We start from the raw sequence: 261,601 nt of genomic DNA, 5'->3' as shown, positions 1-261,601 counted from the left end.
TGCTCTAATGTTTTTGGGCCAGACCGTGTGGAAAGCACCTAAACATTTTAAGGGTGTAATCGAAATCAAGTCATCCTCTTACAGAAAGCCTCTAACATACACTATATATACAAAAGTTTGTGGACACCCCTTCAATTGAGTGGATTTGGCTATTTCTGCCACACCCGTTGCTGAAAGGTGTATAATATCGAGCACACAGTCATGCAATCTCCATAGGAAAACATTGGCAGTAGAATGGCCTTACTGAAAGCTCAGTGACTTTCACTGTGGCACCGTCATAGGATGCCACCTTTACAACAAGTCAGTTTGCCAAATTTCTGCACTGCTAGAGCTACCCGGTCAACTGTAAGTGCAGTTATTGTGAAGTGGAAACGTCTAGGAGCAACAACGGCTCAGCCGCGAAGTGGTAGGCCACACAAGCTCACAGAACGTAACTGCCGAGTGCTGAAGCACGTAGCGAGTAAATATTGTCTGTCCTCGGTTGCAACATTCACTACCGAGTTCCAAAGCGCCTTTCGAAGCAACGTCAGCACAATAACTGTTTGTCGGGAGCTTCATGAAATGGGTTTCCATGGCCGAGCAGCCGCACACAAGTCTAAGATCACCATGCGCAATGCCAATGCGTCGGCTGGAGTGGTCTAAAGCTCGCCGCCATTGAACTCTGAAGCAGTGGAAATGCGTTCTCTGGAGTGATGAATCACGCTTCACCATTTGGCAGTCCGACAGAATAATCTGGGTTTGGGTGATGCCAGGAGAACGCTACCTGTCCAATTGCATAGTGCCAACTGTAAAGTTTGGTGGAGGAGGAATAATGGTCTGGGGCTGTTTTTCATGGTTCGGGCTAGGCCCCTTAGTTCCAGTGAAGGGAAATCTTAACTCTACAGCATACAATGACATTCTAGACGATTCTGTGCTTCCAACTTTGTTGCAACAGTTTGGGGAAGGCCCTTTCCTGTTTCAGTATGATATCCATACAGAAATGGTTTGTCGAGATCTGTGTCGAAGAACTTGACTGGCCTCTTTGGGATGAATTGGAACGCCGACTGTGAGCCAGGCCTAATCGCCCAACATCAGTGCCTGAAGAGTGGAGCCTGTTATAGCAGCAAAGTGGGGGACCAACTCCATATTTATGCCCATGATTCTGGAATGAGATGTTCGCCGAGCAGGTGTCCACATACTTTTGGTCATGTAGTGTAAGTATGAGAAACAACCTCTTCCCTTTTCCTCAGACAGTGAAAGAACCAGAGAGAACAAGTGTGTGTGTGTGTGTGTGTGTGTGTGTGTGTGTGTGTGTGTGAAAGAGCTCTTCTCGTCTCATGACTACTTGTACAAATGACAGAGAGGCCCCAGAACGAAGGGATAGGAGGCAGTGGACTCTAAACTATATCCGCTCTGACACTTCATCTGACAAGGGCTCTATTATAACAGTCAACGCTTACAAGCCTCCTGCTAGGATTTCTAAATAAAGAGAGAAAGGGAGAGTGTGGTTGTGTGTGCGTGCCTGTGTGTGTGTGTGAGTTTTGTGTTAGTCTGTGTCCATCAAATCAAATCAAATTGTATTTGTCACATGAGCCGAATACAACAGATGTAGACTTTACCGTGAAATGCTTACTTATGAACCCTTTCCCAACAATGCAGAGTTAAAAAGTTATAACAAGTTTACTAAATAAAAAAGGAAATAGTAACACAATAAAAGAACATTAACGAGGTCATCCACCACACAGTTACGTTTGTTAGGAAACGACACGTGCGATGGGGGTTGGTTATCTCTAGAAACCACATTTAATTTGGGTGCTTTAGTTTACAGGAGGATCTCTGCAGCACACTACTGACCCCTGTCACACTGATGATGAGGCCTCACTGTAACGACCTCTCCAGAGACGCAGAGTCTAACCCATAGAAATACTAGAATGGACATTCCTATTTAAGAAGGGGTTTGAGGGCCTTTTTCCTGTTCTACTAATTATATTTATATCGCCTAACCTTGCCTTCCTCCACACAAGGCTCAGGGGCCTCTCTCTCTCTCTTCTCTCCTTCCAGAGTGGCCTTGATGTGGGATTGTGTGCTGCCTGCGTCTGGGCCTTGAGCTGAGTTGTTGCAGCTGGAGCTGGAGGCCAAGACTATCGGTCAGTCTGTCTCTGTAGCTCAGTTGGTAGAGCATGCCGCTTGCAACGCTAGGATAGCGGGATTGATTCCCGGGACCAGCCATATGTAAAATGTATGCATGCATGACTGTAAGTCACTTTGGATAAAAGTGTCTGCTAAAAGACATAATTTATTATAGTATGTATGTATAGTGCCTTCAGAAAGTATTCATACCCCTTGACTTATTCCACATTCTGTTGTGTTACAGCCTGAATTCAAAATAGATTGCTGATTTTTTCTCTCTCATCCATCTACACACAATACCCCATAATGACAAAGTGAACACATGTTTTTAGAAATGTTTGCAAATGTATTGAAAATGAAATACAGAAATATCTAATTTACATAAGTATTCACACCACTGAGTCAATACATGTTAGAATCACCTTTGGAAGCGATTACAGCTGTGAGTCTTTCTGGGTAAGTCTCTAAGAGCTTTGCACACCTGGATTGTGCAATATTTGCACATTATTCTTTAAAAAATTCTTTAAGCTCGGTCAAGTTGGATGTTGATCACTGCTATACAGTTCAAGTCTTGCCATAGATTTTCAAGCCGATTTAAGTCAAAATTGTAACTAGGCCACTTAGGAACATTCAATGTTGTCTTGGTAAGCATCTACAGTGTATATTTGGCCCTGTGTTTGAGGTTATTGTCCTGCTTAAAGGTGAATTTGTCTCCCAATGTCTATTGGAAAGCAGTCTGAACCAGGTATTTCTCTAGGATTTTGCCTGTGCTTAGATCTATTCCATTTCTTTTTATCCCCCAAAACTCTGTAGTCTTTGCCGATGACAAACATACCCATAACATGATGCAGCCACCACCATGCTTGAAAATATGAAGAGTGGTACTCAGTAATGTGTTTTTTTTTTTACCCATCTACCAATAGGTGCCCTTCTTTGCGAGGCATTGGAAAACCTCCCTGGTCTTTGTGGTTAAATCTGTGTTTGAAATTCACTGCTTGACTGAGGGACCTTACAGATAATTGCATGTGTGGGGTACAGAGATCAAAAATCATGTTAAACACTCAGAGTGAGTCCATGTGTCACGCCCTGGCTCTGGGGACTATGTTATGTTGAGCCAGGGTATGTAAGTCTATGTTTGTATATCTATGTGGGCCTGAGTGACTCCCAATCAGAGGCAACGAGTGTCAGCTGGTTGTCTCTGATTGGGAGCCATATTTAACTATCGGTCTTTTCACTTTGTGTTGTGGTTTCTTGTTCCGTTAAGGTTTGTTCGTGTTGTAACCTTAGACGTCACGCATCGTTGGTTATTGTTTTGATCGTGTGATCAGTTAATAAATATATATTATGTTCACCTTCAACGCTGCGCATTGGTCCTCTCTCGTAGACGATCGTGACAGAAGAAACCACCAGAACTGGACCAAGCAGCCTAGTGAGGAGCAGAGTAGGTGGACTTGGCAACAGTGGAGGCAGAGCTTCGACTGGGTCAAGCCGAATGAGGAGCTGAATGACGGAGATTGGAAGCAGAGGAGCGAGAGGTGGGCGAGAATTATCGAGGCCTGGCCCACGGGGAAGAGAGACTCCCAGAAATTTTTTTTAGGGGGGGCTCACGACGTCGGACCAGCAGGAGGCCGCGATAGAGCGGTCCAGTGGGTTGCCAGAGGAGGCCGCCAGGTTACGGGGGCCACTGGTCGAAGAGGGGATGGAGGATGTAGAGGCACGGCGAGAGGTACTGGCGTGTGTTGCCAGTCCGGTCCGGCCCGTTCCAGATCCCGGTGTAGGGCCAGTGGTGTGTGTCCCCAGTACGGTCCGGTCTATTCCTGCTCCCCGCACCAAGTCAGGGGTGCGCATCGTCAGCCCGGTTCGGCCCGTTCCTACTCCACGCACAAAGCCTACGGTGTGCGTCGACAGCTCAGCCCGGCCCGTTCCTGCTCCCCGCACCAAGTCAGTGGTGTGCTTCGTCAGCCCAGTCCGGCCCATCCAAGCTCCCCGCACCAAGCCAGTGGTGTGCGTCGTCAGTCCGGCACGGCCCGTGCCTGCTCTCCGCACCAAGTCTGTGGTGCGTTTCGTCAGCCCTGTCCGGCCCGTTCCTGCTCTCCGCACCAAGTCTGTGGTGCGCGTTGCCAGCCCAGTTCGGCCCATCCAAGCTCCCCGCACCAAGTCAGGGGTGCGCTTCGTCAGCCCGGTCCAGCCCGTTCCTGCTCCCCGCACCAAGTCAGTGGTGTGCTTCGTCAGCCCAGTCCGGCCTGTCCCTGCTCCACGCACCAAGCCTACGGTGTGCGTCGTCAGCCTGGTAAGGCCCGTTCCTCCTCCACGCACCAAGCCAGGGGTGCGCGTCGTCAGTCCAGCACAACCCGTGCCTGGGTCATGTCCGGGCCGGATCCGCCGCCGAGGCGGAGTGCCCACCCGGTCCCTCCCCTGTTGTGGTTGTTTGGCGCGGTCGGAGTCCGCGCCTTTGGGGGGTACTGTCGCGCCCTGGCTCTGGGGACTATGTTATGTTGAGCCAGGGTATGTAAGTCTATGTTTGTATATCTATGTGGGCCTGAGTGACTCCCAATCAGAGGCAACGAGTGTCAGCTGGTTGTCTCTGATTGGGAGCCATATTTAACTATCGGTCTTTTCACTTTGTGTTGTGGTTTCTTGTTCCGTTAAGGTTTGTTCGTGTTGTAACCTTAGACGTCACGCATCGTTGGTTATTGTTTTGATCGTGTGATCAGTTAATAAATATATATTATGTTCACCTTCAACGCTGCGCATTGGTCCTCTCTCGTAGACGATCGTGACACCATGCAACTTATTATGTGACTTGCACATTTTTACTCCTGAACTTATTTAGGCTTGCAATAACAAAGAGATTGAATACTTATTGACTCAAGATATTTCAGCTTTTCATTGTTAATTAATTTGTAAAAATGTCTAAAAACATAATTCCACTTTGACATTATGGGGTATTGTGTGTAGGCCAGTGACACAAAAACTAAATGTAATACATTTTAAATTCAGGCTGTAACAAAACAAAATGTGTGTGTGTGTGTGTGTGTGTGTGTGTAGTCAGGCTAAGTGTGGAAGAGTGTGGCAGGCAGCAGAAACACAGGGAGGCTGGGGGTGGGAGGCTGGGGGTGGGAGCCTGGGGCTGGAAGGCTGGGGGTGGGAGCCTGGGGCTGGGAGGCTGTGGGTGGGAGCCTGGAGCTGGGAGGCTGGGGGTGGGAGCCTGGATGCTGGGAGGCTGGGGGTGGGAGCCTTGGGCTGGGAGGCTGGGACGAGAGGCTGGGGCTGGGAGGCTGGGGGTGGGAGCCTGGAGCTGGGAGGCTGGGACGGGAGGCTGAGGGTGGGAGACTGGGACGGGAGGCTGGGGCTAGGAGGCTGGGGGTGGAAAAGTGACATGTTTCGGTACAGGGAGAGCATGGAGAGGGCCCCCATCAGTAGAAATGTGTGTGTGTGTATGAGTGCATGCATGCGTGTGTGTGTGTGTGTGTGTGTACTTGGAGGGCACCATTAGCACCGGGGGCATCTCGGCACTTCCTACCAACTGTCTCAGCTCCAGCCCTCAGGCTTAGCTTGGCTTCCTGTGGTGAGACAGACCTAACCAGACTAGATACCCCACAATGAAACACTGCTGATGAAACAGCCGGTTTTTCAAATGGCACCCTATTCCCTATATAGTGCACTACTTTTAACCAGGGTCCATAGGGCTTTGATCAAAAGAAATGCACTATGTATGGAATAGTGTGCCATTTGGGACCCATCTGTACAGTAAAGACTGGCATACTAAGGTCCAGAGTATGATCATAACCCAACTGTTGGGTAAAACCCTTCGCACCCAACTGCTGGGTAAAAACCCTCACAGTAGAAGTTTAGGCCGGTTTTCATAAAGCGGCTCAGAGAAGGAGTGCGAGGGTTTTTAGCATCAGTTTTGTCTTTTAGATCATAATGAATAATATTACATGGACAAGGGGGGAAGGGGGGGGGGGGACTGATCCTAGATCAGTACTCCTACTCTGAGACGTTTGATACATCCAGCCCCTGGATCTCTTTAGGATGTCCAAACAGTCATCCCCATACATTATCCACTCAGGTCTGATGGAAAAGGCAAAGAATGTATCAACATAAACAACATACAGTTTCTTCTATATGAATACAAAACTTTATTTGCTTCTGTAAGCACAGTGTCAGTCCTCAAGGACTTTAGCTGGAGAATAACGATACAAGGTCTCCATCTAGAGGGTCATACAACACTTGCAGGCGCACTGGGGAAAGAGGCTTTTATTTTGTAGAGGAAGGAGAACGCTATTACAGCATTCCTAGAATAGGCCAATCAGCCCAACACATTTTCATATTTGTTATTTTTATATTTACTGACGATTTTGAGCAACAAAGTGGGACAACTAGCATTTACACTGGGATGGTCTCTATGTATCTGTGGCTTCCAATTTGGGTCTTACTTAATTAGCTTCTATGAATGTAAAGAGATAGTATAGCTAATAAAATGAATGATTTGTTTGTTTGTCTTTCTGTTGCTCAACATTTTTCTGAATGGGTCACAAATCACAATGCTGTCATAGAACATTTCACTACATTCACTTCAATACATTCAGTTGTCACAATGGCGCCATCACTCAGCGACTCCACGGTGTGACACATTGACACTGTCTGTCTGTAAACAATATCCTTTTTCGGGACATCGTCATGTGGTCATCTGGAGATCCGCAATAAAACCTTTTAGAATGACCACACAGAAAATAATCACATGTAAGAGTAACGAGAAACTTATAGCACAGTTCAAAAATTTATTTTTCTCTCTCTCTCTCTCTCTCTCTCTCTCTCTCTCTCTCTCTCTCTCTCTCTCTCTCTCTCTCTCTCTCTCTCTCTCTCTCTCTCTCTCTCTCTGTCTCTCTGTCTCTCTCTCTCTCTCTGTCTCTCTCTCTCTCTCTGTCTCTCTCTCTCTCTCTCTCTCTCTCTCTCTCTCTCTCTCTCTCTCTCTCTCTCTCTCTCTCTTTGTCTCTCTCTCTCTCTCTCTCTCTCTCTTTGTCTCTCTCTCTCTGTCTCTCTCTCTCTCTCTGTCTCTCTCTCTCTCTCTCTCTCTCTCTCTCTCTCTCTCTCTCTCTCTCTCTCTCTCTCTCTCTCTCTCTCTCTCTCTCTCTCTCTCTCTCTCTCTCTCTCTGTCTCTCTCTCTCTCTCTCTCTCTCTCTCTCTCTCTCTCTCTCTCTCTCTCTCTCTCTCTCTCTGTCTCTCTCTCTCTCTCTCTCTCTCTCTCTCTCTCTCTCTCTCTCTCTCTCTCTCTCTCTCTCTCTCTCTCTCTCTCTCTCTCTCTCTCTCTCTCTCTCTCTCTCTCTCTCTCTCTCTTTCTCTCTCTCTCTCTCTCTCTCTCTCTCTCTCTCTCTCTCTCTCTCTCCCTGTGTGTGTGTGTGTATCATTCCTTTGATATTTCAGAGTGTATAAATGTGACTGACTAAGAGTCTGCCTGTGACAGTCTGTGCCTGTTGGCTATAAATACTTATTTTGATCATCCTCCTGCATTGTCCTCTCCTGTCTACATGACATGTCTTCACAACCTAAATGACATTTTCGACCTTTACCACTGTAGCTCTCTCTCTCTCTCTGTGTTTCTAAGCCTGTATCTAAGCTAACAGCCACGTTTGTATTTTAGTAGCACTGATTTCGCAGATAGCCGGTTTTACTTGCAATGACTATGATATGTGGTTTTCTTACTTACTTTATTTTAAGTCGAGCTGGATAAGTGTCTGCTAAATGACCAAAATGTAATGTAATGTATCCCTGTGCCTGTATTTCACTGAGCCTGAGGGCCACAGTGGAGGTTGGCGGCCATGCTGTTCCTGTGCCTGCCAGGTGTAGGCTACCTCTCCCACTCGAGTCACATGGGAGGGGCCTGTGCTGCTGGCTGGCTCCTCTTATTTCCCTGGCAAATGTTGTCACCACCAGTTCAGTTCCCCTCCCTCCCTTCCTCCCTCATACCTCCCTCCCTGACTGTCACAGTCTCAAGCCAGACCAGACAACTAACTCCTCAAAGGATATAGGATGCAGTAATGGAGGCCCCTGGAAGAAGGACCTTTATCACTCTGTGCCTCTACACTGCACTACTTACTCTCTCAGGTAAGAGGAAGAAGAAATATACTGTTGATGTCTAGTGTTACTGTCACTATAGTCACCTTGTTGGGGATACCAGTGCGGTGGAAAGTTGAAGAGTTGGGATCTTTAGTGGTGTGTCTGAGTATTGGAAATATCGGATGAAACAGTTATGGTTAATGTTGTTATCTGGGCATACCTGGTGATTGGTCTATTGCTGTCATTTCAGCAATGTTAATTGAATGTCATTTCAGGAGAAATTCATTAAATGTTTTGAAAGTGTAACTAAAAGTATGGGCCTACATCAACATTGCCAATTATCTTGTCATTAGACTGTATTTTATTTGATCAGTTATTAGACGCATAATAGAATGGTACTTTCTAGTCATAGTGTATAGGACAGGAATACCCTTATGCATGTGTGTTGATGCATGGCGTTGATGTCAGTGTTGGCCCATGTTGAGTCTATGGTACAGTCTATGGTACAGACGTCTACGTAAACATATCTGACCAAATTACACGTGATTTCAGTTCTGGGTTAACCGAGATTAATTCTATGGTGGTTGACGAAGTTGTTGTTACATTGTTATGTCACAGTGCAGTAGCTACCGATATTTATGATCTGATTCCCATGTTTCATATACTTTATGCTGGCTTTTATGGTCAAAATACGTTTTTTTTAGCATTTCTATGTATGGTTCTGTAGCGGGTGATGATGGACGGAGTCAGACGCAGGAGAGGAAATCATGGAATAAATGGTTTAATCAATAAACAGAGGTACGCAGCGATGCGTAATACACACCAGTGCGGACAAACGGCACAATGGGGAAAATAAGGCACACGGGTGAATAACCCAGCGATACACAAATAGGAACGAGCTCCACCGAGCTATAATCTCCTCTACAATAAACAATCACACACAAAGACAAGGGGGCAGAGGGAACACTTATACAGGTACTGATGAGGGGATATGAACCAGGTGTGTGTAATAAACAAGACAAAACAAATGGAATGATGAGATGAGGAGCGGCAGTCGCTAGTAGGCCGGTGACGACGAACGCCGAAGCCTGCCCGAACAAGGAGAGGAGGCAGCTTCGGAGGAAGTCGTGACAGGTTTAGACAGTCAGACTTTAGACAGTCAGAAGATGGAGGAAGGACACACTGGAAAGAGTTCATCAACCAGGCCTCTGGTGACTCAGCTTGGGACGAGCTTGGACCAGACATAGGGTCGGCATTTCTATCACACTGGCCCATTTCTTTCCTGAAGTCTCCCACACGGCACATTTTTTTCACTATAGGCCCCCATTATTTGCCAAATAAATTATAATGGGTCAGTCCATCTGGCATTTGCCAGTATTGCCCTATGGCCAGTCCTTCCCTGCTGATGATAATAGATGTCCAACCAATCTCACATGACCTTCTAAGCTCACTTCTAAGAATGTGTTTGTATTTGCTCCTGTAAGTCGCTCTGGATAAGAGCGTCTGCTAAATGACTAAAATGTAAAATGTAATGTAAATGTATTGGAGCTCACTTCTAAGAATGTGTTCATATTGGAGCTCACTTCTAAGAATGCGTTCATATTGGAGCTCACTTCTAAGAATGTGTTTGTATTCACTTGAGAGATCTTGTTTATGTAATCAAGGAAGGAGGAGGGGGACACTTGATGGTGGTGCATCAGTAGCATTCAGCTGGCCAATTTGTGTATATAAGTGTGTGTGTGTGTGTGTGTGTGTGTGACAGTGAAGACATCCCCTCACCTTCTCAGAGCCCATTGCCTCCACTGTCACTGTCTCTTATCACCACAACAATCCCAGGCTTGTTTAGTAACAACAGTGGCAGCAGCGGGTTCAGCACACTGTCCTGCTTATTTGACAGACCTTCCCCAGCCTGTCACACTTTTAGCCCCCTGCCACACACACACATTGATGGCCTAGCTTGCAGGCCACTCGGAGTGTGACATGGATGGGGGAAGGCTGTGTGTATTATTTAAGACATAACACCAGGCACACAGTTCATCTATTGTGATGAACAACAGTGGCAGTCAGCAGGGCCTGGACGTCCCCCGGGAGAACTGTACTGAATGGAAAGGAGGGAGAGAGAGAGAGAGAGAGAGAGAGAGAGAGAGAGAGAGAGAGAGAGAGGGAAGGAGGGAGGTGGAAGAGGAGGGAGAGAGTGGGAGGGGAGAGGAAGGATTGGAGGAGCGGGATAGAGGATGGAAGAGGGAGGGAGGGAGGGAGGGAGGGAGGGAGGGAGGGAGGGAGGGAGGGAGGAAGGAAGGAAGGGAGGGAGGGAGGGAGGGAGGGAGGGAGGGAGGGAGGGAGGGAGGGAGGGAGGGAGGGAGGGAGGGAGGGAGGGAGGGAGGGAGAGGTAGGAGGAGGAAGGGAGGGAGGGAGGGAGGGAGGGAGGGAGGGAGGGAGGGAGGGAGGGAGAGGTAGGAGGAGGAAGGGAGGGAGGGAGATAGAAAATAGAGGGCATAGAAACAGAGAGAAAGTGATAGGGGAGTGGGGAGAGCGAGAGAGAAGGAGATGGAGGGGGGAAGGGGGGTTAACCTGTGTACAGCCTACCTGCCTGATGCTGTTTAATCTGAGATGGCAACACAACACACACATAACCCACTCCCTTCCTATTCCTAGAAACGTAACCCTGCTATTGCCAAAATAGCTGCAAAACTTCACATTAGTTATTTTGAAAAAGAAAGACAATGTGGAAGAGCAAAAACCAAATGAACACAGTTCTTTCTCTATTATACAGTATGTCGTACCACAAAGGTGATTTTTTTTCTGTCAGTTATCAGTGTGCAAAATCCTTATGGCAACTGCAGTCTACGCTAACGTAGACAGAGCACAGTGCACGATGTTCAATGGCTAAATCATACAGCTTAAATATGTTTGCTTTAATACCTGTTAGTAGCAATATGATAGGCTTGTCAATGTCTCGCAATCACTTATGAATTGGGTTAATATTTGCTTACCTCAGTTTCAGGACAGAGTTCTGGATAAAGTAAATGGAATGAATAAATAGCATGACACAGGTGTGTTAATCATGTAAACATAGGAGGATATCTCAGTCTAACTTACTCTTTCTGCTTTACAAAGCTCAGCATCAAGAGGAGTCTGCACATGCTGTAAAATAGACTGCTATGGCTTTCATTTTCATGTTCATGAAAAGCTCACTGGTTTGTACGTGTGATCAGGGCCCGTATTCATAAAGCATCTCGGAGTGCTGTAGGAGTGCTGATCTAGGATCAGGTCCTCCTGTTCATATAATCGTATCTCTTACACTTAGATGCTTTATGAATACGGGCCCAGATTGAATTCATGTGCGACGTGTTTACACAACTCTCACAACCAGAAATATACAGGGACTACTGTAGGTACATCTATAATGGAACGCTAATCAGTCAGGCCAAACATTGCAGTTTTTAAAAATTTTACTGACTTTATTGTCCCCATGGGGAAATGTTGTTGCAGTATCATGTACAGTTGAAGTCGGAAGTTTACATACACTTAGGTTGGAGTCATTGAAACTCATTTTTCAACCACTCCACAAATTCTTTACAGACAGATTATTTCACTTATAATTCACTGTATCACAATTCCAGTGGGTCAGAAATTTACATACACTAAGTTGACTGTGCCTTTAAACTGCTTGGAAAATTCCAGAAAATGATGTCATGGCTTTAGAAGCTTCTGATAGGGTAATTTACATAATTTGAGTCAATTGGAGGTGTACCTGTGGATGTATTTCAAGGCCTACCTTCAAACTCAGTGCCTCTTTGCTTGACATCATGGGAAAATCAAATGAAATCAGCCAAGACCTCAGAAAAGAAATTGTACACCTCCACAAGTCTGGTTCATCTTTGGGAGCAATTTCCAAATGCCTGAAGGTACCACGTTCATCTGTACAAACAATAGTACGCAAGTATCGCCACCATGGGACCACGCAGCCGTCATAACGCTCAGGAAGGAGACGAATTCTGTCTCTTAGAGATTAACGTACTTTGGTGCGAAAAGTGCAAATCAATCCCAGAACAACAGCAAAGGACCTTGTGAAGATGCTGGAGGAAACAGGTACAAAAGTATCTATATCCACAGTAAAACGAGTCCTATATCGACATAACCTGAAAGGCCGCTCAGCAAGTAAGAAGCCACTGCTCCAAAACCGTCATAAAAAAGCCATACTACGGTTCGCAACTGCACATGGGGACAAAGATCGTACTTTTTGGAGAAATGTCCTCTGGTCTGATGAAACAAAAATAGAACTGTTTGGCCATAATGACCATCGTTATGTTTGGAGGAAAAAGGGGGAACTTGCAAGCCGAAGAACACCATCCCAACCGTGAAGCACGGGGGTGGAAGCATCATGCTGTGGAGGTGCTTTGCTGCAGGAGGGACAGGTGCACTTCACAAAATAGATGGCATCATGAGGAAGGAAAATTATGTGGATATGTTGAAGCAACATCTCAAGACATCACTCAGGAAGTGAAAGCTTGGGTCTTCCAAATGGAAAATGACCCCAAGCATACTTCCAAAGTTGTGGCAAAATGGCTTAAGGACAACAAAGTCAAGCTATTGGAGTGGCCATCACAAAGCCCTGACCTCAATCCTATAGAAAAAGTGTGGGCAAAACTGAAAAAGCCTGTGCGAGCAAGGAGGCCTACAAACCTGACTCAGTTACACCAGCTCTGTCAAGAGGAATGGGCCAAAATTCACCCAACTTATTGTGGGAAGCTTGTGGAAAGCTACCTGAAATGTTTGACCCAAGTTAAACAATTTAAAGGCAATGCTACCAAATACTAATTGAGTTTATGTAAACTTCTGACCCACTGGGAATGTGATGAAAGAAAGAAAAGCTGAAATAAATCACTCTCTCTAATATTATTCTGACATTTCACATTCTTAAAATAAAGTGGTGATCCTAACTGACCTAAAACAGGGAATGTTTTACTAGGATTAAATGTCAGGAATTGTGAAAAACTGAGTTTAAATGTATTTGGCTAAGGTGTATGTAAACTTCCGACTTCAACTGTACATGTTTAAAGTGGCGTTTAAATACAGTAGCCAACAAATTGAAAATACTAAATTCACTACAGTTACATACAGTATATACCAATGAAAGAGACTAGTCTGCTGGCCTTACAGGGTGGATAGGAATATTAGCCCAAGCTGTTTAGGAGGGATATCACACCTGGTACAAATCACTGTCTAGTGGTGTTTTTCCTGCCAGGGGGTGCCCTATACCTTCACCCAGAGGAGAGTAGTTCAAAGTCTGGGTACAGGGGGTGGTTTGGGTCTAAAATGTTTTTGTGAGCCTGCTGAGGGCCCTCAGGGCCTGACCTTAAAGATCTCATCCAAGCCTGTCTGTTTGACTCCAAGTACCTTGCTTGCTGTGGTGATAATCCCTCTCAGCATTTTCTGGCTGACAATGGCATTACCAAAACCAACAAACAATACAAAAGTTAAAATACTCTCAATGAAAGATTTGTAGAACAGAGTCAGTATAGTCCAGTCAACATTAAAAGATCCCAGCTTTCTGAGAAAGTACAGTCTCGGCTGACGCTTTGTGTAGATCAGGTCTGTATATTTACTCCACTGAAGCTTATTGTCCAAGAGGACACCCAGATATTTGTAGTCCTCTACAATCTCTATGTTCTGAACTCTGATAGATGTTGCAGAGGTGGGTGTTGTTCGCTTCCTGAAGTCTATGCACGTCTCTTTGGTCTTGTTCGTATTGAGGACCAAGTGTGATTCATCACACCACTCTACAAAGTCATTTAGGACTGGGCCATGGTGTTCCTTGTCATCATGCAACAGGCTGATCAAGGCAGTGTAATCAGCAAACTTGACAAGGTGTCTGTCAGGATGGGAACTAGTACAACTATTTGTTTACAAGATGTACAGGAGTGGGGACAAAACACATCCCTGTGGGGTGTTGGTGGTGCGTATGTCCGACACGTGAGGACCCACCTTGACCCGCTGTGACCTCGGCTCAGGAAGTCTAACAGTCACAAAACCAGCCCCCCATCTAAGGAGAGGTCCCTTATGAGTCTCTGTGCCAGAATGTAAGGCTGGATTGTGTTGAAGGCAGAAGAAAAGTCAATAAACAGAACCCTGACATGGGATTTAGCGCCCTCTAGATGTCTATAGACCATGTTGAGGAGAGGAAGAATGGCATCATCAACTCCTCTGCTGGGCTGATAGGCAAACTGAAACGGGTCGAGGAACTTCTGGGTGGCGCTGAGGATACGACTTTATGGGTAGGAAACAAAGTGGCCCAACACATGAACAGGTCCACCCCACCCTCTGAGATTATTTGTTAAAATGTTCTCTCTTTCTCTCTCTCTCTCTCTCTCTCTCTCTCTCTCTCTCTCTCTCTCTCTCTCTCTCTCTCTCTCTCTCTCTCTCTCTCTCTCTCTCTCTCACCCCTTCCTTCCCTCTATAATGCTCTCTCTCTCTCTCTCTCTCTCTCTCTCTCTCTCTCTCTCACCCCTTCCTTCCCTCTATAATGCTCTCTCTCTCACCCCATCCTTCCCTCCATCCTCAGAAGTAAACTCAGAGATCGTCCATGTTCCGTCCGTGCTCCATGGTGTCAAAGGGAAGTCCCTCCTCCTCTCAGTTGAGACTTACTTCCGATTGGAGGACGTTGAGATCCAGGGCAGCTGGTACCAGACCCGGCCGGGGGGCCCCAAAACCCTCCTGGTGACATTCCACAACCACACAGCCATCATGGTGGCCTCGATGAGACACAGGAACCGCTACGGCTTCCAGCCCCCCAACGCCTCTCTCCTGATCCCCAGGCTGGACGAGGCGGCGGAGGGGGACTATCACCTGGACCTGGACATTCAGCTCCCCCAGAGACAGGAGCTCGTCAGGGCCGAGAGGACTGTCCACGTCACCGTAGATGGTGAGTTAGTGGACACCAGATAATCTTATCTATCAGACTGTATAGTCCTTTATAGATTTATTAAAGCAATATAAAAGACGTATTAAGAGGGTAAGAAATATGTTTATTTTTGCCTTGATCAAATCAAATCAAATTGTAATTGTCACATGCGCCGAATACAACAGGTGTAGACCTTACAGTGAAATGCTTACTTACAAGCCCATAACCAACAATGCAGTTACTAAATAAACTAAAGTAAAAAATAAAATAAAAAGCAACACAATCAAATAACGAGGTTAATTCAGTAACTAGGTTCATTCAGTAACTAGGATCCTTAAGTAACTAGGTTCATTCAGTAACTAGGATCCTTCAGTAACTAGGTTCATTCAGTAACTAGGATCCTTCAGTAACTAGGTTCATTCAGTAACTAGGTTCATTCAGTAACTAGGTTCATTCAGTATCTAGAATCCTTTAGTAACTAGGTTCATTCAGTAACTAGGATCCTTCAGTAACTAGGTTAATTCAGTAACTAGGTTCATTCAGTAACTAGGATCCTTCAGTAACTAGGTTCCTTCAGTAACTAGGTTTATTAAGTAACTAGGTTCCTTCAGTAACTATGATCCTTCAGTAACTAGGATCGTTCTGTAACTAGGTTCCTTCAGTAACTAGGATCCTTCAGTAACTAGGTTCCTTCAGTAACTAGGTTCCTTCAGTAACTAGGATCGTTCTGTAACTAGGTTCCTTCAGTAACTAGGTTCCTTCAGTAACTAGGTTTATTAAGTAACTAGGTTCCTTCAGTAACTAGGATCCTTCAGTAACTAGGTTCCTTCAGTAACTAGGTTCATTCAGTAATTAGGTTCATTCAGTAACTAGGTTCATTCAGTAACTAGGATCCTTCAGTAACTAGGTTCCTTCAATAACTAGGTTTATTAAGTAACTAGGTTCCTTCAGTAACTAGGATCCTTCAGTAACTAGGTTCCTTCAGTAACTAGGATCCTTCAGTAACTAGGATCCTTCAGTAACTAGGATCCTTCAGTAACTAGGTTCCTTCAGTAACTAGGTTTATTAAGTAACTAGAAAGATTTGTACTTTTGTGGCTTATTTGGCTGCACTTAATATGTGCCTATCATCATCCTACTGTTTCATCTCTCCCCTTCTCCAGTACCTGTGTCCACCCCAGTTATCCAGAAGGCACCATCTTCTACAGTTGTTGAGGACAAGGAGAACGTGACGTGGACCTGTAGGGTGGAGAACGGAACCAGGGTCCAGTACCAGTGGCTGAGGAACAACATGCCCCTAGATGTTAGTGATCGCCATCAGTTCTCCCAGGACAACTCTACTCTGGTGATAAGCCCTGTGAAGAAGAAGGACATTGGACAGTATCGCTGCCTGGCCAGGAACCACATCAGCCAGAGACAGAGCCACACCCTGGACCTCAGTGTCTTCTGTAAGTACTGTAGGTCTGTCTATAACAGTACATTAATGTAGGTCTGTCTATAACAGCACATTACTGTAGGTCTGTCTATAACTGAACATTACTGTAGGTCTGTCTATAACTGAACATTACTGTAGGTCTGTCTATAACTGAACATTACTGTAGGTCTGTCTATAACTGAACATTACTGTAGTTATGTCTATAACAGTACATTACTGTAGGTCTGTCTATAACAGCACTTGTAGGTCTGTCTTCGTTTGTGGTCTGTCTATAACAGCACATTACTGTAGGTCTGTCTATAACTGCATTATGTAGGTTAAAAGCCATTACTGTAGGTCTGTCTTAACAGTACATTACTGTAGGTCTGTCTATAACTGAACATTACTGTAGTTATGTCTATAACAGCACATTACTGTAGTCTGTCTATAACAGCACATTACTGTAGGTCTGTCTATAACTGAACATTACTGAGGTCTGTCTATAAGACTTACTGTAGGTCTGTCTATAACAGCACATTACTGTAGGTCTGTCTATAACATTACTGTAGTTCTACAACTACGTCTCATACAACTACGTCTCATACAACATGGGTCACAATAGAACATAATGTTTGCTATTCATGAGCTAGTCAATGCAGAATACATGTAAACATTTGTAAATAAGAGCCTGGGGAAGGAACTTAATGACACAATTTCCTGCACTGTATTTTCCACATTTTACAGAAGTGTAAAGACTTCCATCCTCTTGGTATTCTATGAGTAATACCAGTATGTAAATTCAAAACATAAGAGAGCTCAGTGAGGTCGGAAAACAGAAGTGGCTGAAATTTGCATGGGAGTCTATGTCTGACAGAGGTCCACTGTTCTATGGCGATACTATCATGTCAGTACTGCAGTATCTCTACCGTGACTCTGTTAGGTTAAGGAAACCAGGCTGGTTGTGGCAGGTTTGGAGGTTAGCCTATATGGGAGGATACTTTTGACATAAGTCCCATACATGTATGGCGTTTCTTCAGGCTAACACTCTGATAATACAAATAAATCAAAATACAGTAATTGCCACCTGTTTGGCTAAAGGAAGTGAGAAGACCTGGACCAACACAGTCGTGGCTAAATCTACCACTAGTCCCTGTAGCAGTGAAACCACTATATGTCTTGTAACCTGATTTGTAGTGGCGAAGAGCCAAAAGCAGCCTCACAATAGGACGACATGTTTGGTCAGTTAATGACATTCTGAATTATTGATAATAAAACAATTTATCCTAGCTGCCAAAGGATCCTAGATTTCCACAGTACCAATAGAGTTTGAAGTCGATCATAAAACTATGTTCCCAGAGTGCCGGTTTGTGACAATATGAACCACTCTGATATCTCCCAGATGGCCCCTACAACCTGGCTGTGAAGTCTGACCATGGTCTGCGGACTGGGGAGGTCTTCACAGTGAACCCTGGTGAGCTGGTGTTCTTCGACTGTCAGGCCGACTCCAACCCTCCCAACAGCTGTATGTGGATCTCCAAGACCAACAACGCCACTGAGGTCATCACTGTGGGACTGCGCCTGGAGGTCACCTCCTACAAGCTAGCCCAGGCTGAGGAGTTCCTGTGTAGGGCCTTTAACAACGTGACCCAGAAGCAGGACGAGACCCAGTTCACCCTGGTGGTGGCCAGCCTGGTGACAGGTGGGTAAAGTTGGGCTGGGCTACTAGCCTGGGGTGCTGGAGGGAGCGTAGGAGGGACTGGGAACACACACACACACAGCCCTGGGGTGCTGGCATAGCATAGGTGGAACTGGGAATCAGGTCTGGATACACACTGTACACCTTATCATGCCATGAGGTACCAAGGTGAAGACCACAAAGAAGAGAAGATGAGGCATAATGTCAAAGGGACAAATGTAACCTACATTTGAAACCTAAATAGTTTGTAAAGTATGACTTGTCTAAATATGAGCAGTAACCTTGCTTGCATAGAGTCCAAATGAAAGGTACCTTTAGAACAGAGCCAGTTAATCCATCCACACAAGGTGAATCATAAATATTGTATTTCTCCTTAGTTGCCAAGTGCCGGTCACTCAGGCCTGTGTAAAAGTCCACCGGCTCTATGGGAGAGTAAACAGAGAAAAATAACAGCTGGTCTCATTGTTGACAATGTTTTACTGCATGTATGGAGTTTCTATGCGTAGGTGGTTTCAGTCTCCAAATTGAAAAAGATACACATAATCTTGGCTACTGTATAGCAAATGACGCTGTAAATATATATATCCTATTGACGATTATCTAAAAAGTCAATGAACAAACTAAACACACTAACTGTCCACCAAGTCTGGGTTGACAGGTTTACTCTCACCTTGGACTCTCTTCTCAAATGAGTAGAATGTAATCACTAAACCTTCAGGGCCTGTTTCCCAGTCACAGATTATGTCTAGTCCTGGACTAACAAGCATTCTCAATAGATATTCTCCATTGAAAGAGCTTCTTAGTCCAGGACTAGGCTTAATCTGTGTCTGGGAAACCGGCCCTGTTTAAAGTTTTGAAATGTGACTCTGAATGAAATAATAATAACTTTATTTATAGAATGCTTTTCGATAACAGTTTAACAAAGTGCTTCTCATCAAGTGCATAATAAAAAATAAATAAAAGTACTACAGAAGATACAGAGACAGAACAATGGAGAAGGAAAACAAAATAGCTATATTAAATCATACATTAGAAGTTTGTTTTATAAAAGTGGGTTTTCAGGAGGGGTTTTAATAGAGGCACTGATTCTGCAAGAGGTTATGGTTATTCTCTTTTATTTGTAGGAAAGGAGAGATATGTCCAGGAGAGCAGATCATTCTCTCCTCTGGCTGGCATCACTCTGTCCTGTCTGTTCATCATTAGCTGTATGTTACTGATCTACTTCAGAAGGAGCTGTCATCATCCCAGGAGAGGTAAATGTTATGGTTATCTTCATAATGACTTAGGGTGATAGCAGCAACTGTAACCACAGTAGACACTAGACACTACTGTAGACACTAGACACTACTGTAGACACTAGACACTACTGTAGACACTAGACACTACTGTAGACACTACTGTAGACACTAGATTCTTCACTCCTGGTCTGGAGAGGCGAAACACTTCTGTTTTTATTTCTACCTGGTAGTTAATTGCACTCACCTGGAATTAGACACTAGACCCTGACTTGTAGACCCTGCACTAGACACTACTGTAGACTCTACTGTAGACACTAGACACTACTGTAGACACTAGACACTACTGTAGACACTAGACACTACTGTAGACACTAGACACTACTGTGACACTACTGTAGACACTAGACACTACTGTAGACACTAGACACTACTGTAGACACTACTGTAGACACTAGACACTACTGTAGACACTAGACACTACTGTAGACACTACTGTAGACACTAGACACTACTGTAGACACTAGGCACTACTGTAGACACTAGACACTACTGTAGACACTAGACACTACAGTAGACACTAGACACTACTGTAGACACTAGACACTACTGTAGACACTACTGTAGACACTAGACACTACTGTAGACACTAGACACTACTGTAGACACTAGACACTACAGTAGACACTAGACACTACTGTAGACACTACTGTTGTCACGATCGTCTGAAGGAGCGGACCAATACGCAGCGCGTGGAGTGAACATGATGACTTTATTTATAAAGCAACCACGAAAAACAACAAATGACGATAATGAAGTCCTCAGTGACACGACTGAACACGGAACAATAACCCACAAAACACAGGAGAAAACACACAGAATATATATGGCTCCCAATCAGAGATAACGAGCCGACAGCTGACACTCGTTACCTCCGATTGGGAGTCATTAACCAATCACCAAAAACACAAACAAATGAAACTCACCCAACCCAACACCACCAAATGAAATACACCCTGGCTCTAACACACAGTCCTTGGAGCCAGAGTGTGACAGTACCCCCCCCTAAAGGTGCGCACTCCGGGCGCACCAGCATACAGTCTAGGGGAGGGTCTGGGTGGGCGTCTGTCCCCGGTGGCGGCTCTGGCCCCGGTCGTGATCCCCACCCCACCGCAGTCACAACCTGCTTCGGTAGCCTCCTCCCAATGACCACCCTCCAACTAACCCCACCTGGACTAAGGGGCAACACCGGACTAAGGGGCAGCATCGGACTAAGGGGCAGTACCGGACTACGGGGCAGTACCGGACTACGGGGCAGTACCGGACTAAGGGGCAGTACCAGGCTAAGGGACAGCACCAGGATAAGGGACAGCACCAGGATAAGGGACAGCACCAGGATAAGGAGCAACACCGAAGCTAAGGGGGCAGCACCTGACTAAATGGCGGATCCTGGCTGGCTGGCTCATGGCTGGCTGACGGATCTGGCTGCTCATGGCTGGCTGACGGATCTGGCTGCTCATGGCTGGCTGACGGATCTGGCTGCTCATGGCCGACCGGACGGATCTGGCTGATCCTGTCTGGCAGAAGGCTCTGGCTGATCCTGTCTGGCAGAAGGCTCTGGCTGATCCTGTCTGGCAGAAGGCTCTGGCTGATCCTGTCTGGCAGAAGGCTCTGGCTGATCCTGTCTGGCGGAAGGCTCTGGCTGATCCTGTCTGGCGGAAGGCTCTGGCTGATCCTGTCTGGCGGAAGGCTCTGACGGCGTTGGGCAGACGGGCAGTTCAGACGGCGTTGGGCAGACGGACAGTTCAGGCCCCGTTGGGCAGACGGCAGACTCTGGCCGTCTGAGGCGCATCGTAGGCCTGGTGCGTGGTGCCGGAACAGGAGGTACCGGGCTGAGGACACGCATCTCAGGGCTAGTGCGGGGAGAAGCAACAGGGCATGCTGGACCCTGGGGACGCACCGTAGGCCTGATGCGTGGTGCCGGAACTGGAGGTACCGGGCTGAGGACACGCATCTCAGGGCTAGTGCGGGGAGTCGGAACAGGGCATGCTGGACCCTGGGGACTCCCATAACGCCTAGTGCGGGGAGCCGGAACAGGGCATGCTGGACCCTGGGGACTCACCTCACGCCTAGTGCGGAGAGCAGGAACAGGCCGTACCGTACGGGGAACACACACTACTGGCTGCACCACGGGACTAGGAACGGGCCGGACCGAACTGGTTACACACCCCAGTACCTCACGCCGTGCCTCAACACTTTCCTTCCCTGCTTTACCCAGTTGCCCCCTTGACCTGGTAGCCCACTGAATCCGTCCCTTCTCTGCCTCCGTCAGCCCCCTTAACCTGGCAGCCCTCTGACTCTGCCTTGTGGCAGCCTCCTGCTGCTCCGTCGCCCAAGCCATGTGCCCCCCAAAAAATTTCTTGGGGTTGCCTCTCGTCCTTCCGACGATGATGGCCCTGCTGATGCCGTTGCTCCTCTCGCCGTCGCCTCTCCACCGTCTCGTTCCATGGTCGGCGATCCATACCATCTAGGATCTCCTCCCAAGTCCAGGACCCTTTACCTTCCACCAGTTCCTTCCATGTCCAGACCCTTTGTTCCTGGACACGCTGCTTGGTTCCTTTATGGTGGGTTATTCTGTCACGATCGTCTGAAGGAGCGGACCAATACGCAGCGCGTGGAGTGAACATGATGACTTTATTTATAAAGCAACCACGAAAAACAACAAATGACAATAATGAAGTCCTCAGTGACACGACTGAACACGGAACAATAACCCACAAAACACAGGAGAAAACACACAGAATATATATGGCTCCCAATCAGAGATAACGAGCCGACAGCTGACACTCGTTACCTCCGATTGGGAGTCATTAACCAATCACCAAAAACACAAACAAATGAAACTCACCCAACCCAACACCACCAAATGAAATACACCCCTGGCTCTAACACACAGTCCTTGGAGCCAGAGTGTAGACACTACTGTAGACACTAGACACTACTGTAGACACTAGACACTACTGTAGACACTAGGCACTAATGTAGACACTAGACACTACTGTAGACACTAGACACTAGACACTAGACACTACAGTAGACACTAGACACTACTGTAGACACTAGATTTTGAAGTTTGTTAACTATACAGTACATGCCAATCATCTGCCAATGTTACAGTATGTCAAACTCAAACAGCATCTGTGGCAAAATTACATGTTTATCTGAGGAAAAGGCATTCAACTTAACAAAGGCCGAACACTTGCCTGTAGGGTAAAATAGAAATAGTTGTTGTTATTAAAGAGTGACAGATGTAATATTAAAACATCTACTGTTTATTTTACAGTTCTCATGAACATCTATAACAGGTAAGACCATTACTGATCAGTGCTTACACATGAATAAAGATAACCTCTGTCTAGGTAGCCTAACTACAGTAAATGGGTTAAATTAGAATTGCTTTGCCTCTCCCACGCAGACCTTTGACAGAACAGAAGCGCCCACACCGTTCAGGTAAGCTCCCTCTCTGTACCTGCAATGTTCACCTTATACCCTTACATTCCTGCCTGTTGTTAGGCAGTGTCGTGTACATAGCCCTAGCCAAACAATACTCCTCATAAACCCTTCACTAACATAGAACAATTACAGTAATTATACTTGTTTGTCTTGTGCAGGCATATTAGCCCAGAAGCTCGGTTGCTAATCTCTTCAAGTTTCAGTTGGATCTGTCTGTGCTTTAGTGAACTGAGTTGAATACATTTAACTATGGTGGGGCAGTATTCAGTTTTCCCCAAACCAAAAGTGACACATGTCCTAAATCAAATAACCTACTAGGAAGGAACAAGAAACAGGAAGTAAATAGAGAGGACACTACATTGACACCAAAAAGAATATCAGGTGAAGATGCTAACCATCAACTACATTGTACTTACAGGTCATGAGGATGCAACGGAAGACTTTGGCATCTATGAGTTTGTCTCTATACCTGGGAAAATTGAATCTACACAGGTATGTTGTATGCCTTGCAACAATACAGCTTCGTACAATAGGCCTAGTTTTCTGTAGGAACACCTCTTTGATATTGTAATGACCCTCGTTAATGAGTCCACATTAGGCTACCTAGCGGGCGGCAGGTAGCCTAGCAGTTAAGAGCGTTGGGCCAGTAACCGAAAGCTCGCTGGTTCGAAACCACGTGCCGACTAGGCAAGGCACTTAACCCTAATTGCTCCTGTAAATCTCTATGGATAAGAGCGCCTGCTAAATGACTCAAATGTAAATGTACAACCCCCCCCCACCAGGGGGTTAACTCTATTGGAGGAATGCTTAATGTATTTTCCTTTTACACATGTGACCTGGGTTCTATTCCCACTCCCTCCATTTGCTATAACATGTAGTGTCCCTGAATGTGTTGTTTGTTTTAATTTCCCAGGCATCTAGCAGATCTCTGGCACACCTAGAGTCTGTCCAGGATTTACATACCACCATCTATGATGTAATCAGGCACATCCCTGAAACTCCCACGCTGGCTACCCGGAGTCTGCTGGGAAAGCAGTGTGAAGGTTAACCAGAGACCAGAGTATTAAAGACCCTCTCATTCATATTTTTTCTCTCTTCAAATTGTATATATATTCAATGTGCTATTTCAAGCTGCTTCTGGAAGTGGGCAAGATTATTTGGATGAATGAATTATCACATTGCATGTCTGATGGAGGTGTTGTCTAACATAGTTTTTCAACATGTAAATACAATATCTACTCTACACTGCACTTGCTTTATTGTTTTGTTTTGAAATAAATTAAATTTTATTTTACTGAATATGTTATAAGTCCTATCCTCCTGTCCTTTTCTGAATGTAGCAATTTTGTTGACCTTGACATTGTCAAGTACACTCCACCGGAGTGTTAAATGGCAGATGTGTTGTTGCCTGTCTGCAGAGTATTGTACAGTTTCCATGTACAGATATGCACTTTTTGTATTTGAATAAAGATTTATAACAATTTGATTAGCTTCATTCCATAATTAACTATATGATAAATGTTTTCTGCCTCCCATAACGTCTTAAATGAATAACTTTAGTGATGTGAGATGTGTTGGGAACTGTTGTGAAAGGTTGCCCTTTATTCTGGTGGTGAATGCAGCACTATTCAGTTGTGTCACTGGTCTGATCAGGCTTAGTCTGTTCTGGTCTAGTCTGTTCTGGTCTGGTGAGAGAGAGGGAGCGACAGAAGGAGGGTTCAGCGTGTGGTACTGCGCCTTCCACCTGCTCCTGCTGACTCCTAGTCACGAATAGTCTGTGTATGTGTGTATGGGAGGGAGGTTGAGTGGAGAGTGAGTGAGTGAATCTTAATTTAGATGCATGACTCTGGCAAAAGCAGACCCAACTGCAAGAATACCATCAGCTGTGTCAAATGTGTTAGTTTATCCCAAAAAAGTACTGGAGAGTTTGTCATAGATATAACTGATACTACTTTCCTTATTGTAGAAACACTGTGAGGATTTCGATTTTGAGCCTGATCGTGGGCATAATATTGACTAAATGCATTCAACATTCAGAGTGTATTTTATGATGTCGGCTCCTGGTAGGGAGACCATCTGTCTCTCTATATGTTTTACGGGAGGATCTACTCAATACAACTGCATGACAAACAACACTGGTGCCTGGAGGCAGCACCTCTCCTTGCCTTCATTTGACAGGGAAATAGCCAGTGGTGTCATTAAGCAGGAGCAGGAACTAGACTAGGATACTCCCTGTGTTGTTTTAAACCAGACTGTACTCCATCAGGTAGTAGGCCCAGTGTTTGGTGCTTGAGATGACACCATCCTTAGTTCATGAAACAAAACTGTTTGGGATTAAGTTAATTAAATAGCTATGTATGATGTGTTATAATGCCCTCCTCAATTAACCCCATGATTTTTTCAAACATTAGGGGTCCTCGCTATGCACATAGCAATTAAATTACTATTCTATTTCATTAATTGTAGGAAGATAGGCTACATGATCAACAATATGCTGCATTATGTGATAGGCCACACACACAAGCACACCTATTTTTTGCCTGATGACAAGTGTCTCTTTCCAAACGACGGGACCACGTCACTTACAGTAGAGTATCCCACTACTGCCATCTATTGTTTTCAGGTGAAGTTGCAGGAGACACCTTGAACTAAAACCTATACACCTGCTTTACAATTTTGGAAAATAAAACCACAGGAATGGAGACATGATAGTATAAGTGGCTTGCATAAATTTAAATGGCCTGATTTTCAATAAAGGGTTTATTACAAGTATATATATTTTTATAAATCTGTGGGTAGCATTAACTTTTACAATAAACACCACAATAAAATGTTTTGGGGACAAACATTTCATTAGTAAAGGAGAAGTGGAGAATTGTCAAAAATAGAAAATATATATTATATTTAACTGTTTTTGACAACATGAGGTAAAAACAGGAACATGTAGTTTTACATCGCCACACGTCACGCTTTGTGGAGTTTCCACTAGCTACCACAGCAACAAAGTTAAAATGGGGTATATTGTAAAAATTCATGAAAACTAACATTTGCTTTTTGGTCTTAATTTAAGGTTAGGGTTAAGGTTAGGGTGAGGTTAAAAATCACATTTTAAGAAGATACATTTTAGAAATAGGCGGGATTTATGACTTTGTGGCTGTGGTAACTAGTGGCGATCGCTTTGTAGTACCCATTGAACTACACTTCCCATATCTAGCAAATAATCACGTGATAGATAAATAACATGGCCTCTCTCTCAGCGAGCCGGAGCTGAATCGTTGACAGTAACTGTATCATCTAAAATTAACCCATTATCTTTTGGACAAACCTTTCTTTCACGATGCAGAAGATAAAGTCACTTATGGCCCGGCAGGTAAGTCCCCGAAGTTTCACCTGTCGATCGCATCGCACTGGCTGTAGGCAGCATGCTAGCCAGGTAGTTAGCTACTAGTAGCTAGCAGCTGACAGTTGACATCTGATCCGATAACAATGTGCTTTATAATGATGATCTTGGTCCATTTAAATCACAGAACAAGATCTCAGTTTAGATACAGATTGCTGTCTCATCGAAAGAGGAAACATGATAGCTGGCTCGCTAGCAATGTGCACTTGTGCTGTGAGTGACAGAAGTTTCACATTAGCCAGCAGCTATGAGAGGGCAAAACAAAGGATAGGGAAGTGTGTAGATATGAAAGTTCTCACCTTGCTGCAAGGTAATGTGTTGTTAGCTTGCTAGTACGCAGCATAACGTTACATGGCCTATCAGTTACAGACATTCTTGAGATCTGTATCTTGTTACGTAATAGCTAGCTACAGTGCATTCGGAAAGTATTCAGACTCCTTGACTTTTTCCACATTTTGTTACGTTACAGCCTTATTCTAAAATGGATTAAATAAATAAAAATCCTCATCAATCTACACACAATACCCAATAATGACAAAGCAAAAAACTGGTTTTTAGACATTTTAGCAAAACAAATACCATATTTACATAAGTTGTTCTTTAAAAGTGCTTTCCTCTCCATCTTAAATAAGCATGCCCCATTCAAAAAATTCCGAACTAAGAACAGATATAGCCCCTGGTTCACCCCAGACTTGACTGCCCTTGACCAGCACAAAAACATCCTGTGGCGTACTGCATTAGCATCGTACAGCCCCTGCGATATGCAACTTTTCAGGGAAGTCAGGAACCAATATACACAATCAGTTAGGAAAGCAAAGGCTAGCTTTTTCAAACAGAAATGTGTATCCTGTAGCACTAACTCCAAAAAGTTTTGGGACACTGCGACACTCCCCATCCAACCTGACAGAGCTTGAGAGGAACTGCAGAGAAGAATGGGAGAAACTCCTCAAATACAGGTGTGCCAAGCTTGTAGCGTCATACCCAAGAAGACTCAAGGCTGTAATCGCTGCCAAAGGTACTTCAACAAAGTACTGAGTAAAGGGTCTGAATACTTATGTACAGTTGAAGTCGGAAGTTTACATAGACCTTAGCCAAATACATTTAAACTCAGTTTTTCACAATTCCTGACATTTAATCCTAGTACAAATTCCCTGTCTTAGGTCAGTTAGGATCACCACTTTATTTTAAGAATGTGAAATGTCAGAATAATAGTAGAGAGAATGATTTATTTAAGCTTTTATTTATTTCATCATATTCCCAGTGGGTCAGAAGTTTACATACACTCAATTCGTATTTGGTAGCATTGCCTTTAAATTGTTTAACTTGGGTCAGACGTTTCAGGTAGCCTTCCACAAGCTTCCCACAATAAGTTGGGTGAATTTTGGCCCATTCCTCCTGACAGAGCTGGTGTAACTGAGTCAGGTTTGTAGGCCTCCTCGCTCGCACACGCTTTTTCAGTTCTGCCCACAAATGTTCTATAGGATTTAGGTCAGGGCTTTGTGATGGCCACTCCAATACCTTGATGTTGTTGTCCTTAAGCCATTTTGCCACAACTTTGGAAGTATGCTTGGGGTCATTGTCCATTTGGAAGACCCATTTGCGACCAAGCTTCAACTTCCTGACTGATGTCTTGAGATGTTGCTTCAATATATCCACATCATTTTCCTTCCTCATGATGCAATCTATTTTGTGAAGTGCACCAGTCCCTCCTGCAGCAAAGCACCCCCACAGCATGATGCTGCTACCCCCGTGCTTCACGGTTGGGATGGTGTTCTTCGGCTTGCAAGTTCCCCCTTTTTCCTCCAAACATAACGATGGTCATTATGGCCAAACAGTTCTATTTTTGTTTCATCAGACCAGAGGACATTTTTCCAAAAAGTACGATCTTTGTCCCCATGTGCAGTTGCAAACCGTAGTCAGTTTTTTTTATGGCGGTTTTGGAGCAGTGGCTTCTTCCTTGCTGAGCGGCCTTTCAGGTTATGTCGACATAGGACTCGTTTTACTGTGGATATAGATACTTTTGTACCTGTTTCCTCCAGCATCTTCACAAGGTCCTTTGCTATTGTTCTGGGATTGATTTGCACTTTTCGCACCAAAGTACGTTCATCTCTAGGAGACAGAAAACTGTTTTTGCTTTGTCATTATGGGGTATTGTGTGTAGATTGATGAGGAAAAAAAAAAATAATAATTGTTTTTGTCCTGTAGCAACTCACCACTGTGACTTCAGCCGAGGGTCGTTTTGGCCATTGATTGCTGCATGTAGTATACAGTTAGCTAAACCTGTCTGTTATAAAATACAAACTTCATCCTTATTGTTATTGACAGGGCCTGAAAAGCCCACAGGAGAGCATGGCAGACCTCAGCCCAGTGGAGAACTTCAGGATCCCAAGCAAGGTAAGCTCTCTTCAGAGATGTAGTATAATTCAATTTCTATGAAGTTCGATTTAGTGGAGGTCTCTGATGCTATTTCATTTCACTGCATTCAGACAGTTGTTTGCATTATTTTTAACCAATGACTACTGAACCAGAGTTCTCCAACCCTGTTCCTGGAGAGCTACCGTCCTTTAGGTTTTCACTCCAACCCTAATCTAGCGCACCTAATAAATAGTTGGTTGATAAACTGAAACAGGTTAGTTGCAACTGGGGTCGGAGCGAAAACCTACAGGAGGGTAGCTCTCCAGGAACAGGGTTGGAGAGCCCTACGCTAAACTGTACAATTGTGTAGAATATACAGTTTCAGATACTGACTAAACCAAATAGCTCACCCCCAGTATGTTAATGAGGCCTATTTCCAATAGACTGTTTAATAATATAATAATAATAATATGCCATTTAGCAGACGCTTTTATCCAAAGCGACTTACAGTCATGTGTGCATACATTTTTACGTATGGGTGGTCCCGGGGATCGAACCCACTACCCTGGCGTTACAAGCGCTATGCTCTACCAATTAAGCTAAGTTCCTGTACATTTCTACATGAAATCATAATTAGTTAGCCTACCTGTAATTATTAGCATTTTTATTTGTCTGTGTAGCCTAGCCCTGTCTCTTGTTGATAGCCCAGGACTGAATGACAATATGAGTGTTGATCTGTGTCATAGCACATCCTTTTGAATGAACAGCTCAGGTTTTGAGACAACTGAAAAGAGGTAGGCTATTACATTTCGGTCTTAGATTTAGCCAGGGTCTCCTCCTGACTAAAGGCAATTTGGTGAGGTAAGAAACACTTCAGGAGTCACGTTCTTTATGTAACCACTGTATTTCAGGCCAAAGTTACATTCCCATTGAGCTAGCTGCCTTATCTAGTCTCTCTAGTCTTTCAGGGGCTGTTGTATCATTATTCTACATCACACTACAGAGAAGCCAATTGTTGGAAAGATCGAAGTTGGTCATTCACCAAACGACACTCCTCACGTCAAGGACAACAATCCGGATAATGTATAGCCCAGCTGTCCTGCTGAGGCAGTATTTCAGCATTTTGGACGGGAGAGTGAGCCATTTGTTAGAAAATGCAATCAGTCACAGTTAGCTATGAGGGGCTGCATTTGTTTGTGCGAATTCAATTTGTCAAGCGCGTTCAAAGCGAAAAACAAAATGCCCTGTTTATAATGTTAAAGTCACTGTTTGGGAGCCGCACAAGCCACACTCCTTGACGTTTCTGTGTATTTTTTTACCTTCTATAAGCTTCAGCTGAATAGAACTTGGAATGGGACCAACCCCATTATCCACCATGCAGGGTGACGCTGAGCCAGGTTGATTTAACAAGACGTTTAATTTCCTCTGTTCTAAGCCTGTTATTGACAGCCGCAGCTTATTTTCTCCTGCCTTTGTGGTGACGTCCGACCGCTAAAAGGTACAGATCCATTTTGGCTGTCAAGGTTTAGGCCTACGTGGAAAATGTCACATTGAACACACAGGCAGGGATAGGGTGTGTCCAAAATGGCACCCTATTCCCTTTATAGTGCACTACTTTAGACCAGGGCCCATATGGCCTACTTCCATTTTTAATCAAATCAAATAACATTTTATTTGTCACGTGCTTCGTAGACAACAGGTGTAGACTAACAGTGAAATGCTTACTTACGGGTCCTTTTCCAACAATGCAGAGTTAAAGATGATGAGATAAAGTAAATAAATAATTTAAATAATGACACAAGGAAAAAATACACAGTGAATAACGAATAAAAATAACATGGCTATATATAGGGAGTAGAAAATAACATGGCTATATATAGGGAGTAGAAAATAACATGGCTATATACAGGGAGTACCAGTACCGAGTCTATTTGCAGGGGTACGAGGTAATTGAGGTACAGTAGCTATGTACTGTACATATAGGTAGGGATAAAGTGACTAGACAACACGATAGATAATAGACAGTAGCAGCAGCATACTGTAGGTAGGGGTAAAGTGACTAGGCAACAGGATAGATAATAGACAGTAGCAGCAGCGTACTGTAGGTAAGGGTAAAGTGACTAGACAACAGGATAGATAATAGACAGTAGCAGCAGTATACTGTAGGTAGGGGTAAAGTGACTAGGCAACAGGATAGATAATAGACAGTAGCAGCAGTATACTGTAGGTAAGGGTAAAGTGACTAGGCAACAGGATAGATAATAGACAGTAGCAGCAGCATACTGTAGGTAAGGGTAAAGTGACTAGGCAACAGGATAGATAATAGACAGTAGCAGCAGCATACTGTAGGTAAGGGTAAAGTGACTAGGCAACAGGATAGATAATAGACAGTAGCAGCAGCGTACTGTAGGTAGGGGTAAAGTGACTAGGCAACAGGATAGATAATAGACAGTAGCAGCAGCGTACTGTAGGTAGGGGTAAAGTGACTAGGCAACAGGATAGATAATAGACAGTAGCAGCAGCATACTGTAGGTAGGGGTAAAGTGACTAGGCAACAGGATAGATAATAGACAGTAGCAGCAGCGTACTGTAGGTAGGGGTAAAGTGACTAGGCAACAGGATAGATAATAGACAGTAGCAGCAGCATACTGTAGGTAGGGGTAAAGTGACTAGGCAACAGGATAGATAATAGACAGTAGCAGCAGCGTACTGTAGGTAGGGGTAAAGTGACTAGGCAACAGGATAGATAATAGACAGTAGCAGCAGCATACTGTAGGTAGGGGTAAAGTGACTAGGCAACAGGATAGATAATAGACAGTAGCAGCAGCATAGGTGGTGTGTGTGGCGTTGGTGTGTGTGTGTGTGTGTGTGTGTGTGTGTGTGTGTGTGTGTGTGTGTGTGTGTGTGTAAAGCTGTAGATGGAGTGGAGGTTTTATTTTCTACACCTCCCTTCATCCTAAACACACTTGCTCGTGATTCGATTGCATGAAAGAAAACTACACCAAATCACCTGCTTGAAGAAAGTGTTTTTCTCATCTTGTCGTTGAGTTTTGTTGAAGGGTAGAGGATGACAGCGCTGAAGTGATTAGAGCTGGGACGATACTCCTTACAAACAAAACACAAAGTGGATACATTTTGGAAACAAAATTGCGATACCGGTATTGTCACAGCCCTAAAAGAGATGCTTCAAACCATCGGCTCTCTCCCTAAGGATCCGCGCCGTTCCTTCAAAACGATTAGCAATGGAGGGAAAATATCAATTAATTATGAGGATTCTAGTCGGTCTAAACACACACAGACACAGACAACACTTAGGATAACTTAATTCACAAGCAATGAAGTTTTACTTTCATTTTTATTTGTGTATATTTATTTTTAAATATGTTTTTTCAAAATGTGGACGTAGAGCCTAGTCTACAAGCCAAATAGTGAAAAATGCTGTTGACTCTAGACGGCTTCTTACAGGAACTGATTTCAACACTTTTAAGTTATGTCACATTAAGATAAGAACACGCATTTGTATGCAGCGTAACCAGTCAGAGAAAGAACGCCGGGGAAAAGCAAACATGGGATTTTTCTGCTATTGAAATCCTTAGGTGGGTCGCCTAAGTGTCCAAACAGTGTAAAAAAAAAAAAAACATTGCCAAACATCGGCCATTGTCACGCCCCCTGACATGCCCACCACCTAAGCCCCTTCTTGATCCAGAAAAAATCCTTAGAACTGCTTCTGGAACAGTCACGGCTCCTTCCAAGCATGTTGGGTGATTGATAGGCTTGCCCCTCTCTCTTTCCTCAGTTCCCAATGGAATTACGTACACACTACACCTGTAAGCTACCCACTGGGCGCAGACGTCAATTCAATGTCTATTCCACGTTGGTTCAACGTACAGTAATTTCATTGAAATTACATGGAAACAACGTTGATTCAACCAGTGTGTGCCCAGTGGGTATGTCCTTACGGTATGCCTGAATACTTTTTGTTTTCTATGATTCTCATGCTGTCTAGCTTGACCTTTTAATGTGAGTTTGGACAGATGTGATACAAGGAGCAGAGAGAGAGAAAATATTTTTCCTTTCCACCCGCTATCCACACACCTGTTCCAGGGACTACTGTATGATTTGGCATTGCTGCTTGGAGAAAATAATCCATCTAGGCCTATATAAGGCTGTGGTTCAAACCATACTATTCACATAGCTCAAACTGGTTTGGCTGCGGTTCAAACCATACTATTCACATAGCTCAAACTGGTTTGGCTGTGGTTCAAACCATACTATTCACATAGCTCAAACTGGTTTGGCTGTGGTTCAAACCATTCTTCCTCTAGATATCTTTTCTAGGTGCATCTGGCTGACTGTAGGTAAGAGGAGTTCTGCTGGGTTTGATTGACGCATGCTGACATCCAATGAAGACCCAGATAAGTCAGAGAATGGTCGATGGGCGGGTCTAAATTAATTTATCCAGTACCTGCTAGGTGCTGCGGGTCAGAAGACTGCCATCATAGGATTCATGTGACCTGGGTGCTAAGCTGTTTCTGTTGTCTTGACAACTCATTTGAAATGCAGACGTATACTCATTCCTTGAAAGGAGGCCAGCTCTTTCTCCCTAACAGATAAGTGTTGTTATGGTTGTGGGCGCCTCTCTTTGTAGCCCTGAGAGACTTTTATCTCTCTTGCCTCTTTTGGGGCCCTTTATTTGTACAAACCACATTTAATTTACTTCTCTGACTAAGCAGCAGATCACATATGGTAGAAATCCTTTGATATTTTTTTTCCACTCAATCTTTTCTTCCCCGGTACATTTTAAGAGAGGTTTTTGTGGGCACTGAACTATTCACTGACATTTAATGTAGTCTTTGCTGTCCCTTGAAGTGACAGACGTTGCAATCCATTACAATTCACTTCGTTCAAGCCCACTGTGTGCGTCCTAATAATCTCTCCTTCCTCCTGAAGCGTACACTCGTTCACTACTCCCTCTAAATATAAAAGCATTGAATTGGGGATGGCATATTACCATATACCAGTAATTTCCTTTCAAATTCATGAAGGAAGTGAGCAAGTGCACACTTCAGGAGTAAGGAGAGATAAATAGGATGTAGGTAGGTAGGATGCAGGTAGCTTAGTGGTTAAGAGCGTTGTACCAGTAACCGAAAGGTCGCTGGTTCTAATCCCCAAGCCGACTAGGTGAAAAATCTGTCGATGTGTCCTTGAGCAAGGCACTTAACCCTAATTGCTCCTGTAAGTCGCTCTGGATAAGAGCGTCTGCTAAATGACCAATTTATTATTTATATTATTTATTTTACCCGCTAGTGGTGCGTGGGTCAGCTGTTTGTTCACATGCACCCGCCCGCAATTGCTAATAACCCATTCGCAATCGGTGGATTATACGCTGAGCGTACAAAACATTAGGAAAACCTTCCTAATATTGGCCTCAATTCGTTGGGGCATGGTCTCTACAAGGTGTTGAAAGTGTTCCACAGGGATGCTGGCTGACGTTGACTCCAATGCTTCCCATAGTTGTGTCAAGTTGGCTGGATGTCCTTTGGGTGATGGACCATTATTGATACACACGGGAAACTGTTGACTGTGAAAAACCCAGCAGCGTTGCAGTTCTTGACACAAACTGGTGCACCTGGCACTTACTACCATACCCCGTTCAAAGGCATTAAAATAATTTTTCTTGCCCATTCACCCTCTGAATGGCACACACATAATCCATGTCACAATTGTCTCAAGGCTTAAAAATCCTTCTTTAACCTCTCTTCCCCTTCAGCTACACTGATTGAAGTGAATTTCACAGGTGACATCAATAAATGATCATAGCTTTCACCTGGATTCACCTGGTCAGTCTGTCATAATGTTTTGTACACTCAGTGTTTTTAATATGCTTATGTCAGATATTCACTATATATACAAAAGTATGTGGACACCCCTTTAAATTGGTGGATTTGTCTATTTCAGCCACATCTGTATAAAAATTGAGCGCACAGCCGTGCAATCTCCATATATAAACATTGGCAGTAGAATGGCCTTACTGAAGAGCTAAGTGACTTTCATCGTGGCACCGCCATAGGATGCCACCTTTCCAACAAGTCAGTTCGTCAAATTTCTGCTCTGCTAGAGCTGCCCCGGTCAACTGTAATTGCAGTTATTGTGAAGTGGAAACGTCTAGGAGCAACAACGGCTCAGCCGCGAAGTGGTAGGCCACACAAGCTCACAGAAAAGGACCGCCGAGTGCTGAAGCGCGTAGCGTGTAAAAATCGTCTGTCCTCGGTTTCAACACTCACTACGAGTTCCAAACTTCCTCTGGAAGCAACGTCAGCACAAGAGCTGTTCGTCGGGAGCTTCCTGAAATGGGTTTCCATGGCCGAGCAGCTGTACACAAGCCTAAGATCACCATGCACAACGCCAAGCATCAGCTGGAGTGGTCTAAAGCTCGCCGCCATTGAACTCTGGAACAGTGGAAACGCGTTCTCTGGAGTGATGAATCACGCTTCACCACCTGGCAGTCCAACGGACGAATCTCGATATGGCGGATGCCAGGAGAACGCTACCTGCCCCAATGCATAGTGCCAACTGTAAAGTTTGGTGGAGGAGGAATAATGGTCTGGGGCTGTTTTTCACGGTTCGGGCTAGGCCCTTTAGTTCCAGTGAAGGGTAATCTTAATGCTGCAGCATACAATGACATTCTAGACGATTCTGTGCTTCCAACTTTGTGGCAACAGTTTATGGAAGGCCCTTTCCTGTTTCAGCATGACAATGCCCCTGTGCACAAAGCGAGGTCCATACAGAAATGGTTTGTCGAGATTGGTGTGGAAGAACTTGACTTGAATTGGAACATGGACTGCGAGCCAGGCCTAATCACCCAACATCAGTGCCCGACCTCACTAATGCTCTTGTAGCTGAATGGAAGCAAGTCCCCGCAGCAATGTTCCTACATTTAGTGGAAAGCCTTCCCAGAGGAGTGGAGGCTGTTATAGCAGCAAAGGGGGGGACCAACTCTATTAATGACCGTGATTTTGGAATGAGATGTTTGGTGAGCAGGTGTCCACAGTCTTTTGGTAATGTAGTGTACATAAATATATATAATGTCAGATATACAGTATCTGCCTCCTTGGGATATATTGCAGAGGCTTATGGAGTTGTCTTGTTGACATTTGGAAAAGAGATGGGGGAACTGATCTTTTTTTGCCTGATTTAGATAGGTTTCTGCTTATAACTTCTGACAATTTGGTAGGCTTTTTTTTGTCAACTTGTCTATAATTAAATACATTCAGCTTCTCTTCTGTCATCATGTTGCCCCAGAAGACTAAATAAACCCTTGCTCACCAGAATAACGTCATAAATCGATAGAATGTATCTAGTTGACATCTGTAAAGTTTTCTCTGTCATCTCTGCTTCTTTTGCGGAGCAAAGATGTTTAGAGGCTGGGAGAAAATGCAATAACTCGAAATAAGTTTTTATTTGCAAGATCTCCAAATGAAATCAGTTAGACCGGTTGTAAGGAAATATAACGCTGTTTCAACGACCCAACATGTTTCTGATAAGATTTCAGTTTGGCTTGGATGCATATTTTATGTGGTTGAAATACTATAAACTTATATGATGCTGATAAAGATTGCACCTCTACAGATGGTATCTAACTGTGCATTCGCATTCTCTCAAGATGCTGAAAGAAATAAATCATATTTCTCCACTCCTGTTCCCATGTAAAAATTTAGCCTACATTTGTTGTAAATTTTACTGCAAGAAATGCTTCATTCTGCAGGAGTTAATATTAAGGCTACCTGAGAGGTTATAGACCTACAGTCAGTGTCTAGATTTCAGTTTCCATTAAACCCATCTGAACAGTAGGCTACAGTTCCCTTGATGTGCCATAGGCCAATTTGAAGTCCCTGTCTTGTGACTGTCAAATTTGTATAGCGCCTCACAATTATCACACATAACATAGCCGGCACTGCTATCATCCTCTTATCACATCACCAAATCTTTCCCAAACATGACTTTTCTGGCTCTCCCTTCTCTTTATTTTCAACTCTCCATTTTGCAGCTTTTCTGTTATTGAATTAAACTCCGACATTGTATTTTTAGCCTCCATGGATCAACATAAACTTTTTCTACCGGTTCCAAAAGCATTTGGCGATTGGCATGTAGTCTGTTTGGCTTGTGTACAGTTATAGGCCCTAAAGCTTACACACTAATGCCAGAACAACCTAAATGTAGCCTGTAGATATAAATTGCACAATAATTATACATTTATGGATTTTTTATGGTATTGTTTTCTCTTTATTCAACCTGCCCGCCACCCACCTGCCCTTCATCCACACTATTTAATGACCCTAAACCCACACGCCCCGCGGATATAACTGCGTGGACAGTGAGTTATGAGTCAACCCTGCGCATCTATAGTACTGACTGTTCCATGTAGGTTAGTTCTCTGATCCACCACTAGGTGTCCCTCTGGCATCGTGTACCGCAGAGCTGAACGTCTTCACCATTTTACCTCACCATCAAACTGACCAGGTGTCCCTCTGACATCATGTGTACACCTGGCTACTGACACTCACCAAGGAGGAACCCCTTTGTCTTCTGCTTGATTGTCTCTCTGCATTCAATAACCACTTCAGCCGAACAGCCTTTGATTCTTTGATAAGGCTCATTAAACAGCCTACTTTTAGGTGCAAATGGCTTTTACATTTTTGATTCTGCCCATATTGAGAAGGAGGAACTGCACGATGATGAGACTTTTTAATTTGGACTGAGGATGATCATTGTTTAATTTTAATCCATCAAAGTGAACATGATCGAAGCTTGTTGGTGGTTGTTAGATGGCTCTGCAGGGTTCAGGGATAGCCTAATGTTTGGCTTGTGTTTGTGCCTGTGAAGCAGAGTGGAGGGAAGAGATGGTTGGAGCCCCGAAATGAGTCATTCACTTAGGCTGATTTTGTTGTCTTGAATATATTTTCAAAGTCATGGTGAGAAAGAGAGGGACAAACAAAAGGAGGAAAAGGGAGAGAGTTCAGAGAAGGGCACTGTCAGCTTAGGGTACCTGAGAGACGCATCACTTCCAGCCTTTTTCTTTTCGCTTCTTTTCTCTTTCTTTACCAGCGTCCCTCCGTCCATCATTTTCCTCCCACCCCCACACTAGGGATGCTGAGCTCCTACGCTCCGCTCACCCACACACTCCATGTTGGCTCCCGCTGTGTTCTCCCTACCCAGCCTCAAATGTGTCAGAGCTGCACAGCACGCCTTCAACACACACACACACACACACACACACACCAGGACGGGACGATACCACTATCACAATATTTTTCCTCTCCGATTTGCCTTTGATTCCTCTCTGATTCCTCTCTAATTCACCTCTGATTCCTCTCCAATTTACCTTTGATTCCTCTCTGATTCCTCTCTAATTCACCTCTGATTCCTCTCCAATTTACCTTTGATTCCTTTCTGATTCCTTTCTGATTCCTCTCTGAATCCTCTCTGATTCCTCTCTAATTCACCTCTGATTCCTCTGCAATTTTCCTCGGATCCCTCTCTGATTCCTCTGTAATTCGCCTCTGGTTCCTCTCCAATTTGCCTTTGTTTCCTCTCTGATTCGCCTTTGATTCCTCACTGATTCCTCTAATTCTCTCTGATTCGCCTCTGATTCCTCTCTAATTCACCTCGGATTCCTCTCCAATTTGCCTTTGATTCCTCTCTGATTCCTCTGTAATTCGCCTCTGATTCCTCTAATTCACCTCTGATTCACCTCTCATTCCTCTCTGATTCGCCTCTCATTCCTCTCTAATTCACCTCTGATTCGCCTCTCATTCCTCTCTAATTCACCTCTGATTCCTCTCTAATTTGCCTCTGATTCCTCTCCAATTTGCCTCTGATAATCGCCTCTGATTCCTCTCTGATTCGCCTCTGATCCCTCTCTGATCCCTCTGTAATTCGCCTCTGATTCCTCTCGGATTCCTCTGTAATTCGCCTCCGATTCCTCTCTGATTTGCCTCTCATTCCTCTCTAAGTCGCCTCTGATTCCTCTCTAATTCGCCTCTGATTCCTCTCTAATTTGCCTCTGATTCCTCTAATTCGCCTCTGATTCGCCTCTGATTCCTCTCTGATTCGCCTCCTTGTCGCCTCTTATTTGCCTCTGATTTCTGTCACTTTTACTTGAAAAATAAGGTTTTGAAGCCATTTTCTCAACTAGGCAGGTGTGTTTTGATATTCAGTGCCTGAGATATAGACCTAGCTGTCACACACTATCTCTCTGGCGTGGTCAAATGGATGTTGTGAAGGTTAATGGAGAATATCCTAGCATCTTTCTTCCTCTAACAGTCTTTTTGCCTGCCATTGGGATGATTTTCCTCCATTCCTCCTGGATACGTTTCAGCCTATTTCATAGCTGAATTGCTTTACTATAATGCATTATCCGTGTGTTGCACAGGCTTTGCCCACTCAAATTGGCCAGCGTATCAATCTTCAAAGCGAGGATTGACTGAGAGCGGTATCTATTGATAAGTGCCTATATTCAGGCTCATTAGGGGCCTATGTAGAGTTCTCTCCAGGGACACAGCCAGAAAAGGCTTAAATAAGAAGCTAATCTGTGAACTTCAGGAGCTATAAGCCCAATGGACAGGCTCTGAAAAATCAGTACACTTCCCGCTGGTTCCCAGAGATATTCTGGAGAGTTGTTTTCTCTCACAGAGCCTCCATTTCCTCCCTTCCCACGAGGGTGTCCCAGGAACCGGATGCTCTTCAGTGTTACTGACTTTACTGATGCATCAATTTCTCTTCTCTCTCACGTCTCTCTGGTATCTCAGGAGGAGTTGAGGGAGATGAGGGAGCAGCCCATCGACCCCCAGGCGGAGCAGGAGATCATTAACAGCATCCAGGAGGTCTACTATTCCAACGACTCCTTCGACATGGTGCAGCACGAGCTGGAGGTGAGTCAGATAGTTAGTTTAGTTAGTTAGGCCCACGGTCACTACAGACCCAGAGGACACAACAAGCCAAGGGAATCGTTGACCAATCTCTTATACTGCAGCACCTTCCACATTGTAGCACAAGTTGGAGGGCAGTTAATGATGGCTACGTCCCAAATGGCACCCTTTTCCCTATACTGTATAGGGCTCTGGTTAAAAGTAATGAGTGTACTATGTAGGGAATAGGGTGCCATTTGGGATGGAGTCTAGGTACTGTGTTCAGAACACAACAAGATGGAGGTGAGTTAGTTAGTTTGTTAGGCCTAGTGTACAGTGTATGCTGCAGCCCAAATAGAAACAGCAACAAGGGAATTGCTACCCACTCTCCCCTTTGTTGCTGTTATTGCCACTGAGACAATATTTGAAGAACCTTCTTCCCACACTCTTAAAAAGCCATAATCTATTCTGTGTCTTTTACTATCTTATTATTGTACATCATGTTCCATTTCATTCCAAATCAAAGCTTGCATCTGGACCTATATATGTCCATGCCGTCCAATAGATCCTAGTTCGTTTTGATGACTACCACCATGCATCACCACTTAGCCCAGATACCAAGACACCCCACCACCATACAAACGCCTTACTCACCACAGGAAGAGTGAGGCATATGCCATGTAACAGGCTTGGACCGCCCATAACAGTCTGTTCATCATGTACACTATACATTGTAAAGTATAGTACCAAACTGTGCAATCAGTGGGTCTACACTGACTAGTTACAGTGACTTGGGGTCTACATTGACTAGTTACAGTGACTTGGGGTCTACACTGACTAGTTACAGTGACTTGGGGTCTACACTGACTAGTTACAGTGACTTGGGGTCTACACTGACTAGTTACAGTGACTTGGGGTCTACATTGACTAGTTACAGTGACTTGGGGTCTACATTGACTAGTTACAGTGACTTGGGGTCTACATTGACTAGTTACAGTGACTTGGGGTCTACATTGACTAGTTACAGTGACTTGGGATCTACATTGACTAGTTACAGTGACTTGGGGTCTACATTGACTAGTTACAGTGACTTGGGGTCTACATTGACTAGTTACAGTGACTTGGGGTCTACATTGACTAGTTACAGTGACTTGGGATCTACATTGACTAGTTACAGTGACTTGGGGTCTACATTGACTAGTTACAGCGACTTGGGGCCTTCCTGCCTACACCTCCCTCCAACTGGTTCCCAAACATGTTATGCGGGACACCTCTCCCCCTTAGATGGGGGTGTATCTACTGTAGCGTCACTGTGGCGTCTTCTCCTCACACGCTGATGACTTCCAGATTGATGGATTAAACACTCGCAGAGGAAGGGTGTGAAATCTCATTAGATTTAGCAGAGTGTCGCAAGAACAACAACCTTCCAGATTACAAAATTAGACTTTCAGCCAAGGGGAAAGCAATTACCCATCATCCTCAGAGCTCCCCTTGTTTGTTCTTTATCAATTAAGTAGTGCTCCCCCATTTTAATGTAATGTATTATACGTCTAAGCATGTGTGCTATACAATTCTGCCACTTCTTTTTAAACTATGAAGTTAGTTGGTTGGATGTTGATGGAAGACCGTGGAGGCTCTTTGAAAAATGGTACTTAAGCAAACTATAGAGACGACGCTGAAGAAACTCCAAAGAATTATGATTAGCCTCTAAGAGAAACACATCTATCAAAATCACGCCCGGCTCTAAGCTGCCGGCATTTGGATTTCAGTTCGGTTTCCATGATAAGTCAACTTTTGATTTGTTTTCTGGCAGGTGGTTCACTCCACACACCAAAGCATTCCACAGAATGGCTTTATCTTCTAAGAAGTAATTGGTATGGGCCTTGTGTTCTCCTATTGTAACAATGTTTTTATTGTGTGTTTATGATAGAAACTCCCACCTGAGCTGAACCTGCTGGAGCTGGAGGAGTACAGAGACAAGCTGAAGAGACAACAAGCAGCGGTAAGTGAAGGAAATGAAATGAGCAGCACTGGGTCACTCAGCCCCACAGATACTTCTGCCTGATTGATAATAGTTATGCCATTCTACTGTATCAGTGCACTTCGAAGGCCAACACAACATTGTACGACAACATCTTCAGTGTTCAAAACAAGGACTTCAATAATTGAGTACAGTATGTTGCTATGTAACACCTGAAAAGACCTAACATAGAACTGCATATAGAATCACCAATTTATATAATTTCTGTTAACTCTAAGCTTATTGCCTCAGCCTGGGCATGTAAATGTACGTACAGTCGACTCCTGTTAATTGCACATTGGAGAAGTGCAGTCCCAAGTGGATATTGACATGTTATATTCAGCGAGACTGCTTTACACCACTACAGATATACTGTGATTAATAGTTAGTCACTGGTAGTGTTTCTGCTGCAGGCCCAATGTGTTATTAGTTCAAAGAGCATCATCACTATCGTAGAGGTTCTCTGCAGGTCACCCAGGCCTGGAAGACAGAGAGCTAGCCAGCAGAGGAACTATATCAGAATTATTTTAGAAAGCTACGACTCATATTCTCCCTCGATCCTCCTTTCCTCCCTGCCTCCTCCTTTCCTCCCTGCCTCCTCTCTCCCTGAATGTGCTCCAATTCTCTACTCTACTCAAGTGTGCACTTGCAAACTCCCTCTAGCCAATGCTTACACCAATCCAATGCTTTTAAATCCATGATGTGGAGTGTGCAGCTGTACACTTTGGGAGAAGGGTAGAAAATCGGGATCATGCCCCTCTCTTGTGCCCTGTCTCCCTTCTTTCTCATCCTTCACTGTGACCCCCTCCCTCCCTCCTTCTCCTCTGCATGGTGTCTCACACAGCAGAGCTGTCTATTCAGGGAGCGAGGCAGGGCCAGAGCCATGATCCCTGGCGGTGGTAGGATGAAAGAGGGAGGCCCCTGTGTACAGAGCACTGACAGTCTGACAGAGCTTTTTAACAGAGCAGACAGCTGTCTGCCAGCCTGAGGCCCCTAGGGGTCAATACCAGGACCAGAGGACCAGGGGCCTTATCAAGTCTTCTGCCCTACTCAGACTGTGAGTGACTAACCCAGCCCCAGATTGCCTCGTCACCACCCCCTAGGATGGAGCTCATTGTATGCTGAATTCCAAGTCATTCCCTAGCTAGCAAACTACCCCTAGTCACTTCCTGTCGGTATGTACGGTAATAGCTCTATCTTGTCCTCTGATTGGTCAGGTGGAATTTTACAGGTGGAATTTTACAGGTGGAATTTTACACTGTATTGCGTACACACCTATCCAATCTGACCTACACAAGACAAGTGCGTAGGAGAAGGATGGTTTCCTCTCAATCACATTCATAGCTTTGGATATAGACTTACACCGTGGTACATTGTCTACATGCATAACGAAATTCCCTATAGGATCGGAACTATCTCTCTGATTGATAACTACCTATTGAGAGGGCCTCTCCATCCCTATGCGTTGATGTGAAATTGAACATTTCCATCGCTGAGGCAGAGGAGTAGATACTGTACTGTAGATACGAATGGTGCATTGAGACGCTCTCTATAGAACCTCTCCCTTAAATTAGTTCCATCCCAAAGAAATTGTGATCCCTCCCCCCCTCCCGTTTGGCAGAAGCTGTTGTTGTAGAGAATGGCTGCTGTCATAGGGAGGTGGTGGAGGCCCTATTCACCCACAGCGTAATTGGCAGCTTTGACACATCGTTGGCCGAGGCTCATCTCTCAGTTAATTACTTGTCTGCAGTATGATTTTCATCCACATTAGAGATGCCAGGGGCTCTGCTCTGCTCTGACTGTAAGATAGGGAAGTCTCTCTATAACTTCTAGGATTCCTGTGGATTCCTAGTATTTCCATTACAGTTGTGATGTCATCTCACCACTTTTCATATAGGCTATGGAATGTACATTTGGTGGAATCTTTTCTACAGATGATATAGCTTTACAGATTGTAAATTGATTACTGTACTCCAGTATTGTACTGTATTGTTCAAGTGATTAACTGATTAATGATAAGTAGGCTACATGCACACACACAATACAGCTCTTTCACACACACACACACACGCAGGCACACGCATACGCACACGTACACATGCACACACGCAATAGACAATAGACAAACATCCCAAAGTGAGTATGAATTGATCCAGGTCTATTAGAAGGAGGAAGGGGTCGGCAGTATGAATTGATCCAGGTCTATTAGAAGGAGGAAGGGGTCGGCAGTATGAATTGATCCAGGTCTATTAGAAGGAGGAAGGGGTCGGCAGTATGAATTGATCCAGGTCTATTAGAACGAGGAAGGGGCTGGCAGTATGAATTGATCCAGGTCTGTTAGAACGAGGAAGGGTCCGGCAGTATGGATTGATCCTGGTCTATCAGAAGAGGAGGGCCAGCCAGCAGTGTGCTCATTGATATTGACCAGGACTCTTCCTGGGTTCTCTTTCAAGTATTTGTTTTGGTATTTCACTTATGGGATACGCCGCCAGCGTATTTGTCAGAAGCCTTTATTACACTACGCCAGCCATGATTGGCTGGACGTCGAGACGTGTGCGTCGGGGAAGGATGTCCCTCCTACCCTGTAAAAGGTCCAACGCAGCCTCTTCTCGCTTTTCATCAGAAAGCTTACCTCGACATGACTGCATTTTCCAGAAATAGCTAAACTGTCCACAGACGTGAGCTTACAACTTGCTCGCCGGGCGCTATTCTCGGAATTGTGTGGTGGTGACAATTTTCCTTTCCCTTCACCATAGCTAGAGGAAAATTATTAGCTGGAGGAACGGGTGCAGCTGTGACACGGCTAACTCGTTCATGACCAAGTTAGCTGTATCCAAACAGTGACTAGTCGTCGGCAAGCTAGCCACCACGCTAGCTATCTTACTTTTTATTTATTTTTTACTTCGGTTTACTAGCTACACCAAGCTATCTTTTCTAATCTGTCCTTTCGGAAACGGTATCCGGCCATCACACCGAGTGCCACCATCGGAGATAACTCACTAATCACTAGCTACCCCAAACGAGGAGAAGCTCTCGGCACGAAGTCCCCCTCAGGAGACTGAAAAGATTTGGCATGGGTCCTCAGATCCTCAAAAGGTTCTACAGCTGCACCATCGAGAGCATCCTGACTGGTTGCATCACCGCCTGGTATGGCAACTGCTCGGCCTCCGACTGCAAGGCACTACAGAGGGTAGTGCGTACGGCCCAGTACATCACTGGGGCCAAGCTTCCTGCCATCCAGGACCTCTATACCAGGCGGTGTCAGAGGAAGGCCTTCAAAATTGTCAGACTCCAGCCACCCTAGTCATAGACTGTTCTCTCTGCTACCGCACGGCAAGCGGTAACGGAGCGCCAAGTCTAGGTCCAAAAGGCTTCTCAACAGCTTCTACCCTCAAGCAATAAGACTCCTGAACAGCTAATCATGGCTACCCGGACTATTTGCACTGCCCCCCCACCCCCACCCTATCTTTTTACGCTGCTGCTACTCTGTTAATAATTTATGCATAGTCACTTTAACTCTACCCACATGTACATATTACCTCAACTAGCCGGTGCCCCCGCACATTGACTCTGCACCGGTACCCCCCTGTATATAGCCTCCCTACTGTTATTTTATTTTACTTCTGCTCTTTTTTTCTCAACACTTTTTTGTTGTTGTTTTATTTTACTTTTTTATTAAAAAATAAACGCATTGTTGGTTAAGGGCTGTAAGTAAGCATGTCTACACCTGTTGTATTCAGCGCATGTGGCAAATAAAATTTGATTTGATTTGAATCTGCTCTTGTGGAAACAAGATATCGGCCAAGGACACCCACTCGGTGTGCTCCGCTTGCCTTGGGCTGCAAATGCCCAGGAAGCATTAGCCTCCCCTGGCTCCTGTCCACACAGTGCCTTCTTCACTGTGAAGAACCTCCGTCGCAGGCTAGCACGCCAAGCTAGCCTGAGTCAACAGGACCCTAACATGGGGGCTGGCATCTCCGATGGAGCACCTGAGGTGATGGAAATCCCCACAGGAGATTGTGGAGTGACGGCTAGCGTTAGCTGGGGCGACTAGCTCGACGCCATTGCCCCGCTGTTGGAAGACTCCAACAACAACCTCGCGACCCTCCTGTTGGGGTTCCTGATTGGAGATGACAACGACTCCACAGGTTGTTCCGACAGCCAGGCAATTGCAGCAAGTCTTCCCAGAATGCCTGGAGGAGGTTACCCGTACCTGGAGTACACCTTTCTCCTCCAAGAACTCTGTCCAAGGTGGGTCGGTGTTGGACTGCGTTGACATGACGGGGATTGGGCTTGCCCTCATGTCCCCATCGAACCCCTGTTGGCTTCCCATCTACACCCCAGCCAGAAGTCCTCCATGACCTCGACTGGCCCCACTTTACCAACCAAGTACGAGCACTTCCATTCCTCTGCGACAGAGAAGGTCTACAGGTCGGTCGCCACAGCGGTGAGGGCTCTCGGCACCGCCCCCATGCTCTCAACATACCAAGCTGAGCTACAGGAGGAGCTAGCAGTCACCAGAGCCGGGTTCGAGCCTCTGCTCAAAGCCAGTGTCCAGGCGTCAGGGAGAGTGATGGGGCTCATGATATCCCAGGAGAGGGCTCGATGGATCAACCTATCCACGGTGTCTGATAGTGAGAAGCTGAAGATCCTGGATGCTCCAGTAGACCCTAAAGGCCTGTACTGTCCCACCGTTGAGATGATGCAGAAATGGTGCGAGGAGAAAAAGAGGGAGGGTGAAGCCCTGTCTGCCCAGGAAGACACAGCCCAGTGCCTCCCCTGTGCCTCACCGCACCTTCGCCCACGCTGCAGCGGGTCGACCCCCCTCTACCTTTAAGATCCCCAGGCGCCCAACTCCCCAGGCTGCGAGCCCAGGGCAGCAGAGAACCTTGGACCCTAAGGGCCCCTGGTCTAAGAAGCCCCCCTTCCCACCCATGGCACCAAAGGGCCAGCCTGCCCCTAACCCCACCAAGGGGGTGAGGAGGAAGAAGCGAATGGCCTAGCGATGTCCCCATCGCCAGAGAGGCGAGAACAGTCTCCCCCAAGCACTGTTCTATCCCCTCCTCCAATCCTGAGCCTGTTCCAGGGTGCAAGTTCCCAGGCACCTCAGTGTTCTTTCCGGCGTACCGGGCCCAAGTTGGTGGTCACAGAGAACAGCCCAAAGAGGAGAAGAGACAATGTTCAGATGGATGCCCCTACAAGGCACCCCTCTTGTCTCACAAACACTCCCCAATGTCAGTTCACATAAAAAATGTTAACACTAGCGCAACCAGGCTACAGGCCAAGGGCGCAGTCAGACATGTTGTTTCTCAAAAAATCAAAACAAACAGGGTGCCTCCCTATAACGCCACTAGATGGAGCTACCGCTCCTTCTGTGGTGACAGTCCACACATGCGCTCTCCCGCTACGAAGCCGGACATGCACAGTGCGTCACGAACTGTCATACACCCTCCCCTCAACAGAGGGTGCTGTTGCACCGCCTATGGGGGAAAGCCTGGTCAGCCCTCCCTCGGAATGGAGAGAGAACTGGCGGACATGCGCAGTGTCAAATTGGGTACAGGGCATGATAGATAGGGGATACAGATTTCAATTCGCAGTCACCCCGCCTCGATTCATGGGAATCATTTACACTCATGCTCAGGGGGAATCAACGCGTGTACTCCAGTAGGAAATCACATCGCAATAAGAATTGTTCCTCCCGAGCAAAGCCACTGCGGTTTTTACTCGATATTTCCTGGTTCCAAAAAAGGGGGACGGCATACGCCCGATCTTTAGATCTACGTGCTCTAAACAGGCACATGAGAAAGTACACGTTCAGAATGTTGACACACACTGCTCTGCTACGTTCTGTGCGCCCAGGCGATTGGTCTGTATCCGTCGACCTGAAGGATGCTTACTTTCACATCTCAATATACTCCCCTCACAGGACATTTCTCAGATTCGCTTTTCAAGGCGTAATCTACGAATTTCAAGTGCTCCCTTTCGACCTCTCTCTGTCACCTCGTGTTTTTACGAAGTGTACCGAGGCAGCCATAGCCCCACTTAGACGTACATAGACGATTGGCTGCTGTGTTCGCAATCGAGACAAGTGCTCTTAGAACACAGTCAGCTATTATTGGAACACCCGACATTTCTAGGTTTCAGAATGAACACAGTAAAGAGCGTTCTGATTCCCACGCAGACAATCTCTTTCCTAGGTTTAATCCTGGATTCGGTATCTTTCAAAGCTTGCCTTTCGGTGGAACGTATAAGAACATTCCAAGATTGCCTAGCACTGTTTCGCAGAGGGAACCTGGTCTCTTTCAAAACATGCCTGAACCTACTAGGGTTGATGCATCGGCTTTAGTAGTCATCCCATTAGGATGTTTGAATATGAGAGGGTTTCAACGCTGGGTCTCTTCTCTGGGTCTGTGCCCAATACGTCACAAACATCACCGTGTACAGATCTCCATAGACTGCATGGTAGCGCTGCGCCCCTGGAGGCACCGGACGTTTCTGTCACAGGGTGCCCAGATGGGCACTGTTTTATCCAGAACAGTAGTCATGACGGACGCATCTCTCTCGGGTTGGGGTGCGACCCACAAGGGCAGAGCAGTCAACGGGGTGTGGGGACCCCATCTCCGTTCTACTCACATAAACTGCCTGGAACTCCTTGCAGTGTTCCTAGCAATAAAGTAGTTCCTCTCATTTCTGGAGGGTCGTCATGTTCTAGTCAGAACAGACAATACCACTGTTGTGGCTTACATAAACAGACAAGGGGGACTGAGATCCCCTCACTTACACACACTGGCACACAGATTGATTATGTGGAGTAGTGTGCATCTCCAGTCACTGAGAGCTACTCATGTACCGGGAGTACTGAATCTGGGGGCAGATTTACTTTCCAGGGGGAACCCTCTATACGGAGAGTGGAAGCTTCACCCGGAAGTAGCCAATCAGGTTTGGATGCACTTTGGCATTCCAGTAGTGGATCTTTATGCATTGATGGGAAATACTTAGTGTCCACTGTTCTTTTCCCTGAGGGATCGTGATGCACCAATGGGAGTGGACGCATTGGCGCACGAGTGGCCACACGTCCTCCTGTATGCATTCCCCCCACTGGCCCTGATTTCCCCCACCCTAGCCAGGGTGTGGGAGAAGGATCTATCTCTCATACTAATAGCGCTACATTGGCCAGGGTCACTTAACTGCTAAGCGGCCATCCGTGGCCCCTTCCCTTGCGTCGGGACCTACTGTGCCAGGCGTGAGGGGAGATTTGTACTCTGGGCTTGGTACTCTGGGCCTGGCCCGTGAATGGTTCAACTTGAACACTGCCGTGCTTCCTCAAAATGTAATTTTGACTATTCAGAGTGCTAGAGCCTCATCCACCAGGTCCCTTTATAATTGTAAATGGCGAGTGTTTGAGGAATGGTGCACTGTATCACAGGCAGTGCCATTCCAGTGCTCTGTCCCGGTAATCCTGTCGTTTCTACAGGAATTATTAGAAAAAGGAAAGTATTTTTCTACTATTTAAGGTATATCTAGCAGTTATTTTGGCTTGTCATGTGGTTTTGGGAGCACGACAGTGGGACAACACCCCCTTGTCGCCCGTTTTATGAAGGGTGCACGTCGCTTGCGTCCGGTGTCCAAACAGCTTGCCCCGTCATGGGATTTATCCATTGTTTTGGATGCTCTATGCCAACAGCCTTTTGGGCCCCTGGATCAGGTGGAGCTGAAGATGCTTTCATTTAAGACCGCGTTATTACTAGCATTGGCCTCCGCCAAGCGTGTAAGTGACATTCACGCACTCTCGGTGCACTCGTCATGTGCACAATTTGCACCTGGTAACAATAGGGTATTGCTGCAGTCTAACCCCGCCTTTATCCCTAAGATTGTTAACCCATCTTTGATGTGTCTTCCTCTGGAGCTAGTAGCTTTTTATCCTCCACCATTTTCCTCTCCGGAACATCAACGGTTGCATATGTTGTGTCTAGTACACGCTCTGCGCATCTACATGGACAGGACTAAGGGATTTAGGAAATGTGATCAGTTGTTAGTTTCCTGGGCGAAACCTCACGCAGGTAAAGTGCTCACTAAACAACGCCTATCCCACTGGATAGTGGGGGCTATTGCTTTGGCCTACACAAGTAAGGGTCTTCAGTCTCCTGCTGGCCTACGGCTCATTCCACTAGAGGAATGGCTACGTCCTGGGATTTATTTAAGGGCATATCTATATATTTGCTCAGCAGCAAGTTGAGTTTTATAGGCTCGATGTCACTGCACCGACCCTGGCGCATACTGTTTTAGGTGTAGGATCTTCTGAAGGGCAAAGCCCATTTGTGTGATATATTGCACATGGCAGTCGGTCGTCAGGAAAGCTTGTCTGGCAATACGGGAGTCAGTATATCCCATAAGTGAAATACCGAAACGAATACTTGAAAGAGAACTTTAGGTTAAGACTGTAACCCCGGTTCTCTGATAGCATGAGTGAGGTATTTCACCAGACCACCCTCCTTGCATGAGCGAGGAAGAGGTGTGGCTTATTTTTGAATGACTCAGAGAAGCTGCGTCTGACCTTTTATAGGTTAGGAGGGACATCCTTCCCCGACGCACACGTCTCGACGTCCAGCCAGTCATGTCTGGCGTAGTGTAATAAAGGCTTCTGACGAATACGCTGTGGGCGTATCCCATAAATGAAATACCTCACTCATACTATCAGAGAACCGGGGTTACAGTCATAACCTAAATTACACCCTATTCCCTACACAGTACACTACTTTTGGGGAATAGGGTGCTATTATATTATCCACCATATAGGCCAGGGGTATTCAACTCTTACCTACGAGGTCCGGAGCCTGCTGGTTTTCTGTTCTACCTCATAATTGCACACACCTGGTGTCCCAGGTCTAAATCCCCGATTAGAGGGGAACAATGAAACAATGTAGTGGAACTGGCTTCGAAGTCCAGAGTTGAGTTTGAGGGATTTAGGCGATAGGATGCTATTTGAGACGTAGACAGTCTTTTTAAATAGCCACCATGTTTACTTAGCTGCTTGATATACATCACCACTGTCTGTCTCCCCTTAACGAGCTATAGAAACCTCATTTGGTGCAATACTGGTAAAGTAGGCTGGCTATGACATCACTAGGTCTGGTGTTGGGCCATTTAGGTAATGAGAAAAATAAGAATCATCCACTTCACTCCCTGTCTCTCTGACACACTTATGAACCGGACAGTGTTGCCATGGCGTCATAGATGGAACTCTCAAATCCTCAAAGAATGGAATTACTACATGAGAGAAATCAACATTTGTTTTATTCAGACAATAAGGAAATTAGATGGGGAGACAGGCAAGTAGGAGAAATAATGGAAAGGGTGGACATTGAACCCCGGGCTCCTGTGAAGAGTTGTATATGTGACAAGTACCGGTGAGTGTTACCACGACACCACCACGGCTCTGCACGAAATCAACAGTTTCCCTTTTCACTTTTTAGTGTGTAAAATGTGTTGACATAGAAACGTCTCACTCAGTGTATGATTGAGATAAATGTTAGGACGCTGCAGTGGTATAGGCTAACTGGTATAGGCTAACTGGTATAGGCTAACTGGTATAGGCTAATAGGCTAACTGGTATAGGCTAATTGGCTAACTGGAATAGGCTAACTGGTATAGGCTAATAGGCTAACTGGAATAGGCTTACTGGTATAGGCTAATAGGCTAACTGGAATAGGCTTACTGGTATAGGTGAATAGGCTAACTGGTATAGGCTTGCTGGTATAGGCTTGCTGGTATAGGCTAACTAGTATAGACTAACTTAACGCCCACTGTTTCTCTCCATCTTCGCTGTTTCTCCCTTTGGGCTACAAACCAAGGGCGATGATTAGTTGATTGTTGTTCTGAATTTGATGAGATTGGCTGTTGGCTTTTAGACCCATAACTGCAGCCGGTGAAGAACACTTACAGTAGGCTGTGTCCGAAATGGCACCCTATGCCTTATATAGTGCACTACTTTTGACCAGGACCCATAGGGCTCTGGTCAAAAGTAGTGCACACTATATAGGGAATAGGGTGCCATTTCTGACTGCTACTGCTACCGAGTGAGTAGTCTTGGCTGATTGACAGCTCTTAGCTAAAAAGCATGGGCTATTAACTCTCAGTCAATTACATGTGAATTATACCTTGCCGTTTGGCTCTGTCAGATCACATGTGATTAGCGGGCTAACCTCTATGTTGGTGTGGGCTCCTGCAGGTGGTTGGGTCTTTTCTACACTGCTGCTTTTTGATGATATTGATGTTTTTTTGAATTAATTGTGTTTGAGTGAGCAGGAGAATGGTCTCTGTAACAGGGATGAGCCTTCTTTCTGGATCCCGAATGGGTGGTGCAATGGGATTGGTGTTGTGTTGTAAGTGAAGTGACCCCTCACACTGAACTACTGCTATGCGCCTAAATATTTTGCTGTGAGACCTGGAATTTTAATTTAGGAGCACCAGTGAGCCTGGAAAAATTAAGGATTCTAGCTTTATTACCTCAAATATTTTTCATTGTGATCGTACATATCTTTGTGTGCGCCTACATGTTTCCAACTTAGGCACATGTGCTCCTTGTAAAAAAGGTCAGCGTAGAGCCCTGGCACAGAACTTGTTTCCCAGGCCTGCACACCAGCGCACGTACACACGCATGTGTGCATCTTACAAACACACAGTCATCTTAATCAGAAAGACCCATTTTGCTTTCTATAACCTCATAGAGGTAATAGTAGGGTTTCTACTTTTTTAAATAAAAAAATGGTTGATTTCAGAGGCTATCCCCTCTCTCTCTCCATCTCACATTCATTCTTTCATTCACTCACCCTCTCTCTCGCTCTCTCTCTCTCTCACGCACACACACACACATACTCATACACACAGTTGAGCGAGTGTAGCAGCTGAACAGAGTCCTACCATCTGTTCTGTTCAGGGCCCCCCCACACACACACCTCTTCCATACAGCTAGATATCATCGCCCCCTCAGTGTGGAGCTGTGTACTGAGCATGGACATGGCTCTGGAACATCATTTTCCCAGCTGTGTGTACCCACTACAGCCTAGCAGCCTTGCCCTAAATGTGTTGTAAGTACAGTGGGGAAAAAAAGTATTTAGTCAGCCACCAATTGTGCAAGTTCTCCCACTTAAAAAGATGAGAGGGGCCTGTAATTTTCATCATAGGTACACGTCAACTATGACAGACAAAATTAGATTTTTTTTCTCCAGAAAATCACATTGTAGGATTTTTAATGAATTTATTTGCAAATTATGGTGGAAAATAAGTATTTGGTCAATAACAAAAGTTTCTCAATACTTTGTTATATACCCTTTGTTGGCAATGACACAGGTCAAACGTTTTCTGTAAGTCTTCACAAGGTTTTCACACACTGTTGCTGGTATTTTGGCCCATTCCTCCATGCAGATCTCCTTTAGAGCAGTGATGTTTTGGGGCTGTCACTGGGCAACACGGACTTTCAACTCCCTCCAAAGATTTTCTATGGGGTTGAGATCTGGAGACTGGCTAGGCCACTCCAGGACCTTGAAATGCTTCTTACGAAGCCACTCCTTCGTTGCCCGGGCGGTGTGTTTGGGATCATTGTCATGCTGAAAGACCCAGCCACGTTTCATCTTCAATGCCCTTGCTGATGGAAGGAGGTTTTCACTCAAAATCTCACGATACATGGCCCCATTCATTCTTTCCTTTACACGGATCAGTCAGTCCTGGTCCCTTTGCAGAAAAACAGCCCCAAAGCATGATGTTTCCACCCCCATGCTTCACAGTAGGTATGGTGTTCTTTGGATGCAACTCAGCATTCTTTGTCCTCCAAACACGACGAGTTGAGTTTTTACCAAAAAGTTCTATTTTGGTTTCATCTGACCATATGACATTCTCCCAATCCTCTTCTGGATCATCCAAATGCACTCTAGCAAACTTCAGACGGGCCTGGACATGTACTGGCTTAAGCAGGGGGGACACGTCTGGCACTGCAGGATTTGAGTCCCTGGCGGCGTAGTGTGTTACTGATGGTAGGCTTTGTTACTTTGGTCCCAGCTCTCTGCAGGTCATTCACTAGGTCCCCGTGTGGTTCTGGGATTTTTGCTCACCGTTCTTGTGATGATTTTGACCTCACGGGGTGAGATCTTGCGTGGAGCCCCAGATCGAGGGAGATTATCAGTGGTCTTGTATGTCTTCCATTTCCTAATAATTGCTCCCACAGTTGATTTCTTCAAACCAAGCTGCTTACCTATTGCAGATTCAGTCTTCCCAGCCTGGTGCAGGTCTACAATTTTGTTTCTGGTGTCCTTTGACAGCTCTTTGATCTTGGCCATAGTGGAGTTTGGAGTGTGACTGTTTGAGGTTGTGGACAAGTGTCTTTTATACTGATAACAAGTTCAAACAGGTGCCATTAATACAGGTAACGAGTGGAGGACAGAGGAGCCTCTTAAAGAAGAAGTTACGGGTCTGTGAGAGCCAGAAATCTTGCTTGTTTGTAGGTGACCAAATACTTATTTTCCACCATAATTTCCAAATAAATTCATAAAAAATCCTACAATGTTATTTTCTGGATTTTTTTTCTCAATTTGTCTGTCATAGTTGACGTGTACCGGTACCTATGATGAAAATTACAGGCCTCTCTCATCTTTTTAAGTGGGAGAACTTGCACAATTGGTGGCTGACTAAATACTTGTTTTCCCCACTGTAGGATGCTATCCACAACATACTAGGCTATATGTAGCTAGGTGGCAAGTCAGTCCCTTCTGTATTTATTGTGAGTATGTCATTTTGTGTTGGTGCACAAACATGGTTTCTTCTACTGAATAAATACAGTATGCTGTGTGAGTGTTGGTATGATTTAGTCCAAGGTTAACTTAACCCTACCTGGCGATGGGAACATTACAAGACGTATTGTCCTGCTGTTATTTCTACAGATGATGTTACATTTCTTTTTCTATTTCGTCAATGCAACATTGACCTTCTCTGTCCTTTAGGCCTTGCTTCTCAGAAAACACCAATGAAGACTGATACATACAATCATTGAATAATGCCAATGTTACATACAGCACATACTGTACAACACACAATAGGCTATTCTTAAGTAGCTAGTAGTAAAGTATAGGGCTAATTCAGTCTCGGTTTGATCAACAATACAGATACTTCACATTGTGACAATCCTCTTAGTTAAAGACTTATGTTATAGATACAGACATCATAGCTAGCTATTCTTTCTCCATGCTCTACCATAGTACGATAACCGTGTGTCTCAGGTGGGATGGCATTTACAAGCGTCTGACTGGGTTTATTCTTGTCCTCCTCTCTCTGTAGGTTTCCAAAAAGGTCGCCGATCTTATCCTGGAAAAACAGCCGTCCTACGTCAAGGTATGCTTTCTTAATTGTTTTCCTTCCTCTCTTGCTCCTTTCCTGCCACTGTATACATCTAAAGTCTCACCCATACTTTCTTCTCTTTAACAGCATGTCACATTCTGGAATGTTTGCCTTTGACTCAGCTCACGTCGATCAATTTAGGCTTATTTAGGTTTGCCATTTATTTCAGACCACTGACTGCACACATTATCATACTGTATAATGATTTATTCACGCTGCTTGATATCAACTGTCAATCAGTCATGCCATAGGAGGTAATGTGGAATATACCGGCATTACCATGGTAACGAGATATACGACAGACTGCGTTCGCCCTATAGACAGGTTTGTTGTTTAGCAACAAAACTGACGTGTGCGCAACTATGGGGCAAAACAGACATTTGGCTTAGACTGTTGATAACATGTAAACTATATTTAGTCTCCAATGTTTATTGAAAACATAAATAAAGTTGCATAATGAGCACAGTTGTTGGTTAGCTAGCGAATTTGAATCATATTAGCATCGATGTGACATCAGTCAAAATAAGACATGGTATCAAGAACAAGATAAAACTAACTGAAACGAGCCACCTACGATTCCCAACAAGCCATCGTTTTCGTGACGTTCTCAGCCAACCCGTCTATAAGTAAAACATCACTCAACATAAATGATGCCTGTCTGTCTTCAGTACCAGTCATTATCTCAAGCTATAAATCTAATCAGGGCCGGTTAGCTGACGTTGTCCGTCGTGACTTGTGGATGTGCGAGTGAGTGAGCGTGTATCCCCTTGCTAAAGCAATCAGTTATTCTGTGTTTGAATCAAAGCCTCATCCAAGGAGAGGAGCGAGGGAGGGAGAAGACTGAAAAAGAGAGAGAGTGTGTAGTTGGGCGTCTGTATCCCCATGCTCCTGCTCCTCTTAATGGGAGCTCTTTGAGACGTGTCCGAGGTGTTCACGGTCGGACAGGAAACAGCTTTGATCAGGCCCACTGGGGATTCAGACCTGTCAGGCCGTGCACCACAGCTGAATGGTTTAGTTAGTATTAGGGCTGACCCCATTTAGTCGACTGGTCAATTGTTTGGTTGATAGGCTGTTGGTCGACCGATATTTCTTTAGTCGAGCACTAGCAAAAACAAATATATAATTTTTTTAAATTCATGGTGTACTAGACACCTGTCTGATTGGCGGCTGTCTGAGTGGACTGATCCATTGTGGAGGACATGGGGATGGCACAGTCCATCACTCTAAGATGTGCTACTGAAATTGTATGTGGTTATATTACATAGGAATAATGGTGCAACACAATAAAAATAATATTATTTTATAACAGATGCTCTTTCTCCCTTTTCCGAAAGTGGTTGCTCTCCGCTGTTCTGAAACAGATCAGTGCGCTGTTGAATTGATGCCTTTTCCTAGACCATGTTGCTATGTGCATAATAGCAAAGTTAACCAGCTTATTGGTGTTGAGAACAATGTGGCGGAGGCAGCAGCAGAATGAGGAGATGAGAAAATAGCCCTTGCCTTATTGGCTAACAAAAGTGAGGAGAGAGGAGACCTCAACTTAATTAGGTCTATAATCAATAGCCTAACTGTTAAACGTGCCGGGCTTTATAAATCATCCGTATACATCTACAGAAATAAGACCGATCCTGCTTCTGTTGCCTGTTTGAGTGTTTGTTTAATAGCCTACTGATTCCGGGAGCACCAAGCTTAATGCAACAATTTCACAAATTTGGCTGTTTTAATTCTTTGCTATGCTGCAATAAAGGCTTTACACCTTTTTTCGTTAGACCAGCCTCTCTGGTATTATTTCTAATTGATTTATTGTTTACACTGTTCCAAATTGTCAGAAATTATATTTATAATAATAATAACCCTCCTTTTTCCTTGATCTTCTTATTGTTATTATTACTATTATTATGATCATCTTTATAATAATAAGTCATGTCATTATAATTAGTAGCCTTAGTATAGCAGCCTTGTATAACCACCATCGAGCTGTAGGCCTACGAGCACATCCTGTTTAGTCTTAATACCGTAACATACTTAGGCCTATATTTCAATATTTATATAGGCTACTGTATCAATCAATCATTTATTCGTTCATGTCATCACACAGCATACGATTCATTCATGATGTGAAATGCAATCAAGCATTTTAGATTTAAAATAAAATAACAAAGCGACCATTGAATAATTAGCGTTAACAATAAATGGGCCTAAACCATTCCATTTCAGAAATTGCTTTCACATATGAATGCGACAGTTTTTAGTCTGTATAAAGGCTTTTAAAAAAAAACTTACAACAGACTCTCTGGTATGCTTATAATTTATTTAGTGTTGTTTGTTCCAAACGGTCAGAAAAACTATATTGTAATCTAACAGCACGTGTTTGGCACACATAGGCCTAATATGCATGCAGTGCTTGCTCCTTATTTTTCTTAATCTCCAGTATTTTCCACAACTAGTCACATTTATTCCACACATCTGACTTCCCCTTTACCTCCTGAGCAACCAGTAAACATTCCCTCGTTTCAAGTTTATTTGTCACATCCTCTGCATCCATTTTGCTATCACATGTGTTACAGTATTCAGAGTTTGTTATAATCCATTTATTGATTGATTATGATAGGCTATAGGTCAGGCCCTATTGGTCACGTGCATGCGAAGCATACATGTGTCACGTAAAGAGAGCAACGCGGAGTGCCTGGATACAGCCCTTAGCCGTGGTATATTGTCCATATACCATAAACCCCCGAGGTGCCTTATTGCTATTATAATCTGGTTACCAACATAATTAGAACAGAAAAAAGTATTTTCTTTGTCATACGGTCTGATATACCACAGCTTTCAGCCAATCAGCATTCAGGGCTCGAACCACCCACTTTATAATATTATATAATATTCTCAAATGACTGCCTCGCCTGGTTCACCAACTACTTCTCAGATAGAGTTCAATGTGTCAAATCGGAGGGCCTGTTGTCTGGACCTCTGGCCGTCTCTATGGGGGTGCCACAGGGTTCAATTCTCGGGCCGACTCTATTCTTTGTGTATATCAATGATGTCGCTCTTGCTGCTGGTGACTCTCAGATCCACCTCTATGCAGATGACACCATTTTGTATACATCTGGCCCTTCATTGGACACTGTGTTAACAAAACTCCAAACGAGCTTCAATGCCATACAACACTCCTTCCGTGGCCTCCAACTGCTCTTAAACGCTAGTAAAACTCAATGCATGCTCTTCAATCGAACGCTGCTTGCATCCACCCGCCCGACTAGAATCACTACTCTTGGCGGGTCTGACATAGAATATGTGGACAACTACAAATACCTAGGTGTCTGGTTAGACCGTAAATTCTCCTTCCAGACTCACATTAAGCATCTCCAATCCAAAGGTAAATCTAGAATCGGCTTCCTATTTCGCAACAAGCCTCCTTCACTCATGCTGCTAAACATGCCCTCGTAAAACGGACTATCCTACCGATCCTTGACTTCGGCGATGTCATTTACAAAACAGCTTCCAAAACTCTACTCAGCAAATTGGATGTAGTCTATCACAGTGCCATCCGTTTTGTCACCAAAGCCCCATATACTATCCACCATTGTGACCTGTACGCTCTCGTTGGCTGGCCCTCACTACATATTCGTCGCCAAACCCACTGGCTCCAGGTCATCTATAAATCTCTTCTAGGCAAATCCCCGCCTTATCTTAGCTCATTGGTCACCATAGCAACACCCACCCGTAGTATGCGTTCCAGCAGGTATATCTCACTGGTCATCCCCAAAGCCAACACCTCCTTTGGCCGCCATTCCTTCCAGTTCTCTGCTGCAAATGACTGGAACAATCTGCAAAAATCTCTGAAGCTGGAGACACTTATCTCCCTCACTATCTTTAAGCATCAGTTGTCAGAGCAGCTTACCGATCACTGCACCTGTGCACATCCCATCTGTAATTAGCCCACCCAACTATCTCATCCCCATATTGTTATTTACATTGTTATTTATTTTGCTCATTTGCACCCCAGTATCTCTGTTTGCACATCATCTTCTGCACATCTATCACTCCAGTGTTAGTACTAAATTGTAATTATTTTGCACTATGGCCTATTTATTGCCTTACCTCCATAACTTACTTCATTTGCACACACTGTATAGATTTTCTATTGTGTTATTGACTGTATGTTTTGTTTATTCCATATGTAACTCAGTGTTTGTTGTTTTTATCGCACTGCTTTGCTTTATCTTGGCCAGGTCGCAGTTGTAAATGAGAACTTGTTCTCAACTGGCTTATCTGGTTAAATAAAGGTTAAATAAATAAAAAAATATATAGTTATTATATTATATAGTTTGCATGTGTCACGACTTCCTCCGAAGCTGCCTCCTCTCCTTGTTCGGGCAGGCTTCGGCGTTCGTCGTCACCGGCCTTCTAGCCACTGCCGCTCCTCATCTCATCATTCCATTTGTTTTGTCTTGTTTATTACAAACACCTGGTTTCAATTCCCCTCATCAGTACCTGTATAAGTGTTCCCTCTGCCCCCTTGTCTTTCTGTGTGATTGTTTATTGTGGAGGTTATATGATCTTAGTGGAGCTCCTTATACTTTGAATCGACATATAAAGGAATAAACCTTTATTCTGTGAATTACCCTCCTGCTCCTGACTCCGTCCAAATCACACGCCACAGTATGGCTATATATAGCCTAGCTATGCTATAATATTATACAGTTATTATATTATACTGAACAAAAATATAAATGCAATAATTTCTGTGATTTTACTGAGTTATAGTTCATATAAGGAAATCAGTCAATTGAAATAAATTCATTAGGCCGAATCTATGGATTTCACATGACTGGGCAGGGGCGCAGCCATGGGTGGGCCTGGTAGGGCATAGGCACACCCACTTGGGAGCCAGGCCCATCCACTGGAGTGCCAGGCCCAGCCAATCAGAATGAGTTTTCCCCCACAAAATGGCTTTATTACAGACAGAAATAGTCCTCCGTTTCATCAGCTGTCCGGGGGGCTGGTCTCAGACGATCCCACAGGTAAAGAAGTTGGATGTGGAAGTCCTGGGCTGGTGTGATTACACCTGGTCTGCGGTTGTGAGGCCGGTTGGACGTACTGCCAAATTCTCTAAAACAACATTGGAGGCGGCTTATGGTAGAGAAATGAATTTTCAACAGTTTTGGTGGACATTCCTGCAGTTGGCATCGCACACCGCCCTCAACTTGAGATATCTGTGGCATTGTGTTGTGTGACAAAACTGCACATTTTAGAGTGGCCTTTTATTGTCCCCAGCACAAGGTGCACCTGTGTAATGATCATGCTGTTTAATCAGCTTCTTGATATGCCACACCTGTAAGGTGGATGGATTATCTTGGCAAAGGAGAAATGCTCACTAACAGGGATGTAAACAAATTTGTGCACAAAAGTTTAGAGAAATAAGCTTGTTGTGTGTATGGAACATTTCTGGGATCTTTTATTTCAGCTCATGAAACATGGGACCAACACTTTACATGTTGTGTTTATATTTTTGCTCAGAAAGTATTCATACCCCTTGACTAATTAAAAAAATATATATTACAGCCCGAAAAAAGAAAAATTACATTCTCACCCATCTACACACTATAATGACAAAGTGAAAACATGTTTTTAGACATTTTTGCAAATTTATTGAAAATTCAATACAGAAAATATTTAATTTGCAGAAGTATTCTCACCCCTCTGTATGACACTCCAAATTGAGCTAAGGTGCATCAAATGTTCTTTGATCATCATTGAGATGTCACTACAACTTGATTGGAGTCCACCTGGGGCCAATTCAGTTGTCTGTGTACATGATTTAGAAAGAAACACACCTGTCTATATAATGTCCCACAGTTGACAGGGCATGTCAGAGCAGAAACTATACCATGAAGTCCAAGGAACTGTCCGTAGATCGCTGAGATAGAACTGTGATGAGGCATATATCTGGGGAAGGGTATAACACAATTTCTAGAGTGTTGAAAGTTTCCAAGAGCACAGTGGTCTCCATCATTGGGAAATTAAAAAATATGGAACTACCCAGACTAGAGCTGGCCGTCTGACCAAACTGAGCAACCGGCCAAGAAGGACCTTGGTCAGGGAGTTGACCAAGAACCCAATGACCACTCTGACAGCACTACAGAGTTCCTTGGCTGAGATGGGAGAACCTGCCAGAAGGACAACAGTCTCTACAGCACTTCATCAATCTCGGCTTCATGGGAGAGTAGCCAGATGGAACCCACTCCTGAGAAAAAGGCACATGACAGCATGCCGGGAGTTTGCAAAAATGCACGTGAAAGACTGAGAGCATAAGATAAAAAAAGATAATGTGGTCTGATGAGACAAATTATATTATTTGGCCTGAATGCAAAGCGCTATGTCTAGGAGAACACCATCCCTACCGTGAAGCGTGGTGGTGGCAGCATCATGCTACGGGGATGCTTTTCAGCGGCATGGACTTGGAAACTGGTAAGGATAGAGGGAACAATGAATGGAGCCAAATACAGTCAAATCCTTGATGAGAACCTGCTTCATAGTGCAAACAACCTAAGACTGGGGCGAAGATTTACATTCCAACATGACACTGACCCCAAGCATACAGCCAAAGCATCGCTGGAATGGCTTCAGAACGAATGGGAAAGTCCTTGAGTGATATACCACATCTGTCAGCCAATCTGGCTCGACCCACCCAGTTTATAATATTATATAGTTTGTATGGCTATATACGTATAAACTAGCTATGATACAATATTATATTGTGATTATATTATATAGTTTGAATGGCTATATATAGCCTAGCTATGCTATAATATTAGATAGTTACAGTGGGGAGAACAAGTATTTGATACACTGCCGATTTTGCAGGTTTTACTACTTACAAATCATGTAGAGGTCTGTCATTTTTATCATAGGTACACTTCAACTGTGAGAGACGGAATCTAAAACAAAAATCCAGAAAATCACATTGTATGATTTTTAAGTAATTAATTTGCATTTTATTGCATGACATAAGTATTTGATCACCTACCAACCAGTAAGAATTCCTTGCTCTCACAGACCTGTTAGTTTTTCTTTAAGAAGCCCTCCTGTTCTCCACTCATCACCTGTATTAACTGCAACTGTTTTAACTCGTTACCTGTATAAAAGACACCTGTCCACACACTCAATCAAACAGACTCCAACCTCTCCACAATGGCCAAGACCAGAGAGCTGTGTAAGGACATCAGGGATAAAATTGTAGACCTGCACAAGGCTGGGATGGGCTACAGGACAATAGGCAAGCAGCTTGGTGAGAAGGCAACAACTGTTGGCGCAATTATTAGAAAATGGAAGAAGTTCAAGATGATGGTCAATCACCCTCGGTCTGGGGCTCCATGCAAGGTCTCACCTCTTGGGGCATCAATGATCATGAGGAAGGTGAGGGATCAGCCCAGAACTACACGGCAGGACCTGGTCAATGACCTGAAGAGAGCTGGGACCACAGTCTCAAAGAAAACCATTAGTAACACACTACGCCGTCATGGATTAAAATCCTGCAGCGCACGCAAGGTCCCCTGCTCAAGCCAGCGCATGTCCAGGCCCGTCTGAAGTTTGCCAATGACCATCTGGATGATCCAGAGGAGGAATGGGAGAAGGTCATGTGGTCTGATGAGACAAAAATAGAGCTTTTGGTCTAAACTCCACTCGCCGTGTTTGAAGGAAGAAGAAGGATGAGTACAACCCCAAGAACACCATCCCAACCGTGAAGCATGGAGGTGGAAACATCATTCTTTGGGGATGCTTTTCTGCAAAGGGGACAGGACGACTGCACCGTATTGAGGGGAGGATGGATGGGGCCATGTATCACGAGATCTTGGCCAACAGCCTCCTTCCCTCAGTAAGAGCATTGAAGATGGGTCGTGGCTGGGTCTTCCAGCATGACAACGACCCGAAACACACAGCCAGGAAAACTAAGGAGTGGCTCCGTAAGAAGCATCTCAAGGTCCTGGAGTGGCCTAGCCAGTCTCCAGAGCTGAACCCAATAGAAAATCTTCGGAGGGAGCTGAAAGTCCATATTGCCCAGCGACAGCCCCGAAACCTGAAGGATCTGGAGAAGGTCTGTATGGAGGAGTGGGCTAAAATCCCTGCTGCAGGTGTGTGCAAACCTGGTCAAGACCTACAGGAAACGTATGATCTCTGTAATTGCAAACAAAGGTTTCTGTGCCAAATATTAAGTTCTGCTTTTCTGGTGTATCAAATACTTATGTCATGCAATAAAATGCAAATTAATTACTTAAAAATCATACAATGTGATTTTCTGGATTTTTGTTTTAGATTCCGTCTCTCACAGTTGAAGTGTACCTATGATAAAAATTACAGACCTCTACATGCTTTGTAAGTAGGAAAACCTGCAAAATCGGGCAGTGTATCAAATACTTGTTCTCCCCACTGTATATAGTTTGTATGGCTATATATAGGCTAGCTGTAATAGTATATAGATATTATATCATTTGGATGGCGATATATAACCTAGCTATGCTATAATATTATATAGGTATTATATTGTTTATATGGCGATATGTAGCCTAGCTATGCGTGATAGTAAGTAATGAGATATAGGCTAGATGTCGATAAATGGCATGCTGACTGTAGGGGTGGTGATGGCATGAGGTGAGAGCAGTTTGACCCCCACTGTCCTGCTGCTGTAGCTTGTCCTGAGTGAGCTCTGCTCTTCCCCCTGTGGGGATAGCCAGACGCAAAGGTCAGGGTCATGGTTAGGCCGTCACCCCCGGACACCTGCAGTCACACTGAAACAGCAGGAGACACATGTATCATGACAGGAACCGCTAGCCCATTCACCCGTGATGTGTCCTGTGTGTTTCATCCTCTCCAGTCAATACTGAATCAACAGTGTGATGTTATCGGATTCTGTGTAACTGTCAGTTTAAGTCTCAGGCTAAGGTGAGATTGGTTGATGTGTCATTTCTCCCCCCTAGTCGCCCTTTGAGAGTGGCTAGGTGGTCTGTTAAAGCCTGGAGGTGTTGGCTGAAAACATCCTGAGCTCCAGATGTGATACAGCTTGATATATAGTTGAAAGACCGGGGTTGGTGATTTAAAATGGGAGCTGCCCTACCGCGATGGTTATCGGCCAACTTAAAACAGAAGCCCTGTAATTGAGTGGCCAAACTAGCCAATGTCTGAGAGAGCGGGAGATTGTCAGGGAGAAAGAGATTGGTACCAGAGTCTGCATCCTAATGAGTTACCCCCTGATACGTTGTCAGGTAAAACAATGCTGACAAAGCAATGAAATGGACTTGGACGGTTGTTTTCATTATTTTTTGGTGCAAGCTCTTACCCGCCATGGGAGTTGCTATTAGTGCTTTGTCTCCCCTGTTGGTGCTGTGGCCCTCATCAACATGCTGTCGGGCTCATGGGGATTAATAGACTTTGCATTGAGCCGACCACTGCACCTTTCCATCAATGACCTGTAATACTAATAACTGCATTATACTGCATTAGCACTATGTACACCTCTGAACAACACTGTATGTACTCGATTCCTTCCTCTGCATATATAGATACAGGTAACTGCCAAAATAATGGAAATGGTTGAGTAAATGAGGGATACAATGTGTATTGAAAGCAAGTGCTTCCACATGTGTGGTTCCTGAGTTAATTAAGCAATTAACAACCCTAATCAACCATAATGCTTAGGGTCATATATAAAAAGAAATGTGTTTTATGTTTACTGTGTTTATATTGTGTATATTCTGTGTGTTGACCTTGTGTCTGTATTCTGTTTCTAGATTGTCTATTGCTGACAGCACCTTCTCACTAAGTCAAATTCCGGGGATGTGTAAATGTACTTCAATCAAATGTATTTATAAAGCCCTTTTTACATCAGCAGATTTCACAAAGTGCTATACTTGGTCATTAAAGTGATTCTGATTCTGATTTTGGTGCCATTGGAGCAGTTTGGTAAATTGAGTGTCTAGCTACTTGGAACTGTGAATTAAATGTTCTCTCTCGCCGTTCTTGGACGGTAGATTGGAGAACGGAATGTGTATATGTGTATCTTGTGCGTGTGTGTGCAGTTTTTTTGACTGCAGACAAATTTTTCTGAGCAGTCAGACATTTCCCCCCCAAACACATACATTATTTGAATGGGACAGGATCCAGTGCAAGGCGTAGTGTGTTGGGGGCAGTGGCATACATGAGTATAGAAGAGTAACTGTGTGAAAACGGTCTCCAGTGACCAAACATCTCAGAGGATGACCTTCACGTCTCCTGATACAACGGCTGTGTCCCAAATGTCACCGTAGTCCCTATTTAGTGCACAACTTTTGACCAGCGCCCATAGGTTTTTGGTCAAAAATAGCACACTATATAGGGAATAGGGTGTCATTTGGGATGCATCAGTGGTGCCTGGAGAAGGGGGTATACTCAAATTTTGCCAAAGAAGTCCCAAACGGCCCACCCAGCATAGGAAAGGTGCCCTGGGTGAAAAATTCTATGAGAAACAGTGACATACACTCTGAAGGACTTAAAATGATAAATCCCATATTGGTCTTTCACAGTCAGACCAACCCAAGCTGTACTGTGCAGGTAGGATAATAGTAGCCCTACTATAGAAACAGATAAATGAGGCTGTCAAGTGAGTCAGAAATTCACAGGTTTCTGAAGTGTTTATTTTTTATCAGGTTTTCTCTCTCAATGTCACACTTTTAATAGAACATCCAATTTAGTTGTTTTTCTAAGTCCATAACAATTCTTAAACCACATCAGCAGACCATTTTTGAGGTCTGGGAAAAATCTAAGAAATTCATTTGAGTGTAGTTACACTTTAATTCAAGTGTGCAGGCACCTAGCACTGTTGTTTGGTTAGCTGTTTCTGTCACATGAGATGGAGTTTGCAAAATAAATGACCACTGGATTGATGCAAGTAATCATGATATCATTCTGCCTGGTAGGCATAGGCTACTTTGTAGCTAGTTAACATTTAATTGAGGTTTTTGGGAAAGCATTTCCATCTACCAGAAGACGGTTAGGTCATTAGCATTGCTATATTTTTGTTGTTTGAAACCTGGATGTTTTACTTCATATTATGAGGCATGTCTTACCTTGCTTCAAAGTAGCCTATAGCTTAAATCCCCCCATAGAAACGTAGGCCTACTGCCGTGTGCACATTGCTGCGCCTAAAATGTGAAGAAATAATCATCAACATTTTAAGCTAAACATTCTGATCTGTTCCATCAGCCTTATTCATTGAATCAGCGTATACTTCCACTACACTACTTTGATACATATCAGTGGGGTTAAGAAGTGAGTATACGCAATGCCCACTGAAAAATAAGTGGGTATGAGACATATACCTGCGTATACCCTCCACTACACCACTGGGATGCAGTCCACCATTTTTTAAGTACAGCCGAATGGTGAACAGCCCGTCGAAAGTCAACAAATCTCAAGATCTTCGATTTCCGCCCAGGTCCTGGGTCAATTAAGAAACGCAAGTTGCCCGTTTTAACCTTGTGGATGACTTCTACCTATATCGTAGTATAGGGGGTTGAATTGGCCTTTTTGCACCACAGTGTTTTGAGAAGCTACATAGAGAGAAGCTACATAGAGAGAAGCTACATAGAGTATCTATGCTGCTGTGGTTGTCAGCTCGCTAACGGACAGGTTTACTCCTGGGAGGCTGGGAGATAGGGCAGAGGTAATGTCTCATTTCCCCAGGCTTCTGTCTGTGTGGGTGTCTCTGTAGCCCGATGGGGATGTTCTATCAGATCTGCTGTAGAGACCCCTGGCCGACCTGTGTGTCTCAGCCATTCTAGCACAATGGGCTGTGATGGGACCGGGTGTTGGGCTACAGCTTCTATTTGCTCAGTCAGGAAATACAGTATAGGTGTGTGTGTGATACATTTCTGGTGTTTTTCTGTATTTAGCTTGCATTCCACATACACTGCTTTTTTCACAGGCTCAAATTCTACCACTGAAAACCTAATTGTCATGCTAGGGAGTTTTCTGATGATTCACTGGACTTGAGGCATAAACCTTGGCTGACATTGAGGTACAGGCGAAACCCGAGAGCTGTAGCTAGCTTCAGGTTTTACAATGGGATTTAGGGCCACTGGCTTGGGTGTTAGCAAGACACTTGGCTTACTGGTCGCTTTCACTAATGATGTGACTGTGCCGCTGTGAGACTGTGAGTCACTAGTTTTGGGCACTGTTCTTAATTCTCAGTGACTCAGCAGGGCCGCCACTAGACCACTACGCCTTCAGCATTACTAATGCATGTTGTTTAACTTGCTCTGAAAATACTGCATTCATACTGTTCAACTACAGGCAAGGATATGTCGGACCTTGCAACTCTATTAATCATGTAAGGCCTACTATACTTAATATAGTAAGGGTTATTTGATATTGTACACATTTGCAGCTAAAAGCTGAATTGCAGTATAAAAAATTAATAAAAATAGATTTAGCTGGGTTGAAAATGAAGTCTCTAGTCCGCCTCAAAGAGACTGATTCTGCTGGCAACACGGATCTGCATTATGTTTGATGGTGTATGGTCATTCAGTTGGTCTGGGAGAGGTTAGTTTGGGTACCAGCCTGAGTCGTGTCCACTTGCATGTAGTAGTAGGCCTAGTATGTCCCTCACTCCATGAGGTTAACAGCATCCATACCCTTAAACAAGGAGTTGTTTGTGACTTGTTTGATGTCAACTGATCAAGCCAGTCAGGAGGCCATTCTCTATCCAGTTTGAATGGGATTGTTTGTTTAGACGTCTGTTCTGACGTCGCTCTCTGTTTGTCTCTTTATCTACCGTGCTGAATCAATTTTCCACCTCGTATTCCCTCACCAAATAGTTGTTTTTAACATTACAGTGTTGTGTGATATCTTTCTCTGAATGCTGCCTCTGTATTGGGGCCGGTTGACGACTCAATGTTCGCCTAAGATAAGGTCAGTTAGCGTGTGTTCACACCTCAAGGCGATGACAGCTGGCTCTTCAAAAAATAAGTCTGAATATCACTCAGTTAGTTCAGTGACTCCACCAGTAGCTGAGGGCATGTTCGTTCACTGAGAGGTCGCTGTTGGGTTGGCCTTTTCCACGTAAAACCAAACCACTCATTTCCTCATTCCGTTACAAAACTCTTCCATTTGTCTCTTTCATTCCCCTCGGAATGTTTGTGGGTTTTATATTATGACACACTCATGCACACACACTGTGGGTTTGATATGATGAAGCCTTTGGCAGTGAGGCACTCTGGTACTGAACAGAGAATGGATGGAGGAGAATGTGGTGTTTTCTCATGGGTCACAGTGGGTTACGCTAGAGGAACAGAATAACATTTCGTACCCTGTGTGGGGGAATCATTCTCCCTGATTCACCCCATTAGTGATAGATGAGGCTCACAGGAAACTGGAGCGGATGAGAGACAATTCAACTGACATTAAAAGTTACAGTAACCCTTTATTATACACAGTCCTATTCCAGCTAGCATTCAACTCAATTGTTATTTTCTGTACTGTACCGTAACATTTTACCATGTGAAGAGTGGACTATTAAATAAAGAGTAACTTTGGTTGCTGTGTGAAATGTGATTGGTCACTCAATGTGAATTGTGATTGATCACTCAATGTGAATGAATCTCTTGTTTTCTGCAGGAGCTGGAGCGGGTGACGTCCTTACAAACCAATCTACAGCTGGCTGCAGTGATCTGCACCAACGCTAGGAGGTAAGTACTCAGATGTGGCCCACCCTCCCTCTCAAAGCTTGTTCTCTTCCATTGGGGATGCTTGGGGTTGAATATTCCTCTCAGCATTGAGCCTGCTAATCAATATCATTCCCACTGTGTACATGTACAACAAGTTTACCTGTACTTCAATTCAGTCAGAGTTGGGAAGCATTTTGAGACCACTCTAACAGAACTGTGCCAGGATGGTAAATGTCTCATGATGTCACTTCCTGGTTCCAGGCAGCTGAGTATTTCAAAGGAGGACTTCACAGAGGCCAGCCTGGGGCTCCTAGCCAATCAGAGGAGGAGACAGCTGCTCACAGGGCTGCTGAAGTCACTGAGGACCATCAAGACCCTGGTAACTGTCCAAGTCACCATGTTGCTTTAAATCTAAATCCTGATACAGACATATGGATATCTACATGCATCATACAATTCAGTTGTGGGATGTTACATTTATTTCGTAATTGAGTGTTAACATTTATGTTGTGGTTCTTGATAAAGATGGTCATTCTTAAAGGGATTTTCGCAATGATGCCCTTTATCTACTTCCTCAGAGTTGGATGAACTCGTGGATACCATTTTTATGTCTGTGTCCAGTATGAAGGAAGTTGGTGAGCCAATGCTAACTAACGTTAGCGTAATCTTAACAAGACTTCCAGTCATTGCACTAATGCTAGTTAGCAATTGCGCTAGAGCTAGTTAACAACTTCCTTCAAACTGCACGCAGAGACATAAAAATGGTATCCACGAGTTCATCTGACTCTGGGGAGGTAGATAAAGGGCCTTATTGCCAAAATCCTGAAGTATCTCATTAACTGTTCTCCTTGTTGTTTTACAGCAAAGGACTGATGTTAGACTCAGTGAGATGCTGGAGGTAAGAGGCACGCACGGGTGCTCTAGGAGGCTGAGTTCAAATGAAGCTCTGTGATTAAATCCAGATCATTATGAATCCCTGAATCCCATTTGTCATGGCAGACCATCCTGGACTCATTCCTGCTGCTGTCAGCATAGCCATAGATTTGAGTAGATTGAGTAGTTGTAGCCCATAGGATAGAAAAGAGCTGACGCTCTGAGCTATCCCACCAAGACCAAGCTACATACTAGATGTAGCCCATGTTTAGAGTAATGGGTTTAGAGTAGTGGTTACTAAACCTTTGTCACTCTGGCTCACTTTAACACAATATGTTTATATATTCTTGTATACACCAAAATATGTACTAAACAGGAAGTTAGCCCTAGTATTGACCCACCAAATTATGTTTGACAGAGTCTGTTTAATGTCTGATATTCCCGTTCTTGGCTTGTTTCCCTCTGTCTGTCCTGTAGGAGGAGGACTATCCAGGTGCCATCCAGTTGTGTCTGGAATGTCAGAAGGCTGCCAGCACATTCAAACACTACAGCTGCATAAGGTATGTTAACATACCAACTACTACAGTATGTTAAGATTACAACTACTACAGCACATTCAAACACAATGTATGCTAAGAAACCCTAGCCTCATCTCTTCAGATCTAAGGATTGGCCCAGTTCACATTTTAGAATCAAACATATTTTTGCAAAATGTCAATACATTTTGCCTTGTCATAAGTAAATGCTACTGGCTTTGTCAGTTGAAAGACTCAGACAGTGTAGATAGTTCATGTGAAGTAGGGTGAAGTTGCCCCTAGATGCTGATCTTGTTTTTTTATGTGCTAGAACACTAATGGTTAAGGTTAGGATTTGGGGAACGGAAGCTGATCCGAGATCTATACCTAGGGGAAACTTTACCCCGGACCTAGTTCATGTACATGAAGCTGCATGTGGTGAGTGAGTTCATTCAATGCTTTGTGTTTTTGAACGACGTAAGAGCAGGCTGAATACTTTGTGAGGGGGAATTGATAGGACTGTGACGGTCTTGGAATTTGAGGTTATGGTAATTGACCAAGCCAATGTACAAGGCCACCGACATAATCGTCCAGGGGGGGCTGTTGGCGAGGTCAAAAAATGGGAGGTCACAATTCTATTTGTACACTTGTTTACATGGATATGCTTCTTAGTAAAACCTATTTGAAACAAGCCATTACATTTCATTATTATTATGCAGGTTATTACTTATAAATGTATTAATTAACAAATTAAGAAATGCCAGGTTGGAGAGGATCTGTCACATTTTCGTATTGACAACATTAATGGAGTCAGAATAAAAATATATTTCTTCCTTGTCTGTTGGCTTTTCTGCGTATAAAATAAATACATACAGATTTTCTCCCACTTTCCCGATATATTCGCATAACGTCACAAACCCTGCTCCTGCGGTCATTCGATTGCAGTGGAATTGGCATATGTTTTTCAGTGCGAGGATGCCATAATGAGATAAATAATGTAGCATAAGCTACTGAAAACAGGCCTTTTACGAGATTAAATCAGAGCATGAGTGTTTGATTCTTATTAAAGAGATGGAGTCCAGACAGGCTACTTAGGAAACTTTCTGAATGGACATATAGGCCAATAGATAACCAAGATGGCGTAGCAGTGCAGTCGTGTACTCTTGTGTGTCCGTGTAAATAGCCTGTTTTTGTATTTTTTTTGTCTTTTGTTGTATATATTCCCCTATTACACTTTTCATCCTTCTACTAAATATACTTTCCTGCAACCCGCCTCACTCAATGTGGAATGGATTCTATTATTTACTTACCTTTTATCTAGAATCTCCAGTTGAAACTAGCTAGCCAGCTAACTAGCTACTTGCTATTAGCCACCGTTAGCGTTTTTTCACCCAGAACATCGGATTTTCTGCCGGAATAACTGAATCACTGGACCTTAACACCGGATCGCAACCAGCTAGCCGCAACCGAATGGATGTTGCTGTTGGCTAATCACCACTGCCCCAGAAGCAAGCACCAGTTAGCCTTGAGCTAGCCTCGAGCCAGGCCCATATCCCGACTATCTACCTCCTCTGTTTACTGGACGGGAATAGCCAGCTAACTAGCTACTTGCTATTAGCCACCGTTAGCAGGTTTTTTTCACCATTGTCCGTGGCCTGCACTACCTACCAGCCAGCTCTAGCCTGGACTATTATCGGCCAGTCTGCACAGCGCGTTAATCGACCCAGAACATATCGGAATTTCTGCCGGAATCACTGAATCACTGGACCTTTAACACCGGATCACCACAACTAGCTTGCTGCAACCGAATGGATGTTGTGGTTGGCTAATCAGCCTTGAGCTAGCCTCGAGTCAGGCCCATCTCCCGGCTATCTACCTCTCTGTCAACCGGACGGGACCTCCTAGTGTCGACACGGAGCCCTGCCGATCCATCACGACTGGTCTGCCGACGTAATCGTCTGTGGTTTCAACAGGCTTCCCGTTGCGACGACCACGAAGATCCATCTGCTAGCCCCGGCCCACTAGCACACGCAATTCAACAGCCGTGCTTCCTGATCGCCTGTGCTGTAGCACCAATTCGAACTGCTCTCGGACTCACATTGCTGTTCACTGGACCTTATGATCACTCAGCTGCACAGCTGAGCCTGCTGGACTGTTCCTTTACACGGTACCCTGTCCTGTTTTATCTGTTTAGCCTCAGCCCAAACCTTCATCACCATTACCAGTTGTTGTCTTAGCTCTCTCGAATAACACCTGTGAATGCTTTATGCCTCTCTCCCATGTCAATATGCCTTGCCTATTGCTGTTCCAGTTAGTTATTATTATACAATTTCACTGTAGACCCCCAAGTCCCTCTCAAACTGCCTTAAATAGCTCCTTTGTTCCACCCCCCATACATTCGGAGACCGGCTCAATCGGTGCCTCCAGTGATGCTATCTCTTTCATTGTTACCCAATGCTTAGGTTTACCTCCACTGTACTCATATCCTTCCATATCCTTGTCTGTACATTATGCCCTGAATCTATTCTACAACGCCCGGAGAACTGCCCCCTTTATTCTTTGTACCCAACACACTAGAAGACCAGTTCTTAAAGCCTTTAGCCGTTTCCTTATTCTAGTCCTCCCCTGTTCCTCTGGTGATGTAGAGGTTAACCCAGGCCCTGCAGCCCCCAGTATCACTCCTACTCCCCAGGCGCTATCATTTGTTGACTTCTGTAACAGTAAAAGCCTTGGCTTTTTGCATTTTTACATCAGAAGCCTCCTTCCTAAGTTTGAGTTATTCACTGCATTAGCACACTCCGCCAACCCTGATGTTCTAGCAGTGTCTGAATCCTGGCTTAGGAAGGCCACCAAAAATTCAGAAATTTCCATCCCCAACTACAACATTTTCCGTCTAAATAGAACTGCCAAAGGGGGTGGAGTTGCAATCTACTGTAGAGATAGCCTGCAGAGCTCTATCATACTATCCAGGTCTGTGCCCAAACAGTTTGAGCTCCTACTTCTAAAAATCCACCTTTCCAGAAATAAGTCTCTCACTGTTGCCGCTTGCTACAGCCCCCCCTCAGCCCCCAGCTGTGCCCTGGACACCATATGTGAATTGATTGCCCCCCATCTATCCTCAGAGTTCGTACTGCTTGGTGACCTAAACTGGGATATGCTTAACACCCCGGCCATCCTACAATCCAAACTAGATGCCCTCAATCTCACGCAAATTATCAAGGAACCTACCAGGTACAACCCTAAATCCGTAAACATGGGCACCCTCATAGATATCATCCTGACTAACTTACCCTCTAAATACACCTCTGCTGCCTTCAACCAGGATCTCCGCGATCACTGCCTTATTGCCTGCGTCCGTAACGGGTCCGCGGTCAAACGACCACCCCTCATCACTGTCAAACGCTCCCTAAAACACTTTAGCGAGCAGGCCTTCCTAATTGACCTGGCCCAGGTATCCTGGATGGATATCGATCTCATTCTGTCAGTAGAGGATGTAGAGGATGCCTGGTTGTTCTTTAAAAGTGCTTTCCTCTCTATCTTAAATAAGCATGCCCCATTCAAAAAAATTCAGAACTAAGAACAGATATAGCCCCTGGTTCTCCTCAGACTTGACTGCCCTTGACCAGCACAAAAACATCCTGTGGCGTACTGCATTAGCATCGAACAGCCCCCGCGATATGCAACTTTTCAGGGAAGTTAGGAACCAAGCAGTTAGGAAAGCAAAGGCTAGCTTTTTCAAACAGAAATTTGCATCCTGTAGCACTAACTCAAAAAAGTTTTGGGACACTGTAAAGTCCATGGAGAATAAGAGCACCTCCTCCCAGCTGCCCACTGCACTGAGGCTAGGAAACACTATCACCACCGATAAATCTACAATAATCGAGAATTTCAACAAGCATTTTGCTACGGCTGGCTTCCACCTGGCTACCACTACCCCGGCCACCAGCTCTGCACCCTCCGCTGCAACTTAGATCCACCTCTACGCAGACGACACCATTTTGTATACATCTGGCCCTTCATTGGACACTGTGTTAACAAACCTCCAAACGAGCTTCAATGCCATATAACACTCGCCTCCAACTGCTCTTAAACACTAGTAAAACTAAATGCATGCTCTTCAATCGAACGCTGCTGGCACCCGCCCACCCGACTAGAATCACTACTCTCGGCGGGTCTGACCTAGAGTATGTGGACAACTACAAATACCTAGGTGTCTGGTTAGACTGTAAACTATCCTTCCAGACTCACATTAAGCATCTCCAATCCAAAGTTAAATCTAGAATCGGCTTCCTATTTCGCAACAAAGCCTCCTTCACTCATGCTGCCAAACATGCCCTCATTAAACTGACTATCCTACCGATCCTTGACTTTGGCGATGTAATTTACAAAATAGCCTCCAACACTCTACTCAGCAAATTGGATATAGTCTATCACAGTGCCATCCGTTTTGTCACCAAAGCCCCATATACTACCCACCACTGTGACCTGTACGCTCTTGTTGGCTGGTCTTCACTACATATTCGTCCCCAAACCCACTGGCTCCAGGTCATCTATAAATCACTGCTAGTCAAATCCCCGCCTTATCTTAGCTCATTGGTCACCATAGCAACACCCACCCGTATTATGTGCTCCAGCAGGTATATCTCACTGGTCATCCCCAAAGCCAAAACCTCCTTTGGCCGCCATTCCTTCCAGTTCTCTGCTGCCAATGACTGGAACGAACTGCAAAAATCTCTGAAGCTGGAGATTCTTATCTACCTCACTAACTTTAAGCATCAGTTGTCAGAGCAGCTTACCGATCACTGCACCTGTACACAGCCCATCTGAAATTAGCCCACCCAACTACCTCATCCCCATATTGTTATTTATTTTGCTCATTTGCACCCCAGTATCTCTATTTGCACATCATCTCTTGCACATCTATCATTCCAGTGTTAATACTAAATTGTAATTATTTTGCACTATGGCCTATTTATTGCCTTACCTCCATAACTTGCTACATTTGCACACACTGTATATATGTTTTCTGTTGTATTTTTGACTTTATGTTTTGTTTACCCCATATGTAACTCTGTGTTGTGGTTTTTTATCGCACTATTTTGCTTTATCTTGGCCAGGTCGCAGTTGTAAATGAGAACTTGTTCTCAACTGGCTTACATGGTTAAATAAAGGTGAAATAAATAAATATAAATAAATAGAGAGAATCAGCGAACTCACACATGCACACCACCGTAAAATCCACCAGCGTATGTCGGACACAAGCAAATATTTATCCTTTCCTTAAAACGCATGAAAAAACCTAGGCCTACCTTAGGCTTTTCGATAATAGGATATAAGATAATGAATTGACAAGGAAAGTATGAAGGGGACAGCTATGATATAGTATGAAGATGACATTGACAATTATTAAAATAGAAACAAATACACTCAACATGTCCGTAGCCTATTTACCAACACCCTCTCCCTTGATAATCATTTTTCAAATACTGTGAGGAACTATTATAAAAAAAATTTTTTACGGACTTTGTTGACTTACTGTGTGAGGTGAAGAAAAAATGACTAAGAAGCCCAGGCACTTTACTGCATTTGACATTTCTCGAGAAGCAGGCCGGGTACTTCTATGCGTGCTCAGACGCGTGCTCCGTCAACATTAGCAGGACAGAGAAGCCAGACACATGCTCATTGCTCACATGGAGCGCGAAAATTATGGTATGAAATAAACCTAAACTTCTTTCTCACAAGTGTAGCAGGTTGTGAACTCTGCTAACAACGTTTCCACTCCGAGAATGAGAACGATAAATTACTGTAATTAGTACATGCATTAACAGAAATGTAATGTAACCAAATGACAGGGATTAAGAGTAAATTGGCTGTTTTACAAACGGTAGGATACCACACGGGCATTCATAAAAGTGCATTGCGGCTGACACTGTATAGCCTAGCCTATTGTACTTTGCGGGGATAGGAGAGCAAAAAAAAAAAGTGGTCTTGCCTAGGGCGGCATATCGGCCAGGACCGGGCCTGATCAGCATTGATTAGTCTATAAATTAAGAAAATATTCTGTTTGAAATAATACCATGCCATGTTGGAGAGGATTGGTCACAACATTAGTGCATTATAGGCCTCAGAGCCAGGACCACCTTGTTGAATAATTAATGAATAGTCAGACATGTCCAACTTTTTTATTTTATTTTATGAAAACCATTACTATTTATTTACTAGCAAGCAATGAAAACCTGCATTGTATATAAAAAAGTTTTTTTTACTGAAGTGCCATAGCCTATAGTGCTCACTGATGCTTTAAGAAGTTGTGGCTGCTACTCAGAGAAAGTGCTCGAATTAAAATAGCTTCCAACAGAATTTAACTACAGGCTTTTTACCTGTGGATGATAAATTCCACCCCTTTTTCCATCCCAAAACCTTTGTGTTTTACGGACAGTAAATGGACATTTCCTAATGGGTTCAAACCTTCTCATATGGTGGGTTTCAAAACCATTAGTGTGATAATGTATGTTTTGAAATGTACTGAAGACAGCGAGACAGACAGACAGACAGAAGGACAAAGAGACAGACAGGGTTCGTGTTCAGACAAAAGTTTTACCAGGGCGAGACTCATCTCCCCCTCTCTAGCGTGCGTTGGCGTGCCCCCAAAAAATGCAGAGTGGTATTTGAATTAGCGACAGACTGCTGTGTGTGTGATCAGCAAGGTTGCACGGTAGCAGATGAAACTGCTAGTACTACCCTCGATCGATAAGCCACAGACTTATATAATGGCCTGTCATTATATAATTAGGAGGGGGGGGGGGTTGTTTGTTTCTCTCTCTCTCTCTCTCTTTTATTCCCTCTCCATTTTTTCATCTCTCTCTCTCTCTGTGTGCTGATGCTTGCCTCTATGCCAGTCTCTCAGCTTATCAGCCTTCAACTAGCCATATCTGTTCAGCCAGATATCTGCTCCTCTGTGTGAGGGATTCACTCTCTGCCAGCTCATGGAAGCCACCTTCCCTAGTCTGTTTATCATGCCCTCTCTCCCTCCTCCTCTCCTCCTCATTAATTATCCTCCATGGTGGAGTTTTGTGTGCCAGTGTTTCCGCTAGGAAGATTTGGCGCCAGACAAGTGACCGGGAAGATTGTAATTTATCTGACATTTGACCGGTCATCCATATGCATTGGGTGCATAACCCATTAGGGCGTCCACACACTCAGCCAGCGCCATCAATAAACGAGGGATAATGAGCCACATTTACATGTCCTTAAAAACAGCCTATAAGAAATTACAAAACACTATTCGATGAATTGCATATGCAAAACTTTATAGCCTATTGTTTTTATTGGTTTTTACTTTCCTAAAACAATATTTGTCCACTTCACAGTTAAGCTGTCGGAGATTTAAGCACTAAATGCATCAGGGCATTGCATGCATAGGCCTATAGGCTTAGGCATCCACTGTATGATATTTATTTTAAAAAATATTATAAAGGAAGAGAAGCTAAGGCCTAACCCCAGAGAGAGAGAGAGAGAGAGAGAGAGAGAGAAGAGAGGGAGGGAGATGGAGATGCCGGTGGCATGCTACTGACATTGACATTATTTTCTTTACCCTTGTCAGATAGGCTACTGTGTCTGCTATATAGGTGTACAGGTGGGTAAATCGTTTCCCCCCCCACCACCTTTAAAAAAAAAATAAAGATGAGCAATAAATTGTTAGCTTATATGGAGCACACAATTAAAAAGACAGATTGAACTTAATTTTGCATATTTAAAGAACTGGTTTGGATTAATAAATAGGCCTACAATAATAACATTTTACATTTACATTTTTAGTCATTTAGCAGACGCTCTTATCCAGAGCGACTTACAGGAGCAATTAGGGTTAAGTGCCTTGCTCAAGGGCACATCGACAGATTTTTCACCTAGTCGGCTCGGGGATTAGAACCAGCTCAGAAATAGAAAATGGTATATCGTACACTACAGTTGAGGAACAATGGGAAAGTAATTCTGCTTTGAAAGTTGATAAACTTGTAAACCCACCCATCTCTTTAAGGATTCACATGTGAGGCCATGTGCTAAACAGAGTGAGTACGGTAGTGTACAAAGCAACCAAAGATTTCAAGACTAAAGGCTGGTTTATACTACGTCTATCAACATGTCTGTAGACAGTTGTCGCAGTGACATCATGAACATTCTGTTGTCGTCCGACATCAAACTGGTTGTCGTTATGAAAAAGTATAAACACAAAAACGACTGGCTGCGTGACATCAGCAGCCTGGTGGTCCAAAATAGCATAACTTTTGTATTTTATCACCAATTAACCCATCCGTCTAAAAATTAATTTAGTATATGTCAATCTAGCAAACCAGGCAACTAAAAGCAACTTTCTAAACAATGTTTTGTTTAGTTTCTAGCCAGTTCAAATAATGATCATATCATATAGCTGACAATGTCTTAACTTTAGCTAATTTGTATTCATTATTACAGGAAAATAAACTCACAACAAGATCATTATTTACAAGTTAACGGTGAGCTAATTACAGAAAATAGCTTACGGTTGTTAGTGTGACGAAAAATATAAGCAGGGCATTCTAGAACTTGGACACTGTCTGGTTGGCCTAACGTTATATCCTAATTTGACTTTGGTGCAGGCCATGTTGTTCACATTACCGTCTCTGGTAAACACATACTATATCAAATAAAATCAAATTTTAGTTGTCACATGCAAAGGATACAGGAGGTATAAACGGTACAGTGAAATGGTTACTTGCAAAGTGGAGTCTTGTTTAGACATGTAGCTAGCTAGCTAAACAATTAACCATAATTCCAACTCATAATGTTTCTACCCTGCATTAATCTGCAGGTAGCTAAAGCTAACCAACGAGGTTCAATGTTAGCTAGCTAGCTAACATTAAGCTATAACTAGCAATGCAAATGGCTCTGAGATACGAATTATATTACTACACAGATCATACACGTAACATTAGCTAGCGAGCCAGCCAGCTAACGTTAGCTAGCAGTACGCTTGAACTTGCAATGAAAACGACTTTATGACTATTTTAAATGTATAATATCTGAAAATGTAACTAGCTAGACTCTCTTACCTGTATACATGGATGAACGCTTCTCTGTCACTGATGCCATGGTTGCCCTTAGTTTGAAGATGTAATCCGGAGACAGGTGTTTTATACAACTGTCTTCTGTGTGTTCTCTTTTCGACACTCTCTGCATATTTGCAATCAAACGCCTGAATTTTCTCCATCTCCTTAGCTATCATACTCTGCTTCCACCGGGCATTCCACTGATTTCAAAACTCGGTCCTCCAGAAAGTGGTGAGCATTAGCAACACTTTTGCAGTCTTCATGATATCTTAAAAAAAATATGCGCTAGAAATTATTACCTACACATACTGAGCAGCTCATGTTATAGACAGAAGCGTGCTACATGGCAGACCAATCCGAACTCATCTCTCGGCATGTCCAGTCCATCCATTATCTCAATCATGGCTAGCGGGAAGGTTCCTGTCTTTTTCCGTGGCTAAACCAACTAGGTTCGTAAATGGCATACAAGTTTGTTATTAAGGCACATGAAACTTCACATGTTCCAGAAGGCATTTCTGCCAAAAAACACATTTTGATTAAAAAAACAAATATTTATGTTGAAATGCCTCTCCTATGACGCACGACCTACGCCTAGTTTCCTGAAACAAGTCACATTTGGCCACGCCAACGTTGTTCTCATCTTTGTCCACTACAATATTAAAACTTGTCCATTGGCAGGACATTCCTGTTGTAGGCTTTTCACTATAGGCATACTCTCTAACTTTCATTTTACTTCAATGAAAAAGGCCTCCATCTTTGCAATCAACAGTAGCCCAAGGCTTCTCTCTCTCTCTCTCTCCTCAGCAGCATTCACATAAGGCAGCGTACAAGGAGTGAGAGAATGGTGCTGAAGCACGAAATTGGGACGTATGAAATGCAGCCCCGGACAATTTGTCTACTTTTAATTTATTTTATCGGCCAAAAGCCGATAACAGAAACCCTAGTGTGTGTGTGTGTGTGTGTGTGTGTTCGGGAGGTACTTATTTGAAATGCAGAGCCCCTTCAGTTCACACAGTCATCCTGTTTGGTGGGCAAGCTCAGACTGGAGAGTTGTCTCTCCTCCTCTTAAGTAGTTAAGAGCAATTTCCTCCCTCCTTTCCCCTCCCTCCATTTCTCCCTCTCCCCTCAGTGGAGGGATATGTTTGAGAGGAGCCCCTGGATTTGTGAGCAGGCTTTATCCAGGCTAGAGCTGAGGGGATTTGAGAGGCAGAAAGTCAGGGGTCGGGGAACCAACCTTTCTCTTCCCTCTCTGACTCCTTCTAAGACCGTCCACAAGAAGAGTCTTCAACTCACTGACCGACCCCCACTGCCAATCTTCAAACACAACGGATATCCTGAAGGACAACAGAAAGAGAGCAAGAGGTTCAGACATCTATCTGTTTCTGAGGGAGTGGTGGGGTCACTGCTGTCACTGCATGTAATTCTAAGATGCTATAGTTAGGTCCTACAACATGGTGTCTAAAAGAGTTCCTCATACTACCTTCTACTCTTAATGACGGGGAATGACGATGCAACTATGTAATTGGATGTTGGAGGACTGAGAACAAGTTGAAAGAGGATGGTGTGTGTGTTTGTGTGTGCTTGTGTGTCTGTGTCCACATGCAGGAGAAGAAGCTGAGAAAAGTTTCTGAGAGCCAATTATCCCACTTCCTTTGATATCCTAGGTATTTTTACTCTAACACATTGACGGGGGTGGGAGAGAGATTTAGCAGTACTCTAACATGTTGTAGGGGGTGAGTGAGATAGCAGTACTCTAACCAGTTGTAGGGGGTGAGAGAGAGTTAGCAGTACTCTAACCAGTTGTAGGGGGTGAGAGAGAGTTAGCAGTACTCTAACCAGTTGTAGGGGGTGAGAGAGAGTTAGCAGTACTCTAACATGTTGTAGGGGGTGAGAGAGAGTTAGCAGTACTCTAACACGTTGTAGGGGGTGAGAGAGTTAGTAGTACTCTAACCAGTTGTAGGGGGTGAGAGAGAGTTAGCAGTACTCTAACATGTTGTAGGGGTGAGAGCGTTAGCAGTACTCTAACCAGTTGTATGGGGTGAGCGAGTTAGCAGTACTCTAACGTGATAGCGAGTTAGCAGTACGTTAACCAGTTTTAGGGGGTGACTGAGTGTTAGCAGTACTCTAACACGTCGTAGGGGTGAGCAAGTTAAAGTACTCTAACATGTTGTAGGGGGTGAGAGAGAGTTAGCAGTACTCTAACACGTTGTAGTGGGTGAGAGAGTTAGCAGTACTCTAACACGTTGTAGGGGGTGAGAGAGTTAGCAGTACTCTAACATGTTCTAGTGGGTGAGAGAGTTAGTAGTACTCTAACATGTTGTAGGGGGTGAGCGAGTGTTAGTAGTACTCTAACATGTTGTAGCAGCTGAGAGAGAGTTAGCAGTACTCTGACATGTTGTAGGGGGTGAGAGAGTTAGTAGTACTCTGACATGTTGTAGGGAGTGAGAGAGTTAGCAGTACTCTAACATGTTGTAGGGGGTGAGAGAGTTGTTGTAGGGTGTGAGAGAGTTAGTAGTACTCTGACATGTTGTAGGAGGTGGGAGAGTTAGTAGTACTCTGACATGTTGTAGGGAGTGAGAGAGTTAGCAGTACTCTAACATGTTGTAGTGGGTGAGAGAGAGTTAGCAGTACTCTGACACGTTGTAGTGGGTGAGAGAGTTAGCAGTATTCTAACACGTTGTAGGGGGTGAGAGAGTTAGTAGTACTCTGACATGTTGTAGGGGGTGAGAGAGTTAGTAGTACTCTGACATGTTGTAGTGGTTGAGAGAGAGTTAGCAGTACTCTATCATGTTGTAGAGAGTTAGCAGTACTCTAACCAGTTGTTGGGGGTGAGAGAGAGTTAGCAGTACTCTAACATGTTGTAGGGGGTGAGCGAGTTAGCAGTTATCTAACCAGTTGTAGGGGGTGAGAGAGATTTGACAGTACTCTAACACGTTGTAGGGGTGAGCGAGTTAGCAGTACTCTAACCAGTTGTAGGGGGTGAGAGCGTTAGCAGTACTCTAACATGTTCTAGAGGTGAGCGAGTTAACAGTACTCGAACACGTTGTAAGGGTGAGAGAGTTAGCAGTACTCTAACCAGTTGTATGGGGTGAGCGAGTTAGCAGTACTCTAACCAGTTGTAGGGAGAGAGAGAGAGTTAGCAGTACTCTAACATGTTGTAGGGGGTGAGAGAGTTGTTGTAGGGTGTGAGAGAGTTAGTAGTACTCTGACATGTTGTAGGAGGTGAGAGAGTTAGTAGTACTCTGACATGTTGTAGGGAGTGAGAGAGTTAGCAGTACTCAAACATGTTGTAGGGGGTGAGCGAGTCAGCAGTACTCTAACATGTTGTAGGGGGGTGAGAGTTAGTAGTACTCTAACATGTTGTAGGGGTGAGAGAGTTAGTTACCTACACGTTGTAGGTGAGAGAGTTAGCAGTACTCTGACATGTTGTAGGGGGGTGAGAGAGTTAGCAGTACTCTGACATGTTGTAGGGGGGTGAGAGAGTTAGCAGTACTCTAACACGTTGTAGTGGGTGAGAGAGTTAGAAGTACTCTAACACATTGTAGGGGGTGAGAGAGTTAGCAGTACTCTAACATGTTGTAGGGGTGAGAGAGTTGTTGTAGGGTGTTAGAGAGTTAGTAGTACTCTGACATGTTGTAGGAGGTGAGAGAGTTAGTAGTACTCTGACATGTTGTAGGGAGTGAGAGAGTTAGCAGTACTCTAACCAGTTGTTGGGGGTGAGAGAGAGTTAGCAGTACTCTAACATGTTGTAGGGGGTGAGCGAGTTAGCAGTTCTCTAACCAGTTGTAGGGTGTGAGAGAGATTTGACAGTACTCTAACACGTTGTAGGGGTGAGCGAGTTAGCAGTACTCTAACACGTTGTAGGGGGTGAGAGAGTTAGCAGTACTCTAACATGTTGTAGGGGGTAAGAGAGTTAGTAGTACTCTAACATGTTGTAGGGGGTGAGAGAGTTAGCAGTACTCTGACATGTTGTAGGGGGTGAGAGAGTTAGCAGTACTCTAACACGTTGTAGGGGGTGAGAGAGTTAGCAGTACTCTAACACGTTGTAGTGGGTGAGAGAGTTAGCAGTACTCTAACATGTTGTAGGGGGTGAGAGAGAGTTAGCAGTACTCTAACATGTTGTAGGGGGTGAGAGAGTTAGCAGTACTCTAACATGTTGTAGGGGGTGAGAGAGTTAGTAGTACTCTAACATGTTGTAGGGGGTGAGAGAGTTAGCAGTACTCTGACACGTTGTAGGGGTGAGAGAGGTAGCAGTACTCTGACATGTTGTAGGGGGTGAGAGAGTTAGCAGTACTCTAACACGTTGTAGTGGGTGAGAGAGTTAGCAGTACTCTAACATGTTGTAGGGGGTGAGAGAGTTAGCAGTACTCTAACATGTTGTAGGATGTGAGAGAGTTGTTGTAGGGTGTGAGAGAGTTAGTAGTACTCTGACATGTTGTAGGAGGTGAGAGAGTTAGTAGTACTCTGACATGTTGTAGGGAGTGAGAGAGTTAGCAGTACTCTAACATGTTGTAGGGGGTGAGCGAGTCAGCAGTACTCTAACATGTTGTAGGGGGTGAGAGAGTTAGTAGTACTCTAACATGTTGTAGGGGGTGAGAGAGTTAGCAGTACTCTGACATGTTGTAGGGGGTGAGAGAGTTAGTAGTCCTCTGACATGTTGTAGGGGGTGAGAGAGTTAGCAGTACTCTAACACGTTGTAGTGGGTGAGAGAGTTAGCAGTACTCTAACACGTTGTAGGGGGTGAGAGAGTTAGCAGTACTCTAACATGTTGTAGGGGTTGAGCGTGTCAGCAGTACTCTAACATGTTGTAGGGGATGAGAGAGTTAGTAGTACTCTAACATGTTGTAGCAGCTGAGAGAGTTAGCAGTACTCTGACATGTTGTAGGGGGTGAGAGAGTTGTTGTTGGGTGTGAGAGAGTTAGTAGTACTCTGACATCTTGTAGGGGGTGAGAGAGAATTAGCAGTACTCTAACACGTTGTAGGGGTGAGAGAGAGTTAGCAGTACTCTAACACGTTGTAGGGGGTGAGAGAGTTAGCAGTACTCTAACACGTTGTAGTGGGTGAGAGAGTTAGCAGTACTCTAACACGTTGTGGGGGTGAGAGAGAGTTAGCAGTACTCTAACCAGTTGTAGGGGGTGAGCGAGAGTTAGCAGTACTCTAACACGTTGTAGGGGGTGAGCGAGTTAGCAAGACTCTAACATGTTGTAGGGGGTGAGCGAGTTACCAGTACTCTAACATGTTCTAGTCGGTGAGCGAGTTAGCAGTACTCTAACATGTTGTAGGGGGTGAGAGAGTTAGTAGTACTCTAACATGTTGTAGGGGGTAAGAGAGTTAGTAGTACTCTAACATGTTGTAGGGGGTGAGAGAGTTAGCAGTACTCTGACATGTTGTAGGGGGTGAGAGAGTTAGCAGTACTCTGACATGTTGTAGGGGGTGAGAGAGTTAGCAGTACTCTAACACGTTGTAGTGGGTGAGAGAGTTAGAAGTACTCTAACACATTGTAGGGGGTGAGAGAGTTAGCAGTACTCTAACATGTTGTAGGGGGTGATAGAGTTGTTGTAGGGAGTGAGAGAGTTAGCAGTACTCTAACATGTTGTAGGGGGTGAGAGAGAGTTAGCAGTACTCTAAAATGTTGTAGGGGATGAGAGAGTTAGCAGTACTCTGACACGTTGTAGTGGGTGAGAGAGTTAGCAGTACTCTAACACGTTGTAGGGGGTGAGAGAGTTAGTAGTACTCTGACATGTTCTAGGGGGTGAGAGAGTTAGTAGTACTCTGACATGTTGTAGTGAGTTGAGAGAGAGTTAGCAGTACTCTATCATGTTGTAGAGAGTTAGCAGTACTCTAACCAGTTGTTGGGGGTGAGAGAGAGTTAGCAGTACTCGAACACGTTGTAAGGGTGTGAGAGAGTTAGCAGTACTCTAACCAGTTGTAGGAGAGAGAGAGAGAGTTAGCAGTACTCTAACACGTTGTAGGGGGTGAGAGAGTTAGCAGTACTCTAACATGTTGTAGGGGGTGAGAGAGTTGTTGTAGGGTGTGAGAGAGTTAGTAGTACTCTGACATGTTGTAGGAGGTGAGAGAGTTAGTAGTACTCTGACATGTTGTAGGGAGTGAGAGAGTTAGCAGTACTCTGACATGTTGTAGGGGGTGAGAGAGTTAGCAGTACTCTGACATGTTGTAGGGGGTGAGAGAGTTAGCAGTACTCTAACACGTTGTAGTGGGTGAGAGAGTTAGAAGTACTCTAACACATTGTAGGGGGGTGAGAGAGTTAGCAGTACTCTAACATGTTGTAGGGGGTGAGAGAGTTGTTGTAGGGAGTGAGAGAGTTAGCAGTACTCTAACATGTTGTAGGGGGTGAGAGAGAGTTAGCAGTACTCTAAAATGTTGTAGGGGATGAGAGAGTTCGCAGTACTCTGACACGTTGTAGTGGGTGGGAGAGTTAGCAGTACTCTAACACGTTGTAGGGGGGTGAGAGAGTTAGTAGTACTCTGACATGTTGTAGGGGGTGAGAGAGTTAGTAGTACTCTGACATGTTGTAGTGGTTGAGAGAGAGTTAGCAGTACTCTATCATGTTGTAGAGAGTTAGCAGTACTCTAACCAGTTGTTGGGGGTGAGAGAGAGTTAGCAGTACTCGAACACGTTGTAAGGGTGAGAGAGTTAGCAGTACTCTAACCAGTTGTAGGAGAGAGAGAGAGTTAAGCAGTACTCTAACACGTTGTAGTGGGTGAGAGAGTTAGCAGTACTCTAACATGTTGTAGGGGGTGAGAGAGTTGTTGTAGGGTGTGAGAGAGTTAGTAGTACTCTGACATGTTGTAGGAGTGAGAGAGTTAGTAGTACTCTGACATGTTGTAGGGAGTGAGAGAGTTAGTAGTACTCTAACATGTTGTGGGGGTGAGAGAGTTAGCAGTACTCTGACTTGTTGTAGGGGGTGAGAGAGTTAGTAGTACTCTAACATGTTGTAGGGGGTGAGAGAGTTAGCAGTACTCTGACATGTTGTAGGGGTGAGAGAGTTAGCAGTACTCTGACATGTTGTAGGGGGTGAGAGAGTTAGCAGTACTCTAACACGTTGTAGTGGGTGAGAGAGTTAGAAGTACTCTAACACATTGTAGGGGGTGAGAGAGTTAGCAGTACCTCTAACATGTTGTAGGGGGTGAGAGAGTTGTTGTAGGGTGTGAGAGAGTTAGTAGTACTCTGACATGTTGTAGGAGGTGAGAGAGTTAGTAGTACTCTGACATGTTGTAGGGAGTGAGAGAGTTAGCAGTACTCTAACACGTTGTAGTGGGTGAGAGAGTTAGCAGTACTCTAACATGTTGTGGGGGTGAGAGAGCGTTAGCAGTACTCTAACCAGTTGTAGGGGGTGAGCGAGAGTTAGCAGTACTCTAACACGTTGTAGGGGGTGAGCGAGTTAGCAAGACTCTAACATGTTGTAGGGGGTGAGCGAGTTACCAGTACTCTAACATGTTCTAGTCGGTGAGCGAGTTAGCAGTACTCTAACATGTTATAGGGGGTGAGAGAGAGTTAGCAGTACTCTATCATGTTGTAGAGAGTTAGCAGTACTCTAACCAGTTGTTGGGGTGAGAGAGAGTTAGCAGTACTCTAACATATTGTAGGGGAGAGTATTGTTAGGCAGTACCTCTAACACGTTGTAGGGGTGAGCGAGTTAGCAGTACTCTAACATGTTGTAGGGGGTGAGAGAGTTGTTGTAGGGAGTGAGAGAGTTAGCAGTACTCTAACATGTTGTAGGGGGTGAGAGAGAGTTAGCAGTACTCTAAAATGTTGTAGGGGATGAGAGAGTTAGCAGTACTCTGACACGTTGTAGTGGGTGGGAGAGTTAGCAGTACTCTAACACGTTGTAGGGGGTGAGAGAGTTAGTAGTACTCTGACATGTTCTAGGGGGTGAGAGAGTTAGTAGTACTCTGACATGTTGTAGTGGTTGAGAGAGAGTTAGCAGTACTCTATCATGTTGTAGAGAGTTAGCAGTACTCTAACCAGTTGTTGGGGGTGAGAGAGAGTTAGCAGTACTCGAACACGTTGTAAGGGTGAGAGAGTTAGCAGTACTCTAACCAGTTGTAGGGAGAGAGAGAGAGTTAGCAGTACTCTAACACGTTGTAGTGGGTGAGAGAGTTAGCAGTACTCTAACATGTTGTAGGGGGTGAGAGAGTTGTTGTAGGGTGTGAGAGAGTTAGTAGTACTCTGACATGTTGTAGGAGGTGAGAGAGTTAGTAGTACTCTGACATGTTGTAGGGAGTGAGAGAGTTAGTAGTACTCTAACATGTTGTAGGGGGTGAGAGAGTTAGCAGTACTCTGACTTGTTGTAGGGGGTGAGAGAGTTAGTAGTACTCTAACATGTTGTAGGGGGTGAGAGAGTTAGCAGTACTCTGACATGTTGTAGGGGGTGAGAGAGTTAGCAGTACTCTGACATGTTGTAGGGGGTGAGAGAGTTAGCAGTACTCTAACACGTTGTAGTGGGTGAGAGAGTTAGAAGTACTCTAACACATTGTAGGGGGTGAGAGAGTTAGCAGTACTCTAACATGTTGTAGGGGGTGAGAGAGTTGTTGTAGGGTGTGAGAGAGTTAGTAGTACTCTGACATGTTGTAGGAGGTGAGAGAGTTAGTAGTACTCTGACATGTTGTAGGGAGTGAGAGAGTTAGCAGTACTCTAACACGTTGTAGTGGGTGAGAGAGTTAGCAGTACTCTAACATGTTGTGGGGGTGAGAGAGAGTTAGCAGTACTCTAACCAGTTGTAGGGGGTGAGCGAGAGTTAGCAGTACTCTAACACGTTGTAGGGGGTGAGGGAGTTAGCAGGACTCTAACATGTTGTAGGGGGTGAGCGAGTTACCAGTACTCTAACATGTTCTAGTCGGTGAGCGAGTTAGCAGTACTCTAACATGTTATAGGGGGTGAGAGAGAGTTAGCAGTACTCTATCATGTTGTAGAGAGTTAGCAGTACTCTAACCAGTTGTTGGGGGTGAGAGAGAGTTAGCAGTACTCTAACATATTGTAGGGGAGAGATTGTTAGCAGTACTCTAACACGTTGTAGGGGGTGAGCGAGTTAGCAGTACTCTAACATGTTCTAGGGGGTGAGCGAGTTAGCAGTACTCGAACACGTTGTAGGGGTGAGCGAGTTAGCAGTACTCTAACATGTTGTAGGGAGAGAGAGAATTAGCAGTACTCTAACTAGTTGTAGGGGTTGAGCGAAGTTAGCAGTACTCTAACCAGTTGTAGGGGGTGAGAGAGTTAGCAGTACTCTAACATGGGCTCCCTGCCTGTGCCATTAAACCCCTACAACTCATCCAGAATGCCGCAGCCCGTCTGGTGTTCAACCTTCCCAAGTTCTCTCACGTCACCCCGCTCCTCCGCACACTCCACTGGCTTCCAGTTGAAGCTCGCATCTGTTACAAGACCATGGTGCTTGCCTATGGAGCTGTGAGGGGATCGGCACCTCTGTACCTTCAGGCTCGTATCAGTCCCTACACCCAAACGAGGGCATTGCGTTCATCCACCTCTGGCCTGCTGGCTCCCCTTCCTCTGCGGAAGCATAGTTCCCGCTCAGCCCAGTCAAAACTGTTCGCTGCTCTGGCACCCCAATGGTGGAACAAGCTCCCTCACGACGCCAGGACAGCGGAGTCACTCACCACCTTCCGGAGACATTTGAAACCCCACCTCTTTAAGGAATACCTGGGATAGGATAAAGTAATCATTCTACCCCCACTTCCCCCAAAAAAAAAATAAAATAAAAAAAAATAATAATAATAAAATTAATAAACAAAAAAATAAATAAAATAAATAAAAAATAAACACATATTGTTAGGTGGTTATCCCACTGGCTATAGGGTGAATGCACCAATTTGTAAGTCTGCTAAATGACGTAAATGTAATGTAAATGTTGTAGTGGGTGAGAGAGAGTTAGCAGTACTCTAACATGTTCTAGTGGGTGAGAGAGTTAGTAGTACTCTAACATGTTGTAGGGGGTGAGAGAGAGTTAGTAGTACTCTAACACGTTGTAGCAGCTGAGATTGAGTTAGCAGTACTCTAACATGTTGTAGGGTGTGAGAGAGTTAGCAGTACTCTAACACGTTGTAGTGGGTGAGAGAGTTAGCAGTACTCTAACACGTTGTAGGGGGTGAGAGAGTTAGCAGTACTCTAACATGTTGTAGGGGGTGAGAGAGTTAGTAGTTCTCTAACATGTTGTAGGGGGTGAGAGAGTGTTAGTAGTACTCTAACATGTTGTAGCAGCTGAGAGAGAGTTAGCAGTACTCTGACATGTTGTAGGGGGTGAGAGAGTTAGCAGTACTCTAACATGTTGTAGGGGGTGAGAGAGTTGTTGTAGGGTGTGAGAGAGTTAGTAGTACTCTGACATGTTGTAGGGGGTGAGAGAGTTAGCAGTACTCTAACATGTTGTAGGGGGTGAGCGAGTCAGCAGTACTCTAACATGTTGTAGCGGTGAGATAGTTAGCAGTACTCTGACATGTTGTAGGGGGTGAGAGAGATAGCAGTACTCTGACATGTTGTAGGGGGTGAGAGAGTTAGTAGTACTCTGACATGTTGTAGGGGGTGAGAGAGAGTTAGCAGTACTCTAACACGTCGTAGGGGTGAGCAAGTTAATAGTACTCTAACATGTTGTAGAGCGTGAGAGAAAGTTAGCAGTATTATAACACGTTGTAGGGGGGTGAGAGAGAGTTAGCAGTACTCTAACCAGTTGTAGGCGGTGAGAGTTAGTAGTCCTCTGACATGTTGTAGGGGGTGAGAGAGTTAGTAGTACTCTGACATGTTGTAGTGGGTGAGAGAGAGTTAGCAGTACTCTAACCAGTTGTAGGAGGTGAGAGAGAGTTAGCAGTACTCTGACATGTTGTAGCGAGTTAGCAGTACTCTAACCAGTTGTTGAGGGTGAGAGAGTTAGCAGTACTCGAACACGTTGTAGTGGGTGAGAGAGTTAGCAGTACTCTAAAACGTTGTAGGGGGTGAGAGAGTTAGCAGTACTCTAACATGTTGTAGGGGGTGAGAGAGTTGTTGTAGGGGTGTGAGAGAGTTAGTAGTACTCTGACATGTTGTAGGAGGTGAGAGAGTTAGTAGTACTCTGACATGTTGTAGGGAGTGAGAGAGTTAGTAGTACTCTAACATGTTGTAGGGGGTGAGAGAGTTAGTAGTACTCTAACATGTTGTAGGGGGTGAGAGAGTTAGCAGTACTCTGACATGTTGTAGGGGGTGAGAGAGTTAGTAGTACTCTAACATGTTGTAGGGGGTGAGAGAGTTAGCAGTACTCTGACATGTTGTAGGGGTGAGAGAGTTAGCAGTACTCTGACATGTTGTAGGGGGTGAGAGAGTTAGCAGTACTCTAACACGTTGTAGTGGGTGAGAGAGTTAGAAGTACTCTAACACATTGTAGGGGGTGAGAGAGTTAGCAGTACTCTAACATGTTGTAGGGGGTGAGAGAGTTGTTGTAGGGTGTGAGAGAGTTAGTAGTACTCTGACATGTTGTAGGAGGTGAGAGAGTTAGTAGTACTCTGACATGTTGTAGGGAGTGAGAGAGTTAGCAGTACTCTAACATGTTGTAGGGGGGTGAGAGAGAGTACTATTCTGACATAATGTAGGGGGTGAGAGAGAGTTTGCAGTACTCTAACACGTTGTAGGGGGTGAGCGAGTTAGCAGGACTCTAACCAGTTGTAGGGGGTGAGAGCGTTAGCAGTACTCTAACCAGTTGTAGGCGGTGAGAGTTAGTAGTCCTCTGACATGTTGTAGGGGGTGAGAGAGTTAGTAGTACTCTAACATGTTGTAGGGGGTGAGCGAGTCAGCAGTACTCTAACATGTTGTAGGGGTGAGATAGTTAGCAGTACTCTGACATGTTGTAGGGGGTGAGAGAGATAGCAGTACTCTGACATGTTGTAGGGGGTGAGAGAGTTAGTAGTACTCTGACACGTCGTAGGGGTGAGCAAGTTAATAGTACTCTAACATGTTGTAGAGCGTGAGAGAAAGTTAGCAGTACTCTAACCAGTTGTAGGAGGTGAGAGAGAGTTAGCAGTACTCTGACATGTTGTAGCGAGTTAGCAGTACTCTAACCAGTTGTTGAGGGTGAGAGAGTTAGCAGTACTCGAACACGTTGTAGTGGGTGAGAGAGTTAGCAGTACTCTAACATGTTCTAGGGGGTGAGAGAGTTAGTAATACTCTAACATGTTGTAGCAGCTGAGAGAGAGTTATTAGTGCTCTGACATGTTGTAGGGGGTGAGAGAGTTAGCAGTACTCTAACATGTTGTAGGGGGTGAGAGAGAGAGTACTATTCTGACATAATGTAGGGGGTGAGAGAGAGTTTGCAGTACTCTAACACGTTGTAGGGGGTGAGAGCGTTAGCAGTACTCTAACCAGTTGTAGGCGGTGAGAGTTAGTAGTCCTCTGACATGTTGTAGGGGGTGAGAGAGTTAGTAGTACTCTAACATGTTGTAGGGGGTGAGCGAGTCAGCAGTACTCTGACATGTTGTAGGGGGTGAGAGTGTCATGTGAATTTTTATCTCTAATTCACCCTAAGCTTGAATCATTACCAGAGGTTGTAAGGCTCTGGTTTTAATCATCAATGATTCAAGGTCCACAACTCACAAGTCTTATCTGTATTTTTATTCATGGCGAGAGCTCTGCTCAAAAACACAAATCTCCTGTTTTTATACCCCTTGACAAACAAAGACACTATGCTCCTCCCACCTTTCTTAAACAGTTCCCGCCTTCCCCCCTTGAATGGTTAGTAACGCCCTTCTGTTAGTGGGTTGACACTACATGATAATTCTAACATTTATACTGTGTTTGGGGTGAAATTCTTTAGTCATTATTCTTAAAATCCAAATTAATCTAACAATCCACCCCTTTGACTAAATATTCCCACATTCAGGATAAATGTATTTTACAAGCATGATTAATCTCAGAGATCACATCAGAACTAATAAACATTTCATCCAATTGCGGTCTTTCAGGGTCCAAATCCTCGTCATCCACCAAGCCTGGAGGATTGTTTTTCACATTCCCCTGGTCAGAGTCCGGAGTCAGTCCATCTCTCATCATTGTTTAGATACTGCATTTCACCAACGCCTGACTCACCAATCCTCGGACACAGGGAACAAGACAACAACCACATAATACAAGAATACCCATACAAACACTGATCGCTCCTAAGATGGTGGCTGCTAGGGTTTTCCATTTACCAAATATTTCATCAAACCACCCTATCCACAATGTACTAACTTCTGAGTTCAGTTCATCCTTCACTCAGTGCAGTTAATTCTGTAAGAGCTCTGGTGACTGTCCCATCCAGTGTGGTGTTGTTAGGGATAAATATGCAACAATGGCTTATCTTTCTATAGACACCGGCCCTTTCTGCCTGATCTAGAACCAACCTCTACTAAGTTATGAGCGGGATGGCGGATAATCGCTCAGAGATCCCCTTACTGCATCTCTAGTCTTGTCAATAAATCGCTGTTGGTTGTAATAGATATAATTTATCCAATCCATATTTTTGTTTGTCCCCCACCAGAAAAATGTTGTAGTAAAACTCTCCCATATTTGATTTATAGCTTTGTATTCGTCTAGAACACCCCTGGGGATGCCTATACCATCTATCCAAATTGGGCTATTTCCTTCCTGACTTATTTATTTTTCTCCTAATTATTCTTCCTGTCACTGGTCTTTGATGACCAATTCTTACAGGTTGGACCAGCAATACTGGTACACAAGTACCCACCCATCCCTCTGGTAATGTCTGCCGAATGCTCCCTGTTTAGTGCATGCCCACCACACATCAGTCAAAGGGATGGTTAGGTTCCCTAATTTTTTTCCCCTTCCTTCCTTATCTAAATCAGTCACATTCATTATCTCCTTACAGCCATCAAAATCACCCAAGTTACGGGTGCCATTTCTATGTCTGTAACACTGGTATTCGCCAGGAGTTAAAGTGAATCTAGGTGGGCTGGCCGAGTATGTCAATTTTGCCAGCCCAATCCCTGTGCAATTTGGCTCTTTTTGATTGGACCCCAGGTCTAATACACAGGGAAACATTGCCTTTGGCATTGGGGCGGTCAACATTGCTGGTCACCCAATGGAGCATGCATAACAATTTGTCTCCCCCAAGGCCCTAGCGGTGTATTTCATCCACTTTAACCAGAGATTCTCATCAGGGACCCCCTCCACTTCCCCATTGTTCCATTCCTGGAGGAGAAAATCTTTCATAGTGGACGGGTTAGTCAAATTGACTCCGTCATCCCTTGACTGATTTACTCGGTCTATTGTCATTAATGGATTAATGCCAGTACCTGCTCCCTCTATATCTTTTGACTCCATCAAATATAATCTTAGACAAGTATCCCGTCCGTATACGTCCGCGCAAGCCCAGTAAGTTCTTTTCATGTCCTCTTTAGTGACTTTTACTATTGTTACTACCATCTCCGTGGGGATGTCGTTATACCTTCTTATCCTCCATCTGGACGTCCAGCCCCCCCCGTCTCATATCTCCTTCCCCCAGTATGTCTAAATACCTGAGCCCAGGAACAATCCGCTGAGGGGGCTGAACATAAATACAACGGGATCTTATAATCCCATGTTGCTTGCTTATCCGCTCTGATAAGATCCCTAATCATAATTTTGAATCTTACTCCCCACCCTTCTCTGACTCCTATTTTGTAGATCACTCGCCCTTGATGGTCAGTATGTCGGGTCGCTTTCCCTTTATTTCTTAATAATGGTAAGGCCATAGCGTAATTGGTGCGAGGTGGTGGTGGATTTTGACCTACCACGACTATTGCCGAGACTATGATGCAGTTCAGGGTCACCCATATTCCACAAAAAAAAAAAAAACAACCCTCTCCTGTCTTGAGTCCTTCTGCTCGGTACCACCCCATACTCACACCCTAGGAACACACTACAGTGATGATAGGTCTGGGTAGGAGATCTTCGTTGACAGAGGTGACCCCCGCACCCTGTGGCGCAGTTCCGCTCGTCAACTCTGCGTGTGCTAAGCGGTTCTTGTATGTGGTCTTACCTTCTTGCAGTGGGTAACATGGACCCAGGTTCCTCTCTCTGCTATTCGAATGGCCAAGGTGGTTACCAACATAACCTGATAGGGCCCCTTCCCAACAGGCCTGCTTCCAGTTTTCCTTCTAGTGACTGGATGCTCACCAGTCACCTGGTTAGATAGTGGGTCACCTTCTCCTTTAGTTCACCTGTGGGGCACAAAACCTCTGACATACGGGTGTGGTTAATAAACTATCTTCACACATGTTCAGATTAATGTAACAATTTCTGACTGCATTCTCTTTTTAGACTATCTAAAAAATGTTTTTTTTTAAAAAGTATTTTGTCCTCTCCTTCGTATATTATCTAATACAATTAGCCTCTTCCCCCCTCTTGACACATAGTTCTGCTTATGTGTCAATTTTTTCCACCTTCCTAAACATTCCCTTAGGTTATTTATCAACCAATTGCCATGCCTTTCATTTTTGAGATTCTTTTTTGCTTCTTTATTGCTTATCTACCTGACCCTATTGCTAAATCAATGATCTAGGCAATAGTTGTCTCGCCTTAGATTGTACATTCTTCTGATTACTGCAGCTTATTCCATGAATTTAGTTTCAAATATCACCCAATAAACCGTTCCATCCCACAGCATAGTAAACACCACCTATGAACTGTTGAAAATTCCCTAAATTCAACATAACAACCCTTTATAAACATCATGCTGGGTGTGTTTTTATTTTATTTGAAAAACCCAATTGAAAAATAACAATCAAAGATAGTTAGGCTCAACTTAATTTGGTAGCTCCTCTTATGACCTAAATATGCCTAACTTCATAAAATCCCTCAAAATTCCTCGAGTATACAATGATTATTTAATTGATTACTCTAAATCTGCTACATGTGATCTCATTCAAATGATCCATTATCAATTATTTGATCCACCCCCTAGTAAATCTCTCTCCTCTTCTATCCTGGAGTTTTACCGATCCCAGCTATTTCCCCTAGTGGCCATTAAATACTCTGCTCTCGTCTGTTCCTTTTCTTACTCTGTTAGTCTCTGCTTTTCAAGCTCCAGAAACTGTTATCTCTGTCTCTCAGCCTTTTATTCTCTCCCTCTCTAACTTCCTCTGTCTCTCTAAGTCTGTCTCTGCCTCTCCTTTTTCCCGCCAACCAGAGCCACAAATCATTCTCCTTGTCCTCAACTCTCAACCCTCTCAGCTCTATCGCTACTTCCCTCCTATCATTACTGAATAAATGATAACACATTTACATTCTAGTCACCCAGCAGACGCTCCTATCCAGAGCAACCTAGTGAATACATTTGTATTATTTTTATCTTTATTTTTTTTACTGGCCTCCCCCCGTGGGAATCGAACCCATAACCCTGGCGTTGCAAACACCATGCTCTATCAACCGAGCTCCATCCCTGCCGGCCATTTTCCCCCCCCTACCCTGGACGACACTGGGCCAATTGTGCGCCGCCCATGAGTCTCCCGGTCGCTGTCGGCTGCGACAGAGCCTGGATCCGAACCAGGATCTCTAGTGGCACAGTTAGCCCTGCGATGCAGTGCCTTAGACCACTGCGCCACTCAGGATAATAATAACTGCAATAACTATCAATAATAATTATAATAACTATTACGAATTATATTGTCCTTTTTCTGATGTTCAAATTGTAGTCTATTCATTTTAGTTTAAAATATAAAGTTATTTATAACAAATCCAGAACCCACCACAGGCTGGCGCTATTCCCCCAGCACAACAGCCAATGCCACTTGCTTCCTAACCAAAATAAATTATCGTTTTAAAATCGTCCAATTATTCTGTATTTTATGCCTTTCATTTTCAGTTCGCTATTCAATATCTTTAACAGTTTTCTCTGATTCGGCCCCAATCAATAAAACAAACGCTTGATATTATTTATCAGCATACACTTAATGACATCCCTACCATTTGAACGATGTCCTGTCTCTCACTCCCCCCCTCTCCTGCTCATTCCTACATTATGGGGGAGGCGCGGGAAACTTCCCTACAATTTTCCTTCTTAGGAAATAATGTCATTAGTACTTATAACATATTTTCATAGCTTTAGTAATATTCTAGATATGTCTATCTAATGCAACTTTTAATACACGTAAAAAACTCTCTCTCCACCCATTCCTTTTTGAATAAGTGCGTCTTCCTAGTTCCCCCATAACCACGCCTCAAATCTTTTATTTAGCATTTAACCAACCAAATACTAAGTAGTATCCGGTTATCATTTATACCCGCCGTTGAATTTCCTCATACACACATATTTCACCTTCTGCCATTCAAATGCCCAACACGACAGAATAGTTCCATGCAAACCTCTATTGGCTCTTCAAATCGCTCCGGATTAGAGCGTCTGCCAACTGACCAAAAACGCAAATATTCTCTCATAACGTACGTCTACGTTTGAGTGCGAAAGCTCATACACACGCATAATAATATGTCATTTAGCAGACGCTTCCATCCAAAGCGACTTACAGTCATGCGTGCATACATTTTTAAAAATTATTTTTTATTTTTTTATTAGTGGTCCCGGGGATCGAACCCCCTACCTTGGCGTTACAAGCGCCGTGCTCTACCAGCTGAGCTACAGAGGACCACATCGTTGGATTTTATAGGTACCTCTCAAATAATCGCTTTGTGGTGTTTTTAGCCAATTCTTAATTGACACAAATCATTTTGTCAAACATTTGTTCGAACCAAAAATATTGACTGTTATTCTCCTTTTTATCCCCCTGCAGTCACGATAGTTAAATATTCCTTTGTCCCCGTTAAAGCATTTTCGCGCTTAAAAAAACACACTCCCTGTCTTCAGCCCCTCCTTTCGCTTTTTTTCCATCTAATTTTATATGCATCTGCCTACTAACTTTTTTACTTCGAGATGCCCAATAAATTCATACCTCTTCTCCCAAATGGACCCATAAAACATATTTCTCCGATCCCTCCCTAACATATATATTTCATCTCCCGTTAATTCTCGGACTTGTTTAGAAGATGTCTTTCCCATCGTGGAACAATAAGAAATCCCTCCCCCCCTTTTTGTTTTTTAAATAATTCCCTCCCGAATTATTTTCGTAGGAGCTAATCTCTTAGTGCCCCTCTTGCTTTTGTAATTAACCCTTTAAAATTATTTAACCCCTAACCCAGAGTTTCTATTTAAAACTCCGGTTTCAGGAAAAGAGTAAGTTACCCAATTTTTTCTCACACGACTTATTTTTTTCCCTCCACCCCTGAAATAATGATCACGTCTCCGAGGGATTAAGTCTCACACACATACGACCTTATCATCCGTCAAACTTGTTTGCACAGTTCTAGCAAATGCCCAGTCGCATATATGAACTCCCGACACATCCCTATCATACGATGATAATTATTTCCCTGTTTATACTGAACATTGCAATTCGTACAATGACAATATTAACTTAGTTTACATTTGTGATTGCAATTCACTACCATGTCATTTCGGACTAGTTTTTTTTTGTAATAGCTATTTACCTCTAGGATCAATTGCGGACCCTCCCTGTCGTAATAATTATTACCTTCTTTGGTAACTAAGTTCAACTCATTTTACCAAAATCCATGAATAAAAATTACTGACCTTTTCCTTGCAGTCTGGATTAAAATGCTTTTTCAAACTTGTTAACGTCTTTATCGTTCATAAAGAGTAATCACCGGCCTGTTTATTAACCTTAACGTGGAAGGCCAGGACTATTTTTCACGGATGTGATCACCCGGCCGTGCACGGATTTCGGTGTCTCTAGAACGATAAAGATGTATTAAGCTCCGCTTCGAAGGACCAATCTGTCATGTGAATTTTTATCTCTAATTCACCCTAAGCTTGAATCATTACCAGAGGTTGTAAGGCTCTGGTTTTAATCATCAATGATTCAAGGTCCACAACTCACAAGTCTTATCTGTATTTTTATTCATGGCGAGAGCTCTGCTCAAAAACACAAATCTCCTGTTTTTATACCCCTTGACAAACAAAGACACTATGCTCCTCCCACCTTTCTTAAACAGTTCCCGCCTTCCCCCTTGAATGGTTAGTAACGCCCCTTCTGTTAGTGGGTTGACACTACATGATAATTCTAACATTTATACTGTGTTTGGGGTGAAATTCTTTAGTCATTATTCTTAAAATCCAAATTAATCTAACAGAGAGAGATAGCAGTACTCTGACATGTTGTAGGGGGTGAGAGAGTTAGCAGTACTCTAACACGTCGTAGGGGTGAGCAAGTTAATAGTACTCTAACATGTTGTAGAGCGTGAGAGAAAGTTAGCAGTATTATAACACGTTGTAGGGGGTGAGAGAGAGTTAGCAGTACTCTAACCAGTTGTAGGCAGTGAGAGTTAGTAGTACTCTGACATGTTGTAGGGGGTGAGAGAGTTAGTAGTACTCTGACATGTTGTAGTGGGTGAGAGAGAGTTAGCAGTACTCTAACCAGTTGTTGAGGGTGAGAGAGTTAGCAGTACTCTGACATGTTGTAGCGGGTGAGAGAGAGTTAGCAGTACTCTAACCAGTTGTTGAGGGTGAGAGAGTTAGCAGTACTCGAACACGTTGTAGGGGGTGAGAGAGTTAGCAGTACTCTAACATGTTCTAGGGGGTGAGAGAGTTAGTAATAGTCTAACATGTTGTAGCAGCTGAGAGAGAGTTATCAGTGCTCTGACATGTTGTAGGGGGTGAGAGAGTTAGCAGTACTCTAACATGTTGTAGGGGGTGAGAGAGAGAGTACTATTCTGACATAATGTAGGGGGTGAGAGAGAGTTTGCAGTACTCTAACACGTTGTAGGGGTGAGCGAGTTAGCAGGACTCTAACCAGTTGTAGGGGGTGAGAGTGTTAGCAGTACTCTAACCAGTTGTAGGGGGTGAGAGAGTTAGCAGTACTCTAACCAGTTGTAGGCGGTGAGAGTTAGTAGTCCTCTGACATGTTGTAGTGGGTGAGAGAGAGTTAGCAGTACTCTAACCAGTTGTAGGAGGTGAGAGAGAGTTAGCAGTACTCTGACATGTTGTAGCGAGTTAGCAGTACTCTAACCAGTTGTTGGGGGTGAGAGAGAGTTAGCAGTACTCTAACATGTTGTAGGGGGTGATCGAGTTAGCAGTACTCTAACACGTTGTAGGGGGTGAGTCAGTTAGAAGTACTCTAACCAGTTGTAGGGGGTGAGAGAGAGTTAGCAGTACTCTAACACGTTGTAGGGGGTGAGAGCGTTAGTAGCACTCTAAGATGTTGTAGCAGCTGAGAGAGAGTTAGCAGTACTCTAACATGTTGTAGCAGCTGAGAGAGTGTTAGCAGTACTCTAACATGTTGTAGGGGGTGAGAGAGAGTTAGCAGTACTCTGACATGTTGTAGGGGGTGAGAGAGTTAGCAGTACTCTAACATGTTGTAGGGGGTGAGAGAGAGTACTATTCTGACATAATGTAGGGGGTGAGAGAGAGTTTGCAGTACTCTAACACGTTGTAGAGGGTGAGAGTGAGTTAGCAGTAGTCTAACACGTTGTAGGGGGTGAGCGAGTTAGCAGGACTCTAACCAGTTGTAGGGGGTGAGAGCGTTAGCAGTACTCTAACATGTTGTAGGGGGTGAGCGAGTTAGAAGTACTCTAAACAGTTGTAGGGGGTGACAGCGTTAGCAGTATTCTAACATGTTGTAGAGCGTGAGAGAGAGAGTTAGCAGTACTAAAACACGTTGTAGGGGTGAGAGAGTTAGTAGTACTCTAACCAGTTGTAGGAGGTGAGAGAGAGTTAGCAGTACTCTAATATGTTCTAGGGGGTGAGCGAGTTAGCAGTACTCTAACATGTTGTAGGGGGTGAGAGAGTTAGCAGTACTCGAACACGTTGTAGTGGGTGAGAGAGTTAGCAGTACTCTAAAATGTTGTAGGGGGTGAGAGAGAGTTAGCAGTACTCTAACCAGTTGTCTGGGGTGAGAGAGAGTTAGCAGTACTCTAACATGTTGTAGGGGGTGAGCGAGTTAGCAGTACTCTAACCAGTTGTAGGGGGTGAGAGATAGTTAGCAGTACTCTAACACGTTGTAGGGGTGAGTGAGTTAGCAGTACTTTAACCAGTTGTAGGGGGTGAGAGCGTTAGCAGTACTCTAACATGTTGTAGGGGGTGAGCGAGTCAGCAGTACTCTAACATGTTGTAGGGGGTGAGAGAGTTAGTAGTACTCTAACATGTTGTAGGGGGTGAGAGAGTTAGTAGTACTCTAACATGTTGTAGGGGGTGAGAGAGTTAGCAGTACTCTGACATGTTGTAGGGGGTGAGAGAGTTAGCAGTACTCTGACATGTTGTAGGGGGTGAGAGAGTTAGCAGTACTCTAACACGTTGTAGTGGGTGAGAGAGTTAGCAGTACTCTAACACGTTGTAGGATGTGAGAGAGTTAGCAGTACTCTAACATGTTGTAGGATGTGAGAGAGTTGTTGTAGGGTGTGAGAGAGTTAGTAGTACTCTGACATGTTGTAGGAGGTGAGAGAGTTAGTAGTACTCTGACATGTTGTAGGGGGTGAGCGAGTCAGCAGTACTCTAACATGTTGTAGAGGGTGAGAGAGTTAGTAGTACTCTAACATGTTGTAGGGGGTGAGCGAGTCAGCAGTACTCTAACATGTTGTAGAGGGTGAGAGAGTTAGTAGTACTCTAACATGTTGTAGGGGGTGAGAGAGTTAGCAGTACTCTGACATGTTGTAGGGGGTGAGCGAGTCAGCAGTACTCTAACATGTTGTAGAGGGTGAGAGAGTTAGTAGTACTCTAACATATTGTAGGGGGTGAGAGAGTTAGCAGTACTCTGACATGTTGTAGGGGGTGAGAGAGTTAGCAGTACTCTGACATGTTGTAGGGGGTGAGAGAGTTAGCAGTACTCTAACACGTTGTAGTGGGTGAGAGAGTTAGCAGTACTCTAACACGTTGTAGGGGGTGAGAGAGTTAGCAGTACTCTAACATGTTGTAGGGGTTGAGCGAGTCAGCAGTACTCTAACATGTTGTAGGGGATGAGAGAGTTAGTAGTACTCTAACATGTTGTAGCAGCTGAGAGAGTTAGCAGTACTCTGACATGTTGTAGAGTACTGCTAACTTCCTGGCTGCGCCGCCGCCTAATGAGCGCAAACGTCTCCGGGTTTGGGTAGCTGCCAGCTCAAAACGCCATTGCAGGCTCGCTGCAGATTCTCCCTCCACAGCTCTCTTGAGAGACTCTAAGAGTTCCCATTTAAATGAGCTTCTGAAAATTGAATTACCATTGAAACTGTTAATGAAAGTCTAATTTGACCTTTTTCCTGAGTACCTCCAAGGCTGGTAGCAACTGATTTAAAATGTTTAATTTTCCAGAGTTGAGGGCGAGGCATTGGGGCGATGGATATTGATGAGCTGGCAATCTGCAGTGTCAACCACCTTACCCCTGTCCCCCTGCCCCGTTCGTTCAGTCCGTTCTACTGTAGAATCAATGTACACTACCAGTCAAAAGTTTGGACACTCCTACTCATTCAAGGGTTTTTCTTTATTTTTACTATTTTCTACATTGTAGAATAATAGTGAAGACATCAAAACTATCAAATAACACATAAGGAATCATGTAGTAACCAAAAATGTTACCAAAATACGCTATCTTCTGTATACCCCCCTACTTTTTTTTTTTTGTCATTTAGCAGACGCTCTTATCCAGAGCGACTTACATGAGCAATTAGGGTTAAGTGCCTTGCTTAAGGGCACATCGACAGATTTTTCACCTAGTCGGCCTATGTATGCACGCACGACTGTAAGTCGCTTTGGATAAAAGCGTCTGCTAAATGCATATTATTATTTATTATCCTTGTCACAACACAACTGATTGGCTCAAACACATTAAGTAGGAAAGAAATTCCACAAATTAACTTTTAAGAAGGCACACCTGTTAATTAAAATGCATTCCTGGTGACTACCTCATGAAGCTGGTTGAGAGAATGCCAAGAGTGTGCAAAGCTGTCATCAAGGCTAAGGGTGGCTATTTGAAGAATCTGAAATTAGTTTAACACTGTTTTGGTTACTACATGATTCCATATGTGTTATTTCAAAGTTTTGATGTCTTCACTATTATTCTACAATGTAGAAAATAGTAAAAATAAAGAAAAACCCTTGAATGAGTAGGTGTGTCCAAACTGTTGACTGGTACAGTAATTAAAACAGGACATCCCAGGGCTTTGAGGTCACAGGGCCAGACTGTCTGACCTTTGATCCCTGAGGGCTTTCCTGAACCAACCCTGACCTCTCCTACTACACTATATATACAAAAGTATGTGGACACCCCTTCAAATTAGTAGGTTCGGCTATTTCAGCCACACCCGTTGCTGACAGGTGTATAAAATTGAGCACAAACCCATGCAATCTCCATAGTTAAACATTGGCAGTAGAATGGCCCATACTGAAGAGCTCAGTGACTTTCAATGTGGCACCGTCATAGGATACCACCTTTCCAACAAGTCAGTTCGTCAGATTTCTGCCCTGCTAGAGCTACCCCGGTCAACTGTAAGTGCAGTTATTGTTATTGTCTAGGAGCAACAACGGCTCAGCCGCGAAGTGGTAGGCCACACAAGCTCACTGAACGGGACCGCCGAGTGCTGAAGCGCGTAGCACGTAAAAATGGTCTGTCCTCGGTTGCGACACTCACTACCGAGTACAAACTGCCTCTGGAAGCAACGTCAGCACAAGAACTGTTAGTCGGGAGCTTCATGAAATGGGTTTCCATGGCCGAGCAGCCGCACACAATTCTAAGATCAGCATGCGCAATGCCAAGCGTCGGCTGGAGTGGTGTAAAGCTTGCCGCAATTGGAATCTGAAGCAGTGGAAACACATTATTTTGGAGTGATGAATCACGCTTCACCATCTGGAAGTCCGACGGACGCTAGCAAAGGTGTCTCAGGCAGTATTTGAAGTATCTAAATATAGTGTAACCTACCAATCAATGTATATCAAGTGCCGTGGAGGGCACAATCTCATAATGTTCCAGTCCAGAAATGAGAGCTTTTGCATCTATGCAAAAGCCTGGTCCTCTGATGTAGACTGTAGAACTGTCATCGACGCATGCCCCGTGTAGCTCAGTTGGTAGAGCATGGCGCTTGCAACGCCAGGGTTGTGGGTTCATTTTCCACGGGGTGCCAGTATGAAAAATGTATGCACTCACTAACTGTAAGTCGCTCTGGATAAGAGCGTCTGCTAAATGACTAAAATGTAAAAATGTAATGCTTCAGTATTCCCCCTTCTCTCTAGGAGCATTTGTTTTTCCCAGGCCCCATAGGAATATCGAAAGGATCCCACCCTGGTCACAAATGTAGGTGACCGATGTAGAGAGAGACAAGGGCCTTAGCGAAATGCAATATAAAGCTTGTGTGGTGCAGAGACGACAACTCTACCATCTATGGCAAAAGCCTGGGCTGCTGACGGGGACAATAGAATTCTCCCCACTGCATATTACTATAGTTAAACTGATTCTACACTGTGTAAGACAAAGCCTACAAAGGAAAGACAACAGGCAAATGCACATGTGGTCTCAATGTCTAAATAGTGACGGCAGGGCTAGTTCAAATTGCAGTAGGATGGTTCTCCTCACCGGTGAGAGAACTCCGAGCATGCGCTGACCATTTTGCAAGTGTCTTCACTGACATTTTTAACTGAGTCTAATACCAACATGTTTCAAGCAGACCACCAAAGTCCCTGTGCTCAAGAACACTAAGGTAACCTGCCTAAATGACTACAGACCAGTAGCACTCACGTCTGTAGCCATGAAGTGCTTTGAAAGGCTGGTCATGGCTCACATCAACACCATTATCCCAGAAACCCTAGACCCACTCCAATTTGCATACCGCCCCAACAGATCCACAGATGATGCAATCTCTATTGCACTCCACACTGCCCTTTCCACCTGGACAAAAGGAAGACCTACGTGAGAATGCTATTCATTGACCACAGCTCAGCGTTCAACACCATAGTACCCTCAAAGTTCATCACTAAGCTAAGGACCCTGGGACTAAACACCTCTCTGCAACTGGATCCTGGACTTCCTGACGGGCCGCCCCCAGGTGGTAAGGGTAGGTAACAACACATCTGCCACGCTGATCCTCAACACGGGGGCCCCTCAGGGGTGTGTGCTCAGTCCCCTCCTGTACTCCCTGTTCACCCATGACTGCATGGCCAGGCACGACTCCAACACCATCATTAAGTTTGCCGACGACACGGCCTGATCACTGACAACGATGATACAGCCTATAGGGAGGAGGTCAGAGACCTGGCTGTGTGGTGCCAGGATAACAACCTCTCCCTCAACGTGATCAAGACAAAGGAGATGATTGTGGACTACAGGAAAGAGAAGAGGACCGAGCACGCCCCCATTCTCATCGACAGGGCTGTAGTGTAGCAGGTTGAGAGCTTCAAGTTCTTTGGTGTCCACATCACCAACAAACTATCATGGTCCAAACACACCAAGACAGTCGTGAAGAGGGCACAACAAAGGCTATTCCCCCTCAGGAGACTGAAAAGATTTGGCATGGGTCCTCAGACACTCAAAAACGTATACAGCTGCATCATCGAGAGTATCCTGACTGGTTTCACCACTGCCTGGTATGGCAACTGCTCGGCCTCCGACCGCAAGGCACTACAGAGGGTAGTGCTTACGGCCTAGTACATCACGGGGGCCAAGGTTCCTGCCATCCAGGACCTCTATACCAGGCGGTGTCAGAGGAAGGCCCTAAAAACTGTTAGACTCCAGCCACCCTAGTCATAGACTGTTCTCTCTGCTACCGCACGGCAAGCGGTACCGGTGCGCCAAGTCTAGGTCCAAAAGGCTTCTTAACAGCTTCTACCCCAAGCCATAAGACTCCTGAACAGGTAATCAAATGGCTACCTGGACTATTTGCATTGCATGTACCCCCTGTATATAGCCTCACTACTGTTATTTTTACTGCTTTTATTTTTGTACTTATCTATTGTTTACTTAACACTTATTTCTTTTAAAACTGCATTGTTGGTTAGGTCTTGTACGTAAGCATTTGTATTCGGCACGTGACATAACATTTTATTTTATTTGTTAATGTGGCATTTCTTATTTTGTCAGTATGATTGAAATTAGTGGGTCCTGCCTTGATGACTGTATTAGATGTTCACTACTTGTCTTATAGATTTTTGTGGTCTTAAATTATTACTTGGAATAAACTGATAGCGACAGTAAAACGCTCCTTGTCCCGGAATGACATGCTAGCTAGTGATAAAGCTATCTTCTCCTGCTAACTAGCAACATATCTACTTGTTGTAACTAGTTAGCTAACTAGCAAGCTAGCTACATTACTAAGGTTGCTATGTTCAAAGTTGGGAGTCATTTTTGCAGCTTGCATTGATGGTATCACATTTCTATAACTAAATAGCAGTACTAACTAAATAGTTAGATTACAAATAAATAAATACTTTACCCTATAGCAGTTTGTCAGACGGAGATCTTTCTCGAGATGTCATCAGCTGTTTACTACCTTAAATACGGATAACGTGATTGGCAGACGGGATCAGCAGAGAGAGTACCATGGATAGTACACATGTTTTGATTGGGTTACAGTTTAGTACTCGGTGGCGTTTGCCTGTCCAGCTAGCGAACATAAAATTAAGTATTTTGAAAGAAATTGCAAGAATTGACATTGCCAAAATGTGTTCAAAATAAATAAATATACACAATATGTAAAAACCAGCTCCTCCCTCGACAGAGATCGCTCATCTTGAAAACTAAAACAGATATCTTTCTACGGCCCACCACCTACAGTGGGGAAAAAAAGTATTTAGTCAGCCACCAATTGTGCAAGTTCTCCCACTTAAAAAGATGAGAGAGGCCTGTAATTTTCATCATAGGTACACGTCAACTATGACAGACAAAATGAGGAAAAAAAATCCAGAAAATAACATTGTAGGATTTTTTATGAATTTATTTGCAAATTATGGTGGAAAATAAGTATTTGGTCACCTACAAACAAGCAAGATTTCTGGCTCTCACAGACCTGTAACTTCTTCTTTAAGAGGCTCCTCTGTCCTCCACTCGTTAACTGTATTAATGGCACCTGTTTGAACTTGTTATCAGTATAAAAGACACCTGTCCACAACCTCAAACAGTCACACTCCAAACTCCACTATGGCCAAGACCAAAGAGCTGTCAAAGGACACCAGAAACAAAATTGTAGACCTGCACCAGGCTGGGAAGACTGAATCTGCAATAGGTAAGCAGCTTGGTTTGAAGAAATCAACTGTGGGAGCAATTATTAGGAAATGGAAGACATACAAGACCACTGATAATATCCCTTGATATAGGGCTCCACGCAAGATCTCACCCCGTGGGGTCAAAATGATCACAAGAACGGTGAGCAAAAATCCCAGAGCCACACGGGGGGACCTAGTGAATGACCTGCAGAGAGCTGGGACCAAAGTAACAAAGCCTACCATCAGTAACACACTACGCCGCCAGGGACTCAAATCCTGCAGTGCAATACGTGTCCCCCTGCTTAAGCCAGTACATGTCCAGGCCCGTCTGAAGTTTGCTAGAGTGCATTTGGATGATCCAGAAGAGGCTTGGGGGAATGTCATATGGTCAGATGAAACCAAAATATAACTTTTTGGTAAAAACTCAACTCGTCGTGTTTGGAGGACAAAGAATGCTGAGTTGCATCCAAAGAACACCATACCTACTGTGAAGCATGGGGGTGGAAACATCATGCTTTGGGGCTGTTTTTCTGCAAAGGGACCAGGACGACTGATCCGTGTAAAGGAAAGAATGAATGGGGCCATGTATCGTGAGATTTTGAGTGAAAACCTCCTTCCATCAGCAAGGGCATTGAAGATGAAACGTGGCTGGGTCTTTCAGCATGACAATGATCCCAAACACACCGCCCGGGCAACGAAGGAGTGGCTTCGTAAGAAGCATTTCAAGGTCCTGGAGTGGCCTAGCCAGTCTCCAGATCTCAACCCCATAGAAAATCTTTGGAGGGGAGTTGAAAGTCTGTGTTGCCCAGCGACAGCCCCAAAACATCACTGCTCTAGAGGAGATCTGCATGGAGGAATGGGCCAAAATACCAGCAACAGTGTGTGAAAACCTTGTGAAGACTTACAGAAAACGTTTGACCTGTGTCATTGCCAACAAAGGGTATATAACAAAGTATTGAGAAACTTTTGTTATTGACCAAATACTTATTTTCCACCATAATTTGCAAATAAATTCATTAAAAATCCTACAATGTGATTTTCTGGAATTTTTTTTCTCATTTTGTCTGTCATAGTTGACGTGTACCCATGATGAAAATTACAGGCCTCTCTCATCTTTTTAAGTGGGAGAACTTGCACAATTGGTGGCTGACTAAATACTTTTTTTCCCCACTGTACTTGGCGTGCACATCACTGAGGACCTGAAATGATCCCACCACACTGACACTGTGGTGATTCTGATTTGATGTCTGGCCTTTAGATGGTTTGTTACACTGCCGACTAGCAGATCACCTGACTAGAAAGCCCCATGTTGGAGTCACATCACAGCGCTGAATCATACACTACATGACCAAAAGTATGTGGACACCTGCTTGTCGAACGTCTCATTCCAAAATCATGGGCATTAATATGGAGTTGGTCCCCCTTCTTCTGGAAAGGCTTTCCACTAGATGTTGGAACACTGCTGTGGGGACTTGCTTCCATTCAGCCACAAGAGCATTAGTGAGGTCGTGCACTGATGTTTGGCAATTAGGCCTGGCTCGTACTCTGCGTTTCAATTCATCCCAAAGGTGTTCGATGGGGTTGAGGTCAGGGCTCTGCGCAGGCCAGTCAAGTTCTTCCACACTGATCTCGTCAAACCATTTCTGTATGGACCACGCTTTGTGCACAGGGGCATTGTCATGCTTAAACAGGAAAGCTCCTTTCCCAAACTGTTGCCACAAAGTTGGAAGCACAGAATCATCTAGAATGTAATTGTATGATGTAGCGTTTATTTTCCTTCACTGGAACTAAGGGGCCTAGCCCGAACCATGAAAAACAACCCCAGACCATTGGCACTATGCATTCGGGCAGGTAGCGTTCTCCTGGCGTCCGCCAAACCCAGATTCATCTGTCGGACTGCCAGATGGTGAAGTGTGATTCATCACTCCAGAGAACGTGTTTCCACTGCTCCAGAGTACAATGGCGTTGAGCTTTACACCACTCCAGCCGACGCTTTGCATTGCGCGTGGTGATCTTAGGCTTATATGCGGCTGCTCGGCCATGGAAACCCATTTCATGAAGCTCCCGACGAACAGTTCTTGTGCTGACGTTGCTTCCAGAGGCAGTTTGGAATTTGGTAGTGAGTGTTGCAACCGAAGACAGACGATTCTTACGCGCTTCATCACTCGGCTGTCCCGTTCTGTGAGCTTGTGTGGCCTACCACTTTGCGGCTAGACGTTTTTTGATTTGTTGACTGGGGCAGTTCTAGTGGGGCAGAAATTTTATGAACTGACTTGTTGGAAAGGTGGCATCCTATGACAGTGGCATGCTGAAAGTCACTGAGCTCTTCAGTACGTGCCATTCTGCTGCCAATGTTTGTCTATGGAGATTGCATGGCTGTGTGCTCGATTTTATACACCTGTCAGCAACGGGTGTGGCTGAAGTAGCCCAATCCACTAATTTGAAGGGGTATACAGTGGGGAGAACAAGTATTTGATACACTGCCGATTTTGCAGGTTTTCCTACTTACAAAGCATATAGAGGTCTGTAATTTTTATCATAGGTACACTTCAACTGTGAGAGACGGAATCTAAAACAAAAATCCAGAAAATCACATTGTATGATTTTTAAGTAATTAATTTGCATTTTATTGCATGACATAAGTATTTGATACATCAGAAAAGCAGAACTTAATATTTGGTAAAGAAACCTTTGTTTGCAATTACAGAGATCATACGTTTCCTGTAGGTCTTGACCAGGTTTGCACACACTGCAGCAGGGATTTTGGCCCACTCCTCCATACAGACCTTCTCCAGATCCTTCAGGTTTCGGGGGCTGTCGCTGGGCAATACGGACTTTCAGCTCCCTCCAAAGATTTTCTATTGGGTTCAGGTCTGGAGACTGGCTAGGCCACTCCAGGACCTTGAGATGCTTCTTACGGAGCCACTCCTTAGTTGCCCTGGCTGTGTGTTTCGGGTCGTTGTCATGCTGGAAGACCCAGCCACGACCCATCTTCAATGCTCTTACTGAGGGAAGGAGGTTGTTGGCCAAGATCTCGCGATACATGGCCCCATCCATCCTCCCCTCAATACGGTGCAGTCGTCCTGTCCCCTTTGCAGAAAAGCATCCCCAAAGAATGATGTTTCCACCTCCATGCTTCACGGTTGGGATGGTGTTCTTGGGGTTGTACTCATCCTTCTTCTTCCTCCAAACACGGCGAGTGGAGTTTAGACCAAAAAGCTCTATTTTTGTCTCATCAGACCACATGACCTTCTCCAATTCCTCCTCTGGATCATCCAGATGGTCATTGGCAAACTTCAGACGGGCCTGGACATGCGCTGGCTTGAGAAGGGGGACCTTGCGTGCGCTGCAGGATTTTAATCCATGACGGCGTAGTGTGTTACTAATGGTTTTCTTTGAGACTGTGGTCCCAGCTCTCTTCAGGTCATTGACCAGGTCCTGCCGTGTAGTTCTGGGCTGATCCCTCACCTTCCTCATGATCATTGATGCCCCACGAGGTGAGATCTTGCATGGAGCCCCAGACCAAGGGTGATTGACCGTCATCTTGAACTTCTTCCATTTTCTAATAATTGCGCCAACAGTTGTTGCCTTCTCACCAAGCTGCTTGCCTATTGTCCTGTAGCCCATCCCAGCCTTGTGCAGGTCTACAATTTTATCCCTGATGTCCTTACACAGCTCTCTGGTCTTGGCCATTGTGGAGAGGTTGGAGTCTGTTTGATTGAGTGTTCAAACAGGTGCAGTTAATACAGGTAATGAGTGGAGAACAGGAGGGCTTCTTAAAGAAAAACTAACAGGTCTGTGAGAGCCGGAATTCTTACTGGTTGGTAGGTGATCAAATACTTATGTCATGCAATAAAATGCAAATTAATTACTTAAAAATCATACAATGTGATTTTCTGGATTTTTGTTTTAGATTCAGTCTCTCACAGTTGAAGTGTACCTATGATAAAAAATTACAGACCTCTACATGCTTTGTAAGTAGGAAAACCTGCAAAATCGGCAGTGTAACAAATACAAATACTTGTTCTCCCCACTGTATATAGTGTAGCTAGCTAATGAAACACAAATTGACATTTACAGTAGCTGGCTAGGCTAGTCTGTAACATTGGCTATCTTTCAATCAGTTTGCTAAATGGTCAATGGAGGTACCTCTTCATACGATCAAGACAATTTGTAATGCATGCTGCATATAAGTGCACTGGAAATCAGATATTTATCTTATTTCAGTCTTTGGGAGCTAGCTACTGTATATCTGTTCCTCTTCATCAGACAGAAGCTCGCGTTTTCATAATAGGCTGTGTTTACATCGTAGATAGAAGCAGGCCATTGGCTGCCTTCGTCACGAGGGTTATGTACGGGAGTTCTGATTGGTTACAAGTAGTTTTTTTGTTTTTTTTGCAGTTCGGCAAATTTGCCTGAGCAGACAGTGTTGAAATATACTTTTTATGAGAAAATGTGCACGAATTGAAGGTGCCAACACGTTTTATAGTCATCATAAGAATGTTTTAATGTCATCTACTAAAAATCAGCTCCTTCCTTGACGGGGATCGATCAATTTCCCTCTTTTTGGCTTCGGCCCATCACCTAGAGGAACGTTAAGCTTTTGACCCTCACTACTGTGGCCCAGTCGATGTGGATGGGGGCGTGCTCCTTCTTCTGTCTCCTGTAGTCCACGATCAGCTCCTTCAGTTTTTTGGACGTTGAGGGAGAGGTTATTTTCCTGGCACCACGCCGCCAGAGCTCTAACCTCCTCCCTGTAGGCTGTCTTGTCATTGTGGCTAATCAGGCCTACCACTGTCGTGTCGTCAGCAAACTTGATTATTGAGTTGACACAGCTTTGACACATGACGTGTCAAAGCTGTTCCACACACACACATCACAATGACCTTGTCAGGTAATGGAACATGACTGTCTGCTGTAGATGTGACCTGTTATCTGTGTTCTGGCATTTGCAGCCGTGACATAGACATTTCCATTTGTCAGATTCAACTGAAACTCTCCATTCCAGAGCTAGAACATATGCTTTAGTTCCCTCAAACTCAACTCTGGACCTTGAAGCCAGTTCCACTACATTGTTTCATTGTTCCCTTCTAATCAGGGACTGATTTCGACCTCGGACACCAGGTGTGTGCATTTAATTATCAGGTAGAACAGAAAACCAGCAGGCTCCGGACCTCGTAGGGTAAGAGTTGAATAACCCTGCTTTAGTTCATACCCTAAACAGCCTTCCACGGATGTTGACTAGAAGGTGCCAGAACACAGACAACATACGACATTGTCTAGATTTGTCTGCTTCTTATCCAGCCCATAGTATAGCTGTCTGAACTACCATGCTTTTCCCATGTCGAAAAGTCCCTTCTTCCGAAAAAGATTGATCTGAGAAAGGTCAACGAATATAGAACCTATCCAGATATTTATTTCTGGGTAATTGCTTTCTCGTCTCTGGTTAGCCTATCCTTCATCTTTTAATCTGACGGGAAGAAGCCCTCCAATCCCATGCTTAAGATCTGGAGAGATTGGACCACTTAGGGGCTGGAGACCCTAGTTTGGGAGGAGAAAAAAAAAGACCAAAGTGACAGGTTTAAGGTCTAGTTACATTCTAGTGGCTTAAGCCTGAGTGTCTCACTCTGCTCTCCAATTAGCGGTGTTGTAGTGTTATTTGGGAAGCAAGAGTTATGTGGTTAATGTGTTAGTGGCATTGGGGAACAAAGCCTCTCATCTTATCAATGAGTTCATTATGCATATGAGGAGAAGAGAATAAAACAACCCTGAGCCAAATGAGTCTCTCTCCCTCTCTCTCGCTCTCGCTGTCTCGCTCTCCCCCTCCCTCCCTCCCTGCCTGCCTCCCTCCCTTTTGCTTTGCTATAGAGCGCTCCATATTAGGATACTCTTCAACTTCATTATTCCCACTGACATCCTTGCCTTCTGTGTGTCCTTCCAACCCACCATAGGCATCCACAGCCTGCCTGTGCCCGTCTGTTACACTATTCCCACAGCTCCTCTCCAACATATTACCAGTGTTAATTGAAAAAGGGCCCCTCTCCTCCTTTTCATGCCCACAGCGCCTGACGAGGTAGAGGCATTTAGTTAAGTTTCTTTCTTCATCTTCTCCTTACTAATGCATTCCCTCTGATCATGAAAGTGGGGCAGCACACAGGGGGGAGGGGAGGGGGTTGGGTGCGTTCCTCCCTGGTCCCTACCCCACTGTCAGAAGAGGTTTGCTCAGAAAAAGAAGCAGTACACCTCCTGTTAATTAGCCCTCAGTGAGAGAGATGAAATGTGAGAGACTGGATGAAACCATAGAAACAGAATTACTAGAATGGACTAAACATTGACTTAAATTGGAATGTCCATTCTAGTCATTTCTAATTCTATGATTATAACAGCTGTATAGGGTCTCCTCTGCCTGCCATGTCTCTGCCATACCATGGCTGAAGTCTCTGCCTGCCCTGTCTCTGCCACTACCATGGCTGAAGTCTCTGCCTGCCCTGTCTCTGCCACTACCATGGCTGAAGTCTCTGCCTGCCCTGTCTCTGCCACTACCATGGCTGAAGTCTCTGCCTGCCCTGTCTCTGCCACTACCATGGCTGAAGTCTCGGCCTGCCCTGTCTCTGCCACTACCATGGCTGAAGTCTCGGCCTGCCCTGTCTCTGCCACTACCATGGCTGAAGTCTCGGCCTGCCCTGTCTCTGCCACTACCATGGCTGAAGTCTCTGCCTGCCCTGTCTCTGCCACAACCATGGCTGAACACTCCCTATGGACACTGTGTCCTCGTTGGAATCATCATATGGTAATTTAGAAGCAGCTTTGAGTTTTATCTAATGTGACTTGTAGTTAAGACATACACTACCGGTCAAAAGTTTTAGAACACCTACTCATTCAAGGGTTTTTCTTTATTTTTAAAATGTTCTATATTGTAGAATAATCCAAACAATGAAATAAGACATATGGAATCATGTAGTAAACAAAAAAGTGTTAAAACACACATTTATTTTTGAGATTCTTCAAATAGCCACCCTTTGCCTTGATGACAGCTTTGCACACTCTTGGCATTCTCTCAACCAGCTTCACCTGGAATGCTTTTCCAACGGTCTTGAAGGAGTTCCCACATATGCTGAGCACTTGTTGGCTGCTTTTCCTTCACACTGCGGTCCGACTCATCCCAAACCATCTCAATTGGGTTGAGGTCGGGGGATTGTGGAGGCCAGCTCATCTGATGCAGCACTCCATCACTCTCCTTTAAAAAAAAAAAGATCAGCTTTAATATTGCAGATAGATTGTAACTTCCATCAATGTAATTGTCTGCATCACTTCCAATCCCCCATATGTTCTTTTTTTCTCGCATATATATATATATATATATATATATATATATATATATATATATAACACACTGCTCAAAAAAATTAAGTGAAAACTTAAACAACACATCCTAGATCTGAATGAATGAAATAATCTTATTAAATACTTTTTTCTTTACATAGTTGAATGTGCTGACAACAAAATCACACACAAATTATCAATGGAAATCAAATTTATCAACCCATGGCGGTCTGAATTTGGAGTCACCCTCAAAATTAAAGTGGAAAACCACACTACAGGCTGATCCAACTTTGATGTAATGTCCTTAAAACAAGTCAAAATGAGGCTCAGTAGTGTGTGTGGCCTCCACGTGCCTGTATGACCTCCCTACAACGCCTGGGCATGCTCCTGATTAGGTGGCGGATGGTCTCCTGAGGAATCTCCTCCCAGACCTGGACTAAAGCATCCACCAACTCCTGGACAGTCTGTGGTGCAACGTGGCGTTGGTGGATGGAGCGAGACATGATGTCCCAGATGTTCTCAATTGGATTCAGGTCTGGGGAACGGGCGGGCCAGTCCATAGCATCAATGCCTTCCTCTTGCAGGAACTGTTGACACACTCCAGCCACATGAGGTCTAGCATTGTCTTGCATTAGGAGGAACTCAGGGCCAACCGCACCAGCATATGGTCTCACAAGGGGTCTGAGGATCTCATCTCGGTACCTAATGGCAGTCAGGCTACCTCTGGCGAGCACATGGAGGGCTGTGCGGCCCCCCAAAGAAATGCCACCCCACACCATGACTGACCCACCGCCAAACCGGTCATGCTGGAGGATGTCTCCAGACTCTGTCACGTCTGTCACGTGCTCAGTGTGAACCTGCTTTAATCTGTGAAAAACACAGGGCGCCAGTGGCAAATTTGCCAATCTTGGTGTTCTCTGGCAAATGCCAAACGTCCTGCACGGTGTTGGGCTGTAAGCACAACCCCCACCTGTGGACGTCGGGCCCTCATACCACCCTCATGGAGTCTGTTTCTGACCGTTTGAGCAGACACATGCACATTTGTGGCCTGCTGGATGTCATTTTGCAGGGCTCTGGCAGTGCTCCTCCTGCTCCTCCTTGCACAAAGGCGGAGGTAGCGGTCCTGCTGCTGGTTTGTTGCCCTCCTACGGCCTCCTCCACGTCTCCTGATGTACTGGCCTGTCTCCTGGTAGCGCCTCCATGCTCTGGACACTACGCTGACAGACACAGCAAACCTTCTTGCCACAGCTCGCATTGATGTGCCATCCTGGGTGAGCTGCACTACCTGAGCCACTTGTGTGGGTTGTAGACTCCGTCTCATGCTACCACTAGAGTGAAAGCACCGCCAGCATTCAAAAGTGACTCCGTAGATTCCGTCTCTCACAGTTTAAGTGTACCTATGATAAAAAATTACAGACCTCTACATGCTTTGTAAGTAGGAAAACCTGCAAAATCGGCAGTGTATCAAATACTTGTTTTCCCCACTGTATATACTTATTATGGACACAGCATGTCTTACACTAGTTATCTTGTAGTTATTCGTTTTTGTTATTAGTCCCATCCTTCAGCTCCATTCAACACCTCCCATATATCTCTTAACACCATCCATATTGGAATTCTATTTGCCATATATTTTTCAACTGTACTGTGATGTTTTACAAAGGTTCTGAACCTTTCTATTCTCATTGTTTCTACAGTTCGTGAATTGAAAATAAACATTTTGCTAAAAGTATTATTATATTATTGATCGATAGACTATGACTTTTCAGATCACCCAGTAGTGCTATCTGCAGGGTCAGCTCCATGCAAATATTGCAATCCTTCAGCCATTCCTGGACCTGTGTCCAGAAACAAGCTACAAATGGACAGTACCAAAACAAATGATCTAATGATTCTGTCTCTTCACAGCCAAATCTGCAGAGCTTGGAAGATTGTATCCCCCATACAAATAACATTCTATTGGTAGCAAGAATTGTATATAATCATTTAAATTGAAAAATTCTAAGTTTTGAATCTGGCGTCGTTTTGCGTATCAGTTCATAAACACTATGCCATGGAATCGGTACGCCAAAAATCTCTTCCCAACTATTTTGCAATCTATATGGGACGGCTGTTAATCTGTTGGTCCTTAAAACAGCGCAAAGTTGCAAGGAGAAATAGAGTGCATAGACTCAATCTGTTGTGGAACAGAACACTGTCATGTCTATGCATTCTATTTCTATGTCAATGCAATGTTGTCTAGAAAGTTAACCTCTTTTACGCCAAGCCTGTAGTCTCAACCTGTCCATCATTGCTTTATCATCATACTCACAGAATTTGACATGTTTGTGCTTTTGGGTATAAAGTATGGAGAAAAAATATGTATGCACTCACTAACTGTAAGTCGCTCTGGATAAGAGCGTCTGCTAAATGACTAAAATTTAAATTTAAATGAAACTGGTAAACTTTTTTATTTATCACAATTTTCTTTAATGCAAGGCCGACAGACAAGTTCCTTACTTTTTCCTCCTTCCACTTTCCTCTTCCATTTTTGCGGTAATGCTGCAATTATTTGGTTGTAATTTTGGGTAGAGCAGACATTTCCATATGTTTTTGTTAGCTGCATGTGCGACATAACTCCACCATTCCTACCAATAATATAATTTACGAAGATTATAAATTTTTTCAACATTTTCTCAAAATATAACGTTTTTTTAAATCAAATAGTATATTTGAGTTTAACCACAATATTTGTTGCAATATTTGTTCTGTCATTTCTGGAGGATTAAATTGAAATTGCAACCAACATTCTATGGCTTGTTTTAGAAATAGTGATATTTGGGAGATGATTTCCTTTTCAAATACCTGAAAGTGAGGGGTTGTAATCTGAATAAAGGGAAAAGGTTCCTTCTTGAACATTGGGTGAGACAATTTTACTAGTTTGCTAGAGAACCAGTTCGGATTTAAGTATAATTTTTGTATGACTGAAGCTTTTAATGATAGGTCTAATGCTTTAATATTTAATAATTTCTGTCCTCCTAATTCATATTCATTATATAAATAGGCCCGTTTAATTTTGTCTGGCTTGCCGTTCCAAATAAAATTGAATATTTTTTTCTCATATAATTTAAAAAACTGTTCACTAGGCGTAGGCAAGACCATAAGCAAATAGGTAAACTGGGATAATACTAAAGAGTTAATCAGGGTGGTTTTTCCACAAATTGACAGGTATTTACCTTAACATGGTAGCAAGATCTTATCTATTTTTGCTAACTTTCTATTACATTTTTTTGGAGTGAGATCATTTATTTCATTTGGGATATGTATTCCGAGTATATCCACATCACCATCAGACCATTTTATTGGTAAACTACATGGTAATGTTAAAATTATATATTTTTGTGATCCAATATGTAATATAGTACATTTATCATAATTTGGTTGTAATCCAGAGAGGTTAGAAAATGTATCTAGATCCTCTATGAGGCTGTGGAGTGATTCAAGTTGTGGATTTAAAATAAAACATGAATCATCAGCGTACAATGACACCTTTGTTTTTAAGCCCTGGATTTTTAATCCCTTGATATTATTGTTGGATCTGATTTTAATAGCTAACATCTCGATGGCAATAATAAACAGATATGCCGATAGTGGACAACCATGTTTCACTCCTCTTGACAGTTTAAAACTTTCTGAGAAATAGCCATTATTTACTATTTTACAACTAGGGTTACTATACATGATTTTAACCCAATTCATAAGAGATTGTCCAAAATTGAAATGCTCCAGGCATTTATATATAAACCCCAGTGGTACTTTATCAAATGCCTTTTCGAAGTCTGCTATGAATAGTAGGCCTGGCTTCCCATATTTTTCATAGTGTTCTATTGTTTCCAGTACTTGCCTTATATTATCTCCAATGTACCGCCCATGTAAAAAACCTGTCCGATTAGAAGGAATAATGTCCGACAATGCCTTTATAATTCTATGCGCTATACATTTTGCTAGAATTTTTGCATAACAACACTGAAGTGTAAGGGGCCGCCAATTTTTTAAATGGACTGGATCTTTATATTTTCCACTTGTATCCTGTTTCAGTAATAATGAAATCAGACCTTCTTCTTGAGTGCCTGATAGTCTACCATTTCCATAGGAGTGGTTAAAACATGCTAATAATGGTCCTCTGAATATATCAAAAAAGGTTTGGTATACCTCGACTGGTATGCCATCCAACCCTGGAGTTTTCCCGGACTTAGTAAATTGCATCCATAAGTTCCTCCTCTGTAATTTCACCTTCACATGAGTCTTTCTGTATGGCTGTTAATTTTACATTATCAATAGAAAAAAATCTCTACAATTTGCTTCAGTTAGAGGAGATGGAGGCGACTGAAACGAAAACATATGCTTAAAGTACTTTGTTTCCTCCTTCAAAATATCATTTGGTGAATTATGGGTGACTCCGTCATTTGTAACCAGTTTCAATAAATTATTTTTGGTAGCATTCCTATGTTGAAGATTAAAAAAGAATTTGGAGCATTTTTCCCCATGTTCCATCCAGTTTGCTTTATTTTTATAATATATTACACTTGATCTTTCTTGAATAAGTTTCTCAATTTCTTTTAGTTTTTCCTCTAATTTATTCTGAGCCTCTATGTTACAGTTTTTATTGCTATCATTCTGTTCTGTTAGACCTTCTATTTCCTTTGTTAGTGTGGACTCTTTTGACCTAAATTGCTTTTGTTTTCGAGATGAGTACTGAATTGCATGGCCTCTAAAGGCACATTTAAAGGTGTCCCATACAATAAGGGGATTTGCTATACCTATGTTATGTCTGAAAAAATCAGTTATAAATTCCTCTGTCCTAGTTAAAAACAAGTTATCATCTAATAGGCTTTGATTACATTTCCAATATCCTCGCCCACGTGGAAATTCAGTAAGAGTAATGTATATGCCATTTATATGATGGTCCGACCGCATTCTGTCCCCTATCAACACTTTTAAAAACTTTTGGTGCCAACAAGAATGACATAAGAAAGTCAAGACGACTAGCTTGATTGAGTCTCCGCCATGTATATCTCACTAGATCAGGATATTTAAGCCTCCATATATCTACTAGTTCTAAGGTATCCATGACATTCACGATTTCCTTAAGAGCGTGAGGGTGATTTTTTGTAGTGTGATTTCCTTTACGGTCCATTGAGATATTTAAAACGGTATTATAATCTCCCACCATAATAATAGAGTCTTGTATTGCTTGCAAGGTCGATAATTTATTATATATATTTTCAAAGAAGTGTGGATCATCATTATTTGGTCCGTAAAGATTAATGAGCCATATTTGTTTATGGTCCAATAACATATTTAAAATAATCCATCTACCTTACGTATCTGTTTGGACAATTTGCACATTCGGATCGAAATTACTGTTAATTAATATCATCACCCCTTTTGAGTTTCTTAGCCCATGGGAGAAGTATATTTCGCCCCCCATTCTTTTTTCCACGCAACTTCATCTAGAAATGTTGAATGGGTTTCCTGTAAACAATAGATACAGCGAGGGGAAAAAAGTATTTGATCCCCTGCTGATTTTGTACGTTTGCCCACTGACAAAGACATGATCAGTCTATAATTTTAATGGTAGGTTTATTTGAACAGTGAGAGACAGAATAACAACAACAAAATCCAGAAAAACGCATGTAAAAAATGTTATAAATTGATTTGCATTTTAATGAGGGAAATAAGTATTTGACCCCTCTGCAAAACATGACTTAGTACTTGGTGGCAAAACCCTTGTTGGCAATCACAGAGGTCAGACGTTTCTTGTAGTTGGCCACCAGGTTTGCACACATCTCAGGAGGGATTTTGTCCCACTCCTCTTTGCAGATCTTCTCCAAGTCATTAAGGTTTCGAGGCTGACGTTTGGCAACTCGAACCTTCAGCTCCCTCCACAGATTTTCTATGGGATTAAGGTCTGGAGACTGGCTAGGCCACTCCAGGACCTTAATGTGCTTCTTCTTGAGCCACTCCTTTGTTGCATTGGCCGTGTGTTTTGGGTCATTGTCATGCTGGAATGCCCTGGCTGAGGGAAGGAGGTTCTCACCCAAGATTTGACGGTACATGGCCCCGTCCATCGTCCCTTTGATGCGGTGAAGTTGTCCTGTCCCCTTAGCAGAAAAACATCCCCAAAGCATAATGTTTCCACCTCCATGTTTGACGGTGGGGATGGTGTTCTTGGGGTCATAGGCAGCATTCCTCCTCCTCCAAACACGGTGAGTTGAGTTGATGCCAAAGAGCTCGATTTTGGTCTCATCTGACCACAACACTTTCACCCAGTTCTCCTATGAATCATTCAGATGTTCATTGGCAAACTTCAGACGGGCCTATATATGTGCTTTCTTGAGCAGGGGGACCTTGCGGGCGCTGCAGGATTTCAGTCCTTCACGGCGTAGTGTGTTACCAATTGTTTTCTTGGTGACTATGGTCCCAGCTGCCTTGAGATCATTGACAAGATCCTCCCATGTAGTTCTGGACTGATTCCTCACCGTTCTCATGATCATTGCAATCCACGAGGTGAGATGTTGCATGGAGCCCCAGGCCGAGGGAGATTGACAGTTCTTTTGTGTTTCTTCCATTTGCGAATAATCGCACCAACTGTTGTCACCTTCTCACCAAGCTGCTTGGCGATGGTCTTGTAGCCCATTCCAGCCTTGTGTAGTACAATCTTGTCCCTGACATCCTTGGAGAGCTCTTTGGTCTTGGCCATGGAGAGTTTGGAATTTGATTGATTGATTGCTTCTGTGGACAGGCGTCTTTTATACAGGTAACAAGCTGAGATTAGGAGCACTCCCTTTAAGAGTGTGCTCCTGATCTCAGCTAGTTACCTGTATATAAGACACCTGGGAGCCAGAAATCTTTCTGATTGAGAGGGGGTCAAATACTTATTTCCCTCATTAAAATGCAAATCAATTTATAACAGTTTTGACATGCGTTTTTCTGGATTTTCTTTTGTTGTTATTCTGTCTCTCACTGTTCAAATAAACCTGCCATTAAAATTATAGACTGATCATTTCTTTGTCAGTGGGCAAACGTACAAAATCAGCAGGGGATCAAGTATTTTTTCCCCTCACTGTATTATATTCCTTCTCTTTGAGCCATGTAAATATTGTTCTTCTTTTGTTTTTATCTGCTAAGCCATTACAATTATAACTGGCTATACTTTTTTCACCACATACCATAATGTGATACTCTCTTTCTTGGTAAAATAGCCCTTACACAGCCTGGATGTGTGTTGGGTCATTGTCCTGTTGAAAAACAAATGATAGTCCCACTAAGCCCAAACCAGATGGGATGGCATATCACTGCAGAATGCTGTGGTAGCCATGCTGGTTAAGTGTGCCTTGAATTCTAAATATCACAGACAGTGTCACCAGCAAAGCACATGCAGAGATCATCCGTTCACCCACACCGCGTCTTACAAAGATCTCACATTTGGACTCCAGACCAAAGGACACATTTCCACCGGTCTAATGTCCATTTCTCGTGTTTCTTGGCCCAAGCAAGTCTCTTCTTATTGGTGTCCTTTAGTAGTGGTTTCTTTGCAGCAATAGACCATGAAGGCCTGATTCACACAGTCTCCTCTGAACAGTTGATGTTGAGATGTGTCTGTTGCTTGAACTCTGTGAAGCATTTATTTGGGCTGCAATTTCTGAGGCTGGTAACTCTAATGAACTTATCCTCTGCAGCAGAGGTAACTCTGGGTCTTCCATTCCTGTGGTGGTGCTCATAAGAGCCAGTTTCATCATAGCGCTTGATGGTTTTTGCGACTGCACTTGAAGAAACTTTCAAAGTTCTTGAAATGTTCCGTATTGACTGACCTTCATGTCTTAAAGTAATGATGGCCTGTCGTTTCTCTTTGCTAATTTGAGCGGTACTTGGCATAATATGGACTTTGTCTTTTACCAAATAGGGCTATCTTCTGTATACCCCCCCCACCTACCTTGTCACAACACAAATGATTGGCTCAATTTTTGTATGAGTCAAATTGGCTGGATGTTATTTATGTGGTGGACCATTCTTGATACACATGGGAAACTGTTGAGCATGAAAAACCCAGCATTGTTGCAGTTGTTGACACACTCAAACCGGTGCGCCTGGAACCTACTACCATACCCCGTTCAAAGGCACTTAAATATTTTGTCTTGCCCATTCACCATCTGAATGGCACACATACACAATCCATGTCTCAAGGCTTAAAAATCCTTCTTTAACCTGTCTCCTACCCTTCATCTACACGGAGCGCCAAGTCTGGGACTAAAAGGTTCCTGAACAGCTTCTACCCCAAAGCCGTAAGACTGCTGAACAGTTAATTAAATGGCTACCAATACTTTCTGCTTTTCACCCCCTACCTACATGTACAGTTGAGGTCAGAAGTTTACATACACCTTAGCCAAATATATTTAAACTCAGTTTTTCACAATTCCTTGCTGAGCGGCCTTTCAGGTTATGTTGATATAGGATTCGTTTTACTGTGGATATAGATACTTTTGTACCTGTTTCCTCCAGCATCTTCACAAGGTCCTTTGCTATTGTTCTGGGATTGATTTGCACTTTTCACACCGAAGTACGTTCATCTCTAGGAGACAGAATGCGTCTCCTTCCTGAGCGGTATGATGGCTGCGTGGTCCCATGGTGTTTATACTTAAGTACTATTGTTTGTACAGATGAACATGGTACCTTCAGGCGTATGGAAATTGCTCCCAAGGATGAACCAGACTTGTGGAGGTCTACACATTTTTTTCTGAGGTCTTGGCTGATTTCTTTTGATTTTCCCATGATGTCAAGCAAAGAGGCACTGATTTGAAGGTAGGCCTTGAAATACATCCACAGGTACACCTCCAATTGACTCAAATTATGTCAATTAGCCTATCAGAAGCTTCTAAAGCCATGACATCATTTTCTGGAATTTTCCAAGCAGTTTAAAGGCACAGTCAACTTAGTGTATGTAAACTTCTGACCCACTGGAATTGTGATACAGTGAATTATAAGTGAAATAATCTGTCTGTAAACAATTGTTGGACAAATTACTTGTGTCATGCACAAAGTAGATGTCCTAACCGACATGCCAAAACGATAGTTTGTTAACAAGAAATTTCTGGGGTTGTTGAAAAATGAGTTTTAATGACTCCAACCTAAGTGTACTTCCGACTTCAACTGTACATAGTACTTTAATCAATCACCCCAACTACCTCGTACCCCAGTACACTGACTCGGCACCGGTAGTATATAGCCTGTATATAGCCTCGTTATTGTTATTTTATTGTGTTACTATTTTATTTGTATGTATTTGTTAATTTTCTTACTTTTTAACTGCATTATTGGAAAAGGGCTCGTAAGTAAGCTTTTCACGGTAAAGTTTACACTTGTTGTATTCGGCTCATGTGACAAATACCATTTTATTTGATTGAAGTGGATTTAACAGGTCGCACCAATAAGGGATCATAGCTTTCACCTGTATTCACCTGGTTAGTCTTTGTCATGGAAAGAGCAGGTGTTTCTAATGTTTTGTACACTTAGTGTCAGGTATATTCAGTTTGTGCTTTGATGTTGCCAGCACCGTCCTCCAATCAACTAAGATTTTGTAACAACAACAACAGCAACAACTGCAAGAAGACAACAACCTATAAAGACTAGGTCAAGCATTCGACGCAATGTTCTTTGTATCAGAAATGGCAGATCGAACTGAGCAAGTCAAGCACTTAGAGTACAACCACACAGTTGTTCAAGGTGTTGCCATTCAATAGTGAAATGTTAATGGGTTAGGAAACACCATTTGTGAAATACCATGTTGCTTTGTACAAAACAGACAATGGCTCTTTTCCAGTCGCTCTCTGTGTGTTAAAGAGTATGGTGGCCACGTACTTCTGCAGGTCAGGAATGAGTGGTACCTTAAGAGTTCTAGGTCACTGATGGAAGCCTTGCCTCGTGTCTATGTGATCAGCAGGGAACTGACCTAACAATGTTCTCTCCTTTCCTTCACAGTGAGTTGAATTCCAAGCTTCAAGACACTCTGGAGCAGATCGAGGTACGTAGGAGTTTTTTCTTTTTCTTTTAAAAAGAGAGGAAATCCACTCTACCTTTTTTGTGTTGTTACGCTTTTATTGAGACTGTTGAGAACCAGATGGGGATATAGAGATATGGAGACACAGGAGCATGGCTAGAGACGGGGATTGAACAATGGTCTCCGGTGCTTATTGCCGGCAGTGTTACCCACACATAGGAGCTTTTCTAACTATTTATATTGGTTGAGTACATTGAGTACAAAGGTTGTTTGATACTAAATATATTAAATATGAACATCACCTTCCTTGGAATTGTTTAAAAGCCTACAGCTAAAAGAGAGGCAAATAGTGTTTTGTGTAGTTTTCTGTTTTGCCTGCTACATATTGACATATTTAAAAGTCCATTCCCACAGCCACACTTGGGAAGGTTAATTACCTGGATGCCATGTGAATGTGTGACACACACACACAACCACACACACACTACCACAGAGAACAGTGTCTTTGTCTCAACACTGATCCGCTGTGTGGCTTTGTTGGTTGAATGGTGGATGGCGGGTGCTGCTGGATGGATGTAATTTGGAGGTGGCCAGTCTTGCGTGAAGCCCCTGTTGCTAGCTTCGTGAATTTATTTATTTTTATTTAACCTTTATTTAACTAGGCAAGAACAAATTCTTATTTACAATGACGGCCTACCCCAGCATGTGCGCCGCTTTATGGGACTCCCAATCAAGGCCGGATTGTGATACAACCTAGAATCGAACCAGGGTCTGTAGTGACGCCTCTAGCACTGAGATGCAGTGCCTTAGACCGCTGCGCCACTCGGGAGCCCTATCTGCAACACGTTTTCTCATCATTAATCCTGCTTTCTCTACCAAAAAGCCTGGGTCTCTATGGAAATGCAATGCAGCAATCTGAATGAAGCTATTTATATGTTCATGCGCATACATATTCATAATTAGAAAGTATTTGGTAGGAAAAAAGAAAATAATCGATGGTATTTTCATAACAAATTCCTAAAATGTGTGGAATGTACTGTATTTTGCTTTCTCAGATAAAACTGCCATAGTGTGATATAACTTCATAACACAATTTCTATACTTTCCATTCTTAGCCAGATCTACAGTATCTCCATCTTCTGCCGGAAACAAAATGTTGTCTTCTTCGACCCAACCTGCCACCCTGTATTTCTCTCACGCAGCAGCTCTGTTTAACGTTGGTGGTGGTGCTCCTTTGACTTTGGGGAGGCTGAGTGTGCATCTCTCTTCCCCTCCAGCAACCTGGCTCTCCCTGACTGACATGTAGCCTGTGTCCCAAATGGCACCCAATGACCAGAGCCCTATATAGTAGTGCACTATATAGTGAATAGTGTGCCATTTGGCACTCAGCCTTAAAGACAGCAGACTCAGCCCTCCATTATGGCAGCTATTGCTAATTATCTTGGCCCTGGGAGCTGATTCATGACCAAATCCCTGGTCTTAACAATTCTAATCCCTCTCTCCTCCATCCCTTCCTCCTCTACCCACCCAACAGGAGCAGCTGGATGTGGCCCTGTCTAAAACCTGCAAGCACTTTGACATCTCCCACTACACCAGAGTTCAGCTGGCGTACACCCTCCTGGAAAAGACGCAGGTGAGAGACCCATCTTCTAGCAACAGATCTCTGCTCTGCTCTGTCGGCTTCCGTGCTGATCCCTTTGTCGTCCATTCCCCCCCTTCTCTCCCCCTCTTCCTTCTGTGTTGTTCTCTCTCGGTCTACCTGTCTGACCTTACTTCTCTCCCTCTGTTGATGTGGGGAGATGATTCATTCCTGTGTTGGTTGACGTGGGGAGATGATTCATTCCTGGGTTGGTTGATGTGGGGAAATGATTCATTCCTGGGTTGGTTGATGTGGGGAGATGATTCATTCCTGGGTTGGTTGATGTGGGGAGATGATTCATTCCTGGGTTGGTTGATGTGGGGAGATGATTCATTCCTGGGTTGGTTGACGTGGGGAGATGATTCATTCCTGGGTTGGTTGATGTGGGGAGATGATTCATTCCTGGGTTGGTTGATTACATTTACATTTAAATTTTTGTCATTTAGCAGACACTCTTATCCAGAGCGACTTACAGTTAGTGAATGCATACATGTTTTTTTTTGTTTTTTGTTTTCATACTGGCCCCCCGTGGGAAACGAACCCATATCCCTGCCGGCCAAACCCTTCCCTACCTTGGACGACGCTGGACCAATTGTGTACCGCCCATGGGTCTCCTGGTCGCGGCCGGGTGCGACAGAGCCTGGACTCGAACCAGGATCTCTAGTGGCACAGCTAGCACTGCGATGCAGTGCCTTAGACCACTGCGCCACTCGGGAGTTGATGTGGGGAGATGATTCATTTCTGGGTTGACACTCGTTTTGTCCTCCTCCTTTCCTCCCTCTTCCGTCTATTGTTCTCCCTGTTTCTCTCCTCTCTCCCCCATCTCCCCGTGTTGATCAGGGGTGATGATTCATACCTGTCTTATGTTTTTTTACACCGTCTTCTCCCCCCCAATACCACCAGCAAATCACAGATCTGTCACTGGTAAAGCTTTCCCCCACACACACGCTGGAGCGTGTGATGAAGGAAGCACACTCGCATAGACATTTTGCGACAAGCTGTCCCCATCACAAAGATTGATTGTATTGCTTTGTTCAGGGGACTGTCAGGAGTAAGACCTGCCACCAGAAAAACAACCCAGGACATGTGGCAGTGTATTGTGGTGTCAAATTATGTCTGGAGGGAGAGCGGGAGAGCGGGAGAGCGGGAGAGAGGGAGAGAGGGAGATCTGTATATCTGTGTTTTTTGTGGATGCTTGTTTTATGTGGTTGTCTGTAGGTGTGTGCATGCTCGTGTGTGTGAACTTTCGTTAAAGAGTGGGTGTGTGGTTGTCGCTGTGTTTTATGTGGGTGTCTGTATTTTTACACGTTTCTGTGTGTGTCAGTGTAACTCAGTACTGCGATGGATGGTGTGTTCGGGTTGAGATGACAGTCAGCTGTTATCTACTGTCAGTGTGACTGCCACCTACCTCAACTGTTATCTACTGTCAGTGTGACTGCCACCTACCTCCTTCCCCCGGGGGTTAGAGAGAGTCAAGAGCTCTGTCTCTCTCTATCTCTCACACACACACCCCACGTCACCGCGAAGATGAGCCAGACATCATCAGAAAAGCTTCCGCCGCTTCCTTCCAGGCAGATTCATCACATTTACTCACTAAGGCAGGAGGCACACAGAGATGTGTGTGAAGACCACCACTGCAAAGTATCCGGTTGGTCGAACAAATCAATATGTCTAGGCAGGTAGCCTAGTGGTTAAGAGTGTTGGGCCAGTAACTTAAAGGTCACTGGTTCGAATCCCGAGCCGCCTAGGTGAATAATCTGTTGATGTGTCCTTTACATTTTACATTTTAGTCATTTAGCAGACGCTCTTATCCAGAGCGACTTACCCTAATTGCTCCTGTAAGTCGCTCTGGATAAGAGCATCTGCTAAATGACTAAAATGTCATGTAAATGACTATTTATCAACTTTTCAGCACAGTGCACTTTGTTAGTGTATTGGTAAATGATAGGTGTTAGAGAAGACATAAGCTGTGTTCGAATACCCATACTAACATACTGTATACTACATACTTAATGAGTATATACTATTAATACATTTTAGTATACTGTAAACGAAACGGTATCCTTTCAGTTGAGTGTACTAGCGCGTCGCCTGTCTACCAGAAGTTGATGCTGTTGCTATGCAACTTCTTGCTAGCTTGTTAGCATAACAAATTACTAGCTAGACATCTTACAACTTCCTTATCAATGTTCCATGAGAACGCAAAACGACTATACAACTTAGCTAAGCTAAGAATGACGTGAATAATCAAGTCAATAAACGTTGGGTAGTTAGTTAGATAAAATATAGCTAGTTAATATACTGGAAAGTTTGATGTATTAGTAGCCAACTAACGTTAGGTAGCTAGCTAACATACCGGTACATACAAGTAACTGCTGTAATGATATGCTATGCGGTTCGTAAGGCTAGCGTAGCTAATCAATTGTCAGCCAACATAACGTGTAACGTAACTTATTTGAAAAGGTATTACTTTTTTATTACATTGCTCAACATGTGCTTAACATTGTCAAAATTAGTTAAAGCAATTAATATTTACTTTTTGTACTAAGATTTGTGTCCGCACTCGTCAGACTTCGGCTGCATATTTTCCGCCATTTTCTTCAAATCTGAAAATGTTGTGAAGCCACGCCCACTTTCTGAAGAATTACTTTATGGGCCCTTAAAGCATGGAATTAGTGTCCACTGCTTGTATACTTCGAATTTTGGCGAATGTAGTATGACATCCGGGAACTTTTGGCATACTAACTATATCCATACTATGACCAATAAGCACTCCATTTACGTCACAAATAGTACGGTTAGTGCGGTTAGTATGACAATTCGAACACAGATATAGAGATTGTCTTGTAACAAGGTGTTTGTTTACCTGGTAGACAAACAGGTAAACAACTCTTATGCCCACACATGACCTGTGTATTTCTCCCATTGATGGAGCTGCTCATGTAAAAAACAAAAACATGCTGACATAATTATGACATCAGCATGACCCATATACATACTTCTCCCATTGATGGAGCTGCTCATGTAGAAAACAAAAACATGCTGACGTGATGATTAGTGTATCTGTGTGATTGACAGCCATCAGCCATGAGGCGAGAGTGGCCCTTGGCTCCAGAGACTGCGTCATCAGCAAATCAGGAGCTTTTTGGAGTAGGCTGTCCACAATCACAATGGTTGTTCTCCACAATGATAAAAGCCAGCAGGGTAGTGTGTAGTGAGTCTAGTGCGGGCTCTCAAACTCAAGGACCTATTGTTGACTGGCTCAGGGCACTTTCACTCTTTGTTGGGGTGTGTGGCACACACACACACACACACACACACACTGCATACACACACACAGACTGTACACAAATCAAATCAAATCAAATTGTATTTGTCACATGCGCCAAATACATCAGGTGTAGACCTTATAGTGAAATGCTTACTTACAAGCCCTTAACCAACAATGCAGTTTTAAGAAAGAATACCAAAAAAATTACAAAAAAACACAATATAAAATAATAAAAAATAAAAGTAAAAAATAATTAAAGAGCAGCAGTAAAAATAACAATAGCGAGGCTATATACAGGGTGTACCGGTACCGAGTCAATGTGCGGGGGCACTGGTTAGTCGAGGTAATTGAGGTAATATGGACATGTAGGTAGAGTTATTAAAGTGACTATGCATAAATAAAAAACAGAGAGTAGCAGCAGCGTAAAAGAGGGGGTGGGGGGGGCAATACAAATAGTCTGGGTAGCCATTTGATTAGATGTTCAGGAGTCTTATGGCTTTGGGGTAGAAGCTGTTTAGAAGCCTCTTGGACCTAGACTTAGCGTTCCGGTACATACTGTATGTATGTACACAGAAGATTGCTGACCTTCAGGCCCTGGTCTAAAGTATAGGGCTCTGGTCAAGAGTAGTGCACTATATAGTGAATAGGGTGCCATTTGGGGCACAACCCCATGCAGTTCTTAAGACTCTGTTAACCTGCTGATTGGTGTCATTGACCAATCTACTGAGTCATAACTCTCCTTTCTGTGCTGCTGTGCCAACGTTGACATTGATTAATGAACGGACGCTGGGTAAGGTACAAAACACTGAGGAAAAGTCATTTTAGCGCAGTATTTCAATGAAAATATGGGACACTTTTTGTCTCTAGGGTTGGCTTTGTGTTTTGATAAAGGGCTAAGGAGCAAACATTTCAGGCTTTTATTTAATGAATCTGTAATTAAGGCACCCTTTGACTGTGCTGGTGGTCATGCCATGTCACAACACTATCCTTCCCCTCGTAATAATCTGTATCCCTGTGTCTCTCTAGGGATGTGACAAATGGGAACATTTTCTACCACAGTTCTACCACAGTCATACAGTATGCTTAAAGGATCTGCATGGTCAATCCGCATTTGCAGTGTCCATACAGCATTTACTGTGATATGGCTTCTGCAGAAGTCAGAGCATTCATATTTATTGCGCTTCGTGGAGCTATACGGAGCCCTCCGCATTGTGACAACATTTGGGAGGCGCACAGCGAAGCGGTACGGAGCTCGATTTGGCCTCCGCAAGCCTCTGGAGGCTCTGCAATTGCGTCACACCCTCCATTCGGAGCCTCCGGATCTCATTGCCGGAGCTAGAGTAAATTGGTTTTCAAACACTGGAGGTTGGTGGCACCTTAATTGGGGAGGACGGACTCATGGTCATGGCTGGAGCGGAATCGTAACTAACTGATGGGCTACACAAACAAAACTAGACGAGCTACATTCCTTGCCAAATCAAGACAGCTTTAGCAGAAATTCTAAATGGACTTAAAATAACCACGAGCTGCAGTTTTGGCATATTTAAGTTTTTTTTGCGAACTGCTATAGTGTGCCATTTAGAATAGGTTACAACCACCAACACCAACCCCCCCCTAAACCTAGGCAGGTCCCAGACTGAAATATGCAACAAAAACATTGTTTTGATGAAGGCAAATAGTGTATTCGTTAGTTTAGGGGCTACTTTGTTTCATGTTTAACAAAGGCCTGCCCACCAAGTTTAAGCTCACTAATCAAACACAGGGCAAAAGAAAACACACGCCAAATGCGGCTATCTACTGGTTAAAAAGGGAAGAAATGTAGCTTCCTAATGCTTTTAACTGTATGTCTCAACTCCCATTATAAAGAGAATAACACCCTGTTGAAACAGGAGTGAACGGTGATATTGATGAGAAAGACCTGTTTTAGTAGCGCAAGTCACAGCTCTAATGGCTCTTGCAGCACTTAATTTAGAAATGACCGCGCAACTCAAGTAGGCCATTGGCAATAGCTGCATATCAACTGCAATAATTTCTGTAATCAGCGCTTTCTTTTCCAACTGTTAATGACGATGACGTGCGGAGCGTTTTATATCCACTCTTACTAACGTTACAGCATAGTTGTGTTAAGTAGGCCTATTTTTAAAGAAATTAAACCTTTATGAAGATGATTGGGACCTGTTAGTGGTCGTTTTGTGGTAACTGCACTGTGATTTTAATTGTGTGGAGGGATTTTTTCTTATCGTTAATGATTCAATTTCGTTAGGGCATGGACCAGCAACACATGCACTTCACCTAGGCCATCCACAACACCGCCATGTCATGACACTATCCGTCCCCTGTAATAATCTGGATCCCTGTGTCTCCTCTCTCCATAGACGGCCATGGACCAGCTCCACATGCACTTTACCCAGGCCATCCACAACACTGTGTTCCAGGTGGTACTGGGATACGTGGAGCTCTGCGCCGGCAACGCCGACACCAAGTTCCAGAAGATGCAGTACAAGGACCTCTGCACGGTAAGGATGCTAGCTAGCTACTTTCTCCTGTCTTCTTACAGTAGCAAGGCCAACCAAGACCTTACCTAGGGTTTGTTTCTTCTTAGCAAGGCCAACCAAGACCTTACATAGGGTTTGTGTCTGCTTAGCACGGCCAACCTAGGGTTTAAGTTTTTTGTAGGGCCAGGAGTTTTTGATCACCATGTGACTACATGGCCAGGCTATAATTGGGGCCAGCATTTTACCTGGTCTTGTCCCATTAACACAAAGAAAGGATATCCTTGTTTGATGTTCAGGGGATCAGGAAACAAACATTTGTCTCTATTAAGTAGGTGGCCATTAATACTGTATCTTTAATGAGCCGTCTGTCTGGTACAATGCCTGGTAAAGTTATAAAAGACAGCTTTAATCTGTGGTATAGTACACTCTTGGAGAAGATCTTATAAGCTTGGCTAGACGCCCACTGAGGAATGACTAAATATTTTGTTGTTTATTAAAGGATTAGGCCACACCGGTAGAAATCCCTGCTACTCCGTTAACTTGATAAACACTCAGACAGACACAAGACTTCCCGAACGCTCAAATTGTTCTCTAGCCAAGCAGAAAATGCCCTTCTCTCTTCATGAGAGATGGCACTTGTCACTCTATCCTCCTGAATGAGCTGGAGAGAGATATGAAGAGAATGAGACATTCATTTTCTCAGTCCGGGGAGAGTCATTCTATATCATAGACCTTTTTCTACGAGATAATTAATCTTATTTAAGTGGACGACGAATGGGCTCTTTTGAAAAGTAGCTTGTGAGTGGTGGTGGTGGTGCTTTTATTGGGCCAAACGCTCTCGCTCTCTCTCTCTGCCCAGACCCAGAGCCTCTGTCATGTCCAGACCCCGCAAATCACATTTGCATGCTCATATAAAGCGCCTGCAATCAGCAGGGCCATGCATCACAATCCTACAGAGTGAGTTGTCTTCTCTTCCTGAGACTTTTATTACCTGGCTGCAGACACATTTGCATGGGGGAATCAAACAGAAGAGAAGAAGTGCTCAGTGGAAGCTGACACTGTCACTCCCGCCTGTGTTGTTTATTTTATACCTTGGCCACTAGATGGCGTAGCACCAGCTGTGGTTTGTATGAGAACTGGGACTCCTATGGGGAGAAGCACCATAAATGTGGGTTGGAGGAAAAGTCAAGGTAGTTTGAAGGCCTAGGGCAAGGGTGTCAAACTCATTTTAGCTCAGGGGCCACATGGAGGAAAATCTATTCCCAAGTGGGCCGGACCGGAAAAATCATGGTATATATAACTTAAAAACAACAACTTCAGATTGTTTTCTTTGTTTTAATACGATCAACATACAACATAAAGCTGGAGCCTGAGGACAGTGTGTCCAAAATAGTACAAGCACAACATCACTATTAATCATAAAACACGTCAAGTTTATTTGAAAATTCTAAAGAAAAAGAACACACAAACACACAATGCCTCAGTGATTAACAGAACTGTTTCACAGATCACAGAACTATATCAGGGTGTCATTTCTCAGGCAGAAATGTAGATAAAAATAATGAAATCCTGTTCCCCAAACAAGTGCAAGAACCACAGAGTCAAGAATAGGTTAAATATACAAATAAAATAAAATCAATTAAAAACAATAGCACATCAACATAAAAACATATAAACATAAAGCTGGAGCCTGAGGACAGTGTCCAAAAGCACAACATCACTATTAATCATAAAACACCTCAAGTTATTTGAAAGTTCTGAGGACAAAGAACACACAAACACACAATGCCTCAGTGATTAACAGAACTGTTTCACAGATCACAGAACTATATCAGGGTGTCATTTCTCAGGCAGAAATGTAGATAAAAATAATGAAATCCTGTTCCCCAAACAAGTGCAAGAACCACAGAGTCAAGAATAGGTTAAATATACAAATAAAATAAAATCAATTAAAAACAATAGCACATCAACATAAAAACATATAAACATAAAGCTGGAGCCTGAGGACAGTGTCCAAAAGCACAACATCACTATTAATCATAAAACACCTCAAGTTATTTGAAAGTTCTGAGGACAAAGAACACACAAACACACAATGCCTCAGTGATTAACAGAACTGTTTCACAGATCACAGAACTATATCAGGTGTCATTTCTCAGGCAGAAATGTAGATAAAAATAATGAAATCCTGTTCCCCAAACAAGTGCAAGAACCACAGAGTCAAGAATAGGTTAAATATACAAATAAAATAAAATCAATTAAAAACAATAGCACATCAACATAAAAACATATAAAGCTGGAGCCTGAGGACAGTGTCCAAAAGCACAACATCACTATTAATCATAAAACACCTCAAGTTATTTGAAAGTTCTGAGGACAAAGAACACACAAACACACAATGCCTCAGTGATTCACAGAAGTATATCACAGATCACATAACTATATCAGGGTGTCATTTCTCAGGCAGAAATGTAGATAAAAATAATGAAATCCTGTTCCCCAAACAAGTGCAAGAACCACAGAGTCAAGAATAGGTTAAATATACAAATAAAATAAAATCAATTAAAAACAATAGCACATCAACATAAAAACATATAAACATACATCTGAAAGCGTTGCTCAAACTCCCGTAACAGTCCCGTTATTTTATCTTTGAACCGCTTCATGTCTGCCACATGTTGGGTCGCGCACACATTTTTCAGACAGGGGAAGTGAGCTGCATCACCACCGGCAAGTTGCGTCTCCCACAATGACAGCTTCAACTTGAAAGAACGTATGCTGTCATAATACTGCGTGACAACTTTGTTGCGCCCTTGCAGCTGTTTGTTCAAGTTATTCAGGTGCTCTGTAACATCCACCATAAATGCAAGGTCCTGCATCCATTCTGCGGAATGAAATTCTAACACTGGTTTGCCCTTTTCTTCCATGAACTGTTCAAGTTCTTCTCGTAAATCAAAGAAACGCCTCAGCACAGCACCTCGGCTTAACCATCTTACCTCAGTGTGGTATGGCAGGCCATAGATGTGGTCTTTCTCTCTGAGAAGGCTGTCAAACTGACGGTGATTCAGGCTTCTGGATCGGATGAAATTAACAGTTTGGATGACCACCTTCATGACGTTATCCATCTTTAATGACTTGCAACACAAAGCCTCCTGGTGCAAAATACAGTGAAAAGTCAAAAAATCACGTCCTCCATTTGCAGATTGCACTTTCTCTCTGAACTTTGTCACAACGCCTGCTTTTTTCCTGATCATTGAGGGCGCACCATCTGTAGCCAGGCTGACAGCGCGGGACCAGTCCACTCCGACCCTGTCCAGCGCGCCGACGAGTGCGGTAAAAATATCAGCTGCTGTCGTTGTATCTGTCATCGGCACCAACTCCACGAACTCCTCGGTGACGGTCAATGTGCCATCAACTCCGCGGATGAAAATGGCCAGTTGTGCAACATCTGTAATGTCCGTGCTTTCATCAATTGCAACCGAAAACGCAATAAATGACTTTACTTTTTGCTTCAACTGGCTGTCCAAATCCACTGAAAGATCGGAAATCCTGTCTGCAACTGTGTTTCTTGTCAGGCTGATATTTGCAAAAGCCTGCCGCTTTTCAGGGCACACAATCTCCGCTGCCTTCATCATGCATGTTTTTACAAATTCACCCTCACTAAATGGTTTTGAAGCCACTGCGATTTCATTAGCAATGAGGTAGCTAGCTTTCACTGCAGCGTCACTGATGTCTCAGCTGTGATTAAACACAGACTGCTGTTTCTTCAGACCCGCCAACAGTTCATTCACCTTCTCTCATCTCCGCTGTCCTTGAAAGTTGTCATATTTGTCGGCATGAAGACTCACATAGTGGCGCTGAAGGTTATATTCTTTCAGCACTGCAACATGCTCTGAACACACCAAACATACAGCTTTCCCATTCAATTCCGTGAATAAATAGGATGACCATTTTTCTTGGAACACTCTGCACTCTGCGTCCACTTTTCTCTTTTTTGACAGAGACATATTGGGGCAATGAGGGTGCCAAAGCACATAATGTTAAAAGTAGAAGCCGTAATAAATATCGCGGGCAAAACAAAGTAGCTCATTGGCTGCACGTGCTTGACCTACTTGCTCTGCCCCGGTATAAACAGTTTGCTTGCTTAACATAATTGCTATTGCGCCATCCAGTGGACGCAATTGGAACAGCAGTTTATTTTATTGAAAAATTGCAGCGCATTTTTATACTTTACAAAAATATTATTATTATTATTGTATTTTTATTTATATATTTTTTTTAATCATCTCGCGGGCCAGATTAAACCCGTTTGCGGGCCTGATCCGGCCCGCGGGCCGGACGTTTGACACCCCTGGCCTAGGGCATCAACTTGACTCTGTGCTTTAGAGCCTGGATTTATTAATGGTGTTTCTGAGGAAAAATAATCGAAATATCATTCCCTCCCGTGCCAGAAACCTAGGTATACTTATTTTTCAATGTTCTTTAAAGCAATCTTCTATGTGTTTCAAATCTACAAGGAACACAAGTTACACTGCATAGTTTAGGTTTATCTCACTAAGACAAGTACGGAAACTAAACTTCTAGATGAGTCTCCTAAGTAGAAATTACTTTCACTTTTCCTCCTCCTGGGTTCGTAATGACTTAGCGGAATAATTTGGTTAACCGTTAGTCCCTGTGGGATCTGTAATGTTTGGGGATTCGGGCTAGGAAGGAAGAGAAAGATTCCGGGAAGGAAGGGAGAGAAGGATTCCGGGTAGGAAGGGAGAGAAGGATTCGTGGTAGGAAGGGAGAGAAGGAGTCGGGGTAGGAAGGGAGAGAAGGATTCGTGGTAGGAAGGGAGAGAAGGATTCGTGGTAGGAAGGGAGAGAAGGATTCCGGGTAGGAAGGGAGAGAAGGATTCGGGGTAGGAAGGGAGAGAAGGATTCGGGGTAGGAAGGGAGAGAAGGATTCGGGGTAGCTAGAAGAGGGGATTCAGTAACGGAGGCTTTGCCACAACCTTGGAACAGGCAGCTGAGGCATTGAGCTGAGGTGTTCTGACAACAAGACATGTCCTTGTTTCACACACTGGTCATTGGCATTGTCATTTCTCCGATGCTCTTATGAACCATAAGATACGAACGAACCAGAAAGGGCCGTGCCAATCACCGTTAAATGTCACTCCATGTCCCCAATTTGCCTGTCTGGCAGTGACTCGCCAGTTTAGTCTGAAGTTGGCACAGTATGCTGATTATGGACGATTTCTCAACGCACCGACTCATCCTCCCCAACTTTGGATTAATAGGATGTGTCATGTTAGCATTGAGCTGCGTGATGGATTGGCCTCCACACAGGCAGAGCTATGCGCTAGCTAGCGTCGCGTATGTTTATCACTGTGAAGCTCGTACCTGATGAAGATGAAGCTCGCAGACAGGCTGTGCCTCTGATGACACATGAAGCCAGATAGGGTGTTCTCTCTCTCTCTCTCTCTCCACCACCACAACCTGGCAACAGGTTTTAAGGAAGATACAATCTTTGTTATAACTTTGGCAGCAGTTACACTGCTTGAAAGAAAATGGAAAAAGACTATCGGTGTTCCTTTAAGAACAGGGGAGGACAGCTGCTTTGTGAGATGTTTTGGTCATTTAATCTTCTGAGCGTTTCGCGCTCACTCAAGAATAAATAGATAAGGGTTTATCTAAACAGGTGTGATGGTATGAGATAAATGTGCAGTACCTACGCCGACCTGGGAGAGGCAGCAATACGCAACAAATCATCTAGTGTGCCGAAAAGCGACACGGAGAAGAAGAAGTAGATCTTTTTTTCTCTTTCAAGCTAATTAAGTTGTTTGTCATTCGGGGGGATTGATGACTGCTATTCATTTAGGGGAGTCTTGTGACCAGTCGTCTTGGACTAAGCCTACAAACTTCAGAAGAGACAAAAGAGAGAGAAAAGTTGCTTTGGGACTTTGGGACACACTCTCCGGTCTTCCACTTACTCCCTCGACTCCCTCCCCTGTGTGGGTACATCATAAAATATACACAGGACAGTATGTAAATCGCCCTCACTAGTGTCCTGTACTTTGAACCGAGTCATGGTATTCAAGGGATCCGAGGTATGCAGAAAGGTCTGATCATATTGTGAAGCTCTGCATGAATTTTACATTATACTATTATCTCTCTCTCTCTCTCTCTCACACTCCTCTCTGTCCTGGACTCCCTGGCTGAGTCCCAAATGGCACCACATAAACTACTTTTGTAGCCCTATGGGCCCTGATCAAAAGTAGGGCACTATAAAGGGAATATGGTACCATTGGGGATGCAGCCCCTGTCCCTGACTCACTGTTCTGACTGTAATAGATTACAGCACTAGCGTACTTTCAAACAACAACACCAACAACAACATACTGTAAAATGACAATCAGTACCACAGCAACCTTCAGAGCCACAGCAGAGCTGAAAGGGACTCACTCTTAGATTTTATTATTTTTATTGAACAGAGATTGGGAGAGGATGAAAGTGGGGAAAGATAGAGGTTGTATGAAAGGGCAATAGGCTTGATTCAAACATATACCGGCATTACCCCTAGACCAGCTAGGCCACATAAGGATAATATCTTGTTGACTACATCATAAAGTACATCACTATTCTATCGCCCCAAGGTTCACTCACTGATAACAATCAGTATCGTGATTGTGCAATATGATCATTATGACAGGACACTGTGTGAGTTAATTAAATGGTCAATTTTTCATGTGAAGGACTGGCTCTTTAGTGAGACCCATAGTGGAGGTGAACCTTCCATGGCCTTTCAGCGTTCATATCAGCTTTCATATGAGGCACCACTAAAGTATATGGACCAGGCTGAGCGCTCTCTCTCTCTCTCTCTCTCTCTCTCTCTCTCTCTCTCTCCTGCGTTTTGTGTTTTCTTAATTATTTAGTGAAACTGATCCTTTCTCTGAACACTCAGAACCCCTCCACTCCCTCCCCTCCAGCTGTGATAGAAAAGGTCTTTATCTTCTTGTGTAACAGCATCAATAAACAACTCCGGCTGTTTGTTGTGAGCTCTCATTTATAAAGGATGTCTGCTTTCATTTGCATCAATGATCCCAGATTTCCAGGCCTGGACGCTCAAAGTCTACTTTTATTTATTGTTTCTTGCTTCCTCTCGTCACTTCTGGGAGTTTCTTATACTTCCTTTCATTTATAGAGTTTCTATTTCTTTGTGCTAGAACTGAATCAAAGGTAGGTCCTCTGAATTAAAAAGAAAGAAAGAAATTAATGTAATTTCTTTGCAGAAAATAGTAATTAATTTATCTCAGATTAAACAGACTGTACTGTTTGTGTCTTCCAAATCGTCCTTGTCATTAAGTTAATATGAGATTATTTATTTTAGCATGGTATGATGGCTCACCTGTTCTAGTTCATAATTTCCACATTTCAAGCTCTGTATGCCAAATATGTCTCGCCATAATAGCCAAGCTTTCAATAGTTAATATTTTAAATGTGACAGATCCAGTAGGTCTGCACTTCAATCATCACCGTGGTAACGCCAGATGAGTTTATCTAGTGCTCTGGTAGGCTATGAAGTCTGAGGAACATTTCCCCATACGGTACTGGAGGGAACTTTTTATTCCTCATGTGAGAGGAAGAGAGATGTGGGAGAAAGAGCAGCAATGCTCATAAACATCTACTGTAATTTGAAGGAGACCAATGAAAGAAGACAGTTGCTCACTCTGCATGTAGCCTTCTATACTGTAATCAATGGTAAAAGCTGAGAATGAGAGGCATGGTGGCTGAAAGTGATAAAGGGGCTGGGATAACATGCTTGGTAGACTGGACACTACTGTGGTGCCACGCTGCCACATATGGTCACCCACTCTGAGCATCATATAACAGCTCCCTATAATGGTCAATAATGTACCCTCCTCAACAGTCTCAGGACATAGCCAGGAATGGCACATTTGGCCGATGGTTTGGGGTGTTTGAGAACCAAGTACCATTGTGTTTTTGTATTCAGTGGAGTTGTTTTGGTAAATGACACAGCAACTATTTCTATCTTAGCGACATCGCTTTCACAACAACCTATCCTGGTGTTTATTGCAGTGTATTATTAGGCTGGTTTGGAGGCTCCCCACCTCCAGGGTTTATTCCAGAATATATTATTTCGTTTTTTAAGCATTCTGCCAGACAACTGTGCATTCACAATTTGATCTGATAGCCACCAGAGAAACCCTGTCAAGTGTAATGTGTCGCTCCAGTCCTGTCTACTTTTCTCTGCTGCTCCAAAGGCAAATAGAAAAACACATTTCATCATGTCTATGAGGAAGGTGTTGCAGTATATGTTCAGAGCCATATTCCTGTAAAGCTTAGAGAGGATCTCATGTCAAATGTTGTTGAGGTTGCAAGTTTACCTGCCGCATCTAAAGCCTCTTCATTTGGGGTGCTGCTATAGGCCACCAAGTGCTAACAGTCAGTATTTGGATAATGTGTATGCAATGCTTGATAGTGTGTGTGATGTTAACAGAGAGATCTATTTTCTGGGTGACCTGAACATTGACTGGTTAGCAACTAGCTGTCCTCTCAAGAGGAAGCTTCGAACTGTGACTAATGCCTGTAATATGACCCAGGTTATCACTCAACCAACTGGAGTGCATACCAATAGTGTTGGATCTGTGACATCAACTTGTATTGATAATATCTTCACTAATGTTGTAGAGCTTTGCTCCAAAGCAATATCAGTTCCCATTGGCTGTAGTGACCATAACATTGTGGCAATGACAAGGAAAGCCAAAGTGCCAAAGGTTGGGCCTAAAGTCATTTATAAGAGATAATACAAAATGTTTTCTCAGGATTATTTTTTTTATGTTGGTCTGATGTGTATGAAGAAGTGAATCCAGATGCAGCACTGGAAGTATTTGTAAAAGTATTCATGTCAATTGTTGACAAGCACGCACCTGTTAAGAAATCAACTGTGGGAACTGTTAGAGCCCTCTGGATTGATGATGAATTGAAAAATTGTATGGTCCAAAGAAATTATGCAAAAGAGGTGGCAAACGAGTCAGGCTGCTCAGCTGATTAGTTGACTTACTGTAAATTGAGAAATGTTGTGACTAAACTAGAAATTATATTACCAAACCAAGATAAATGACATAAAACACAATGGAAAAAGACTTCGGAGTACCTTAAATGATATCATGGGCAGAAAACCCAATTCATCTCCATCGTTCATTGAAGTTGATGGGTGATTTATAACAACAGTGAGCCATCATATTTTAGTATAAAATATCTAATATTGAAAATGAAGGATTGTTGTTTTTAATTTGGTCAAGTTAGTGTGGGAGAGGTGGAAAAACTACTGTTATCCATGAATAATGATAAGCCACCAGGTATAGACAACCTTGTTGGGAAACTATTGAGAATGGTAGCCGACTGTATTGCCACGCCTATTTGCTATATCTTTAACCAAATCCTAAAGGGGTGTGTTAGGGCTGACCCCATTTAGTCAACTGGTTGATTGTTTGGTCGATAGGCTGTTGGTCGACCGAGATTCTTTATATATATATTTTTTATGGCACACAAGATACCTGTCTGATTCGCGCCTGTCTCAGTGGACTAATCCATTTAGGAGGCTGCAGGGATGTCACGGTCCCAAAAAAGGGGGAGTGTGGCTAAGATGCACAAGGCATGTCTCTCTCCAGAATATGCACTCTCTCCCGCCGTTTTGTGCACATTCATTGTTTCATAACTTCATTGTGTGAATTGTTTGCCTTTTGATTGTTAGTGTCTACCAATTCCCCATTAAATATATCACCAGTAGTAGTCTACATTTACCATTAATTCCCATTTTGTAATCTACAATGTTTGGTTACGGTAATTTCTGTTAATGCATTCAATATATTATTATTATAGTAATTTTACCGTTCTTATTGTCGTCGTTGTTTGCAGAGCTCACAATCTATGCTACACTTGTGAGAGACAAGTTTTAGTTCATTGTTTGGAGCGCTCCTTTCAATGTTGAATAAGGACGCGCATCTGATTAGGCCTACGCATATAGAAGTAGGCCTAGGCTACCTGGCCTGTGTGCAAATGTAGGCCTATACATTTGTCCATTTGGAGATGTCTGATAGTATTTCTGATTGTCTTAACTCACCACCACTAATGAGCTGTGGAGCGTCTCAAAGTATTTTTTTCTTCACCTCAAACACCAAGTAAACGAAATCTGTTTTTAGAATCCATTAAGAATGACAATAGTTTCTCAATGTATTTGACAAATATTTCCAGCTCCATCCCTTTCGATAACCACTCGGCATGAAAGGGAAAAATGTAATGCTCTGATCCAGTGGAAACATCATAAAATACCTGATTACTTCTTATCCCTTGCACAAATAGCCTACAGCTGTTTCTGTCCCGAGCTCACTGGCGTAGGAAACTCTGAAGGCCCAGAATATTTTATACAATGTTGCAAGTTTGCTAGTGCGAGCTTCGGGCCGGACACAGTTTATAGTTGATACAATGTTTCAAGTTCATGTCAGACAGGCCATGCGCAGCCAATGTGATTCATAGGATATTTTCTACTTGCAGGCTGCAATGTTTTTATTTGTTGGCTTTATGTAGGCTGTTTTTACATAGTTGGCAATGGCAATAGAAGTTACTTTTAGATTTAGATAGAATTTAGATTAACCACATGACAAAGATTTTGAGATACAAAGACTATTATAAATTAAATGAACTGTTCCATGAAAATCATAACTGGCACGCAGATCGGTAGAAATGGTAGGATAAATTGGCACTCCAAATGGAAAAATGTGCCGACCCCTGGTGTATCCTATTACCGGCAACTTCAGGAGCATAATGGCAGAATCTGTGAAGGCAGCAGTGGGAGGAGGAGGGTCAGGAACAGTTTACATAAGTACTTTGTTGACGCACCTTTAGCAGCGATTACAGCCTCAAGTCTTCTTGGGTATGCCGCTACAAGCTTGGCACACATGTATTTGGGGAGTTTCTCCCATTCTTCTCTGCAGATCCTCTCAAGCTCTGTCAGGTTGGATGGGGAGCATCGCTGCACAGCTATGATCAGGTCTCTCCATAGATCTTCGATTGGCTTTCAATTCTGGGCTCTGGCTGGGCCACTCAAGGACATTCAGAGACTTGTCCCGAAGCCACTCCTGCGTTGTCTTGGCTGTGTGCTTAGGGTCGTTGTCCTGTTGGAAGGTGAACCTCTCCCAGTCTGAGGTCCTGAGCGCTCTGGAGCAGGTTTTCATCAAGGATCTCTCTGTACTTTGCTCCGTTCATCTTTCCCTCGTTGTTGACTGGTCTTCTAGTCCCTGCCGCTGAAAATCATCCCCACAGCATGATGCTGCCACCCCCATGCTTCACTGTAGGGATGGTGCCAGATTTCCTCCAGATGTGACACTTGGCATTCAGGCCAAAGAGTTCAATCTTGGTTTCATCAGACCAGATAATCTTGTTTCTCATGGTCAGAGTCCTTTAGGTGCCTTTTGGCAAACTCCAAGCGGGCTGTTGTGCCTTTTACTGAGGAGTGGCTTCTGTCTGGCCACTCTACCATAAAGGCCTGATTGGTGGAGTGCTGCAGAGATGGTTGTCCTTCTGGAATGTTCTCCCATCTCCACAGAGGAGCTATGGAGCTCTGTCAGTGACCATCAGGTTCTTGGTCACCTCCCTGACCAAGGCCCTTCTCCCCAGATTGCTCAGTTTGGCCGGGCGGCCAGCACTAGGAAGAGTCTTGGTGGTTCCAAACTTCTTCAATTTAAGAATGATGGAGGCCACTGTGTTCTTGGGGACCTTCAATGCTGCAGACATTTTTGGTACCCTTCCCTAGATCTGTGCCTCGGAGCTCTCGGAGCTCTACGGACAATTCCTTCGACCTCATGGCTTGGTTTTTGCTCTGACATGCACTGTCAACTGTGGGACCTTATATAGACAGGTGTGTGCCTTTCCAAATCATGTCCTATCAAGTTGTAGAAACATCTCAAGGATGATCAAAGGAAACAGGGTGCGCCTGAGCTCAATTTCGAGTGTCATAGCAAAGGGTCTGAATACTTATGTCAATAAGGTATCTGTTTTTATTTTTAATACATTTGCAAACATTTCTAAAACCTGTTTTCGCTTCGTCATTATGGGGGTATTGTGTGTAGATTGATGAGGAACAAAATTAATTTAATCCATTTTAGAATAGGATTAGGCTGTAACAACAAAATGTGGAAAAAGGGAAAGGGTCTGAATACTGTGTGCACTGTACGTACCCCACAAGACATGCCACCAGTCCAAAATGAATTCTCGGCAACACACAGTATTATACAGAGCCATGATCGCATGGAACTCCCTTCCATCTCCAATTACTCAAGCAAACAGCAGAATTACCCTTAAAAAAAGATTAAACAACATCTCATGGGTTTGTGAGGGGACACACATAAACAAAAACACACACGATAGCAGCGCTTAGCAACGCTTAGCAACGCTTTGTCCTATTCTTGGTGAAGTCACCTTAGTCTAAGGTGATGAAATCTTCATGCATCAGCCTGATAGAAAGAACGTTGATTCTGAAACCAAAAGTTTGTTGCATGTTTTCTTTTGGTCTGAGCCTATCTCTCCTATTCATTAGGGATTGAGGTACTGAGGTGTGCTAGCTGCTCACAACAGATATTTTGGGATGTGAAATCATCTCGACATTATTCCACATTCCAGGTCTGAAAACTTCAGACAAAGTTTAATATCGGAGTGAACCATCACGGTAACTTGCCCGAGGTGTGGGCAGTGTAGTGGCCGGCCAGTGTTGCCACTGTGTCTGAATGAATGTGTTCGATTCTCCTTGAGGAGGCTAGCTGCACTTTGATGGAGTAGGAGGACACCATGTTGTGCTTTGCTGGCTCGGCAGATCTGCAGATTGCTGACTAGCAGGCAGGGTGCTGTTTTTTTTATTCCCTGCAGTTTTGGGGAAAGCACTAGGATCACATCTGAAAATGGAAGTGAATTGGCTAAAAACCATAGCCCCCCACCCACTACTCAGCTCTCTGTCAGAAGAGTCCCTATGCGGCTTAGGTGCATACATTGCATCCATCCTCTATAAAACTGCTTCCTAAAATAGATCCACTATGCATCATATGGAGTGATTGGGGTATGCCTCTCCATACATCAAACCCTCTGTGGTCTGAGAACCAACCTGCCCTATGGAGGTGTTGATCAGAGATAAAACACCCAGCTGTGACCTTACCCTGAGCAGGGGTAGTGTCTGTGTGTGTCCCTGTCCGTGTCTCCCCCTGCCACTTGCTCGGCTGAGGCTAACCCTCGGGGGGCTTGGAAGGGGTCAGGCCGTGCCCCCTGAAGAAGCCAGGGAGGTGATTTCTTCTTATCAGACCTACTATAGATCACAGAGCCACTGCGGCCCCTTTCTCCTGCCAACTAGTCCCATTTGCCTGGCAACGTGGTGTGATATTTCCTACCATAGCAGGAGAGCATCACCATCAAATGGCAGGGCATTGATTGACCGCTTGGATGTGAATCACTAATTTATCACTTTGTTCACAGGTAGCCACTTGGGTTGGATGGGAAAGGGAGGCAATTTACACTGCATTGCATTGTCCTTGCATTTACCCATGTTACTCTCCAATAATGGCAACATTCTCATAATATCCCACAGTAAAGGAATGCTTGACGCATCAGTGACTTGCTGTTATTGCTTCTAAATACGGTGGCATTAGAAAGACATGGAAGGGGCTGAGATGAAATGGATCTTGCAATCACCAGCTTTGTGTGATATTGTGTGTGTGCTGAGTCATGAGAGGAAATGCATGAAGGTTTCAGGCTGCTGGTTCTGTTCCTCCATTAGACTCTGAGTGTTATCTGATATTAGCTACATCTCAAACATCTCACGAGGGGACAGACAGCGACAACAATCCCTGACTGATTGCATCCTATGATGTCATACTGGGGTTGTCCTGGGAACCAAACTGAAGCAAATGGTCTGAAACAGGGGAGGAGCTAACTTAATTAAACCAGTCCAATAAAAATGTTTTTGTTTTCAATGCAAAACGTTTTCAGTTGCAAAGCGGTTTTCTACGGTGTGCGCAAATTAATACACCATGGGTTATATGAGAAGAGGCAACCAGGCCAGGGGTTGTTCATACTGTACAGGTGACTTTTAAAGTCAATGTGTGAGACATAGTTATGTGACCGTTTCCCCCCATGAAACCAGTGTCTGTCAATCTGAAAATCTTTTTCCAATCTGAAGAATTTCAGGCAGTATTTGAGGAGATTCAAGGTGCTCCTTTTTTTGGGTGTGTGTTTATTCTCCACTTTAGGAGGACTACAGTTTAGCAGCCTTGTGTCTGAATAATGTGGTTAACTACGCTAATTGTTCCAGTGACTGTTGTTGAATGTTAATGTGAGGTGTTTTACCAACCGAGTAACTCATGGCTAATGAGTATCCTGACGTGGGGGAAGTACTGGTCCTCTGTAGCTCAGCTGGTAGAGCACGGCGCTTGTAACGCCAAGGTAGTGGGTTCGATCCCCGGGACCACCCATACACAAAAATGTATGCACGCATGACTGTAAGTCGCTTTGGATAAAAGCGTCTGCAAAATGGCATATTATTATTATTATTATTACTGTAGGGTGCATCCTAAATGCCACCCTATTCCCTATAGCAGTGTTTCCCAACTCCAGTCCTCCAGTACCCCCAACAGCACACATTCTTGTTGTAGCCCCGGACAAAAACACCTGATTCAACATGTCAAGGGCTTGATGATTAGTTGACAAGTAGAATCAGGTGTGCTTGTCCAGGGCCACAACCAAAATATGTACTGTTGTAGGTACTGGAGGACCGGAGTTGGGAACCGCTGCCCTATAGAGTACACTACTTCTGACTCGCTAAGTGCCAATGTTCTCTCTCCAGGCTGAGGTTGATGATTCATTTCTACCACACCCAGGAAAAGGTTCTATTACATTCCCCTCAGGCTCTCTGTAAATGTTTGACATTTAACCACAACCAACTCTTTTCTGTTGGTTGCCGTGGGCTCTGTGGCATGGCAATGTTTAATTTGTACCATGTGGATATTGCAAAATAAAGAACACTACATGGGAAAGAAAGTTGCTCCTAATCAAAAACACTGCAACGCTAACTCTAGTTTGGGCAGTAGCATAGCGTTCCTTGTATCCTATTAGCATTGGAGCTTTGCAACACTAGTGAAGCCATGTCATGCTATTTTAGAGACTGGAGGTCACTGAATGATATCATTCACTCGACTCGCTATTTGCGATCGTGAATTTTCTCCTCAAAGGTCTCACCCAGACGCGTTTGGAGAAAACGTTTGGCAGCCGAGGGGGTCTGGCAGCCTGATCCCTGGCGTCCTCTAATTTACAGGCTGGCAGTAAACTGAGAGGGGAAAGAGAGACGTCTGTGATACATAAATTGCTCTGGAACCCTTCGCTCTTGTTAGCTTTTCCACAGCCGGGGTCCGTGTTGCTATGCACCGTTTCCCTCGCAGAAACCCCCGGTGTACGTGGCTCGCTGTCAGTAATTTACAGCTGCCTTGTAGAGGGAACAGGTCTCACACACACACACACACACACACACACACACACTCACAGACACACACGCATGGGCGCTAGCACGTGGGCACACTTGCATGCATGCACACACACACACACACACACACACACACACGTGCTATGTTTAAAACAAAAGGCATCTGGGCTTCCGGTGAGCACAAGCTCTGCTGTCGACAGAACCTTTTCAGAATGCAATGATGAATCTTTAGTCTCTGACGGTGTTGAAAACCATGTCTCTAGAAATGCCCTTGGTCTGTGTCAGGCCTAAAGGTGTGTAGCCTCTGAGCTCTGTGCACCGCTGGGCTTGACGGGGCATGCCTCTAACGCCAGCCGTAGAGAGTTATAACGCTGCTAGCTTCTATGTGGAGGTTGGCCAAATCCTAACTCAACTCATTTGCCCTTTTCCCCAGAGTGATGTTTTTTTATTTGATTTATTTTGACCTGTCTCGAATGAAGCTGAGAAACCCAGAGAATGCACTAACTGTCATCATGACTTCTGTATAATATATATATATATTTATTTATTATCTACAGTATTTGGATATGCACAATTAGAACTGCAGTCCCTGCATCTCCCCATCCCTCCATTCAGTCACACCATTTACATAGGCCAATGTGTAACGTATTACTAGATTGCTTTGTGCCTGAAACAGTCCCACAAGAGGCGGGTAATGTTTGGATGGGTCTACTAAAGGTCTATGTGCAATAGACATACATTTATGAAAATTGAGTTTTTATGTTCGTCTAGGTTGTCAGTCAGGCACAGGGAATTCATTAGTGTTCGACATTGTGGTCGTTGTAATGGTTTCAGGCTCATTACTGAACTGTCAGTATCTGTTGGTCAGTCACACACACACACACCCTGTTCTGTCTCTCTGGCTGCAAGATAAGCGCCTACAACACATACAGCCCCATCCCCATTTTATCTTCTGCGACGACAGTCAGCTGTTCCACTGTTGTCTTTTTTAAGGTGTGTTCATTATGTTATTGACTGATTAAAGGAAGTCATGTCTCTGGACTCTGAGATGGGATTTCTCCCGAACGTGAGCCTTTGAATGACACTTAGAAGGCTAGGACTGTGTCCCAAATGGCACCCCATTCCCTGTATAGTGCATTACTTTTGATCAGAGCCTATAGTGCAGTATAGTGGCAATCGGGAGGCATTTGGGATGCAGCCTTGAACTCCGGCTTAACAGTATGAACAGAGAATAGGAGTGTTTCTGCCGGACATCAATATTTTTCTGCCAAAACGCTTTCTGTTGCTATAAACTGTTATTTGGACTGCTATAAGTAGAATTGAGTGGCTATTTACTTTTAGATGCACTGTTCGTCGTCCTCTCTCAAACCCACACTTTTGCTACACTCCAACTACACTCCAACTCCAGTGATCAAAAACAACTCCACAGAAATGGTTGCGGCAATACGTATCTTTAGGTGCTGGGCTGATAATGGATGTCTGGCCTTTCTGTAACACCACATCATTTCTTCACTGTGACCTCACATGGAAAAAAACACAGCAAGTGTATCTAACACATCTGTCACTCTCTCTCTGTCTCTCTGTCTGTCTGTCTCTCTCTCTCTCTCTCTGTCTGTCTGTGTCTGTCTGTCTGTGTCTGTCTGTCTGTCTGTCTGTCTGTCTCTGTCTCTGTCTCTCTCTGTCTCTGTCTCGCTCTTTCTCTGTCTCAGTCTCGCTCTTTCTCTCTCTCTCTCTCTCTCTCTCTCTCTCTCTCTCTCTCTCTCTCTCTCTCTCTCTCGCTCTTTCTCTGTCTCTCTGTCTCTGTCTCTCTCTCTCTCTCTTTTTAAATGTTTTATCTCTCCTGTCTGGTCTGCAGCACATCACTCCAGACAGCTACGTCCCCTGCCTGAGCGACCTGTGCAAGGCATTGTGGGAGGTGATGCTCAGCTACCACCGGACCATGCAGTGGCACGAGGAGCAAGACAAGGAGGAGGCCGCACCCACCACAGGTATGCTTGTCTCACCAATATCAATCCCCTCAATATGCCCTCCCCTTTAATTCAACACCAAAGCACTGTCCCCTTTTAATAAAGCCCTTATCCATCATCGGTGCTCCAAGGTAACTTCTGTTATTTCTAAAGCCCCGATTCCTATACACCTATACCCTACACCTAAAGTGGAAGAGGAGGAGGCCGCACCAGCTACAGGTACTGTAAGCATGCCCAACTAATACCCCCTCCCCTTTAATGCAGCATAGCACTGTCCCCTGCCCTTTAATTCAGGCAAGCGACCACTAAAGCCCTTATTCCCCACCCTCTAACCGCTGGTACTTTTATAGCCCTGATTCCCTTATGCTTAATACACCTAAAGCCCCTTGAACATCCCGTATGGTAAAAAAAAACTTCTTCAACTGCCCTCAGGCCAGTTTACCTTGTATTTCTGAAGGCATTACTCCCCCTCGTCCTCCAGAAGTTCTTAGAAACCAGTGGTAGTGCTGTAGCAGAGTGTTCCCTCTACGCTCCTGGCTGTTTTTATCAGCCGCCTTTAAATCAATTTAAGCTGATTCATATATGGGGGGGTCGACCTTCATTGAGGCCCCACAAACTTAAACCCGGAGATTGATGGATTTCTAAGTATTGCATTTGTACTTTATAGAGAGCTGAGATACTGACCCACCCTCTCCATATAACGGAAATGGTTGTGAATGCGCAGCGACACATTTGCACAGCCCACATTGGTATGATGGTATGGGTAATTGAGGTAGAACTTGTCGCCGCACCCACCACCATGTTGATAGTCAAGTGGAATTTATTTTCCTAGTGTTGCTTCAGTGGCTCTCCCTCTCTCAGGCTGTCCATGTAGGAGGTCATTGAGCCGGCCAGGCCTGAAAGTGATAGGTGCTTGTTCTTTGTTGACGCTGGCACACCGCTGACTTTGAAAAGTCACTGAGCCCTCTCCAAAGACTTCTTGTCCAAACATTAGAATCAATTGTATCTAATGATTAGTTGAATAATTTAAAATAATCCACACGGTAAGCAAAGGAGACAAACAGTGATATTTAACACTGTGTGTTTTAATTTCCATTCCATGATCATGTTAATTTCGGTTTAAGCGTTCCTTCAAGAGGAAATGACTGATTACTTTTTCCTTATTACATGTAGACAACCTCAGGACGAGAACACTGACATTTCGCGAAGGCAGAGATGAGTGGCCGACACCGAGATGTGCGCGGACAGCAGTGGATGCATAAATTCTGGCCTAATAACAATCGCCAAATGGCATTACACTTTTTGGTGTTTTGTGTAAAAGATGTCTCTTTCCATTCACCACTGTTTTGGAGGCTGTAAATATGTTACGAGTGGATGAACGTGTTCAGGTAGCCTAGTAAAGGATCCCTTAGAAGGGATTGTTTGACAATCAGACTGGTTCAAACATCATGACTGGTTGTGTTTATGCCACAATAAAAGGAAATACATTTTAAAAGTTCAATGACAAATCTTTATGACTAGGCTCACAGAGATCCTTTTGAATTAATAGGGATTCTATATGTAAGAATAAATTTAATCTACTTTCAGCCCTGACTCTATATAACTATAAGCCAGTGAGCGCAGGTAGCTAGATACTTTGAAACCACAAATGCAGTCCAAGACGGGTTTATCTTGTGTCATCACTAATATCACATTCCTAAGGTATCCAAGCTTAGTAAACACAACTGGTGGCTCTGTTTCCATGGCGATAAAGTTTCAGGTTTAACGTTGAGTAGAGTTACACTCTTCCTGGGGAGTGTTGGTTTCAAGGTAGCTCACTGGAGTTGTTTTCATTTGGTAAATTGTATTTGTTTGCCTTTTCAAAGACTTTGTCAATCAACAGTAGCTTTGGATCAAATCCAGAACGTGTTCTTTCTCAGTGGAAAGGGGGTTACATTTCATTGGCTTGATTAAGCAAACAGACGATGACGAGTAGGACTACAGTGATGCCCTTATCCCCTGAATCGTTTACGACAGTCCCAAATGGCACCCTATTCCCTGTATAGTGCACTACGTGGTCAAAAGCTGTGCACTATATAAGGAATAGGGTACCATTTGGGACACGCCCTTCCAGCTTCCAAACCATAGCTAAGCATATCCCGCCGTTCTGCAAGTGAAAGGACATTCAGTTGTAATCAGAGGGGGCGGGGCCATCCATCAAGAGGTGCTGTCATATTGGTGGGTGTGATTGGCTGTCATCCTCTAAGTGAAGGTCACCTCACTCATCACCAGCTTTCACCTCTATATTATGTAAAGGGGGTGTGTGTTTGGGTGTGTGTTTGGTGTGTGTGTTCGGTGTGCTTATAAGTGGGTGTGCATCTCTGTGTGTGTGCGTATACCAAAGCCTTAAGAAGAGTGATTTACACGCTGGTCTTCATTTGTCAGACTGCCGTTGTGTCCTGGGGCACCACACATTCTACCGGGCTCCCCGCATGACCGCCAGGCTCCTCTCTGTCATTGGAGAAAATAATGCAACGGTCCGTGGCTGGCTGCTGCAACACCGCAGGCTGCGTCCCAAACGGCACCCTATTCCCTACATAGTGCACTACTTTTGACCAGAGCCCTATGGGCCATGGTCAAAGCAAAGTACTGCACTATAAAGGGAATAGAGTGCTATTTGGGACGCAGCCTGCAACACCTGCTGAGGGCCACCGCAGGTGATATAGTGAACCTGTCACCATAAAGTAATAGTAATTAATGTCACTACTCAATAAAGGGAAGTTGTTTCTGGAATGAATACGGGCGAAGGGTTGCCACCCACCTTGCCAAATGGAATTCTCAGCCATAGCTCACCCACTGTGATGTTCAATCAGCTGGGACAGGTCCTCGGTGGTGAGAGGATAAATGGCTGTGGTCGGTGGATCGGTTACAAGCTCACAGCACGGACTGGAACCTCTCGTATTGACTGTTCGCTTGGGACTGCCACATTAAACATACAATCAATCCAGGACAGAGGGGGGAAGATGTTGGCCTTGATATTGGCCTTCCCACGTGTACAGCTTCGCCTCATTCCAAGATGAAACCAACATGAAATGAAATTAAGATGGATGAAATAAACTCAGCAAAAAATAAACGTCTCTTTTTCAGGACCCTGTCTTTCAAAGATAATTTGTAAAAATCCAAATATCTTCACAGATCTTCATTGTAAAAGGTTTAAACACTGTTTCCCATGCTTGTTCAATGAACCCTAAACAATTAATGAACATGCACCTGTGGAAAGGTCGTTAAGACACTAACAGCTTATAGACGGTAGGCAATTAAGGTCACAGTTATGAAAACTCAGGACACTAAAGAGGCCTTTCTACTGACTCTGAGAAACACCAAAAGAAAGATGCCCAGGTTCCCTGCTCATCTGCGTGAACGTGCCTTAGGCATGCTGCTAGGAGGCATGAGGACTGCAGATGTAACCAGGGCAATAATTTGCGATGTCCGTACTGTGAGACGCCTAAGACAGTGCTACAGGGAGACAGGACGGACAACTGATCGTCCTCGCAGTGGCAGACCACGTGTAACAACACCTGCACAGGATCGGTACATCCGAACATCACACCTGCGGGACAGGTACATCAGTGATCAGAATGTCCGCAATAGGCTGAGAGAGGCTGGACTGAGGGCTTGTAGGCCTGTTGTAAGGCAGGTCCTCACCAGACATCACCAGCAACAACGTCGCCTATGGGAACAAACCCACCGTCGCTGGACCAGACAGGACTGACGAGTCGCGGTTTTGTCTCACCAGGGGTGATGGTCGGATTCACGTTTATCGTCGAAGGAATGAGCGTTACACCGAGGCCTGTACTCTGGAGTGGGATCGATTTGGAGGTGGAGGATCCATCATGGTCTGGGGCGGTGTGTCACAGCATCATCGGACTGAGCTTGTTGTCATTGCAGGCAATCTCAACGCTGTGCGTTACAGGGAAGACATCCTCCTCCCTCATGTGGTACCCTTCCTGCAGGCTCATCCTGACATGACCCTCCAGCATGACAATGCCACCAGCCATACTGCTCATTCTGTGCGTGATTTCCTGCAAGACAGGAATGTCAGTGTTCTGCCATGGCCAGCGAAGAGCCCGGATCTCAATCCCATTGAGCACGTCTGGGACCTGATGGATCGGAGGGTGAGGGCTAGGGCCATTCCCCCCAGAAATGTCTGGGAACTTGCAGGTGCCGTGGTGAAAGAGTGGGGTAACATCTCACAGCAAGAACTGGCAAATCTGGTGCAGTCCATGAGGAGGAGATGCACTGCAGTACTTAATGCTAGTGGCCACACCAGATACTGACTGTTACTTTTGACCCCCCCTTTGTTCAGGGACACATTATTCAATTTCTGTTAGTCACGTGTCTGTGGAACTTGTTCAGTTTATGTCTCAGTTGTTGAATCTTGTTATGTTCATATAAATATTTACACATGTTAAGTTTGCTGAAAATAAACGCAGTTGACAGTGAGAGGACGTTTCTTTTTTTGCTGCTTTTACTAACGTTTGTTCGCTGTTTGTGAACAAGTTGAGTTTTTTCACGATCGTTTGTGATTGACTTATGATCTCATAGGAGCGTGACATTTCTCTTAACATCCCCTGTTATTTAGTGTAATGTCTTGGGTGTGCTACTATGATATACTACAGCCTAACCTGGACTACTGCCTTCCTTGATTCAGTCCAAGAGAAATGGAAACTCCATAGTTAGCTTAACAGATGACATCATTTGTATGTAGCCACACCAGTTCCTTCTGATCCTGATCATTTAGGCATTTTCATGTAAAGGGTTGCTTGGCTAATTATGTGTGTCTGGGACATTGAATAATGCGGCAATCCCCGGGCGGAAATTGACAATTACTCCTCCCATTGCCTTCCATTGCCTCAGCTACTTACCTCCATCTTTGTTAAGGCAGCTTCTCTCTCCTTCATTTGACAGGCCTGTCAGCAGGTAAATTGCTTTCCCTGGCCTGTGACCAGCTTGGATGTGTGTTTTCACACTCCAATGTCATCTTCATCGCTTCAATCGCAAAGATGGGGCAGAATGCGATTGCCAGGTCAAAAGAGGAAATTACGGAAATTCATTACTTTCACTTTTTAGATTACCGTTTGGCCGGATAGGATTTGACTGGAGATTGTCCGAGTTTCTCAAGGATCCTTGTCACAATCTTGTCTCGATGTATTGCTTTGAGAAACTATATCTTGGAACTTTGTGATGTAGTCTTTGAGGCGTTGGCCGGTTGTTTTCTGGCGTCCTTCCTTTTTGTCGTCGGGGGGAGGATATCTGTTAACACTTTTGAAATGTGTAACAGTAACACATTGAAAGCCCTCTGGATGCTGTTTCATCACACCTCACTTACTCCTCAGATTCTTTCTTGCCGGTGGCTTGCATTGTCCAACCTAAACTGCTTTGTGATATTTTTCTGAAGAACATTACAATGAGTTCAATCACTAGTTCTATTCACATTTTGCTGGTGTCAAGCTGAGACCTAGTCTGGATACAAAGTAACCTAGAAATACTCTATCTAACCATTTAAGTCTTTGTCCTTTTATATCACCCTCCTCCTCAGGCTCCTCGTTCCTCCCTCCCTTGTTCCCATTAGTAGCATTAACAGTCAGTGTTCAGCTAGCTCTTTCTTTAGCAGACTGACCTCTCCTCCCCTCTCCTCTCCTCCCCTCTCCTCCCCTCTCCTCCCCTCTCCTCCCCTCTCCTCCTCCTCCCTCTCCTCTCCTCCCCTCTCCTCCCCTCTCCTCCCCTCTCCTCTCCTCTCCTCCTCTCCTCCTCCTCCTCCCTCTCTCTCTCTCCTCTCCTCTCCTCCTCTCCTCCCTCTCCTCCCTCTCCTCCCTCTCCTCCCCTTTCCTCCCTCCCCTCCCTCTCCTCCCCTCTCCTCCCCTCTCCTCTCCTCCTCCCTCTCCTCCCCTCTCCTCCCTCTCCTCCTCCTCCCCTCTCCTCCCTCTCCCCCTCTCTCTCCTCCTCTCCTCTCCTCCCCTCCTCCCCTCTCCTCCCCTCTCCTCTCCTCCCTCTCCTCCTCCCCCTCTCCTCCCTCTCCTCCCTCTCCTCTCCTCCTCTCCTCTCCCCTCTCCTCCCCTCTCCTCCCCTCTCCTCCCTCCCTCTCCTCCCCTCCTCCTCCCCTCTCCTCCCCTCTCCCCCCTCTCCTCCCTCTCCTCCCCTCTCCTCCCCTCTCCTCCCCTCTCCCTCCCTCTCCTCCTCCTCTCCTCCCTCTCCTCCCCTCTCCTCCTCTCTCTCCTCTCCTCCCTCTCCTCCCCTCTCCCTCCCCTCTCCTCCCCTCTCCTCCCTCTCCTCCCTCTCCTCCCCTCTCCTCCCTCTCCCCTCTCCCTCCCTCCTCCCCTCTCCTCCCCTCTCCTCCCCTCTCCCCTCTCCTCCCTCTCCTCCCTCTCCTCCTCTCCTCTCTCCCCCTCTCCTCCCCTCTCCTCCCCTCTCTCTCTCCTCCCCTCTCCTCCCCTCTCCTCTCCTCTCCTCCCCTCTCCTCTTCTCCAATCTCCTCTCCAAGCCAGTCAGACGAGCTAATCTCCCTTCTCACTCCTTTGTTAAAGAACACTTTCCCCCTCTATTTCATACTGTCATGTCACAGTGGGTCTGGGCTTTCCCATTCTTTCTTTTGTTCCATTCTTTCTCTCAGGCAGTGACTCATGCAGTTGTTCTTGGCCCAGTCAGGAGAAACAACTGTGCAATTTGTTTCCCTCTCTGTGACATTAGGATGCACCGACAGGTCATTCTTAGCCTGACAGGTGTTTTACATCACATAAACTCTGCTGTTGTTGGGGAGAAACAGATAATATCTATAGCAGTGGTCACCAACCAGTCCATCGCCATCCACTGGTCGATCGCCAAGGCATTCCTAGTCGATCTCAAAAACATTTCTGTAAAAAACCCAACTATAAAGCCTTGCGTTCCTATTTTTAAAATTCATTTCACGCTGTTGATGGTAGGTGGACTTGATTCAGCAGTCTAGCGACGGGAAGGCAAAGTGTTCCCATTTTGAACCATTTCATGTGTCTGAAGGTAGAACTCGGCAGGCCAGAGAGCAAATCAAGTGCAACTATAGGCCTACCGCTGGCCAATCAGATGGCTCAGATCACCGTGTCTGCACAGTTCCCTCGAGACATAGACTGTAAAAAGAAGCCTCGAACGCGCAGCAAAGTTGATACTGTGAGATGTCAAAACTTGTAAAACTATTACTAGAGAGAGACTCATTGAATACATCAAAGAGCTGCTGTTTTTATGAGTAAGTTAATGTTTAATTTGTTATTCAGCGCTGTCAACACTTTGTTCAACACTTTTATAAGCCATAAAATGCACTGCAGCTGCAATGAATGACTATAGCAAAGTGTTCCGATAAGCCGCTAATAATAACACAAGCTTATCTTTTTTTTATGTCAAGCAGGGACGGCTTGTTCAATAGGGCGATATGGGCGACGCACTGCCAAACGGGAAAAGGAAGGGATTTTTTTCTAATCAATTATAAAAAAAAAAAAAAATATATATAATTTTTTTATAAATTTATAAAAAATTATATCACGGCAACAGCAGATAAGTGTTCACGTCTGTTCTGCCAGCCACTAAATGTCAAATCAGGCTAAAGTCGTGCTTCAAATGGCCTCGCCCGTTTTTGGGCGATTTCAGTCAGGTTGAAAATCGCCCAGAGAAGTCTCTCATAGCCTGTCATGTAAAATCTATTTTTTCACATTTCAAAGCTTTCAATACATTCTCTATGGGTGTCTGTGTGCATGCACTTCGCTTTCGTCATACGTGACGTAACGTTGAACGTAATCTAAGACAATGGCGGCTATCAGCGTCTATGTTGCGACCTGCAGTGTGGCGTTATTTTATGTTTTTAATTTGTAGACTTAGTTTACAAACATTCTGCAAACATTCTGCTTTGGACTGATCTTCGGTTTTGGACTGATCTTGTTGATCGTGTACATACCCGCTACGAACGGACTAAATAATGAAAACGCTGCTGGCAGAGAGGTGGAGCCGACCACCTTCACCCTGGTCAGAGCGGACCGCGATCCTGGTAAGAGAGCGACTGTACCCCGACATTGAACTGCTTTCTGTGTCATTGAACCTTACTATTGTTGATAAAACAAGTTTACTGGAGAACGGAGAAAAAGTAGAGACTTTTGGACAAGGTGGATAATTGTATAATATAAGGCAGTTTATTCAGAGGTAAAGATATCTGCAATCGCGTTCACGGACCCGTTCGTCAAACTCTTAGGGAGCTATAAATCAAGCCCCATTACTTACCATATCAGATAAGAGAAATTGCTGCAGCTACATATATTTTACATCCTGGCCCTACATAGTTCACTATTTGCATCACTTACCAAAATATTACATGTGGTCATATATGCTTGGAAAGTGGAGATGCCATAGAACGTCAAAAAGTAAACATTGCTGGAGACACATTGCGTTTGCTAGCGAAGAGATTTGTTGTGGCAAATGAACTTGGGCTGGGAATTGCCAGGAACCTCACGATAAGATATATGCATCAGCATTGCGAGTCTCATGATTCTATACGTATTGCGATTCGATACTGTGATTTTATTGCGCACCATATGTCTGTTGCAGAGGGATCAGAAAGCCATGAGAACGAGTTTTGATCAGTCATGGAAATAAAAGTGCTGAAAACAAATTGGCTCCCAATGTGAAAAGATTGAGAACAAGCTATGAAGGAACAATAATGGTGTTTTGGTGCAGGTACAGCCAACTAGCGCTAAAATATTGCGATATTGTCAATACAGTATATCGTAAAGTATCACTATGTAACTCGATTTCTTTCACCCCAATCCCTCAAATTAACGGTAAATAACTGAATTGTTTGCCCCACATTTAGCTAAGATGATTAGCTAGCCAGCTAAAATGTTTTATTTAGTTAGCGTGTCGATCTACAATAGTTTACTGTCAATAACATGTCTCCAAAAATGACGTGGTGTCTCCAATTGTGTTGACATTTTACAATTGCAATGCGCATCCATGAGTATCCACTTTCTGTAGCTCAGCTGGTAGAGCATGGTGCTTGTAACGCCAAGGTAGTGGGTTCGATCCCGGGACCACCCATACACAAAAATGTATGCACGCATGACTGTAAGTCGCTTTGGATAAAAGCGTCTGCTAAATGGCATATTATTATTATTATTATTATTATTATCTGAAGAGAGCCCCGAAACATTGTGTGCAGACATTTTTATGCAATAAATGAAGTAGGTTCAATCTAGTAGTTCTGATCTTCTGATTGGTCCTGATGAGTTGGGCGAGGTCCCCTCCAGGCTACTGTCACTGTTGCATTGGCTCTGAGTCGGGTTCTCTGTCTTCAAATGTTCAGCCTAAGAGAGGGGATTTTTGTGTGTGTGTGTGTGTGTGTGTGTGTTTAACAGTGATGATGTGTGTGTGTGTGTGTGTTTAGCAGTGATGATGTGTGTGTGTGTGTGTGTTTGTGTGTGTGTGTCCTCAGAGCAAGAACTTCGTGAGTTGGAAGAACTGAGAGGCCTATGGCGTGGGTGTTGTCCTTGGCCACCTGCTGACAAGGCTGACAAGATAGGACCCTTTTGTCCATTGTTATTGGATAGGAACATAACTTATAACCAGCTCCTGACCTAAATAGATCTTAGCACAACATTTTACTCAACATATCATATTCCATATTCACTATAACAAATATATTTACTACGACATTAGCAAGAACCGCCACATCCTCACCGGCTAATCCAGTGTGTGAAGTTTTGCGGAGTGTTTGAGTTAGCTTTTCGAGGCAAAGATGAAACTGAGGGGCTCCACCAACCCTGGTAAGCCAACACTTTTGAGATCAGTCAATAAATGCTTCTGGTATTGACTTATATGCTGCCCCTGTCTTCATGTTGTTGCTGGACATATCTTTTTTTAAATGTGTGTAGGTCACCTAAATCATCAGAAAAATTGCCCCTCCTGAGAATTTTTTCAGGAGCCGCCACTGATGTCAAGGAATATTGAACTTTATCTGGTTGCCATGTTGTCATTAGAGTCAAAGTAGGAAAGGTTGGTAGCAGGCCCTGTAATCAAACTCCGGTGACGCGGATGATGTAGTGGTCATTTAAAAAGATTGGGGTGTATAGTTTAAGAACATTATATCGGGCCAGTCAAGGTGACAAATCCAATCAGGCAAACCAAGATGTGACAAATATGAGATTCATCTTACAAATCAGGAAATGCATTATTTAAAATGAGTAGCTATGATGAGCTGTCATATCAGTCTGACATCACACATTCTTCACACTGATTGTGTCTATCTGTATTCATGATCAGTTCGAGAATTGCCTACTTTCATCACCCATTGCTGGAAATGCATTATGATAATAACAATAGCAGTATTCACTCTCAGCAGAGCTGCGACAAATCAGTATGACAACACCCCACCCTCCGAGGGTGTCTCGGGGGGAGTAGGGATATGCAAAAACACATTTCTAATTCACACATGCGTATCAATACACACTTGTACATGTCTGAAATAGGACAAATATAAGCACCCACCAAATGTTAGGATTCTAATTAGGGGAGATAAATATGGTCATTAGTATATCTGTAAAATCTAAAGAACAGCTCGAACATCTCAACTGAATTATGATCACTTTCCAAACAAACATTCCTGTGTGTGTTCTGCTCTGTTCGGCTCTGCTCTTTTCTGCTCTGTTCTGTTATTTTCTGCTCTGTTCTGTTAGGCTCTGTTGTAATTTCTCCATGTTTCCCTAATTTTGTCAGAGCTTTGGACACCGTTTTGGTTGACCTGAACAAGTGGAAGTGTGTGTGTTTGTGCTTTCGTATGTAGGGGTGTGTGTTTGTAGGTGTGTGCATGTTTCTGTGTTTGTGTGTGTGTGTGTGTGTGTGTGTGTGTGTGTGTGTGTGTGTGTGTAAAAAGTAAATTACATCTTGGGAGATAGTATCTGTGTTGCCTTCTGCGTCATTTGGCTGTCTGACTCACCGTCGCCTCTGAGTTTAATGACACTTCTGGCAGTATGGCTGCAGTGTTGATGGTGCACAGTTTTCCATTAACAATCAGTCAATAGGATATGTAGAGAATAGGTTTGATATAAACATCCAGTTCACCTAGAAAATTGGAGGCCTCTCACTCTTCTGTGTTGTGACTGCAAAATATTAGCTAAATGCATAGCTTATATCGTATTAAAAAGGTCTAGAACATAGTTAATATTTCATTTAAACAATGTAATTGTTTGCACCTGTGTTCTTAGGATTGATGAATCCCACGTCTTCGTAATTGAAAGCGTGTGCCAGTTGTTTCTAATTAGCATAAGAAAACGCCCCGCAAATTCCCATATAAGGACATGACACTTCAGGGGCGTGTGCAAGAAAAGTTGGAGAATGTCCAAAAGACGCACAGGTGGTGGTGGTCCACCGATCACCAAACGAAAAAGGAACTTCAGTAATTCTGAAATAGAAATTCTACTGCAACAGGTAAATGCCAAACGAGGCATAATATTTAGTAGTGTTTCCAGTGGTTTTAAAGCCACCAACAAAACGGAGGCATGGAAGGAGATCACGGATTCCGTGAACTCTGTTTCTGGACAACGTCGCTCAATTGAAGATGTAAAAAAAAAATTGTTTGACTTAAAATCAGAGACCAAAAAATCCATTGCCAAACATAAGAGACATATGCTGACCACTGGAGGGGGGCATGCAGGCCCTGAGTTATCTGAGATTGACCAGCGCATCGGGCCATTATTGGTGAGACGGCACTCTCAGGTGTGCCATCAGCGGAGCAACTGGACACTGACCAGGGCCCTATATCAACAGCTTCATATCCTCCAAGGCCATCTCCCACCAGTGAATCAGACGGTAAGCAAGTCTTTCTGAATTTATACAATTTCATGCCAGAATTTAACTGAAAGCAACGGTGAAACCATTGGAAAGGAATTTTACACCAGTTTGTCAAACCAAATGTGGGCCTATGTGACTGTGAATGAGTCCTCACCTGAATTCCTAGTTTATTCAGTTTGAAATCCTATTGCTTTTGCAGTAGGCCTATATTGAACAAACTGAAACAGTGCACTGTGACTGTTTTACTTTCAGTATCGTTTTTGTTATTTACAGATCTCCAATCCAGGCAACCCCTCTGTGAAGAGGAACCTGACAGCATTTGGCCTTCCTGCAGTAGGCCTGCCTCTGTACCTGCCCCCAGGTCCCGTCCAACTGCACGTGTCATCTCCGATGCGGTCTTGGATAACCAACAGCAGATTGCGCAAAGTCTCTGTGAAATCGCTTTTACTCTGGCCACAATATCAGAAACACTCAAAGAAATAAACACACTTTTAAAAATGTAAAGAACATGCACTGAAACCTGTGTCATTTCATGTGTTTAATTCGTGGTATTTAAAGGACAAAACAAATAAAAAACGAGAAATTATTTGTTGTCTGACTTCCACGCCAAGTCGGTTGTCTGGTCCCAGCAATGGGTCAGGACGCACATCCTGGTGTGGTGGCGGAAGGGGAAGTGGAACACCACGCTTCATAGCGATGTTGTGTAACACACAACAGGCCATGATTATTCTGCAAACCTAAAAACGGTGTAAAGATGATCAAAAGCTATAAAAACTAAATAAAATGAATTGTTGGAATTAGATTATTCTACATGTTCTCCATTTTTCAAACCTGAAGAAAACAACTAGTCCTACTCACCTTCTCTGGCTTGTAAAGCAGTTTACCACCTGCTGTGTCCAAGCACATCCAGCGTCCCTTCAGAATACCAATGGTTCGCTCAATGCTGGAGCGGGTGCGTGCGTGCCTCTGGTTATAAGAGGCCTCTTGATGCGTCTGAGGGTTTGTTAGTGGCGTCATTAGCCAGGGCGCAAGGGCATACCCCCGATCTCCTAATGAAACATGTCATTAATGACATTAATCACTTTTTGAAACCAACAATTGGAATTTGAAATGACTGAACCATGCTTACCAATGAGCCATGCGTCTCCAGCAGCTCCTTGTTCCAGGCGCATCAGGAGACCACGTTCAAGAGATGGTTGTCAGAGTCGCAGATGACTTGTACATTGATTGAGTGATATTGCTTGCGGTTGAGGTTTGGGAATGGGTCTGGTGAGGGTGCCTTAATGCACACGTGAGTGCAGTCTATTGCCCAGATTACGTTGTGCAGACCCGCAATAGAGTAGAACCCTCTCTTGACCGGCAGCTGTTGTTGTGCTGTGTAGGGGAAGAAAATATATTGTGTGGCCAGTTGATTTATTACATCCACAACTCGTGGGAGAGCGCGGCTGATGGATGGCTGTGATATGCCCACCCGGTCTGCTAACTCCCGCTGAGATGTCCCAGTGGCTAAAAATCCCAAGGTGGAGAGTACCTGCACATGAGGTGGTACGGGATTGGACCGTTGGGTATGGCTTCGCAGCGCTGGCTTCAAAGTATCACACAGCTCCATTAAAACGTGTCTTGGAAGCCTAAACCGTCCGATCAAGTACTCGTCAGTCTCTGCAAATAAATCAACGTGATCCTCAAAGATGCGTTCCCTTCTCAGAGCACGCTCGGCAATGTCGTCAAGCAGCAACAGATGTGCCATTTTGATAGCATGCCTGATGTGCAGAAACAGGCCCATTTTGGCCCTATAAATAGCGCGATCAATCACCACATAATGCAGGATTTAATCAGCTTAATTGCTGATGTAAATTGCAGTGTTAGTGTTTCTTTGCATACTATGATTTTCTTTTCAACAAATGATCAGAAATACATTACAGTAAAATACTATCATTGTAAACGACTGTAGAATTTAATGAAATGCGGTAACCAATTATTTGGAGCAAACTGTCATCACTCAAATGTACGTAAGAATGCACTTGAGTGTGCGTGGATTTTGTTCTTAGCTAAGAACAAGTCCAAGATGAGAAAACATTAGTGAATGTCAGAATCTTCGTAAAAAGTGCGTAAGTGGGGTTTAAGAACACATTACTTCGTAAGAACGGTTGGTGAATGAGGCCCAATGTTTTGTTTATATTCCAAAGCTGTATCACAAACCTGAATATTTACCACTTTCTAGAACTAGGGGTTTCTATACGTAGGGATGTCACTCCAAAAGACAAAGCCTTTCCAACCTCTGTCTTCGTCAGTGGAGGCTCCTCAGAGGAGGAAGGGGAGGACCATCCTCCTTTAGTAAAAATTTTTTTTTAAATAGTGAAACATAAAAGAAGTATATACATTTTTGGATAAAACTATACTAAATATATTTGTCACCAAATAATTGATTAAAACACACTGTTTTGCAATGAATGTCTACAGTAGCCACAACAGCAGTCTCAGCTAGCTTCTGTCCTCCACTGGGTGCATTGACTTCAATACAAAACCTAGGAGGCTCATGGTTCTCACCCCATTCCATAGACTTACACAGTAATTATGACAACTTCCGGAGAACGTCCTCCAACCTATCAGAGCTATTGCAGTATGAACTGACATGTTGTCCACCCAATCAAAGGATCAGAGAATGAATGTCATACTGAATGCATAAGCGACAGCTAGCTAGCACTGCAGTGCATAAAATGTGGTAAGTAGTTGATTCAAAGAGAGAGAAAGACAATAGCTGAACAGTTTTGAACAAATTAATTTCTTCCAAAATTTAGGAGAAGCAAGAGCGAGAGAGCGAGGGCTATATTTGGTTTCACTTAGATAGCAAATGTGACTAGCTAGTTTAGCCTACTCAAACACCTGGCTCAAACAGAGAGGGATGCTATGTTAGCTAGCTGGCTATGGCTATCCAACAATGGAACTCTTCCAAGTCAAGGTAAGCTTTTGGTTTTATTAATTTATTGCCACCGGGGCCCCCAGTGTAACTGCTAAACTGCTTTCCGACTGTACACTGTACTGCATGATTGTACGGGTTTACTAACGTGTTAATTCTAGTAGCTATGTTGACTATGACGTGACAGCGATGTAGTGGTTAGCGGTCATGATATGAAAGTTTGGCTTGGAAAGGTTTTTTCGGCTGGTCACAGACAGCTGATGTGTTGTGCACTGAAGTCCACAAGGGAAGGGAAAAGGTGAGAGGAGGAGAGCGCGTAGATGCGAGAAGGAATTATACAACGAGCAAAGTGATGATGCTGTTCGTATGTGGCTGCTATGAAAGTGAACTGTGATTGCGTGTGATCGGGTGTATTCCGGTATCATGTAGTAGCCTAAACCTATCGATGTTACATTGAGCTGGGTGAATGGAATATGAATGACAGTCATCCAATATGCTGTAATAGAAATATAAGGCCATGCTCATTAAATAAATTATCGTCCTCCCTCATCTTAAACGGCACCAACCGCCACTGGTCTTCATCTAGGTTACCTCTTTTTGATCGAGGTGAATGCAAGTGCTCTCAAAGGATGGTAGTGGTCGAGTGTTCATAGCTTATGCTGCTGGTACAAAGAAAGACAAGTGTAGTTTAGCCACTTCAGAGGTACCGTGTCTCAGGCTGATATTAACTTCATGCCGGCAAGGTCTTTTTCTCCTTCATTTGTCCAGGTTTGCTGTGTCTGGGTGAACTTTTCCACTGTGGAGGTTCTGTGACGAAATTGCCCTTCAGAGCTGTAGGGTTTAGGAGTGACCTCTCTCAGACCCCTCCAACAAAGTTCAAAGGTCACCTCAAGCTCAACCGCTTTCTTTCAGTGGAATTCAATGTTTATCCTCCAAATACCCCATGTTTTATGGTTCCCCTTGATGTATGTACTGTAGCCAGTCAGGGATTTCTACAACAGGTTACCTTCATCCTTCACTGCTTAATGTGCACTCACATCAATACACACCATATTAGATACACAGACATTAATACACACCATATCAGACACACACATCAATACACACCATATCAGACACACACATCAATACACACCATATCAGACACACACATCAATACACACCATATCAGACACACACATCAATATACACCATATCAGACACACACATCAATACACATGTACTCTTATATTCCGGCACAGCCAGAAGAGGACTGGCCACCCCTCAGAGCCTGGTTCCTCTCTAGGTTTCTTCCTAGGTTCCTGCCTTTCTAGGGAGTTTTTCCTAGCCACCGTGCTTCTACATATGCATTTCTTGCTGTTTGGGGTTTTGGAATGGGTTTCTGTATAGCACTTTTTGACATCTGCTGATGTAAAAAGGGCTTTGTAAATATATTTCATTGATTGATTGATTATTCAGACACACACATCAATACCCACTATATCAGACACATGTACAGTACATAAACATCATATCAGAGACATGTACAGTACATAAACATCATATCAGACACATGTACAGTACATAAACATCATATCAGACACATGTCTATTATGTATGTTAGTCACAGAGATGGAACCAGTTGTTCCTTAAAACTCAACATGTCTCCTTTGTTTAAGACATGGTTTATAAAGGGCATCCTCTTGTATCCTTGGTGTTTACAGACCAGAACATCCCAAATGGCACCCTATTCCCTATAAAGTGCATAACCTTTGACCCATAGGGAATAGGGTGCCATTTGGGACACAACCTAGATGAAATCCCTTGCCTTAGTAGATACAGGGTTGACTGACGACAGCCAGGGACTTTTTGAATGCAAACAGGAGGCCGCCCTCGACACGTTGTGTAAAATAATGTGTTCCTTCTCCGTCTGTGTGAGGGATAGTCCTGAGACTGATCTCTGCTCCCTCAGAAACACATTGTGAATCCTCATTCAGAGTTTCCTCAATGTGGTGCTTCTTGTCTCAGAACAGTTGATGTGTTGGGCTCTATGTCATTTCATATGGAGGGAATGACGAAATGGAGTGAGAGCGCTTCACCCGGGTGTCATCGAGAAGAATTGTATTACTTCAATGGAATCTTCTCAATCGCATAAATTGCAGCTATTTGTTACATGGTTTTTTGTTTGCAAATTGGGGTTTATTCAGAGAGACAAAATAAGGAGATGCTCACTCAGTCAGCCACCCACTCACAGCCTTGACTGCAGAGGGTAGACAACATTCCCCTACGCTCATATACAGGAAGTCATCAGGTCTAAGCCTGTATTGCTCCTCCTCTCTCCTTCTCTTCTTCTCTCTCTGATGTGATGCCTGGGGAGGCTGGCTGGCTGGCTGGCAGAGAAAGGCGCTGTGACCTCTTTAGTGTCTGTCTGAATGACAATATGACAATGGCTGTAACGTATGTCTCTTTCCCGCTGTGCTGTGCTGTTCTGTTCCTGTCATCACATCATCTACAGAGGAAACACTGAGCCTAATGAGGAGGGTATGGAAATGGGGCTCATCAGTAGCATGATGGCTAATGTGGACGGCTGGCTAATGTGGACGGCTGCCAACATTACAGTTCGCGTGGGGGTTGAAAATTACTGTTAGTATGATGGGGTGGAAAAGCAAAGATGACACTGTTACTGTTACGAGGATGGGGGTGGGAGATTTTACTCTTACTAAGTTTAGTAACCCCAGGTGTAAAATAGTAAATAATGGCTGCTTCTCAGGGAGTATTAAACTGTCAAGAGGAATGAAACAAGGTTGTCCACTATCGGCATATCTATTTATTATTACAATCAAAATGTTAGCTATTAAAATCAGATTGAACAATAATATCAAGGGTCTAGAAATCCAGGGCTTAAAAACAAAGATGCCATTGTATGCTGACGACTCATGTTTTCTTTTAAATCCGCAATTTGGATCCTATACTGAACAAAATTATAAACACAACATGCAACAATTTCAATGATTTTACTGAGTTACAGTTCATATAAGGAAATCAGTTAGGCCCTAATCTATGGATTTCACATGACTGGGCAGGGGCACAGCCATGGGTGGGCCTGGGAGGGTATAGGCCCACCCACTTGGGAAGTGTGAATGATGGTCTCAGACCATCCAGTAGGTGAAGAAGCTGGATGTGGAGGTCCTGGGCTGGCGTGGTTTCACGTGGTCTGCGGTTGTGAGCCCGGTTGGACATACTGCCAAATAATCTAGAATGACGGAGGCGGCTTATGGTAGAGAAATTAACATTCAATTATCTGGCAACAGCTCTGGTGGACATTCCTGCAGTCAGCATGCCAATTGCATGCTCCCTCAAAACTTGAGACATCTGGGATGGTTGTATCCCCCATGTACAGTGCATTCGGAAAGCCTTGAGTCTTGTTGGGTATGACGCTACAAGCTTGGCACACCTGTATTTGGGGAGTTTCTCCCATTCTTCTCAGCAGATCCTCTCAAGCTCTGTCAGGTTGGATGGGGAGAGTTGCTGCACAGCTATTTTCAGGTCTCTCCAGAGATGTTCAATCGGGTTCAAGTCCGGGCTCTGGCTGGACCACTCAAGGACATTGAGACTTGTCCCAAAGCCACTCCTGCATTGTCTTAGGTGCCTTTTGGCAAACTCCAACCGGGCTGTCATGTGCCTTTTACTGAGGAATGGCTTCCATCTGGCCACTCTACCATAAAGGCCTGATTGGTGGAGAGCTGCAGAGATGTTTGTCCTTCTGGAAGGTTCTCCCATCTCCACATAGGAACTCTAGAGCTCTGTCAGAGTGACTATCGGGTTCGACAGACAAGTTCCTTAACTTCTCCCCCTTCCACTTGCAATCAGTTGGTTGTAATTTTGGATAAAGCAGACATTTTCATATATTTCTGTTAGCTGCATGTGTGACATAACTCCACCAGTCCTATTTATTATATTGTTTTTTTTAAATATATTTAAAAAATATATACAACCATCCCAGCTCTGTAGATTTTGCTGCGAAGAGACAGAATCGTTAGATCACTTGTTTTTGGTTGCAGGTTCTGGAATGGCTAAAGAATTGCAACATTTATCTGGAGCTAGCTCTGCAAATAGCACTGCTGGGTGACTTGAAGAGCCATAGTCAATCGATCAATAATATAATAATACTCTTTAGTAAAAATGTTCATCTTTAATTTACAATCTGTAGAAACTATGAGAATAGGAAGGTACAGAACTTTTGTGAAACATTACAGCACAGTCGAAAAAGTGGATGGTCTTCAGAGATAGATGGGAGGGGTTGAGGGTCGCAAAAAAATTAAAATAAGAACATAACTATTGTAAAATACATTGTGTCCGTAAAATGTATATAGTATTTATAAGCTGGAAGTAGAAGCCTAAGTGTTGTTGTCCATTAGTTTACTCCAATTATGGGAGGGGTGGCAGGGTTAGGGGAACATAATAAAGAAATACATGTATATATATATATATACAGTGGGGGAAAAAAGTATTTAGTCAGCCACCAATTGTGCAAGTTCTCCCACTTAAAAAGATTAGAGAGGCCTGTAATTTTCATCATAGGTACACGTCAACTATGACAGACAAAATGAGAAAAAAAAATCCAGAAAATCACATTGTAGGATTTTTAATGAATTTATTTGCAAATTATGGTGGAAAATAAGTATTTGGTCAATAACAAAAGTTTCTCAATACTTTGTTATATACCCTTTGTTGGCAATGACACAGGTCAAACGTTTTCTGTAAGTCTTCACAAGGTTTTCACACACTGTTGCTGGTATTTTGGCCCATTCCTCCATGCAGATCTCCTCTAGAGCAGTGATGTTTTGGGGCTGTCGCTGGGCAACACGGACTTTCAACTTCCTCCAAAGATTTTCTATGGGGTTGAGATCTGGAGACTGGCTAGGCCACTCCAGGACCTTGAAATGCTTCTTACGAAGCCACTCCTTCGTTGCCCGGGCGGTGTGTTTGGGATCATTGTCATGCTGAAAGACCCAGCCACGTTTCATATTCAATGCCCTTGCTAATGGAAGGAGGTTTTCACTCAAAATCTCACGATACATGGCCCCATTCATTCTTTCCTTTACACGGATCAGTCGTCCTGGTCCCTTTGCAGAAAGACAGCCCCAAAGCATGATGTTTCCACCCCCATGCTTCACAGTAGGTATGGTGTTCTTTGGATGCAACTCGGCATTCTTTGTCCTCCAAACACGACTGAGTTGAGTTTTTACCAAAAAGTTATATTTTGGTTTCATCTGACCATATGACATTCTCCCAATCCTCTTCTGGATCATCCAAATGCACTCTAGCAAACTTCAGACAGGCCTGGACATGTACTGGCTTAAGCAGGGGGGACACGTCTGGCACTGCAGGATTTGAGTCCCTGGCGGCGTAGTGTTTACTGATGGTAGGCTTTGTTACTTTGGTCCCAGCTCTCTGCAGGTCATTCACTAGGTCCCCCGTGTGGTTCTGGGATTTTTGCTCACCGTTCTTGTGATCATTTTGACCCCCACGGGGTGAGATCTTGCGTGGAGCCCAGATCGAGGGAGATTATCAGTGGACTTGTATGTCTTCCATTTCCTAATAATTGCTCCCACAGTTGATTTCTTCAAACCAAGCTGCTTACCTATTGCAGATTCAGTCTTCTCAGCCTGGTGCAGGTCTACAATTTTGTTTCTGGTGTCCTTTGACAGCTCTTTGGCCTTGGCCATAGTGGAGTTTGGAGTGTGACTGTTTGAGGTTGTGGACAGGTGTCTTTTATACTGATAACAAGTTCAAACAGGTGCCATTAATACAGGTAACGAGTGGAGGACAGAGGAGCCTCTTAAAGAAGAAGTTACAGGTCTGTGAGAGCCAGAAATCTTGCTTGTTTGTAGGTGACCAAATACTTATTTTCCACCATAATTTGCAAATAAATTCATAAAAAATCCTACAATGTGATTTTCTGGATTTTCTTTTCTCAATTTGTCTGTCATAGTTGACGTGTACCTATGATGAAAATTACAGGCCTCTCTCATGTTTTTAAGTGGGAGAACTTGCACAATTGGTGGCTGACTAAATACTTTTCTTCCCCACTGTATATATATATATATATATGGAAGATTGGTAATTATTCAGACAGATTGTGGGTCCTATCAATGTAACTATCTGCAATATTAAAGCAAAGGTTATTTCTGGTACTATTAAGATCGGGGGGGGGAACTATCTGTTGCATTTCTAGTTTCAACTCTTCAATTGAAAGTACACAGTCTTTCATTTGCCCCTATTTTTGTATATCAACTACATTCTGAACACACTGTTAATAGCAGATTGCCAATCCGTTAATCCAATCCAATCTTTTCCAGTGTCTGTTCTAGATACATCTGAATGAGCAACTGACATGAGTCACTATTAATAACACAACAACAGATAATAGAATAAGGTCTGGTGCGTCAGTGTGATGTATTTGTGAATCAGTGTGTGATTTGTGTCCCCAGATGAGGTGGGTGCTGCAGACACTGAGGAGGCGGTTGTGGACCACAGCTATGTGAAGAAGAAGCTGGAGCATGGACTCACTCGAATCTGGCAGGTCAGAACACAAGCTTTCTCTATCTCTCTCTCTCTCCTCTTTTCTTTTCTTTCTCTCTCTCTCTCTCTCTCTCTCTCTCTCTCTCTCTCTCTCTCTCTCTCTCTCTCTCTCTCTCTCTCTCTCTCTCTCCGTATTCTCTTCACCCACAATGAAGTCTCTCTGAAGAAGGGAGTCTAAGCTTTAATCTAGTCTAATCTTCCTCACCTTCTCCTCTCCCTACAGGAAGTCCAGCTGAAAGTGAAAGCCTATCTGCTTGGTACAGACATGTCCAACTTCAAATACGACGACTTCATCGTGGTCCTGGATGTTATCAGCAGGTAAAGACACTAAGCGTAGAAATATAAGTCATAGAATTGAATGGGCATACCCGTTCTAGTAATTATATTTCTACAACCACATCCTCATTAGCACTAATTGGTTTGAACGACGGGGGACCGAAACCTTGAGCTCTCCCACTGTCCCCCAGTCCATGTGAAACCCCTTGTTTTAAAAGAACAACCACCAAAGCGGAGAGGGAGTTATGTAGGCATCAATGACTCTGCTTGTTCTGCCAACAGAACAGGTTTGTAATCAGGCTCTTTACAAGCTTGTCAATTAAGGAATCGGGTTTCTGGGTCGGCTGTGTCCTTACGGGTCAGTGGGGAGAGACAATAGGGGTTCCTCAGGGATCGGTCTCAGGGCCACATGTCTGTGAAGTAACTCTATGGGGTTAATTAGGGAACTTGAACTATTCAGGAGCTACTGGCGAATGATTTTTCCCTCGCTTTTGTGTTCTTTCGATCTCATTTGGCATTGTTCCTCCTTTCTCTCCCCATCCTCTCTTTCTTTCTGTTTCTCCCTCTCCCTCCCTCTCTCTCTCAGGCTGATGCAAGTGGGGGAGGAGTTCTGCGGCAGTAAGTCAGAGTTGCTGCAGGAGTCCATCAAACGTCAGAGTGTCAACTACTTCAAGAACTATCACAGGTGAGGCCCCTGCCTAGATCTAGCTAGCGAATGTTTGCCAAAGTTATATACATTTTTGCCTGGTTGGATACGTCTGTTTGCACCATCTGCACTGGAAAACACTAGTCTGTTTACATTATCATTCTTCTCCCCAAGCTGAATATAACTGATATACAGTTGAAGTCGGAAGTTTACATACACCTTAGCCAAATACATTTAAACTCAGTTTTTCACAATTCCTGACATTTAATCCTAGTAACAATGCCCTGTCTTAGGTCAGTTAGGATCACCACTTTATTTTAAGAATGTGAAATGTCAGAATAATAGTAGAGAGAATGATTTATTTCAGCTTTGATTTCTTTCATCACATTCCCAGTGGGTCAGAAGTTTACATACACTCAATTAGTATTTGGTAGAATTGCCTTTAAATTGTAAACTTGGGTCAAACGTTTCGGGTAGCATTCCACAAGCTTCCCACAATAAGTTGGGTGAATTCTGGCCCATTCCTCCTGACAGAGCTGGTGTAACTGAGTCAGGTTTGTAGGCCTCCTTGCTCGCACACGCTTTTTCAGTTCTGCCCACACATTTTCTATAGGATTGAGGTCAGGGCTTTGTGATGGCCACTCCAATACCTTGACTTTGTTGTCCTTAAGCCATTTTGCCACAACTTTGGAAGTATGCTTGGGGTCATTGTCCATTTGGAAGACCCATTTGCGACCAAGCTTTAACTTCCTGACTGATGTCTTGAGATGTTGCTTCAATATATCCACATAATTTTCCTTCCTCATGATGACATCTATTTTGTGAAGTGCACCAGTCCCTCCTGCAGCGAAGCACCCCCACAGCATGATGCTGCCACCCCTGTGCTTCACGGTTGGGATGGTGTTCTTCGGTTTGCAAGCAACCCCCTTTTTCCTCCAAACATAATGATGGTCATTATGGCCAAACAGTTCTATTTTTGTTTCATCAGACCAGAGGACGTTTCTCCAAAAAGTACGGTCTTTATCCCCATGTGCAGTTGCAAACCATAGTCTGGCTTTTTTCTGGCGGTTTTGGAGCAGTGGCTTCTTCCTTGCTGAGCGGCGTTTCAGGTTATGTCGATATAGGACTCGTTTTAAACAAGTTGAAAAACAAGTTTTAATGACTCCAACCTAAGTGTATGTAAACTTCCGACTTCAATTGTAAATATAAATGAATGCATTATATCAGAAGATGTATCTGCACTGATCAGTTGTGTGATTACCTGTCAGGTGTTATAGATGATAAGTATTAGTATACTCACAGAAATAGTAATCAGAGAGAAAGATAACAGGCAAGAAGGGGGTAGGTGGAGAGAGAGTAACAGAGGCTGAGAAAGACAGACAGCGAGATGTAGAGAAAGAAAGAGAGACAGAGAGAGCATACAAGGAGACATAGAGAGAGAAAGCAGATGAAAAACGCAGATGAAAAATGTATGCACTCACTAAAACTGTTAGTCGCTCTGGAAAAGTGTCTGCTAAATGACTAAAATGTAAAATATAAATAAAGGGAGACTGAGATAGAGGGATGACAGAGAAACACAGGAGAGCGCAACAGTGGCAGAGACAGTGGCCAACTCTGCGTTGATCCCATTTTCCCTGTTAGCAATGCTAGGACATGCTACCACCAAGCCCCTGCTCTCCCTCCGCTCCCTAAGCATAATTTTCACATTCTGTCTGAATACTCAACAACTTGGGAGGCAGCCACGAAGCCATTACTCGTCAGCAAACTGTGGGGGCCTTCATTATGTCGCGCTGGCTGCATTAACACATTTCAACATTAAAATGTATATTGCGCTCCCTCTGGGCATAGAGGTGAAAATGAAATTGTAGCTAGTTTTTATCTCCCCTGAAATGAGCACAGAACTCTGTTATAATGATTCAACTGAAGCTATGTTAAGATATCTGCTCTATCAGATGCACCACCTGAACTCCTCATCCTCTGTGTGCGCTTGAATACAAAATCACTTATTCTGAATACCAAAGGTGTCACATAATGCCAATTTATCTCTAGCGCAACACTTTCCTATAACACCGATATGACTGATCGGTGTTGTGACATACAGTGTGTTGTACCATTTATTAAAACACCTGTAAGCTGAGGACTCTGTAATGTTTGATGTTTACACTGACATTTCCTGTGGATGAATTGATATTGACCCCCGAGATGGAGGTGGCGAGTGTGGGGGCTCACAGCAGAGTATGGACTGTCCTTTCTCCCTCAACAAACAGCCCTCCATGCCTACCATGCCATTTCTCTGTTTGTGTCTACACATTTCATCTGGAACTCTGGGAGTGCAGGAGCCCTTGTGCTTGAAAGTAAATGGCAACGGGTCATTAATCGGCCAACGCTGACTTCTTCTCTCTTCGTCTTGTTTCTTTCTTTCTCTTTCCTTCTCTCGCTTCATCCCTTTCTTTTTCTATGCCCCCCAGGACGCGCCTGGAGGAGTTGCGGATGTTTCTGGAGAACGAGACGTGGGAACTGTGTCCTGTCAAGTCCAACTTCAACATTGCTCAGCTCCATGTGAGTAGGACAGTTAGACGCCACAGAGCCAGGGTGCCAGAGAGCCAGGGTGCCACAGAGCCAGGGTGCCAGAGAGCTAGGGTGCCAGATAGCCAGGGTGCCAGGGTGCCAGAGAGCCAGGGTGCCACAGAGCCAGGGTGCCACAGAGCCAGGGTGCCACGGAGCCAGGGTGCCAGGGAGCCAGGGTGCCAGAGAGCCAGGGTGCCAGAGAACCAGGGTGCCACAGAGCCAGGGAGACTCAGAGAAGTGATGTGATATAGACTCATTGTAGGCATGGCATTTACATATGGAGATGAATCATAGTGGCCCTAGCTGTCAGCAGGGGGTGAGAGAAGACAGAGAGGTGTAACCAAAAGTTAAAGCTGTACATACAATGTCCCTGGACGATATGGGTTCTGATCATATTCAAACATGACATCAAGATGAAAACCTTGAATAAAGAATTGCAAAACAGGAATGCTCGCACCCCGTGGTGGAAGCAGATTCCCTCACAACCATCCTCCCAATGTACCCTCCAGCATTAGCATTTTTTACATTCCTCACCATTATCATATGTAAAATAGGCAGCTTAATGGCCTTCCCATCTTAAACTGTCATTTGAGAATAATTGAGGCTAAGCCTTTGTTTCGCTGTTGAAAAGGAGAGGAGAGATTTGTTAAAGGAACTCCAGCCAGAGGGAATGGTATTGTGACAGGATCCTCTAAGAACCATGGGGTGCGACCAAAATGGCACCCTATTCCCTATGTAGTGCACTACATTTGACCAGAGCCTTATGTGCTCTGCTTAAAAGTAGTCCACTATATTGGGATGAGTGTGCCATTTGGGACGCAGACCATGTGATTGTGCTGTCTTGTGGGATATGAATCGAATACATTTACATTACATTTACAGTGGGGAAAAAAAGTATTTAGTCAGCCACCAATTGTGCAAGTTCTCCCACTTAAAAAGATGAGAGAGGCCTGTAATTTTCATCATAGGTACACGTCAACTATGACAGACAAATTGAGAAGAAAAAAATCCAGAAAATCACATTGTAGGATTTTTTATGAATTTATTTGCAAATTATGGTGGAAAATAAGTATTTGGTCACCTACAAACAAGCAATATTTCTGGCTCTCACAGACCTGTAACTTCTTCTTTAAGAGGCTCCTCTGTCCTCCACTCGTTACCTGTATTAATGGCACCTGTTTGAACTTGTTATCAGTATAAAAGACACCTGTCCACAAACTCAAACAGTCACACTCCAAACTCCACTATGGCCAAGACCAAAGAGCTGTCAAAGGACACCAGAAACAAAATTGTAGACCTGCACCAGGCTGGAAAGACTGAATCTGCAATAGGTAAGCAGCTTGGTTTGAAGAAATCAACTGTGGGAGCAATTATTAGGAAATGGAAGACATACAAGACCACTGATAATCTCCCTTGATCTGGGGCTCCACGCAAGATCTCACACCGTGGGGTCAAAATGATCACAAGAACGGTGAGCAAAAATCCCAGAACCACACGGGGGGACCTAGTGAATGACCTGCAGAGAGCTGGGACCAAAGTAACAAAGCCTACCATCAGTAACACACTACGCTGCCAGGGACTCAAATCCTGCAGTGCAAGACGTGTCCCCCTGCTTAAGCCAGTACATGTCCAGGCCCGTCTAAAGTTTGCTAGAGTGCATTTGGATGATCCAGAAGAGGATTGGGAGAATGTCATATGGTCAGATGAAACCAAAATAGAACTTTTTGGTAAAAACTCAACTCGTCGTGTTTGGAGGACAAAGAATGCTGAGTTGCATCCAAAGAACACCATACCTACTGTGAAGCATGGGGGTGGAAACATCATGCTTTGGGGCTGTTTTTTCTGCAAAGGGACCAGGACGACTGATCCGTGTAAAGGAAAGAATGAATGGGGCCATGTATCGTGAGATTTTGAGTGAAAACCTCCTTCCATCAGCAAGGGCATTGAAGATGAAACGTGGCTGGGTCTTTCAGCATGACAATGATCCCAAACACACCGCCCGGGCAATGAAGGAGTGGCTTCGTAAGAAGCATTTCAAGGTCCTGGAGTGGCCTAGCCAGTCTCCAGATCTCAACCCCATAGAAAATCTTTGGAGGGAGTTGAAAGTCCGTGTTGCCCAGCGACAGCCCCAAAACATCACTGCTCTAGAGGAGATCTGCATGGAGGAATGGGCCAAAATACCAGCAACAGTTTGTGAAAACCTTGTGAAGACTTACAGGAAACGTTTGACCTGTGTCATTGCCAACAAAGGGTATATAACAAAGTATTGAGAAACTTTTGTTATTGACCAAATACTTATTTTCCACCATAATTTGCAAATAAATTCATTAAAAATCCTACAATGTGATTTTCTGGATTTTTTTCTTCTAATTATGTCTGTCATAGTTGACGTGTACCTATGATGAAAATTACAGGCATCTCTCATCTTTTTAAGTGGGAGAACTTGCACAATTGGTGGCTGACTAAATACTTTTTTTCCCCACTGTACGTCATTTAGCAGATGCTCTTATCCAGAGCGACTTACAAATTGGTGCATTCACCTTATAGCCAGTGGGATAACCACTTTACAATATTTTAAAAAAAAGGATGACTTTATCCTATCCCAGGTATTCCTTAAAGAGGTGGGGTTTCAAGTGTCTAGGTGGCATTAGCTCACGTATAGCCTAACCACCTTTCCCTAAGGATGTTATCACCAAGAGTTTTCAACAGCTGAGGTTGAACTTATGAAAGGGGAACTTCTGTCAAGCCTGTATCTAAATCTCAGGGTACAGTGGCTTGCGAAAGTATTCACCCCCCTTGGCATTTTTCCTATTTTGTTGCCTTACAACCTGGAATAGTTTTTTGGGGTTTTGTATCATTTGATTTACACAACATGCCTACCACTTTGAAGATGCAAAATAGTTTTTATTGTGAAGAAAACAAGAAATAAGACAATAAAACAGAAAACTTGAGCGTGCATAACTCCCCCCAAAGTCAATACTTTGTAGAGCCACCTTTTGCAGCAATTACAGCTGCAAGTCTCTTGGGATACGTCTCTATAAGCTTGGCACATCTAGCCACTGGGATTTTTGCCCATTCTTCAAGGCAAAACTGCTCCAGCTCCTTCAAGTTGGATGTGTTCTGCTGGTGTACAGCAATCTTTAAGTCATACCACAGATTTTCAATTTTATTGAGGTCTGGGCTTTGACTAGGCCATTCCAAGACATTTAAATGTTTCCCCTTAAACCACTAGAGTGTTGCTTTAGCAGTATGCTTAGGGTCATTGTCCTGCTGGAAGGTGAACCTCCGTCCCACATGCCTTTTGGCGAACACCAAACGTGTTTGCTTATTTTTTTCTTTAAGCAATGGCTTTTTTTCTGGCCACTATACCGTAAAGCCCAGCTCTGTGGATTGTACGGCTTAGTGTTCCTATGGACAGATACTCCGCTGTGGAGCTTTGCAGCTCCTTCAGTTATCTTTGGTCTCTTTGTTGCCTCTCTGATTAATTCCCTCCTTGCCTGGTCCGTGAGTTTTGGTGGGCGGCCCTCTCTTGGCAGGTTTGTTGTGGTGCCATATTCTTTCAATTTTTTTATAATGGATTTAATGGTGCTCCGTGGGATGTTCAAAGTTTCTGATATTTTTTTATAACCCAACCCTGATCTGTACTTCTCCACAACTTTGTCCCTGATCTGTTTGGAGATGTCCTTGGTCTTCATGGTGCCGCTTGCTTGGTGGTGCACCTTGCTTGGTGGTGTTGCAGACTCTGGGGCCATTCAGAACAGGTGTATATATACTGAGATCATGTGACACTTAGATTGCACACAGGTGGACTTTATTTAACTAATTATGTGACTTCTGAAGGTAATTGGTTGCACCAGATCTTATTTAGGGGCTTCATATCAAAGAGGGTGAATACATATGCACGCACCACTTTTCAATTATAATTTTTTTTTGTGGAATTCTTTGAAACAAGTTATTTTTTTCACTTCACCAATTTGGACTATTTTGTGTATGTCCATTACATGAAATCCAAAATAAAAATCCAATTAAAATACAGGTTGTAATGCAACAAAATAGGAAAAAACGCCAAGGGGGATGAATACTTTTGCAAGGCACTATATGTGAATGTATGAATATGTTGCCTACGCAGTGCTTGTCTACCATATTCCTGATTCTTTCTGTCCTTGATACGGGAACTTATTGACGTTGTAATCAATGCAGTTTAGGGTTTTTATGTACAGAGAAAATGTAATCTACATGTTTAAACATGCAGCGTCAGCAGGTGTATGGGATTGTTTCAATGTCTGTGCTGCTCCTATTCGCTCACAAGCAGTTTAGGATGTAATCCTTCTGTCAGCAACATCAGAGGACTACCACAGAATTAATAATGCAGGGAGGGAACGAGAGAGAGAGCGTGATCTAGCCAGCCTCCTGCCAGGTTCCCCTCAGGGCAGCCAGGTTCCCGCTAGCATCTCATGAAAGAGTCATGGCTTGGGTATCTAACAAACACAATAAGGAAGTGGTAAAAATAACACTGCGCTTCTCCCGAGTGGCGCAGTGGTCTAAGGCACTGCATCGCAGTGCTAGCTGTGCCACTAGAGATCCTGGTTCGAGTCCAGGCTCTGTCGCAGCCGGCCGCGACCGGGAGACCCATGGGCGGCGCACAATTGGTCCAGCGTCGTCCAAGGTAGGAGAGGGTTTGGCCGGCAGGGATGTGGGTTCGTTTCCCACGGGGGGCCAGTATAAAAAAAAATAAAAAATACATGTATGCATTCACTAACTGTAAGTCGCTCTGGATAAGAGCGTCTGCTAAATGACTAAAATGTAAATGTAAAATGTAAATGGTAGGCATAGTTCTGGCTGGGGAGTCTCTGTGGTGTGACTGTTATGTACAGGCAGGCAACTGGTTCAAGCCTCTGTTCTGCCACTGGCAAAGGTGACGCTCGGGTTTCCATATTTTCCTATATCCCAGGCTTCTTTTAGTTTTTCTCTTCGACAGTATCCAAGATCTTTCGTTATAGCATTATACCTGTAAAATATTTAAAAAATGATTGATATTCATTCTTTGTCTTTTTTTTTTTCATTGACTCCTTCTTTGTGATCAATGCTAACTCATTGTAGATAAGCCTCACCCTGTAGTCACTCTTTGCGTGTCTCTCTATTCACTGTAAGCGTATCTCTCCCTCTGCACTCTCTCCCTGCAGGAGTTTAAGTTCATGGGTCAGAGCCGGTCCCCCTCAGTGTCTCCCAGTAGACAGGTGTTGTCCAGTCAGGACCAGGTGTTGTCCAGCCAGGACCAGGAAGTCCTGTCTCTGTTTCAGCACTTCAGCCAGGAGGGGAACCCCTTCGAGAGGCACATCGACAACAAGGATGAGGAGACTGAGGACGTACTGGCCTCCAACGGGGTAGGCAGTGCCTCGCGTTATATTGCATCATTGTTACAGATGTATTACAGGTTTATAGATACTAGTCCTGTAGTTGGTATTCAGATCATGAGATACACGTGATAGGCCTTCAACTGGGTAGGCAGTGCCTCAGATTACACACTTACCCACGTATGCTTATAACAGAGGTGCTATACTGTACTTATGTTATATTATAAGTAGTGCTGAGTGATTATCCGACATTTCGGTTATTTTTAGTTTTTTAAGCAAGTAATTGACCTACAGTTGAAGTCGGAAGTTTACATACACTTAGGTTGGAGTCATTAAAACTCGTTTTTCAACCACTCCACAAATTTCTTGTTAACAAACTATAGTTTTGGTAAGTCGGTTAGGACATCTACTTCGTGCATGCCACAAGTAATTTTTCCAACAATTGTTTACAGACAGATTAGTTAACTTATAATTCACACTATCACAATTCCAGTGGGTCAGAAGTTTACATACACTAAGTTGACTGTGCCTTTAAACAGCTTAGAAAATTCCAGAAAATGATGTCATGGCTTTAGAAGCTTCTGATAGGCTAATTGACATAATTTGAGTCAATTGGAGGTGTACCTGTGGATGTATTTCAAGGCCTACCTTCAAACTCAGTGCCTCTTTGCTTGACATCATGGGAGAATCAAAAGAAATCAGCCAAGACCTCAGAAAAAAAATCCTTGGTTCATCCTTGGGAGCAATTTCCAAACGCCTGAAGGTACAACGTTCATCTGTTCAAACAATAGTACGCAAGTAGAAACACCATGGGACAACGCAGCCGTCATACCGCTCAGGAAGGAGACACGTTCTGTCTCCTAGAGATGAACATGCTTCAGTGCGAAAAGTGCAAATCAATTCCAGAACAACAGTAAAGGACCTTGTGAAGATGCTGGAGGAAACAGGTACAGAAGTATCTATATCCACAGTAAATGAGTCCTATATCGACATAACCTGAAAGGCCGCTCAGCAAGGAAGAAGCCACTGCTCCAAAACCGCCAGAAAAAAGCCAGTCTACGGTTTGCAACTGCACATGGGGACAAAGATCGTACTTTTTGGAGAAATGTCCTCTGGTGTGATTAAACAAAAATAGAACTGTTTGGCCATAATGACCATCGTTATGTTTGGAGGAAAAAGGGGATGGCTTGCAAGCCGAAGAACACCATCCCAACCGTGAAGCACATATATTGAAGCAACATCTGAAGACATCAGTCAGGAAGTTAAAGCTTGGTCGCAAATGGGTCTTCCAAATGGACAATGACCCCAAGCATACTTCCAAAGTTGTGGCAAAATGGCTTAAGGACAACAAAGTCAAGGTATTGGAGTGGCCATCACAAAGCCCTGACCTCAATACTGTAGAACATTTGTGGGCAGAACTGAAAAAGCGTGTGCGAACAAGGAGGCCTACAAACCTGACTCAGTTATACCAGCTCTGTCAGGAGGAATGGGCCAGAATTCAGCCAACTTATTGTGGAAGCTTGTGGAAGGTTACCCGAAATGTTTGACCCAAGTAAAACAATTTAAAGACAATGCTGCCAAATACTAATTGATTGTATGTAAACTTCTGACCCACTGGGAATGTGATGAAAGAAATAAAAGCTGAAATAAATAATTCTCTCTACTATTATTCTGACATTTCACATTCTTAAAATAAAATGGTGATCCTAACTGACCTAAGACAGGGAATACTTACTGGGATTAAATGTCAGGAATTGTGAAAAACTGAGTTTAAATGTATTTGGCTAAGGTGTATGTAAACTTCCGACTTCAACTGTACATCAGTTCAATTATTTTAATTCCATTTCGTTCGTTTTTTTCTTCTGTGACCTCAATGCGCACATTGCGCAGTTTCTCTAGAGATAAATCAGATCAAGCCCGAACTGTGCGATGTAGTAGGGTGTTTTAGTTTCCAACATGCCAATATTCTACATAGTTTAGTGCAGAAAACGTGGTAATTAACTACAATGACCAACGCCTACTTGTCTGGTCTGTGTTTCTTTTATGCCTGCTATGTAAAAGAGACAGAATAATGTGCGATTGAGGGATAGAACGCGTAATGCACATAATGCATAGCGCATTTAATGTTTTTTTAAAATCATCAAAATCGAAAAACATATTTTTTTTATCATTGAACCAACCTCAAAATGCATGAATCGCTTAGCGCTAGTTATAAGTCTCATAGTTGTTGCCTATTACACAATACAGGAGAAGCACTCGGCCTGTATTCTGTTTGCTTTTTGTCTTGGGGAATATAGAAGTATGTAAACACCAGCAGTTGTGTTGATAGGGGTGAGCTAAGGTTATTTCAATCAGAAGGTGACATATTCCATAACTCCCTCTCTGCCACAATCACTGGTTAATGCCCAGTGTCCATTATGCTCAGTAAGGCTGGTCCAGTACGTACTTTAGCGTTCTGTTGCGTCTCTCCACAAGAACGTTCTATCACCATCCACTGATCCTTCTTCATAACGCGTTGATTAAGTCGGACATAATAATTTGGGGACGTTAAGTGGTTTATAGTCGCCCTAACTGTCACGCCTGAATTCACACCCGCTGCACTGGTGCTTAACACTTTTAATGCGCTTGACATTTAATGATGTTTAATATGAGCTGCTGCTGTAGTGAAAAATAAGGAGTACATTTATATGGGCGTTGGGTGTTGTCCTTTGGAGAACTCTGTTACCTGAGTGGTAGCACACCGATATTAATGAAATAACAGGCTAGCTTTTATGAAGAGATAAGCTTTTATGGTGTTGTTCTTGCGTACAAGTGGACTGGAGTTGTTACATTTCAATGCCAGTGTATAAGGCTATTATTTGTTGGGTTTCCATTATCAGTTTGTTTTGTTCTGCCTTTGTTTGTTTTTGTCTTAATTCTAATACACCAATGTACCTTGACAATACTTTTTTTCTTATCAAAGGGGATTAGTCAAATCCAAAATGGTTATTTTCTTGTTAACACACATTCATAGCCTGAAGCTTGTGTTCAATATGAACTGATAAAGCTCGAAGGCATTATTTCTCGCTAGTTTTGGATCAAATTGAGAAAGAGAGTTTACACAAGATGCTGTCTGCCTCAACACCTACTCTGCTTGTTTACATTTTTACATTTTAGATTTACATTTTAGTCATTTAGCAGACGCTCTTATCCAGAGCATACATTTTCATACTGGCCCCCCGTGGGAAACGAACCCACAACCCTGGCGTTGCAAGCGCCATGCTCTACCAACTGAGCTACAGGGGACTACTACTACTACTGTTCTCTTTCTACTTCAGGAGAACAGCAATGTTGTGCCAACATGTTACTCCCACCAGATAGAGAGAGAGCTGTATACCTTATAGGATTCACTCTCAGCTTTATATTTTCACAATGGCATTTCAATTACCTGACATTACGGGTTGCTGTTATTTCTGTTGAGAGAGGAGAACAATAAGAACATCTTCTCATCATGTTGTATTGAGTCCTTAACTGAACTGTTTATTAAGGGAACATAACTAAACTGTTTATTAAGGGAACATAACTGAACTGTTGAAAAGGAACGTAACTGAACTCTTTATTAAGGGAACGTAACTGAACTGTTTATTAAGGGAACATAACTGAACTGTTTATTAAGGAAATTGAACTGTTTATTAAGGGAACATAACTGAACTGTTTATTAAGGGAACTTAACTGAACTGTTTATTAAGGGAACTTAACTGAACTGTTTATTAAGGGAACATAACTTAACTGTTTATTAAGGGAACATAGCTGAACTGTTTATTAAGGGAACTTAACTGAACCGTTTAAGGGGAACATAACTGAACTGTTAATTAAGGGAACTTAACTGTTGAAAAGGAACGTAACTGAACTGTTTAAGGTCAATTTAACTAAACTGTGTAAGGGGAACTTAACTGAACTGTTTAAGGGGAACTTAACTGAACCGTTTAAGGGGAACTTAACTGAACTGGTTAAGGGGAACTTAACTGAACTGGTTAAGGGGAACTTCACTGAACTGTTTAAGGGGAACTTCACTGACATTTTTATGGAGAGCTGAATTGAACTGTTTAAGGGAAAGGTATTGTTCCTGGTAGAGTATTGTGGGTGTCTCTAGGAGTTCCTAAACATGTCACTAGTCCCCTTCGAATAGCTCAGTTGGTTTGAGCATGGTGCTGCTTGCAGTGCAACACCAGAGTTGTGGGTTTGATTCAAGCTTGGGTAAAGTGTGTGTTACTGTCACTATCACTTTGGATAAAAGCATCTAAAATAATAAACGTTTCATCATTTATAACTCTTTTCTGAATGACCATATTGTTACTGTGTTATTTCCCCTCTGCGGTATGAGTCTGATGAGCTGGAGAAGAGTGTGTACCACAGTGATAAAAGCATCGAAATCATCATATTTGTATTATATATAAACCTGTTCTAAATGGCCATATTTGAATGGTATTGTTACTCTTGTTTTCCCTCTGCAGTATGAGTCCGATGAGCTGGAGAAGTGTGTGTACCAGGACTACGACAGTGACAGTGACGTCCCTGATGAACTCAAACAGGACTACGTGGACGAGCAGACTGGAGATGTCCCTCTCAAGAGGTCAGGTCAAAGGTCACAACATGATGATGTCATACCCAGTGACCTCACTGGTCAAGTTCTCAAGTACGATGCTAGTAGTTAATGGATGATGAACAACTATAATTGGAAAGATTCATACACTATATACATGTTTTTGAAATCATTGTCATTAATTTTTTTCTCAGTGTAGTGTTAAAACGGCTGCAATTAAAATGAATGTATTGGCTACATATTTAGAATAACTGCCTCAAAGATATTTGTAGCTGCTCACTTCTACATAACCCATCAAAGTTGGTACAATTGCATCAAGTTATTTTTCTACATAATGAACAATTATCTTTTACCCTCCCTTTGAATGCCATGTTTGATAAACACATAGGCAATCATTCGCCCTCTTTGGTGGAGAAAGTTGGATGAATTACCACTCTGAAAGAGGCAGTTTATACCCATGTGACTGTGTTCTTAAATCTTCATCTTCTACAGTATTTCATTAAGTGTTGGGATTAAGCAGTTTTTTAACAGATCATAAAAATACATTACTGTACCTCCCACTGGAAGAGCTACTCGTGGGCGCTTTAGTTTTATGTTATGCAAATAGTCACCATTTTAGTAGCTGCATTTTGCGGTTGTAATTATTTAAGGCCTCTTCCTAAACTAGTGTGATGCATGTTGTAAATCACAATCGTAATTAGCGAGGCTCATCATGGCATAATGGAGTTATGAATGTTTAATGCCCCTCCTCCCTTTCATTGTTCACACACACATTGTTCTCTTGCAAACGGAGAGGAGGAGAGATTCTCTCTGCAGTAAATCAGTGTGTAGACTGTGTATGCGACTACGTGCTACGATATGGCAGATAGTTATGTGATATTGCCAGCTGTGCAGCACAGTGCAAAAACCTCATTATGTTTACTTATTCAACAGCTCTTCATTAGGAACGGATGTAGGAAGTAATGAATTGATGATGTACATAGACACATTACACACTGTTATTGATTTCCATGCATGTTGTACAGATGTAGGATCTTAATTTGAGCCAGTTTGCTACAGCAGAGCAGGAAAATAATCCTGCAGCAACAGGAAATGTGGATTATGTGGATAATAAATTGACATTTTTGTAGGGTTTGATACATTTTTTGTAAGGGAAAATCAAGTGGAAATCACAAACTTCAGAAGCCTTTTTAAACCTCAAATACACTACACGTTTTAAATTTCCTGCATTGCAGGAAGGTTCTACTGCAACAGGGTAATACAATTAAGATCCTACATCTGTATGGCGAGAGCCTTGGGTTAACTACATGCTGCAGCAGCTAATGGGTATCCTTAATAAATGCAATACAGTACATTGTGCCTGCAGGGTCTGCATTCATCCCAGTGTGTTGTACTGATCTAAGCCTCTAACATGCTCATTTCCCAATCTATCAGAAGGAATCACCAGCTAATTGAAGGTCACGTCCAGGAATTAGAGATGTACTAATGAATTGTGGTAGATGCAGTTTAATTGTTAGTCGAAGGGCTGGTTCTGTAAGATTAGCGGTTCACCACCGCCCCAACCCTGGAGGTGTTTTTGCTGTGTCTTTGGCCCCTCTCTTGTGTCACGCCTCTTAATTGATAAATTAAAAAGATTTTATGAATGAATGTCTGGGCTCAACCACCGAGCCTCAAGTTTATGAACCTTAACAGCTGTCTGGGCCTGGGCTCAACCACTGAACCACAGGGTTATGAACCTGAACAGCTGTCTGTGTCTGGGCTCAACCACCGAGCCTCGGTTATGAACCTGAACAGCTGTCTCTGTCTGGGCTCAACCACCGAGCCTCGGTTATGAACCTGAACAGCTGTCTGTGTCTGGGCTCAACCACCGAGCCTCGGTTATGAACCTGAACAGCTGTCTGTGTCTGGGCTCAACCACCGAGCCTCGGTTATGAACCTGAACAGCTGTCTGTGTCTGGGCTCAACCACCGAGCCTCGGTTATGAACCTGAACAGCTGTCTGTGTCTGGGCTCAACCACCGAGCCTCGGTTATGAACCTGAACAACTGTCTGTGTCTGGGCTCAACCACCGAGCCTCGGTTATGAACCTAACAGCTGTCTGTGTCTGGGCTCAACCACCGAGCCTCGGTTATGAACCTGAACCACTGTCTTGAACATCATCACCATGTCTTGTCTGGCCCGCCTGACCTGCAAGCATTGGCCCTGTTGTCCCGCCCTCACGCCTCTCCTCTCCCTCTCTCTTCCTAATCAGTGCGTCGAGGGAGACTCTGCGCAGCAGGAAGAAGTCTGACTACAGCCTAAACAAAGGCTCCAACGCTCCCATCCTGACCAACACAACCCTCAACGTGATCCGCCTGGTCGGTGAGTAATCTTTTTCTCTCTGTTCCCCTCCTTTGTTCTTCTCCTTTTAACTCCCAGAAACATCCAAGACACTAAGTGATGATGGTGGTGACCCCTCTCCCACCGGTGAGACCTTGATAACCTTGATAATGGCACCAATTAACAAGCTAAATGCTCATTAAGAATGTGAGGATCCAGGACCCTGTTCCCAAGGCTACCTGGTGGTGTGACTGGCCTGCACCTGCCGTCATTAGCCTGTCGTGATCCCCTCCGAACCCCTGTGACCTTTCATTTCTTAAGTGCAAGACGTCAGTTTTGAGGTGTCTGGGACTTGCCGTCAAATTGGCTTCCTTCGCTAATTGCAACCCCTCTTTGATTTGTTTTCATCGGAGAAGAAGAAATGTAATTATGATAAGCGAGGTAGTTAAGGATCCGAGTTAGTGAAGAAATCTCAATTTTTTCACATTTTGAACGACATTCTGAATGACCAGTGCTGTTCACTTACAATGTTGTACATTTTATTCAACTAACAGATTTTATAGCATTTCAGATGTATAATAATACATGTATCATTTAAAACATAGTAAGTCAAATAGAAAAGTTAGAGCACATGAAATCAAATTCCACATCACTCAATCTGAAAGATATCCTCATCTGGGTTTCTATTTCAATAGTGCTCTGATAAAGTTAGATGACAGGGTTCTAGTATTGACAGATAGATAAAGTGAGAAAGTGCCGGTCTCAGCTCAAAAAGGCCAGTGGCTATTTCATCAGTTCTGATTCAATGGTAACCTTGTTACAGCCCTGTGCTCTGTATTCGTTTTATTACCTTTTTCTCAAATTAAATTCCATCCCCTCAGAGTACATGTAAATGCTCCATTGGCTAGGCAAACCCTATTATGGGAGTCCATGGGACCTAATGTTACCCCAGCTACAATGTTGGCTGCTTTAGTTGGATATGATGAACGGTTGATACCCTTTACGTTCCAGGAGATCTTATAGAGGTCTGAGAATAAAATGGAGTAAGTCAGTCGTTCCATCACATTCTACATGGGTTTTCATTTGGTGCAGTGCTGATGTCAAATGTTTGGGATTCTGATCACATTTATATCAATCTGAATATGTACTGTAAATCGGCCAGAGGATATTGCTGAAAAGTTAGATACAAACATTTTGATTTATCGCATTCACATCCTAAAAAAAGATGGCACTATTGAATATGTTGCTTTTGTAACTTTTTCCGATCAGGGATATGAAAGATAAAAGCTGAATTTCCAAGTATCTAATATTCCATCCCCAGTAGTTTCCAAGCTTTGAGCTTTTTTGTTTTACATTTCTGTTGATAACTGTTCAACTGATATAAACTGTTTTGTCATTTAACATATAATAATATATAATAACGTGTAATAATATAAAGGCCATTTCTAATCTCTCCCATACAGGGAAGTACATGCAGATGATGAACATTCTGAAACCAATAGCCTTTGATGTCATCCACTGTGTTTCCCAGCTGTTTGATTACTACCTGTATGCTGTCTACGCATTCTTCGGCCGCAACGATATGGTACGGAAAAGGACCTAATGACGCCCAGATTAAGCCTGGACTACAAAACTATTTCAATGGAGATTATTTTATTGACCATGCTTTTTAGTCCAGGACTAGGCTTAATCTGTGTCCAGGAAACCGGCCCTGAGGGAGACCTATTACTGTACTTGACAGGCTTACATTATGTTAATTAATGTCCCCAATGTGAATGTGTTATATCATTCTGATATGCTATCTTATATATTATTTACCACTGAATTATCTGTATTTGGGCACTGGTTCTATGTTCCACCTCTCGTACACACATCACTCATGGGAAATGGTCATAGGGCTGTAGCTGAAATGACCTGAGATTGCTTTTCCCTTCTGTTGATCCAATGTCTGAGAGCTGTTTAAGTGCTTCTAATGGTGTTGTAATGGAGTTGAAATGAATGAGAGTGTTTTCAGCACAAGTCACCCTCCTTGAAAACATTGCGTTGTTACAGATGTTTCCCCAACTGTTCACTAAGATAAGGGACACTGAGGTGCTAACTGGTCTGTTCACTAAGATAAGGGACACTGAGGTGCTAACTGGTCTGTTCACTAAAAGATAAGGGACACTGAGGTGCTAACTGGTCTGTTCACTAAAAGATAAGGGACACTGATGTGCTAACTGGTCTGTTCACTAAGATAAGGGACACTGAGGTGCTAACTGGTCTGTTCACTAAAAGATAAGGGACACTGAGGTGCTAACTGGTCTGTTCACTAAAAGATAAGGGACACTGAGGTGCTAACTGGTCTGTTCACTAAAAGATAAGGGACACTGAGGTGCTAACTGGTCTGTTCACTAAAAGATAAGGGACACTGAGGTGCTAACTGGTCTGTTCACTAAAAGATAAGGGACACTGAGGTGCTAACTGGTCTGTTCACTAAAAGATAAGGGACACTGAGGTGCTAACTGGTCTGTTCACTAAAAGATAAGGGACACTGATGTGCTAACTGGTCTGTTCACTAAAAGATAAGGAACACTGATGTGCTAACTGGTCTGCATTAGGCTTCAGTACTGTATCCCTTCAGGTGACACTTTTTCTCCTCTTCCTCCCCCTCTTCTTCTCACCATGTCTCTTCTAACGGACAGGGCACACAGAGTGACAGAGCAAGTTTTCTGCCTCTGTCAAAACGATAGGACTGGGATGAGTATCGCGATACTCGTTAGTATAGTGGCAAGGAAACAAAACACGAAGAAGATTTAATTTCTTTAGGAAAACAGCTCTATTGTTGGAAACAAACATCATTATGTTGTCATCCAGAGTCACATTTATTTATTCCTAGCTAAAGCACACAATATTTTACATACAGCAGGTTTTTAAAGGACGAAAGATTTAGGTCTGCTTTGTGTTTTCATTTTTGCCATGTAAAAAATATTGCGATACTGGTATCATCACAGGCCTACAAAACAACATTGTTTCGTTATCATGTTAAAACTCCTCTGAGGCTATTTTAGCGGCTAAAGAAAGAGCTCGGTGTGCTTTGGACTATGTGTGACTGGTAAACCCCGGGGGATCTGCTAATGATGTCAACAAAATGGCTGTCACATGCCGAAGTGGATGAGGATCTGCTGCTGCTCTGCTACCTGGGTCCTGACTGGCTTCTCCTCGGGGTCCAGGGAGCATACTGGAGATTAGGACAGGAGAACAGTCGCATGGCACCTTTACAGGGCTTCCTTCCCTTGAAACCTTCTATCTGCCTGTCTGTCTTTCTCTTCTCTCCTCTCTCTCTATACCTCCCTCTTTCTCTGTATTTCTATTTTCTTTCTCTCTGTTTCTCTCTGTCTCCCCATATTTTTTCCTTTTGTTTTCCTCTCTCCTTTTCTTTGCTCCTCTCTCTGTCTTTACATCTCTGTTTTCATCCTCTGTCTCTCACCCTCTCCCACTGTCTGTCTTCCTGCCTCTATCACTCTGCCCCTCCTTGGTAGTTTCCAGTTCAATATGGCTCTCATTCAAAGACACCCACACTCAAATGCTTTATGAATATTTACAAAGCCCCCAGAAAATGGATATGCACGTATAGGCTGTTATTGTGACATATGGATGGCTTATTATACCATGAGTATTGAGATGAGGTTGATATAGCCTCCCATTCCCTGAGTAATGAGCAATATTAATATTCAAAGGGGTAAAAGCGCCATTATATGCCGCTGCAATATTGACTCTGTCACACACATATGCTAAGATGCATTAGCTGCAGACGTTCACGGCTTCTTGTCCAGAATTAATAACTCGCCTTTCAGGCACAGGGGTGCAACGGGGGAAGAGGGGAAATGGGAAAATACCTTATCCAGATGATGAAATGCTTTCCCGCTGGGAACGTCTTGGATTCAGCCCCCCCTCCTCCTGCACTCATTCTAGAGAGAGAGATGGAGAGATGCTGCCACATTAATAGATGGGCTCTCCGGAAAGTTAGCAGAAATCTTAACAATAAAGATTCAGTTTTTATTTTCCCCTCAACGGCAATCTGTCAAACGGGCTTAAAGAGGCTGATGTTGTTTACACAATATGCAAGCTACTCTGCCTCTGTTTCTCTTTCTCTCTCTCTCTATCTCTATCTCTCTCTCTCTCGCTCTCTCTCTCTCTCTCAGCACACACTCACACAAACACAATTCATCCCCTGAAAATAAGTGAATGAAGGACACTCAAACAGCTCTCTAAAACCTTTTTCTAACACTCTATCATCTGGTCCTCCAAATACAAAAACCCCAACAATTTCATTATATTGCTTTATGTTGCTCCTCCAGTTCATTGTTTAATTTGCACCATTTGTTTTTTGCTTTGTTTGTTTTCTGTTGTCCTTGCTGCTCCCAAGCCTGCCCCTAGCCTGTGTGTGCCCGGCGGCCAGGGTGGCCAGGGGGGCAGGGAGGCTGGTCCGGCCAGGCCTGTTGCCCCTTTCTGCTGGGTAAGATTGGGGCTCCGGCCCCGTCACTAGTGGAGTAGTGGACAGACTCGTCCTTCATCAACTGCAGTGTGCTACATAGATAGATCTTAGATCTTCATCCTCCTCCTCACGCGCTCTATTAGCCCCGCCTAGCTCTGTCTCGCGCTCTCCCTCTCTCTCTCTCTCTCTCTCTCTCTCTCTCTCTCTCTCTCTCTCTCTCTCACTTTCTCTCTCTCTCCCTCACACTCTCTCTCTCGCTCTCACACACACACTCTCGCTCTCGCTATCTCTATCTCTATCTCTATCTCTATCTCTATCTCTATCTCTATCTCTATCTCTATCTCTATCTCTATCTCTATCTCTATCTCTATCTCTATCTCTATCTCTATCTCTATCTCTATCTCTAACTCACTCACTCACACTCTTACTCTGCTCAGGCCTGGGTTCAGTAGTATTTCCTGACTACGTGACCTGACCTGGAAAAACTTCTGGCCTTCGTCACAATGCCAACTGTGTCAGAACTCAAATTTGACCTTAGGCTTTAGATTCCAAAACCATTACCTTCCTTTTGAATTGACTGTCTGAGTGCCTGGTGGAAAAACTAAGATAATTGCTGAGCCCAGGCTTCAATCATAAAGTGTGAGGTGTCAACTGTTCTATATATATATATATATATATAGCTGCGGAAAAGATTAAGAGACCACTGCAAAATTATCAGTTTCTCTGGTTTTACTATTTATAGGTACAGTGGGGAAAAAAAATATTTAGTCAGCCACCAATTGTGCAAGTTCTCCCACTTAAAAAAGATGAGAGAGGCCTGTAATTTTCATCATAGGTTCACGTCAACTATGACAGACAAATTAAGAAAAAAAATCCAGAAAATCACACTGTAGGATTTTTATGAATTTATTTGCAAATTATGGTGGAAAATAAGTATTTGGTCACCTACAAACAAGCAAGATTTCTGGCTCTCACAGACCTGTAACTTCTTCTTTAAGAGGCTCCTCTGTCCTCCACTCGTTACCTGTATTAATAGCACCTGTTTGAACTTGTTATCAGTATAAAAGACACCTGTCCACAACCTCAAACAGTCACACTCCAAACTCCACTATGGCCAAGACCAAAGAGCTGTCAAAGGACACCAGAAACATAATTGTAGACCTGCACCAGGCTGGGAAGACTGAATCTGCAATAGGTGAGCAGCTTGGTTTGAAGAAATCAACTGTGGGAGCAATTATTAGGAAATGGAAGACATACAAGTCCACTGATAATCTCCCTCGATCTGGGGCTCCACGCAAGATCTCACCCCGTGGGGTCAAAATTATCACAAGAACGGTGAGCAAAAATCCCAGAACCACAAAGGGGGACCTAGTGAATGACCTGCAGAGAGCTGGGACCAAAGTAACAAAGCCTACCATCAGTAACACACTACGCCGCCAGGGACTCAAATCCTGCAGTTCCAGACGTGTCCCCCTGCTTAAGCCAGTACATGTCCAGGCCCGTCTGAAGTTTGCTAGAGTGCATTTGGATGATCCAGAAGAGGATTGGGAGAATGTCATATGGTCAGATGAAACCAAAATAGAACTTTTTGGTAAAAACTCAACTCGTCGTGTTTGGAGGACAAAGAATGCTGAGTTGCATCCAAAGAACACCACTACCTACTGTGAAGCATGGGGGTGTAAACATCATGCTTTGGGGCTGTTTTTCTGCAAAGGGACCAGGACGACTGATCCGTGTAAAGGAAAGAATGAATGGGGCCATGTATCGTGAGATTTTGAGTGAAAACCTCCTTCCATCAGCAAGGGCATTGAAGATGAAACGTGGCTGGGTCTTTCAGCATGACAATGATCCCAAACACACTGCCCAGGCAACGAAGGAGTGGCTTCGTAAGAAGCATTTCAAGGTCCTGGAGTGGCCTAGCCAGTCTCCAGATCTCAACCCCATAGAAAATCTTTGAGGGAGTTGAAAGTCCGTGTTGCCCAGCGACAACCCCCAAAACATCACTGCTCTAGAGGAGATCTGCATGGAGGAATGGGCCAAAATAGTGTGTGAAAACCTTGTGAAGACTTACAGAAAACGTTTGACCTGTGTCATTGCCAACAAAGGGTATATAACAAAGTATTGAGAAACTTTTGTTATTGACCAAATACTTATTTTCCACCATAATTTGCAAATAAATTGATAAAAATCCTACAATGTGATTTTCTGGATTTTTTTTCCTCATTTTGTCTGTCATAGTTGACGTGTACCTATGATAAAAATTAAAGGCCTCTCTCATCTTTTTAAGTGGGAGAACTTGCACAATTGGTGGCTGACTAAATACTTTTTTCCCCCACTGTATGTGTTTGGGTAAAAATATCATTTTTGTTTTATTCTATAAACTGAAAACATTTCTCCCAAATTCCAAATAAAAATATTGTCATTTAGAGCATTTATTTGCAGAAAATGACAACTGGTCAAAATAACAAAAAAGAAGCAGTGTTGTCAGACCTCGAATAATGCAAAGAAAATAAGTTCATGTTAATTTTTAAACAACACAATAGTAATGTTTTAACTTAAGAAGAGTTCAGAAATCAATATTTGGTGGAATAACCCTGATTTTCAATCACAGCTTTCATGCGTCTTGGCATGCTCTCCACCAGTCTTTCACATGGATGTTGGGTGACTTTATGCCACTCCTGGCGCAGAAATTCAAGCAGCTCGGCTTTGTTTGATGGCTTGTGACCATCCATCTTCCTCTTACATTTACATTTTAGTCATTTAGCAGACGCTCTTATCCAGAGCGACTTACAGTTAGTGAGTGCATACATTTTTTAAAAGTATTTATATTTTTATTTATATTTTTTATATATATATATATATATATTTTTTATACTTGATCACATTCCAGAAGTTTTCAATGGGGTTCAGGTCTGAAGATTGGGCTGGCCATGACAGGGTCTTGATCTGGTGGTCCTCCATCCACACCTTGATTGACCTGGCTGTGTGGCATGGCGCATTGTCCTGCTGGAAAAACCAATCCTCAGAGTTGGGGAACAATGTCAGACCAAAAGGAAGCAAGTTTTCTTCCAGGACAACCTTGTACGTGGCTTGATTCATGTGTCCTTCACAAAGACAAATCTGCCCAATTCCAGCCTTGCTGAAGCACCCCCAGATCATCACCGATCCTCCACCAAATTTCACAGTGGGTGCGAGACACTGTGGCTTGTAGGCCTCTCCATGTCTCCGTCTAACCATTAGACGACCAGGTGTTGGGCAAAGCTGAAAATTGGACTCATCAGAGAAGATGACCTTACTCCAGTCCTCTACGGTCCAATCCTTATGGTCTTTTGAAAACCTCAGCCTGGCTCTTCTTTGCTTCTCATTGATGAAGGGCTTTTTTCTAGCTTTGTACGACTTCAGCCCTGCCCCTAGGAGCCTGTTTCGAACCGTCGTCGCCGTGCACTTCACCCCAGCTGCCGTTTGCCATTCTTTTTGTAGGTCACTTGATGTCATCCTACGGTTGTTGAGTGACATTCGAAAGAGTTGGCGGTCATCCCGGTCAGTAGAGAGTCGTTTTCGCCCTCTGCCGGTCTGTAGCTTTGTTGTCCCCAATGTCTGCTGCTTGACGCCGTCTTTGAAATGTTAAGGATGGAAGGAACCTGACGCTCACTGTATCCCTCTGCCAGTAAAGTCAGAATTGAATCCTTATTTTCCTCACTCAAAACTTTCCTTTTCAACTCTTTTGGCATGGTCAATAGTTATTTTTTGATTAATATTACTTTTGAGGTACTATTAGCACTGTTTTTGCTATCCAGCTGGTCCTATTGCAAGAGGATAGTGATGACCACAGCAGTGGTTTTTATACTTTTCCTCGTTAAGTAAGATTTGGTTCATGTGATCACCTAATCAGTACCTAATTCAGTAGAATGAGGTGTGCCTGTGTTGGAATTCAACAGACACTGGAATGGAATGGCTGTCATACATGTAGAGATGCTGATTTAAGAAAACATTTCAGTGGTCTCTTAATTTTTTCCACAGATGTATATATACTGGATTTACTTACAATAGAAACAGCTTTTGTATTTTTTTTAAAATCTCCCTTGCACCAGAATTTTTTGGGGTGATGCAACCAATTTCCTTCTCTATTGTCACTTTCACCTCAGTTTATCAAAACAACAGCTTTTTTGGTAATGATAAATATTGGTTCAGACAAGGATGGATTTTCCTGAAATGTCTATCTGCCAAGCAGAGATGTAAAGGAACACGTTATCGCAGGCTTTACCCAGCCATATTGGAGACAGATGTGTGTATTATATACCCAAACAGCACAGACGAGTTGAAATGAGCTATGAATCCATGGTAATGTGGTGTGATAGCTACAGGCCCCTACTCTGTCATGGTAATGTGGTTAGCTACAGGCCCCTACTCTGTCATGGTAAAGTGGTTAGCTACAGGCCCCTACTCTGTCATGGTAATGTGGTTAGCTACAGGCCCCTACTCTGTCATGGTAATGTGGTGTGAGACTAGCTACAGGCCCCTACTCTGTCATGGTAATGTGGTTAGCTACAGGCCCCTACTCTGTCATGGTAATGTGGTTAGCTGCAGGCCCCTACTCTGTCATGGTAATGTGGTTAGCTACAGGCCCCAACTCTGTCATGGTAATGTGGTTAGCTGCAGGCCCCTACTCTGTCATGGTAATGTGGTTAGCTACAGGCCCCAACTCTGTCATGGTAATGTGGTTAGCTACAGGCCCCTACTCTGTCATGGTAATGTGGTTAGCTACAGGCCCCTACTCTGTCATGGTAATGTGGTTAGCTACAGGCCCCTACTCTGTCATGGTAATGTGGTTAGCTACAGGCCCCTACTCTGTCATGGTAATGTGGTTAGCTACAGGCCCCTACTCTGTCATGGTAATGTGGTTAGCTACAGGCCCCTACTCTGTCATGGTAATGTGGTTAGCTACAGGCCCCTACTCTGTCATGGTAATGTGAGGAAAGAGAGATGGCAGAATCATTCACAATGCTCCCAAACTGACAAGAACTTGCTCTCTTTCGCTCTCAGACCTCTAGCCTAAATGTAGCCTAAAAGTCCAATAACTAGACTCCTGGTCTAGTTATAGATCCCCTGGTGGGCCCCCTCCTGTCATTATATCCCTAGGATTAGTTTGTCATTAGATTGTAGTGTAGACAGGACGGTGCATGTGTATTAACCATGTGTGTGTGTCCTTTCTGCAGTATGAATCATCAGGTCCGGGTCTGATCAGCAGCCGACTGAGAACAACACTGAACAGAATCCAGGAGAGCCTCATCCAAATGGTAGGAAAAAAACCTCTCTAACTCCCCTCTCTTCTTCACTCTCTTCCACCATCCCCTTTCTCTCTCTCTTTCCCTCTACCTCGCCTTCCTCCTCTCTCTTTCCCTCTACCTCGCCCCCCTCCTCTCTCTTTCCCTCTACCTCGCCCCCCTCCTCTCTCTTTCCCTCTACCTCGCCCCCCTCCTCTCTCTTTACCTCTACCTCGCCCCCCTCCTCTCTCTTTACCTCTACCTCGCCCCCCTCCTCTCTCTTTACCTCTACCTCGCCCCCACCTCTCTCTTTCCCTCTACCTCGCCCCCACCTCTCTCTTTCCCTCTACCTCGCCTTCCTCCTCTCTCTTTCCCTCTACCTCGCCCCCCTCCTCTCTCTTTCCTCTACCTCGCCCCCTCCTCTCTATTTCCCTCTACCTCGCCCCCCTCCTCTCTCTTTCCTCTCCCTCGCCCCCTCCTCTCTATTTCCCTCTACCTCGCCCCCCTCCTCTCTCTTTACCTCTACCTCGCCCCCCCTCTCTCTTTCCCTCTACCTCACCTTCCTCCTCTCTCTTTCCCTCTACCTCGCCCCCCTCCTCTCTCTTTCCCTCTACCTCGCCCCCCTCCTCTCTCTTTCCCTCTACCTCACCCCCTCCTCTCTCTTTCCCTCTACCTCGCCCGTCTCCTCTCTCTTTACCTCGCCCCCCTCCTCTCTCTTTCCCTCTACCTCGCCCCCCTCCTCTCTCTTTCCCTCTACCTCGCCCCCTCCTCTCTCTTTCCCTCTACCTCGCCTTCCTCCTCTCTCTTTCCCTCTACCTCGCCCCCTCCTCTCTCTTTCCCCTCTACCTCGCCCCCTCCTCTCTCTTTCCCTCTACCTCGCCCCCCTCCTCTCTCTTTCCCTCTACCTCGCCTACCTCTCCCTCTACCTCCCCCCTCCTCTCTCTTTCCCTCTACCTCGCCCCCTCCTCTCTCTTTCCCCTCTACCTCGCCCCCCTCCTCTCTCTTTCCCCCACCTCGCCCTCCCTCCTCTCTCTTTCCCTCTACCTCGCCCCCCTCCTCTCTCTTTCCTCTACCTCGCCCCCCTCCTCTCTCTTTCCTCTACCTCGCCCCCCTCCTCTCTCTTTCCTCTACCTCGCCCCCTCCTCTCTATTTCCCTCTACCTCGCCCCCTCCTCTCTATTCCCCTCTCCCTCGCCCCCTCCTCTCTATTTCCCTCTACCTCGCCCCCCTCCTCTCTCTTTCCCTCTACCTCGCCCCCTCCTCTCTATTTCCCTCTACCTCGCCCCCTCCTCTCTCTTTCCCTCTACCTCGCCCCCTCCTCTCTCTTTCCCTCTACCTCGCCCCCCTCCTCTCTCTTTCCCTCTACCTCGCCCCCTCCTCTCTCTTTACCTCGCCCCCCTCCTCTCTCTTTACCTCTACCTCGCCCCCCTCCTCTCTCTTTCCCTCTACCTCGCCTGCCTCCTCTCTCTTTCCCTCTACCTCGCCCCCTCCTCTCTCTCTCTTCCTTCCCCCCTCCTCTCTCTTTCCCTCTACCTCGCCCCCCTCCTCTCTCTTTCTCTACCTCGCCCCCCTCCTCTCTCTTTCCCTCTACCTCGCCCCCCTCCTCTCTCTTTCCCTCTACCTCGCCTGCCTCCTCTCTCTTTCCCTCTACCTCGCCCCCCCCCTCTCTCTTTCCCTCTACCTCGCCCCCTCCTCTCTCTTTCCCTCTACCTCGCCCCCCTCCTCTCTCTTTCCCTCTACCTCGCCCCCTTCTCTCTTTCCCTCTACCTCGCCCCCTCCTCTCTCTTTCCCTCTACCTCGCCCCCCTCCTCTCTCTTTCCCTCTACCTCGCCCCCTCCTCTCTCTTTCCCTCTCCGCCTCCCTCCTCTCTCTTTACCTCTACCTCGCCTCCTCCTCTCTCTTTCCCTCTACCTCGCCCCCTCCTCTCTCTTTCCCTCTACCTCGCCCCCCTCCTCTCTTTCCCTCTACCTCGCCCCCTCTCTCTCTCTTTTTCCCTCTACCTCGCCCCCTCCTCTCTCTTCCCTCTACCTCGCCTCCCTCCTCTCTCTTTCCCTCTACCTCGCCCTTCCCTCCTCTCTCTTTCCCTCTACCTCGCCCCCTCCTCTCTCTTTCCTCTACCCCGCCTCCTCTCTCTTTACCCGCCCCCTCCTCTCTCTTTCCCTCTACCTCGCCCCCCTCCTCTCTCTTTCCCTCTACCTCGCCCCCCTCCTCTCTCTTTCCCCTACCTCGCCCCCTCCTCTCTCTTTCCCTCTACCTCGCCCCCTCTCTCTCTCTTCTCTACCTCCCGCCCCCTCCTCTCTCTTTCCCTCTACCTCACCCCCTCCTCTCTCTTTCCCTCTACCTCGCCCCCTCCTCTCTCTTTACCTCTACCCCGCCCCCCTCCTCTCTTTACCTCTACCTCGCCTCCTCCTCTCTCTTTCCCTCTACCTCGCCCCCTCCTCTCTCTTTCCCTCTACCTCGCCCCCCTCCTCTCTCTTTCCTCTACCTCGCCCCCCTCCTCTCTCTTTACCTCTACCTCGCCTCCTCCTCTCCCTTTCCCTCTACCTCGCCCCCCTCCTCTCTCTTTCCCTCTACCTCGCCCCCCTCCTCTCCCTTTCCCTCTACCTCGCCCCCCTCCTCTCTCTTTCCCTCTACCTCGCCCCCCTCCTCTCTCTATTTCCCTCTATCTCGCCCCCCTCCTCTCTCTATTTCCCTCTATCTCGCCCCCATCCTCTCTCTATTTCCCTCTATCTCGCCCCCATTCTCTCTCTATTTCCCTCTATCTCTCTCCACCTCTTCTCTCTCTTCCTCTAATGCACCTTCTTTTTACATTCTAAATCTCTCCCTCGATTCTGTCCATGCCTGTGTGTGTGGTCTAAGAGGGAAATGGGGCAGGAGAGCTCGCTGCTCACCCCGTATGGCCTTCGCCTTCATTAAGCTTATCCCCCCCCCCCCCGCCCACACACACATACACACATATTCTCTCCATCACGGCTTCCACGCCACGGGAGTGTGCTGTTTAGGTAAGTGATGGGATGGGTCCCCTGCTAAAGGCCTCCCTTCTCTGTCAGTGCCTCCATTATCCATATTGGCCTCAATTTCACATATGATACAATGTAATCCAGCCTTCAATTCAACCTTTAACTGAACCATTTGTGTTGACTCTACTTCCTCTGAATGAAAGCATCATTCATATTTTCTATCTCATTATGCTGCTCATTGTATGTGATCACTCAAATGGTGAGGGGCTGAAGCTTATTGGCTAGAACTCAAATTGCTAGGTGGCTGACCCACGTGGGGGAAAATGGCGCCGCACATTTACATTTGTACATTTTAGTCATTTAGCAGACGCTGTTATCCAGAGCAATTTACAGAAGGAATTAGGGTTAAGTGCCTTGCTCAAGGGCACATTGACATATTTTTCACCTAGTCTGCTCGGGGATTGAACCATCAACCTTTCGGCCCAGCGCTCTTAACCGCTAGGCTACCTGCCGCACAGCTTCCAGAAAACAGTCGCTTTCAAACTAGGGATTTCATGGCTAATTACGGTAAGACAGTATTTCTGCTCATAGATTATGCATGTATGAAGTACACATTGACACATCCAGCCCAAAGCGGGAGGTTTAAGAAAGACTTACTAGTCGCCAAATTTCCGGAACATGTCTGAGTTGAACCACTATGTCCTGAGGGGGGAACATTCTGAAAGGGGACAGTCACTTCCTGTAACGCTGAAGTGACAGGTTGTAAACGGTTACCAAAGCGTGATGGTGGAAGGTCGGTCTGTATATCAATCAGTCGATGGCTGTGAGAGTTCATGAAAGGTCACGGGTGAGTTTTCAGTCTTCATTTGGTGCGTCTCATAAACCACATTTCCATCCACAGTTTTTATACGAGTAAAGTCATACCGTATAAAAAGAAATGTGTTGGAAACGGTACAATTTTATAAATGCTGACAGATAATTTGTTCGTTCGATAAGGTGGGATATTTTTGTGTAAAGTTAATTATACGAGAAATGGTGGTGGAAACTCCTTTATGCGCAAATATTGATATAATAACCATCATATCAAAGTAAACTTGGAGTCACGCGATGATATGTTGTGTGGTCCTCCCACTACGACTCGGGAAAGCATGCAGTTTATAAGGCTACAGATGAAATAAATAAAGATGAACTTCACAGGGTGGTGAAAATGCACTGTAATGAGCTTGATGCTACTTTCCAGTAAATATGGAGGGTCTTATTCTGGTGACATGATGATCGATACCTGACTGCCGTTTTGAATACAAATATTCTCACTCTTATCCATAATTATCTCGTCATGTAAAATAGTCTACCAGCACAGCCTACCCACACTATCTGCCAGCTGTTGGCTAGAGCGCAGGTGCCAAGACCAGAGTAGGCACGTTTGCTATTTAACGCAACAGATTCTGTGACAAATTTATCGGTAGAGTTGAAAATGCAGATGGAAACACATTTAACATTTTTATTTGGTACATGAAAAATTGAGCAGAAAGTACGTTTTGTGTGCACTACGTCAGTTGGTGGAAACATTCCACTGGTGGGAAAATTCAAATATTTTCTTGATTCGGATATTAGAATATTCACATATCTGTCGCCACTAGCCTAGCTATAGACACACCATGGGTGAGATAAGGTGATCAAAAAGGAAAGTGAAGTAAATGCATTTTTGTGAATTCTCATTATATTAATCTGCCTTAGCTGATTAGTTTACCAGCATCGCCCTGAAGCTAGTGTTGTGACTGTTAGTGGATGAAAACTGTCAGCCCTGAAAAACATCTGTGATAACACACACAAACGTCCAGTACAGCCCTGTTCTCTGGTTACTGTGGGGAGGAGGGACGTCTCTGTCAGGGATGTTGGATCATATGACCGTGGACATGGAGCTCTGAGAGGAACAGACAGACGGGACAGAGGGGTGATAGGAGCTGTGTAAAACGCATCAGTGCACAAACACATGTCAGTTCAGGGGAGAGGGAGAGAGACGGAGAGAGAGGGTGGGAGATCAGCTCTTCTCGGGAGAACGAAGTGGTGTGAGGCCTTTTACACAGAGAGAGCATAATGATATCACTTTGTGTCCAACCAGAGATACTGGATATAATGACGAGATGCTTGAGTCTCCGCCCTAACAATGGGATTTGTTGTCCACAGAGCAGAACGGCGGACTGTCTATCTCCTGCCTATTCTCTTCTGGTTGGTGGATACATCGTGTTATTTGAATACTTAAAAACAAATATTCAGTGAGGGGTGTTGACTTCAACTGCCTGTATTCAATGGAGAGTGAGATGCTAGTCTCATGAATATGCATAGACCGTCTCGAATTTCGAAACTTCTATTAGATCAAATAAGCCTCACGTAACAAAGTAGCAATTCATTTTTATCTTGACTAAATTTGACACTCTACTTGCACCACCCGTACAAAAACTCTTCACTTGCTTAATAATTAATGATCTGCTAAACGTGGACAGATTTTGGGCTGTGTAAACCCTCTCGCTTCGTCTCTTCCTCTGGTCGATGCTTGACTGCCGTTTGACAACCCAGTCTACTTGATTAAGAGCTATTTAAAACATCCTCGCTTCAGCAGGCGACAGAAACACAGAGTTCTCTGGGCTCTCTATCGACTCATTCTCTCTCCATTCTCTCTAATACAACTCCTTTGGATAAGGCTTTTAGTCTTTCGCCGGAAATATAACGTTATTTTAGTTCAGGTCAATAAATCATTCATTTCTTGAGATCTGCTCTCCTTTATTTCCCCAAATGTTATCTCTCTCTCTCTCGCTCTCTCGCTCTCTCGCTCTCTCACTCTGCCACTCTCATTCTCTCTCTCACTCTCTCTGTCTCTCTCTCTCTCTGTCTCTCTGTCTCTCTCTCTCACTCTCTCTCTCCCTCTCTCTCTCTCTCTCTCTCCCTCCCTCGATTTCTCTCTCTCTCCCTCGATTTCTCTCTCTCTCTCCCTCCCTCGATTTCTCTCTCTCTCCCTCGATTTCTCTCTCTCTCTCCCTCGATTTCTCTCTCTCTCCCTCGATTTCTCTCCCTCGATCTCTCTCTCTCTCTCTCTCTCGATCTCTCTCTCCCTCTCGATCTCTCTCTCCCTCTCGATCTCTCTCTCCCCTCGATCTCTCTCTCTCTCCCTCGATCTCTCTCTCTCTCTCTCCCCTCGATCTCTCTCTCTCTCTCCCTCGATCTCTCTCTCTCTCTCCCTCGATCTCTCTCTCCCTCGATCTCTCTCTCTTTCTCTCTCCCTCGATCTCTCTCTCTCTCTCTCTCTCTCCCCTCGATCTCTCTCCCTCCCTCAATCTCTCTCTCTCTCTCTGAATCTCTCTCTCTCACTCTCTCTCTCTCTGAATCTCTCTCTCTCGCTCTCTCTCTCTCTCCCTCGATCTCTCTCGCTCTCTCTCTCCCTCGATTTCTCTCTCTCTCGCTCTCTCTGAATCTCTCTCGCTCTCTCTCTCTCCCTCGATCTCTCTCTTGCTCTCTCCTCCTCTATCTCTCTCCATCTCTCTCCCTACTTTAATCACTTTATTAAATCACTAATAACGTTTGCATGTATACTATGTACCGACTTTGTGATAATTAAGAATCAAGGTCAGGGTTTGCATAAGCAGCGTGCATTAATTTACAGTGATAGTCTTTTGACTTTATTACCGTTCATTTGCAATCTCCCCCGGCATAATTACAAAAAGGGACGTTGAGATTTATAAACACACACAAATTGATAAAAAGACACACACACGCGCACAAATGGATAGACACACACGCGCACACAGAGAGGGGGAGACCTCATTTGTAAACATATCATAAAGTTAATTATGCGTCACATTTCAATTTGCAGAGAAATCCTTGTGGTTTAGCTCTCATTTGCTGCCTTAACTTGATTTGATTTAAAAATCAATTCTCTCATAATGACTTTGATGCCAATATGAATGGCAGTCAGCCCGTAGAGACATATCTTAGAGACTGTCTCAATCTCAATGTCTAAGACACCAGACTGGCTGCTCTCCCACGAGCCTCTCAGGAGAGTGAAGTCTGCCCCCTCTCTTTCTCTCCTTCTCTTCTCCGCACCCTCCATTTCATCCCTTCTTCTTTCTAAACCACCTTTTGCAAAACCCTTAATGTTCTGCACATACACTAGGCTATAAGGAACTGTTTCCCAGACTCATATTATGCCTATTCCTCGACTGAAAAGCACTTTTCCATTGAGATGCTCCATTGCGCATGCTTTTTAGTCAAGGAGTAGGCTTAATCTGGTTCCAGAAACCTGGCCCCAGGTCTTCCTACCATACTATCCCTCTATCCCTCTATCCCTCCATCCCTCCTCCTTGTTCTACACCACTTTTCCAAAGCCATGGCTCCCTGGGAAAACGATGCCAGTCTGAGCACCAGGCCTCAAATTCAACCATGCTGTTCCACTGACACCCTATAGAGATCACTTTGTTTGACCCCAATCCCCAGCCACCCATTATGCCTTCCAGCAAGGCTTTGGATGCGGCTAACGCTAGCTAGCATTTCAATCAAACCCCCCTCCTCCCTCTCTCTCTCTCTCTCTCTCTCTGTCTGTCTCTGTCTCTCTCTGTCTCTGTCTCTCTCTCTGTCTCTCTCTGTCTCTCTCTGTCTCTCTCTCTCTGCATGTCTCTTTGTCTCTGTGTCTGTCTGGCAGCTGCAGCGTAGCGATTATCCCTCTGTGATGATGCTGTCCAGCTTCTTAACCAACCAACCTACTGAGCTGGCTTTGAACACGCTTTATTTGTGCTGCCGACAGAATAAACAGCAGCCGCATGTGTGTGTGTGTGGTATGTTTGTGGTGCCACAAATTGTGAAATGTTTAACTATCATATCAGGTGATTGAATCAGCCACTTCAACCATACATCTTTTTTTTGTCTTTACCAGGGTTTGGTTTTTGGGGGGCGGTTTCCCAGGCACAGATTAGTCCTGGACTAGGTTTAATGTGTCCAGGAAACCACGCCATAAAGTTTTGAAGGATAGACTATTACCCGTCAGCTCAGCACCTGTGTTGAATCAACAGGGAGGGGGTGTGAGTATTAATATGCAGTGTTGGTGAATGGGGGCTCTGGGGCTGGTTGGAGGTTGTGGCGGTGACAGGAATCAGATATGTCCAAGGTGATTTCCCCTCCGTAGAGACCTGGAGATACATCTCTATGGGCACCAGCAATCTGGCAGCCAAAGGCGTGCTGAGCTCTCCAAATCCCACGCACACTCAGGAGTGCACACACACACACACACAGACGTACACATGCATGAACTTGAGAACACATGCACACAGACACACACATTTTTCTATTCTCATCTCACTCACACATCTCTCTCCTTTGTCTGCCAGCTCGGTGGTTAACTTAAGCATGTGGTGGGGTTGCGCTTTACCACACTGAGGCTTGGCATCGCCAGCTCCACAGCCCGGCACGGCCCCTCTCGGGGGGGCACAGATTAACGGTCTCCCCACGCCTCCTCAGTGCTGAGTTACTGCATTAGAGACTAAGCTCGCCTACCGCCTCGCTTTCTGTTTGAATATGGCCGCCCAGGGGGGAGTCTCAGTGTAAGGTGAATATGAGGTGGTTTGATGTCGAGTTCATTTAGCTGACGTCATGCTGACAATGGACCCCAGTCCAGAGGGTCTAACTGTAGGAGCGCTGGGAATGAGGATGTAAATGATAGTGCTGTCATCGTAACACAGTTATTTATGGAGGAGAAGTGTTTTGTTATGGTGGAAGTAAGTAGAATTGTTGGTAGTTATAGTAAGGATAGAACAGATTGCATTGATATAGATGAGCCAGTCTGCAGTACACACACACTGTCCGTCTAAATGATGAGTTGAGAGTTTTGACAGTTTGTCATACATATTGATAACCGTGCACTAGGTCATAGAGTATAGACAGCAGCTCTGATACAGGGCAGCTAGTGCTCTAGGACCTGTTACTCAACATCGCTGAGATACTGTTGTCCTAAAGTTCTCCCAGAGTTCTGTTGAATGACTCACCACTTCAATTGTAATGAGAAGCTGATTTGCATTTTGGGTTATTTAAATCCTTCCTTTTTTCTTTCCCTCTTCATCCTCATTAGAATAACAGAATATTCCATACTCTTTTTAAAAATCCAGCTGATTTAAATTCTCCCTCTCCAGCAGAGCAGCAAATAGGCTCTGGCTTTGTGGGAATCCTGGAAAGTTCATCAGGCAGAATGGAAGCTGGGTATCTTGTAATAAACATTGAGATGATATGACCCTAAAGGGTAAGCAGATCCATCCGCCACTTTCAGAGGAGGAACTGCCAGTGATGATGGTGGGCTGTATCTCACAGAGCAAATTATGGCTCTAATTCCTTTTGACGTGCGTCTAATGATAAGTGAATTTGCGATATTACCAGTGGATGAAGGAACTGGTGGCGACATACACTTGACAGTAATTGCCTAGCGACCAGGCCACCCCGCACGTTTTAAAATCTCCACGGGCGGAATACGGAGGATAATTGTTTCAGGGCCTCTAAGAGGGTTTCAGAGACGCTAAGAGATCACATTTCACCCTCATACTAAACGTCCTTTGTCAGAAGGGTGATATGATCGTTATGAAGCCCTAAATGTTGTTTAGTCTTAGTTTTTATTGTGGATTGGAAGAACAGAGTCTACTTCTTACACTCCAAGGCTTTCTGGGGAACTTTTTTACCAAGGCCTGATAGAGTGTTTTGTTGAAATTAGTTTCAACCAACAGGTTGAGTGATTGTTTTTTTCCCCCTCGGTCCTCAGTTGCCTTTAGTGTTCATACTGTAGCCCCATAGCCAGTGGTGAAACTGAGACTCCATTTTGTGTTCTTTCTGGTGATGGGGCCACTGCAGAGTGAATAATCCAGGAGAGTAGTGCAGACCTCCATCCACTCTCCCCAGGTGTGGGCCAAGGGCCATGGCAGGAGCCAGGGAGGGACAGCCGCTCCAGCCGTTCCAGCAGCAAACATGACAGATGGCTTTCAAAGGCTCGCCCCCAAAATACCTCCGGCAGCACCTCAAAGTCAACTGTTCATACAACAAATCAGATGCCTCCACTCAGACAGAGTCCCAAAATAATAATAGTTGTTTTCTTCAGCAGGGTTGGCTGGCCTGATTCAGCAAGCAGTTCAAAAGAACTCCGCCCAGCACCAAGCCAAGGCCAAGACTCTGGACCTGTTCTGCAGACAGTCGGTTGAGTTGCGACTGTATAAATATAGATGATTAAATGATGCCTCGGGAGCCTTCCCAAGGCCAGTAATCAGTGGCAGTGGGTGGGTCTGGGTCAGTGTGTGTTTCCACACATGCTGCTGTTGGAGGTACGCTGCAAAACAAAATGGGGGGAATGTTGGTGTTATACAAACGACACCACAGGTATGTGTTGTCAAAGTCTGGGTAGTGCCTATAGCAATACCAACCTAAATGGATTGTCGGAATGAAAGCCAACATAGATAAGCAGTGAACAGATTGTGGAGACATCCTGGTACTGTAAATCTTGAAATCAAGCAAAGCCTTGCTAGTCCATTTAAAGTAGGCAGTATACTATAGACAAGGTTCACAGTGGTTCCCAAACTGTGGGGCTGCGCGGTGGTCCCCCCTTAAAAAAAATCTATAAATAATATATATATACAGTGAGGGAAAAAAGTATTTGATCCCCTGCTGATTTTGTAAGTTTGCCCACTGACAAAGAAATTATCAGTCTATAATTTGAATGGTAGGTTTATTTGAACAGTGAGAGACAGAATAACAACAAAAAAATCCAGAAAAACGCATGTCAAAAATGTTATAAATTGATTTGCATTTTAATGAGGGAAATAAGTATTTGACCCCCTCTCAATCAGAAAGATTTCTGGCTCCCAGGTGTCTTTTATACAGGTAACGAGCTGAGATTAGGAGCACACTCTTAAAGGGAGTGCTCCTAATCTCAGTTTGTTACCTGTATAAAAGACACCTGTCCACAGAAGCAATCAATCAATCAGATTCCAAACTCTCCACCATGGCCAAGACCAAAGAGCTCTCCAAGGATGTCAGGGACAAGATTGTAGACCTACACAAGGCTGGAATGGGCTACAAGACCATCGCCAAGCAGCTTGGTGAGAAGGTGACAACAGTTGGTGCGATTATTCGCAAATGGAAGAAACACAAAAGACCTGTCAATTTCCCTCGGCCTGGGGCTCCATGCAATATCTCACCTCGTGGAGTTGCAATGATCATGAGAACGGTGAGGAATTAGCCCAGAACTACTCGGGAGGATCTTGTCAATGATCTCAAGGAAGCTGGGACCATAGTCACCAAGAAAACAATTGGTAACACACTACGCCGTGAAGGACTGAAATCCTGCAGCGCCCGCAAGGTCCCCCTGCACAAGAAAGCACATATACATGCCCGTCTGAAGTTTGCTAATGAACATCTGAACGATTCAGAGGAGAACTGGGTGAAAGTGTTGTGGTCAGATGAGACCAAAATTGAGCTTTTTGGCATCAACTCAACTCGCCGTGTTTGGAGGAGGAGGAATGCTACCTATGACCCCAAGAACACCATCCCCACCGTCAAACATGGAGGTGGAAACATTATGCTTTGGGGGTGTTTTTCTGCTAAGGGGACAGGACAACTTCACCGCATCAAAGGGACGATGGACGGGGCCATGTACCGTCAAATCTTGGGTGAGAACCTCCTTCCCTCAGCCAGGGCATTGAAAATGGGTTGTGGATGGGTATTCCAGCATGACAATGACCCAAAACACACGGCCAAGGCAACAAAGGAGTGGCTCTAGAAGAAGCACATTAAGGTCCTGGAGTGGCCTAGCCAGTCTCCTGACCTTAATAACATAGAAAATCTGTGGAGGGATCTGAAGGTTCAAGTTGCCAAACGTCAGGCTCGAAACCTTAATGACTTGGAGAAGATCTGCAAAGAGGAGTGGGACAAAATCCCTCCTGAGATGTGTGCAAACCTGGTGGCCAACTACAAGAAACGTCTGACCTCTGATTGCCAACAAGGGTTTTGCCTCATTAAAATGCAAATCAATTTATAACATTTTTGACATGCGTTTTTCAGGATTTTTTTGTTGTTATTCTGTCTCTCTCTGTTCAAATAAACCTACCATTAAAATTATAGACTGATCATGTCTTTGTCAGTGGGCAAACGTACAAAATCAGCAGGGGATCAAATACTTTTTTCCCTCACTGTATATATATATACACTACCAGTAAAAAGTTTGGACACGCCTACTCATTCAAGGGTTTTTCTAAATTTTTACTATTGTTTACTTTGTAGAATAATAGTGAAGACATCAAAACTATGAAATAACATATATGGAATCATGTAGTAACCAAACAAGTGTTAAACAAATCAAAATATATTTTATATTTTATATTCTTCAAATAGCCAACTTTGATGACAGCTTTGCACACTCTTGGCATTCTCTCAACCAGCGTCATGAGTTTGTCACCTGGAATTCATTTCAATTAACAGGTGTGCCTTCTTAAACGTTAATTTGTGGAATTTCTTTCCTTCTTAATGCGTTTGAGCCAATCAGTTGTGTTGTGACAAGGTAGGGGGGTATACAGAAGATAGCCCTATTTGGTAAAATACCAAGTCCATCATTACTTTAAGACATGAAGGTCAGTCAATAAGGAACATTTCAGTGTAGTCGCAAAAACCATCAAGCGCTATGATGAAACTGGCTCTCATGAGGACCGCCACAGGAATGGAAGACCCAGAGTTACCTCTGCTGCATAGAATAAGTTCATTGGAGTTACCAGCCTCAGAAATTGCAGCCCAAATAAATGCTTCACAGAGTTCGTCAAAGACACATCTCAACGTCAACTGTTCAGAGGGGACTGTGTGAATCAGGCCTTCATGGTCGAATTGCTGCAAAGAAACCACTACTAAAGGACACCAATAATAAGAAGAGACCTGCTTGGGCCAAGAAACATGAGCAATGGACATTAGACCAGTGGAAATGTGTCCTTTGGTCTGGAGTCCAAATTTGAGATCTTTGTAAGACGCGGTGTGGGTGAACGGATGATCTCTGCATGTGTATTTCCCACCGTAAAGCATGGAGGAGGAGGTGTTATGGTGTGGGGGTGCTTTGCTAGTGACACTGTGATTGATTTAGAATTCAAGGCACACTTAACCAGCATGGCTACCACAGCATTCTGCAGCAATACGCCATCCCATCTGGTTTGGGCTTATTGGGACTATCATTTATTTTTCAACAGGACAATGACCCAACACACCTCCAGGCTGTGTAAGGGCTATTTTACCAAGAAGGAGAGTGATGGAGTGCTGCATCAGATGACCTGGCCTCCACAATCACCCGACCTCAACCCAATTGAGATGGTTTGGGATGAGTCGGACGACAGAGTGAAGGAAAAGCAGCTAACAAGTGCTCAGCATATGTGGGAACTCCTTCAAGACTGTTGGAAAAGCATTCCAGGTGAAGCTGGTTGAGAGAATGCTAAGAGTGTGCAAAGCTGTCATCAAGGCAAAGGGTGGCTATTTGAAGAATCTCAAATAAAATATATTTTAATTTGTTTAACACTTTTTTGGTTACTACATGATTCCATATGTGTTATTTCATAGTTTTGATGTCTTCACTATTATTCTACGATGTAGAAAATAGTCAAAATAATGAATAACCCTTGAATGAGTAGGCGTGTCCAACCTTTTGAATCGTACTGTATATATATATTATAATTTTGGGGGGGAACTTAGCCTGGCTTTCAACTTACTCTTGAATGTTGTAATAGTGGAATGCAGAAGGTGTCATTTTGAAATTCGGAAATTCATCAACAGTTTTCCTCTTGTCATGTCAGTCATTGCATACCTTAGAGCAGGGTTTCCCAAATTCGGTCCTGCCTGTAAAATGTTCTCTCCGCCAACAAGAGGGATGTGAACCGTTTGTGGCATAAACAGTGCTTGTGCCCATAGAAATAGATGAGGCGAGTGTGCACGCGTACACAGGGGCATGAGATGTTCCCCAATGCTGGAAGGGGGGCCTGAGTGAAAAAGTTTGGGAACCCCTGCTCTAAAGGTCTATGTACTGTAGAGAAGGATCAATCTAAGGGTCTATGTACTATAGAGAAGGATCATTCTTAGGGTCTGTGTACTATAGAGAAGGAAAATTCTAAGAGTCTGTGTACTATAGAGAAGGATCATTCTATAAGGGTCTGTGTATTATAGAGAAAGATCATTCTCTAAGGGTCTGTGTACTGTAGAGAAGGATCAATCTAAGGGTCTGTGTACTGTAGAGAAGGATCAATCTAAGGGTCTGTGTACTGTAGAGAAGGATCAATCTAAGGGTCTGTGTACTGTAGAGAAGGATCAATCTAAGGGTCTGTACTGTAGAGAAGGATCAATCTAAGGGTCTGTGTACTGTAGAGAAGGATCAATCTAAGGGTCTGTGTACTATAGAGAAGGATCAATCTAAGGGTCTGTGTACTGTAGAGAAGGATCAATCTAAGGGTCTGTGTACTGTAGAGAAGGATCAATCTATAAGGGTATGTGTATTATAGAGAAAGATCATTCTCTAAGGGTCTGTGTACTATAGAGAAGGATCATTCTCAGGGTCTGTGTACTGTAGAGAAGGATCATTCTCAGGGGTTTTGTAGGTGGAATGATGGAGAGGGACATACAGTAGCATGCTCCATATAAACATGTTTTAATCTGTACAAGATATACAGCGGGAAGCAACTCATTATCCTTCAATATGACTCAAATTAAATGTTATTTGTCACATGCGGCAAATACAACTGGTATAGACTTTATCGTGAAATGCTTGCTTATGAACCCTTCCCAACGATGCAGAGTTAAAAAATAGTAATAAAAATAGAAAATAAAATGGGAACATGGGGAATAAAATAAAATACACAAGAATGGAGCTACGGTATATACAGGGAGTACCAGTACCAGATCAACGTGCAGAGGTACAAGGTACTTGAGGTAGATATGTACATGAAGGCAGGGTAAAGTGACTAGGCATCAGGATAGATAATAATAAGGTACTTGAGGTAGATGTGTACATGAAGGCAGGGTAAAGTGACTAGGCATCAAGATAGATAATAATAAGGTATTTGAGGTAGATATGTACATGAAGGCAGGTTGAAGTGACTAGGCATCAGGATATATAATAATAAGGTATTTGAGGAAGATATGAACATGAAGGCAGGGTAAAGTGACTAGGCATCAGGATAGATAATAATAAGGTACTTGAGGTAGATATGTACATGAAGGCAGGGTAAAGTGACTAGGCATCAGGATAGATAATAATAAGGTACTTGAGGTAGATATGTACATGAAGGCAGGGTAAAGTGACTAGGCATCAGGATAGATAATAATAAGGTACTTGAGGTAGATATGTACATGAAGGCAGGGTAAAGTGACTAGGCATCAGGATAGATAATAATAAGGTACATGAGGTAGGTATGTACATGAAGGCAGGGTAAAGTGACTAGGCATCAGGATAGATAATAATAAGGTACTTGAGGTAGATATGTACATGAAGGCAGGGTAAAGTGACTAGGCATCAGGATAGATAATAATAAGGTATTTTAGGTAGATATGTACATGAAGGCAGGGTAAAGTGACTAGGCATCAGGATAGATAATAATAAGGTACTTGAGGTAGATGTGTACATGAAGGCAGGGTAAAGTGACTAGGCATCAAGATAGATAATAATAAGGTATTTGAGGTAGATATGTACATGAAGGCAGGTTGAAGTGACTAGGCATCAGGATATATAATAATAAGGTACTTGAGGTAGATATGTACATGAAGGCAGGGTAAAGTGACTAGGCATCAGGATAGATACAGTGAGGGGGAAAAAGTATTTGATCCCCTGCTGATTTTGTACATTTGCCCACTGACAAAGACATGATCAGTCTATAATTTTAATGGTAGGTTTATTTGAACAGTGAGAGACAGAATAACAAACAAAAAATCCAGAAAAAAGCTTGTCAAAAATGTTATAAATTGATTTGCATTTTAATGAGGGAAATAAGTATTTGACCCCTCTGCAAAACATGACTTAGTACTTGGTGGCAAAACCCTTGTTGGCAATCACAGAGGTCAGACGTTTCTTGTAGTTGGCCACCAGGTTTGCACACATCTCAGGAGGGATTTTGTCCCACCCTCTTTGCAGATCTTCTCCAAGTCATTAAGGTTTCGAGGCTGACGTTTGGCAACTCAAACCTTCAGCTCCCTCCACAAATGTTCTATGGGATTAAGGTCTGGAGACTGGCTAGGCCACTCCAGGACCTTAATGTGCTTCTTCTTGAGCCACTCCTTTGTTGCCTTGGCCTTGTGTTTTGGGTCATTGTCATGCTGGAATACCCATCCACGACCCATTTTCAATGCCCTGGCTGAGGGAAGGAGGTTCTCACCCAAGATTTGACGGTACATGGCCCCGTCCATCGTCCCTTTGATGCAGTGAAGTTGTCCTGTCCCCTTAGCAGAAAAACACCCCCAAAGCATAATGTTTCCACCTCCATGTTTGACGGTGGGGATGCTGTTCTTGGGGTCATAGGCAGCATTCCTCCTCCTCCAAACACGGCGTGTTGAGTTGATGCCAAAGAGCTCCATTTTGGTCTCATCTGACCACAACACTTTCACCCAGTTCTCCTCTGAATCATTCAGATGTTCATTGGCAAACTGCAGACGGGCATGTATATGTGCTTTCTTGTGCAGTGGGACCTTGCGGGCGCTGCAGGATTTCAGTCCTTCACGGCGTAGTGTGTTACCAATTGTTTTCTTGGTGACTATGGTCCCAGCTTCCTTGAGATCATTGACAAGATCCTCCCGTGTAGTTCTGGGCTGATTCCTCACCGTTCTCATGATCATTGCAACTCCACGAGGGAGATTGACAGTTCTTTTGTGTTTCTTCAACTGTTGTCACCTTCTCACCAAGATGCTTGGCGATGGTCTTGTAGCCCATTCCAGCCTTGTGTAGGTCTACAATCTTGTCCCTGACATCCTTGGAGAGCTCTTTGGTCTTGGCCATGGTGGAGAGTTTGGAATCTGATTGATTGATTGCTTCTGTGGACAGGTGTCTTTTATACAGGTAACAAACTGAGATTAGGAGCACCCCCTTTAAGAGTGTGCTCCTAATCTCAGCTCGTTACCTGTATAAAAGACACCTGGGAGCCAGAAATATTTCTGATTGAGAGGGGGTCAAATACTTATTTCCCTCATTAAAATGCAAATCAATTTACAACATTTCTGACATGCGTTTTTCTGGATTTTTTGTTTGTTATTCTGTCTCTGTGTTCAAATAAACCAACCATTAAAAGTATAGACTGATCATGTCTTTGTCAGTGGGCAAACGTACAAAATCAGCAGGGGATCAAATACTTTTTTCCCTCACTGTAATAATAAGAGTAAAATAAAGAGCAGAGTAGCAGCAGCAAATTATGAGTGTAAAAGTGTGTGTATGTTTGTATCTGTGTGAGCGTGTATATCAAATCAAATTTTATTTGTCACATACGTGTTTAGCAGATATAAAGTCTAGTGAGTGTGTATGTGGTGTGTATATAAAGTCTAGTGAGTGTGTATGTGGTGTGTATATATAGTCTAGTGAGTGTGTATGTGGTGTGTATATAAAGTCTAGTGAGTGTGTATGTGGTGTGTATATATAGTCTAGTGAGTGTGTATGTGGTGTGTATATAAAGTCTAGTGAGTGTGTATGTGGTGTGTGTATATATAGTCTAGTGAGTGTGTATGTGGTGTGTATATATAGTCTAGTGAGTGTGTATGTGGTGTGTATATATAGTCTAGTGAGTGTGTGTGGTGTGTATATATAGTCTAGTGAGTGTGTATGTGGTGTGTATATATAGTCTAGTGAGTGTGTATGTGGTGTGTATATATAGTCTAGTGAGTGTGTATGTGGTGTGTATATATAGTCTAGTGAGTGTGTATGTGGTGTGTATATATAGTCTAGTGAGTGTGTATGTGGTGTGTATATATAGTCTAGTGAGTGTGTATGTGGTGTGTATATATAGTCTAGTGAGTGTGTATGTGGTGTGTATATATAGTCTAGTGAGTGTGTATGTGTGTGTGTGTATGTATATAGTCTAGTGAGTGTGTATGTGGTGTGTATATATAGTCTAGTGAGTGTGTATGTGGTGTGTATATATAGTCTAGTGAGTGTGTATGTGGTGTGTATATATAGTCTAGTGAGGGTGTATGTGGTGTGTATATATAGTCTAGTGAGTGTGTATATTGTGTGTATATATAGTCTAGTGAGTGTGTATGTGGTGTGTATATATAGTCTAGTGAGGGTGTATAGTGTCAGTGCAGATAGTTTGGGTTCCATTAATTGACTATTTAGCAGTCTGGCTATTTAGCAGTCTTTGGCAATTTCTCTGCCTTTCCTCTGACACAGCCTGATATAGAGGTCCTGGATGGCAGGGAGCTCGGCCCCAGTGATGTACTGGGCTATCCGCACCACCCTCTGTAGCGCTTTGCGGTCGAAGGCAGTGCATTTGCAATACCAAGGATCTTGCAGCTCTTGACCCGCTCCACTACAGCGCTGTCAATGTGGATGGGAGCGGCTCTCTCCTCTTTCTCCTATAGTCCACGATCAGCTCCTTGGTCTTACTGATGTTGATGGAGAGGTTGTTGTCTTGGCACCACACTGGTAAGTCTCTGACCTCCTCCCTGTAGGCTCTCGTCACCGTTGGTGATCAGACCTACAAACGTTGCGTCGTCAGCAAACTTGATAATGGTGTTGGAGTTGTGCACGGCCACGCAGTCATGGGTGAACAGGGAGTACAGGCAAAGCACACACCCCTGAGGGGCACCCCGTGTTGAGGGTCAGCGTGGCAGAGTTGTTGTTATCTACCCTTACCTCCTGGGGTCGGCACGTCAGGAAGTCCAGGATCCACTTGCAGAGGGAGGTGTTCAGTCCCAGGGTCCCTAGCTTGCTGTTGAGTTTGAAGGGGATTATGGTGTTAAACACTGAGCTGTAGTCTATGAACAGCATTCTCACATAGTTATTTCCCCTCTTGTCCAGGTGGGAGAGAGCAGTGTGAAGTGCAATTAAGATTGCGTCATCTGTGGATCTGTTGGGGCGGTATGCGAATTGGAGTGGGTCTGGGATGATGTTGTTGATGTGAGCCATGACCAGCCTTTCAAAGCACAGGGTGATAGTCATTTAGGCAGGTTACCTTGGAGCTCTTGGGAACAGGGACAATGGTGGTCAGCTTGAAACAAGTTGGGATTACAGACTGGGACAAGGAGAGAGGAAAAAATGTCAGTGAAGACACTTGCCAGCTGGTCTAGGCATGCTTTGAGAACGCGCCCTGGTATTCCGTCTGGCCCGGCGGCCTTGTGATTGTTAACCTGTTTTAAAAGTTTTGCTCACATCAGCCACAGAGAGCGAGATCACACAGTCATCTGGAAAAACAGGGGCTTTCATGCAAGACACAGTTTTGTATTTCTCGAAGCGAGCATAAAAGGCATTTAGCTTGTTTGGGAGTTCTGCATCACTGGGAAACTCACAGCTGCGTTTCCCTTTGTAATCCGTTATTGTCTGCAAGCCCTGCCACATATGACGCGCATCAGAGCCAGTGTAGTGTAATAGGATTCCACCTTCCTCCTATTTACATTTTCCTTTTGCATGTTTGATGTCTCATCAGAGGTCGTAGCGGGCTTTCTTGTATGTGTCCATGTCCGTGTGCCATTCCTTTTAAGTGGTAGCTCTAGAACAGAACAACTCTCTCTCTTCTCTCTCTCTCTCTCTCTCTCTCTCTCTCTATCTTTCTTCCTCTCTCTCTCACTCCCCCTTCTCTCTCTCTCCACCTCAACCTCTTCTCATTAAGGACACTTTTCAAAGCAGCAGAAAAAAATAATATGTACTGGCTGTCCAGCTTTGATCTTACCATCAACAGATACATTTGTGAGCTCAGTGGATCCAGATACATATATAATCAGATTTGTTTTTTTACCTCTGTTTATTGGAACAAGTCAGTGCTATGACAGCTAGATGGCTGTTCCGATCCTAACCAGGGCAGTCAGTCGTCTTATTAGTTTTGTTTTCACTGGGAAGTAATTTCTAATAATCAAGTGCAGCTAGATAAGCTCCCCGGACTTTGATGCTGATGCCTGGATACAGAACAATACCACATGTATGTCTCATCCACTTGGGAGAGCGGTTTGGGTCATAAAGCCCTCATGATACTACATCACTTGTGGTTTAAAAGCATGAAGAATCTGTGGGCTCTCAGATTGCAAATGGCGGTTTCTATTTGGGTTTTCTATAACCACGTCTCTGTGGATGGGAGACCATATGAGAATTCCTGTTTCGCAGTTAGATAGACGTTTCAGCTTGGCCTTCGATGATTAAAATGGAAACCCAAAATCAAGCTAGATCGTTCTCCAAAGATAATGGCTAGATCCTGAACTGTCTGCATGTTCCAAGGCTGATGTCATAGTCCATCTATTGCTATTTTCAGCCTCACTCTGTTAATTGTCTACGATCATGAAGATAAATATTACGATCGCAGGGTTAAGTACTTGCATCACGTTAAATTATAGTTTGGCCTCGTCTGAAATATGTTGGGAATTACTATGTCACCACAAAGTACTGGAGGCTTAAGTCTTGATTCATTCCACTGTCCTTACTGATATCTGTTTGTGTCAACTCTGATCAGTAAGTTTTCTATGTTAGTAATGTACAGTCGTAGTCAAAAGTTTTGAGAATGACACAAGTATTGGCCTTCACAAAGTTCGCTGCTTCAGTATTATGAGATATATTTGTCAGATGTTACTATGGTATACTGAAGTATAATTACAAGCATTCCATAAGTGTCAAAGGCTTTTATTGACAATTACATTAAGTTTATGCAAAGAGTCAATATTTGCAGTGTTGACCCTTCTTTTTCAAGACCTCTGCAATCCGCCCTGGCATGCTGTCAATTAACTGCTGGGCCACATCCTGACTTGTGGCAGCCCATTCTTGCATCATCAATGCTTGGAGTTTGTCCGAATTTGTGGGTTTTTGTTTGTCCACCCGCCTCTTGAGGATCGACCACAAGTTCTCAATGGGATTAAGGTCTGGGGAGTTTTCTGGCCATGGACCCAAAATGTCTATGTTTTGTTCCCCGAGCCACTTACAGTGAGGGAAAAAAGTATTTGACAAAGAAATGATCAGTCTATAATTTGAATGGTAGGTTTATTTGAACAGTGAGAGACAGAATAACAACATAAAAATCCAGAAAAACGCATGTCAAAAATGTTATAAATTGATTTGCATTTTAATGAGGGAAATAAGTATTTGACCCCCTCTCAATCAGAAAGATTTCTGGCTCCCAGGTGTCTTTTATACAGGTAACGAGCTGAGATTAGGAGCACACTCTTAAAGGGAGTGCTCCTAATCTCAGTTTGTTACCTGTATAAAAGACACCTGTCCACAGAAGCAATCAATCAATCAGATTCCAAACTCTCCACCATGGCCAAGACCAAAGAGCTCTCCAAGGATGTCAGGGACAAGATTGTAGACCTACACAAGGCTGGAATGGGCTACAAGACCATCGCCAAGCAGCTTGGTGAGAAGGTGACAACAGTTGGTGCGATTATTCGCAAATGGAAGAAACACAAAATAACTGTCAATCTCCCTCGGCCTGGGGCTCCATGCAAGATCTCACCTCGTGGAGTTGCAATGATCATGAGAACGGTGAGGAATCAGCCCAGAACTACACGGGAGGATCTTGTCAATGATCTCAAGGAAGCTGGGACCATAGTCACCAAGAAAACAATTGGTAACACACTACGCCGTGAAGGACTGAAATCCTGCAGCGCCCGCAAGGTCCCCCTGCACAAGAAAGCACATATACATGCCCGTCTGCAGTTTGCCAATGAACATCTGAATGATTCAGAGGAGAACTGGGTGAAAGTGTTGTGGTCAGATGAGACCAAAATGGAGCTCTTTGGCATCAACTCAACTCGCCGTGTTTGGAGGAGGAGGAATGCTGCCTATGACCCCAAGAACACCATCCCCACCGTCAAACATGGAGGTGGAAACATTATGCTTTGGGGGTGTTTTTCTGCTAAGGGGACAGGACAACTTCACTGCATCAAAGGGACGATGGACGGGGCCATGTACCGTCAAATCTTGGGTGAGAACCTCCTTCCCTCAGCCAGGGCATTGAAAATGGGTCGTGGATGGGTATTCCAGCATGACAATGACCCAAAACACAAGGCCAAGGCAACAAAGGAGTGGCTCAAGAAGAAGCACATTAAGGTCCTGGAGTGGCCTAGCCAGTCTCCAGACCTTAATCCCATAGAAAATTTGTGGAGGGAGCTGAAGGTTTGAGTTGCCAAACGTCAGCCTCGAAACCTTAATGACTTGGAGAAGATCTGCAAAGAGGTTAGGACAAAATCCCTCCTGAGATGTGTGCAAACCTGGTGGCCAACTACAAGAAACGTCTGACCTCTGATTGCCAACAAGGGTTTTGCCACCAAGTACTAAGTCATGTTTTGCAGAGGGGTCAAATACTTATTTCCCTCATTAAAATGCCTACTATTTAGAATGCAAGTACGGGTATTCGGACACGGCCTACCTCATTTGCACCATTCATGGTAATGTAACCTAGCCTGGGTGTCAGTCTGTTTGGTAATGTTACCTGTCCTGGGTACCAGTCTGTTTTGTAATGTAACCTAGCCTGGGTGCCAGTCTGTTTGGTAATGTAACCTAGCCTGGGTGCCAGTCTGTTTCTTCTCTTCTGCCAACTTCTTATGGAATTACAATGCTAATTATTTGGCTTGACAATAGAGTAGGCAAGAGTACAAACAGATCCGGGACCAGGCTAAATATACCTATGATAGTAAATGAAGAGTAACATTTTTGGGACTGGTACCGAACACCACCTGGCTGTGTGTGCTGCTGTAGAAGTTAATCAAGCTTCATTAGGGACTGGGCATGTTGAGTTCCCGGCTAAACGGTAGTGACAGCCAGATGGGGGTCTGGACGAGGGGACAGGGGACCTGTTGACTGATAGCTCTGTCTGTCTGTCAGCGCAGAGCATGGCACAGGAACAAAGACGATGAGTTAGTTTGTGTGGCGCTGCGTGCCTGTGCTCTCGAGCCCTGAGTGAGAGTGAGTGAGTGAGTGAGTAATTCCCTTCTCCTGGTTGCCGTGCTCTGAAGCACCTCTCACTAACTCTCATATACCTAAATTCTTATTAGCCAATGCTCGTCACATGATCGGGCCCTTCTCACAGGCATCTCAGCTAAGAACTAGGCTACAAGTGAAGACAGACACATCGGGACTCAATTATGTGTGTCCCTCTAATCAAATTCCGAGGTGCATATTGAAGATTTTAGAAGAACTGTCCAAATGTAGCCTACTGTTTGTCAGCCAACAAGATGAGTAGGCCTAACGACCGGCAAAAGCACTAGCCTATGTCAATCTACTATCCCCCATAGTACAAAAGTTGACCTATTCTATTGGTCAACTTGTCCTTCTGTGCGAGAAATAAATATTCCAAACATACTCTGGGACAGTTGTGGGATGCGGTAGATCCCAAATTAATACAACCACTCGCATCAAAAAAAGTTCAAAAGCAATGAGGCTGATGCAACGGATCAGAACGTTTAGCTTAACATTTTGATAAACTATTAGGCTATTTCTTCACATTATAAGCGCAGCAATGAGCACACAGCAGTAGGCTATAAGCGCGAATGTTCCAAAATGCAATCACTTAGCAGGAAAACACTTCTCAAAAGTGACCACAAATGCGATTATGCATATAATGCTTTATTATAAAGGTGCATTTTTATGGTGAAAATTATCTTCCCCAAACTTGAAACTCACTATGTATTCCAGTTAGGCTCTACACCGGTTGTAAAGCGGATTAATGTGCTTAACTTTAAGTCAATATTTGGCCACTTTAGTTGTGATATGGGCTAGGCTACATGAGGTGTGTGTGTGACTATGATTTGAAAAAGTCTGCACTTTTTCTTGCCTTAATGCACACATCATTCACAAGTGGGCATCATTCACAAGTGATAATGCATCATTCACAAGTGATAAGCTAATATTGTCTCCCATCAGACTATTCTTAATTTAATGTTGTCTTTACATATACTAAATAATATATGTGTGAAATTAGTTTTCATTTAGAATGGCTATCATGCCCCTGTCTCGGAACAGGGACATGGGGAAAAAAATACATGTAATCTATGCACTTAAAAAACTAATGGAGGACGCTTTTCCCGTGGTTCATTTTCATGCCAGCCAGGTAGGCTATACTCCTGTTGTAAAGCAAAGCAATGTGCTTAATATTAGGAAAGTTGATAAAATAAATATAGTAGGCCTAGCCTATAGAAAGCTGATGGGATCCTCCGCTTTTTAAGAGGCCATCAAAACTCTGTTTTCTCAGTCAATTGCATAGCCTATAGAAATGTTGCGCAACATGAGCTCATGGGCTCTCATGGAGTGTTTGATTTGATTTTTGAAAACATTTGCATTGATGTCAGAGTGATTAGAGGGGCAATAGAGTGCTGAGTACCAGGCAGTTAGCAAGTTTGGTAGGCTACTAATGACCAGCAGCAGCATCAGAGCTTGGAGAAGCCTAGTTACCATGACTTAACGGTCACGTGGAATTTGACTGCGGTCACGAATCTTGACCACCGGTGTGGCGGTTATACGGTCACTGTAACAACCCTAATCAGAACAGCATTAGTGGAGCTGTGATTACTCAGTTCTCAGTAAAGTGAAATCAGGTTAACCAGTGAATTAGTGTGGAGATGTTGTCAGCATTAGTCATTTCTCCATGGAAGGTGTGAAAAGCCCCCCGTCACCACTTCAGTGACCCATTACAGTTGAGTCTAATGGGTTTTCATGCAAAAAGGGCTGTTTATTAGGTTGCTCGAAATGGCAGTCATAAGTGGTTCTTTGTGTGTCACATTGTCAATAATGTGCTTACCATGAAGACCTAGAATCTGCTCAGACACTTTTTCAAGTGTGGTGTCTTCCTTACTGTGAGTTATTGATATGGACTTGAATGTTCTGGTACTATGAAATTGGTATAATTCAAAACAGATTCTACCCCTTGAAGTGTATTCTCCCAGTAAAAGACCTATGGGTCTCCTCATGAGATTCAGTCTGATGTCTTGAAATGATTCATTACCTCAAGCACCACTTTGATTCTACAACCAACACATAATTAAAGTGTTGTGCGTTTACAATTAAATTAATTATATTTTTTCTCTCTTCCATCCTCCCTTTTGCCCTTTTATTGCTTTCGCTCAGATAAAACTGAGCTTTCAATAGACTCCACAGAATAGGATTTTCCCCCACTGGTTTGCTATCTAAATTCGTAAAAAATAAATAATAATGAACTGCTCTGGAGAACTTTCAGTTTATTTAGAGTGAAATACAATTGAGGAAGTACATGTGAGTTTCTGTAGTGGAAGGGAAGCAGTATTAGGTATTGATTAGGCATTGATTAGTTATTGATTTAATTGGTCTGACCTGAAAAAAACAGGAACCCTGAGTGACTGAGCTTGCATTTAAAATAACTTACCCTCATGGCGTTCACTCTTTATTTTTGGATTTTGTTATGCTTGAAAAATGAAGTAAGCTTTATGCAACATCTTTTTGAGTGCAGAGCCATCACACCTTTTGTTTGTCTGAATTCACGGGTTTTACACACCAGCCAAGCTTCTGGGAGAGCGCCATGGTCCCCTTTTCATTTGTTGGTAAAATACAGTCATGTATGTAAGGTGCATTAAGTGCAATCTCAAAGTTATTTCTGTTACACCAATACTTTTATATAATGTATTTGAGCGTTTAACATACAGTAAGCTACTATGGTATACAGTGGGGAGAACAAGTATTTTATACACTGCCGATTTTGCAGGTTTTCCTACTTACAAAGCATGTAGAGGTCTGTCATTTTTATCATAGGTACACTTCAACTGTGAGAGACAGAATCTAAAACAAAAATCCAGAAAATCACATTGCATGATTTTTAAGTAATTACTTTGCATTTTATTGCATGACATAAGTATTTGATCACCTACCAACCAGTAAGAAGTCCGGCTCTCACAGACCTGTTAGTTTTTCTTTAAGAAGCCCTCCTGTTCTCCACTCATTACCTGTATTAACTGCACCTGTTTGAACTCGTTACCTGTATAAAAGACACCTGTCCACACACTCAATCAAACAGACTCCAACCTCTCCACAATGGCCAAGACCAGAGAGCTGTGTAAGGACATCAGGGATAAAATTGTAGACCTGCACAAGGCTGGGATGGGCTACAGGACAATAGGCAAGCAGCTTGGTGAGAAGGCAACAACTGTTGGCGCAATTATTAGAAAATGGAAGAAGTTCAAGATGACAGTCAATCACCCTCGGTCTGGGGCTCCATGCAAGATCTCATCTCGTGGGGCATCAATGATCATGAGGAAGGTGAGGGATCAGCCCAGAACTACACGGCAGGACCTGGTCAATGACCTGAAGAGAGCTGGGACCACAGTCTCAAAGAAAACCATTAGTAACACACTACGCCGTCATGGATTAAAATCCTGCAGCGCACGCAAGGTCCCCCTGCTCAATCCAGCGCATGTCCAGGCCCGTCTGAAGTTTGCCAATGACCATCTGGATGATCCAGAGGAGGAATGGGAGAAGGTCATGTGGTCTGATGAGACAAAAATAAAGCTTTTTGGTCTAAACTCCACTCGCCGTGTTTGGAGGAAGAAGAAGGATGAGTACAACCCCAAGAACACCATCCCAACCGTGAAGCATGGAGGTGGAGACATCATTCTTTGGGGATGCTTTTCTGCAAAGGGGACAGAACGACTGCACCGTATTGAGGGGAGGATGGATGAGGCCATGTATCGCGAGATCTTGGCCAACAACCTCCTTCCCTCAGTAAGAGCATTGAAGATGGGTCGTGGCTGGGTCTTCCAGCATGACAACGACCCAAAAACACACAGCCAGGGCAACTAAGGAGTGGCTCCGTAGAAGCATCTCAAGGTCCTGGAGTGGCCTAGCCAGTCTCCAGACCTGAACACAATAGAAAATCTTTGGAGGGAGCTGAAAGTCCGTATTGCCCAGCGACAGCCCCGAAACCTGAAGGATCTGGAGAAGGTCTGTATGGAGGAGTGGGCCAAAATCCCTGCTGCAGTGTGTGCAAACCTGGTCAAGACCTACAGGAAACGTATGATCTCTGTAATTGCAAACAAAGGTTTCTGCACCAAATATTAAGTTCTGCTTTTCTGATGTATCAAATACTTATGTCATGCAATAAAATGCAAATTAATTACTTAAAAATCATACAATGTGATTTTCTGGATTTTTGTTTTAGATTCCGTCTCTCACAGTTGAAGTGTACCTATGATAAAAATTACAGACCTCTACATGCTTTGTAAGTAGGAAAACCTGCAAAATCGGCAGTGTATCAAATACTTGTTCTCCCCACTGTACATAATAAAACGTATTTTATCTATTTAAAATAGTTACTGTTCTAGATCTCTTCAATGTAAGACGTGTAAGTGACTGGTCAAAGGTGGTCTCTGAACCCCCTTCTGACGGCAGTCTGCGTCAATAACACTCTCCTGTGTACTATTTCTTAGCTACTGTTTCCAAGCAGATTGCTTTTGATGCCACTGTCTGTCTTTAGGCACTCTTTACATTTACATTTTAGTCTATTAGCAGACGATCTTATCCAGAGTGCATACATTATTATTATTATTATTTTTTATACTGTTCCCCTGTGGGAAACGAACCCACAACCCTGGCGTAACAAACGCCATGCTCTACCAACTGAGCTACATGGGACTTTATGAGTGGCTGCATCAGAGAAGAGTCACAGTATCACTGTGACAAAGTTATCCCATAGGGTCGTCTGGTTCCTCCCTCCCTAATGCCCTTGTTCTCACTCTGCATAATGTTTACCCCGAGTGTCAGTGGACCCATCGCACAATGTTATTGGCTTTCCTAAATGGGCGTAGCAGCACTGTGAGAAATGGATGAAGTGTGTCGGGCGACAGGTGTCTTTGAAAGGGAAAAATACATTTCATAGCGTGGGAATTCATAACCACACTGTATCAATTCATTCACTGTAACATCACATCCTCCTGTTCTGTAAAGGAAATGTGATTTTAAAGGGATGATCTGGGATTAAAAGCGGGCATTCCTCCACATTTGTGGCTGGTGAATTGACACCACAGTTACATTAATCACAAACAATGGAGTAAAACCAGCTTATATTTTGTGCTTAATGGGGTAAGACAGTTGAACTAATCTTATAAGGCATTTATAAGTTATAGACTTCAAAAATCATTGGCTATATACTGTATATATTTAATTTTAAAGTCTGAAAATGGATGTACCAATCCCAGATTGTGCCTTTAATCCCTCAAATCTCTTGAACTCTATGAAGTTGACAGAAGTTTAGAGGTAATGTGCATTAGTTCCAGCAAGGAAGCAGCCCACATGAGCTGTAGGACTGGGAATTGCCAGGGACCTCACGATAAGATATTATCACGATACATTTAAGTGTTGATACGATATGTATTGCGATTCTCATGATTCTATATATATTGCGATTTGATACTGTGATTTTATTGCGATTTTACGTTCTAAAAATATTGCTCACACTATGTCTGCTGCAGAGAGACGAGAGAGCCATAATAAAAACAAGTTTTGATCAGTCATGGAAATAAAAGTGCCGAAAACACGTTGGCTCACTATTTAAAAAGCTATAGGATGAAAAATACCGGAGTTTTGGCGCAGGTACAGCTGACTAGCACTAGCTAACGCTACCTAGCTAATGCTAAGTATCGATATATTATCACCCAAAATAATATTGCGATATGTAACTATCTATTTTTTCCCCCATCACTAATGAGCTGTACTTTTGTCTCTTTAAGCATCTATTGAACTTAAGAGATTAATTCTTCAGAGGATATGCTTTTAGAAATTGAGTTATTCTTGCTGTGAGTGCCTCTGTTTTTAGCTACAGTTATAGGATTCAGCCACGGGGCTCTTCAACTGGTTTTTCACTTTATTTAATCTTCATTTCCCTCCTCTTGGATGCTCTGCTCAGTTTTGATGGAAGCTAGAAATCATGCCTGTGTCATAATGGAATGGATGCAAACCTTTCCCAAGCACATTGGCTCAGCCTATATTTATTCAACACTCACCAAAATTCTATTCTCTGTCTTTTCTTCCTCCGCTCAGATTTTCTTTTGAGGATTCACCCCGAAATGTTTCAGATTTCTCTTTTTAATCACCCAAACAATATCTGAATTTTGCATAATTGCGCAGGCTTATGCAGGTTGAATGAATGCCTTCCAAGGCAGCAGCCAGTGGAATTGCAACGCAGTGTTGTGTTAGCATGTCTGGATAAACAGATTAGCAACATACAGTGATGCTACGGTATAACTACTCTGGCAGCTGGTATTGAGTTAGGAAAAACTAAATTACTCCAAAATGTAGCCATTTTTGGATGTCTCTCAAACAGTACAGTAATTGTGTAGCGGTATTGTTAGATGGGGGTAAAGATAAAGGTCTTAAAATGTCCCAAGTATCATTTTACATTTTTTACATTTTAGTCATTTAGCAGACGCTCTTATCCAGAGCGACTTACAGTTAGTGAGTGCATACATTTTTCATACTAGCCCCCCGTGGGAAACGAACCCACAACCCTGGCGTTGCAAGCCTCATGCTGTACCAACTTAGCTACAGGGGATTTGGTATCCTTGGCCAAATCACAATAGTCCCACAAAAAAACTATCCAGTCCAATCAATAATCAAAAATAATAAACAATCTCAAATGCACTCCTTTGAACACAAATGTAAAAAATAAAATAAAAACAAAGTCAGGAGTGGCAATAATAGTCCAGCAACACAGAACATCAAAGGGTGCACAGTGAAAAAAGAGAAACTGTGCTGCAGTGTCTAAAGCAACGGAGCGAGAGAGGGAAAATTAGGGTGAGAGAGAGAGAGGGGCGTTTTAGCTGTTGACTTCAGGCTTGCAGTTGTTCTCGTTTGTCCGTCCAATACAACTGTTGGTTTGATTGTCAAAGCTCTGCAACACTGTTGCTACTAATCCATGCGATCAATGACAGGAGCGGTCCCAACAGATTCCAAACACGACCTAGAGCGTTAACACCGGCTATCGACTTAAAAACTTGCTCTTGAAGTGGCAGCGCAGTTGAAGGCTCCGTGTAGGATTTCGCCACAATGGAAACTACGACTCTGGATAAGTATCTTCCAAAATACCAGAAGCCAGCTGTACGATGTCAATAAGTCAACTCAATGATTTCTCTCCTGATATAAACTCTTGTATATAGGAAAGTCTGTTCCCCCTCAGCTTTCTGGCAAGAGAAATCCTGATACACTAACACCAACAGAATAAAACGATGTGGAGAATGTCTCATGTCAGTGGATGAAAAGTTGCTCCCTAAAAACTTAAGGCCATATATTTGTTTTGTGTGACCGTGTAGAATCTAGCTGCCTTGCTCAGGGGCAGAACGACAGATTTTTGCCTTGGTGGCTTGGGGATTCGATCCAGCAACCTTTCGGTTACTGGCCCAACGCTCCTACCCGCCAGGCTACATGTTGTTTCTACTTGCACGTACGTACGCACACACACGATACAGTGCCTTGCAAAAGTATTCATCCCCCTTGGCGTTTTTCCTGTTTTGTTGCATTATAACCTGTAAGTTAAATTGATTTTTATTTGGATTTCATGTAATGGACATACACAAAATAGTCCAAATTGGTGAAGTGAAATGAAAAAAATAACTTTTTCAAAGAATTCAAAAAAATACTGAGGGGCCAGGAACTTATGATGATTTTAATGTGAATCATTACTTACTTGCACAAACACACACACACTCCAGGAACAACGCAATCAAGTGGGGATGTTTAAAATCCTTCAAATAAAAGAATACACTTTTTAATCCCATTTATCTTTTGTATTTGTTTTGGAAATAGAACAAAATAAGATTTCAGTCTGCATATATCTGATTAGTATGTATCCAGCTGTGAATTCCTTTAATGCAAGCTGTTTTCTCAACAAATATCTTCTTGATTTGATTTAATGTTTTCTGGTGTGTTATCCATGTAGGCCCTACGGTTACTGTAAATATTCAAGATGCCCAAAGGGCACCGGTAGACGATTATGTTAATGTCGTTTCATCTATTCAACAGCTAATGCATGTCTTATTGAACATGTAATAGTCATTTATTACTAATACATCTTTAATGGATTGGCAACAGCATGTATCGCTGTAGCAAAGATTGTGATATTAAAGTGAAACAATTATTAATTTAAGATAGATTAACTTATTTACCTCAAGTTTTTACTATAACAGGTAGTTTTTTTATTAATGTGCTACAGTGTGAATCCAAAAGCTTCCCACCATTAGGAAACAACATTATCTTTCCCTTCGAAAACTGGACTTAAAACAAGATAAGAATTACAAACTGTTCTCTCTATTTTTATGGGGGTCGGTCAGGATTTTCATACCGTGTTAAATCCACAGGAAGAAACCATGTGGAGTTATGAGCAATGTGAAGAGAAACATATTTTTTCTCTGTAGTCTTCAGGGGGAACATTTTATTTTCCTCTTTCTATAAAGTGATTGTTTACACATGTGGAGCATGGTTAATAAAAGGACATGGCGTGCTCTTTTTCTTGATTTAAATAGGAAACCGCCTTTTCATCCGCAATAGACTTGAATTTGTACAGTGTCCATATTAGGACAGTATCACCATGTTCTGATGAAACTGACACAAGTCCTATTGAGACGGAGGCTTTCCTTATATATACACCATCAATACATTTGATCTTGACGACATCGTTTAAAAAAAAAAATTTATTCAGTGCCTTCAGAAAGTATTCATACCTCTTGACTTATTTCACATTTTGTTGTGGTACAGCCTGAATTCAACATTGATTAAATATATTCGTTTTCTCATTCATCTACACACAATAGCCCATAATGACAAAGTGAAAACATGTTTTTAGAAATGTTTGCAAATTTATTGAAAATGAAATACAGAAATATCTAATTTACATAAGTATTCACACCCCTCAGTCAATACTTTGTAGAAACACCTTTGGCAGCGATTGCAGCTGTGAGTCTTTCTGGGTAAGTCTCTAAGAGCTTTCCACACCTGGATTGAGCAACATTTTCCCATTATTCTTTTCAAAATTCATCAAGCTCTGTCAAATTGGTTGTTCATCATTGTTAGACAACAATTTTCAGGTCTTGCCATAGATTTTCAAGTAGATTTAAGTCAAAACTGTAGCTCGGCCACTCAGGAACATTCACTGTCTTCTTGGTAAGCAACTCCAGTGTAGGTTTGGCATTGTGTTTTATGTTATTGTCCTGCTAAACTTCATCTCCCAGTGTCTGGTGGAAAGCAGACTGAACCAGGTTTTCCTCTAGGATTTTGCCTTTGCTTAGCTCCATTCTGTTTCTTTTTTATCCTGAAAAACTCCCTAGTCCTTAACGATTACAAGCATACCCATAACATGATGCAGCCACCACTATGCTTGAAAATATGGAGAGTGGTACTCAGTAATGTGTTGGATTGGATTTGCCCCAAACATAACACTTTGTATTCAGAACTAAAAGTTAATTGCTTTGCCACATTCTTTGCAGTATTAATTTAGTGCCTTATTTGTATTCTGTACAGGCTTCCTTCTTTTCAATCTGTCATTTAGGTTAGTATTGTGGATTAACTACAATGTTGTTGATCCATCCTCAGTTTTCTCCTATCACAGCCATTAGACTCTGTAGCTGTTTTAAAGTCACCATTGGCCACATGGTGAAATCCCTGAGCGGTTTCCTTCCTCTGGAAACTGAGTTAGGAAGGATGCCTGTATCTTTGTAGTGACTGGGTGTATTGATACACCATCCAAAGTGTAATTAATAACTTCACCATGCTCAAATGGATATTCATTGTCTGCTTTTTTTTTTTTTCTACCAATAGGTGCCCTTCTTTGCAAGGCATTGTGGTTGAACCTGTGTTTGAAATTCAATGCTCGACTGAGGGACCTTACAGAAGCAGTCATTCAAAAATCATGTTAAACACTATTATTGCATACAGAGTGGGTCCTTGCAACTTATTATGTGACAAGTTAAGCACATTTTTACTCTTGAACTTATTTAGGCTTGCCATAACAAAGGGGTTGAATACTTATTGACTCACGACATTTCAGCTTTTCATTTTGAATACATTCTTTCCACTTTGACATCATTGGGTATTGTGTGTAGGCCAGCTACAAAAAAAACTCAATTTAATCAATTTTAAATTCAGGCTGTAACACAACAAAATGTGGGAAAGTCAAGGGGTGTGAATACTTTCTGAAGGCACTGTACTTTGACCTAATGACTTTAATCGGTCTGTTGTGATGGACTGATAGATTACTTTGCTTCCAGAGCAAGACAGCTTTGAAAAGCTTGACAAGATTTAAAAAATCAAATGCCAAAAAGTCTCAGTTGAGAACAAATCGATATTTCTTGTTAGTGTTCCGCAAAGTGAGGGTAAACGGTTTGGTCCGAGGTTTGGGGTAGTTGTCAGTTCCTTAATTACTTTTACTTTAGTGCTTATTTTATCTTGAGTAATGTCCGTACTCAGAATAGAGTGTGGGGCTAATAGGTTTTCTGGATAAACTCCACCAGTGCAGGACGTTAATCATGTTTATGCTGCAGAAAGGACCCATGATGCAGTTTACTGCACATCATTTCTTGGTTTTACTCCTTGAAGGTATTGCTCACCCCAATTACTATCTTGCATCATCTAATGGTTCCCTAGACAGGAGTAGGTGGGATTTGGAAAGTTAGCATCCCAATATATTATCAAACTGGTATTTGACTCACAAATCTAACCATGGGAAGATTGCAAGTGACCGAGCCTTCTACCATTGTCACATTACAAAGCATCAGTTTAATGTTTTTGACATCTGGTTATGTCGAGAGGTGGCTGCCATGAGGAGCTTCACGCTGTGGGTACAGATCTAGGATCAGATTCCCCTCCTCCAGTTCAACCTTAATTTTGTGGGGAAAATGCTAAACCCAAGATCACCGTCGAGGGGCAACTTCACCCTACCCCGAACTTCATCTGAATGGTCATATTCCCTCTGCAGTGATATGAACATCCTAATCTGTTAAATGCTGCATGTTGAATGCCAGAACATTCTCTGATTCTTTGATCTGACTCTTTGACATCCTTTAGACCCGCCCCTCTTATCATTGATTAATGGTTTCTAAGGTAACTCACATAACTCTTTATTGGTAATTAATTTGTCTCTAGTAGGCCCCAAAGTGGTATTTCCTACCAATTACTAGCCCATGCATGATTCATAATTTCTAATTAGCTACTTAACCAATGAGTTAAAGGTAATTTAGCCATTTATGAGAAATGAATTAGTGGTTTAATTTCACATTTTCCATAATTCTTGAATGTTTCAATGTTTTCACTGATTCATATATAGCTTGCCTTGCTACTTGGTAGCAGTTCCTCAGAATTAGAATTGCAATATTCCAGTAAATTCCCAGGTTTTCCATAAATCCCAGTTGGAACATTCTCGGGATCAGGAAGGAATAAGCAGAATATCCGGAATCCTACAGTCAGGATTGCTGGAAAATATGGGACTTTTGGGAAAGTTACTGGAATGTTGCTATTTAGTATTAGGTAACCTGAGATAACAGGGTTCTTCTCCCCAGGAGAGTATGGAGCCTGTATGTATGTAAGTGGATGATGGTGGACAGGTTTAATTGCTTTCCATTTGGTCATTACCTACTGCATGTGATTGCTATTGATTTGGCCCTGCTGCTCTGCTTCTGTTGTTTTAGGGATACACACACACACACACACACAAACACACACACAGCTTGACAACCCGCATGATCCATTGTCAAGCCCAGAAGAACCTTTATGAAAAATTATGTCTTCTAGTGTTTGGATTGTATTGTTGTGATTAATGGACGTGGCCCGTGGGGCTGGCTGATTTTCCTCTGTATTTCACAGCTAAAGAAAAGCCAGAAAAGTGTGTGAGAGTGAAATGTGCTGGTGCATGTCAAACAGTAGCGGAATCAATACAGACTATTCTAGAATACCGCTGAGAGCTTACTCCCTTCTACTGTTAAAAATAGACCCAGTGATTTCCATAAGACTACATAATATTGCATACATCAGAGATTAAGTGAGGGCTGTAGTTTCTTTCCCTCATGGTTCAAAAGGAGAAAGATGAGAAGGAAGTTTCTTGACTTCTTGATCTTTCTTGTCTTTATCTGTTTAATGCAATATGACGATGAGGTCAGAAAGAGCTCTAGTATCTAGAGGTCAGAGACTCCGATCCCTATGGGCCCTGATCAAAAGTAGTGTACTAAATAGGGAATAGGGTGCCATTTGGAACTCAGTCTTAGATATACAGTTATACTTAGATATAAATAATTGTATGTCACTGCTGTAGCTCAGTGTTTGAGCTCTGTGTGGTACAGCCAACTCTCATATCTGGCTGTTATAGCCTTCAGTCATACCTCACTACTCTAGCTTTAAATTGGACACTTGGCTAATGTCAGTGGTGCTATTAGCCTGTAATCCACAGTGGATCCAAAGAAAGCCTCTCTCGACCCAGGTCTCCATCCAACCTTTTTATGCTCTCGAAAAAATAAATGTAATGACAGGCCTGATGGAAACAGCAAATTTGTCGGTAAACTTTCCAAATGTCGACAAAACAAAATACGCTAGATTCGGGAAAGCATGCAGTTTATTAGGCTACAGATTAAGTAAGTTATGAAGAACTTCACAGGGTGGTGAAAGTGCAAGGTGATGAGCTTGATGCTTCTGTCCTTCTCTCTGTTTCCGTGTTCTGTCAAAGCTAACTCTTCCATCCTCTCGCTCTGTCCCCCGGTTATAGGAGTCTCTGGGGGAAGGCGGCTCCAGCGTCCACGGTGGTCCAGTGGAGGAGAGAAAGGAGAAGGTGCCCAGCCCCCACCTCAGCCAGCTTGTGGTCCTGACAGCCAGCGAGACCCTCTACGGCCTGGCCCAGAGGGTTGTCGCCACAGAGTCACTGTAAGAGAACCTTCCTGCCGTAACTCATTCATACCTCTGTATGCTCCTTTAGAAGTCCCCTCTTTATAGTTGATACCTCTGTGTACCTGTAACGGGTGGCTGACACTGAGTCACTATAATCCTGCGAGTATTCATCATGTCTTGCAACAGAAACCGTTTACCGTGTAAGAACCAAACAGAATCAAACTGAGCAAACGGAACGAAACTGGGAGGGACCTACCTGAATTTGTCCAATAGAAACTCCCGTTTTCCATTTGGAGTAAATGGTTTCTGTTGCGAAACGTTTTGCAACTGACGAAACGTTTGGCAACAGAATCGGCATAATGAATACATCCCTGTTTCTACCTTCTGTATGGTCTTTTAGAAGTCCCTTGAGGGTGTTGGCTACAGAGTTACTTTAGGGTCGGGGTGCCCACTTTGTTCTTTGCTTTGTGGAGACACTTTTATTGGATGTGATTACTAATAAATGTAAAGTTGTCAAGTTAACCAAGTTTGTTAGCTAATTAAAGTACATGATTCAATGCTGCTCTGTTGGAGAAACAGTAGGTAGTGTGCTGTCTGCCACAGCCCTGTGTGTGTCCCTGCCCTCCCTTTGCGGCCATGAGATCTAAAGGCGACTGCTGTGGTAAGACGAGCAGTTTTCCTGATGAGTCAATAGAGGCTGTCTCACGACTCCATCCCCCGAGGGGTATTCATTCAATTAAGTGGTATGATGCAGGAGTCTCTGAGAGCTCTACGTGTCTCTCTGGCTGCGTTCCAAATGGCAACCTGTTCCCAAAGGGCTCTGGTCAAAAGTAGTGCACTATATAGTGAACATGGCACCATTTGAGACACACTCTCTTCCTTTTCTCTAATCTTCAGGATGCTGGCGCTGCAGGGAAACGGGCTGTTAGATCACTTTTTATTCCTAAATTGAGTTAGTGGATATTTCTCTCCCCAGTTTGCATTCTGCTGTTGTTTACAGTTCAGTGCCAGTCTCCCCTTCTCTCTGTCTCCCCCCTTTCTCGGTCTCCCTCTCTCTCCCTCTCTCGGTCTCCCTCTCTCTCCCCCTCTCTCTCTCCCCCCTCTCGGTCTCCCTCTCTCTCCCCCCCTCTCTGTCTCCCTCTCTCTCCCTCTCGGTCTCTCTCTCTCTCCCCCTCTCTCTCTCTCTCTCCCCCTCTCTCTCTCTCTCCCCCTCTCTCTCTCTCCCTCTCTCGGTCTCCCTCTCGGTCTCCCTCTCTCGGTCTCTCCCGGTCTCTCCCTCTCTCGGTCTCCCTCTCTCTCCCCCTCTCGGTCTCCCCCTCTCGGTCTCCCCCTCTCGATCTCCCGCTCTCTCCCTCTCCCTCCCCCACTCAGTCGCTTTCTCTTTATCTCTCTCTCTCACTTCATTTCTCACTCCCTTTCCTTTTCACTCCATCACCTACACACACTTAGGCATTCACTATGCATACTTAAAAGTCTAACAATAGCCGAGCCCTGACTTGGAGTGGTTTATGTGAAACTGCTTATGGATGCCGGTATGCCAGCCAGGGACCCCGATTCCGAGGCACCTGTCACCACACCCGCTGCCAGATGGCCCAAACAGAAAACTAGACAACAAAAAAAAGACAAAGTTTATATAAAACGTTATCTTTTTAAACCTTAGAGAGCAGGTAGCAGAGAGGGACACCACTTCATTAAAGCCTTGATTAAAGGGCCAATCAGCAGTTGAAACAATAAAAAACTTCTCCCTGCCACTATTTAGGTAGAAAGCTGAGGGATGGGACTGGAGAAATTGGTTTCAAGGACTGACCATCCATGATATCAAAATGATAGTTTTAAACATGTTTTGAGGCTTTACCGTGTTTGTTTACATTTACTTTGTTTACAAACATTGGAGTAAAACAAGCTCATATTTTGGGTTCTGATGGGGTACGACAGTTGAACTAAGCTCATAAGGCATCTATAAGTTATATTCTTCAAGAATCAATGGGCACATAGCATTAATTTATGAGTCCAAAAATAGATGTAGCATCTGCTGATTGCCCCTTTTAAAGGAAGTAAGGAAGGGTCCTTAGTAAGGGTCTAACGGTTCACCAAACCCACGGCTCGGTACATATTGCGGTTTTGGGGTCACGGTTCAGTTCGGCTTCGGTAAAGCGGGAAAATGAAATGCCAACAGTTAGCTACTTCCATATACACTGAGTGTACGAAACATTATGAACATCTGCTCTTTCCATGACATAGACTGACCAGGTGAATCCAGGTGAAAGCTATGATCCCTTATTGATGTCACCTGTTAAATCCACTTCAATCAGTGTAGATGAAGGGGAGGAGACAGGTTAAAGAAGGATTTTTAAGCCTTGAGACAATAGAGACATTGATCGTGTACAGTGGGGGAAAAAAGTATTTAGTCAGCCACCAATTGTGCAAGTTCTCCCACTTAAAAAGATGAAAGAGGCCTGTAATTTTCATCATAGGTACACGTCAACTATGACAGACAAATTTAGAGAAAAAAATCCAGAAAATCACATTGTAGGATTTTTTATGAATTTATTTGCAAATGATGGTGGAAAATAAGTATATGGTCACCTACAAACAAGCAAGATTTCTGGCTCTCACAGACCTGTAACTTCTTCTTTAAGAGGCTCCTCTGTCCTCCACTCGTTACCTGTGTTAATGGCACCTGTTTGAACTTGTTATCAGTATAAAAGACACCTGTCCACAACCTCAAACAGTCACACTCCAAACTCCACTATGGCCAAGACCAAAGAGCTGTCAAAGGACACCAGAAACAAAATTGTAGACCTGCACCAGGCTGGGAAGACTGAATCTGCAATAGGTAAGCAGCTTGGTTTGAAGAAATCAACTGTGGGAGCAATTATTAGGAAATGGAAGACATACAAGACCACTGATAATCTCCCTCGATCTGGGGCTCCACACAAGATCTCACCCCGTGGGCTCAAAATGAACACAAGAACGGTGAGCAAAAATCCCAGAACCACACAGGGGGACCTAGTGAATGACCTGCAGAGAGCTGGGATCAAAGTAACAAAGCCTACCATCAGTAACACACTACGCCGCCAGGGACTCAAATCCTGCAGTGCCAGACGTGTCCCCCTGCTTAAGCCAGTACATGTCCAGGCCCGTCTGAAGTTTGCTAGAGTGCATTTGGATGATCCAGAAGAGGATTGGGAGAATGTCATATGGTCAGATGAAACCAAAATATAACTTTTTGGTAAAAACTCAACTCGTCGTATTTGGAGGACAAAGAATGCTGAGTTGCATCCAAAGAACACCATACCTACTGTGAAGCATGGGAGTGGAAACATCATGCTTTGGGGCTGTTTTTCTGCAAAGGGACCAGGACGACTGATCCGTGTAAAGGAAAGAATGAATGGGGCCATGTATCGTGAGATTTTGAGTGAAAACCTCCTTCCATCAGCAAGGGCATTGAAGATGAAACGTGGCTGGGGCTTTCAGCATGACAATGATCCCAAACACACTGCCCGGGCAACGAAGGAATGGCTTCGTAAGAAGCATTTCAAGGTCCTGGAGTGGCCTAGCCAGTCTCCAGATCTCAACCCCATAGAAAATCTTTGGAGGGAGTTGAAAGTCCGTGTTGCCCAGCGACAGCCCCAAAACATCACTGCTCTAGAGGAGATCTGCATGGAGGAATGGGCCAAAATACCAGCAACAGTGTGTGAAAACCTTGTGAAGACTTACAGAAAACGTTTGACCTGTGTCATTGCCAACAAAGGGTGTATATAACAAAGTATTGAGAAACTTTTGTTTTTGACCAAATACTTATTTTCCACCATAATTTGCAAATAAATTCATAAAAAATCCTACAATGTGATTTTCTGGATTTTTTTTTCTCATTTTGTCTGTCATAGTTGACGTGTACCTATGATGAATATTACAGGCCTCTCTCATCTTTTTAAGTGGGAGAACTTGCACAATTGGTGGCTGACTAAATACTTTTTTTCCCCACTGTATGTGTGCCATTCAGAGGGTGAATGGGCAAGACAAAATATTTAAGTGTCTTTGAACGGGGTATGATAGTAGGTACCAGGCGCACCTGTTTGTGTCAAGAACTGCAATGATGCTGTTTTTTTCACGCTCAACAATTTCCCGTGTGTATCAAGAATGGTCCTCTACCCAAAGGACATCCAGCCAACTTGACATAACTGTGGGAAGCATTGGAGTCAACATGGGCCCACATCCTTGTGGAACGCTTTCAACACCTTGTAGAGTCCATGCCCCGACGAATTGAGGCTGTTCTGAGGGTAAAAGCGGGGTGCAACTCAATATTAGAAAGGTGTTCCTAATGTTTTGTACACTCAGTGTTTGTCCATCCATCTGTAGTAAGCGCAACACAGGGTGCATTGGCCAATTCCTTGACAACTTTGGCTTTAGCTTGCTTATATAGAGGGGGTACTACCTGTTTGCTGAAATAGGTGCGAGAGGGCAAAGTTCGTAACGTGGCTCGAGCACTTTCACGAGGTGCTAAAACCACCTATTCTACTCAACCACCAAGAATGTGCGCATATCCGCAGCTATAAATATACCTATCGCTCTTGTAATTAATTTGGCCCGGTCAGAAACAGCTGCGAAGGGCTGCTTGAATGCAGAGGGGAGACTAAGTTTGTGTTGTAGTTTTTTCCCGTTTCCATCTTTCTCCGGTGGAAATGTGTAAATGTGTCAACATGTTTCTCTCTCTGGCCATCGCCGTTGTAATCTACTGGGAAGCCAAAACGTTCCCAAACTGGAGATTTAAACGATGATTGAGAATCATTCTGGTTTATCGACCCCCACCACTCGCCATCGTACAGAACTAGTTCCCGGCTGCGCCTCACAAAAGGACAGTTTGAAATGCGCCAATTAAGATAATAGTTTAGATTACAACGTGCACATAGGATCTAGTTGTTTTAACGGAATAGCCTGAAATGTTTTTTTCAGCTCAGATTTACTCAAGGCATAATACACCTACAACGCAGCATAGGCATAGCCTACAGGCCTAGTGTGTTAAATTTTTGATGTATTCATTTGGGTTCACAGTGCGGACAGAACCGAGGTCCCCGTACAGAACGTTTTGGTACCAATATGTGTACCGTTGCACCCATAGTTCTTAGGGAATAACACATATAGCCATCTATCCCTGTGCATAATTGTACTGAATTTCTTTCCCCTCAGAGCAGGGTTACTGGAGCGGTGGAAGGAGCTACGCACCACCTAACCCCTCTGTCGCAGCACCCAGACATGCTCAGCATACAATACACCATTTTTAATATAGCCATTACTGGCTGTTGGAGCCTCTAAAGGGCTGCTCTACCTGTAACACCTAATTTAGCATTTGCTTTAATGGAATAATCAATGAGGGCCGCCCTGGGGCCATGAGCAAAGATCAAGATTATAGGTGCGAGAGATAAAGGGCGGGGAAATGCCTTTCGCCATTGTCTATCTATATAAGAATAACCCGATAAACGGCAGGGCTTCGCTCGTTTGGCCCCCGCGGCTTAGAGGCATATCTCTCCCCACGGTAAACATAAGCTTTGTGTTCACGGTGGCGACTGGTGCATAACGAACATTTTCAGAAAAACAAATGTATTTGTCAAGGCTCATTTGTGGGGCTGTTGGTATATTAAACGGTGGCAGGTGCTAGCTGTGTGTATGTCTCGTGGCGTCTTGGACACCACTTGTTCTCATTAATGTTCGATGGATGAGTGTAATGCACTCTGTCTGTTCCCGCGACCGGGAGACCCATGGGGCGGCGCACAATTGGCCCAGCGTCGTCCAGGGTAGGGGAGGGAATGGCCGGCATGGGATGTAGCTCAGTTGGTAGAGCATGGCGTTTGCAACGCCAGGGTTGTGGGTTCGATTCCCACGGGGGGGTATGAATTTTTTTAAAAATAAAAATCAATAAAAAGGAAAAATAAAAAAAATAACAATAATGTATGCACTCACTAAGTCTGAGTCGCTCTGGATAAGAGTGTCTGCTAAATGACGTAAATGTAAATGTGAGGTTCTATTTGCTTCCCACTCATCTACTTGGCCCAACATTTGCAATTATATCTGTCCCTGACACATAGATTTGGAATAAGTTGAAGTGTGTTTTTGTTTGTCATTGGTCAGCTACCTGCTACAGCAACAAGTACTTGTTAATAAAGAATGTGTCCTCACAATGTCTTTATGTAACGATCATCTTGGAAATGGCACATTATGGACATACGCATGTTTAATCTATCCTCGGTAATTACATCTGAATGGTTCGTGTTGCATCACCAGATAAAAAACCCTGCAAGTGTAACTGCTATTCAATGGCTAAACTATTTATATTCATTTTCTCTTTCTCTCTCTTTTTCCAAATTATCTCCGTCTCCATCTCCAGCCTACTTAGTAGCATTATCCACATGCTGTCCTAGTATGTGTCCCAAATGGCACCCTAGTGCACTACATTTGACCAGAGCCCTATGTTTCAAAAGTAATGCACTGTATAGGGAATAGGGTGCCATTTGGGACGCATCCCTAGTCCGTAGTATACTATATATGTTTGGTTAACAGTTACCATACTGTTATAATGCGGTCAATAATCCCCATGCCTCCACCTAGCCTTGACCTTACTATGTGGTCAGTCATTAAAAACAAATCTCCTGTTTAGCACTCTCTGTTGCCCATCATTAATCTGTGCTTTTTGAATAAGACTCCAGGGTTCTTATACGCTACTGTAGTTCCCTGACTGACTGGCTGGTTGGCTGACTCTCCTGAACTCCAACCCAGTTAGCTGAACTTATTTTCTTGAATTGTGTTTAGCAAAATGTAAACAAACTGAAAATAATGGCATCAAACACGCTGACACATTTTGAAAAATGTGCCCCGGTTTTACACTGGACAAGCTTTTGTTTTTGATTATATTGATTTTAGTTTTTTCTCCCACTAACTGTTCTGCTCAGTGTTTGCTAATGTATAGCAGTGGTGATGAAAACCGAGTGAATGTAAAAACTTCTACTGAGTTTTAGGCTGTCGGGCCTGATATGGTGTTCATTTCTAACAACACAGAAGGTGCAGTATGACCTTGCCGAAACTAAGTCTCTAGCTACGTCCCACAACCGTCCACCTCCATCTGAAGTTAGGATTGAAACTGTAACAAGCACAGGGGGATCAAGAGAAGAGGGAGAGAGAGAGATAATGGCTGTAATAAGTCTGTCTGTAATATCCCAATCCATCCAGCTAAAGCCCCTGCTTCCCTGTCCCCCCCTACCCCTTTCCGTACACCTTCGACCCTGCTTCCATCTCTGATCCACCTAGCTAAAAGCCTGTACTGATTTTGCTCTCTGTGTCTCTCTCTCCAGGGTGTTTCTGGCCGAGCAGTTTGAGTTCTTGCAGTCTCACCTAGACACCATGATGCCTGCAGCCAAGAAGCCATTCCTCCAGCAGTTCTACTCACAGGTCAGTCACTCCACAACTCTATGGATATATCCGATATGGCACCTTATTCCCTATAAAGTTCACTGGGGGCATTGCACAGAGACGGAATAGCATCCGTTTTAACTGGTACGAACCCATGGGGGCTTTCATCTTCCATCTCTGTGAGATGTACCAAGGCTCTAAACAAAAGTAAACTCTATAGGGAATAGGATGCCATTCACACGCAGCCTATATGGACATCTGCCCTTTTCCTTACTAGCATTCTTTTTCTTTGCCCATTTCTCTCTCTGATCACCCAGGATCATTCTGCAGAAGGACAAAATCAGTCATATTGTTAGTTTATGGTCATGATCTCCTCTGGCACACATGGCCTTATCTGTGAGGGTGTAAATGGCTGTTGACCACAAACCCTTCTGTGTCAGCTTGTTTTTTCAATGTGTACCATTACAAAGTCGTGAGGGTTTCACATTTTCAAAAGAATCTCAAAATCAATATCTAGTTCAATGTCAGGAGAAAATAACATTTTAACTTTTTGTAATCTTTCTACGTAACTTTTGTATGACCTTTTCTGTTCGTTCATCCTTTGTGCGTTGTGTAAAGGCGTCAGCATGCTTCAGCTCGGCTGGCGCCTAGCCGAGCTCGGCTAGCCGAACCGAACGAGTGTGCTCGCGTATTCCTTTAAAAGACCTTCCCTTGAAAAACAAGAAAAAAGCGGCAATAGTACTGTTTGTTCATTTTGAGACGCCGTAGCCTTCCTCAAAATAGTCAGAATTTAAGCTAAGATAACTCAAGAAATCTGTGATTAATTTGGACTTTTTTGCAGAGGAGATCTTAGTCGCGCAATTTTACATCTAACTAAGATGTTTGGTGCAGTATTTCTAAATGAAAACATGTGCATGAAAACGATTTGTCTCTTGTTAAATGACATCAAAGACTTTATTGAAGAATCCCAACTGTTGACCAATCACGATGAAGGGGCGTAGACTTTGGTTCCGAACTTTGGCTTGCCTCAAGAAAATGTTTTTGTGTGCCCGAACAGCCGAAAAAACCCTTGCCGAAGTCCAAAACGAACAAAAGCGTCACAAATTGTCGTCATAATATATACACAAACTCTTCCGAACTGTTTAGGATGGGAAGCATGCGGATGCCTTAAGATGTACTGGTTGAGTATTGAGTGACACTGTCCTTGTTTATGGGTGCGTCCCAAATGGCACCCTATTCCCTATATAGTGCACTACTTTTGATCAGGGCCCTGGTCAAAAGTAGTGCACTATAAAGGGAATAGTGTGCCAGTTGGGACATTGCCACTGTCCGTGTTTATTCCGTTCTCCTTGTCATTCCCTTATAGACTGTCTCCACGGCCAGTGAGCTACGTAAACCCATATACTGGGTCGTGGCGGCCAAGGCTTTAGACTACGAACAGATGCTGCTGCTGATGGCTGGAGTTAAGTGGGACATTAGGGAGATAATGTCGCAGCACAACGTGTACGTGGACGTCCTGTTAAAGGTAATTGTGGCATGTGTGAGTTCTGACTGTGTTTTCAATATACAGTGGGGGAAAAAAAGTATTTAGTCAGCCACCAATTGTGCAAATTTTCCCACTTAAAAAGATGAGAGAGGCCTGTAATTTTCATCATAGGTACACGTCAACTATGACAGACAAAATGAGAAACAAAATCCAGAAAATCACATTGTAGGATTTTTTATGCATTTATTTGCAAATTAAGGTGGAAAATAAGTATTTGGTCAATAACAAAAGTTTCTCAATACTTTGTTATATACCATTTGTTGGCAATGACACAGGTCAAACGTTTTCTGTAAGTCTTCACAAGGTTTTCACACACTGTTGCTGGTATTTTGGCCCATTCCTCCATGCAGATCTCCTCTAGAGCAGTGATGTTTTGGGGCTGTCGCTGGGCAACACGGACTTTCAACTCCCTCCAAAGATGTTCTATGGGGTTGAGATCTGGAGACTGGCTAGGCCACTCCAGGACCTTGAAATGCTTCTTACGAAGCTCACTCCTTCGTTGCCCGGGCGGTGTGTTTGGGATCATTGTCATGCTGAAAGCCCCAGCCACGTTTCATCTTCAATGCCCTTGCTGATGGAAGGAGGTTTTCACTCAAAATCTCACGATACATGGCCCCATTCATTCTTTCCTTTACACGGATCAGTCGTCCCTGGTCCCTTTGCAGAAAAACAGCCCCAAAGCATGATGTTTCCACCCCATGCTTCACAGTAGGTATGGTGTTCTTTGGATGCAACTCAGCATTCTTTGTCCTCCAAACACGACAAGTTTAGTTTTTACCAAAAAGTTATATTTTGGTTTCATCTGACCATATGACATTCTCCCAATCCTCTTCTGGATCATCCAAATGCACTCTAGCAAACTTCAGACGGGCCTGGACATGTACTGGCTTAAGCAGGGGGACACGTCTGGCACTGCAGGATTTGAGTCCCTGGCGGCGTAGTGTGTTACTGATGGTAGGCTTTGTTACTTTGGTCGCAGCTCTCTGCAGGTCATTCACTAGGTCCCCCTGTGTGGTTCTGGGATTTTTGCTCACCGTTCTTGTGATCATTTTGACCCCACGGGGTGAGATCTTGCGTGGAGCCCCAGATCGAGGGAGATTATCAGTGGTCTTGTATGTCTTCCATTTCCTAATAATTGCTCCCACAGTTGATTTCTTCAAACCAAGCTGCTTACCTATTGCAGATTCAGTCTTCCCAGCCTGGTGCAGGTCTACAATTTTGTTTCTGGTGTCCTTTGACAGCTCTTTGGTCTTGGCCATAGTGGAGTTTGGAGTGTGACTGTTTGAGGTTGTGGACAGGTGTCTTTTATACTGATAACAAGTTCAAACAGGTGCCGTTAATACAGGTAACGAGTGGAGGACAGATGAGCCTCTTAAAGAAGAAGTTACAGGTCTGTGAGAGCCAGTAATCTTGCTTGTTTGTAGGTGACCAAATACTTATTTTCCACCATAATTTGCAAATAAATTTATAAAAAATCCTACAATGTGATTTTCTGGAAAAAAAAATCTCAATTTGTCTGTCATAGTTGACGTGTACCTATGATGAAAATTACAGGCCTCTCTCATCTTTTTAAGTGGGAGAACTTGCAGAATTGGTGGCTGACTAAATACTTTTTTTCCCCACTGTATGTGGGTGTAATGAATTAAATGGTCAAGGATAACGTTAGCCTGCAGGTAAGTAGGTGTGTGGGGGTGTGGGGGGGGTCTGTGTATTCCTGTAATTTATTATTTCGTAAGGTCATGTCCGTTTATCATGTCATTGCTGTAATAGTACATGGCTGATTTTTTTTCCTCTATATATATTTGCTGTAATAACCCTAAGGAGCTATAAACTCCACATATAAACTCAGCAAAAAAAGAAATGTCCCTTTTTCAGGACCCTGTCTTTCAAAGATAATTTGTCAAAATCCAATCATTGTAAAGGGTTTCAACACTGTTTCCCATGCTTGTTCAATGAACCATAAACAATTAATGAACATGCACTTGTGGAACGGTCGTTAAGACACTAACAGCTTACAGACGGTAGGCAATTAAGGTCACAGTTATGAAAACTTAAGACACTAAATAGGCCTTTTTACTGACTCTGAAAAACACCAAAAGAAAGATGCCCAGGGTCCCTGCTCATCTGCGTGAATGTGCCTTAGGCATGCTGCAAGGCGGCATGAGGACTGCAGATTTGGCCAGGGCAATAAATTGCAATGTCCATACTGTGAGACGCCTAAGACAGTGCTACAGGGAGACAGGACGGACAGCTGATCGTCCTCGCAGTGGCAGACCACATGTAACAACACCTGCACAGGATCGGTACAGCCGAACATCAAACCTGCGGGACAGGTACAGGATGGCAACAACAACTGCCCGAGTTACACCAGGAACGCACAATTCCTCCATCAGTGCTCAGACTGTCCGCAATAGGCTGAGAGAGGCTGGATTGAGGGCTTGTAAGCCTGTTGTAAGGCAGGTCCTCACCAGACATCACCAGCAACAACGTTGCCTATGGGCACAAACCTACTGTCACTGGACCAGACAGGACTGGCAAAAAGTGCTCATCACTGACAAGTCGCGGTTTTCTCTCACCAGGAGTGATGGTCGGATTCGCGTTTATCGTCGAAGGAATGAGCGTTACACCGAGGCCTGTACTCTGGAGCGGGATCGATTTAGAGGTGGAGGGTCCGTCATGGTCTGGGGCGGTATGTGACAGCATCATCGGACTGAGCTTGTTGTCATTGCAGACAATCTCAACGCTGTGCGTTACAGGGAAGACATCCTCCTCCCTCATGTGGTACCCTTCCTGCAGGCTCATCCTGACATGACCCTCCAGCATGACAATGCCACCAGCCATACTGCTCGTTCTGTGCGCGATTTCCTGCAAGACAGGAATGTCAGTGTTCTGCCATGGCCAGCGAAGAGCCCGAATCTCAATTCCATTGAGCACGTCTGGGACCTGTTGGATCGGAGGGTGAGGGCTAGGGCCATTCCCCCAAAAAATATCCGGGAACTTGCAGGTGCCTTGGTGGAAGAGTGGGGTAACATCTCACAGCAAGAACTGGCAAATCTGGTGCAGTACATGAGGAGGAGATGCACTGCAGTACTTAATGCTGCTGGTGCTTTTGATTTTGACCCCCCCTTTGTTCAGGGACATATTATTCAATTTATGTTAGTCACATGTCTGTGGAACTTGTTCAGTTTATGTCTCAGTTGTTGAATCTTATGTTCATACAAATATTTACACATGTTAAGTTTGCTGAAAATAAACGCAGTTGACATTGAGAGGACGTTTCTTTTTTTGCTGAGTTTAGAATGCATGCTGGTGTCACGATCGTTCATTAACGAGAAGGACCAAGGCGCAGCGTGATATGCATTCATATTTATTGACGTACTGAACACACGACAAAAACAACAAACGAAACGTGAAGTCCAAGGTAGACTAATAACATACCTTTACGGAACAAGATCCCACACAGACTGGTGCCAAAAGGCTGCCTAAGTATGGTCCCCAATCAGAGACAACAAGCTACAGCTGTCTCTGATTGGGAACCACCCTGGCCAACATAGATCTAAACGATCTAGAAACTAAACATAGAAATAAACACAACACGAAATATACACACCCTGACTCAACAAATAACCGTCCCCTGAGTCAGGGCGTGACAGCTGGAACATAGTGGTGGTGCCACAGTCATGTCAAATCAGTCTATGTGGAGACCTGACTTAGGACTTGAAAAAGAGGCTTGTCTCCATACCAAGACATATAAATATAATTATTTCTGTAACATTTATTTTTATACAGTACCAGTAAAAAGTTTGGACACACCTACTCATGCAAGGGTTTTTCTTTCTTTTTACTATTTTCTACATTGTAGAATAATAGTGAAGACATCAAAACTATGAAATAACACATATGGAATCATGTAGTAATCAAAAAAAGTGTTAAGCAAACCAAAATATATTTTAGATTCTACAAATAGCCACCCTTTGCCTTGATGACAGCTTTGCACACTCTTGGCATTCTCTCAACCAGCTTCATGAGGTAGTCACCTGGAATGTATTTAAATTAACAGGTGTGCCTTGTTAAAAGTTAATTTGTGGAATTTATTTCCTTAATGCATTTGAGTCAATCAGTTGTGTTGTGACAAGGTAGGGGTGGTATTCAGAAGATAGCCATATTTGGTAAAAGACCACAGTAGTTAATAGGTTGAATTTACATTGAGCTTTCCCCTGTTTCTCAAAGCACTTTACATTGTGCAGACAATTCAATCACAGATCTAATCTCATCTATTTTAGTTAGGCTACACCACGTGACTAGATGTAATATGTTGTAGCTTGTTCAAAATGGAGTGGTGTTCATATTTCATTTAGTTTGTTTGTCTGTTTATAGCAAGCAGTATACGGGCATGTTTCCCAGTTGGACAGCTGTATATCTGTACCAGAGTAGTTCAGGTTTAGTGATGTTCTCCTGGGTCCCACAGTAGAGTACACATACAGTACCTCATGGGAAACCGGCTAGTCACCACACGGCCCCCACAGCTCTCTCTCTCCTTCTCCCTGTGAACATTTTAAATGCACTGCAGGAAGAAAAATACCCAAAATACTTTAGGAGTTGTATTGGCGATTTCTTCTGCAAGAAGGTTAGGACCTAAAGATTTTATCTCTCTGTTCAGATTGTCTATTAGAAAAGTATTTGAAATGCAGGGAGGTCTTTCAAATAGGGATTTTTTTTTAGACATCTTTTTCTGGCGACTCCGGAAGCACAATGTCCTCGACAACTTTTAATCTCTTTCAACATGTGGAGATTTTTGTCAAAAGTTTCCTCCTCTTTTTCTCCTAATCACTTTGAGAGGTCTTCCGATATCAATTATTTGCCTGCTAGGGTTTGAATAATTCAAACAACGGAAGAGATTTGGTGAGTTTAATGCAGATTGGGGGAGCTAAATTTGAGGTTTGTTAAGGAAAGGTGAGCCTCTTCGTCGCCTACTGTATCTATTTTCAGGCTTAAAGGTTTCTCTCAAATGAGTATCAAATTGGTATTCATGCCTTACGCTTATCCCATCATGCATTTTGCACCCAGGGGATGCATGTCTCTGCGTGGCATGTTTAGAATGTAGCCGGAGCATACGGAGAGAGAGGGATCTAGTGTTGAGGAACAGATGGGTGTTTTACATTGGAATTGACCGTGGGCCTTATTTGCGAGCCGGAAGCCAAGAGAATCCCTCAAATATGCATAAGCATGTCTGTCTGAGCAGCCATAGCTTTAAATCCTGAACCGTTCCGAGCAAACCGCATTCAATTCTTGGGAGTTTTCACTTAGGCTCACCTTTCTGGATCTGTGGATCGGCTGGCTGGAAGACGGCTCTTAAGTATCTCTAAGCCTAACTAATTTTGTTTAAGCCAAATAGTGAGACGAAAAGTGTCTGCCTCACTGGCTTGATTTAAATGTGTTTGCCATATCAAGGATCGCAGTAGACCTGAGAGTAAAAAGTAAAATAAATAAACATTTAAAAAATGTTATACAACAAGGTGTGTGTGACATGTATTTCAACAAGGTATTAGGTAGAAAAGCATTACTATTTCTATTTCAAGAGAGTAAGTGTCAGGTTCAAACGTCTGCTGCTCATCCAGTCTATTTCTGAGATAGACATTGTTCAGTATGGGCTATGATTGACAGCTTATTGATACAGGCTTGTATTGTATAGGACATGATACTGTACTGTGTAGAATGTTGTATTCATGAGTTTCTGTTGAATATTAGCGTCCAAAATTAGCTTATATTTGCATTCGATTGTCAATTGTTGCACTGACATTGTCTCGTTTACCAACCAGGTTTTTCAAATGTGAGTGTTTTGAATGCACAACAATTTTGTTTGAGAAGACTTTCAATTCAGTCGTTCATTACTTTCAAGCACTCAACATAATGCGGGAGAAAACTTATTTTTAGGTTTATGACTAATGAAATTGTCGCATTCTATTTCTTCTTGTGAATTATGCCAATCGGATGCACTACCTTAGTATGCACAACCTCTTTCCATTTCCTGTACTCTGCATTTTGCCAGCATAAACCGTTACACAAATACACCCTTCACCATAATTGCCTCCATTCATTTTGTGTTCATGTGTGTTTGGTTTAGGTGCACAGTAAATCAGTCACCCAAATTGAGAAGGTGAAGTAGAGTGAGGAAAATGTTTTGAAGGATTGCTAGCCTTTTTCTGACTTCCTAGTCTGTACGTTTGACTCGACAACAAACAAGGTGTAAGAAAGAACGCCGTGATGCGTGTAGCTTTTGGCGTGTGGAGAACGTCGGGGCGATACGTCTTTGTGTCTAAAAACATCTGATCTTTTTTGGAGTGAAATGAAAGAAAAGAGAAATGGGCCAGCTGAATCAACACGTCCATGACTGACGTCTCCGCTGCTCATGTTGGAATGGAGCACGGCCGGCTTGTAAGAGTTGCTGATACATCTGTGGGGAGAATGTGACTGCTGAAAGGTTACGTGGATGTCTGCTCTGCTGTTTTAATGAGAACGCATGTCGACCAACGTTATTCAACAGCTCTGCAGTAGAATCTGTTGAACTGGCCGTTAGCTCATCAACAAACAAAATACAAAGTACAGTCAACGTTACTAATTAAAGTACACTATATATACAAAAGTATGTGGACACCCCTTCAAATTAGTGGATTTGGCAATTTCAGCCACACCTGTTGCTGACAGGTGTATAAAATCGAGCACACAGCCATGCAATCTCCATAGACACAAATGCTACCTGCCCCAATGCATAGTGCCAACTGTAAAGTTTGGTGGAGGAGGAATAATGGTCTGGGGCTGATTTTCATGGTTCGGGCTAGCCCCTTAGTTCCAGTGAAAGGAAATCTAAACGCTACAGCATACAATGACATTCTAGACGATTCTGTGCTTCCAACTTTGTGGCAATAGTTTGGGGAAGGCCCTTTCCTGTTTCAGCATGACAATGCCCCTGTGCACAAAGTGAGGTCCATACAGAAATGGTTTGTTGAGACCAGTGTGGAAGAACTTGACTGGCCTGCACAAAGCGCTGACCTCAACCCCATCGAACACCTTTGGGATGAATTGGAACTCCGACTGCGAGCCAGGCCTAATCGCCCAACATCACTAATGCTCTTGTGGCTGAATGGAAGCAAGTCCCCCGCAGCAGTGTTCCAACATCTAGTGGAAAGCCTTCCCAGAAGAGTGGAGGCTGTTATAGCAGCAAAAGGGGGACCAAATCCATATTAATGCCCATGATTTTGGAATGAGATGTTCGACGAGCAGGTGTACACATACTTTTGGTCATGTAGTGTACCTCTGCTAAAACAATTATTTATAGCTAACTGGATTTTAGTAGACATGAGAAGTCTTGAAATCCCCAATGATTTCTTTGTAAAATATTTATCACTGGACTAAAAACATAAATAAAAAAACGAACCGAATGTTATGTTTCCTCAGGAGTTTGAAGAGTTTAACAAGAGGCTGGGTGATGTGTCCAGACACGTCCGGGTCCCTCTGCCTGTGTCTAATGTCCTGTGGGAACACTGCATCCGTCTGGCCAACAGGACTCTGGTGGAGGGGTAAGTTGTTTACTTGCATATACTAAATACTTGGACTGATTTATAGTTAAAAACATGAATGTTTCAGCAGATATCATTGGAGAGGTGAGTAGGCTTCAGAAGATGGAGAAACAACTCCTGCTTACTTTGATTTACAAAATACTTTTATGGATTTCTAGATATCTGCTGAAAAAGTTGTTATACTGCAGCATTTATTAAGGGGCTGAGTGGGGCCTTATCCATCATATTATTCCAGTAAATAAAAAATATGCAAAAATAGTAAATATGGCTCTTTGTATCCACCTATAGTTTATGTGATAGTGTATTTTAAAAGTAAGAATCAGCCCTTTAAAAAAAGATATATACTTTTTTTTATGAGCAGCAAAATGCTGCTGACTAGTTGTAATGCCAGCAAAGATCTGATGATAAGCACGGCAGGAAAAAGAAAATGTGTGAACACAAACCTACTGCTCATTCAATTATGGCTTATAGCGATAGTTAATCACTCGGGGATATGCTAGTATGTACCTGTGGAATACAGGGATTTACTGCCAGTGGATTGGAGAGGTGTGGTAATTTTTGCTGCCTCATTCATCTCTTATTTTGACGTATTTCGCCTTTTTGGTCGAGGGGCCTGTTCTTTGCTCCCAGGTACGCTCATAAATATGAGCGCTGTTCGCGTGTCATATGCCGAATACCTCAGATTAGTTATTGATTAAGGCCGGCTTGGAGCCCCTGTCGTCTCCTGCAGTAAGACACCACCACAAGGTGCTTCAAGCCCGACCATCGATCAAGAAAAGTTTGAATATATTTTCTTTACTCCCCTCCCCCCCACCCCCTCTTTTTCTTCTCAAGCTTTGAACATCCTCTTGTTGGAACATCTGCTTGTCATAAATGAAAAAAAACTACATGTTAGAGTACCGCAAAGGAACACGCCGATTGCCTACTAGATAAGAACTCGAGATGTGAGCATTCCAAGCTTTTCTCCAGCTTTCTCTCATTCTCCTGAGACAACTCCTCTTCAGTCCTGTCATCCCCTCCATATGGTAGCAACTAGCTAACTCTTTGTGCCTCTTTCTCCCCAACCCCAACACTCCATCCCAGGACTGTTATACGTTCTGTTATAGAGACCCCACAGGGAACATGTCTGACACGAGGCTGGCCTGAGTCCCCTCTAAACACTTGACACATTCTAAATGGCTCCCATAACAACCATATCCCTCGCTAGTCAGTCAAAGGTTTGGGGCCTGAAAGAGACAAATGCATTTTTTCCTCAAATCAGCACTTGTACCCTCTTTCTCTGTCCAATGCATTATTTATGGTGTGTGTGTGTGTGTGTGCGTGTGTGTGTAAAAGTGTGTGTGAAGTAGGAGTACTGGCAGGCAGGGTTTTATATGGCCAGGTGAGACATCCTCTTTAGGCCAGAGAGGCATGGCATTAATGGAGGCGACATGGGGAAATAAAAAGCTTTCATAATGCCTCTGACCATCTTGTGATTACGTTTTAAAAAGATGAGGCACAAGCACAACGTTTCCGAGAGTGTTACATAGTGGGGGACTGGTAGGGAACTGGGTAGTGTGTTTTTTTAAATCCAGGTTGATTTTGCTGAGCTGGACTGTAAGGCAGCTCAATTCTGGTATTTTTGCCAGTAATTGGTCTTTTGACCAATCACATCAGATCTTTTTACATCAGATCTTTTTAGTGCAGATCTGAAAAAAGATCAGAATTGGGGCTGCCTGTGTAAACGAAGTTTGGAAGTTTAGAGTTCAGAAGGCCAGGGCTAGGGTTAGGTAGGGTTTTATGTTCTAAGGCCAGGGCTAGGGTTAGGTAGGGTTTTATGTTCTAAGGCCAGGGCTAGGGTTAGGTAGGGTTTTATGTTCTAAGGCCAGGGCTAGGGATAGTTAGGGTTTTATGTTCTAAGGCCAGGGCTAGGGTTAGGTAGGGTTTTATGTTCTAAGGCCAGGGATAGTTAGGGTTTTATGTTCTAAGGCCAGGGATAGTTAGGGTTTTATGTTCTAAGGCCAGGGATAGTTAGGGTTTTATGTTCTAAGGCCAGGGATAGTTAGGGTTTTATGTTCTAAGGCCAGGGCTAGGGATAGTTAGGGTTTTATGTTCTAAGGCCAGGGATAGTTAGGGTTTTATGTTCTAAGGCCAGGGATAGTTAGGGTTTTATGTTCTAAGGCCAGGGCTAGGGATAGTTAGGGTTTTATGTTCTAAGGCTAGGGATAGTTAGGGTTTTATGTTCTAAGGCCAGGGCTAGGGTTAGGTAGGGTTTTAAGTGCTAAGGACAGGGCTGGGGTTAGTTAGGGTTAGTCAGGGTTAGTTAGGGTTTTGAAAAGGAATCACAATACAGGAAAGCCAGGGTTAGGGTTTTGGGAAAAGATATCCAAAGGTGTACAACTAACATGTAATACACTATACAGGGTCCTCTTCATTCTCTACTTCACACATCATCATGGACATGGCCGGTGTATCAGTATTAGACCTGTGGAGCTCCTTCACAAGTGTCTGCCTCTCTCAGCTCTCAGTCTTTCCCTCTCAGCTGCCCTCCCAGACTGGGTTTAGTCTCTGGGATTCCCATCCCTGTGTGTCCCCAAGGTCCTGGACTGACTGAGGCTGCATCCCAAATGGCACTCTATTCCCTATATAGTGCACTACTTTGGGCCCTATGGGCCCTGGTCAAATCAGATCACGCCAAGTCACCTCCCTCCCCCCACCACTATGATAGAGTGGCTAGGCAAGTCTGTCTGTCTATTTGTTTGTTTTGCTCGTTCACTTGTTTGCTGTATTTGTTATCTTCATTCCCACTCCCAACTGGACTCCTCAGAGAGGAGATGGAGCCGCTTGACAGTCTGACTCACCACTCACTGTCTCACCCTGGGGGACTGGCAACCTCAGAGACAGAGGGAGAGGGAGAGGGAGAGAGGGGCAGAGAGAGAGGGGAAAGGGATGGAGGGAGATCGAGATAGGAGGGAGGCAGGGAGAGAAAGGAAGAAAGAGAGAAAGAAAGAAAGAAAGAAAGGAAGAAAGAGAGACAGGAGGAGAGAGGTCTCTCTCACAGTATGTCTCTTTCCCAGAAAGCAATTACGCCTCTGTCAAGACCAGCGCCAACATGGATGTCAGCAGCCACTGATCTGGTGGACGTGGTTCCACTCCACTACACACACACTAAAATCCAGACACGCTGCGAAGATAACGTTTATAAAGTGAACAATATGAATATATAAATGTTACTTGTTGAATTTTTTTGGACTAAAAGAAACTGAGAACCCTTGAACTGTCTGGGACAGCAGAATTAAGATTGAACCCTTATGGCTCTGTCGATTTCAGATTTTCTCAGTTTTACATTTTTGTTCTTCATTCATGTGCCTTGGGCACTAAGAATACAAATGCCATGTTTTTAGAACGTTGCTAATAAACAACTCTGGATTCTGAGCTTCTGTCAACAAAAACTAAACTTATTCTATCGTGAATTCTGAACTATTGTCTCCCAGAATTAATTTTTAAAAGTATTCAAAAAGTCAACTTGTGTCTCCTGTTCTGTCCTGTAGCTATGGTAATGTGAAGAAGTGCAGTAACGAGGGGCGGGCCCTGATGCAGCTGGACTTCCAGCAGTTCCTGATGAAGCTGGAGAAGCTGACAGACATGAGGCCCATCCCTGATAAGGACTTTGTGGAGACCTACATCAAGGCCTACTACCTGACTGAGAATGACATGGAACAGTTCATCAAGAACCACAGGGTGAGGAATGCTCACGTTAGCTTTGGATTTACAATATAATGATAATTATTCACTCAGTCTGCTCAATGTGCTAATGTGAATTCTATTGGGGGTAGCTCAACCCCGTTTACCAGCAATGTGTAGCACAAATCTTGTAATGTGCTTGCCTATGGCATCATTGGTATCCAAAACATGTGCAGTGAAAACGTAATAGTTAGCCTCAATCTTACCTAATGTAACTGTGGTTATCTGGGACTAAAGACTATCTGGAACTGAAGGCAATCTGAGACTAAAGGCTATCTGAGACTGAAGGCTATCTGAGACTGAAGGCTATCTGAGACTGAAGGCTATCTGAGACTGAAGGCTATCTGAGACTGAAGGCTATCTGAGACTGAAGGCTATCTGAGACTGAAGGCTATCTGAGACTGAAGGCTATCTGAGACTTAAGACTATCTGAGACTGAAGGCTATCTGAGACTGAAGACTGTCTGGGACTGAAGGCTATCTGAGACTAAAGACTGTCTCTCCATAATGTGTGTCCGTCTGTCTGTCCCACCAGGAGTACTCCATGAAGCAGCTGGCCAACCTGGTAAATGTTTGTCTGGGTTCTCACATCAACAAGAAGGCCCGGCAGAAACTCCTGGCGGCTATCGACGACATCGACAGACCAAAGAGATAGACAGACAGACGTGGTTATTGGATTTAAGGTGGCTCCTAAACATGAGGCTGTTTTAGAATGACCTAGGTTTGCGCAATCCCAGTAACTTTCCCAAAATCCCCAGGTTTTTCAGAAATCCTGTTTGGACGATTCCCGATATTTCCTTATTACTCCTGATTCCAGGAATCTTCCTAATGGGATTTCTGGAAAACCTGGGTATTTTAAGAACGTTACTAGAATTTTGCAACCCTAGAAACTCATATACCCACCAGGAACAGAAAAGAAGCAATGAAACAAGAACTTCTGCTAACAAATACACTCATACCGGAATGTTAGTTATTTGACACTTAGTCAGTACATATAGGCTACTATTGTGTATGCCCCTCATTTTGATGTCCTATATGCTTACAGTTCCGCTGCGTTTTCTAGGTTTCCACGGAGATACTCCGTTTTCCTGTTCGTCGTGAATATACGTGTATATGAGGAAGGACTCTTGTTTTTAAGATAAATGACTTGAAATGCGAAATGATACTCCATGACGTGTGAATCAACTGGCAGACAGTTATCTTTTTCTCTTCCTGTATGGCTATAGCATAATGTAGTTCTTTCTGCCCGTCTGTAAACCGCTCAGGAGCAACGCCGGCCCTGGGGAAAAACTGAATCGTTCAATATTTTATTTTTGACTTGTATGACTATTAAGCGACTGGAATATCGCTGAGTTGAGAAAACGTTCCATTTTTCCATTGAAATCCAGGAAAAGTTGGTATCACATGTACGCGCAAACACGTTGTTTTTTTAAAGATCATGGGATGTTTGATGAAATACTTTCCTTTAGGTTAACGCCTATGGAGACATCCAGTCTCTAGTGCCCTTCAAGTGTCCATTAATGAGGATGACGGCACTATGTTTGTTCTGTTGTTCCAGTAGTGTAGGGTGAAGACGCCACAGACGCTGATCTTGTCAGTTTTGCATTTCCACCACTAATGGTAAAGGTTAGGATTGGGGGAGGGGAAGCTGATGCTAGAGCTGTACACAAGGGAATCTTCACCTCAGAGCTTGTTCAAGTCCAGGACTATAACTGTACCTGTGCTTTGTTACGTCCATAAATGATTTATCTTGATATAATGTTGATTCTGAACATATTGAATGGTTAGTTATAGATGATGTACTAGGTCTAACGTGTATTTAGATGATATCTTGCAACTGATGCACTCGTTTCTTTCCCAGTCATATATGTAAAAGTGTTTTTATTGTCCAAACAAACAATGTCCATCATTGTCACTGCATCTGTAAAAATATAAGTTTTTGATATCGCAACTGATTCCATTATGTTTTCATGCATAACTATACCAAGATGATGCTGTAAATGTTTTGTGTTTAAAACATTTTTATTTATTGTTTGGATTCAGGACTTTTTATATATACGATAAGTACTGGAAGTGTGCTATCATCTGTTTACTGGCGGTACCCTGTATCTTGTTGTCAACTGTAAAATAATATTTAAAAAGACACAATTAGACTACATATTATAAAACTCAAGTGTACTATTGTTAAAATAAAATCGTTAAATGTTGGCGCTGTAGACTAAAGTAAGATGATTATAGAGTAACACAATAAACACACTAACGTTTAAACCCAGCCTTGCTCTCTTCGACTTATTCTTGTTCTGCAGACAGACAGACGGGTGGATGGATGGATGGATGGATGGATGGATGGATGGATGGATGGATGGATGGATGGATGGATAGATAGATAGACAAAAAGTATTTGGCCCCTTTCTGATTTGATCTATTTTTGCATATTTTGGATCCTGAATGTTATCAGATCTTCAACCAAAACCTAATATTAGATAAAGGACACCTGAGTGAACAAATAACACAAAATGTTTAATTAAAGTATGCAACACCCAAGCCCCCGTCCCCAAATACACCAACAACCAACAAAATGAACAAAAGAGAAAAAAGACAAAGGAAAACAGAAAACAACAAAAAACACAAGGCCAACTGAATATGTTTTGAGTGCATGTATGGCACTATTTACATGTGTGTATGTGTGTGTGTCCCTGTATGTGTGCATTTGAATGAGAGTGTATGTATATGCATGTGTACAAACACCTGCGCGGCATCAGCCTCAGGCAAACAGGCAAACAGGCATTAGCTGTAACAACACTGCCCCTCAGGGTCATTCAAACTTACTTGTTTTGTTTTATTTTGACTTTATTTTTTGACTTTTATCTTTGACCGTCATTCTATCCCCCGCCCAGCAACTCCACTCCCACTTGTCTCTAATTCCACATCCCAACCCTCAGCTTCCCTCAGCCCATCCCACCTATCTCTGCTGGCCACCCTCTCCGGATTTCTACGCACCATATATCTTTCAGCTATGCTGTGATGTTTAACATACAATTCGAATCTATCTAATCGAATAGAATCCACAGATTGCGAGTTGAAGATAAATACTAATTGACTGACCAGGTCTCTCCAGATCTCCCAACAATAATATTTCTAGGGTACATTTTAGATCAATGATCAACCACCACCGTGCTTGACTGTTTGTATGAGGTTCTTACTGTGGAATGCAGTGTTTGGTTTTTGCCAGACATAATTGGAACCATGTCATCCAAAAAGTTGACTCAAGTTTGCCAAAAAGCACCTGGAAGGACCTGGATGATCGTCAAGACTCCTGGAATACGCTTCTATGGATAGACGAGTCAAAATGTTTACAACTGCATTCCACAGTAAGAACCTCATACCAACAGTCAAGCATGGTGGTGGTGGTAGTAGTGTGATGGTTTGGGGATGCTTTGCTGCCTCAGGACCTGGATGACTTGCCATCATTGAAGAAGCCATGAATTCTGCGTTTTTATTGATTGCTACACTATGGGATGGTACATTTCATGCTGACGACATGCTTTCATTTGTGTTTGGAGCTCATCAGTTTATAAATAAGAATGTTAGCAAGCTAAATGTCCCGTACCTTGAGCTAAAAGCTTGTGGGGCATCTAACCCTAAATGATGCCTGACAGGCAGCCCTGTCTCCCAGGCTGTTTTCCATCCCCAAGACCACAGCCAATCCCATGCAACCAACAATGCAGCTAACTTGGCTAGTCTTGTGGGTGAGCTAGCTAGCTATGTAGTCTTGTAGCTAGTTAGCTAGCTTGTTATCTCTGCTAGGTGTTAGCTTGTATTACTGATATGTATATGCTTGTAAGGGACACATCATGTTTTATGGATAATATTTCAATTTACAGAGTGGGTGAGCTGTTTCATAGGAGCCTTACCTATGAAACAGCCTACAAGGCAGAATCCTGATTTCTCAGCCTCTGAGGCTGAAATTGAATTTGATCAACCTGTCAGGAATGGAGCTTACCCACAAATATTACCACAAAACATGGTGTCCCTTTTATAATTGTATATCAGTTATGGAAGCTAACATCCAACATGGATAACAAGCTAGCTTAAAAGACTAGCCAAGTTAGCTGCGTTGTTCCTTGTATGCGATTGGCTGTGGTCTTGGGGGTGGCATGTAGCCTGGGACACATAGCTGCCTGTCAGGCATCGCTCAGGGCTTAAATGCCCCATGAGCGCATTGCGATCAATGCAGCCACAGGGCTCCTTGATGAGGTGGTTATCGTGCATCGGAACAAATTAATGGATAATGTGTGGTACTTTTGATTATCTTGTGATCTCGACAAAATAACGTTTGTTATGTCGTGATCATGAGTTAAATAAGTCGTGATCTCGATATGACAAGGGAATAATTATTTATACCATAGGTCCAGTCCTTCGCAGTGTGGGTGTTAGAGCTGGACTAACACTGCCCGGGAGGAGGGGAGGGGAGGGGAGGGGAGGGGAGGGAGGGAGGGAGGGAGGGAGGGGAGGGGAGGGAGGGAGGAGGGAGGGAGGGAGGGGAGGGGAGGGGAGAGAGAGAGAGAGAGAGAGAGAGATCCACGTTTCTTCAGCACTGTTCACTGGCATTAAGACATGCTGACTCACCACCATGGCCGGCATAAGCAAGGGGGGCGACGACGACTTAGTCGGGGTCTCAACTTACTGTTGAGAGTTAGAATAGTAGAACACACAAGGTGCAAGTTTTTTCAGCTGTTTTTCTTCTTGTTTTGTCAGTCACTGACAGTCACTCAATTAGCCATGTCAGCTAACAATTTTTAGATTGGCAAGTTAGTCTAGCCAGTTATCTAAACTTGTAGTAATCATGGCCGAATACCGTACCGGGCACGTCTCCAGGGGGCCCACATTGATTTTGTTAGTCACTCTCACTCACATATCATTAACATGGCATAAGTCATGGCAAAATGTGTAGAATTTGAAGAAATTAGTTTTAAAACTGCAAAAATGTATCCAACCAAATCTTGCTTAGGGCCCCCAAAAGGCTAGAGCCGGCCCTGCTCACCACAGCTAATGTGGCCTCAGGAAAATACACTTTCTGTTGTGTTGTGTACACACACACAGACGATCACTTACACCTTGTAAACAACCTGTACAAACACAGATAGAAACAGTGTGCCTGGACACCCAAGCATGACGTGGAACAACTCCAACCAAACATAAATAGCCAGACGCAGCATGAATCCACAAACATTCAGTCAGAGACAGAAATACTGTTTCAGCTCCATCAACATGATCATTCTGGTCCATTAGATGACTGTCATGGTCTCTGTCCCAAATGGCACCCTACTCCCTTGATAGTGCACTAGTTTTGACCAGGGCCCATAAGTCCAAAAGTAGTGCACTATAAAGGGAATAGGGTACCATTTGGGACGTATTCACGGCCAGTCTCCTGATATTTTCTCTCATAACATAGCCTCATGTTCCCCTTCACACGCAGTAGGTCCGGGCTCTGATCAGGGTGAAAACACCCGGGAGGCTGGGACTCTGATGAGGGTGAAAACATGCAGGAGGCTAGGGCTCTGGTGAGGGTGAAAACACGCAGGAGGCTGGGGCTCTGATTAGGGTGAAAACACCCAGGAGGCTGGGCTTTGATGAGGGTGAAAACACACAAGGGATTTCTCTACTGGTGTGTACTGGCTTAGAGAGCTACAAAGGCAATTCAACTTTTGGCGAATTCCACGGAAGCTTAATTCCTTTGTAACTCCCCAGCCTCTCATCCATTCTATGCATTTCTATGTGGTCGACACAATGCTATATCATGGCTCTGAATGTGCTCTCCCATTGTGGTCCTCTGTAGCTCAGCTGGTAGAGCACGGCGCTTGTAACGCCAAGGTAGTGGGTTCGATCCCCGGGACCACCCATACACAAAAAAAATTAAAATAATGTATGCACGCATGACTGTAAGTCGCTTTGGATAAAAGCGTCTGCTAAATGGCATATTATTATTATTATATTGGCACGAGGTCAGAGGAAGTCTATACTTAAGTAATTTGTAGCATAATAACAGTGTCTGCCATCAGTGACCTGTCAGGCCCCTGTCTGTCTGGAAATTGTGATGCAACAGACAGAGGAGCTCCCCTGGTCAATCAAAAATGATATGACTCAGTGGTCATAGATCATAGGGGTTCCCTCAAATGACCTGGGGATAATGGATACTCTTAACTCCTAGTTCTCTAGCTTGTATAACAGACCAGACAGAGAGTGGAGAGGGGTGAGAGCTGATGGGGGTGGCAGTGAACCCATCTCATCCCCGTCAGTCACTCACAGTCAGGAGAGGATTTAGTCAACTTGTCAGGAGTTTGACAGACAGACAGGCAGGGTGGAGACTAAGGGTTGAGGAGGGCCTTCAGAGGGAGTCTGGCAGACAGACAGACAGACAGACAGACACGGTGGAGACTAAGGATTGAGGAGGTCATTCAGAGCCTTTTGGGAATGAACACTTCAGTCAAACACACACACACATACACACACACACTCAAACCATTACCGTTGAGAATGTGCATTGGTAGCCTTTGGAAATGTTTAATCAGACCAATCTATTTCCCCTCTGGTCATTGGAGAAAGACATATTGCATGTGTATTTTATTGAAAAGCTTTTATTGATCTTAGGCTTTCACAAATCAGACTCTATCAAGGAAAGGAGAGGCTATTGTCAATGCTTTCTCATGCACAGGACCGGAGATGGGTTTAATAGTTAATGGCTTTCAGAGTTCTGTGAGATTTATGGAAATCAAAACTTGCAACTTCAGGAAGTCATTCAGGAAATTATATCCAATGAGCTCGGACTCCAAGATTCAAATTACATTAGTTCCATTTTTTAAAGGGTGCACAGCTAGTGTACTTTACATTAAATTCTGTCTAATAATTTACCTCAGAACCAACCAGGTGAAAACACATAGCCCAGTGTAGTGTCATTGAGATTACTGCAGGTCAGGAGAAATTACAGTTTCATTTGAAAATGAGGACTTTTTATTGTTCTGCATTGATTCATTCTGCAGTTTATACGTAGATAAAGACTGCGTATCCTGCACTTTGTTAAACTTCCAGAATGCTATTTTTTTTATGTTAGTGAAGAGTATACAATTAGATATTTAATTACATTTTTATTGTGAACAACCCGTGTCTTTGACATTATCAACGATACAATTATTTCATGTTTATGGATAAACCTGTATTATAGCCCTACTGTTGTCTGGTCTATTACAGTAACAGCCTGGAGTGGGTTACTGAATGTGACGTTCTGCTGCATAAACTTTCATGGCACTGCTAACTGAATGTGATTACAACAGTTGCTGCTAATTTGAAGCTTCGTTAGCTCGGCTAAGGTGTCACAAATGGATTCGTTTAGTGTAAACCTGTGGGGTTTGGGTTTCATATTCAGCAGTAACTTCAGAAGATAAATTCCATGTAATGTTTCTGATGAGGATCTGAGACGGCATTAAAAGTGACTAATAACTCTACAAGTGGTAAACTCAGTACCTCGTCTAAAAAATTGAGTTACCATCCAGGAACTTATTTCTTTTGAGCTAATATGATATTCCTCTGTCCCCATTGGTTCTCATCCTGTAAGACTTTGAGGTCACACTTTATTTGGATAGTCCGGATTTTCATACTATCAACAAACTATATGTTGATAAGCAACTGCTTGCTAAGGTTATGGTTAGGGTTAGAATAAGGGTAAGGGTTAAGGTTAGGGTTAGGATAAGGGTTAGGGTTAGAGTTAGGGTTAGTAGATAGTTAGCTGAAATGTTACTGAGTCTGTAGATAGTCTGTAGAGCATCTACAGATGGACTATCCAAATAAAGTGTTTCCGACTTTGAAAACCTGGGATTCAAATCCCTGGTAAAAGCTGAGCTTGTATACAAGAGGTAGCTTCATGAAACCAGACTGATCTCGCGATATTTCACATTTTGAAGTGAAAGGAAACATTAGTGAAGCGGTCAGACTGGTTTCACAAGGCTGTACAATAGGGTCTCTGGAGGGGAATGGTAGTGAGTGCTGGGAGGCAGGGTCTGTAGTCTACAGTGGAGTATTGACAACAGACGATCGGTCACTGTAACATGTGTCTTCAGGCAGATGGAACCATGGGGGGAACATGTTAAAGGTGACCCACTCCTGTCAAATGGAGACCTTGATGGTGAGTCTACACACACACACTCATACACACGCGCACATTACAATACAGGAGTAGTGGGCACCTTGTCAAGGGCTTTGTAAAGGTAAAGTTCCATTGCAGCCATTTTATCTCAATATCAAATCATTTCTAGGTAACAATGAAATACCCTTCTGTGATTGTTTTCAATTAAAATGGTAAAAAATAAACAAAAATAGTTTCTTAGCAAAGCGCAATTTCTCAAGCAAGAATGTAGCTAGAACTGTCTGAGTGGTCTGAGTGGGGAGGGGAAAACGTTGCTGTTATTTTCAGAGAGGTTTGGAACTCTCTTTCTTATTGGTCTATTAACTCATTTACAGCCTGGTGATGTCACCATGGAAGGCCAAAACTCCATCCCACCAAAACAGGCTGAAATTACAGGCAGTCTTTTCAAACAGCTCTGATACTAAAAGGGCATTATCATAATTTTCAATAAACATTGGAGACAAAATATAGTTTACATGTTGTCAACAATCTAAGCCAACCCCGTCTGTTTTGCCCCATAGTTGCGCACACGTTGGTTTTGTTGCTAATCAATCAACCCGTCTATAAGGACTAGGGTGTCATTTGGAACACACACAGGCCAATTTCCTCCCTCATCAGACCAAGCCCTTTGTCTAGCTCTCAATATCGATTTGTTGTCAGTTTGAAATGCAATCTTCACTATTGTAATGATGTTAGATTGAAGGACTTTAAAATAACGAAAAGGTAAACTATTGTGCTGCTGTTTATCTGTTTCTTTGACTCCTTTGTCACATGGAACCAGTGAATAGATTGTGTTCTGTTCTTTCTTTATTATTAGCTATGTTAATGATAGTCTTTATGCTGATTCCCACTGTGCTATTGTTGTTTACATGCGCTTAGTAACCCATTAAAAAGCTGTGTGCTAAAACAAATAAAACCAAATAAAAAGAACAAGTTCGATGCTTGAACATAAAAAATAATGGTTTCTCATTTTCAGAGGATCCACCCACACAAGAATTGCCATGAGACCATTTGCAGCAATCTTTTATTCAGCTCCTATCCACCCCCGTCAAACCAATGGCCCATGAATAACACTACAGCTGAACAGACGTGATGTGTGCACAAGTTAAATGAATTGACTGAATATTCATGCTGCGATAAATAAACAAAAACACCCAAATAGATGATCTTAGATAGTTATTTTCATGGTCCCCGGCATTGCTGCATTGCATATCACAAAACTGCTCGGCGGAGTGATGTATTTTGGGCACTGGGACAACAAAAGTTTAGCATGTACCTCTCTTTCGTACTGTATCTGGAAATACTTTCTCACAGTCTTGTTGTTATTATTATTATTAACACAAATGTTCACTGTACATCCTATGGAAGCAATACCATAGATTCAGTATATAGACCAATATTTTACATTGTAGAATTATAGTTAAAATGTAGAATATATAAAACAGGCAGATATCTAGAACAGATCAAATAGCCATGAAATATTGGACCATTATACATTATGTCCTAAAACCAATAGCTGTCTCAGTGTTTTTGTTCTGGTTGAGATCTGCTGGTCTCTGCTAATAAGTTGAGAAATATAATTGTGTTGTTGTAACACTTTGCGCTGTTATTTTGTTAGCTATTGGCGTCTGACGAATTCTCCCTTTGGGTCCCATAAAAGTTTTCACTGTCATCAATCATACATACAGCTACTTTAAGATATATCTTTATGTATTGCAGTAGGCTAGTCTTTTGGCTGATTGTAGCTTGGAGCAGAGC

The 261,601-nt window shown here is 43.6% G+C and overlaps 2 protein-coding genes across 5 annotated transcripts; both read left to right on the top strand.

The window, feature by feature from the left end:
- The first annotated feature begins 8,062 nt into the window (after nt 1-8,062).
- On the top strand, nt 8,063-24,416 carry hepacam2 (HEPACAM family member 2). The gene is made up of 9 exons (XM_041884890.1): nt 8,063-8,217; nt 14,735-15,094; nt 16,236-16,520; nt 17,886-18,185; nt 19,307-19,435; nt 22,761-22,782; nt 22,893-22,927; nt 23,349-23,422; nt 23,844-24,416. Exons 1-9 carry the CDS (start codon nt 8,151-8,153, stop codon nt 23,976-23,978), a joined length of 1,407 nt encoding a protein of 468 aa, XP_041740824.1. The 5' UTR covers nt 8,063-8,150; the 3' UTR covers nt 23,979-24,416.
- Nucleotides 24,417-26,172: 1,756 nt separating this feature from the next.
- On the top strand, nt 26,173-253,936 carry vps50 (VPS50 EARP/GARPII complex subunit). 4 transcript variants are annotated; one of them, XM_045222024.1, is made up of 30 exons: nt 26,173-26,300; nt 28,656-28,724; nt 39,494-39,616; nt 41,523-41,594; nt 54,939-54,992; nt 68,649-68,719; nt 68,960-69,077; nt 69,561-69,596; nt 70,049-70,131; nt 123,712-123,754; nt 125,265-125,363; nt 131,016-131,156; nt 148,513-148,645; nt 148,778-148,843; nt 169,853-169,944; nt 170,167-170,261; nt 170,806-170,904; nt 173,334-173,424; nt 178,617-178,817; nt 183,281-183,399; nt 185,620-185,729; nt 187,151-187,272; nt 190,096-190,185; nt 195,381-195,461; nt 231,297-231,451; nt 238,762-238,858; nt 240,186-240,344; nt 247,821-247,942; nt 251,473-251,662; nt 252,200-253,936. In XM_045222024.1, the coding sequence occupies exons 1-30, from the start codon at nt 26,268-26,270 to the stop codon at nt 252,317-252,319; spliced, it is 3,084 nt and encodes a 1,027-aa protein (XP_045077959.1). In that variant the 5' UTR covers nt 26,173-26,267; the 3' UTR covers nt 252,320-253,936. The 4 variants fall into 4 exon arrangements, with proteins under 4 accessions (XP_045077959.1, XP_041739934.2, XP_045077960.1 ...); XM_041884000.2 differs by lacking the exon at nt 148,778-148,843; XM_045222025.1 differs by lacking the exon at nt 190,096-190,185.
- Nucleotides 253,937-261,601: the final 7,665 nt, after the last annotated feature.

Source organism: Coregonus clupeaformis, chromosome 8 (assembly GCF_020615455.1).
Source record: "Coregonus clupeaformis isolate EN_2021a chromosome 8, ASM2061545v1, whole genome shotgun sequence".
In the NCBI taxonomy this organism is placed as follows: domain Eukaryota; kingdom Metazoa; phylum Chordata; class Actinopteri; order Salmoniformes; family Salmonidae; genus Coregonus; species Coregonus clupeaformis.
Note: the sequence above shows the minus strand (reverse complement) of the source record. Positions and strands in the feature narration are given on the sequence as shown.

What these genes read in the sequence shown, in the direction of transcription:
- hepacam2 (XM_041884890.1), top strand. Translation starts at nt 8,151, where the DNA reads ATGGAGGCCCCTGGAAGAAGGACCTTTATCACTCTGTGCCTCTACACT. An exon ending in CTCATGAACATCTATAACAG is followed by an intron (nt 22,783 to 22,892) that starts GTAAGACCATTA and finishes TCTCCCACGCAG; the next exon opens with ACCTTTGACAGAACAGAAGC. An exon ending in GGAAAATTGAATCTACACAG is followed by an intron (nt 23,423 to 23,843) that starts GTATGTTGTATG and finishes TTAATTTCCCAG; the next exon opens with GCATCTAGCAGATCTCTGGC.
- vps50 (XM_045222024.1), top strand. Translation starts at nt 26,268, where the DNA reads ATGCAGAAGATAAAGTCACTTATGGCCCGGCAG. An exon ending in CAACGTGATCCGCCTGGTCG is followed by an intron (nt 185,730 to 187,150) that starts GTGAGTAATCTT and finishes TCTCCCATACAG; the next exon opens with GGAAGTACATGCAGATGATG. An exon ending in TCTTCGGCCGCAACGATATG is followed by an intron (nt 187,273 to 190,095) that starts GTACGGAAAAGG and finishes GCTGCTCCCAAG; the next exon opens with CCTGCCCCTAGCCTGTGTGT.